Source organism: Monomorium pharaonis, chromosome 2 (genome assembly GCF_013373865.1).
Source record: "Monomorium pharaonis isolate MP-MQ-018 chromosome 2, ASM1337386v2, whole genome shotgun sequence".
In the NCBI taxonomy this organism is placed as follows: domain Eukaryota; kingdom Metazoa; phylum Arthropoda; class Insecta; order Hymenoptera; family Formicidae; genus Monomorium; species Monomorium pharaonis.
Genome location: NC_050468.1, coordinates 27,405,319 through 27,648,870, shown reverse-complemented (window position 1 = coordinate 27,648,870; position 243,552 = coordinate 27,405,319). Strand labels below are relative to the sequence as shown.

At 35.7% G+C, this 243,552-nt stretch overlaps 17 protein-coding genes and 3 long non-coding RNA genes across 39 annotated transcripts; 6 read left to right on the top strand and 14 right to left on the bottom strand.

Moving 5' to 3' along the window:
• Positions 1-817: 817 nt before the first annotated feature.
• Positions 818-5,929, bottom strand: LOC105838195. 2 transcript variants are annotated; one of them, XR_004962272.1, is made up of 3 exons: positions 1,856-5,929; positions 1,545-1,781; positions 818-1,456 (listed from the first exon to the last, which is right to left on the bottom strand). It is a non-coding gene; the product is annotated as an uncharacterized LOC105838195 (long non-coding RNA). The 2 variants fall into 2 exon arrangements; XR_003626786.2 differs by having other exon boundaries at positions 818-1,781.
• Positions 5,930-5,985: 56 nt separating this feature from the next.
• Positions 5,986-23,494, top strand: LOC105838196 (potassium voltage-gated channel protein Shaw). Of its 4 annotated transcripts, none has more exons than XM_036282579.1 (5): positions 5,986-7,212; positions 11,161-11,539; positions 12,544-12,738; positions 13,011-14,058; positions 22,952-23,494. In XM_036282579.1, exons 2-5 carry the CDS (start codon positions 11,213-11,215, stop codon positions 22,963-22,965), a joined length of 1,584 nt encoding a protein of 527 aa, XP_036138472.1. In that variant the 5' UTR covers positions 5,986-7,212; positions 11,161-11,212; the 3' UTR covers positions 22,966-23,494. The 4 variants fall into 4 exon arrangements, with proteins under 4 accessions (XP_036138472.1, XP_036138471.1, XP_036138470.1 ...); XM_036282578.1 differs by lacking the exon at positions 22,952-23,494 and adding an exon at positions 15,198-18,579; XM_036282577.1 differs by lacking the exon at positions 22,952-23,494 and adding an exon at positions 15,208-18,579 and having other exon boundaries at positions 5,987-7,212.
• On the bottom strand, positions 19,282-35,835 carry LOC105840879. Its single transcript, XM_036282581.1, has 6 exons — positions 34,375-35,835; positions 33,130-33,279; positions 26,778-26,938; positions 25,898-26,000; positions 25,158-25,720; positions 19,282-24,256 (listed from the first exon to the last, which is right to left on the bottom strand). Exons 1-6 carry the CDS (start codon positions 34,622-34,624, stop codon positions 24,038-24,040), a joined length of 1,446 nt encoding a protein of 481 aa, XP_036138474.1. The 5' UTR covers positions 34,625-35,835; the 3' UTR covers positions 19,282-24,037.
• A 368-nt stretch (positions 35,836-36,203) lies between these two features.
• On the top strand, positions 36,204-43,883 carry LOC105836898 (uncharacterized protein CG7065). 2 transcript variants are annotated; one of them, XM_012681251.3, is made up of 6 exons: positions 36,204-36,485; positions 38,013-38,134; positions 38,467-39,188; positions 39,444-39,544; positions 39,639-39,738; positions 40,027-42,856. In XM_012681251.3, exons 2-6 carry the CDS (start codon positions 38,063-38,065, stop codon positions 42,854-42,856), a joined length of 3,825 nt encoding a protein of 1,274 aa, XP_012536705.1. In that variant the 5' UTR covers positions 36,204-36,485; positions 38,013-38,062. The 2 variants fall into 2 exon arrangements, with proteins under 2 accessions (XP_012536705.1, XP_036139203.1); XM_036283310.1 differs by having other exon boundaries at positions 36,204-38,134; positions 40,027-43,883.
• A 169-nt stretch (positions 43,884-44,052) lies between these two features.
• Positions 44,053-49,099, bottom strand: LOC105836902 (kinesin-like protein KIF3B). Of its 2 annotated transcripts, none has more exons than XM_012681257.2 (2): positions 48,726-49,099; positions 44,053-46,488 (listed from the first exon to the last, which is right to left on the bottom strand). In XM_012681257.2, the coding sequence occupies exon 2, from the start codon at positions 46,459-46,461 to the stop codon at positions 44,284-44,286; it is 2,178 nt and encodes a 725-aa protein (XP_012536711.1). In that variant the 5' UTR covers positions 46,462-46,488; positions 48,726-49,099; the 3' UTR covers positions 44,053-44,283. The 2 variants fall into 2 exon arrangements, with proteins under 2 accessions (XP_012536711.1, XP_028049844.1); XM_028194043.2 differs by lacking the exon at positions 48,726-49,099 and adding an exon at positions 48,552-48,719.
• Positions 49,100-49,916: 817 nt separating this feature from the next.
• Positions 49,917-53,269, top strand: LOC105836905 (coiled-coil domain-containing protein 47). 2 transcript variants are annotated; one of them, XM_012681264.3, is made up of 4 exons: positions 49,917-50,135; positions 51,377-52,373; positions 52,523-52,694; positions 52,779-53,269. In XM_012681264.3, exons 2-4 carry the CDS (start codon positions 51,382-51,384, stop codon positions 53,016-53,018), a joined length of 1,404 nt encoding a protein of 467 aa, XP_012536718.1. In that variant the 5' UTR covers positions 49,917-50,135; positions 51,377-51,381; the 3' UTR covers positions 53,019-53,269. The 2 variants fall into 2 exon arrangements, with proteins under 2 accessions (XP_012536718.1, XP_012536717.1); XM_012681263.3 differs by having other exon boundaries at positions 49,918-50,096.
• A 1-nt stretch (position 53,270) lies between these two features.
• LOC105836907 (PI-PLC X domain-containing protein 2) lies at positions 53,271-56,494 on the bottom strand. The gene is made up of 3 exons (XM_036283311.1): positions 56,248-56,494; positions 55,986-56,162; positions 53,271-54,959 (listed from the first exon to the last, which is right to left on the bottom strand). Exons 2-3 carry the CDS (start codon positions 56,116-56,118, stop codon positions 54,106-54,108), a joined length of 987 nt encoding a protein of 328 aa, XP_036139204.1. The 5' UTR covers positions 56,119-56,162; positions 56,248-56,494; the 3' UTR covers positions 53,271-54,105.
• Positions 56,449-59,768, bottom strand: LOC105836906 (axoneme-associated protein mst101(2)). Its single transcript, XM_012681265.3, has 6 exons — positions 59,259-59,768; positions 58,908-59,179; positions 58,669-58,822; positions 57,931-58,480; positions 57,421-57,552; positions 56,449-56,803 (listed from the first exon to the last, which is right to left on the bottom strand). The coding sequence occupies exons 1-6, from the start codon at positions 59,378-59,380 to the stop codon at positions 56,768-56,770; spliced, it is 1,266 nt and encodes a 421-aa protein (XP_012536719.2). The 5' UTR covers positions 59,381-59,768; the 3' UTR covers positions 56,449-56,767.
• Positions 59,769-60,308: 540 nt separating this feature from the next.
• LOC105836901 (protein sel-1 homolog 1) lies at positions 60,309-63,967 on the bottom strand. Its single transcript, XM_012681256.3, has 6 exons — positions 63,448-63,967; positions 63,102-63,349; positions 62,551-63,030; positions 62,187-62,415; positions 61,676-62,082; positions 60,309-61,587 (listed from the first exon to the last, which is right to left on the bottom strand). Exons 1-6 carry the CDS (start codon positions 63,965-63,967, stop codon positions 61,156-61,158), a joined length of 2,316 nt encoding a protein of 771 aa, XP_012536710.1. The 3' UTR covers positions 60,309-61,155.
• Positions 63,968-69,591: 5,624 nt separating this feature from the next.
• On the bottom strand, positions 69,592-70,248 carry LOC118644564. The gene is made up of 2 exons (XR_004962335.1): positions 70,135-70,248; positions 69,592-70,052 (listed from the first exon to the last, which is right to left on the bottom strand). It is a non-coding gene; the product is annotated as an uncharacterized LOC118644564 (long non-coding RNA).
• A 296-nt stretch (positions 70,249-70,544) lies between these two features.
• Positions 70,545-85,362, top strand: LOC105836903 (sphingosine kinase 2). The gene is made up of 7 exons (XM_012681259.3): positions 70,545-72,066; positions 81,118-81,469; positions 81,864-82,223; positions 82,674-82,918; positions 82,988-83,086; positions 83,983-84,122; positions 84,209-85,362. Exons 1-7 carry the CDS (start codon positions 71,460-71,462, stop codon positions 84,395-84,397), a joined length of 1,992 nt encoding a protein of 663 aa, XP_012536713.1. The 5' UTR covers positions 70,545-71,459; the 3' UTR covers positions 84,398-85,362.
• On the bottom strand, positions 72,842-79,885 carry LOC118644565. The gene is made up of 2 exons (XR_004962336.1): positions 76,659-79,885; positions 72,842-76,579 (listed from the first exon to the last, which is right to left on the bottom strand). It is a non-coding gene; the product is annotated as an uncharacterized LOC118644565 (long non-coding RNA).
• Positions 85,363-86,076: 714 nt separating the features above from the next.
• LOC105836899 lies at positions 86,077-100,258 on the bottom strand. 3 transcript variants are annotated; one of them, XM_012681255.3, is made up of 10 exons: positions 99,746-100,258; positions 98,433-98,575; positions 97,890-98,090; positions 97,579-97,770; positions 97,289-97,461; positions 96,770-96,965; positions 96,396-96,637; positions 95,673-95,873; positions 95,284-95,515; positions 86,077-95,098 (listed from the first exon to the last, which is right to left on the bottom strand). In XM_012681255.3, the coding sequence occupies exons 2-10, from the start codon at positions 98,559-98,561 to the stop codon at positions 94,187-94,189; spliced, it is 2,478 nt and encodes an 825-aa protein (XP_012536709.1). In that variant the 5' UTR covers positions 98,562-98,575; positions 99,746-100,258; the 3' UTR covers positions 86,077-94,186. The 3 variants fall into 3 exon arrangements, with proteins under 3 accessions (XP_012536709.1, XP_012536706.1, XP_036139200.1); XM_012681252.3 differs by having other exon boundaries at positions 95,269-95,515; positions 99,746-100,242; XM_036283307.1 differs by lacking the exon at positions 99,746-100,258 and adding an exon at positions 98,916-99,713 and having other exon boundaries at positions 95,269-95,515.
• Positions 100,259-102,824: 2,566 nt separating this feature from the next.
• Positions 102,825-105,357, bottom strand: LOC105836909 (leucine-rich repeat-containing protein 57). The gene has a single exon (XM_012681268.3). The coding sequence runs from the start codon at positions 105,317-105,319 to the stop codon at positions 104,603-104,605; it is 717 nt and encodes a 238-aa protein (XP_012536722.1). The 5' UTR covers positions 105,320-105,357; the 3' UTR covers positions 102,825-104,602.
• Positions 105,358-106,218: 861 nt separating this feature from the next.
• LOC105836735 (guanine nucleotide-releasing factor 2) lies at positions 106,219-187,119 on the top strand. Of its 11 annotated transcripts, none has more exons than XM_012680976.3 (18): positions 111,661-115,122; positions 120,499-120,870; positions 172,916-173,330; positions 173,651-173,875; positions 174,338-174,520; positions 174,601-174,908; positions 175,804-175,920; positions 176,520-176,836; positions 176,942-177,149; positions 177,489-177,512; positions 178,735-178,930; positions 179,213-179,462; positions 179,556-179,799; positions 179,944-179,958; positions 180,081-180,255; positions 180,336-180,980; positions 181,077-181,208; positions 181,279-187,119. In XM_012680976.3, the coding sequence occupies exons 2-18, from the start codon at positions 120,684-120,686 to the stop codon at positions 181,415-181,417; spliced, it is 3,780 nt and encodes a 1,259-aa protein (XP_012536430.1). In that variant the 5' UTR covers positions 111,661-115,122; positions 120,499-120,683; the 3' UTR covers positions 181,418-187,119. The 11 variants fall into 11 exon arrangements, with proteins under 11 accessions (XP_012536436.1, XP_012536430.1, XP_012536429.1 ...); XM_012680975.3 differs by having other exon boundaries at positions 120,451-120,870; XM_012680974.3 differs by having other exon boundaries at positions 111,661-119,607.
• A 332-nt stretch (positions 187,120-187,451) lies between these two features.
• On the bottom strand, positions 187,452-189,095 carry LOC105836730 (NADH dehydrogenase [ubiquinone] 1 beta subcomplex subunit 8, mitochondrial). The gene is made up of 4 exons (XM_012680967.3): positions 188,936-189,095; positions 188,420-188,643; positions 187,873-188,031; positions 187,452-187,778 (listed from the first exon to the last, which is right to left on the bottom strand). The coding sequence occupies exons 1-4, from the start codon at positions 189,078-189,080 to the stop codon at positions 187,710-187,712; spliced, it is 597 nt and encodes a 198-aa protein (XP_012536421.2). The 5' UTR covers positions 189,081-189,095; the 3' UTR covers positions 187,452-187,709.
• Positions 189,096-189,615: 520 nt separating this feature from the next.
• On the top strand, positions 189,616-218,590 carry LOC105836731 (ATP-dependent helicase brm). Its single transcript, XM_012680968.3, has 18 exons — positions 189,616-189,822; positions 190,349-190,667; positions 208,359-210,430; positions 210,857-210,930; positions 211,422-211,674; positions 211,763-211,901; positions 211,991-212,152; positions 212,262-212,603; positions 213,442-213,679; positions 213,751-213,950; positions 215,133-215,290; positions 215,363-215,783; positions 215,864-216,030; positions 216,116-216,307; positions 216,385-216,715; positions 216,793-217,656; positions 217,728-217,902; positions 217,996-218,590. Exons 2-18 carry the CDS (start codon positions 190,392-190,394, stop codon positions 218,139-218,141), a joined length of 6,210 nt encoding a protein of 2,069 aa, XP_012536422.1. The 5' UTR covers positions 189,616-189,822; positions 190,349-190,391; the 3' UTR covers positions 218,142-218,590.
• Positions 191,399-194,353, bottom strand: LOC105836733 (inositol monophosphatase 1). The gene is made up of 6 exons (XM_012680971.3): positions 194,217-194,353; positions 192,965-193,098; positions 192,630-192,892; positions 192,184-192,289; positions 191,944-192,095; positions 191,399-191,798 (listed from the first exon to the last, which is right to left on the bottom strand). Exons 1-6 carry the CDS (start codon positions 194,283-194,285, stop codon positions 191,677-191,679), a joined length of 846 nt encoding a protein of 281 aa, XP_012536425.2. The 5' UTR covers positions 194,286-194,353; the 3' UTR covers positions 191,399-191,676.
• On the bottom strand, positions 195,141-198,785 carry LOC105836734 (inositol monophosphatase 2). The gene is made up of 6 exons (XM_012680973.3): positions 198,607-198,785; positions 197,432-197,565; positions 197,074-197,330; positions 196,279-196,384; positions 196,038-196,198; positions 195,141-195,338 (listed from the first exon to the last, which is right to left on the bottom strand). Exons 1-6 carry the CDS (start codon positions 198,670-198,672, stop codon positions 195,220-195,222), a joined length of 843 nt encoding a protein of 280 aa, XP_012536427.2. The 5' UTR covers positions 198,673-198,785; the 3' UTR covers positions 195,141-195,219.
• LOC105836732 (inositol-phosphate phosphatase) lies at positions 200,367-206,328 on the bottom strand. Its single transcript, XM_012680970.3, has 7 exons — positions 205,766-206,328; positions 204,037-204,162; positions 203,396-203,526; positions 203,025-203,284; positions 202,596-202,704; positions 202,321-202,472; positions 200,367-201,814 (listed from the first exon to the last, which is right to left on the bottom strand). The coding sequence occupies exons 2-7, from the start codon at positions 204,103-204,105 to the stop codon at positions 201,687-201,689; spliced, it is 849 nt and encodes a 282-aa protein (XP_012536424.1). The 5' UTR covers positions 204,106-204,162; positions 205,766-206,328; the 3' UTR covers positions 200,367-201,686.
• Positions 218,591-243,552: the final 24,962 nt, after the last annotated feature.

Here is a 243,552-nt window from a genome sequence, read left to right as displayed (position 1 = left end):
TATAGGACAAAAAAAATGAAAGACGGAAAATGGAACGACCAGATGACGTTGAATGTGGGTGGTGTTCGACACGAGACGTATAAACGCTGAAGAAAATCTCAGCGACCAGATTGTCACGGAGGAGTTAGCAAATTACGGTTTTGAATGAATGCTTTTACGACAGGTATCCAGATGTTTTAGCGCAAGTGCTCAATTATTATCGCACGGAAAAGCTATATTTATCCGTAGAGGTGTGCAATCCGTTTTTTGAAGTGTAACTGAAGTTTTAGAGTCTCGATTTGAGAACCAGGACGGTTCGATACTTTAGCCCAAATAATGTTATTTGTTGACTGTCAATTGCAAATTTTACATATACATAGATATATATACATACACATAAAACAATAAAGATACACATGCAGCATTAATACTACAAAATACATATCTTACAGATATAATATCCAATAATTTTGTGCCAATATTCTGTCAATTATTTAAAGCTTCAATCATGCTTGTAATTTGTGACGCATCAGCGTACATTAATTTTAATGTAAATTTTATTTCTCCTCTATTTCATTAGAATAATAATTAAAATAAGCGTTTCTGTTTCTAAAGAAATCAGATAAAATAAGATTAAAAGCACAAAGAAAATGTTGTTAATCTGTTATAAAAAAAATACAGTTACATGTTTTTCTTATGCATAAATTGAAATAAATGAAAGAAAACGATAAGAAATATTGTTTCAGAGATATTTAATGAAATGTAAAACTAAAAGATGTAAGTCAACATAAAAATCGTTAAAACAAAATATATTTATATGTTTATTATTGTAAATGCATTCTTGTATATATCTTTTTATTGAAATTCCTTGTGTACAATCTTCTCGATATAGAAACAATTTAGGATAAATTATAAGCAATTATATCGCTTACATTTTACAAAGTGTTTTAATACTCTCTTTACTAAGATAATTTTCTTTAAATAAAAGATTTAAAAACTTTAATAATCTTCGTAATAAGGAGATATATTATTGGAGATTGTGTAGCATTCCTCGAAACACACATATCATCTTGACAATCCTTGGTAAGCTCAACGTCGAGGTGAAAAGTCTTCAGCAACGAAAAGATCGTCTGGATTTTAGTTTCGGGGATGAGTATCGTAAAGGGACCCTCACGACACAAAGATTACAATCTCGTATCTGGGTTCTTTCGATGAGTACTCTCTTCAGCGACGGCCAAATGTATAGCCTGTATATCGGTGCTCTTCATTTATCTGTCAGTACTCTGTTACTGTGTGAAGAGTCACTCGTCAGTAAAATCATCGGAAAATAAACACGATTACGAAGAATTGTGGAAAGAGTGCTCGAATATTACTGGAATCGTTACTCATTCTCATTGAGCTTTTTTTCTTAAACATGTTTGACTCACTACAGAAACTTTGTTGCGTCGGTGTTTATTTTATGTTTGCTTGGATTCCGCTTTAATTTAATCGTCACAAAACGTTAATTGCATTTTGCTGAATATTTGAGTTCTGTTTTGTGAAAGATAATCGAATAATGCAATTACCTTTACTTTTCCCTCAGAATTCTGTTATAACGCCGACTCCTTAATTTATAATCGATAAACCAAGTTATCTTCGGCCGTGATAGGTAACATAGTGAACACTACGATACTACCTAACTTAATTGTAGGTAAGTCCCAGCCTGAGGTGCTTCGTCATGTCGCCGGTCAATGTAGTTGATCTAGTGGCAGCGATGAGTTTCTACGAAGTTTCCGGCAAAACGAAACCCTTATCTGAAACTCCTGTTAATAGCGCACGTTCTATTACTATTCAAGTTGCGGAGGCATTCGCCCGGACTTAGAATCTTTATGCATACCTTTAAGGCCACTCCAAAGAATTGGTCTTATTGTTCTTCTTTCTTGTACTAGGAAACGTATTTTTTATCAGTCTCATCTTTCATGTGAACTCCTGCAAATAAATCTCACAGGGGACAAAGCTAAATAATTTAAAGGCACAGTTCTGAGTGCAATTTAAATAAAGCGACAAGATTTTTTGCAGTAAACTCCGGGGACAGTTTCAGTCTCTCCTAAAAAGAAATTTTTTAAACCGATCTTAGACTTGATCTCGACTCTTCTCGAAATTCATATAATAAACATATATGTGCAGTAAAAATAAGATAAAGTAAAATAAATTTAAAAACTGTCACTAAAGCTAATGCCCTTCTCTTTTTCTTTACGTTATTTATATTTATTATTTTTGCACACTCAATTGTTTAATTATAATAATTTTTTGCTTGTAACATTGCTTGTAACATTTGCTTATTTTACTTTATTTTAAACGGAATTCTTTGTTTATTGCTATCTTTCCTGAAATCACTTTCAAATACTTATCATGCTCAATAGCTAATTGCTAGCGATAGTCCAGTCACATATCCTTTTCATCGCTCAAAAACGAGCGATGAGCGATAAATAAAAAGGTAACTTAAGTCATCAGGTCTATAAAAAAACACACACACACACACAGATCAATACTTTCACATCTGCTCGCAAAAGAATTCAATAATCAGTTCACTGATATATAGAGCTCTCACAATCTCTAAATTAATTTTTAATTATAAATAGAGAATTAGAACATCTCAATTAAGTCTTGACCAAAAATGGATAAAGCAACAAAAATGTCAATCTAACAATTTAAAGATTGAAAAACAAAATTTCCAGTCTCAACAAAACTGAGACGTCGGATGAAAAGGAAGAAAAGGAAAAAGAAGAGAAGTGGATGGATTGGCTGTCCTTTCACATCTTCAACGTATGGTAAAACGCATTAGTAAAATTTTGCGTAGACACAACATCAAAGTTATCTTCAAGTCATAAAGAAAGATTTTCCAATTACTTCCTAATCCGAAGGATCAGAGATCACGCTTAAAATCACCAGGTGTATGCAAGATCCCTTGCTATTACGAAAAAATGTACATACATAGGAGAAACCGGGAAAAAGATTAGTACATGAATCAAAGAACACCGGCGGTATACCAAATTCGATTACTTTTCTCAAGCCATAGCAGAACACTAGATGAAAACTGGACACTCCGTAGACTACAAAGCTACAGTGCTAGCTCCTTTGCGAGATTACTTTGCTAGGAAATATTATCAAAGTCTAGAAATTTTGAAACATCATTAATGTTAACTGTGATAAAAGTTATCAGATAAGTCCAATTTAACACACTATTCTTCCGGTTTTTTAGTTAATTAATTAAAACATTAGACGACCTCCTTCCCTTTCTTTCCTTTCTTCTTTTTCCTACCACCACCGGGATAAGGAGTATTTAAGGACGATCACAATCCAAGAGAGTTTAGTCGAAGCTTGCTCCTAGATCTGGCGATAGAAACTGCAACGTTGATTATTTTTTATTTAATTTTTTTTTAATTTTTACTTTTTTTATTTATTTTTTATGTGGAACGTCTTACAAATAATTTCTAAATGTTCTTAAATATTTTTATGTAATTTTATTTATTACAGTCACGCATAAAATCATATCTCAGAATGAATCGAATAAAAGTCTTAAACACATGTAAACAATATAATTAATTAGTTTAATAGTAAAATGCATTTTCAGGAATACGAGAATTAAATATCATTTATATCTGCTTGTAAAATTCCTTTTGATACTTTTGTAATAATATCAGAAAACAAATAAACTGTTATACATATAAAGAAAATAATGATTACGATTACAATTTGCACTAGCGATAAATTATTTGTTATAATATTTAATTTAAAACAAAAAAGTAATAGAAACATGTAATACAAAATTTATAGTTAAAGAATAATAAAATAAACATTGTCTTTTTCATTATTAAAACAGAGAAAAATCCGCAATAATTTCAACAATCTTAACCATATCCGTTCGCGAAGTTTATTAACTTAATTCTTTTAGAAAGAATTAGCTTAATTCCTTCAACGAAGAAGAAAACAGGAATTAAGTTTATAAGCTTCGACTTCGATGTTTCAGAAAGTTCAGAGCAGACAAAAGAGAGATAGTACCGCGGATGATCGGTATTATCTTCGGGTTATCGAACGTTAATCCTCTTCACTCGCGGTTAATGGGTGAGTGTCAGGGTTGTTCTCACGGTGTAAATTTGGTACACAACTCGGGAGTAAAGCTGCCCCTGAGGAGGCAACAGCGCGCAAGCGTAAGCCATCGACCGGTGGAGAAATTCGCTTGAGAGTAGCGAACGCGACCCCACTCGAGAGCAGAGCGACCTATTCCGCACTCGGCCTCAGGATACATCTTGTAAACCTATATGTGAGACATGTCGCGTAAACGCGACACCTCGTGTACGCACGAGAGTATCGTATTTCCAACTTCTTAACAAGTACTTGCACATCCTCCTGTTTCATCGATCTCAGCTCTTTCATCAAATTTGGTTCAAGTCGCCTTGACGAGCAATCCTGATTTTCTGAAGAGACTGATATAATGGTCGTTGGTCAATTAAGGATTTCTCATCTATTATTTGTTTAAAAAATTCGCAGAAATTCTGGAATAATTACATAAAGGTGGAAGAAAAGGAGTATATAAGTTTGAATACAAGTTTAAAATTTACATCCGATATTTTAATTATAGAAAAAAGATAATCTCTGTATGTGTTTCGACTACTACGATTTATTACTCTAGAATATTTATAATATAATTTTTTATTCTATTTATACAAATTTCATGTATTTGTTAGATATTGGTTTTTCAAATACGACACTAATTAATATATTTAAAATATATTTAAAATGCAAAACGTGTAATTTAAATATTTTTATCTACATTTTCTTGAAAATTTTACATGCATTATTTCTGTAAAATTAATTACTTTCCCTTTAATGAAGTAAATTGAAACTTTAAAAAATAATATGATATTTGCATCTGCGGAATATCAATTACTTCTCATATATGTATATATATATTTTTTTATTCTAATTTTTATTTATAAGGACAAATTATAATAATAAAGATATTTTTTTTCGATATTACCTCATTTATATATATGAAAGAGAAAAATAAAGAGATTTATCAAATACTTTTAGTTATTCTGGAACAGATTGTATGTACGTATGTATGTATAGAAGGATAAAACACGAGCAGCGTATTTCCAAGTTATTGAAATATGTGCAATTAATAAAGTATTGATATGTGATGATTTTTATTATAAATTGAAAAGAATACAGAAAAGCAATCAATATGTTCTTACTATAAATTGTAACCCTTCTTTTACACATCTATATCGCACGATATGCAGCAGAAATGAGAAAAAAGGGAAGAGGGAGTAGATAGGAAGAGAAGAGAAGAATAGGACGAAGATAGACGTTTTATGAGCTATAAAAAGGGCGGAAAGACAGGGGTAATTCCGATTTTTCCCACGGGTTTTGATCGTCTCGCCGCGAAAAGTAGCAATCTCGTAGAAAGTTAAATCGAAGGGGCAGTGAAAGAAGATGATCGCGTGACCTAAAAAGAGAATATCCCAACGTAATCGACTTAAATCTCGTCAAATTTGGAATTAAGCAGAGCGAAAACTTTGAATCGTACGATTTTAATTGTGCATGAGACCTTGGGAGAAGATACGGTTAATTTCAGATAGCAATCGATATATTAAATCATATAAAAGAAGTGATATAAGAGGATAATCATGAATTTCACACAGATAATCCTCATTTTATCTGCAAATCCAATAATATCGATTTTTTTTAATTTTACATATGAGATACTTACGTCCATGTCGCACACATACTTTATGAATATTTAATAAAATCTATTAAATATCTAATCTTTTATTCAGATTTGTGGATATTAATTACAAAATATTAAGTTTATCAGCGCAGATTTATGGATATTAATTACAAAATATTAAATTTATCACCACTAAGAAATATTTTGTATTGAAATAATACCATTTTTCAAACAAAAATTAAGTAGAAAAAAATTAAATAGAATAAAATTTTTAATTTTGTACAAAATTTTGTTCGAGAAAATATTTTCCATTAAAACAAATTTGTAGATAACTATAATATACAATTTTATATATTAATTACTCTCCTATACATTGCACATACAATGCTTCTGTCGTTTCTTTTAAATTCTATAATTTTAATTTTTGGACCAATTTTATTATTTAATTTTAATTTATCAAACACATATGTTTCAAGTACCAAAAACAATTATTGAACAGCGAAAAAAGAGATTTGTAATATTTGAAAAATGTAATGACACCGTACGTAAAAAGCCCCAACCATCACAAACCTAAAGTCACGAATTTTTCGGTGAAATATACAAACATTTCGTCTCGACACTAACCGCCTCACACACTGTCCGTGCAATCGCGAAGTAAATCGCCGAAGGCACCGGTAGACTACGAATACGAATAGAATTCGAATACATTTTTCCGCGTTGGAAAATGGTCACGCGGTTCGCGATTTTTCGTAGGGAAAAAAGCCGAGAAGGCGGTTTGGCTTGGTGACTCCGGAGGTAACTTTAAAGTCATCGCCTCGGTCCAACTCGAGGGCCACTTTGACGTACTACGTATACGGCGGATGCGCGCGCTCCACCACCGCTGCACGCCGTCGCGACGCCATCCCCCCACCTCGGGGGACGACGACGCCGCCGTCCTTCGTCGGCAGAGAGACGACGTCGCTTTCGTTGGCGATCTCAGTCCCGTACGCGCGACGTGCCGCAGCCGAGCCGCCTCTCGGAGCCCCTCGTCTCATCCGTCTGTCACACGGGTCGGTCACGGGGGACCGACGCGAGCCGGTCGACGATGGCGAGCCGTCTATGACGGTGAGGTCATCGGGTGAGGGCAACCGCGATGAAGGCCCGACCGTACCGCCGATGATCCATTCGCGAACGCGGCGACAGGGAAAACGCCCTCTGCCTTCGCGGCGCGTTCCCTGCCTGACCTGACCTTTCGCTGAAGACAGAGAGAAAGAGAGCGTGAGAGAGGGTGAGAGAGAGGGTTGAGAGAGAAGTCGAGCGAGAGGGAACTCGTGCTCGTGCGAACGCACCGGACAACGTAGTGTGCCTATTGTGCGAGACCGCCCGTCGTCGTCGTCGACTCGTCGGGGGTGTACCTTCGCGGCGAGCGCCGTCGTCGCCATCGTCGCAGCGCTCGGCGACATGGAGAATGCGGAGGATCGGACCAGTGCCGTCGAGATGTCGCGGAAGACCTCCGAGACATGAGGAGAGCGCGACCGAGGGTGGGTATTCGTCCAGGTGTTGTTCCCCGGATGGGAGGAGAACGAGAAGGAGACCGAGAGTGCGAGAGGGTAACGAAAGAGGGAAAATTGCTCAAGCGTGTTGCCGATCACGAGGATCCCTTATTCGGGAGGGGTGGGAGAGAGCCAGGCAGCGCGAACACGCGCCTGCCCCACGCGAGTGCTCGGAACCCAGCACCGTGTTAAAGCCGCGTTTCACTTCCTTCCTCCCCCTTCCCTCGAGGGGGTTTGCCCCGAGTGAATTATTCGTCCGTCCTTGCGGATTCTTGCGAATCGTCCGTTTGCAATCGTCGTTCTCGCCGTCGGCGTCAATCGCGAAAACCAGCCAGTCGATTCCGCCTGACCTACTCCACTATACTTCTAACAGCGTCTCTCCCATCGATTTCCCTCGGATCGTCGTCCGTTTTTCTCTCCCCTTTCGATCGCGCGCGCGAGGGAGCCGATTCGTGCCGAGTCTCGCCCGACCGGGTTCCAAAGCCTCGCCAGAGTCCGCGCGCGCGCGTCGGAAACGGAATCCGTCGGAAGCGGACCCGAGCGGAAACAGAGAGAGAGCGGATCGCCTGTACGCTACCGCGGATGGCAATGCCGACGAGCGTACGGGAGGCCGCAATATCGGCCACCCTCGTGCACGCAGACTATCGATTCTCGTCGCGCGACAAGGGGGCTGGCCGACCAGCCACCTGACGCCGCCACCGTCATCGTCGCTTTCCCCGATCGACGCTAATTTCCACCCCGGCCATGGACGAACGCCTCGTTAGGCTTTCTCGCCTGCCTGCCTGCCTGCCTGCCTGCCGTAATAAGAAGGGACGAGAACGCGCCTCCCTCGAGCGGGGCCTCGCGCTCATGGTCGATCGTCGGTCGGTCGGAGTGGGCCGCCGCTCTCGCTCTCGTGCACGTGCGAAAATACGTGCGGATGACGTCACGGGAATGCGCCCCGACCTCGAAGATTCGATCGGATTTCGTCGTTGCTAGACATTTCCCGCCGCCGCCACCGCCGCCGCCGTTGCTACCACCGATGATCAGGGTTGATTTAGAATCTCTCGTCCATGCGCGCTAATTCGTGGACTCAGGCACGTCGACCTCGCGCGATGACGACGACAACGACGACGTCGACGACGATGCGATCCGCATTATCGGATGGCGCACGATGGGGGAGTCCGACGTGTATCTTTGATGGTGTTTGGCAGGTGGTCCGCTCGACGTGACGCATCCCGAGCGCGTGATTTGATAATCGAACAAGCCCGACTACTCCGGTCGTCAGGGACTCGTCGCGAGTCGCCACACATATTGTTTAGCCTTTTATAACTTGGCGAACAGTTACAACCTTGCGACAGTCGGCATACAAAGCGACAGCGGGATTGAAAAACCGATACACCTGTCCCTTTGATTTCACTTTTCTTTATTCTGCTTTTTTACGCGGTATAAAAGATTACACAAACGGGCAAACCTGCAGAATACGCGGATCACCTCGCGGACGTTTTTCAAGCTCGGCTATTTCGGGCTACGGCAAATCTTTATTAATGTACACGAAAAGACGTATGCGATATTTCAATCGAGGAAAAACGCAGAGACAAAAGGAATATTGTTACTTTGACAATACTTTTGAGTTTCAAAATCAAAATCTTGAAATAATAATATATTGCGTTAATCAAAAGAATTTATTTAAGTAAAAATTTATGTTAAATTATTTTATATAATTTAATCGAGGAAATGATATTCTTAATTGTTACTTAAGAATAATTTTCTTGAATGGAAAGAGAGGAAAAATATTGGATAGCAAATACCACATGTTCTAATCGAAGTTTATAATTTTCTTGGAGTGAATATAAATAATTGTCATTATATTATATTCTTAAGATAAAAAATAAATATAGTATTAAATAAAGCTATAATATTCAAGATTTTCAAATTCTAAGAAGATTATGTATTGTTCATACATATATACGTATATATGAAACAATGAACGCGTTTATATGAGTATATAAGAGTTAACTTGACATTTGCTTCTTTTCCGTATAGTTTTTCCTAACATAGCTTGAATTTATTAACACAGTTTCTTTCTCTCTACATATATGAAATATAATATTTTTCTGTTAGGGATAAAATATAATTTGTGATCATTTATCGTTATAGAATCTAAAAATTTTAATTTGTTCTTAATTATTAAATTAATCGACGCGTTTGTTTTTCTTTAATTACACGCTAGAGATTCGTGTAAAAAATGTTTGTTCTACCAAATTAAGTTTACATTATCAAATTTGTTTATTGTGCTCAATTTAAATTATTTTTTAATTATTTCTATTATCGATAATGTCATTACTCAATATGTTATTAATGTAATTTAAACACAATGGCGTTAAACAGTTTAACTTAAAAAATGTATTAAATTTGATTGAAATTTAATTTATATCATTTATCAGGTGCATACATTAATATGAATATTGCTTATTTTGAAACATTAATTTAACAATTTTAAACATTAATTGAAATCAACTAATTAAATATAGTTTGATTATTTTATTTTTTAACCAGATATTTGTTATGAAATAATAAATTTCGATACACAAGTAAACCTGATTCTTTAACGATGTAAACGTGAAGTATTAATTTTGATAGAATTGAAAACGTTATCCTTTCATGTTACAACACGTCTAGCGGGTTTATCGATGTATAAGCGCGCATAATTAATAGATGTAGATGTATTGATGTCAAGGAAAGGTTATACGTAAAAATGTCCTGTGCCCGTGAGACGCTTACGCTTATAAATAGCTTAACAAAAAATAATTATTCCGAAAACCTGGATGAACGCGAATACGCGTTTGCATGAGTGAAATAATTGCGCGAGATACCTGCAGGAGCGTTTTAACAATTTGTATTTGACGCGAAATTTTTTAAATTTTATTTAATTCTTCGTAACATATCTTTCGACGTATATCTCTCGTATATTTTAATCATAACCGTGTAATTTTTGTGCTCCAACGACGGAGCTTTAACGTGCCATGTCCCTGGTAGGAATTATTTTCTCTCGCACAGAGCTGCATTTTTCTGTTCGCCGCATCGTGAACGCGAGATGAAAAAAGTTGGATGAATGCGAACCTCTCGGAGATATGGAACTTAAAGAGTGACGTCGCGATTCTAACGCCAAGGTGCTTGCGATAACGGTGCACAAAGGACTTTTGATTAAACATTAAATGTCATAATTATCGTAATGGCAACGTTAAATAGAGCGGCTTTCGCATTCCGATACGCGCGGCGGCTGTCGGCGGTCTTTGAAATGTAGGAATTTGAAGCAGCAACGAGACTGTTATGACACTTCCCGTCAGGCCGATGTAATCCCAAATGAGATTACAGGGATGTCAAAGCAACCGGTCGGTAAAACCGGGGATGATATGTTGCGATAAAATCATTACGCTTAGAATGCTTCTCTTGGTCCTTTTAGGCACTGTCCGCGCGCATGAAAGGATGTGATTTTAACGTAACGCGACGGTATAAGATCACAAATCGCACACTTTACGTTTCAATTCGAATTGAGCTCGACAGTATCGGATATTAATGCACAAATTTCTAACAAAAGTATCGAATGAATTATTCGCCCTTCGATCAGACCGAAACACAGGATATATATCGTCGTTCCGCGTTTAATAAATAAAACCCTTTTGCGCGCTCGCTTCAGCGTTTTATTCCACAGAAATTATGTTACATGCTCCAAACAAGATTTAAATCAAGATCGATCGGTTAACAAAGTTAATTCCTGTTTAAATAAGTTAATTTTCCGTTTACAAGGGTGTAAATTGCCTCAACCTTGATTGAGCTTTGGGAAGGTTAATCCGATAAAATCAATGAGGCCTTCGCGAAACCTGGGAGAAACGAAACAGATTTCCCATCCAAGTTTTCCAGAACACGCGACGAAAAGCGCTAAATTGTTTGCAGATCGCATGGGTTACTTTAAGTCGGGGCCGGCGGTAGCAGAGCCGTGATCAAAATGAACTTGATAAACATGGACGCGGAGAACCGCGTGGTTCTGAATGTGGGCGGAATCCGGCACGAGACGTACAAGGCGACCCTGAAGAAGATCCCGGCGACGAGGCTCTCGAGGCTGACCGAGGCCCTCGCGAACTACGACCCGATCCTCAATGAGTACTTCTTCGACAGGCACCCGGGTGTCTTCGCCCAGGTACTCAACTACTATCGCACCGGGAAGCTGCACTACCCCACGGACGTATGCGGCCCGCTATTCGAGGAAGAGCTCGATTTCTGGGGGCTCGACTCGAATCAGGTCGAGCCCTGCTGTTGGATGACCTACACGCAGGTATATCGTGAATATACGACTCGTGCACGTGCCTAATCACGCCCGCAGCGTGGCCGCACGCAAAATCAGCGCAAACGGAAACGCGCAAATTTATGTATAATGTGACGTACAGTACGGAGAGTCATAGGTACGGAGATTAAAGTAAAGCCGGTAAACCTTTCCAGCGTGTCGAATAGATCGAAATGACGAATAGAGGTAGCCTTGTGACGTGGGTAATTTCTTTGATATCTTTCCGAACGATCTATCAAGTATATGTTGGAGAGATTTGTCTGTGATTTATCATATTGTCAGAAAGTACTGTACGTTTTTTTTATCATCACGTTCATGAATTTTGTCATGGTTTTAATGCACAAAAGCAACATCTTTTCTTCACCCAAGTGCCTTTAAATATTACTGTTTTCTCTTTTAATAACAATTTTTTATATTATTTCTAGATATATATTTAGTAAACAGTATGTGATTTTACGTGATATATTTTACTTAAATTAATTCCAATAGGAGACCATACTATAGGATCATTTACTTAATATTTCTATGATAAAAACATTTTTAATAAGATTGATAAGTACAAAAAAAATAAATATTAAGTATTAATGAAAAAAATCCATCTTCTTCTATATATTTGTTCCATTATCATCTTAAAATTGATTTTTTAAAAAGTGAGAAAATGCATGATCCAATAGTACGTGGCCTAGAGGGATACCGTTAGCAAATAGAATCTGAAAAACTAGTTCGGATAGTCCACGATGTGGGATAGACTCAAGTAAATGTGCAACGTCGGACGGAGATCCGAGCCGGTAAGGCTGATCAAAGCCGAGCAGATTTCTTTATCACTCACGCGAGGAGGCACACAACGGCTCGCGTAATGCTTTTCACGCGCGCTTTATCTGTACCAAAGGCAAAGCACGAAAGAAAGCACATCCGAGAAAGAGTTTCGCAGGTACGAATAACCAATCGTTGTTGCATCTGTCTCTCTTCCCACTTCGCCCCCGACGCCCTTGCAGCACCGGGATACGCAGGAAACGCTGACGGTCCTCGACAGGCTGGACCTCGACACCGAGAAGCCCACCGAGGAGGAACTGGCTAGGAAATTTGGTTTCGAGGAGGCGTACTACGAGGGAACTCTCACGCGGTGGCAGAAGCTCAAGCCCCAGATGTGGTCACTTTTCGATGAACCCTACTCCTCCGTCGCGGCTAAGGTACAACTTCAATTTGACATACGTTACCATTTAGGAAATAATTAGGATATTAATTTAAAATCTGTGCAAGACTATTAAGCATTTCTGAGAGTACAAAACCTTTCTTTAATTTTCTATTAATTTTAATTAATATCTTTCTATTATACTTGTATACGTCATAAAAAGTTTTCCGTAATTACAAACTTTGTTTCTACAATATTTGTTTTTTTTTTCTATTGCCATAAAAAAAAATTTATCTGTTTACGAGTCAATCGTATGTCTGAATCTTTCAGATAATCAGTATAATCTCCGTTTTCTTCATCTGCGTTTCGATACTTTCGTTTTGCTTAAAAACCCATCCGGACATGCGAGTACCGATGATCGTGAATCGTTCGGTAAAGATTGACAACGTGACGTCTTGGGTGGTGGACAAGACTCGCACCAATGCCCACGATGTCTTCTTCTACATCGAATGCGTCTGCAACGCCTGGTTCACCCTTGAGTTCTTGATACGTATCACCGCGAGCCCGAACCGTTGCGACTTCATCAAGAGCTCGGTAAATCTGATCGACATGGTCGCGACCCTGAGTTTCTACGTCGACCTGGCGCTGCAGCGGTTCGCGGCCCACTTGGAGAACGCCGATATCCTCGAGTTCTTGAGCATCATACGGATAATGAGGCTGTTCAAGCTGACGCGCCACTCCTCGGGCCTGAAAATCCTGATACAGACCTTTCGGGCCTCGGCGAAGGAGCTTACGTTGCTGGTGTTCTTCCTCGTCCTCGGCATTGTCATCTTCGCAAGCCTCGTGTACTACGCGGAGCGCACTCAGTACAATCCGAAGAACGACTTCAAGAGCATACCCCTTGGTCTGTGGTGGGCCCTGGTGACGATGACGACCGTCGGTTATGGGGACATGGTGCCGAAAACGTATATCGGGATGTTCGTCGGCGCTCTCTGCGCATTGGCCGGTGTCCTCACGATCGCCCTGCCCGTGCCCGTGATCGTTAGCAACTTTGCGATGTATTACAGTCACACGCAGGCGCGAGCCAAGCTACCGAAGAAGAGACGCCGTGTATTGCCGGTCGAACAGCCACGTGTGAGGGCACCCGGCGCGCCGCCCGGCGTGGCCGGCGGGCCCGGGACCGTCGGGCCCCCAGGCTGCGGCCAGCAAATGTCACACTTGCAGTCCAGCGGGGGCGCGGTTACCACTGGGCCCCACGGCCTCGGCATGGGCCAAACGCCCGGCGTCGGATGCACTGGCGGCGGCCAAGGACCGCAGAACCGGAGAATGAACGCCATTAAGACGAATCATCCGAAGGATCCATTCGCCACGAAAACAGGTAACTCGAAGGCGTTCAATCATTGAAGTGTTTTGCACGATTCGTGAGCTCGACTTTTACTTAACTTATTAGTCTACTTGGTACGAAAGGGGGAGATACACGTGGGGTACACGCGTCAAAGGGAGATTAGAATATTTATGTATCCTGTGTGTGATTGGCACGTAATTCAATTCTCTAAACGCAGCTTCCTTTACGTATAGATTATCTACCTCCAATTCTGACCAATTTAACACGTTTAACTGTGAAAAATCGATTGGACAAGTAATTGAATTCGGAACACGCTCGTTGGTACATTATCACATATTCATTTGTGTTGAGTGTTTTATACCTATACGGAATATTCACGGAATATTCCGCTACGAATTCTACTTAAAATCTTAGATAACTTATCTAAAAGTTGCGCTTAAAGCAAAATTAATCTTACTGATTTTAAAGTTTAATCGTTATGTGTAAAGATTGCGAACAATACGGACTAAGTGAAAGACAATGCTCGAGCATAGAAAATTAAATTAAATTATTATATTATTATATTGATAAAAATTTTGATTGCAAATGGCTTTTCCATTTGTATCTAAATAAATCTCTTATATATATTGACGATTAATTAAAGTTTCGCGTTAACTTACTTAGACCCAAGGTATAAAAGAGAAACGTTGCAGTAGAACTCACTTACGGTTCGTACTTCTCATGTACATTCAGCATAATTAACAAATCCGCGTACAAAACTGAACGTGAGAGTCAAGTACCACGTTACTAATATCGGTTTACTTTTCTAATATGCTTTACTTAATTTCCATTTTAATGAAAGTCGTGAAGATCGCATGTAAACAAAATTCGGATAACAAAGTTTTGCAGACACGGGATGATAATGCTGACGCTAATCGTTTACGTAAAAAAAAAAAAAAGAAGTCCCAATATATTAAAAAAAAAAAAACGGCGCGCGTGTGCCGTAACGAAAGAAAATTATTGGCATAAATGATGAACGGGGCCGTTTTGAGTTGCGAGTTTTGCGTTGGGAGGAGAGGACCGATGGAAAAGGAAAACGGCAAACTCAGAATTAGCCGAGTTCGCGATTTCGTGAATCCTCGACCAAACCGGGCAATCTCTAGTGTCTCTTTTTATTTTTTTTTCTCATATGGTGGGTTGCAGAGGAAGACCGGAGGAATTGTAACCTACGAACCAACGGGACCAAGAGAGCCGGAGGTTTGGATTAACCATTTGCGGTAGTAGCGTGCTCACAGACAGTGGGTATCTCTCACAACTGGTGTCGGAATTATTTTGGAGCGAACGACGCGCGGCGTGTAACATACACATATACACACACACACACCTATAATCAAAGATCGTCCCTGATGAAATCCCCGTGAAATTACCATTGGGCACTTGCTTTGGCAATGGGGAGAAAGAAAAGTGTAAAATATATCCTCGCTGCATCGAAGCATCACACACGGCTTCCGTTGCCCATAATTTTCAACGGCTAGGCAAAAATAAACACTGCCGGCGAAGCGTGGCGGCCGAGACCCGACGTGTACAATCGTACAACCGATGAAAAATTCTTGCGGCGGCTGTTACTAGATATACACGACCGCAAAGGGTCTATCTATTATTTATCTGGAAGGTAGAATTAGGAATAAGAAACGGAAGGCAGAGACCGTCGAGGCACCGCGGTGCCTGAGAGAAGGGATTTGGCCTATCAGAGGACATCGGGCTCGACGGTTGCTACCCTCCGCTTCACGATCTTAATTCTACATACCGAATATTGTACATATACCGTCGGGACGATGATGTGATTTGCGAGAGAATCTCTCGACGGTTATACCACGAGCCATCATATTGAATTAAATAAGCAAATTGTGTAGAAAGTCAAGGAGAACTTGCGTAGCTAGTAGAGAAACTTTCCTCCTTCCTTCGCTTCATAATTTGTATTTTTTAATATTTATAAGAAAGCGATAATACGTTTCATTGATAAGCAAATGAATGAATCGATGTATTGACACACTGTATATCGTTCATAATCGAAGAATCTTCTCGATTTGAAACTCGATATAGACCGTTTTTTCCCTTCGCGTTTAGCATAGTGGACGCCGCAGTTTATAATTTCCGCTGGAGTAATTTTGTATTTTTATGATTTATCGTTTTCTCTCCGCCTTCTTCTTGAATATTTACTTAAAAGAAAAAAGAAGAACGCACTAAGTAATTACGAAATATTATTACGGGTGCTCGTTAGACAAACTTTTATATAGAGACGCGAGAATGTTTTCAACATTTATTCCTAACCGCTTTTTCTTCTTCTTCTTCCTGTTTCTCAAATTTATCTTTAATTTCGTCTCGTTCCGAGTACAGCGATTAATAAGCAAATATGAAACGAAAATATCCCACACAAGAGTGCAGCCGAATGTCTTATACCGTCCACCAGACCACCGTGTTTGTGACTCACGTAAACATCGCATCACCCATCGCTTCTAAATTTAAGATAGTTGATGATCTAAGGTACATTGTGGCAAAAGATATGTTGCGCACAGTAGAAACGGGGACGTAAACTTTATTATCTTTGAAGCTATATACGCGTTTCCATTGTCGATATCATCACCCGGTCTATACACATTACCCCGATTAAAGAGGGAAAAAAATCGATTTACTCATCGTGGAGGGACCTTCGTCCTATCTTCCTAGCGATCGTCTATATCGCGCGCCTACATTATTTCTATCGTTAGTGTGTCATTCTCGTGGAACTCGTGTAAACGGTAAATCGAATGAGCGACAGTGGAAATTGCATTCCTGCATCGCAAGCTCGTTTTATATAGCAGGCGAGATACACCGGATAGATGCCACCGTATCTTTTGGTACACATCCCGCCGTAGATCTTCTCACTAATCCGTGAACCCGTACACACACACACATACACACACACACACACACACACACACACACACACACGTGACCATTGTTCACTTTTGCATGTTTAGCATCGGATGTGTTTTGATCGATCCCACGGTCCGCATTCTCACCGCATATTTACCGATAAATGCAGCCGCTGGTGGTTCCTCCCCTACCCCCCAACCCTCCTCATCATTGTCGATGATTAATTTTTGACACATTGTACACTTTATATCGGAATCATTCGCGGCCACGCAATTCGATACCACGGTGATTTAGCGACATAAATGAGTGGTGAAAATGTGGACACGATGGACGTCGTTTATTGACACCCGAGAATCTCGATCGCGAATCGAACGGTCGCTTTTAGTGGCGAATGCGGTGAGGGTGCGGACCTGTATCACCTTCGCGCACCGTGAATATCGCCGGGACCAATCCACGAGAGCTCCTCCCCACCCCTCGGTACGTTCGAAATATCGTTTGTAATATCAGTGGAAAAGAACAGCTCCCTGTTCTTGTCTCCCTCGCGGCCGGGGAGTTACTCGTATATCGCGGCTCCACCGCATACAGCGTCGGACGAAGAGCATCTCTTCTTCCGCGTAATACGTATACATATATCTGTTGTGCCTGGGAACAGGGGGGTGGAAGGAAGTGCAGGAAGGGACGACAAAAGCATATCATATTAGGTGCGATCGAGTGTACGGATCTCGCGAGCAGTTGGCGGACGCTATCTACATAGACAATCGTCGCTTCTTCGGTAAAATTAATCGTATATACGTTACGTGTTTCCGTCTTCTCTTCCCCCCCCCCCTCCCTTTTCTCGGGTGACTCAAGGCGGGACAGCCGTTTCTCCTTTGGACCAAAATTGCAATTGATTACATTTTGCAAATTTAAAAACGACCATTGTATCTAAAACACGTATGTGCGTTTTATTTCATTTAGACACATTCATGGGGCATCTCGACATAACATAAAAATCATAATCAATACTAGCGTATTGAGACTGTAAAAGAATTTAGAGAAGATTTTAGATTAATCCCCGTGCACATTTCAAATCAGATTAAACCACAAGCATTTTGGTTTATTCCAATATTGAATAATACAATATTACAATAATAACATAATCTCTCCACGTGGAACATAGGTGTATTAATGACATAAGTTATAATCCTGATATTTTATTACGCACAATCGTAACGTTATTTCTATACATTAAAATATGTACGCATACATTTACTTCGGTAATTAATTTTTTACGGGGCGGTGTTAATAAATGCATTCGTACATCGGGTACACGATTTTACTTATAAATTACTGCCGTTTCCCATTTTGATGGCTTAAATATGTCGAAGCTTTTCCTTGCCAACATTTTTTGCTTTAAATCTTGTCCTTTAATATTCATTTGCTTAAAATGCAATGATGACGTTAGTTGATAAGATTACTTACTTTTTAATTAAAAAATGTACGCGCAAAATCACTACGCGTGTTGTTTTACAATAAATAAAATACTGCCCGGTATTATATATTTGCACGTAATTTTTAAGTTATACACATATTAAATTCGTTTATACCAAGAACTAATCAGAAAGATACGATTGATGTGTCGTTGAAGAGAAAAATTAGTTAAAGAATAAAATTATGAAATGAATATCCCATCGCGCAAAGTAACGCAACTGCGCTCGCAAAGAAGGTTGAGTATAAAGCATATACTGTTACAAGAAAACGATATATTAGATAAAAGTTATTCATATTATTAAAAGTGAATATTACTGACGGATATGGAAATTGCATGAATAATAAGCCCAGCATGCAAATTAGGCTAATGTGAAAAGTTGGCAGCAAATTAACATTTAAATAGTTCTGCGGAGATCAAGTTGATACAGACATTTAATTAAACTATGAGAACTCTTAAGCCCTTTTTAGATCTTCACGCAAATAGAAAACTTGTTTTCTTTCTGCACAGACAGATGACTGGTTGAATAATAACATTTAGAAAACATTTTACGTAAAATTTTTTCGTTTTAATTTTAAACATGTCCGGTACAGAATAATTATGGTTTAACTTTGTACACAAATATTAATTTTTAAAAATTGTAAAAAGTTGTAATTTTTAATTTAATAAAATAAAATCTTATGTTTTTTTAAATATTACTTCATATACATATTTTAACTACTTTTTAATATTCTATAATATTTTTTATAAGTAATCACTATTAGAAAAACAAATAAATAATTTCTCCTTTTTCTTCTTATAGCAGCTCCATTATTATCTGATATCCAATATTTAAATCTTCTTAGCCAATTCATCTATTTGATCGCTATAAAAGAAACGCACACAAATACATCATGAGTAAACATTTTCATTTTTCGCATGAGATATAAAAATCCGAAAGAAATGTCCGATATCCCAAACCGTTTCGGAGATATTCGCGCGTTACACTTTTTGCGAAATCGAATACGTACGTCACCCTCGTTGGTCATGCCTAATAAGATGTATGAATAATTTGTTGGTAGAGAAGACCGTTTTCTATATTTGCCCTCATTCACGTGCAGTGCTATCGGCTTGAGTTTGCTCGCTGCTCACAATTGCCCCGATTCTTTGTGCCTTAAAGACTGGTTTTCATATCCAGGGTTGCACCGACTATGCCATCGACTGTGTCATGTCTTTACCATTTTTGTCATTAGCGACTGTACACGGTCTATGCTGTGGTCTGTGCTGTCCGCGCAGTTGCTATGTTGAACAACTCTGAGAAAGAGATGTATAAGAAAATTAATATCCGCGCAATATCCTTGACACTGTTCGCTAGTGCACTAGTCGAAATGTAATCGGATCAATGTGTCACTTGTACCAGCGGCGATTTTTGTGACATTTGTACTTCAAATCAAATTTTTAACGTTTGTTTTTTTAATTTTTCTTCTTAATTTTTAATTTGAAAAATTTATATATATATATATATATATATATATAAGATAAATATTAGAACTTAAAATCAATAATTTAGGAGCAACAATTTCACAGACATTTAAATTTTAGTACAAATCGTGTAGAATGTATTTTATCTTTTATTCGGGCACTTTGCGCCCACCTATCTTGTTGCGCTAAAATGCTACTGTAAAATATGTACGTTCAGAACGCGTGTCTAAAAAATCATCTCTGGTGCGGGAACCAATAGAACGATTCACGTGTAAATTGAGACAGGTGCAAATGGATGTTTGCATATTATTTAAATGGAAATAGCAATTTCCCGTCAAACACACAGCACACACCGCGGGTGCAAAGTCTCCCCCGGTATGCAACCCTGTAAGTGGAAGCCAGCCATAATTCGACCCTGACTAGACTATATTCCGTATCGGCGATGCAAGTACGTCCACGCACACAAATACACATGTCATATTTCACGGAATGTTTGTATGCACGTTGCAATATTCAACGTTGTTGACTCGAAATAAGAGAGTAGAAAAGGCGACACGCGGAGCTTCTGCGTTAGATCGATGGATAAGAGGCTCCGAACGTCCTTTCTTCCCTCCGCGGTGCAACCAGGAAACATGGAAACCGCTCGAATTTAACGCGCGCAGCACACACACACACACACACACAAACACGCACGCACGCACGCATGAACGTTGTTCCGAGCCGTATCGCAACGTTCGGCTGATACTTTCCGCTCTCCTCGCGGTAAACGTCTCGAACCAATAAATTCCGAAGTTTTTGAAGTTTTGTAAATTGTCCGATGCAACAATTTGCGCCGAATTTTGCGGGAACATACATTCAATGGGGGAAACATTGCTGTTTAATCCGGGCGCGGGCTTCGTTTTGACCGAACGAACAGTAGGGCTGAAAGTTAAGATGAAGTCGAGTGAAGCAGATCGTAAAGGGCGATACAAAGGACGTCTCTTCTTCGATAGATTCGATAATCGCGCGAAGAGTCATCGATCAATTTACGAGTTTACAGTCGTTTCCCCTGTCTTAAACGACCAGAAGTGGCGAGGGGAAGGGGGAAGGAGAAATTTTAAAAATAAAGAAGAAAATGCATATCGGCGGCGGGTACAATGAGCACGCACGCACAACTGTTTTTAAAGGGATAAAGCGTACGAAAGTGTGTATAGAGAAAAAGAGAGAAAGACAGAGAGGGGGAGAGAGAGACTCCGTGTGTATGTGCGATCCGCACACATTGTTGCTCTAATGCTGCACCATTGGTAGCGACGTCTTATGGTACCTACTCTTTTCGTAACGGCCAGTAAACGCTAGCTATAATTTATAGTAATGTACGTTTCGCCGCTTGCGGTTTTACCATCAGCGTTCGCTCCTCGCTTTACGTTTGACTGTCGGGGATTAGCCAGGATAGCCAGACCTTTTTTCTCTCCTTCCTACCATAGCGCGGGATCATCTTCGCAACGCACGTACGCACGCACGCACTCCTCGACACCCTTTTACATCGAGGGTCCCATTTCTATACCCGGGCGCAAGCCCGGACTGTGATAACGCGATGTGCTTAATACGTCACGTGACCAGTCGAAATTGATTAATGGTTATCGATTATCCATTCGCCGACTCGTTACAAACGCGTTAGCTTTGTGTTCACGCTACGTGTTTTACCTACGTGTCTGCCGTCACGTTCCGTTTCAACGTTTACGTGCTCCGTGCCAATCTGACTTGGAAATAAAAGTAGCGATTTGCCTAGCGTTGTTATTATTAACATTCGTAGAAATCGAGCGCGGTCTGAAGAGGGAAAAATCTGGCGATCCTGATCGATTCCCCGGGGGCTCTCGTTGCCTTTTCGTAAGCATTTCTCCGTTGGTTCCGCCGCTGTCCACTTTCAGGATCAAGGGTGGAAGTCCAGATTTTCTAATACCAGGTTTTCTAATACGTAGGATTCGGTTAATCGATAACGAGATTAACGTGTGTGTGTGTGCAGGTCGCGCGGGTGCAAATTGAGTCGCGGATTCGGATTTTCGCCGAATGCGATTCGGATGTCGGTCGGGTAATTAATAAATTAGCGTTCAGCAAAATTCGGATAAATTTGCAGAAGTTCCGCGCAGTCGATCGAACACCCCGGGTATGCGACAATCTCTCGCATTGTTCGATAACTCTCGCCACGGGGGATATCAGAGTTAAGGAAGAAAGTATCGAGAGAGCGAGAGACTTTTTCCGTGCCGAGCGAACATAAGTTTTTTCAAACGCTCGAGGAGAACTTACCGGAGATTACCGAAGCATCTGATTACCTGCATTTGCCTTCAGCTCGTGCAGATCTCGAATCTTTCGTCGGATATATCCGTGAAGAAATATCCGTGGATTCGATATCGCCATCGCCGGTAGACGACCGTCACCTGACGCCTGCTCGAGTCTCGCGTTACCTGCGCACACCGCGTAAAGCATCACGAATTGTACAGTGCTCCGTTGTATCGCTCGACGATGTAAATACAACGACGAACGTCCGACGACAGTTTATTCGGGAACACACGTAGCTCAATCGGATGCGGTGGGGCGCTTAATCGGACCGAAGACAGATCCATCGGGGAACGTTTGATTCCTCTCCGTTAAGAAATCATTGCATTGAACGTGATTTGTCGGTGATACATCGCTCGTACGTGACGCATTTGGACGTGACAGCCGTAAGATGAGAGCACTCGGTTGTTTCGCTAAAGAGAGGAGAAATACAACTCTCTTCCCTTTGCGTCTCGTCAAGCGTTAGTTTATTTCAACTTAACTAGCGCGTAGATTCGCTCGAAAAGTGTATATATATATATGGCCTCATTGCTTCGCAGGTTAAATGCCCCCCCGAACATCCGAAATTCGATATCGGTAGAGTGTTAGGACAGTGAAACGTGTGCCCCCCTGCACCAAGTGATCGTACACAGAGAGAAACACGCTTAATCACGTCACGTAACACATTTGCATTACACACACACACACACACACACACACACACACACACACACACACACACATACGTTCGTCGCGACCACCGCCACCCACTCTTACTACGCTACTTAACAGCCCCTTTTGACTTCGTAGGTAGATACGTATGATTTCGAATTGTACGACAGAGCGACGTCGCCGACGACGACGACATCGAAGTAACCTTGCTGCAGTTTCACCACTGTCGTCGAATTGTCTCCATTTATATTGTCGCTATAATTTTCCTACCGTTATGAATTATAATTATTGTACACGACGTATATCTGCGAGATAGCTTGTATAAAGAAAAAGACTAAATGCGGTGTGTCTTGACTTCTACGGAGGCGAGACGGCGCGCGCGCACGTTTCTTCTAGGAGGGCAATTCGAGGTGATGTTGTCATCGTCGACAATTATTGTATTAACGACATTATAATTTATTCTTGTAACGTCATTACCGTTATCGCGCTAACGATTACCGTCGTGATTGTCGTCGGCGCTTTCCGCAGCGGAAGCTATATACCATCATTACATTACATATAGAGATAAGCGTTCTGCCGCTAATCTCGCGTTCGAGATGAACCTCGGCGCGAGACACCGGTGCCCCGTGATTAACACACTGCGTATCGCGGCCGATGATCGTGACGGGTAATCGAGTAAGAGAATAAAAAAGGAAGCGGGACACAAAGGCGAATTATATAAATATATATATATATATATATATATATATATATATATATATATATATATATCACTATGTCGAGAGTTGTGCGCTGCGTTTACAATTTAAGCTAGTTCATTTGTAAATAAAAACTATTTGACTCTTTGACTTTTTTTTTCCGATATTGATTGACTTTGTACAAGCACTAATACTTTAACCCCCCCTCCCCCGGCCCAATCCCTTAATTCCCACCATCCGTAATCCCGCGCGTCCATCAGTCCAAGCTGAACGAGTAAAATCCACGATCGAAAATCTTCTTTCTCTCGGTTCGAAAAATATGTATTTTTCTATGTTGGCGCTGCGAGAGTAAGCGACGTAACAATGCTAGCAGGAACGATCTGTTTGCGGACGGTACGGATTCAGCCCGATGACGCTTCCTTCTTCTGTTCGACAGTAACGTTGTCTCCGCATTTATATAGGTCGTCCCCAGCGTGCCCAGCTTTGCGCTTTGTCTGCCTCGCGGAGAGCGGTATAATTATAACGCTCAGGCTACACAAGCTAACTGTTGGTACGTGAGGCACATGCCGGCATTGTCCTCCAGTGTGCCGTCCATGTTATTACCCGGGCCGAACGCCACCCTTATGCGAAAGGGTGTAGTCCAGGCCTCGACCCGACAGTTACCCTCCACGTCGAGTTCATTTTGGCCGCACAGCGAACTGCCGCAACGCTCCAAATTGCAGATACCTGCCATGTCGTTCCCCGGCTGAAACAGACATTTATTTGTCGCTTGCAATACATTTAAATAAAACATCGCAATGGATCCTTTCGTGCTAATATTTTATCTTTCCAAATTATCACGCAAATTTTGTTTAAACATTTTTAAGAATAAACAATTTTGTAACAGACGCAAGAAGAAAATCACAATCAAATTTAGATGCTCTGTACAAATTCTTTTTTACATAAAATAAAAAGCAAAAATTTAATTGCTGATGCCTACAAGTTTTTGATCAATTTAATTCCCTTTCCTCATTTTGTTCATTTCTATTTAATATTAACCCCTGAAGGCCACACGGGTGCGATTTGGGATAAGCAAAAATTGAAAAGCTTTAAAATCTTAAAAATCTTGTTTTGAAAATCGCGATTTTTCTCTACGATAATGATATTTTTTACTTCCTCTCTAAATCACAATCAGTGAGAACTCGACAAAATCAGTGGAAGTACACTGACTTTCAGTAATATACATATAATCATTTACTGATTATCAATCAGTGAAATAAATACTCTGATCTTTCATTGACTATACACTAATTCTGAAGTGAAAATTACTGAAAGATAGTGAATATTCACTGATTATCGCAATTATAAGTATGCCACTGCGAATCTGTGAATATCCACTGATTACGATTTAGAGAGTCTACAAGTATTTCTATTGGATTCTACGCGAAGTTTTATCCCTACAAAGTATACAATTGAGTTTGATTTTAATAATTACACATAAAGTTATTAAAACTTAAAATCCCAAATTACACCCGTGCGGCCGCCGTGTGATTGGGTGTACAAGTGTGGCCTCCAGGGGTTAATGATACAAATGTAATATAGCATATACACTAGGACTAGATACGTCCTCGCTGCGGAGCAATTAAGAAAATTAATTAAACACGTACTGTAATAAACTCCTCAAAGTCGCAGGGAATGAGTATCCTGTCCCTGCACCGTCTCCCGAGGAAAAGCATCGAATTCGTCCTGGTGCTAAAAACCATTTCCTGCTCGGGCGATCCTGCCCCCGATCCCTCGACGATGTCCGTTTGCTGGGAGCTGTTTGCCGGGGCGACGTTCAGATTGACAGCGGAGGCGTTTCCGCCGTTCGCGGCGGTCGTTGCTGCGGGGACCGTGCTGTTATCGGTCGTGTTGGACATATCTTGAGTCCTATTAGGGCCTATCCGAAAAGAGTTTCGCGTGCAGGGCTGATAAGCGATCCCGCACATGTCCCTCTCCTGACGTACGCATAATAGGTAATCACGCTCGGCGAGGTATCTGCCGTTCGGTAGGTAATTGAATGTCCTCAGTGTGCCGTTCGGCTCGCGAAAGTATTGAAGACATCCGACCGGCGCACGTTGCTCGAAGCCCAGCTGCACCACCCGCATCTCCCACATTCGTGGTTGCAGTCCGCTTGGCAGCCGGAAGTTTAAAGTGATTGGTTCGTCGCCTTCGTCCACGTCCACGTACACTGTCGGGATATATAGAGCACAGCCCGTGCTATTTAAATTGCTCGGAAAAACACGGTACACGTGCCGAGGTTGGTGTGCGCCCACCAGACGAATTTTAACGTTAGTTTCGCGGTACCGCGGAAGCTGTTGCAGCTGCAACACAAATCGCATAAATAAACAGTACACGCGGTACTCACCGTGTTGCCCGCTGTTCCATCCGCACAATTCGAAAGATGTCCTATTGTTGTTAATCATCATAACATCCCCGTCGCACATGCCGGTCGTGGGATTCGGCTGACCCTAAAACATTTTTCAGACATGTGCGAATCTTTTCTGCACTTCATAGTTCTGCATTGAAAAACAGTTTATTAATAATAATCAAGTCTAAATAATGATTATTAAGGTTTGATAAAATAATTTTAATTAAACGTTCAATTAATATTTAGTGACCGCTCGGTAATCGATTGATCACTACTACTATGTTCAGTTATTAATATAATTATTAAATATTACTAAATATTTAATTATGTTAATGATACGTTTAATTGAAATCATTTTATCAATATAATTATCATTATTAAATATACTTTTTCCACTGTGTAATTATCTCACAATATATATACTGCTAATTCAAACGAATCACTTGTATGTTCTAATTATGTATATGAAAAGCAATGTATATAATATAAAAAATTGATTACGTTAGCATTTTTTTCCTCACCGCCACTCTCTCCTCTCATTTGTAAATTTATTTTCATAATAAAAATAAATGACACTTAATATATAAATAATAAATTTGACATTATATTAAACCAACGTATTTTTATGTATAAAATATATATTTACAAAAATATTGTTACAAATGCTGCTAATATCGATTTCTGAATAGCCGAAATTAGCGGTAATCTTGCGCGAAGATCCAGCTTTACTAGCACGTGTTAGTATCGACAATGATTGGTCTTGACAGCTCGTGGAATATTAGATGTACTAAACAGCACTCGGGAATCGACAGTTGCAACTAGCCTATTCCCAACGGTAGACAAGACTGTAATAATAAGACATCCATGTGGGACTTACAATGTTGAAATGGACGAAGTCGATCCTCAACTGGCTGACCTCCGTATCGATCTTCCGTATAACCACCGAGCAGTTCATAGGCCGGTCGATGAGGTTGGGAAAACCAGGGCTGGTCACGTAGGTCAGATTATTCTGTACTTCACTGTCGCAGCTTGCCGTGACTGTAAACCATATTAATTGCTGACACAGTTAACGAAAACACACTTGCATCGGCCGTAGGGCGTGTTTGCGTTTCGTACGTTTCGGAATATTTAATTAGAACGTAAGAACGCACGATACGGAGGCCTTGCGTACGATTTCGTGAGATTTTTACGTCGGCCAATTTAAACAAGTCTCAAATGCGGATTGACGTGTTTGCCGTTAAACTCATTAAAATATAACATCGCGCCGATTAATAAAGGATTGTACATGAATAACGAATTGCCTTGCGTTTAAAGCTCAAATTACCTACGTTCGGAACGTTTAATAAGATAGATAGGAAATTAAGGCAATGGGAATCAAGCGCTGTAGTTGATGCGCATATATTAATGATTCTATACAATTTTTGTGATTAACAATGTCCGGACGTTTCGACTCTATTTCGAGTCATTTTCAACGAATTTTACAATTAACATCTATTCACTGTTTTCGTCAATGATCGCAATTAATAATCATCCATGTGTTAAAGCTTTTCAACCGAGGTGAATGACACATACGCACAATGACAAATTCGTTCCTCACCATTTGATTATCCGTAAGAAAAAGTTTTATAAGCGCTTGACTCTCATTGCCTCAATTTCCTATCTATTTTATATTTCGAGAATCCATCATTCATTTATTTATTGTTTAATAAGATTCTACACTAAAAAAAGAATTTGATAATAGTTATCAAATGTCGAATAAAATAAATATTTGATTAATATAACTAAAAAATCATTTTATTGTATATTAAATAATAAAAAAATTATTATAAAATTTAGTAATTCATTAAATTCATTAAATTCGTTAAATATTTAGAAAAATAAAGATTATTATTCTCATTTATATTAATTAATTAATTAATGGCATTTGTTTTACTCAATACTTGGTAACTATTACTAAACTCTTTTTTCGGTGTACATTGAATTTGAAAAGAGATCGATTTTCAAGATCTTTTAAAGAGAAGAATATTCTACAAAACAGTTGCATCTCAAATGCTTCAATACTTTTATATTAAAAAAAATCTTACAAATATGTCTTTTTTTATCCAATAAAGTAGAATTAAAACTAATAATGCTCTTTTAGCCTTCTAAAGTTAAGTGGGAAATTAGACACCTGAGTTTGATACCGGTTTTCCTGAAGTGTTCAGTGCAAACTTTACCTTCTTCCCATACGTATTATACATTAAATAACTTTCTCTTCTATGACATCTTTTCAAAATCCATTAATTTCTTACATAAATCAATCTACACTAAAAAAAGAATTTAGCAATAATAATTAAATCTAGACAATAATCTTGTTAATAATTAGTACTTCAAATTGAAAACTTTACTAACATTTCCATTCGCCAATATGTCGCTTAATTAATTCTAGACTGAAAATTCTAATACTTAGGATGTTATCTATAAAAATATTATGGCACTGCAATGATCAAAGAGAAACGGGAGTGATAATATGGCCTCTTCACTAAGGTAAATTAAAAAATTTTTGTTTATCAACACAGGGTTTTATTATAAAATTATATGTATGCAAAATAAAGAAAAAATATTGCAGAATATATGCAAATATATGTACGTGATTCCTTTAGTATATAAATGCAGTATGTAATATATGTAAACTTGACTAATAATAGAACTACACACAACTTTTCGAACAACTGTTTTGATATGAAAACTTTGAAAAAGAGGCCGTATTAAATTTTGAGACATCAACATATTTACATTGGCAAAACGCTATTGTTTAATACCATAATTAGAAATGTGTATAACATATGTAATTCAACGCTAAGATTGCGTTACTATATATATATTGAAAAAGTTTTAAAATACTCCAAAGTAAAAATGCCTTATAGCAAATGTCGGTTGTTGTGTACACGGAGAAAATTTTATAATAAAAATTACTATAATAAATAATAAGCGCGGGCCAAAGAAGTAATTACGAAAACTCTTACTATGTTTTTCATCAAATTACCATTTACAATACTCATGATATTATAATAATTTTCTAAAATTTCTTCTTATGACCTGTGGCTACTATCATATAATTTTTACTTAAACTTTTCACCTTATATTAGCGCATATTAGCGCTACTACATAACTACAAACTACTAAACAAAAGATTCCGTAAATAATCATTAAAATTTCACACCTAATAACAGAAATACTATAAATGGTCATAATATCTGAAAAAGCTATTAAAAAACACCATTCTTCCCTCTAGTAAAATTTAATATCTACTATCGTTTAGTGATTCAAAAACCAATCAGTTATTATTCTTACTATTTGAATACTATTACCATAATTATCAAATATTTGATTGTACATATTGTAAACAAACGCTTAAATTCAAATTATTTCACCAAAACTTGATTCTTCCTGGTAAATTCTTTTTTTTTTTCAGTGCAGGCATGGAAAAACACTTGGACTCAAAGATATACGCGCGGCTTATGACACAGTCGCTATTAATTGCGCGAGAATGGCGCCTGTTGGGGTTTCCTTCAAAATTTCCTGTTTGAAATTCACGTCCGCGCGGACGGATTAAACGGCGAATGCCAGACATTCTAACACTTTCGCGAAGTATCAGCACCACTGTGGGCGTCGCCCGTGCGATATTCTGACGAACAGCCTCCGGCTTCGATAACGAGTTCTCATTCACGGGCATTCAGTGACCGTTTTAGAATCTCCGGGACGCCTATTCAACGGCCCGCCCGGCCAGAAGAAACGCTCGCTTGCCTTCGCGTGTACATGTAGATCTTACTTCCTACCGCGCGCCCGCGCGGCTCGGGGAGGCAGACTTGGGTAGGCAATATAAAAAATGTACGAGCGTCTCTGATGTCGCCGTTGCAGGCAGCGTGCATTCAACGACGATTCCGATGAAAAGAGCCGCAGTAAGCGAGGGAGAGAGATACGTAGATGGCTTTTGATCCGCGTGTTTACCATCGTTTATGCATCCCATATATTTATGTATATGCGTGCACAAATACACAAGGTAATGTATGCACGTACGTGATCTCACATCACGGTAAATACGGCATACGGGGTGGATCAGATTTCGAAATCTCCGATCTTGATTCCGACGGCGAGATTCGCCCTGTTGACAAATTCGCAATTGATGATATTCCCTTCATTTTTGCGTCGCATCTCTCACGTTGCGTCGAAACGTTAGATATTTTTTAAAACGAGAGATGAAAAATGCTGCAGACAAAAGTCCTGAAAACGTAATGTTTTCGCTCGGATAGAGATTTCGCACGTAGAGATCGTAAGATTTTCTTAAAAATAAAAGTTACGAGTTACGAAACATCATAATCAACGAAATCCAAAAAAAAAAGGTACGTAATTTATTTTTCATTGTCGTTCGTTCGCTGCCTACTACATAATCGTTCCACAAAACTGCAGAGAGCTATTTATATCGAAGGGTCCACGTGTGTGTGTGTGTGTGTGTGTGTCTTTGGCCACACGAGGATATTAGGAATTTATTTCGTTCGCGTTACGGCTCTCGTAAATCCGAAGTCGTGTGGCGCACATGCAAAGCCACCCGTTTTTCGCGTAACGCGTATCAAATTTCGCAATAATAAATTATATGGGATACGACGCATCCGGCAATACGGCTGACAGTAAAACTCGGACTTCCAAGATGCGCACCGTCGGAGGAGCGACGTGCGCACGTACACTCGGACAGAACAGGCGGAAGAAGTGGGATTCGGGAAATCGGTCAAGAATCCGTACGTACGGTATGGCCCTGTTTTCGACACTGTGTGTGCGATACCACCGTGCACCGTCACGGAAAAAGCGAAATGGATACGGACCGGAGTAAAGGAGGCGACGAGGAGCGAGTGGACGAGTAAACTTTGTGCAACAGAGACGGGAAAAGGTGGAACGGTCTCAGGCTAGTAAATAAGAACTTTTCCGCACTACATGAGACGTAAATTTTAGGTAGTGGTACATAAAATAAGGCGTGGGACGTACACTCGTTGCGATGAAAATTTAATCGCCATCGGCGGGGAAAATGGCCTGAGAATGATGCTGCGAAATTTTTATGCTCGGCTTCGTTTAAATTATCTTAGCCCCTCACAAAAGAAAGTTAACATTGTTAGTCGCATAATGGAGTCATGATCCAGAAGAGATTCTTTTTATTTTTATTGTTTTTTAAGTATCTACGAACCAAAATTAAATTCTTTGGAAATATAAGTACGAGCTGTGCTTTATCTTTCCGCTGAGCGTTCGCCAAGCATCTTATCATAATCACCGTATAATGTACATAAATGGTATATTACTTAACGAATTCCGGAGTCGGTGCCTTCGCTTAATGAGAATTTAATACGACGGCCAACTACGAAGATTGTTAAGTCTAACGTCGGAAATTCAGGCGCGCGAGGTAGTAAATCTCAGAATTGGAAATGCGCGGTGGCGTCCACCTTTCGGCAAATGTCAAACGGGTTTTGCGTAACGCGAAATTGAGCCCAAAATCCCCTAAGATATTTATTGGTACACGGGTACAAATATGCGGGCGTGTGTAACGTGCCTCGTAAAATGTAAATTTCATAACGCGCTTAGAGAAACCCGCAACTCCCACACACAGTTCAATTACATAGTCAGTGATACATCACGAGATTTGCGATGTAAGACCTTTGTAAAGGGCGGTGCGCCCTGGTGCTTCACGCTGGACTACATTGTACACGCGAATTGTTAACGACATAAACGGGACGCGAAGGAGTGACAGTGGACCCCGCGTACAGTGCAACGCTCGTGACCGCGCCGAAAGGCAATTAAATAACTGTATATAACCTGGCCTTCGAGTTCTTCCTCACCGTGCGAAGAGCCTCACCGGGTAAGCGTACCGTTCCTTCTTTTTTCTCCTCTCTCTCCTTCCTTCTTCAAGTGCTCCCTTTCACGCCATCGAGGAGAGCGTGCCGCTTAAGATCGACTCGGAGCTACACACCCGGTTATCTCGATACCGTTAAACTTAGCAGAAAAGAACCGATCGATTCGGCATCGAATCGACCGACGCGAATAAGAAAATCGCGGTTGCACGGTTACATTTTTAGACGGTAAAAATAAACGCACAACCCCCTAACCAGAAGTGTATTTTCTGCTTTATTTTTGAATGACATTGAACGGTAATGTCAGCATCAGAAAAATAATGACCTGAGAAAGAAAATATACTGAAGAGTCTTATTGCATTAATTGGAAATCTGGTGGAACCAATATGTCTGTTCAAAAACGGATGGATCAGAAATCTTTTAAGAATTCTTGAATTACAATAAAGTATTCTATTAAACGTTCTAGTTACGAAAACTCGAGTTCCATTATAATAATAAGAAATTCTGCTTAATTTCATCAAAACGCACTCGATCACGTCTTATTGATATAATCAAAAATAAATTTTTCTCAGTGTATAATCAATCAATTAAAAAAAGAGTTTTATAGACTATAAGGATTCTTCTTTTCACATGAAAAAAAAATACAAAAATACATACATTCCAGTAAACATGAAATTATTACTACCATGTTACTGCAAAGATATTTAAGAATATGTAACATTTAAAAATATCGTTGTATGCAATATAAACAAACTTTGTTCAAGACTTGAAGATAATGTTTTTAAAACTTTTCAACAATGGTTCGAAAAAATCTTGTATCAAGTAATTTTCTTAAAATTTTTATAATATTTTAATATTTAAAAATGTTTAAAAATACACATAAAGTCAACATGTTCAAACGTTACTTTAATATTTCTTGCTTACTGTCTAATTTTTTTTTTTTTGTTTTAAGAACATTTCATTAGAAACGTTTACGATACACTAAAAGAGATAAAAAGAGTTTGATAGCTGCCTGATTAATAATAACCAAATATTTAGTAATATTTAATAATACCCAGACATAAATATAGTAACCAATCGATTACCGGTTACTAAATATCTGATTACATTGTTCAAATATTTAATTAAAATTATCTCATCAATCTTAATAACTATCAGGCATGATATATTATTACCAAACTTATTTCTTCAGAATAGAATAACGACGTCGAAAAAAGTACCTTTGGTACCTTCTCGCGAGACCAAAATGAAATCGGCGTTCCCGTAGGTCCTCCGGGTAGGTTTCGCATACGATATCGCCTCCACGATGACGCGCATGACAAGTTATATTCGCGTACGAATGACAGGTATACTCACATATGCAGCACACGCCGAAACCGAGCGCGCACGGCCCGTGAGATTGCCCGTGCTGGATACGGCACTCATATGTGTTCATGCATATTCCCTGACGTCGTTTGTCCTCGGACAGGCACTCTTCCTCAACCGGAACGGGAAAGAAGTTCAGCACTGCGGATAAATCCAGAAACGAGTCAAACAAATTGGAAAAAATTCGCCTCGCCCGTTTCCCAATAGTGTCACCATTTCCGGATCGTTTCGCCGCCGTGCAACAAATTACGGAGAGTGTATAAATAAGTGCAGAGAAATAAATTGGTTTTATCCGGCGAATAATCCGACGGAAGTCCGCAGACATGAACTTTTAATTCTACACCCGATGTAGATTAACTTTGATCCCGATTCAGCTTACCTTCTACCTTTTTCTAATCCTAGAAAAAAAGATGGAGAGTAAATTAAACTGAGTTTAAAGTTAATCTACACCGGTGCAAGCTGGTGTTAATATAATAGAAATTATTTGCAATCTACCTAGCGTTTTGTTTTGCTTTATTTTGTTTTATTTGGGAGTACCAATTAACGCTTTTTTTTTTTTTACAATTTACGTTTACATTCGAAAGAGGATTTCTCCGAGAAATTCTTGACAAAAATTCGACCTCGCTGCTTTAACTTCTTTTTTTCAATTCCTTCGACGATCAATTCAAATTCAGTGAATAATCAATTACATTTCTTAAAAGAGAAAGCCAGCATCTGTTTTGACTTACAAAATAAACAAGTAACTTGAGAATAAAATATTATCAAGAATATTGTAAAATAAATGGTATTCAGAACAATTGCATTATATAATTCGTCATTCGTTATACGCGCATCATCCAATAGGTGGAAGATACTTTTGAGAAAGTACCCTTGCAAAAAGCTCCGGAATTGTCTGCACATTGTGCTGTGAAAGAGCGTTTATTCTTTCATTTACATTTCTCTCAAATCAGAAAACAAGCGCGAGCTAAGAATACTAACGCAATGGGGACGTAGACATTTTCCTCGTGGAATCTTCTTCAATTTTCTTCAGCTTAAAGGAAGAGGGTAACGTCAGTGTCAGCGTTAGCGTTGTGACGTACAAAGGACGTATACGATCACCGTCGTCATCGTAGCGCGCGGCGTCCTACATATACTCATACTTTGAATTATTAAAATTCGCCACCGAGGGCTCTGTTCTCCCTTTTCAACTTCTTCACGTCATCCGCAACGTTTACATTTCCCGGTGTGTGTACTCACCTCTGGAAAATCGAGTCGCGTCACGTTCAAGGAGCTCGTTAAACACCGGCTTCCTATAATCCGCCCCATGATTCGACCAGAGATTCAGTCCCAGGAGCGACCATTGGTGCGTGGTCCTCGGCAAGGTGAGTAACACGCTAACGCTACTTAGCGCGCGCCAGATAGTGCAGCATCTCCCCACCGGCGGAAACGATGCTCCGGCTACCGTGGCGATACACAAGATAAATATCCCATGGTAGCGTGATGGCATAATCGCACCTTCCCGGATCACGCCCGGTGCCCGCGAAAACGCATTCCCGAAGTGGTAGCGCGAGGTAATAGTAGCCGCCAAGGGCCTCACATTCGCGCTAACACCGAGGACCGAAAGCCACCGACTGACCGACTCAATGGGACCACGCGGACGTGTCGGGCCCACGCATCTCTCAGGGCCTCTCCTCCTGCCACCGCGGCCACGATATCCCCGCACGAGTTCCAATATGTTTTCGTATGTAGGTTGATTTTAATTCAGGTGACGGAGAATACGTGTCAACAACACGTTGAGGATGTGTCACGTTTCCAAGTATTATCAAAAATTTGAAAATTTCATAGATTGTGTTCTATTTTTACATTTAAATATACGTATTATATATAAAATTTTAACATAATTATTAATTTGAAAGTCCATATACCTAATTTTTTTATTTACTCTTGATTCTTGTAAAATCACGTTTTACAGCACTTATTTATAATTTAATAAGAAAATAATAAATTAAATTATTTTTTTGACAAATATAATTATAATAAAATATTAATAAATATTTTTATAAAAGTTTACAGGGATCAATTTACTTATTTAAAAGTTATTTGTCTAAAACTACAGTAAAATAGGTCATTTTTGCTGCATAAGCCATTAGAAGCCAAACTTTTCATTGTTTTCTCTTTTTTTGCAGCTTGATTTCAGAGCCAAGATTTGGGTATTCAAAATTTTTTGTCGTTGAAGAGAAAAAAAGGAATAAATCTATAGACTCTGCAGCTTTTAAATTTCGGTAACTTTTAATAATTGATATTGATGTAGAAAAATTAAAACTTTTATTTCGATTTTTTATGAATTATTTTATAAATTCTGCATAAAAAGAAAGGAAAAAAGAAAGAAAAACTCTAATAAAAAAAATAATAATAAAATTAAATCTAATGAGCAGGAAAAAATAATAATAATTATAATAAAAGATTCGTACAGCACACATGTCTAAAAACAGAATATAAGATGACTTAAGCACATCTCAAAGATATCATTTAGCATGACATATCTTTTAAAGACATTTTAAAGACGTCTAATGTGTCTCAATTTTGTACATAATGTTGTACTGAATGCATTTAATTTGATTGTTTTTTTTCAATGACAATAAATAAGATTATTTAAAATGTAGAATAAAAATTAAAAGTCATTAACCTGCTAAGTAACTAAAAATTTTTGTCAAATATATATCTTTTACAAATAATTAATATTTTATTTTATTTTATTTAAATGTTTTTAAAAAAATTTGTTCTATAAATCTTTTTTATACATAAATTATAACATAATACATATAATCCACATGTTCATTAATATCATATATATTTCTAATTTAATATTATAATTTATATTTTTAATATTAATTAAAATTATTAAAGTATTGAAAATCTTACAATGAAAAACATTAAAGTTTTCTTTTTAATATACCTTTATAATTTAGCAGAAACTTATTTATAATTTTTTTTTTAACTGCCACTTATGCATATACAACCACAAAATTAATTTCATTCTACCATACCAACCTGTGTTAACATACAAATCTGTTTTATCGACTGCACGTGAATTACCATTAATCCGTCTCATCCGTCGATTTATTTCGGTATCTGGCCACGTGTAGAAGGGCGCCGTTTCATGACCAGCCATCTGAGCCATCTCTACGTGCATATACACATGCATAATTACGTACTGTAACTTATGTACGGTCTGCGCCATGGTCGTGGGGAAACTATTTTTCGTCGTTTTTCGTAAACGAGATTGAGATTGAGAAGCGAGGCGGATTGCAACGCGAGTAATCTCGCTTGAGCGGACGACGACGACGACGGCGATAGTTGAGAATTAGGTAAGTCAACTTCGTCCACTCGCCGAATGCCGGGACGTAAAAACCGGGGGAAGAGGATGGAGACGACGTCGGGTATCCGAGATGACGCGAAGCGACGAGGTGCAACTTGATTTTTTTTCATTCTCGTCTTCGTAGCGTCGCGTCTCGTCGCGGATGCTCCGCGTGTTTTGTCGAAACGAGCGCGTTTCGGCCCCACGAGGACGCGTAATGCCGTTTTTATACATCTGTAACTTGTCTCTCTTTCTCTCTCTTTCTCCATCCTTCCTTCTCCCCTGTACTGTCGATTAAAACGATCGGTCGGTCTCTCCGTCCGTTCCGGGACGATTAAGGAATCCATCAACGCGGAGTGTTACGGCACGACGTCGGTCGTCGCGAACAACATTGACAGCACGCGCGCGGAATGTCCCATCCTGTCAATTATCAGTTTGGCGAAGTTAAAGAGCGTCTTAACTTCGCCCCCTCCTCACCCTTGTGGCTCCGACCGTGGAGATCAGTTCAGTTTTAAGTTTGTTCCTGGTGAATGAATTCTTCGGTAGTGGAACGGTTGTTTGTTCTTGGTTGGACTCTGAGATCTCTCTCACGCACGCTCTCTCTCGCAAGTTGGTAAGTAGCTGGAGGATTGTCCAGATATGCTCCGGCAAAAATGGTGAATAGCAAGAGAAAAATTTACTCCTAGTGGACCGCAAAATAAACGTCCTACTCTTCTTCTTGTATGCGAAACAATTGTAACTTGTCATTTACACACGTAATTAAAATTTTATAATTTGTCTACATTCGTTGTTGTAAGTATAATATACAAAAGTATGGCCGTTTGTGCAGCTTCTGTATTTGTTTTCTCTGTACTGCGCTACATAATAGAATTCATAAAAATCTTTTGAGGCACATTTGTCAATGAATTTGCAACGAATAAGAACGCGTTCTGCTTTGTGCCACGTGCCTTTCGCACGTGTGCGCATGGAACGCGGACTCACTGTTCATAAAGTTAAGTATGACATCTTACCTTTGATGCATATATATAAATATATATATGTATACTAATTGTGCTCACAAGTATGAGATAATACGTATACTATTTAGATATTGGTCGAAATACTTAGTTGTTAGCACGTGTGGCAATAATATATGATGGTAAGTAAGTACGGCTAATTCAAATATTCCACTAAACTTACAATAAATAATTAACAAACACTTGATACGAATGCTACAAAAAAAATCGCTACTGCAGGGTTGGCTATGCAACACATAAAATTACATTCATAGACATAAAGTTCAGTTGTCTGTGAATATAATGTTTGTCCATTGATATTCTTTTTACAAACATGCTTTTTCGTAGCAATAAGAAGCTGCCGAATCTTAAATGTATCTCTCTCTCTCTCTCTTTCTTTTTCTCTCTCCCTCTCTCTCTTTCTCTCTGTCTGTCTCTCTTGATTCATAATAGAAATGTGTATTTTTGCAATTTTGTGCCAACCTTGATGTGTCGCGATTATCATCAATTTCTTTGGTCTTATCAAAATGTAATATTTTCAGAGGTATTTTCATCGCTGTGGTGAGTGTACATCCGCTATTACGGCCGTACCATGCAGAACTTTGATGATCTTGATATAGAGGGACGTAATCCTTCTCACTTATCGGAAGAGGATAAGGAAAAGGTAAACAGAGGCTGTAGCGCTGAGAGCTATATAAGAACAATCGATTAAATTATTATATTATGAATTATTATGTTAATTATGCATGTAATAATTGCGAACAAATACATCCTGTCCAAATGCGCAAGTTGAGACATTCCAGTCGAAACAGAGTCACGTCTCGCGCGTCCGCGACGTACAGATTTAACGTTCCGTGCGTACTCCGCGAAAAAAAAATAAAATAAAAATAAAAAATGATACACATGGACCGTCGCGGATTACAGATATTTTTGAGACAACTAGCATTCGGCAACGGAAGATCTACGTCTGCCTCACGAATCGTTTATGTTTCATAGGAAGAGTATGATCGGAAGCGTATAATGCGATGCAGCGTTACCGCCGAAGACGGCGCGCTGAGGCCCGTCTACTCCAAGACCGAAGATGGTGATATATGGTGTCATATCTGTAACGTTGCCTTGTACGGGGCCCATAAATTGATAAGTCATAATATGTGTAATCGTCACAAAATGAAACTGGACGAGTGGCCATATCCGGTCATGTTGTGGTCCAAACGACCGAATATGACCAAGATGGTCACGCCAGTGCAGTCGACCACGATCAGCGACACCCTGGCGCCCGGCGAGCCAGTACCACCCGGTATGGAGGATCAGATCACGCGAACCACGTCGATACAGATGAGCTTAGATCGTCATCAGAGCTCGCCGCTCGTCGGCCTCGAGTACCTGCTCGAGTTGGTGGACAACGACTCCTGCGAGCCGAGTTACACGTGTGTTTTGTGCGACAAACGCGGCGATCCGCGCACAGTGATGGCGCACATTACCAGTTACAATCATCGAATCACGTATCTGAACAGACACTTTCCAACAATATCGCGAGCGATTACGGAGCTACCGCGCACCCCCAACTATAAGCGCGGGGCCAATGAAATATCGGTGTTAGTGGCGAAGAAAATCGAAGAAAAGTTTGGAAGAATGAAGCCGCAATTGGTAGATAAAGCGCAGTTTGAAAAGAATAAGATGCAATATATCAAGAGAGTATATCAGGATGTTCATTTTAGGTAAGTTAAAATACTCGACCGATTATTATTATTATTATTATTATTATTATTATTATTATTATTATTAGTATTATTATTATTAGTATTATTATTATTGATCTTCATAGTTTCTGACGTTCAGTACTACGTTCGAGTACTGCATCAAGAGACCTAAACAAATTTCCATTTCATAGTTTCCATTTTTGTAATATATATTGTTAACTTTTTATTTAATTCCATTGTATGAAAACCAATCTGGCTGTTTCCTATATACAGGGAAACGTTGGAGTGTACATTTATGGAAGTTTACGATGTGCGATGGGTAACAAATTTTGATGAAAAAATGGCAGAAATGAATGGTAATGTTAAAAAGAAAGGTGAGTTACAATATGCGTGTTATATAATTATTTCTGAAATGTGTGTGATAATAAATAATAGATTTAAAAAAATCTTTGATTTCCTTTCATCAAGATTCTCCCGAGAAAAAGGTTGACGATAAAAATAAAAAGGAAGAAAAGAAAAAGGAAAAGTCACCTAAAAAATTGGATTCTAAAGGAGAATTGACAAAATCGTAAGTAAAGCGGAAAAATAAAAAATGCATGATTTATAAAAAAATAAGCGTAACTTTTATCAATTTTAAGTTAATATTTTAACTTAATTTTTATAAAAATTTAAGAATTTTTTATTAGCTCAATAATTGAATCTATTTAAAATTCAATTATTTCTTATTAGATTGTTTTTATATCGATAAATTAATAAGATGACAAATTTTATTTTATCACTACTTTCCGTTAGAATAATAACTTTTAAATAATAATATTAGAATTGTTAAACATCAAAATCATCTTTCTTATTTTAGGGGTTTCAAAATGCGTATAGTTAACAAGGACAAAATGAGCCTTCGAAAAACTTCACCAAAATCCGAGGAGAATGTAAAAAAGTCACCAAAACGACCCTCAGATGACACCAAATCGCTTTCGTCACTTTCCAGCATATCTAGCAGTCCATCGCCGTCCCGCTCGAGATCCCGCTCACCGACTCGAAATAAAAAAAGGAGTTCCATCGAGAAAAGCACAGGAAGGTATCGTAGCGGTCTGCGACACTCGCGCGAACGTACCCGTGGTCGAACGCGATCACGATCGCGATCGCGATCTTTACAGCCTCTTAGGGAACGCGACAAGTGGGATAAATATCGCGAGCAGATTAGACGCGCCGAGGAAACATTGGATCGTGCTCTGAAATTCCACGAGAAGAATCCCGAAAAGCATCCGTCTTATCCAGATGAATGGAAGAAATTCTGGAACAGACGATACAAAGAGCTCCAAGCTGAAGGTAGTGATCCGAGCAAACACGACTTCAAGCCGGAATGGATTGAGTTTTGGAACAAGCGGATGCGCGAAATTCATAATGAGCAGCTTCAGCAACGGAAAGAAGAGATTAAAAAGAGATTGGAATTACCTGAAGATAAACCGCCGGAGAAGTGGATTCCACCGAGGCGAGATCGAGATCGAGATCGAGATCGAGATCGAGATCGAGATCGAGAACGCGAACGAGAACGAGAACGAGAAAGGGAACGAGAACGAGAACGGGAACGAGAACGTTCTCCCGCAAAGCGTACCAAGCATCGTATAGAAAGTGACGATGAAGTAGAGTATGTTGGTACGAAAGTGGCCAAACCCGACTATTATGACCGTCACGAGGTTAGAGACCGAGATTACCCATATTCTTCGTACTCGCGCGGAAGAGGAAATGTATACAATTATCCATCGCGTACTAGGCCAATATATTATGCGACGCCGTACCCTGTAAAAGACAAGTCGCCTACTCCATCTGTCACGGAAGAGGTATTGACGGAAGATCTTGAAGTAGTCGGTTTATTACGATTGCTTACAGCACTTGAGGGACAGTTAGGTTCTCTAGGTCCTAAAATAGTATCGCTTTTGTCGAAAGCTTTAGCGGCTGAAAAAGCAAAGCCAAATTCTGCTGAAGAACTGCTGTACGATGAGGAAGTGAGCGTTCTTTTCGAAACTGTTAAAGAAAAACTCAAGGGCCAACTATTTGCGGGCATGGTGGAAAAAATGGCGATTACGGCCACTAAAACAGCTATACAGAATATTGCCAAGTTATTGCACAAAGCTTCTGAGAGCAAGAAAAAGCTAGAAGAAGAGAAGAAAAAGAAAGAGCGAGAACTACTGGAAGCATCTAAACCTAGTTACATTAATCGAACTACCGCATATTCAAGATCGATAGAAATAGCTGCACCAGCCATTAAATCTGAACCGATAAGCGTACCAGGTGTCGGCACAGTGGACAAAGTCGCTATCGCTCGGCAGATCGCTACGGCTCTCGTTGCGCAAGGTAGATCAAATGTCTCGCAGGAAGAACTGGAAACTCTCATTAACGCCGTAGTTGGCATGGCCGAAGCATCGAAACACTCCGATAAACCCGTCACCACTGCTGACTTTGTTAAAGGTCTAACAAATAGCGGCACTGTCGCTCCTTCACAAGCAACGGAACCTGCAGAAACTATCCCCACTATTTCGATGGAGTCCGCACAACCTCAGGATTCGAAAACAGAGAAAGATTTGTCGGATTTTGATCTGAAATTAAAGCTTCAAAAATTTAAGGATTTAACCACACAGGAGCAACACAGTCTTATAAGTTCTCTGAAGAAGCTTGAAGCGAGTGATCCGACGAGAGTGGAGAAGCTGAGAGACTTTGTTAATCTTGGCATGTCGATACCAGGAATGTCTTTGTCGAATACGAAATCACCGAGTCCGGACCGAGTTGAACCGTCTCATAGCAAAAGCAGGAAGAGTATTTCCCCGTTTTCTATTCGTAAAGGAAATCAGAATCCACCAGACGATGAGGATAAATGGAAACCTAAATTGGATATATTCGCGAATGATGAGAATGACGAGCAACAAACGAAAAAAGATAACGATGACAAAAATAAGATCAAGACGATAGATTTGTCTGATGATGACGACGACTATACATTCGAGGATATCTACAAAGCAGCGAATAAGAATGTGAACGAAAATGAAAAAGCGAAAAAGTCTCGTACCTTTTCCAAATCTCCGACATCATGGTCTCGATCGCAATCGCGATCGAGATCGAGATCACGATCAAGATCAAGATCGAGATTGCGATCACCGATATCGAGGCAAAAAGAAACTACGAAAACGAATGATCCGAATGCGATATTGAATGAAACTAAACGTCTGATTGCGAACATTATGTGCGACCTGCCGAACAAATACGTTCCGAAATCGTTGAGTCTAGGCAGCGATAAAATCGAGACTGTAGCAGTTACTAACGAACCAGCGCCGCCTGGTTCAATGCCTTTTTACAATCAAAATTTTCTTCCAAACAATCAGCCGCGGCCACAGGAACAACCACCGCCGTTGACTTATCCTAATGTGTCGAATCAACAGTTTTCTAATTATCAACCACAGCCGCAAATGTTTCCCAATAATACCGGATACATGGACAATGGTTATAATTATCAGGGTTACAGCAATCCGGTTAATCAAAGTCAATACGGTGGACCGCCGAATCAGTATCCTCAGCAAACTTACGGTTCTTACGGTGGACCGCCGCAAGCCGCGCCTCCGCCAAACTACGTTCAGCAACCCCCGTCACAGCAATACGACCCTTATATGCAGCAGCAGCAGCGATTTTATTGAATGAAACGTTCTTCGTTTCATTGATGATTTCTTCAATGAATATTCGCATACGGTCAGATCTACAACAAACTCGAACGAAGTCTCAAGACTCGTGCTCTTTTTATGCACAAACGCGCTTGTACAAGTTCTAAACTAATTTTTTTATTTCATGCTGTATTTTTAACGAAATGAATCATTCTATTATATGATTAGATAAAAATGGCACTTTTATTTGACTGCGCAAGTGCTTCCGTAGTGTTTAGAAGAATTGTACTTATAAAAAGTTGTACTTGTTTCAAGTATCCTCCGCTCGATTATTCTTTCTACGCATGTATCTTTAAAACGCATCTCCTATTCATATCTCAATATCGAAATGTGACGAGAGTAAAAAAATTATAGATTATTATATTGTCATTTTTGAATGAGATAGGATCTCGTTTCGATGTATAACAACTTGCGAAAGTGTCAATTTTGTTAGATGTATAATGTTTGAAATTTTATTTTTTACTCGTGTACATTCGTAGCGTCTTTTCATTCATAACTCATATTTCCTTTGCATGAGTTTTCATGTATCCGCTACGCGGGTGTGTGCCAGTGAAAGTCTTGTACAAGCTGTGTATAATGATCGTATGTACGTCACTTTTGAGTGAATTGTACATGTACTAAGTGAACGTGTGCCGTTGTTATACATACATCGTGCGACTTCGACCAAACGAAAGTAAGTAAAATGAACAGAACTAATCGCCAGAGTATGTGCATCGACACAACTTAATTTTACTATTTGTAATATTTGATAAGTAATAATCACCGCTTGTGTCGCATTGCGATGATATTTAGCAAGAACAGATCACGATAAATGTGTAAAAAGTATTTTAAGTTTTTAAAATACTTTGCATTGACGATATTCAGGATCACATTTAATATTTACTGATCAGAGTGTAATTCATTAATAAATGTATTACAAGAAAGCGTATTATTTGTTAATAAAATTTCCATTAATTTAAAGTAATACGAATTTTGAAGACTTATCCTACGTTTCCATAATTTCCAAAAATAAATGAAAAACATGATCGACTAACAAAAACTAAAGAAACTAAAAAACAAAATAAATGTGTCTTTTATATATATATATATATATATATATATATATATCTTTAAAATATTTTAAAAATAATTCTTATGATGCAGGTAATCAGGAAAGAGATTTCAACTAGAAAGAAATTTTAGGAGCTATTTTATACTGCATTATTACAACAGTTACATGCTCGACGTAGCGATATATGTTTACGCATTGCACAATGACTAGAGAATTGCAGACATATTTTGTTCTTTGTCCGTGTACCTCGAGGTAACCACGAAGAATTAAATAAAGCACAAGATACAATATGTACATTCCCCTTTGCAAACGAAAGAAAGAAGCACGCCGCGATCGGGGTTAACGATTTTATTTACTTCGGTACGAGGCCTCTGGTTTTGGGGTAAACCGGTGCCGGGATCTGCTGCATCTTGGTGACGCTTTTCGGTCTTACTCGCGCCGACTGCAACCGCGACTTGCTTCTCAGCCTCGTGCTCGAAGCATCAACATCGATATCGCCCTCGTCGCGCAGAGCTTCCTCCAGAACGGCTTGAATTGTCGGTGCGATCGCGGGTCCTTGATAATCTAAAGTTGTCCGTGCCGGCATATCGAGGTCCAAGTTCAGAATGTTCTCGCCCGCGTAACGGCATCCTCGTCCCATCGCGAGAGCGATCCGCGCGTATTCCGAGACCGGTCTACGCGCACCTGGAACGGAAGTCGGTCGCTTGATGGCATCTATGTTCGATGGCTCGGGATCTTTTATGACCCAGCAATCTTCTTCTTCATCCAAATGAATTCTGGATAAAATCTTCGCCTTCTCCTCTTCGGGAATGAAGTTTTCGATTATGAGATACTTGAGTTTGAGCTCCTTCATCAATTCGTGCTGCTCCTGCTCCAAATCCCGTCTGTCCCTGTTGTAGTCACTAGTCACGTCCTCTAACTCCTGCTTTAGAGCTTGCAGCTTGGTGAAGCACTTACGCAATTTCCTGGACTTTACGTCCACCTCCTGCTGCAACGTGGTATAGGTTTCCCTCACACCGACCATTGTCAACTCTTCGTCTTCCAACTTCTGCTGCATCTCGACCTCGCGTCTCTTACGTTCCGCAATCTCAGCCGCCTTTTGCTCCAATGCCCTTTGCTGTTCGTTCGTGTGATCGATTATATTCTTACCACCGCAAAGCATCTTGCTCTCCAAATCCTTTATTCTTTGAACGAGAGTCTCGGTCTCTTGTTTCTCTGCCTTCAACTGCTCCGCTATGAGTTTCTTGTCAGTCTCGGACATTTTATTGTCCTCGCCTCGACTGTCATCCGCTTCAGATTCCGAATCGATTGTCTCGTCGTCCTTTTTCCTTTTCACCCTCTTCTTCTTTCGTTGAACTATACCTTTCTGGGCGAGTTTCTCCTTCAAGCGACCTATTTCATCCTGATACTGCCTCAACAAAGCATCCTTCGGATCCTCATTAATCCTAGGCTTGTTCTTGATATTCTTAGCACGACTAGCATATCGTAGAGTCGTCAAAGTCTCGTCGTAATTGTAGCTGGCCGGCCCGATATTCGCTACCATGATCGTCTTCGAATTACCACCTAAAGAGTCCTGCAGTAATCTTGTCAGCTTAGAGTCTCGATATGGCACATGCGTAGTTTTACCATCCACCAACGCCGAGATTACGTTACCCAAGGCCGACAAACTCAAATTGATCTTGCTCGCCTCCTTCAATCTCTCTCCCGACGAGCCAGTTTTGCTTTGCCTCTCGCTGCCCGCGAGATCGACTAGATTCAAGCGTCCGACTCTGATACCACCGATGTCACCAATATTGCCCATCTCAATGGTAATGAGGAAGATCGCGTGCGATCGCGAACTGTGCTCGTTCATGTTCGTCGCACCGATCGTTCTGTTTTGATTACCCACGTTCATCAGATGCTGTATCTCCGCCGCGTTCTTACAAACGGTAGTCGACAGGTCCTTTACGTACACCCCAATGTCCGGCTTCTCCTTCAGCTCGAAGCGTAGACTCTGATCCGGATGCAGCAAATCACGTATCTCCTCTTGATAAATCTCCAGATAGCTGGCCCTCACTAAATACTGCATGTTCTCCGACCTGCCGATATGATTGAATATGTGCTCGAAAGAGCGCGGGATGATGCCGCGCCTCTCGTGATCCGTCTTCGAGCCCTCCATGGTATACGTCTTCCCGGTGCCGGTCTGCCCGTAGGCGAAGATAGTACCGTTGAAGCCGTCGAGTGTCGAAGAAACCAGGGGCCTGACCGTCTCGTACAGCTCCTGCTGAGTAGAGTTCCAGTCGTACACCGCGTCGAAGGTGAATACCTTGACGGTCTCACTGGACGGATCGTCGCGCGGATGCCGCACTTCAACCGCGCCTCTGGTCGGAATCACGTCGACCACACGACCGTAACCACGAGCGATCTCTCGCTCGTCCATCGGTCGGCATCGCACGACCACCTGCACGCATTGCGTTGCCACTTCGGCGACCGCGTTCGACTTCATGCTTTTCTTCTTCCAGGTCTTCTGCTGGTTGTCCAACTTCTCCATCCCAGCGGTGAAATACGTGGCTCTCGTCTGTAAAGTGCGGATTCACCGATCATATTTTATCCTGACGGAATCTGCTTGCTTTATAATTGGTTCTCGTATTTAAGAAACTAATATTTTTATAATTTTTTAAAAATAAACTATGTTTCATAATTAAAACCGATATACGTTAAAATTTCAATATTCTAGTCTGCGTATAAATAATATTCAAGTAATAAACTTTAAGATTTTATTGACTGTACATACTATGCTCATTGCAATTAAATATATATTTTCTAGAATCATGATATTCATAATTTAAAGTGTTTTTACGTATAAATACTAAATTGTATCTAAAATTTAAATATATTTTTTAATAAAAAAATTTCTCTCTTTCTCTTTCCTTACAAGTAATACATACACTTTAAACTATTGTAATAAAAATAAACCTTTTTAAAATGTTTTTCATAATTCTGTAAGTTCTTAAACTGCAATATAAACGTAGTTAGTTTTATTTGTTCAAAATTGAGTTTTTAAAAACAATGTATAAAATAAATGAAAATATTGTAAGTTCAACATTTTCTGTGAATTGTAACATTTTATCTACAAGCAAATTAAGAGAATTAGATTTTTATACACATTGCTATGTAAATATATGCCATAGTACAATCTTATTCTTCAATCAATGTATTAGGCCCCACGATTACTCAATGTTATTTTCATGAAACTTCGTCGTCATGCTCACGACTTTCCGAATCGATAAAACATGATACGAAAATGTATTATGAGAGTCGTGCAGTACGCAATGTTAACTAAATATTACATCATAAATTTTTTTATTTATATTTAACATTACTTTTTTATTTATATCCATTTTTTATTTTACTAATTTTTTAATTACACGCTACTTTTGAATTTTTATTGCATGTTCTATTTCAATTTTTCTTTCATCTGATTTAAGAGATTTTAAAGTCTCGATATTGCCCGCAGGCCTATAAACTGATATCGACCATTTCCATCTGCACTTCCTGTTTTAAATGTACTCGACTACATTCCATTTGAAATAGTATTAATCGAAATAATAAGATGTTACGATTGATATTCAAAACGAGTCGTCATCGCAAGCAAAAAGGCTCGATGACATTGTGTTAAATAAGGTAATGAAATATTTATTTTGTTCTCTATTTAAATCGCTGTCCATTAAGAAATTCTTCATCTATAAAATTATATATTATATTAAAATTATTATTTCATTCGATCAAAGAATTATTTTATACAATATTTGTAAGACAAAATTTATTAAATATTAAATTTAATATTTATTATGGCACATCTGTATTTATTTTTCAATCTTTCGTTGTTTAAAACGAAATATTGCAAATAATTATCTCGCAAATTTGAAAATAAAATAATCACAAGAAATCATAAAACCATCTCTTTTTAATGCGTTATGCTAAAACCCGAGATGTCAATAATTTAAACATTACTTTGGAACATATTTGTAACAAGGAAAAAATGAAATTTGATATTTATAAAGCATACACATTTATTTTTCAATTTCTCATCGATCGAGAACAGCAAGGCAAAGAAGTATCTCGTAAATTTAAAAATAAAATAATCATGAACTTTTCTTTGCGCGCTGTGTCAGGACGCGAAGCCTATCAATAATTTAAACTAGTCTACTTTATAAAACATTTGTAACGAGAGGAAAAGATGAAACTTACATATCGAATTTGACATTTATTAAGACACATATCCGCATTTATTTTTCAATTTCTCGATCGAAAACAGTGACCGCAAAGAAATATATATAAATTTGAAAATAAAATAATCATAAAACTACCTTTCTTTTACCCAGAGCCCGTCAATAATTTAAACTCCGCTCTATAGAATATTTGTAACAAGAAAAAGATGGAAATTCTCCATGTCAACTTTGATATTTATTAAGATATGTATCTATACTTATCACGCTCTCATCGATCGAAAACATACGTACAGAATTGCAGCAACGCAAAAACCTATCCTACAAATTTGCGAATAAAATAACTCCTGAGAGAAACTATCTTACTCTATGCGCCGTGTCGAGATAAAAGATGAATTCCTGCGGTACTTACCGCACGGTTGAGGGTTAAATGTACAAAATACGTACGCGCACGTCACGTCACGTCGCGTTGCGTCAAGTCAAGTCAAGTCGAGGAGCGACGTGCGGAGGAGACCGCTAAGAGATTGATCTCCGTTCCTGCCAATCGCGAGACCGCAAGAAATCCTAATCCATGACGATTCATTACCGTTTCTACGTGTTGCCCTTCGCCGCGACGTATCGGTATTGATCCATTTTGTTTGGCCCCAAGGATCTGTTGTCAACGGGTCGCCGTCGCCGCTGTTCCCCGCATATTGATTCTCGCGCGACGAGACGAGTGTCGTGGGGATTGTCCCGCGGGAACACTGTCGTAAACGGTAACGTGTAACCACACAACGCGCGATCGTTCACCTCACGGCACTCGCGCTACGCGAAGACGATCGCTGCGTAACATGCTTCCGACGCTTCCGTAATAAAGAATGAGAAACTCGTCGAACTTGCGTATACACGTCAAGCGTGCGCGACCGAGTCGAAGTCGTTCCCGTCTCTCGCCGCAGCCGCGCGCGACACACGCCGCCGGGTCGGAGACGTCGAGATCGATACCTCGTCCCGTCATCGAACGAGACGAGACGAGTCGGGAAAGTCGAGCGCTCTGGCGCGCCGAGCGAACTCTGCTTTACCGACCGCGCGCGTCCGCCGTGAAGCCCGCCGCGGACGATCTACTATTCGCGCCGAGCTTCACACAGCTCCTAATATTTGTAATATTATAATCTTTTTGCGCTGCGTATTTTAATTTTGTACGCGTGTGTACCTTAATATATTCACACATGTGCATATTCAGAATCTTCAACGACTTTTTATATTTTACACAGCGCACAGAATTATAAATAAAATTATATATACTATTAATCCTAAATTTCAACACGAATTATAGATTTAAAGTCGAAAAAAAATTATGAATAATTGTACCAATTAAAATTTAGCAAGTAAAAATTCCGGAGCATAATTGCAGATACATATTTTACACGTAAATTTTGTTATGTCAACATATAACTGGATCAAACGTAATTTTAATATATGCAGCAATTATTTTGAATAAAATATGTTTTACCGCGTGAAACATTGTTGAAAATTAACAAGTACTAAATGAAATTTTAGAAAAATACTTCTGTTTCTTGTTTTTCTTGCTCAAATATTACGAGAATAATTCGTTTTTTGCATCGTCATGCGATTTATGATCAGTCAAATAATCGTCCGTTCACATTATCGTTTTTATCAATTCATTTCATTACGTTTGACAAAAATATTTACAAATTTTCCACCTGAGCTTCCGTGAGTCGCCGTGTTTTCAACGCAGCGAATCTTTCGTTTCGAGGAAGTGACGTCAGGCATACACGGGACACGCTGACTTGTAGTGACTTTCGTGGCATAGAGCAAAGTGATGCGAGTTATCTACGTTTCGGTGAAGTAGTCATTATCGCTGTGTCTATCGTAATTATTCGGGCACCACTCATTAATAAAGATTAATGTGACGGGAAATCGAGACGTTTCTATGCATAAAAATCTCTTCCATTTGCTGGTGAGACGTTGCATCGTCGAATTCTGTGCTACACGATAGGTTAATTTGCGTTAAATTTAGCCACTGGCTGTATTTCAATTTATGGGCATATTTATACTCCGTCGCATACATATTTTTTTAATTTATGAAACAAAAATTCTATCCGTCAGGGAGAAAGATAATAATTGATTTTTCTCTAGATATACGGGTCGACAATTGATAAATTGCTGAAAAATAAATAACTGTTGTTTTGTGACAAGTGGACAGAACGTCATGAATTAAATACTGCAGATGAAACCGGTTTATTTTTACTAGCACATGCAAAAAAAATGTACATATGTGAAATTATAAAAATGAATATTGTAAAGTGTCAACAATTTGACTAATTGCACAATTCATTGATGTTTTCATGATGATCATACTTGTGCATATTGCAATAATCAAATAGCTTTTCAAAATTATTAAATTTATTTTTTAACATTAATAAACTGTAGCTGTGTTTTCAAAAAACTTTAAATAAATTTCTCTTATGGAAATAACCACTTTAAATCTGAACATATATCAAACTATTTAAATCTTCAGCTTTATAGCGTTTATTTGTATAATTTCATAAATGTATATGTTTGTATTATATGTTGTATTATATGTTAAATAAAAATAATTCTAATAATAAATTAAGGTCTTCTTTAGAGTAGTGTTTAATTCATTTTATTCTGTCCATTTATTGTAAAATAACAGTTGCATTTTAAGCAAATTTCTGTCAAAATTATTATTATGAATGCATTGATTTATATTTATATATATTATGTAAATGTATTGCTTTGTGAAAACATTAGAGGCCTGTTCTTTGTCGCTGCACTGGTGCAATAAGTTAGAATAAGACAAAGATATTTTTCCTCATTCTAACTTATTACACCAATACAACAGTGCAGCGACAAAGAACAGATCTTAGATTAATAAAAAATAATTCTATGGGTTAAAATTATTGAATTCTCACTTAAATTACTAAAATTTTTAGCTTTTATTAATTTGTTTCTATAAATGTGTTACATCAAAGTTACGTTTTAAAGGAAACTTTAACACACACACACACATAATCTTGTAATTTATTTTATTATATATATTTGCTATATTGTATTTAATACATCTATTTTCATTTATTGGTATTATTAATTTAAATTACATATTGATAGAGCGAGAACCTTAATAAGTACAATTAGTGTGTGCCAATATGATAACTTATTTAAATTGTGATTAAAAAACAAAATATAATTACATTTTTTTACTGCTTATTGTTTCAGGTAACATGAAATTGTGGATTGTAATAGCACACATCACATTGGTCGCTACTAATCTATGGGTTACAGCCCATTTCCAGGAAGAAGTGCCTGAGGATAATGAATTTGCAGAATTTGAAGATTTTGAGGAGGAAAAGCCAAATGTCCTCATTGAACGTGTACCAGAATTGCCTCAAGAGGAGGAATTAAATCAAGATTTCGAGGAGGACGATGTCTTGGTTACAGATGGTGACAGTGAATTTGATCACTTCCAAGATGAGGAAGAATTTGAAGGATTGGACGTTGCAGGGGGCAACACTGGTCCAAAAAACGATGAGCCTTCCACATTGACCATTACAAAAGTCCCATTCCATCTGCGAGAGAGATGGGACAGTTATTATTTAGAGATACTAATGATCACTGGACTGGTGGTATACTTTATAAATTATATAGTAGGACGTACCAAAAATGCTCATATAGTCGAGCAATGGCTGTCAGATCATAAACAGCTCTTGTTAGATAATTTTTCTCTCATTGGACATTCAACAAATAAATCAAATGAGAACTCGAATGACAATGGTTTCATGAGACAGAGTGAATCGCATTACAGTTTGTACTGTTCTGGACGTGTCGGCTGTAATTCGATGCTTATCGAATTGAAATTAATAAAGAGACAAGACTTGGTTGCTGTATTAGCTCAACTAGTACGTCCGCAGAACGATCAAGTTCATATAGAAGTGGAGCTTGCAAAGGACGAAATAGACAATTTCGTTTTAGCAGTTGCCACAAAACGCCTGGCGATGCACTTAGTGCGTGACATGGCTGATATTAGTGTATATTGTCCAGAGAAACGACCTGGAGAAAAGTTCGGTCTTCCATCAGGCTTTTACGTAATGTCTGAAATTCCAGAAGCAACGGCGGCTATCTTAGATACCAGGATTCAGCAGGCTTTCACAAAGTTTGCACCTTACATAGAGTACATTCACATTAGTGATCAATTTAGTGGACGTAAACCACAAGAGTAAGTGAAAATGTATTAACTATATATGAGATTTAAAAATAACAATAAATAAAAATATAATAAAAACATACTTATTAATATGTATAATTATCTTTGATGTTAAATATCATAAGTAATATTAATAATACTAATATTTAGTTCAATTTTAGAGATACTACTCAGTTAACAATGCCTGAGGTTAAAAGAGTATTGCTGATGAGTCTGAATATAAGCCTTAAGGGTCGCACGTGTAATCCAGAGACTCAAGAAAAACTTAAACCTTTACTTCAACTCGCTTTCTATTTAATCGATAAGCTGCGACGTTATAAATTATCAAAAGAGGTCTGTATTTCTTTGCTTTAGTGAAAAACGCTGTTAAAATAATATTACAATTTATAAAATTACAATTTTATTACATACATATAGGGTAAAAATAAAGCGGACAAAAATCGACTTAAAGTGGAGGAAGCTTTCCTAAAAACAACGCACGCCGCAAGGGCCGAAGCTGCGGCGCAAAGACGAGAGGAGCGTCGGAGAGCCGAGCAAGAAAGAATTCTCCAGGAAGAGGACCCTGATAAACAACGGAAATGGGAAGAAAAAGAGCAACGAAGATTGGCCAAAAAACGCGCCCCTAGAATGAAGCAACTCAAGGTGAAAGCTTTGTGATACAATCAGAATTAATAGAATGGGTTGTGCATTTTTAAGAACAAACCTATTATACTCGAAAAGGAAAATTCATAAATAATTACATTTTGATGGAAACGTACTTCGTCCAAATTATCTACGAAATACGCTAACTTATGTCTTTATTGAGATTCATATATCCACTCAACGTTTTCTCTCATGCAAAATATCGAACTTAAATTATTAAAGAAAGTACAAACGACTGTGAAAAAAAAGTATCCTGCGAATTGTAAGTTTGTTGTGTAACGTATAATTTTATTTGCCCTACTGCCAACTTACATACTTAAATATCATAGAAATATATAATATTCTCTGTTGAAATAAGAATAATAAAATTTTAGCGTGTGTGTGTATATATATATATATATATACACACGATATTACATTATCATACCTCCTTTAATGCCATGTATGAATGAACTGATACAGTAAGCTGTAGATTTATTACCTATTTTTATGTCTAAAAGAAATCAATACTAACATTTCAAAAAAACTTTCTTTTTCTCACATCGAATCTGTAAGATAAATGCATTTTATTTATATGTATATTATTTATAATTCAATTATTTACATTTCTTTAATACATACAATATAACACCATTATTTGGATGTGTTTAATACATTTTACGTTATTACATCCATCATAAAAAAATGGAAGTTAATGAAAAATCGGACTTTAAATTTATAAAGTACGAAATATATTATTTATTAAATATGACAGTAATAATTAATCGTCTGTTTCCTAAACAATGAGCCACAATATGCTTAGCATAAATATCTATAATTGTGGTATAACAATAATACTTAGGATAAATATAATTGCCATAAACCAATTGGTTAAAAATATACGTCCAAGTTTAAATATTAATAATCTTAATTTTTTTATTAAACTTTCTTACGTAAGAAAGACTTTGCATGTCAAGTATATAAAGTTAAATATTTTTACTATATATTGAAAGATTTAGTTCAAACAATAATTAATCATAACTAACTGACTATATTGTAGAAATATTTAATAAGCAGTTTTTAATTTAAATACTTTATTTCTTCATTAAGAGATAAGATTAAATTACGGACTATGCAGAAGTTTCGTATTACTTTGGATGACTGTTTTGGAAAACAGAAAGTTGTTATCTGACACAAAATCCGCTATGACTATATTCAACCCGCCACGGCCAGGACGTTTCTGACTTATCCAAGAGAGAATCGCTTTTTGACAGCGAGGTACCAGATCTCTTTGCAGGGTACCGCACATATGTTTTACGACGTAGGACGTATCCGGCGTCAAAAGACATTGCGATACAAACGCGATGTCCAACGATCTGCTCTGCAATTCGATGTTTAAGAAATCAATTAACTCGTTCACGCGGACGGTATTGGGCCACACGGTACGCCAAAGACCGGACGGCCACAGATTCGAGTAATTGCGCGCATAAACGTTTCTGTAAATCACAAACACCTGATATCTCTTTTGGACCAGCCATTGCAGCGTTATGTGATCGAATCTGGATGAGACTGGGCACATTTTTCCGCGAAAAATCTGGTTTATTCTGTCTATAAGACGGCGATGATCCTGTTCCGTGAAGCTGTAGAAATGCTGGAAGTCCAGGATAACGATCTCATTCGCATGGGAAGTGAGCCAGTCGGCTACATCCAACAGCGGCTTGCTGATCTCCGCGCCATAAAGACCATGAAGAAAATATATATCATTGGTTCCCGGCTTCGTAGCAACGCGCAGATCTAAATATCGGATTCCGCCGTTAAGCTGTTGCTTGATATCATCCCGTTGTGTAATAGACCAATTTAAAATAATGGGCTTGGCAACGATTGAGCAGTAACGGCCGAGCGTTCGAATGAAGGCAGGTTCGTCCGGCCCCACGTCGTTACGCCTCTCAATGGTATAAGTCATGGTATCGTGAGAACCTGGAAACCAGTTTGTGTATCACAAACGATAATATCTTAGATGCTTGATACTAAATATAGTCTGATTATTCATTCATATCAGGTCTTACTGCTATTAAAGCTAATCTACAATATGTTCTGTTTCCTTTGTTTTTTGCAATTATCTTTTTGCTTGCACAATGTTTTATTAAAATTAGAGATAAACTCCGAAAGAGACAAGAAATATGATTATTGATAAAATAGTACAAAAAGAGGAAAAAACAGCAAAAACATTGTCAACTAAATTTGAAAACCTCCTAACTCCTTTTTTATGAAATTAAAATACTATGTTTCGTGTAACTTATTTCGTCAAGATAAGTTGCACGAAATAATTTCGATTTTATAAAAAAATGGAGTTAGAAAGTTTTCAAATTTGATTGACAATATTATTTAGCTTTTAGAATACACACTGAATTGAATATCATACATGTCCAGCTTATCGTTAAAAATTAACGTTCTCTTTTGTACTTCTCGGACTTATTTCTTTATTACTAAAATTAATCTCTTTCTGTTTTAATAAATTTAAAAGAATTGAAATGTCTCACGAAACAGATTAAAATCTTATAAAATTACAATAAAAGCACAATAAAATTTAAAGTTTTCGGATTAGGGAAATCTTAAAAATGATGTCATAATTTGGAATAAACGAAGTACAATGATTTCAATTGTGGTCTTGAAAGTAAACTTGGAAATTTTTGTTTTCAATATTTCGTACAACATATAAGTTAAATAACCAAGAGAGATTTAATAAAAAACAAGGCTCATTTTTTTCTTATTTATGTTTCTGAGAATAATGCCGAGCAAGGATCTTTAATTGAAACTTGTAGATGAATGAATTAATTATTTCTCAATGTAATTATTCATATTTTTTTCAAAACAAAATTAATCAAAGTGCATCTCGTTATCTACAAATAATAATATTGAAAATAAGATCTTCCGCAGAGATCAATTCCTATAGGCACGAGTGTAATTGTATATCGGATTTAAAACAAAACGATTTAAACGTACCGGGTATCGCCAAATGTATTATGGGTATATTCTTGAGTGGCGCCGGAATCCGAGTCATCCAAAACTCTAGATCGCCGTTCAAAACTGCACCCGACCATCTCGCGATATTCTCTCTCTTTTCTTCGCTTTCCATGGTGTCCAAATCTCCGACAGTTCGTCTGCGTCTCAAATCATCTCCTAGTCGAAATGTATGAACACGATGGGTCCCTGTCGTTAAACTCGCGACCGGAATCGCGAGGCACGATAGCAGGTGTCGACTTACGTGTAACAGTACAAATGACGCACTGCCGTCTCGTACAATGTTGGTGCTTTATAGGTATTCATATACTTTCCCACGGTGATTTCAAGCACCCGACCGCACTATACAGCTAAGATACGCCTAGCGTAACCTTGCTTTCGGAGTACAGTTACCACAGTATGCAGCAGATGCAATCGCATTTTTGATAGTCATGAATTTTTTTTCGCTCTTGCAAATCTTTGTGTTTTTTATTGTTTTTCCAACTTTGCAAACGGATGACAATGGAAATGAGGTTTCGAGTGTCATCGGAATAAACAGACGCTACACACGTGTGCTCTCTGCGCATACGCGTGTTTAATTACGTAATCAATTTATGAATATACCGCGAGATACATATGAAAATTTTCTTGATATAAATGTGTACTGTGCGTTTTTGAAATAACATATTATCTTTCTGCGTGATAATATTGATCAAAAGCCAACTACAGTTTCTGCGTATACGTATTTTTTATATATTCTTCAGGCTGAAATTAGAACAGATGTTCTAACTTTCCGACGGTTTAGGCTCGGTTTCATTGATCTGAAATTATAATTTTTAATTACTTTCTTTGACATTCTTCTTAACAAATTCTTTTTATTTCATTATTTATTTTATTCTTATTTCATATACACTGAATTTATAAATAAAATACTAATACTAAATTTACTTAATGATTCATATAGTAATGTTTTGAATAATCTAACTTTTAAAAAATTATGAATTTCTAATATAATATTAATATTTTTTTAAAATAATTTTATAATTAGGTTAATTTAACCTTAATGTAATTTTCAATTGAGTTAATATTTTGTTTGTGTAACTTTTAATGTGACTAAATTAATTTTATAAGCCATTAACTTAATTTAATTTAATTTTTAAAAAATGTAACTTATTCAACTTTGAATATATATAATATTAAAAATATATATATATTTAAACCTATATATTTTTCTTTAATAAAAATGGTAGTTGTAAATATGTTAAGACTTTATTACCAAATGTTACTTAAAATCTATTGAAATTTTCTAATTATTAATAAGAAACCTTTGTTTCTTATTAATAATTAGAATGTTGAAAAATATTGAAGCAATGTAAAATTATTCTCTCTCCAGCTGTGTATACGTATTATTTGCATGGCATTGTATTACGCATTTTACCTGTGAATCATCATCAATTATGTCGGAAACGTTATGCTTCTCGAGTATATCCTGGAGAGAATAAATAAGGTTCTGTTTCTGGGTGGCGCAACATGAAGTACAAATATCGCTCGTACAGACATGCTCTTGCAACTGAAAATAATTACTTATTTGTATCGTGCACCCTATAGAAAGGTATTCAAATGCTTTAAATTGCACATATATTGAGATACAATTTGCGATGCATACTCGTATTTAAATATCGCGCATTATGTTTACTGACAATTCAATAATAATTGATCTCATAATAATATCTAAAAAATATTATATATTGTTATTGTTCAGTAATAACTCAATTTTGCGTAAAAAAAAGACAAAAGACCTTGTGGATATTGACTTTTTTAAAATTACATTGAAGTTATAAAAGGCTGCTCTGACTTTTCTCCAAGATTCTGAGGCTTAACGAAAGTTGCACTATCAAAAAGAACATATTCTCCATATCTCTTAAATATTCATGTGAAGAAATGATACCTCTAAGGCTTCCAGGACACGCTGTTTGGCTTCGTTCAGGAGCTTGTTCACTTCCTTGAATTCTTCACACTTCTTTCGCACTTCCATCATGACTTCCTCCCGGGCTTTTTTGGTCTCCTGCAATTCTCGCTCGAGGACCTTCACTTTCTCCTCCGACTCCACACATCTGGACTTACACTCGTCCATTATTTGCTCGTAATTACCGAGCCTCTTGTTTTCACGTAGTATTCGTCCATGCTCGAGGATCGTGTTAATGTGCTTTTCGGCAAGTTCGTGCATCACACGCCTGTGCCTCATCGCATCCTCCTGCGCGATCTTGGCCTCGTCCTCAAGCATCTCGCACTGCAGTCTAAGGGCACGATCGGTTTCCTTGCACTCTGCATCCTTTATTTCCAGATCCTGGCAGACCTTCAACATCGAATTCAATTCGTGATTCAGCGCAATGTTCCTCCTAACCGTAGTGTGCATCATGTCAGCTATTCGGACATTCGTCGCTTCTTTGAATTCTTGTGCAAGCTGCTTCAATCGTTCTTCCATCTCCTTTTGCATTCTATAATACATAAGATTATTTGATGAAAAAATTATATTATATATTAAATATAATAAAATAAATTGCTAAAAATTCCTTTACAAAGCATCTTGAAGAAGGAAAATATTGTGCAATTTCTCCATGTAGTTGTGACTCAAAAATAAGATTATCGTTTGTGATAATAAAAGATTATTGATTAATTTGTTTACTTAGCCTTGGCAACAATGACTGATTTCTCTGTCTCGTAAAGCGTCGTTTTGTGCAATTCATCTTGTTTTGTCATTTCTTCCTCTTGCATCTCGAACTTGCGCATTAAATCCAAGCGGGCTAATCTCCAATCTTCCAATGCGTTTAGTTTCCCAGCTGACATAAAGGCAACACAGAACATGCAATTTTCTCTTTGTTTATATTACCTTTATGCTTTTGTATCATAAGAATTTTGTATTACTTGCGAGTTTTACTTCGGCGCTTAAATTGCTTTCCATAGTACGAAATTCTTGTTCCATTCCATTTTCCTTCTTTTTGTACTCGGCTTGTTCCTGCTTTCTCAGCTCTTCCATTGCCAACACACGTTCGCTCAGCTCACGAGCCTCTTCTACCTTTCCCTCTAATTCCCGTTTCAAATGCGCCACGATATCAGATCGATCCTCTTTTAACTGTTCAATATTCTTCGTCATATTCTTTACCTCGATTTCAAGCTCTTCATTTCGGCCGCGTAGCCTTAAAATAATATCGGGAGGAATACATTAATTACAAGTGAGAAACAGAAAAAACGGAGTCTCGAGCTTAATAAACAAACCGTGACAATTGTCTATTGTTGTCTAGAATTTGTTGTTCGTAGGACACCATTTCGTGTTCACTCAAACACTTTTTCCGTACTTTCTTCTCCTTGTCACCTCCACGTTTCTTCTTTTTGAGCATCTTGCTATTTTTACACGCAAATTTCTTCGTTCATGAAACGTTTACTTCCAATTTTTTTTATTACGATTAAAATTATTCATATCAAAAGCATATATCAAATAAGTAAAAAATTGGAAGGTTAAATCCGGGAGATGTTAAATTCGATTGGAACTATTGCATTGTTACTACTGTTCGCTGTATAATGTCAAATATCGATGCAACTTCTGATTTACTGTATCTTTGTCTGTTACCATAGTGAAAAGATAACAAACCCAAATATATCTTCATTTTGTTTACAAGTGCATTAATGTATAAGGTATGTACATGCATGAATAAAAATACAATAAACATAATATAATTAGCATAAAATATCAATTAAAGTAACAGTATTCTTATACAACATAATAAAAAATAATTACACAAGGAAATGTCAACGAAATATAACAAATAGCATAATACTTATTTATATACAGGATATTCCAAAACAATATCTACTAATATCGTTTATGTTCATATTTATTTTGGTAATTCAATAATAATACGATGACACAAAGGATTAAATTTATATTTTAGTTTTATTTGTTGCAATACTACATTATAAACTATGGTATGTCCTGTATATAGTGCGATAAAACAAATTATAAAATAAAAATATATAAGAAATATCAATACTCAATATACATTCTACCTGTATCAATAGGTTTATCCTTTTTAGCTTGAATTTCTTGTGGTTTTTCTTTTTTTTCTTTTTTCTTCAAATCACGTCGCTGACGCTCAAGAAAAAAGAAAGATTAAGCATCCAAGAAGTTAAAAAGAACAGACCAAATGCCATGCACGCTTCTAATATTTTTACTTCACTCAATTTTGATGTATATACAATCCAATCTACTTCCACAATTATTTGTTACACAGCCACTGCAATATCATGCACGCAAAGATTGTAATATTCTTTGGCAATAAAACAATTTTATTAGATAAATAATCAACAACTTTTTAATTCGTATTTTATATTACAGCAATGTTTTGTAATATTTTAATATGTATCATGTGTAATCTAAGATAATGTGTCACTGAAAAAAGCTATATAAGTGATTTAATTGTACAAAACTACTATGAAATAATATATTGCTGCAAAGATTTTAATGTTATATTTATAAGAAAAATAATGATTAAATTTGCGAATTTGAATCAATTGGACGATATCGTATTGTTTTGCAAAAAGAGGGCAATCCAAAAATTGTTTACAATAAACTCGTTCGTTTGGACAATATTTCTACTCATATGATATACATTGAGCTTAATAATGGAACTTTATGAACTAGGAACTGAGTCCATATTAGTGTACAAGAAATAATCAAAGTAAATTTATAAAAAAATCTTCAATTATGTTAACTTAACAATTAATTTGTATCGATTATATAATTTTCCAGAAATTTAGGAGTAATCTGAGTTAGAGAAGTAAATTATTATAATATATACATTCAAAACGCACACTGAAATATTAAACTCAAAGTTATAAATATCACCAGTTACATCGATTATACACTTTTCCAGAAATTTAGGAGTAATCTGAGTTAGAGTAATAAACTATTATGATATATATATACATTCAAAACGCGCACTTAAATATTGAACTCGAAGTTATTCAGCCTCGACGTTATTGCGCCATCGGAAGGATGTTATCAAAAATGATGTCCCAATACGAATCTCTTATAAAATTCTGTCCAAGCTTAGTCTAGAAAAATCTATGTATATTCATATATGTATACGAGATAAAATGAATGAAAGTACAAAATTTAGTTAATAGGAGGTCTCGGTGGAGGAGGTGGCTGCGGTCTGCGGAAGTATATAATAAGACTAAGTATTCCCGTGAGAAATCCGATAAGGTACAAGTCCCAGTTTTGCCCGAGCAACTGATCCCATTTATCCAATTGATCGACTAAACTAAATTCTTGTAAATAATCTAAGCCGAAGAAAAAAGAAAGTTTAAACAGAGCTAACGCTACAGGTATTCGCGCGTCAGGACTAGCATCCGCGGCTAAGTCGTAGCATCGTTTCGCTAAATGTCGGTCTTTAGCTAAACCTAGACCGCGTTCGTGCATATAGCCCAAATTAAACATGGCCTGAGCATTGTGTTGCTGCTCGGACGCCGAACGATAGTGGCCAGCAGCAGCTTCATAGTCAACTTTTGTTCCTCTGCCATAATAATGTGCATCCCCAAGTTTTACCTAAAACAAAATATAGAACTCATCTCGTACTCAAAATGCAAACACAATTTTCTCTATCTTTGTCAGTAAAATATTTCGATTTGTATACCTGCGCAGCGGAATATCCTTGCGCGGCAGCTCGCGCCCATAGTGCCAGAGCTCTAACCAAGCCTTCCTCTTCCGATAGAATATCGGCTTCTCCTCTGTCCAAAATAAATGCCGCGTTACTCTGCGCAACCTCGTAACCCATTTCGGAAAACAGGGCATAATTGAGAAACGCTTCGTTTATTCTGCCCTCTCTGTAATCAGTATGCGCCACCATCAACTGATCACTCCATTTTCCTCTCTCAGCAACGTTTTTCATTAATTCCACAGCCGTCGGACAACTTCTCATCATTCCGGTGCCAGTGGCGTGCATTTGAGCGAGATTGTAGTATGCCAGTACATGACCGGACTGACTGGCCAAATTAAAATATTTATTTGCCATTTTATAATCTCGTCTGACGCCTATGCCACCTACAAAAACGAATTCAAATATATTCATAAAATGATAGACACGGTTATCTATGTAAATAGAGAGAGGCCAGAATGATTATACAATTACGAATAAATATACTCACTAAAATACATATTGCCCAACTGCAATTGTCCATCAACCCAACCTTGCTCCGCAGCTTGACTAAAATATTGCAACGCTTTAGCAGTGTTTCTTTCTACTCCCATCCCATATAAGTACATTAAACCCAATCCACTCTGGCCTACTGGATTGCCCAACTCCGCAGCTTTCTTGAAATATTTATATGCTGTCTCATTGTTCTGTTTAACAATTTCACTTCCTTCTAAATATATCTGTAAATGCACATGAAAAAAACATTATATAATTAGAACACATTGAATAATTGAGCAACTTTAAACACATATGATAAGTAATTGTATTTGGTCAATTTGTAATCATAAATATTGTTGACAGGAATACGTTTTTACCTTTCCAAGAAAAGCCATAGCTACTGGATTGCCAGCGTCGGCAGCATGTTGAAAGTATTGCACGGCTCTTTCATGATCCAAAGGAACGCCTCTACCTCCTTGATAATGAAGCTGACCAAGTCCGACCTGTGCTTGAGTGTCGCCCTTTTTGGCCAGCAGTTGATAGTATTCTATTAAATCCTGATCAAAGATCCCAGAAGTATACCCTGGATTTTCATGTTCGTCCAACAGTCGAACTCGTTGGACTACCGGACCACCACTCAACGAGACTTCCTCAGCGACCTTTTTCGCTACTTTTCGATAAAAGTCCAAAGCGCGCTCGCAAGAGGCCGACGTTGTTACGCCTGCCCAGTGACGATATCCCATCACCATTTGAGCACGAACGTCGCCACCAAGGGCAGCCACTGTATAATGAAGTAAAGCTTTTCCTTGAGAAGCATTAACGCCACCAATACCAGTTGCGTACAAAAATCCCATTCCCTGTACATCAATATAATACAATTAAAAAATTCTTTCTTTGCCTGATATTGTTTATTACACTGTCTACATACCATATGAGCAGATGGGAGTCCAGTATCTGCAAGTTCTTTAAATACTTTAAATATATTAGGTATGTCGTCAATAGCTACTCTCAGAGAAGTAGGACCCAGTGGAGTTCCGAGTAATCTCGCCCAAGCCAGTATAGATCTGGCCTCTCGATGGCCTAACTTGGCCGCTTCAACGAGCAGCCTGTAACCTTCGTGCTTGTTGGCGCGCATTGCGTTTATGATGCTCTCCGCTTTCTTAAACAACTGCTCAGCTAGAGAAAAATTAAAAAGGCAGTAAAAGATTATTAATACTTAACAGAAGTGAAATTATATCAGCTGTGAAGAATAAAACACAACTAATGTGACATACCAGCCTGTTGCTCGGGTGATAGTGGCTCTTGAATCTCCTCCTCGAGCGTGTCGTACAGCTCTTGAGCCTCCCAAGACTCTATATCGTCCTCATCGAGTGGTCTCTCGTTTAAAACTAAGGAGTCCGGATCTTTCGCAATCATGGTCTTCATCCATACGCTTCTCGTCCCTGAATTCTCCACGGTTTCCTTGCTAGCGGAACTGGTCTCCCCTTTGCCCTCTCCGCCATCCTCCTTCCCAGGAGTCGCCGCCTGCTTGCCGATCTTCTCGTAGATCGTGTCGGACGCCGGCACGAGCTTGAGTATCGTGTCGCGCAGGGCACTCAGCTCACGCAGCTGTTCGAAGGCGTTCTCCATATCCTCGATCGCGACCTCCTCCTCCGTCTCCTCGTTGTTGTTCGATTTCTGCGTGATATCGCCGCGCTTCTTCGTCGCTCCATTCTCCGATGGTTCCGCGAAGATACCGCTCAGGAGGAACAACGACAGGAGCAGCAGGGACACGACGACCCCGTTGGACTTCATGGCTTCACGGCGAGAGATTCAAACGCGAGGCCTCATCACAAAACAACACAACGCCTACAACGCCGGTGATCTTAACGTGCTCATCGCCCCTACGGGCACGCGGTTATACGAGGCGCGCGATTGATCGCACTCGATCGCACGTACATACGTGGACATTCGCGAGATAGTCGTTTCGTCTCTTGACCAATTACGTCACTAGGACACGTCAACACGCATCATCTCCCGCGGCGGCAAGACCGACGTGTGTCAACAAAAACAGCTAGGAGGCCCCGCGAGGCCCCGTCCGTCTCACCGATCGACCGACCGTTCGTTCGTTCGTTTGCGGACCCTTTCGTCGGCGCTTCCACGAACCGCGCGTACACACGTTACGGCACCCCTCGCGCGGGAAAACGAATTCAGTCGAGTCAGCTGTTCGCCGCTAAGAGCGTGTAAACGCCATAATAATAAACGCTCGCGCTACCCCGCTTCGCTCGTGCCGTGCCGCGCACGAAAACGCGCCGTGTTTGCACCTTGTTTGCACCGCGCTACGTCAACGACACTCACCATTCACCCACTCTGTCCCGATGATCACGAACTGGAGCGAGATGCATTTTATTCCTTCAAATATTAAAGCGCCCTTGAGGCTACCGTTGCTTTCGTCGAAACGTGTGTAACGAAGTGACGTGATGAGACATGCTTCGCACTTAGATACTTAGATTATGCTAGATAAGGATATAGATAAGAAAAGTAATGATCATAGTGTCTTCTCTTTCGATGAAATTAATTGAACCGCCAAGTTGTTCCAACTGCACCTCGTAGTGTATACTTATACGTAGTGTATACTGTACGTACACGTATAGGTGCAAAAGTATATTTATTGGTTTATAGGTTAACTGCGTAAAAAGTTTTATCCGTGAACTCACATACGCTATAAGCGACTAATACGATGCTTTTTCTCTCGGAATTATGTAATAATTAGAACATGTCAGGATTCGAATAACAACGAATCTTTTTCTCAATTACTTTTTTTCTAGGCCGCACTTGGACCGTGCGACGATCGTCCAACAGTTGGCAACCATTAAACGACAGTTGCTTATGATTGATACGTTTACCTTTGAATCCACCAATCAAATTTCTGTACGTTGATCGATCAACTGCCACGTTTTCCGAACGCAAAGAAATCGTGTATACAATATACATTGAAAAAAAAGTAATATATTCAATAAGATATATAGTTGCGAGCTGCGAACTATAGATATACTCAATACAATAATATATGCTATTGCAGTATCAACATTGTACTTGTATTAATAGTAAATATTATTCCATTGAGTATTTTTTATGTAGTTGGCAGCCCGCAATTACATATGTTATTGGCTATATTACTATAGTTCTTTTTTTTCTGTGTATATATACAATATATACAAACAAGACGTATATATACAAACAAGGCGTTGTTTGTCTTTCTGAGTCGAATACTTTGGAATTAAATGCAACACATTTATAAAAATATTCACGTATCATATGGAGTGAGCTCTAATTTGTATTTCTTTATTATTTAATTGATCATAATTTAATTTCTTTATTAATCTTTTTTTTATTTAAATTCTTTTTGTATTTAAATCAAATATTAACAAAAATTAAAGATAGATTCTGTTTCATGTATGATATGCGCATAATGCATTATTTATCTTCATTTAACGTTTGATGGACAGTGCAGAAGATGAACGACGCATAATGCGCGTCATACATGAAGCAAAATGCTCTCCAAATACAATTCTAAGGGCCTAAACACAATGCCAGACAACAGGCAATAAGAACAGAAATAATGAAAGAAAGAAAGGATCTTCTCTCTTTCCCTCTTTCTTTATTTCCTATTCCTATTGCCTGTTGCCTGGGATTGTGTGATGGCCTTAAGAATAGTTAAAACGCGAATATTTAAACGTGATTTAAAAATGCGTAACAATAAGCCGGAGAAACTCAAACGAGAGACATATGTCTATTGCAATAGCATATTTAACAGAAAAAACAATTTTGCAAGTATTATAAAATTGTTTTAAACGATTGATTTATACATTTTAGATCAAACAAGAACTAAAGTTTAAATTAACTATATTGGAGAACCCTTATATAAAAAACGTACCCAACAAACACAGTAACGTAACATATATCTTTTAAATACATAATATCAATGTTTAACCAATATTAGACAAATGTATTGCCAATATAGTGTGTTGTTAGAGTAAACAGGCTCGTAAATAGTTTGTATTCAGAATGCGCTTATAACGAAATTAGCGTGCTATTGTTATAACGAAATTAGTGTCTATCTTTATCATTCATATAAAAATAGGACGATATAAAAGCGAGTTCTGAATATAAATCACAATATCTTGTATTTTTGTACCCAAACAAGAAACTTTTGCAATAATTTTTGCATATACAGCACCATAAACTATATTTTTTGTTACAAAGAAATTTTGTGATTATAGTTTCTAAATCTATGATAAGTAGTTTATTCAATTTTTGCTAAACTCTATCATCGTTGAAATATTTTACGTTTTTTTTTCCCCATAAAATGTAACAATAAAACAATAGTACTTAAATGCTATAATTGAAAAATATTAATTTAAAAAATATTACATTTATATAATTATAATGTTTATTGATAATAATAATAATATAAATGTTTATATATTGGCTAATTGAAGATGTTTTCATTTATTTATTCATTTTGGAAGGTACGTGTTGAGATAAAATATTGTAAAAAAATGTAATATTATGACTAACTTATTTAATCAATACTGAATGCTAAAAACATACTTATTTAATGTATATTTTTAGACTGTATAACAAAAACATAACAAAAGAAATATTAAGAATATGACACAATAAAATCATAGTAATGTATTATGTGTATTACATGGAGTATTTTTTATAAGCTGCTAGTTCCTTTTATAAATAAGACACTGTTTAATAATAACACAAATATAAAAAGAATATAAATATGAAAAAGTGCGTATTTATGTTTAGAAGATGATCACTAATATTGATGTACAATTGTATTTAAATTAAAAGTATCTTTTATCAGATAGCGTAGCAATTTTTATAAAACTATTTAATATTTTACATATATAAGTACAAAGATTCCAAGTGAACTTCGACATTACCATATTATTTACGAAAGTGGCGTTGCTTATTGCTCTTCTTCTTTGCAAATTTGAAACAAATGTATACTTTAAATGTACTGTAAATGTATACTGTAAGTTTTACTTTTTCTTTTCCTTTAACTTGGTTATCCTCTGTCCTAAAATAAACAGATTATAGAATTTATTTTTAATTTTTTCTCTTTTTACTCTTTTCTTTTCATTATATTCGTTTTTAGATTATTTAACGCACTATGGTGCCTTCTTGAGGATCTTTAGTCTAAATTTTTTCCCGAAAGAATCTTATTTTACTATATCCCCTTAACAAAACTATAATTATAAAAAGAACACACACACAAATATGCGATATTAAGGATCGTATTCAAAACATGTTTATAAAGATGTAGAGCGCTTTTTTATCATTCTATTTTTCATTATTATTCATTAGGGTCGTAAGCATGATCTACAATGGATGCATAATGTTACGTCACGTTGCGGCTCGCGTTGTGGTTTGCATTCATTATAGACCCTATTTTAAACGTAAAACAAAGGCAAAACAAGAGCTAATCTTTAGAAGTGCTTTTTAAATATGAGTTTATTTATAATATTTATAATCCAAAATTTACTTCCAATATAATTTTTAATTATAGTTTTAACTAAAGACAGGTCATGAAATACTGGCGTAAGTCTTTTAAAGTGATATCTCCTTGTTTCGCGGAAATTAAACATTGCACTAAATACTAATTAAAACATTTGTCTAGATAATTTAAAAAATAAAAAGCTATATTATATACAGCAATATTTTATACAGTCATAGCTTCGCCTTATGTAAAATTTATATAAAATCTAAAAACAACTTCTTCAGAAGAAAAGAATGAAGTGCATGACGAGAATGTAATTTGTATGGTTTGCTTTGCGAGCAATTTAAACAACAGTAAGTATATTATTATAAATAATATTAGATCATTTTTTACACATTGCAGTTTTTTAAAACTATTATATATATATATTTGTCTTTTTCATATTTTTCTCACAATCCGGTAAAACAGATCGTTATAAAATCTATAGATAAAATTAGTTTGCCTATTCGATCTGCAGCGGATGGTGCTGAGTATAATTTTTCTATAATTTTTAATATAATATTCTTAGCTCATAAGAACTGTGCGCGCCGATAATTTTGTAAGTCTTGAAACGTAGTTACTAGTTAAATATCGATCCTCAAAAGCATCTTTAAAATTATTATAAAATCATTGTAAAGTGTAACCGCGACAACATTCTCTTACTGAGAATAGATCATAAATGTGTGGTCTGTTCTTTTCATAACATAATTTCCATTTGAAATAAATTGATTATTCCTTAAATAAATTGTTTACTTTTAATTTTTAATCCTGAATTTTTATTTTTGAAATGTTAAATTTTAATCTTTTTATTTTATAAATCTCGTTAATAATACACAGAAATATATTTTATTACAAAATTGTTTTAGTTTATCAATTTATTTCATAGTTAACTTCTCTCAAATATAATATACGGGTCCAATTTCTTACACGTTTATTTTTTATTGTGTTGCAAAAACAATTGTTATTGTGAAACAGTATATTATAAAAACTGCTACTTAAATCATTTGATAGAAGACAGTTTTTAGTTTACCTTTATGTTACTCATATTTATTTTTAGCTTTTATCTAAGGCCTAAGAAATTATTAAAGAAAATGATATGTCAGTATTTGAATGACCTTTCTCTAAGTAAAGTGCGTGTTTGTGCTGTCGCTTGTAGACCAATCTTTCTTGTCAATTTTACTGTTATGCAAAATAATATTTTCACAATTTAATTAAGCATGTAATTGATACGAGAAAAATTGCAATTATTTTTTAATGTAAAAATAACGCAACAAAATTAAAATTGATAGATACTAAAACCACATAATTAGAATTTTAACAATAAATTAGCACACAAAGAGCACTAAATTTTTCGTACATCTCGTATAATTGTACTCATGTTTTTTTTAACAATAAAATGTTCAAAATTTTCTCGCATTCGACGGCACAAATGAATTTTGTGTGTCAACTAATTTATTGCACGTCTTCATACTTTTAATGGAATATTTTTAAGTGCTGTAATGATTCGAGCAATCATGTTATCACGAGTTGTTAGAGAGCTCATTCCGCCGGAGCTCAGATTACAGGTGACAGAGGTCAGATTACACGTTTTGTTGAATTAAAAATATCCACACATAAAAAAAAAACTATAGTACAGCCATCTCCCTCCTTCCGATCTTATTCTTAGGAATTCATAGTCCGATCTTATATTCAAAATCATCTTAAGTACGATCTTGAGACATCATATTAATTGTTATTTCATTGGTTAAATGAAGTCTTAAGTCTGCTCGTGGCTAAACTTAAGATAATCTTGAAATTAAGATCGATTTATGAATACCTCCTAAAACAAAATTCAAGTCCAAGATTAAAATTTTGAATTTTGTTGGAAGAAACAGAAATACAATTTACACTTTATACATTTACACTTTATTTTACTTGTGATATTAACTGCTCTCGAATGACATTATGTAATAGAATATTGAATTTATCTTAAAAAGGACTACCATGCTATAATATAATGAAAAATATAGCATATCATATAAAAAAAAGTTAAGTTGACCTCGAAATCTCCTCAAGACTTCCCCCCACTCATTAAATAATCGTCTCCATATATTATAATGTTCTTTGTATAGATTATGTTGATTATATATACAAGTTACTGTTTCATATATATCTTTAAATTTTGATAATATTAATTAAATCGATCACTTTATACGAATCACCCTGTATTTATTATAAAAGAAATAATTTTGGTTGTTTATAAGAAATTCAATTAAAAGATATTAAAGGGAATATAAACGCGTCATCGCACGTGTGCTTGTTTTCTTTGTTTCAATTGACCTTGACTTGATTTGTCACAGTTTCCTGTAAACGAGTCAATTACCGTTTACTTCATCAAACTATTCTGTAATTACAATTAATGTTAGGTCTGTTTCTTCAACTGAACCTTTCGCATTTCATCTCTTCCCTTTTATTTGCCTCCATTCCTTTCCTTCGTGTCTTCGACGTGAAAAAAAACGGATAAAGGACAATCCGCGCGAGAAATTGAGCTGGAAAAAAAAAAACAATTTTTGGCGTATAGTGTAATCGGTATCCTCAGGCTGCGTTCCGAAATTTCCTGCCGGTATTGAAAATCTACAGTACACGTTGCGTGTAACATGAACTATAGACTCTCAGTACAGACAGGGTATTTCGGAACGCAGCCTCATTCAACTCGCGTGGCGCAGCCTTAAAGTTCACCGCGCAGCTGGTACTCCGTTCTTTCGATACGAGGGGGAGGGAGAAGGGTGAGAGGACGACGAGAGAGGGGGGAAGAGAGACGGGCAATGCTGTCGCTATGCATCGTAGAGAGGGTAGAGAGCCACGGTAGTGGGAAGAAGCTGCCGTCGTCGTGGTTGTTGCTGTTGTTGCTGCTGGCTCTCTCGTAGGGTTAGCAGCCCCGATAAATACGGGTCTGAATGGCCGGGGAGCCCGTCACTCTTCCGATCGGCTTCGCGCGACGCCGCGTCATGCGTGCATCGCCGTCGTCGTGTGTTAGAATCGACACCGCGTCGTCGTCGTCGTCGTCGTCGTCGTCAGTCGGGCGACTCCGATCACTTGGACTCGCGCCGTCCGCGCGAGTGGTTGGTTAGCACCTCGATCCGTGCGGCGAGTCTTGACAAACGGTGTCCGACGGAAAGGGAGTGAGAGAGAGCGAGCGGGTACCTCTAGTCTGATCTGTTCGAGGTGCGTGCGTGGTCGGACTGTCGATTACGTCTGTGATTTCCTGGTGCGCCAAGGAAAGAGGAGAAAGTTCATTACACACGCTTGCTCACCTAACCACTGGACTTGGCCGAGGCTGGCCGAGAGAAACGTGTGCTGGCTGCTCGACCGCTGGACGACGATCATCACCAGGGAGGTACCGCACGTGCGAGCCCGACCGACATAGAACGCCGGCCGACCCCGCTAGGAACGCCAGACGGCTTGAAAACATCCGCGTGCAGATAATCCGCGTCGCCGCCGGGCGGTATCCGTCGGTATATTTTTGTTTACGTCAGTCGGGCCACTCATCCCCGTCGGGGCTCCCATGCGACCGTCGGCTGATCGCGCGCGGTGCGGGGAGCGAAGGAAATCAGGCCGAGAGACACAAATCGTGTCACGGTGCGACTCGGGCTGACGCTTGGTCGGATATAAAGTGAGAGAGAGAGAGAGAAAGAGAGAGAGAAATAGGTACTAGCGTCTGGATATATTGGGTCGTTTCCCTGTGTTGTCTCCCTTCAAGTGTCCTGTCAGATGGTGGAGCGCAAGCATCATCGGGGCACCATGGAAGACAGCGTACAGCAACAAGGGGCGACCTCGAGCGCCGTCCTCGAGGAGATCTTCTACGTGACGTCGAAGCGGAACACGTACTACAGGGTGAAGCTTACGGAGAAGGGCCTGAGCCTGCAGAAGGAGCACAACGGAATCGCCAAGATCGAGACAATCGCCCTGGGCGACATAATCGGCTGTAGGTGCATGCGATCGAAGCGCGGGAACGCGGGGAGCTGCGCGTGCCGGCCGGGCGCGTCCAAGTCGCAGCTGAAGCTGGTGGAGTCGGCCGAGCTCTATCAGCAGCAGCAGCAGCAGCAGCAGCAACAACAGCTGCAGTACGACGAGCATGACATGTCCGCGTACCTCTACATATACGCGTACACCCTGAAGAAGTCGCGGATGAAGCGCGAGGCGCTGAGGCGCGAGCGGACGACCATTACCCTGCGCTTCCGCAGCTTCGACAGGTACGAGGACAATCTGCGCGAGGCGAGCAGGTGGCGACTGGCGATCAAATGCCTGATCACCAACGTGCCGGTACCGAGGAACATGATGAGCCCCAGCCACGGCAACCTGGAGACGCTGATCGGGGGTGAGTGCTGCGAGGATATCGATCTCGAGATTCTTTCTCTTTTTCATCGGGAGATGAATTCTCTGATCGTTGATCAATTTTGCTGGACCCGCAGCAAAAATAAAAGCGTCGATTAACAATGTATCGTACACGAGTCTGCGTTCCACGATATACGATAAAATATTCCCTCGTTTTGAGTTTTGCTCGTCAATAAATCCCGCTGTTCAATTTCTTCTCTCGGTTTCTTTCAGAAGACTAATTGATCTTCCGTGTTAGGCTCGTGTAACAACAATAACGAGATTTAACGGTACATCCGTCCGCACGTCTCAAAAAGTGTAAATGGATTGAAAAACTTGGGCTTTTAAACCACGTTACATCATTGAGCAAATTTGGTCTACGAAATCTAAATACAAGCAGCGATTAACCGCCCGTTATGTGAATAATGTTATTTTGTTGACATATCGAATGGTATCTGTTAATAATTTATGATTTCTTTCGATCTCTGTGTTTACCAAATGTTTTAACTTGATGAAAAAAATTCCGTGAAATCGATAGGCATGTAATTGCTTACGTCAAAGGCTTAGGTCGGTATTCATACACTGAGAGAAAAAAATGCTGGATTTAAATATTTCTTTGAATAGTACTAATAACATATTTTATAGGAAATCAATAATATTTATTTCAAACAAGTAATATTTTCTAAATTATAGAAAGTATTGTTTTAAATAAATATTATTGATTTTCTAGAAAATATGTTATTAGTACTATTCAAAGAAATATTTATTTGAAACCAGCATTTTTTTTCTCTCAGTGTAGTTAGGTTTTATATTTAAGATCGTCTTAAGATATCATCAACCAATTACAAAGCCGTTATTAGCATCTTGAGACATTATTTACTTAAGATAATCTTAAATATAAGACTCGACTATGAATACCGGCCTTAGATCGTTCGATTGTGGATTTATTACTAATCGAACACACGTATATACATAGAGGATGATTGAATGTATTGGAAAATTATTGTTACGCAATTATCTTACGGAATTTCCGCAACTCATTATGAATTTTATTATACGATTATCCATTTTCCACGTTCGTTATATGATAAAATAATAGTATGCACATTATTCACGTTATCTGGTTATTGTAAATGCTAAAAAAAAACAAGAATTTCTCATTCAAGTATCACTCATATTTCTCGCGATTGAGGCACAAGTAGATGTGTGTTTACTAATAATACCAGCGAGGTATGAAAGAAGTGATTCTACGTAGAAAAGAAAATAAAAGAAAATGACATTCCTTTGAATGAACACCAAAGTCGAACGTCTTTCTTCAAATTTACAATATTTTACACAAGTTGTATCGCACACTTACAGAAAAATATCATTCTCGTGCTGAAAAAAAACAGTTATTCATTTTTTAGTTTTCTTTTTAAATAGTGGTTATTTTTGCAAGGAATATCTGCTTGATAATAGTCTTAAAATATACTCCTCGTTTATTTGAAATAAGAGTAACATATTTAAAATAAGTTTCTACGGACACACAGAAAAATATATACTTGAATTTTTTTAATAATTTAAACTAATTTATAAGTTTATATATCCGCAAATCTATCGTAAGTTCATCGTGAACATCAACATATTTTGAATCTTAGTAAGTAGTTCTTCAATCAAGAATATTAAGTTAAGATTAAAAATTGCTTAGATATTTTATTTTGACTTTTCTTCAATTTAATTTTATATTTGTCGAAAAAAATAGAATTTTTCTTCAAGTATATGATAATTTTTTCTAAAATTTGTATTATAGTAAATCAAATATATTTTAAGATTATTAAAAAAAAATTTTTTTTTGATAATACTTATATTAAATTACATTAATACTTACATTACTTAGATTAAAAACTTGGAAGTAAAAAGTAAATTAAATAATCCTTTTTTTGCAGCAAAATTGATATTTTTCTGTGTGTAGATATACAAATTTTAAAAAAATATATGTAAAGTCTGAAATAAAGTTGATTTTACAGATAGTTCGCAAACTCTGTTCGAACTATGTTGGAATATCGGAAATAAGAAAACTTCTCATTCTCAGGGCAGGATGATGCCAATAACATTTTATATTTAGAGATAGAATATATAAGAGAGATTTTATATATTATATTTAGAGATTTCCTTCATCAGAAGTGTCGCACGTGCGAGCTAGGAAATTATTAGCTTACAGCTTTTTCCTCCTCACCTTTAATTCATCTCTTCTTGCATCACGTGAACTAGTTGGTGTAATGCGTCTATTATTCACAGTATATAATGATCACCTATGCGCTCCCCGTGCAATACTTCTGTATGCAAATGGCAGTTATAGCTAGGCTATAACGCGTACTTAGGAAACGGCATATATATCCTGGCGATTAGTTTCTCTTCGGACCGTACATTTCCGTAACTACTTATGTAATCCCTAATTCCCGTCATTACTCCGGTCACGTGGTCCAAGTGATCTCGCGCGAATTTAAGTTTTAACCACAAAGGTAGGAAGAACATGCACGTGTTTGACATTTGGACTGGTGTTGCGTTTCAATATAAAATAGAGTTTGAACCTTGCAATAAAAACTTCGTGAAGATAGCGGAAACAATCTTAGAAATAATCTTTTTCGCGTTATTCCGAAAGGCTTCGCGAGAATGTACTAAAATCTAACAAAAACAAGATACAAAAAAATATTGCTTGTCGTAAAATGACATTTACAGGCTTTTTTCCATAACATCGAAGGGAATTATTTTATTCCTCTTGAAAACAAGATAGCACGCTTTTATTCCGCGAGTATACTGTAACCGCCGTCCCCGTTAATTCCCTAGCTATTATTATATTCCCAGCACGTAACTTTTTAATCATTTCAAAAAGTTTTTCATTAAATAAGTACAGCCTGAAGAAAAACGGCTTGAAAATTTATAAGCAAGATTTATACGTCCCCGACTGATTTTAGCATATGTTTTAGCAGCAGCCTATTCAGAATCAATCTTTTTTAACATCGATCAACTGAGGACATTTGGGATGCTAAAGAACTTGCGACAAAGAACACGCTTAGATTAGTTAACATACATTCGAATATTTTTTAGGGAAATAAATCTTCTAGCTATTTTACGAGGGTTTTTTTTTTAATTTTTAACAATTATTAAAATCGTATACAATAGCTAGGTGAATTTATGAGTCTCCATCTCTCATATTCACGCGGTGCAAAACACTGATATTTCAGAAATATTGAAAGATTCAATATTTCTTTTGATATTTCGGAAAACGTTCTAAATGTCACGATGCGAAAAAATAATATATATCTTATTTTTCAATCAATGATTAATGAATACTTGTCACTCAGACGGTTCTGAATGGATTTATCGACAATAGTTTTAGCTAAGATGTCAGTTTCTCAAGTTTTTTTTTTTATCTCTGTCCTGATTTCTGTTGGTTGTATACATTATTAAGTATACAACGTGTTAGTTATTGCGTCTCTTTTACATCGCGCGTTTGCACCTTAGACGTAAGAAGACAGCGTGAGGCGAACGCTTATACAACGTTACGAAAACAGTGATTGACGAGTTGTTTTGTTTCTTTTATTGTCGACTTCGTCAAGCGGCGTCGTCATCGGGCAATTCGAAGTCTTCGAATGACACGTCCGTGATTGCGATAATTTCTTTTTCTTTTACGATGTCACGCCGATTTCTGTATCGCCCGTTCTGTTACGTTTTTATCGCGCGAAATAATACATGGTACATTACACGGAACGTTAAGATACGGTTTTTTTTTTGACGTCTTGATTTCTTACGAATTCTGACCCTATCACATGTCCTTGCAAAAATTCAACTCCGTTTCACCCTCTTTCTTTTTTGGTATGCAAGTAGAAAGTCTGACAAAAATATGTTCACAAATTGAAGATAAATCGGCGGTTTTCGACGACGTAAAACGCGAAATCTGGCAACGCTGTCGAAAGAAACAATAATTTTAACAAATTGTCTCGACTCTTGTTTGTTTGCGAACGCTTGTTGTCATAATACCCGCGAATTGCACGCGCGCATTGTGAAAAGCACGATTGCGAAACGCAGACTTCCGGGTTTTTAATTCTTCCGATCTTCCTGTTGGCATACGTTGCAGGATTTCAACATCCGCAGCCGATTGATATCTTTTCGCAACACACACACACACACAAAACTGCGTGTGCACCATTGCCGCACACACGACACTTGCGTGTCGATCATTTTCAAGTACAAAGAGGAAAGTCGCGAGTTTACTCGAGTTCGAACTTGGGTTCGCGAAACGACAGTCTATTAATAATGTTTGCCCTTTAACGGCGGTGGCAAAGTCCGGCATCTCTTTTGTCAGCCTCGAGTATTTACTTACTTACTTACTTACGAGTACTTTAGCATTTATAATTCAACGATTTTGTCTATCTGAAGAATGCAACAATCATTATTGATCAAGTAGACTTTTATCTCGGTGACGTCGATCGCCGCGACTCGACATACTCGTCAAGCTCGTAATAATCCATAATCATCTATAATAGTCGAAATTCGATAATATATATTATTGAAATAATTTCCAATAAATCGTATAAACGCAATCGTCAGAATTACCTGTATGTTTTAGATACGTAGGTAAAACAATTTTATCCGAAACGACACACACATTCGCGCGCGCGCGCGTGTGTATGTGTGTCGACAGATAAACGTTTACATGGAAAAGGCACGACGCAAGATGTCTCATGCTTTATTCCAGCAATGATGATCCACTTTATCTTGTCTTCGATAACCTCCGAAAGCCTCGAAACTGTTACGAGTTAGCAGAGTTTTGATCCGTTTCTTTTTTCATGGTGCCGCGTGTCATATAATAGTGCTGCATATATCGCGCGCGTAATCGACACTCACAATTGCCTCATTGTTAATTGCGCAATTGCGTTGAGCATTTATCGATAGTAGTTCTATTTATCTATTTCGCGCTTACGTTGCTCCGAAACGCGAAAAAAGATCGCGTGCTCGTAACGAGCCGCTACGACGCATAACTTGTACTCTACAGCGATACTGCGCGGTTACGTAACCCATTATTTACGATAAATACTGATCAAAATTGAAAAAATAGCAATCACCTCTCGATATCTATCGTCGGGAAAGATTCTTTTTACGCGAAAAAACCGCGAGTTTATATGTATACGTGTATGAAATGTAAATGTCTCCAGAAATCGCGATAAGGTTTTTGCTTGTTTTTTTTTATCTCCTTGAATTTTTATTTATGACGCGTCGAGTATCCTATGAAAAGTCGGAAGGCTCGTTAGAACAATGCTCGTGTATTCTTTTTTTTCTTATACTTTTGCGATTTATGAGATTTTAGCATAACAACTAATGCGCGCGAAGAAAAACATATGAAATGTTAAGCAAGATTTTTCATCACTCACAGATTTGTTTTTAATATCTCCTTGAATTATTTATGACGTATCGAATAGCCTGTGAAAAGTCAGAAGGCTCGTTAGAATAATGTTTGCGTATTCTTTTTTTTCTTACATTTTTACAAAATTTTTTTGTTGCCATGTAATTGATTATATTTTGTTTTTTATAATAATATTACATACACATAAAAATTTACAATTATTATAATGGCTCTTAAAATTTCCCACTATTATAGTTGTAATTTTACAAAATTTTTTTACAGTGTACAAAAAATCTAAATGGTGAATAAAATTTTTACGAAGCATACGAAAAAGGTTGTTCTAACTATTCATATAACATTTAGATGCGTCGAAGTATTTTGAATAGTAACATAACGTGATAGTCGTTTGATGTATCTTTCATAAGAGGCTATATATAAAATTCTAAACTTTTTTTTTTTAGAAACTACACGGTCAATCAGTTTGCATAAAGTTTTATAATATAATATTAGTTTTGTTTTAAATAATATTCTATATAACTTCTATATAACTTAAACAGATTAGAGCATTTGATTTCAATCATACCTCCGTAAATCAGATAACGGTCACTCGGTTTAATTGGAACGTCGTTTAATCTTATCAGCAAATCATGGATTATGGAACTATCAATATTTGATACTCGTTTATGAAATTACCCAAAGAAGAATTGCGCATGTCTATTAATAGCAGGCATTTATATTCTAACATTTTCAAACAAAGTGACGCTCGCGCAAACATCTTTTTCTATCACTATCGTAGCGCCTCTAACCATGGCACCAATCTTGTGAGATATTTTGATAGCGTTGTAAAAGAAATATCGAATGTGTGTATTATTTATCTCATTTTTTGCTGACGTTAAATAATACGCTATGGTATTGTACGTTTCAAAGTTACTTAACATTAGATTGGATTTATCTGTTATCATAAGAAAATAAGTGATAAATAATATAAAGGGCAGAGATCTTTTTAAAAAATAATAAAAACTTTTTCACATTGCAATTTTTGAGGATTGTAAATCGTAATTATGAAATAGTTGGACAACATAGGGATTTTTTTTTTATACTTTGTTAGGAATAGAAACGGTGCATAAATAATAAAGGATATATAGAGACGACGCATTTATGCGTTAAATACAGAATTAAAAAAGAAATGTCTATTATCTGTGTGCCGCTTTAGAAATTGTAATATACGTACACAGCTTTTTCCTATTTTGCGAAACTTGCATGTTTTTTGTTTATCAATTTATCATTTTAAATTCAGATAATGAATGAATGAACAGTAGCATTAAAATGCATGGTCATTTTTACGCTTACGCGGCATTATTTATATAAATATTATTAAATATATGCGTTGATTTTGCACAATAAATTTTACACGGCGTTGACACGCTTAACGAATGCTATGAAAAACTGAACTATGTCCTCTTAGATTAATGCCGTTTATGTGCGTTGATTTTTTTGTGTCTCGTTGTAAGAAAGATATATGTTTATTTGTATGCTGTCGTATACATGGAAGATGAAACTGCTACTTATTATGCAATCGTGACTGTTATTTATTCGGTGTCAATTGTTAAAGTATGTCTATAAAGCAAAAATATTGTTGGCATATTAATATAAAAAGTGTTGGTGTGATCATCAATCAATCAAGCAACTAATTCTGCGAATTTCTCTTTCGTAACGTAATTGTGAAATGTTTTTATATTGAAATATAAAATGGCACACATAAAAAGAGAGTTTTTGTAATTACAATATAATCACCCAAGCGTGCGATATGTGAATGATAATTACTACACTTTGGAAACAGTTTAAATTAAATATTCAATTAATATGATTACATTTTGTAATCTTTAGTAACTGTTAATTTTCAGAAGGCAATGGCAAACCATCTTTCTCAGGATAGTTACCGTGTAGCATAAGCATGCATTAAATAGAATTGACTTGAGAGAAAGAGAGGGAGAGAGAGAGAGAGAGAGAGAGAGAGAGAGAGAGAGAGAGAGAGAGAGAAATTGTTTGATAATTGTTCGGTAATTGTTACGTTATTGTTATTATTTATTTTAATAATTATATGAAGATCACCAATATTAGCATATTACTTTGAATATAAATGTAAACTAGAAAATATTTTTTAGCAGTTTTTATAATAAATTGTTTTATATTTTGTAATAATTTATATTTTTACAATATAATAAAAAATAAACATCTGAGAAATTGGGCCAATTGTCATAGTAGACAGTAATGGCAGAATTTAGACACGAACTCACGAGAATTCACGACACCATAGTGAAGGAGTTAAGTACAAAATAAATTGATGAACTAAGATAATTTTATAATAAAATATATTTTTATGTGTTAATAACAAAATTTATAAAATAAAAGGTTAGAATTGAACATTTTAAAAATAAAAGCAATTTAAAAATTAAAAAATAAAAATAAACAATTTATTTTAAAAATAGCCAATTTATTTAAAATAAAAATTACGTTATAAAAAGAACAGACCACATTTATGATCTCTTAGTAACAAAGAAATATAATGCTTTATGTACTTTATGTATAATTACATAATGATTTTATGTTTCAAACCACAATATGAAAAAAACAAAACAAAGAAGCTACAAACATATAACAGTCCAATAATATCAATAATATACTTACTATTGTTTAAATTTCTTTTGCAAAAAATTGGTCGTCGATTATTTTTGTAAAAAAAATTAAATTAGGTTGTAAACATTGACGCATATGAGACACAATTTTCTCGTAAATTTTGTAATTCGTATTTCTTTAATTTATGTAACTTCTCGTAAAAACTTTCCTATGTATATATCTTTTAAATAGGTTAAAAAGTATATATTAAAAGAAAAAAAAGTTTTTGAAATTGAAGTTAATCACTTCGATTAAAAAAATTAAGCTAAATTGTTAGAACTGGACATTTTCACTCTTACATTATTATAATTGAACTATTATACTTTAATTATAATATTATAATTTAACTATTTACATCAAGCTTCTTGACAGCTGAATCCTGGTGTTGCCATGTTTTTGGAAAGCTCTTTATGTAAAATAATATATAAATAAATAAAAAGATGTAAAATTTAAATAGGCGACCTACAAAATTTAATAATCCCACGTGATAGAACTACCTTGAATGCTTGCGTGGTATCACAAAGCAATGAGATGTATCAATGCATCTCTACGTGTCTGATGGGAATACAAATTCCCATTTTTTTATAGAATTTTGCTATAATAAGCAATTTATTGTACATGAATATTGAACAAGAGTACATTGCTGTGTTTTTTACAAGATTCAATGTGTCTTTGGGAACAAGATAAAGATTAATATATTCAGCGATACATAATTCGTTGAAACTAAAAGTTTTATTATTTTTCAAAAGTATCTGTTGCTCAAAGAAAAAAAAGGAATGTATTATTTTGAAATGTTGTAGCGGGTACAAATTGCAAGATGAATGCCTCGCATGTTTGAAATATTATCCGAGAGAGATTTCTCGAGGTCGTTAGAAACTATAAAATCGCGTCTTCCAAGTAACAATAATCATTTCGACGATACAATAAAATGTAACAATAAAAGATTCCAGAATGAACACAATATCTAACTGTTGCATATTCTCGCTAATGTTTCAGCGTGTCCGGGTGAGAATCGGAAGCTGCTGGTGCTGCTGAACCCGAAATCGGGTCCCGGCAGGGGTAGAGAGACCTTCCAGAAAAGAATCCATCCAATCTTGTCGGAAGCGGAGAGACCTTATGAAATTCACATTACCAAGTGTCCCAATTACGCTCGGGAATTCGTACGTACGAGGGATATCTATCAATGGAGCGGCCTGCTGATGGTCGGTGGCGACGGAATTGTTTTCGAGGTGGTCAACGGTCTTTTCCAGCGGCCCGATTGGGAGAGAGCCCTGCGCGAATTGCCACTCGGAGTAATACCGTGCGGCTCCGGCAATGGCTTAGCAAAGTCTATCGCCTACGCGAAGAAGTAGGTGATTTGAATCCTTCTAATCTCGCGCGGCCTGCTGCTTATCGTCGCCTTTCGTCATCACGAGATTTCATTTGACATGAAAATTTTCAACGGAATTATTCTTGGACCATGATGTGATTCGGTAGAATTCGGTAGATTTCATTTATCGGTCATGTTCCACGAAATGATTCATATGAGCGCGATATTGGGAAAGTTTTCGCGAAGAATCGCGTTGCATAAGACAGACAAAATGATTATCGTCCCGACTCACAAATCAGCGTCGTTCGAGTTCATATAGTATGTCAGTATTAGGCTTGCAATTGAAAAAAGAGTTTCGTTTATTTAATCTGCTGATATCTCGAAAGTTATGGCTATAAAGGTGCGTCAGTCTAAAAATAAGATAATGTTTCAGAGAACCATACGACCGCAATCCTTTGCTTATCAGCGCGTTATCGGCGGTCAAGTGCAAAAGGACATTGATGGACATCGTGCGTGTAGAAACTAGGAATCGGATCCTTTACTCGTTCCTGTCAGTGGGATGGGGTCTGCTCGCCGACATTGACATCGAAAGTGAACGTTTGCGCGCCATCGGGGGCCAAAGATTTACCGTATGGAGCGTAGCGCGCCTAATAGGATTGAGAACGTATAAGGGCAAAGTGTCTTATTTGCCGTGCAACAAGGAAAATATGGAAAACGGCAATGTATATCACAAGGATTACGTCGCGGAGAACATACTGTCGCACTCGAGAAGTTATGGCGACGAATTGGACAGGTAATAACCCCGCGTAATGATAATAATAGATTTTTTAATGGACTGTAATGGCAGATAACCGCATGTATTAAGGCACGACAGCGACGACCGCTCGTCAACCGATGCCACGCGCCAGATATCAAAGACGGTTTCAAACACGTACACGTACAAAAGTTCTATCGTCAAATCCCTTTTGAAGCTCGTATATTTTATATATTTGGAGATACAGAGAAACTGAATCTGCTCTGAAAACAAGCTGTGAGTATGCTGTGTGTGTATGTGTATGCGTTTTCAAATTCAAGTATATATGCACACTGCATATTCACCGAGTTCAACCACTTATTTGGCTCCGATCCCAACAATATTTTCAATGATTGTACATACATATTAAACGCAATAAGGAAAACGATGTATTATCTGTTGTTTTCCTCTGCTATTTGCAGAGTTTATTTATGAAAGAAATATGTATAGGTGTTACGTCGAACCTGAGTCAGAACCAAAAGGCTTCTACAATACGTTCGGTGAATCATCTAACAATTTAAATGGTTGTGACGATAATGATGTGATAACTGAGAATCTGGCTCTCGAGACGGAAAACATGAAGAGGCACAGACTTGACAGCTTTTACTCCGCAACGTCGGCAAAATCGACTTATTTCAGCACGGGTTCGGCTTCGAGTTATCACAGTATCGATGACAATAATAGCGCGGAGATTGGTATGTTAAAATCGGATGTACCTTTGAATTGAATTTATAATGCGCGGTACTGATAAATCTATCGTTAAGGTGCGGAAAACATCTGTAACAATCAAGTGATGTACGGACCGTCGTCCACACTTCCGGCGCTAACAACGCAACTCTCAAATTGCTGGACAACGGTTCAAGGTAAGGTAATTGGTTAAAATAAGAAGAAGATAATAGATGGAAGGCTTATTATCGATGATTCGAACTTTTAGAAGAACTTTTGAACGATTTCTTTTCTTTAATCTGCTTTTCTTTTAAATATACATTCAACTAAATTTTTATTGCTTATTTGTAAATTATATAACCGGAACAAATATTTTAATTTTAATATTTATAACACCCGCGAGAAAAGAGTTCAAAGACATACCGCGTAATGCATCACTTATTGACCCTTTAACTCCAGTTGAATTCGAAGTAACGTCACGTACCACTTAATAAAACGCCGAATGCAATAGAGCGTAATTGAACAAATCTTTATAATGTAATGTAGCACTTTTCAGTTGCGATGCTCGTATATAATGCATTTGGAAAAATATGTGCATGGTGTCCGAAATTTGCGAATAAAAATACTATAGCAAAAGTCCTTAAAAAATTAAGTAAAATAGTTTTTTGTAGATTTTTTCAAGCAATGAGATATTTTTCAAATATAAGAGCTTAAAACGGAGATTAATCAGAGATTACAATTAGAAGGTCACTTCTCATGCGATTACTAATACTAGCTCGCACGCGACTCATGAACATGCAACTATATGTAAATGTAATTGTGATTAATCAGCTTTAAATTCTTATATCTTAAAAACTACTATGTTTGAAATAAAAATTTCTAAATAACTTTTTTAATTATAATATTATACATAATTTATTATATATATTATATATTTACGTTTTTTTACTTAGAACCGTTTTGCTATATTTTGATTAAAAATATAGCAAATTTCGAAACACGTATGTATTTATAGAGGTTTTACATCATTTTCCATAATGCATATTCGAATTTTGTGATATTTGTATATAATGTTTTATATTTAAAATTTCAGGAGAATTTGTGATGGTACATGCAGCCTATCAAACGCACTTAGGTCAGGATTATTTTTTTGCACCACGTGCTGCATTAGCAGATGACATTATTTGGCTTTTAATAGTTAAAGCCGGCATTACACGTGCCAACTTACTGCAAGTAAGCTATATTACAAAGCAGAATAAAGAAAGAAAAAGACAACAGTCTGGTCGTATAGCAATACACTGATCATGTTCGTTTATTAGTTTTTATTAGGTCTGAGTAGCGGGACTCATGTAACTTGCTCTGGCGTTGATATGATACCTGTGAAGGCATTCCGGATAGAACCTATGGAAGGACAAAATGGACATATAACTGTAGACGGCGAGGAAGTTGATTACGGGCCATTGCAAGCTGAGATATTCTCTTCTCTAGCATCGGTGATGACGCCCTGACATAAACGATAGTTATGTATATTTAATGGTAATATCAACAAAATCAAATCTTGGGATATAATTCGACGGGCGATTTGTTCTATAGGCTTAGCTTAGAATAAATTAGTTACGATAGTAAAACACCAAACTGTTAATATGTATTAATATCTGTAAAGGTATTTCGGTATTGTAAAGTTTAAATTGACAATCTATATAGGCTGTTTAAATCTCAATCTGTTACCTTGCGATGCGCTCACTCGAGAGAAGAGTTCTTTTTTTCTCTTTATAGTGAAGATATATATATATATATATATATATATATATATATATATGCATAAAATTATTTATTAACCTAGATTTGTGGGTTAAATCTGTTGCATCTTAATAGATACATTTAGCTATTTTGTAAAGTTTTCTATCAGTTTGTACAGTGTATCTATATATGCAATATAATGATATTATTTGTGCTCACTATTGTAAAATATAATATTATGCATAAGATACTATATTTTGTTACCATGTAAAATAAATTAATGAATTTTTTTTACATGTACAGATATTTTGCGAGTTGATACTAACCAAATGCATCAGAAAATTGTAAATTTTATTATCACATTTTAATACGTTTGCGTCTTACATTTCTAATGCATAGTACAAGTTGCATTGTTTACGATTTGATATGTATGCTGCATAAGTGAAATAGTATTTTAATGATAAGTAACATGCCGCAGCAATTGGTACAACTACATATCAACTGTTTTATTACTTTCATTTCCATGTAAAAGATGAACGATACATGACGGAAATTACAAACTGTGAAATTACAATGAAATTTATTACGTATTGATGATATGTATTATCACACTTAAAATACTAAATTGCAAGTTACTAGTTATCAGTTTTCTAATTAAATTTCCCCTTTAATTAAAGTCGTTTTCTATGCGATTATTGTTATATTTAATAAACGGAATTGAAAGTAAAAGAAAGTCTTTATGTTAAATCAAGCTTTTTTTTGAAATTTCTCATACCATATAATCCTAATTCAATGTCATGTATAGTTATAGATTAATTTCACCATGATTTTCCATGACAAAGTACTGCGATACAAATTTGAAAAAATGGAGAATTGTTTCCGAATCCGAATATTCAAAAGAGCATCGTAGACGGACATTCACGAGCTACACAGAAAAAAAGTAATATAGCCAATAACATATTGCGGGCTGCCAACTACATAAAATATTCAATACAATAATATTTGTTATTAATGCAAGTACAATATTGATACTGCAATAGCATATATTATTGTATTGAATATATCTGTAGTTGGCAGCCTGCAACTACATATCTTATTGAATATATTACTTTTTTCAGTATACTGATGCTTCATCATTAATTCTTGTCTATTCATGAATAATTAATTCTAGATGCCATAAATCTGAACGAAAGTGACGAATATCAAATGCATATCTTTCTTGGACGCAGTCAATCTCCATAAACGCGTCGTAAATTCATTAAATTGATTAAATTTTGCGCTCTCTGATTATTGACGCTATAAAGAATAGAATCGATCGGTTGCTCTGCATTTCAGAAACGATTCATAGCGCTCATATGGCACGTACGATTATGTGATTAAAGATTTTACGTCGGTATTAATATACATAAGGAGATATTTGGGTAACGGAAGGCAAGACGTTGCCGTTGTTAAGTCTACACGTATCATTTATTATTCTCTCTTTACAACAGCGAGTCCGATGATCATCGATCGCCGCCGATCCCGATGATCGACCTCGTCCCTTTCTTCTCGTTTTAAAACCCTCCCTTTTGTACGTGGGTCTCCGCATGCGCGCCACTCAATGAAAACGGATGAAGTATGAAAATGAAACATGTGAAGGAGTTTATGGTTATCAGTCTCTTTACACAAGCTGAGTAAAAACAACAATGAACTACCGGAGAGCATGGTTTTCCCCAACAGGCGAGCGCCGTCGTGCCATGTGTGATAAAAAAATTGACGCGCGAAGTCCGCGGCTTGGCGCGGCAACGACGGGTAACGGCATACGAGCTGTCGACGTCGAAATAAACAAAAAAAAAGAGGACAGAACTGTAGCTCGTTAAGATAATCTTAAGTAAAACTATTTATATGCATGTGTACGAGTGCGTCCCCGAAACTGTCACTGTTACGCTCGCGCATCAATGGATTCTCTCCAGCAACTTAGAAGCGAAATCATGACAAAACACAATAACGAACAATATAAATTAATTTCAAAGATTATTCTTACTTTGTCGCGTAATCAACATTGTACGAGAGAATCGCATAGATCGATCGAACGGCGATAACTCCGGAGCATTCTGTATACATATTCGTATATATACTATAAACATAAAAATGCTCTGGCCAAATCCTTTCCGTTTCCCTCTCGTCGCGACGTCCACCTATCGAAATCATAACAGAATCGCGAAGACATGCGTGTGTCGCACGAAAGATTCTCGCAGGGAAGCCTCTTGCTTTAACTTAAAGTCGACGAACGATTGTCTCTTATTCCCGTACGAAAATAAATTCCTCGAACGGTCTGGCAGTTTATCTCGAGGAAACCGACCTCCGAACGGACCGAGCGATGGCTGTATGTACAATGCAGAGAATGATGATAAATTTTTTTTCAGTCGCGTTAGAACTCTTATTGGTTTGGAAACACCTGGTCCACGAGGATTCTGACGTGGACCATCGAATGACCGGGGAATGGCTGCAGAAAGAATGTCGGCCAGAGCAACAATCGCAATGTTCGCAGCGCAGGCGGTGTATATACAGAGAGTCCACTACTGAATTAACATTAAAAATTGGAAATATACGCAGAAAACGTAACGTTCGGAGATCTGCGGAGATAAGTTGGTTCTATCACACAACAATTTTGGGCGAAACGGCCGAAACTCGGGGTCTGCCTGTTGCGCCCGATCTGAGCGACGCGCGCGCGCGCGAAACGGAAAAATAAGGCAAAAAGGAAGGAAGAAACCGAGAGATCGCAAACGGTGACGCGAAGCTTCTCCATCCTCCCAGTCACGAATACTATCGGGGAGAGATCGGGGACAGACGCATTTATCTCACTTTGTTTCCGCGTCGTCTCGCCTCTATGACAAATTATTAATTTCGAAATATCATCCAACGCACGCGCGCGCGCTCGCTTGCGCTCTCGCTCTTTCTCATTCTCACTCTCTAGAATTTATATATCGTGCACGTACATAAGTGTACACATACATACACACACATACGCATGTACCACACATTAGCAAATTAAATGCATTTGCATTCGGAGTGCAATATTACACGCTCCTCCCACGCTCGCTTTTCCATGCGCGTTTTTACAGTCGCAGTCTCTCTCCGCACAGAAGATTACAGAAATCGATCTCGGCTTGGCGATCCGTTTCGCCTCTCGGCGGGGGAGGCCGGCTTTCGGAATTTATTTACTAGCTGCAAAATCGCGCGCGTCGAGACTCTTATTACCTAAAATAATCCCTACAAAATTTGGACTGCGAGCGGTGAGTTCTCTCTTCTTTTTCCTTCCTATTTTCCTCTTTCCTATTTTCCTTTCCCTCGAGGGACTATCGATGCCGTTGGCACGTAAACGCTGTCGATCGGGTCTTTCGTTGTGAGAATCATATCGAAATCGCGAAATCATCAGTACCCCCGTGAAAATGGCTCTTACATTACAATATTGTCGAAACTAGATTTATCTATAAAGATATAGAATTCATTACGAACACGTTGCTGGTACGAAAACTTTTGTGACGCGTGTTGCACGCTTACATTACTTACATCAAACTAATAATCTTACCGTCAGAAACGATCGGCGCGTTTTTTTCTTTTCTCTCAATAGAGTATAATATTACAGGCGAACAAAAAAAAACGACCGACTCCATAAATACAATACTTTTGGCAAAAATAAGTGGGCCGCCTCCCGGTACGAATCACGCATTCCGTATTCCGTAATCGGGCGACCAACACTCGAATTAGCGTGTCTTATAAAATATTCGAAAGAAAATCAATCGATATTAATCATATTGTGCATACAGATCGTTCAGACGCTGTTGGTTCCCGCAAACGACGTAAAATAACGTTGTAATTCTGAAATGAATAACATTATGCATCGTGATCGCGTACAATCGACAACTTGACTTGATCTCGCTCCTTCTGAATTTAGTCGACGTTATAGCGACGAGATAATTCACAACGCGATAAACGCGTAATACGAAGCAATTTCCAAACGTGGCCGCGATTTCACGTACAACTGCTGGACAGCCCGACCGATCGGAGAATGTTCATTCAACAACGTAGAATACTCTAAATTTTTACAAATAACAGCTAATTTAATGCATTGACTAAAGCGTTTTCGCTCACTTTTCTTTCTCCGAGGATTTTTGTTTTGGCTAGAGACCGAAGACTCCACCTCCAAGGACCAAATCAGAATTGATTATCACACGAATCTCCGGATTGTACGAATAAAATAACTCCGGAAACGCTCGAGTTTACGGTTGTCCTTAGAGTTCTTCACGTAAGAGATCTTTCGACACCATCAAAAAGTTAAGTTATTATTCAGCAACTTAAAAATGATGTTTTTTAATACTTATGTAATTCAACTTTTTAACACTTGTATTATTTCTTTTTTGTAGTTCAATTTTAAAGTAAGAAAGTATGTTTCCTTAATTTTTGTTTCAAAGTTATAAATTTTTAATACAAAAATGACTATGACGTGACCTTTCTCGTAATTTCTCTGACCTTATTGCCATAATTATAACAATTATGCACAATTTTTTAAATTAACAACCATACAAATACTCTCCAGAGACGTTAAAGTATCCGTAATAGTCGCCATTTTGTTATACTTGTAAAAGTAATAAAAATTAATCCTAACGCAAATGGCCTAGTCACGTTCATAGAAGATGCCTAAAGATAAAATATGAAGATAAAAAATTAAGATTACAATACCACATTTTATAAAATTCAAGTTACGACAGGAGCCTCCTTAAAGAAGCACTCTTTGTCTAATTGGTGTCCAAGCTCTTAATTGAGGAACTCTGGTTCCCCTCGCAGTCGAAGACGCGTCGCGAGTACATCCAAGATATCGTAAATTTCCGCACGTCTCGCGATTGAAACCTCATAACGAAGAACACTTAAGAACACGCCGCGCCGCCGAGGAGCGGCGACGGTGGGATCCGCTCTGAAAGTAACACACGCCGAGCTTCCCCCGAGCTCGTTATCGCACACGCTCTGTAATCGCCATACAAACGGTAATATAACGTATCAACTATATGCGCTACGCTGGGTGTGTATCTGTAAGGATATCTATACGTTAAAAAAGAGGAGGGCGGGCGATTCAGGGATGATGTGGGAGTCATATATAATATGTACACACGATATACTGGCAGTATAACTTTTTTCACCTTCTTACAGTCTCCCTCGTCGCGCGGCGCACGTTCCGTTCCGATTAGACGTGCACGGGCGCGCCGATTTGACACGCACGGATACGAACGTGGACTTCATTTCGCGATAGCGATAATTAACTAGACAACATCCTCCCTCGGGTCTCCGGCGGACCGCGACGATTCACCGCGGCGATTAGAATCCGTGCGAGCCGGCACGAAACTTACACGCGGCGTGTCAACTTTAACGGTTCTCCTTTCCGCATTCTTTCCGATTTCTACGCGCGTTAGAAGTCCAAACGGCTGGGCTTCGGCGATCGCGAAAAATCATTCGCCCTTAGACACGTTAGAAATCATATGTATAAACATCTCGTACAAAAAGTCGCTGCAAAGTCGCGAAGATGACGCTCCTCGGTATCTGAACGCATGGTCGATCGCCTTAAATCGTTAATGGTATACAACGCATCGGTACGACGCAGTGTCCCTCGTTTATCCTACTTAAGCATACGTAAAAGGAAAGAAACGGCAACGTATCGTCGGCGGAGATGGGCACGGGAGAATCTAAAACTCGCAAAACGCTACTCACGTTCGTTTTGAGAAAGGGGAACAGTCTCATATAATAGATACAAAACCTTACATAGTTATATCACGTGGTTATATTCTTTCGAGGACAAATCTAAAAGTGCAAAACAACGGGGAAAACGTTGAACATAAATCAAGGATCTTTCGTTTAAATAAGTTAGAGAAAGAAACGCTCGAAGTACTTGCTTTTCGCTATAACACTCTGTTAAATTTGACCTGATAAATTAATACATTTTTTGAATTAATAAATACTATAAGTAAAATTAAATTAAAATAATAATACTTTATCGTTTCAGGTTTATCGATAAATGTACACACGAGGACAAAAAATGCTTAATCATTTAAATTTGTGTTGCGTGTTGAAACATTTAAAATTCTTTTTTTTATATTCATATATTATGTTGTGAAGAAAAAGAAAGTATATGTAACATATTTATATATATATCGATATATTTTGAAAACATATTTTATAAATCAGGACATATTTTATATGTATTTTTATATACATTTTTTTATCACATAGTAATGGAAAACACTAATATAATTCGGTACAACTACGCGCAACTTGGAATGAGAAGGCATTAGTGTCTTCGTGGGTATATTCAGATTATATCCTCACATATATAATTAGTTACCGCCTTAATGCAACTTACTTCTTTGATATGTATACATCTAAGGAAACCAAGGTATCAATAAATTCCAGGTCAGGGTCACAGAGTGCAGTGGCGTACACGTTTCTATAATCCTACGGTCTATTTCTGCAGTCTTTACAATTCGTTTCAACTCGACAGATAAGGTTCGACAATTCTACGTTTATGTCTCTTTTGATGTTTTATGTTTTAAATTCGGGCCTTACGTTATCGTGCAATTGGAGATCGCATGCTGTAGAAAATATGTATCAGATATATGGTTCTTCAATTTCTTACACATAATTTGATAAAAAGTTTGAGAGTTTTTGCTTCTCCCTTTACGCCACCTCTTACATTAAATATAAGAAACGCTAAAGTTTACGCTCTATTTCACTTTCATAAGACTTGGATGCATGCACATTATGAAACGGTTTCGTTGAAATTTCGTCGTGAGTTTTAGCGATACATTTTTCTGCGAAATTCGCGTGTGAAATAACGCGCGACGAAGTGTAAATCGCAATTTCATTTAATTAAACGCCATTATATATCATAGCGCAAAGATATCCGACATCATTTATTAAATATAACTTAGAAATTTGGCAGTGTACATTTCTTGTCTTCGTCCAATATTATCTACATATCACTCTAAAAGAGATATCAATAGAGTGTGCTGTGGTATGAATCGAAAAAGATGTTCTTGAAATTGTTAGAATTACATAAAAAAAATTTACGATTATATAATATGTATAATCATTTATTATATTATACATTATGTGATCTGTCGATTAAAAACTTGTTAAATATCGAATAAAAACTTGTTAATATCATAAAACAATGCATTACGTAAGAGAGATGTGAGAAATATTTATATAAAACGTAATTTTTTACCGAAATACATGAAAGAAGTCTATTGTATATGTTTTACAAAAATTATTTGTATAAAAATTGATGAAAGGAAGATTCGAAGTTTTGGACACACTTTCATTTTGACTCATTAAAAATATTACGACTATAATAAAAATAATTTGTGAAAAATCTCTCATTTCATACCACAGTGGCCTCAGATTGCTTGAGCCTCTTCCAAAAAGAAAAAAACCCGAAATACAAAAGTGCCATTGTGTAGGATATTTAAAACGTTTAAATAAATAGCGGAGATAAATGCTTAAATTTTAAATGTTGATTTGCATGAGTTTTTTTTTTTAGATTCGTTATTTCAGCCTATTGAAAAACTCTTCGAAATAAAATTATCTAAGATGACATTTATTCATTGAAAACTAAAATTTAATAAAAATTAATTTAAAAGTCTGAATGCATTTTTCAAACATTATTATTATGCATAAAAAATCTGAAACTGATCATAATTAAAACTTCTATTTCCGGCATAATTTTCATTTGATCGTTTAAAAAAATCAGAAAATAAGAAATAAACATTTGTACATTATGTTAATTTCCTATTAGCAACACGTCATGAATGTGTAAAACAAAACAAAGTTTCATTGTAAAATTGAATTTCTATAATTTATCATAAACCGAGAACGAAATGCTTAAAAATTCACTTTTCTAATAAGCTCTTTTTGATTTGAGACTAATGATGGATACTACTGCAATGTCTACATTAAATCGCTTATAGTTGCTTATATTTTCTGATTAGTAAGTTATGACCATAGATTCTGTGCAGTATGAGGTACAAAATGCTCTTACATAATAATCCCAGCAGGATCCAGAGTTGTATAAAATAATTTGTATCAAAAATTATTGTAAGATAATTCACGACACTGTTACATTTATCAACTACCATATCTAACTGTGTTATGTAACAGTTTAGATACCAATCTATTTATGTACAATTGTAATTTAATTTCTAGTTGTTTAATAAATAAAGGTTTTTACAGAGTGCACAGCTAATAATGAGCTCACATATGAGCTGTGTTTGATAACACAGTTTTCAGTAGAGTTTTCATATTTACGGTAGATTACTTTGCACAGATAACTTGGCCAATTACTTACGTATTCAGTGCGCCGTTCATTTAATTTCAAATGGTATGAAACAGGTGTGCCGTTTTCTCTTAGTCTTGTATAATAATGAGCAATGCTAAATCTGTACCTTCATCGTCTTAAAGTACATTGATTTAAGTCTGATCTATATGAAAAATATTGCAACATTGCATTTCTTTTGTGCATTCGCAATATGCGTGTAAACTGATTCACGAGTGTAAAAATTAGGGTGAGTTAATCTTTTTTAGAAAAATTTTGATTTGCATTGTATTGTCAGAAAGATAAAATTAAAATGTAATTCAAGACAATGAAGTTACAAAAGGCGATGATTATCTCTACAAATGTATTAAAAAATAACCTTTGCAGAATGTCTGCTTTGTTTTACTCTTCACTACTAACCACTAACATTCGCTAGTACGTTAGTACAAGTAAGAGGAACAAGTGTCTGGTTCCAAATCACTTTTTTGTTGTCATACTCATAGGGGGGTTCGACCTTTATATTTGGAGAAGACGATTTGCCAATCTTTCTGTAGCGAATGTAAATCACACGGAACATTCTCTACGTGACTTACATCGTCGATACTTCCGCAAATCTACTATGCTACACTATTTACAGTTGACAAGCAATACATCCGATTGTTCTTGCAAACGTTTTTTTTTCAAACAAGCATTTTGGTGTGTATATTCGTTTCAATATTAGATGTATGTATGTGAACAATGAAGTGTGTATATGTCAAGCATCAACATAGATCGTATACTTGACTTTGGTCATATAAATAAACATTAAAAAATTATCTTGTAACATTATTTGATCCATTAATACGAATTAATACACTATTCGATGAATAAATTTTATTTTAAATGCGACGACGAATTCATTGTCTAACAATAATCTTTATTGAGCATAACAAAAATCTCTCGTACAATTGATAGATCAATGAAAATTGAGAACATACGTTTACAAGAACATTCACATATTCTACGCAGATAAATACATACATTTTAATGAAATGTACGTAACAAGTGGCAGTGCATATAACGCAAAACAATCGATCACAATTATTTTGCTGTAGAAGCAAATCGAGAGAATTGATTTTAAGATGTCGATATAGATGATCGCCATCTTGCGCTTGCGATCTCAACTTAAAATTTGTGTACGATTGCAATGTATTCGTAGTAAGCGGATTATTTACCGTTAAGTATTGAGTCCCTCCCATTCGATGAGGTACTGTATCTGACCGTTTGGCCCTATCCTCTTCGCTTTGATGGCAAACTTTTCACCAGCAGCTATCCTATTAGCTGCACCGAAGTAAATATTCACCGATGATTTCAAATCATCCAGAGATATGTCAGGCGCACTTTGCTTCACAGGCGAACACTTTGGGGATGAAGACATGCTCTTTCTCTGCGGTTGCGGATCGGGGGGAGGGAGTAATTTATCATTACTTTGTCGTTGTCTCAACCTCCTACCGTTTAAGGCATAATCCACACAATTCCCAATTTGACTACTCGCACTGCTCGAGGCACCATTAAATGAACTTCTTAAATTCCTGGCAAATTCACTTTTAACTTCGTTATTACGTGCCGGTAGAATTGCCGCCGTCTTACTGGCGGTCTGCTGATATTGTTGCTGTTGGACGGGTGGACGTCCTCGTCTATGTTGTCTTCTACGTTTCACTTGCCCGTTTCTGTCAACGATAATATCCTTCTCTGATAATTGCCTCTTGGTTGGACGTACTACCGGCGGTTGCGAGATCACGGGCGTCAATGGCAGAGGCAAAGTGATAGGACACTGGTTGTAAGGTAACGGCGTACTTGAGTTTGCTTGATTAAGGCTACAAGGTGTGCCCACCAAATCACTGAATGGATTATTCTTTCCTTCGAAATCTTTAGGCGGCGGAATAAAGGAGTCGAGAGTTCCTCTCGAACTAGTCTCATCCCCGCTCGTGTCCGCGGGCGTCGAAGGTGGCAGAGGCATCAGATCCATGGAACTAGGCACAGATAACTCGGATATACCTGATGTTGTAGCTGGTGGTGTTGGCGGTCCAGAAACGGAAGTTGGAGGTGTTGGAGGTAAATCGGATGCTTCCGAGCTCTGTGGTTTACTCTGCATTAACGGAAAAAATAACGTTATTGATTATTTCTGTATACCAGGCATTTCACATAGTGAAAAATATAATAAGATAGCCAATCACATACTTTATCCGAAAGCTGATAATAAAGTTGAATGACTATCGTATTATTTTTATTTCACGCATTTGTATACGTGAATCTTACCTTCCTCTCTTTTACCTTGGCAATGGCGTTCTTTAATAATATCCTTGCTTTTCTATATCTTGCTTCTCGATCTTCTAGTAATGCTTCCTTGGTACTTTCGCCGCATGTTTTCTCTCTCTTTTTCTGTTTACGTAGCATTCTTTTTCGTGAATTGCCTAATGCTAGTAGACGACGAATTCTCCTTTGTACACTCAACTTAGGAAATGGGAATGATTTTTTTACAAAACCGCCGCCTATATTGCAATATCTACAAAAATAATTTAATATTATATTTTGTATAAATGTACGTACGTATATTACAAATGCATATATAAAAATAGATACAATAAAAGTAGTGAAATATATATTATTTTCAAGAAGGTAATTTAATAAATCTAAAGTAAATGGATAAAAAAATAATATACCTGTCTCTTAAAGATTCTATTGATTGACTGGATTCTGTTAGTGGAGGCGGACTTGGACACGAACTTTGCTCTGCTTCTGAATTTTGATAAAGTGTACCTCGCATTATCAGATGTGTAGGACTCACGGGAATTTCTACATCTTCTGCTGCTTTTTGCTTTAATGCAATCAATTGTTTTGTACTTTCTGGCAAACTCACCGGACTAAAATAATTAAGTTTTACATATTATACAAGCATTAGCATATATATGCTGAAAATTAATTGATTTTGTTTATAAAGAAAATTATAGTACTTAAGAACATGTACCCTGGGACATACTATCTTTTTTTAGCGATTGCATAAATAGAAAATTAACAATGCGTAAAGTAACAAATACGTGAATTATTTAAAAATAAAAAGTAGAATCAAATAATTAAAACGACATAGAATTGCTAACATCTCGTTTTTGATAAAAAAAAATGGTGTCTCAAAGTACAATACATCTCTACACATGAGAAGTTTTTATTAAAATTTAATTCAAATCATAATAGTCACTCGGTAACATGGACTTCCAAGAATTTTACTATATTTTAGTAAAATTCAGTTTCAACTAAAATCATAATAAAACTCTTCGAAATCTATATTATTTTACAATTACCATGATTTTGAGAGTAAATTTTAAAAGAAAACTTTCTCCGTATAGGTACTAATGTCTCCCAATCTAAAAAATGCATATTGTACAAACCCTGTTGGTGGAGGAAGATATTGCAGTCTTTTATTACCAGCCCAACATCTACGTAATACAGAATCATCTATCTCACCAGACATTGGAAAATTGATAAATGGAGAAGGTGGTGGCAGTCTGACACGGAGGCCCCATATTGTAGTGCGTTTCTTTATCTCTTTACCGCACTTGAATCTGTTTCTATTATTTGTCAATACTGACAATATTGTTTCCCTGCGTACTTCGGCACTAACATCTCTAATCTAAAAGTATACACGTAATATCACGTAAATATTATCAAATTATAATTATTAAACTATTATGTATAATTAAAATATTATGTAAATTAAAATTAATTTATCTCATAGATTATATTCCATGTTGAAGACTCCTACCCGTGGTGGAAGCTGTAAAGTTAACCAGTTGTCATTTGCGTAAGGTATAATAACAGTGTCCAAATCGTAATACTTTTTAGCGTTATAAACAGTCAGATTGTACAACATCAGGTGCACAAGATCCACCCACTTCATTTCTAAACGCCGAACAAATTCTTTCCCATGATTGCACATCGAACAAACAAATACATAAAATCTGAAAAAAATATTAATATTTATAAAAAAAAAATTAATATTTTCATATATATATAATATATGAAAAAAACTTAATTAAGAAAGGACTGTTTTATATATACAAGCAATTGATTCATAGGTGAGAAATTTTGAAAATTTCTTCATTCCACAATTTTATAAAAAATTCATTAAAAAATTAAAGATTACGAGTGAAAAAGTGTGAGATAACCAGTGTGGATTCAAGAATTCATATTGCAATAAGAACAACTTTGTCCAATTATTTAAATCCATATTTAAATAAAATTTAATTGAATCTTTACTATTTGTATATATGCTTGAACTTACCTATCACCACTGTACAAGGGATAAGTTAAGCACCTGATGCACTTTTCATGAAACCATTGTTTACAACGACCGCATTGTAACATCTGTGCATACCATTCACCATTAAGTCCACAGTAACAATAAATTTGTTCAGCGTTTACTCTGTGATGATTATCCCAACTTAGCATATCAGGCTGAAATTATATGTTAAAATAAAAATATTTTACGTTATATGTGCAGTTATTTTCGTAATTCACAAAACACATTCGCTTATTTATATTAAATAATGAATTTTTGTATTTAAATCTTACATCATATGGCAATTTTGTCATGTCATCTGGTGGTGGTTGAGGTTGGTCCCTACCGCTGCATACTTTTCTGATGCTTGCCTTAACCATGGAATTTTTTGGCTCGCAAGATTCACGCGTGCGTGGATGGCTATCTGTGCACCTTTTACATATCCAGTGAACATCTTTACCTGGCTCTGGTTTTAATATTTCAGGCTGCAAATGCATACACTCTTTATTTATTAAATCATATTTCATCCATTAGATCTCTGTCAATTTTTAATTAGTAATCCTACTTAACTTTCTCAAACATGAAATAGGTTTCTGTTGCATACCTGATGACACATCTGATGATAACCACGGCCACATTTGTCGCAAATAATAATGTCATTGTCAGTCTTAGGCTGAGATTTCTTACAAAGAACACACATAACATCCGAGTCTGGCAGAGCCAATTTTGTCAGCTCTTTAAACGATGACCAGGAAGATGTATTGTCCAAAAATTTGACAAGACATCTTTCCCTTGCCAAGTCCACCTATGTAAAAAATTTCAATATCAATATCATTGAATCATCATTATTAACACATTTCTATTTTTTGGACTTTACTATATGTTCTATATTTGCAATTAATTTTAATTTTATATACTGTTACAAGTATATGAAAAGTATCAAGGGACTATTACATATACTTTACATCTTTAGAAAGTATTTGTACAAGTATATAGTTGTGTATTTAACGAAGAAAATTGTATATACATAAATATTATAACCAATAAGATATTTAAACAGAAACACAAATATATATTATACAAGCGAGTATTAAGGTATGTACTAAGCGTTAAGTATTGTTAAAAAGAAATATAGGTTTGTTCATACCTCAACAACTGTACCAAGATAATATTTCCCATCTCTGTGTTGAAGAACATCATCTCCATGAGCGAAGCCAACCCGCTGTTCCCTTGTAGTACTATCGGGCGCTGCCAGACTTTCCTCAGGCTCTGACATTTTCTACCCTGTTTCTAAATCACAAACGATATAGCTGTACTAATCAAGTATATAGTACTAAAAAATTAAGGCAAATTTGATCGAGTTGCAACAATAAGGAAGCAGCATATCTTATAAATCTCTAGAATGTATCTTTAACCTCTATTATGGTTTAAAGATTTTTGATGACATAAATGTAACAGCGTACACGAAAAATCATAATTAAACTTATCACAACTTTACTTCTTTATCTTGTCAAATGTCCCGAGAAATTGATTATACGACAGGATAAAAAATTATTCTTCTTTTTCTATCACGCTTCCGAAAAAGGGAGAAAGAAAACGTATTCTTAGTTCCCGATCATTATATACTAACCTATAACGTTCGGCTAAAATGTTTAATAAATATTCGTTAGAATCGTGCAAGAATAGGCGGATTATCGCGAATATTTGTGTAGGTTCGCGAGCGGAAGATCCTCGAAATAACGGGAACGAACACGCGACTCGGCTCGCTACCGACGACGACCGGACAACGACGACGCTCGGGCGGCTCAGGAAGCGTCCGAGCTAACCAACGTGCCACGCACGTCCGAAGGTGCGAGATAAAACGCGACTCGCCATGCCACCTGCCACGACGAAGCATGTAACGTTACACAATTCGGTGCACGGGAACGCGGTCGCGCGACCATATGATCGGCATATCATTAAAGAAAACAGTCCGGCGCACTCACTGTCGCCGCTGAAAAAGAGAGCGCCGCGACGCCGTTCGGGAGGTCGGTTTCGCGCGGTGGAGCGTTCACGGGGATGCTAGCGGCGTCCACCGCGTCCCCCGGCGAACCCCGTGCTTCTTCGCGCGAGCGATCCCGCCGCGTCAGGGTCGATCAATCCGACGAGGACGACGCGGAGGACGGATAGGAACAGGGAGAAAGAAGGAGGGAGGGGAAAAAGAGAAAAGAGAAGCAAGAACGAAAGAAAGAGAAAGAGAGAAGCAGAAAGATCGTCAACCCCCCGGAGGCCCGATCGGCTTCTGGCAGGGACCCGGGGGTGGAGGGAGGGGCGGGAGGGGGGTCGTCGGGGAGACGCGTGGCGATGCCTCCGGAGACGCCGCGGCGTCGTAAATAAACCCCGGAGCGGCCGGCGTCGGCGCCGCGCGGCTCCGAGTCGGTACACGGGTACGGATGTCGGGTGTACGGGCACCTCTCGTACCTCTCAGCGTCTCGGCCGTGGAATCACGCGCTGCTACGTGCGGGCCTCATCATCATCCTCCGCGACTCCGGTCAGACACATCCAACAAACACGACCATGGGGAGGGGACCCCGCCACGGTCCACTCGCTCACGCTCGCTCGGATCGACTCGGCTCGGCTCAGCTCGCTCGGTCGCTCGCTCGCTCGCTCGGTCGCTCGCTCGCTCGCTCGCTCGGCGCACTCGCGGCGACACGACGACGTCGGCGGCAAAAGGCCCTGGACCCCGCTGTCCCCGTATCGCGCTGCCGTGCCGATCACGACGACGCCCCGGGCGCACCCACGTAGGCCGGCTGCACGATCACGACACGCCCTCAGTTATCGGCATCACCGCGGCGAGTTCCTCGGCGCACGTTCATTGTGTCCCATGGAAATTCGAACGAGCACCGTCCGCCATGTTCGGGGGAACACTTGCTGGGCCACTACGCGGATCAAACGCGCCACCGCGCGAGACGACACTGCGAAACGCGTAGGGACGTACCTTGAACCCGGCGATGCCCTTCGGACCGGATTGCTTTATAAATTTCTTCGAGACTCATCCCTCACCTATGTCTATGTCTACTTCTCTTGAGTTCTAATTCTGCTCTTGCTTATTATTAGCGGCCAGATTGAAATTTATCATTTTGTGGCGATTGTAATAGAAAATACATTGTAATACTGCGTGTGTGTAATAAAACATCTTTTTACATTTAAGTTTCGAAATATCAGTTTTCGCGTATATTGTTTTTCACGCTAGCATGCTGCCATATCGATTGAAATGTAATACATTTACATTTACACTTACGGATTGTTCTTCTTACATGATTTTTTTCAAAACTAAATATGAAATATTATAACTAATTTAACAAGTAGTCAAAAGACAGAATAATTAAAATTTTATATGCAATTTTTGTTTGATTTTTTACTTTTTTTTTGACAATATTAATTTTCTTTTAGTTAAAGAGAGCATTAAAGTTTTATAAACTACATATGAAAAACATGCGTAAAATCTATTGTAATAAAAATAATTTAAATTTTTTAAAGTTACCTCGTGTTAGAAACGTTATTCAGTTGGGCACGTGGCCTTCGATTCAAAATGGCCGGCGGTGGTCGTCATTTGGGCCTCCTGTTGCGGCACAGACATAACATAAACAATTGATATTTCGGTCGCTCGGGCGTTCGCGGTAGCGCGACAAATATGAACGATCGGAATTATTATTTAAGAAACGATCGTTCCCGCCGTTTGCGTCGTCCATCCGTCGCGTGAACATCTCAAACGTTCGAGCAGTACGTCTGCCATAACAATACACTCTTATCCGTATCACGGAATTGCAAAATTGCTCGATGCAGTTTTCCCTCGGTGCAACCTTCCTTTCGTTCGCCCGTATCGATGGCCGTTTAGCGATGGCCGTCGATCGAATGGACCTCGTAATCCTAAACACGTTTTATGCCAGCAGATTCCGCTTAATGCGAGTTAATACAGTTGATATCAATCTATCTACCGCGATACTCCACTCGAATCCGTTGGCAGAAACTGCTGGCATACTGCTAACATATTTTGCTTACTTTGGTAATCAAGTTCGTGATCGCGTTACCTGCCGTTAGAACTGTTAGAACAACCTCGCGCGATTTCTTTGGTGAAAACTTATTATGTGTATAGTATTTTTCAGATTATAAGCTATGTTTTTTTTTGTCTGCTAATTATACATCCTTCATATCTTATTGTTGAAATTTGTTCGTAAATTCATTAAGGAGAGAAAGGGGATAGGATATCAAACATGCTTTAAAATTTAGCCACTTATTTTTTTTTATAAGCAGAAATCTCTCACTAATAAAGTAATAGCGATTTTACTCACATGTTGAGACGAACAAAGAGCCTGCGAAGTTGCAACATAAAACTTTGTTTTAAACGTCATTTAAAGCATAATTAATTTTTAAAAATTTTTTAATATTTTTTTTCTTTTAATAGTTTTAATTTATTTAAAATAAAAACTATTCTATTTTTTTTAATATAATTAATTTTGTGACATACGTACAGATATGCTGATTTTAATACAGCTAATAATAATATTAAAAAACTATAAATCTATGAAAATAGCATTTCAAACTGTACCGATTTAACAAGTCTGAACGTTAAAGTTTTAAAATTAAATTTTTTCTTTCAATTTTCCTACAAATAAGAAGTATCTTTCACTCGTTAATAAAATTAACACATCTAAAACTTGGATTTTTAAATTTAAAGAAATCGATGATTACATCAATTGACTTTAAATAAAAAATGGTATAAAAATAAATACACAATTTATTTTCTTTGTAACTCTGAACAGAGAAATAAGATTACATAAAATTTCTTTTACAACATAGATGGATTATATAAATATATTAGATATGTATGAATATATTATATATATAAAATATATGTAATATGAAAAATGTTTAAATGTGTGCTATTAAGTGCGGTAAATGTATATTTGGTAACTTGTATACAATGTATTTCATTCATTTAAATTTGAAAAGAACATTGAATTCCTATAAAATTTGACAAATTTAAATGAGTAAACATATCGTGTAAATTGCGATTCTTCTTGTGTTCTAATACTTTGATATAAAAGACTGTAGAAAATTAAGAGGAAAAAAAATTTTAAGTGGTATTAATCAATGAATAAATTATTTTTGACAACAAAATTTCAATTTAAACAAGGCTTTGGTAATTGTACGTATTATGTAAGGCTCGTCATGAATCTTTGTTCAAATGGCGCGATAAATAAGAGTAACAAAGTGTATAGGATGCGTATCAAAGAATTTCGATACAATTTCGCCCTAATAAAATGTCACATAGTTTCTTTAATGAGAACTTTACGTAATACTATACTCTCCAATATTGCAACAAAGTTGCCCTTACGGCTGTTATTCTTGAAATATTACACATACAGAGTTACATATAAATTATACAGACAAACCTAGAACTACTGTTAAATTAAATTCACATCTACAATGAATGACACAAGATTCTATATTAACTAAACTTATAACGAAAAATAATATGCAATTATTAAACACAGAATTAATAAAGTTATTTTATTTTAACATCTTACTATAATAATCCGTTCTAATGTTTCACGCAAAAAAGTTGGGGCGAATGTACAATATATTAAAAATTCAAAATAATTAGAAATATGGAAAGAGAAGAAATTTTAAATAATTCTAATTAAACTTGTATTAAATTTAAGAAAATGCTACGAGTGCTATTAGTAGAATATACGTAAAATATCGCAAAATTGTAATATTTTAACGAAGAAATGTGTGAGCGCAATTACATATTTTCCATTAAAGATAAATAATGTAATATACATATTATTCAGGACAAATAAATATGAAAATGCCGAGTGCAATGCAATTTCATCGATAAATGTCTCGTCCTGCGCAATTTGTAATTTCAAGAATTCTTACAATCATTAGCTCGCTCGAAGGTTAATACGCAGTTGACCGTAAGAAGATTCAACGAACTTATTATATTCGTGTGAATATGACACGGAATGTATTTGTATAAAAGTTATACAATTATTAATAATCAACATTTGTAATATTATGCGATTCAATTATTAAAGAAAATCTTATTATGCAAGAAATACTTATTATATTTCTTCAAATACTTTTTAAATGTAACCATGTTATTCGATATAAATTATCAAAGATATGGGCTGTGTATTTAAATTATAAAAAAACAATGTGTCAAATTTTGTGCTCATCAATGTATGATGAGCACAAAAGCGTTGCATTGCTTTAATCTAATTTCAGTTTCATTTTAGTGTTAATTTCGTTTCAAAGTCTATCGAATTACAATTAATATTCGGCAGGAATGTGGTGAAAATTCGAAAGCGCATATTTTTTCGCATATTAAATCTTTATCTCGATTTATCGTACTTTAAATCATACTTTAAATGCCACGTCCAGCTTATTTTGAAAAATTCCGTAAAATCAAAAATGCATTTAAAAATCGCATTAAAAAAAGTATTTAAATACATCCAAAATGAATATGTATTTAAAGTACACAAATTGTGCATTTTGCCGAAATAATTTCTATTTCCTCAACATAACAGGTAATTTTTATTTTATTGACTTAAAAATCAATTAAATCTTAATTTTATGAAGCAATCTCTTATTTGAGGTAAAACGTATTTTGTGACATGTAGTATGTACAATTCTTTGAATGTCGTACATAGCGGCGCATATGATTATCCATGATCATTATTATTCCAACATTATTATAATAAACAAAACATTTTTTTTTAGTATTTTGTACATTGAAATATCTTAAAGTGGCTATATTTATGGGTGCAAATATTCAGACTTTGATCAAACAAGAGAATAAAATAATAGAGAATAATAATTTAAATATATTATTCTTTTGAATATCAGTAATCAAATATCATGATTTAATACTTTGGTCATAAACGTTTATCGGAAAAGAAATCAACGTTTTTATTCCTAGATTACAATTTATAAACAGTATAAATTGACTCGCGGTTAGAGACGCTACAATGATTTATCTCTTAAAAAATTTGACTTACAACCACGAGTAAATACCAGAAAGAAAACATTTCCAAATTGTATAGAATCTTGTAAATCTTATATAAATGTAAAAACATTCTTAATTTCTCTTAAATATGTCTCTACGCCGGCTGTTCGTTCTCACAATCAACGACACAAAAATGCTCGAGTAATTAAATCTATGTTTTTTTCTCGACGCTGCTCTCTCGACACGTTGGTAACTTTAATATAGATCCGCCAAACAATTTCGTACGTATAACACGAACATTATTCTTTTCAACATGGAAGCGTTTAAAACATCTTCTTCTTGACCGCCGTGTAGCGTTCCATGTAGGTGTCGTAGCCGTCCAGGTTCGCAAACTGCTTCATCTCGAACAGATTTCCCTCGAGCGCCAGCACCGAGACCTTCGAGTCCTTAAGGAGCTTGAGGGGCACCGAGCTCAGCTGCAGGCAGTTCTCCTCCAGTCGTAGCGTTTTCAGTCGCGGGCACTCCGCCAGCTTCTCGGAGAGGGTGGCGATCTGATTCTGATTGAGGTTGAGCTCGATCACGTAGAGGCCCGCGGCGGCGTCCGGCACGATCGTGAGCCGATTCCTGGACAAATCCAGGACGTCCAGGTGCCGGAGACCGCAGAACACCAGCGGAAAGTCGGAGATCTGATTGTCGGATAGGTTGACCTGCTTCAGGTGGCTCAGGTTCGCCAGCGACGACGGGATCGATTTGATCTGATTCGCGGCGCAGTTCAGGCCCTCGAGCTTCTCAAGCGCGCCCAAGGTGCCGGGCAGGGCGGTCAGTCGATTCTGACTGAAGTTTAGCTGCTTCAGCTGCGTAAAGTCGCCGATCTCGTTCGGTAGCGTCGCGAAGTTGTTCTCGGATAAATCCAGGGTGCGCAGCGTCGGCGCCAGGTCGTAGAGCTTCCGCGAGAACTTGTCCAGCTTGCACTGCGACAGCTTCAGGGTGGCGGTCTTCTCCGCGTTCTCGTAGTGCCTCTTCAGCGCGGAGTTGCCCATGTCGTCGCGTCAGCGATCCGTTGTCCTCGCGCGGCCGATAATCCTGCTCTTCCCCTATCAACGATACATCACGTCGTCAAAGAGATTAACTTACGAATTTTCAAAGCGGAATTCTAAAATTGCAGCGTGCTTCTCGTAGCGCTCGGAAACCTATTTTAAATTCAAGTGAGAATTATAGGATTTTGTTTCGAGGTGCGTACGAACGAATTTTTGCGTTTCGTTTCTTTTTTTTTTGTTAAATACATATATGTACTATCTTCAAAGACACCTATGTAATACCTATAAAATCATATATGCTAAAAGTGAAAGGGTTGCGAACCGGCATAGTTTGAAACGTCTCGCGAGACGCGCCGGTCGCCAGGACGACGCGAAACTTTCGCGCGCGGACGGAGGGGGGAGGGGAACGCGAGCGGACTGTACTACTGTACTTTTGCGCGACGTTGTACCGGTACACACACGCGCGCGCGCGGGTGTCGCTGGTCGCTGCTCCGAGATTTGTTTTTGTCACGACAACGCGCGGCAGCCCGCGTCTCTCGTTCTCGGTACGCGCGCCTTGCTACGCGGAAACGCGTCGCGACGTCCGTCGGTCCGGCACCGGCGTGTTCTCACGGAGAGGAGAGCGGCGGCAACGGGGAGAGTCACGAGATGTCACGCGATTGACAGCGCGCGCGTCCGGCGTCAGCCATCCTAGCGGCTAGCGCGCCGCGCCGGCGGAGCGGACAGGTGCAGCTAGGTGCAGGCGGTGCAGAGGCTTCGCGTCCCCGCCGGCCGATGGCGGTTCGCGCGCGAGAGCGCGCGCGCGCCCGCGCGCCCGCGCGCCCGCCTGCCCCACGAAAAATGGCCGACAAACGAAGATGTAGCGATGCGCGTCGGGTTAACAACAGACTGAAAACGCCGCGGCAGGCTGCAGTGCGTGGTACACGATGCGACGGTGCGCGGAAGTGGTGAGATAGTGAGACCGACGTCACACCGGCGGACGACGTACCGGACGTAACGATGGCCTCCACGCCGAAGACGGAGAAGCACGCAGGTAAGATAACCACTACCCGCTTGTTGGCGATGACTGCGAGGGCGAGGAGCGAGAGCGAGAGGGAACGGGCGCGCGCGCGAGACAAGGAGAGAGCGAGAACGGGCGAGAGAGAGAGAATCGCGAGAGCGAGAGAGACGGTGAGAGAGGGCGCGTACGCGACAAGCGTGCGAGAGACCGCGCGAGAGGCATTTCTACCTTTTCCTCGCGTAGTTGGAGCTCCGGGAGATCCTTTCCGACCACTGAGGAGGGGAAGAAAAAGAAGCGCGACCGCGTAACGCGCGCTCTCGACGTTTTCATCTCGCGCTTATCGCGGGGCCCGCCGATATCTCAAATCTCGATCGCACTTGCCTGTCGAGAGCGCCCAATGCGATATCGGTGGCATTAACCGCGGATACGACGTTACCGGACGCGAAACGTCAAAAGCATATGCGTGCCGCACCGCGTGTTGTTGTCCGTCGTCGTGCACGCACCTGATTCTTTCCCCCCCCAAAAACGGAACGGGACGCTCTCCGATATTCCTCGCCTCTCACTCGAGAGAGAGAGAGAGAGAGAGAGAGAGCTCCCCGACGTATTCGCGATGATACGTCCAAGGAAAGGAAGAAAAAAACGCGATTGGTTTGCTCTCTTACGAGGAATTCCGTCTGTCTCTTTCTATCTCCTCGTATCTCCTCGCGATCGTTTCCGCTCGCATCGAGAACAAGGTGCGTCAATAATCTCGGCTCGCTGTGGTTCTAACATGCGCTTCGTGATTTCGTGTTCCTTCCCAATTAGTCATAGCGCCAACTCCTCTGGGCGAGTAGCACCCTGACCAGCTTCGTTAATCAAGTCATTCCGAGCAAACGTTTCAAGCATCGTGCTTCCTACGATAGAACGAAGGAAACAAATAGATATTTGAGATGTAGATTAGCCGGAGCTTAGGTCAGTCGGCTTCAAGCGAACGATTCAACATTGTTTTTCCATGAATATAAAAAGAGAACAAGATGTGCTATAGTAGTTAGAAGCAGATTAATTAAAGTCGGTTTCCGAGAACGAGCAGGTTTTCTTGGAAAGCGCAATTCAACGAGATTTGATGGGACGCGACGCTTTAAAAGGATATTTACGCGTGTAGAGCAGATCTCGCTTTTTATAAGACCGCTCTGTTTTTCCAAGGGACGCGATCCAGCTGTTTTCATGAGGCTTTCAAGCCGGTCCTTTATTTGCGAGGCTTGCAAAGCGCGCGAAAAGCGTCGGAACGTCGCGAAGGAAACGAGGGAATCTTAAGTGTCAGACTGCACTACGCAGAGACCGAGGATTGCGTATTAAAGATTTGTTAAAATTCTACCGATCGGCTAAGTTTGATTTCAATTCGATCCTATTCCGATTTCATTCACAGTCGAAGTTTCTCATAGTTTAAGTCTTTCGAAGATATATAAATGCAAAAGCGACACAACGCCTTCGATACATACCAGAAACTCCGTGTGTGAACTTTTAAAACTGCTCGTTTCTATTTATTACATACGTATCGTGCAACTTGTTGCTACGTGATTTCGTCCCAATTCGACAACGTCGACCTCGCTTGACCAGAGATAGCTCCAGGGAGAATTGAAATGAAATAACATATCGGAGGGGGCTAAACATCGAAACCATATATCTTTCTAATCGATTTTTAGCTTCAAGGCCGTTTCCTCCTTTTTTTTTAACAGCATTTTTATAATAGCATTGACATTGGCGGGGTAATAACGCGCATCAAAGTGGAGCGTGTCAATAAACTTTGCACGCGGGTTCTTCAGACCAGAACCCCAGGATCGTGATACGAACAGCTGGCCGTGTCACGAGCCTCCTATCCCACAATTCGCCCCCTCCGAACAAAGACCTATCCCACCACCCTGTAGCCCTGTCCCTGGCCTGACCGAGAACCGATTGTATTTTTCGTGGCCTCGTATTACGATAAGTTCTCTCTCTCTCTCTCTCTCTCTCTCTCTCTCTCTCTCTCTCTCTCTCTCTTTCTCTCTCTCTTTCTCTCTGTCATACCCTCGACCCTCTTTCTCGAGTACCCGTGAATATACTCCTTTTTAAGGAACCCGTCTTGTTGTCGTTGCCTCCTTTGCGTGTTTTGGCGTCTTTTCGAGCACACTCGCGGCAATCGTTTTTCAAAGTCGCGATTTTTCGCTATTCAGTAGACAAAGTCTTGTCCCGGATTTCCGAAACTTGAAAAAGATCGAGTGGCTATCGAACATCATAAAAAAATATAGGGTAGAAGTTTATTAAGGAGATTTCATCGGTACTTACTCAAAGAGAGAACTGTTAAACATATTTTTAAATAGGTTTGAAATACAACGCTTCTTTTAATGTTTGACAAATCTTATTAGAAATATATAAGTATTTTTAGATACACAGTTTTATTTTAGCACACATATATTTTATAAACAATTATCAGTTCCTCATGCTAATTTGATTCGGTTTTCTATGCTGTTTATGGGTTACATCATGTTATACTTTATAGAGCAATTTATAGAGTAAATTATAGAGTAATTTATAGAGTACTTTATAGAGTAAATACTTAGTTTAATAGTCGTCAAGTGTACTTTTCTTATGTCACATATTAAAACTTTAATTTTGGATGAAGCCATAGCATGTTAAAATTGTCATAAAGTTTACGTCAAGTATTTTATTTTCTTTATTAAAAATGAAACCTTATAAGAAACAACAGTCTTATTTTTTACCAAGAAGTAAAATTTGTTATGTGAACTTATGACAACTAAACTCTGCTCTACGATTTTATCGGAAATTGTAGTTTCAATATATGACGTAAAAAAATAGGGTCACCGTAGGGACTAATATTTGATCAAATAATTATGACATAAAGTGACATGACTCTCCATTGTTTAATGAGTCAATTTTAACACGATATTTCTCGCTTATTGAATCGATAATCGACCTTGAAACTTTGCAGAGAGTTGAGTTTATTAACTGTATTATATAAAAAATTCAGTCATTTGAGTTCACTTCGATACTTTCGACGGAACCTTCTTAATTGGCACGTTTTAATTTTTTATTAATAACATAGAAAGAATGATTGACGATTAATTAATGATGCAAAACATTGATGGAAAACATTGTGCTAGCTGAAGAATTAATTATTAGATCAATTAGCAAATAAATATTTCGGTTACTTTCAGTAGAATTTTAGTTTTCCAGAGAAGAAAAATAGTTTAGTTCAAATTTTCTTACAATAGCTAAATATTTTCATAATTTGAAGAAAAAACTGCGATATCGATATTTGAACATGTAAGTTTGAGCTTTCCGTGAAGTTTCACATTTGACGCACGCTGCGTACGTGCTTTTGTGAAAATTGGACGCTGTACTCCTATTTTACATTCGTTGTCAATATTGTCGATATTTCGAACTTAGGAGATGTTTCATCCCCGTGTCTTTAAAATTTACTCTTTATATCTCCGTTACGTCATCCGCGCCGTAATGCCGAAAGGAAAATATTGGAAAAACATCCATTTTTCCCTGTCGCGCGCGCGTGTGTCGCATACGAAATCGCGAATTTCTGCTAGAAGGCGGGTAAACGTCGGATCTATTGGACGATTAGATTTTGATAATACGCGATGTAACAGGTGTAGCTTATCGGAGCTGATACGTTGATTCGATCTCGTAGGGATACGCGAGTGGACGGACGGATGTATTTAAGTAAGGGTTGTTCGATCAATTTGTCGGGATAAAACTAAAGACAATTAACCCTACACACACACACAGACACACACGGACATCATCTGTTTCACGTAATTGCGTTTAATGCGAGTTGATTTGATGGCTGCTTTTGTGCCGCGTTTGCTGGCCGGGGTTCGTTGCTTTTTTCATTATTGCGTCCTATGTTTTTTCTCTCTCTAAATGAATTACTTCGCGTTCAATCGGGCGCTCTCGAGAGCGAAAAATGCGGAAGTATTATTCCGTATTTTGAGGTCCGCGAAGTTTTAATTGATTTTAAAAACACGAAGTAAATTTCATTACATTCAGAAATAGCTCTTGTTACGGAGGGGAAAAAAATCATCGATATTTTCAACGCTCGCGGCCGTAGCGATTGTCGAGTACGTTTCGCAAATCTTGTTTGGACGATAATCTCTCTCTCTCTCTCTCTCTCTTTCTCTTTGTAAATGATATATTATCCCTTGATTTTATTGGCCGGTACCGGTACGAGCGGGGATCAATAGTAAATCTGGCGCATAGTCGCGACGTAGTCCCCTCTGAATGGCGGACTCGTTAAATTTCCAGCTAGGAGAGGGTTAAATAGTCGCATTGAAATAATTCTATAGTAATAATTCTATAGTCATGCGGGAAACGCATGACGACGCTGCGCTATGCAGCGTTGAAATGCCAGGCGGTATCTCGGCTGCAGTACACCTCAAGATTCGAGTAATAATCTTACGAGGAAGAGAGACGGGGGAGGAGCAAGGAAGGGGGGTATGGAGAGGGTGATGGGAGAGAGGCGGAAGGTGGAAGCGCGAGATCGGGATCTTGTCGGATCTTTCGTTGCTCTGTTTCGTTGCCATTGTGCCCATTATGGCCTTTGTGTGCGGCTGGTTTAGCCGCTTCGCTGCCTAATCTGTAGAGACACTCGCTCTTTCCTCGTTCTCTGCGATTCTCCGAAAAGCTTTCGGTAATATATGTCGCTAAAAGCCCTCTCGCGAAGTAAAAATTTTCGAAATTCGCGCGTTTAGATTTTCCCCAGATAATCCAGATAATAATAAGAAAGATAATTCTGTCCGCCGGGTAGCGAATCGTTTATGATGAATGCGAGGACGGCGAACCTTCCTACGTATGATGAAAACGGTAACGTGCGACTCGCGTATCTTGATAATTGTTCGCAAGACAGGCATAATGACTTCGAAGCGTGCATAATGGATGGTTAATTGCATGTATGAAGAGATGTTGCGAGTACGGTAATGAATACCGTCTCGGAGTAATTTATGACCGTGCGCGGAAAATTGACATTGCTTAACAAACGAAAAAAAGATTTGCCTGCACGAGGCAATTGCTGAAATAAACTGGCTTTAGAAATGATTTTCTGCAGATATTTCTGTACAGCAACGGATTGATCATTTTCTGCAAAAAGAAATTTTTATTATTAAGTGAATATTGATTTTAATATCATTTTTGTATTTAAAAAAATATTTTGTAAATTTGTAAAAAAAAAACTACTTTATTACTCGCTAATATTTATTTTAACATAGGAAATGGCAGTAAAATAAATATACGATAATTTTTTTTCATTACATTAGTGCATACATTTTTGCTTTAATACGCGGAATTTTGTAGGTATTTTAATCGCTACTGTGGAAAGAAAGAAAGATACACGAAATCTAACATATGTAATCTATACATATGAAGAAACGTTTTCAAACGTTAGCAGAGTTGTAATTAGCGTATGGCATGCGGTGGAACGTGCTTTCCTCGATGAACTCCATTACCGCAATTATTGCGCTCTGTAAATTTTCATTAGTATGACGCGATATCAAGGAGCATTTAAAGATTAGCGGAAATGACCATTCCATTTTCCGCTTCCTCGCAATCACCGATAAACTCCGCTTTGAAAATTATCATTAATTTGCATATAATTTACGAGATCTGCTACGATATATACGTATTATTTTATGGCTCTCCATAAAATATCTTCGATCCATTTCGAAAAAACGAAATTTCTTTTAGCGCTCGAGTTTCACAACGAGGATATTATATAAATCTCGTTAAAATTTCTAGTTTGCACGCGCAGGAAGCGATTTAAAAGCTATGACGGACAAGTGCTCATAAAATCGTGATTTCCATAAGATAGATGCTAATTAAATAATATGCATGCTAATTACTTCTCGGTCTATAAAAAACTTTCAGCATGCTATCCTTGCACTTTCCCTTTTCCCTAATTTAGCTTTTCTCTGGAAGACCTGAGGAGATTATTTTTAAATGTGATTACTCGTAATTTAATATTGCGAAAAACATCGGTAACAAACACAGGCTGTAGAATAACTAGGTTAAAACGGAAAAGAGATATTCCTTATGGAAATATAAGATATAGATTCTGACTTTCTTTTTCTTTTTAACACAATGACGAGCCTCTTCATCAGCTTCTGCATATGAAATTTATCAAAGTATATATCCACGCCAAAGTCGGGGTCGGAAGAAAAAATAGGGAAAAAAGGAAGATCGGTTATGCTCGTTCCTGCGAGGCGATCGCAATATTTCGATTTCATTTCTCGGACGACCGTGTGCTTCGCAATTCGCAATATTTCAACGGTACACACGTGATTTAGCACCTTTATTGAATTCGATCTGTCCGCGCGCGCGCGCGCACGCTCGCGAACCGTTTAGAAACCGCAATCATGCGCAGCCAGTGACCGGCGGCCCTCCGCTCCTCCGGCGCAGCCCGATCTGCCAATATCTATGCAAATCCGCGGCCGAATGTTACAAGCCTCATGTCAACCGGACCGATGATGCAGAGCCCGTGCCAGAAACACGCATTCGCAACGCCAACGGCAGCGCAACGCCGACGGTGCACATCCGCGGTAAACGTTAACTCAACGATTCATTAATATGCAACCGTTTTCGCGTTACGCCACGACCGCGCGAAAACACAAAAGGGGAGGAAAGAAGGGAAAAAAAAACCGCCACGGTGCACACACTGTTATAAAACTGGTTCGCGCGCACGTGTTACCCATTCATCCTGCAAGCGCCTCGATTTTTCACCTCTTCGTTTTATTTCGCCACGCAAATTTCGAAACGATTACGAGTAGAGAGGAAGATAGAAACTCGAGGTGCCTGCCGCTGATCCGGAAAAAGTGTACATATTTGTAGCTCGCACACTTCCGTTTTACTTATATTTTATTTTACATTCGAGGTGTATTTCGCGCGGTATATAAAAAAAAAACCAAATGATAGATGTAGACCAAGTTGCTCGACGTGAATGTTCAATATATGGAGTATTTATTTATTTAGTTTTACAGTAAAGTCGGAGTCGCAACTCGATATATCGGGTTTTTGCGTTTCGCATTACGTGTTTTACGCGCTTCGAGAGTTTCGATTTGTTTAGCTCTCGGTGGCTAGTTTTATTTAAATAGGAGAAGAGAATTGATTATTCGAGAATAATTAATTATAATGAAATATTGAAAGTGCATATTCTGGGTCTTCGTACACGCGCACTCGGATATCTCGATTCTCGAGATATCCATCGAGACGGCGTAGACGCGAGGTATTCACCGTCGTTTTCCTATGCGGGCCAATTCAATACATGCAGATGACAATGGCCTTAACGTCAGCAGCATGAGCGATACTTCTTCTCACATACTAATACAATGCAAATAGCCGGCGACGGTAACAGTGTCGCGTTAGATCGTTGCGAAGATTATGCAATAAACGCGCTATCAAGTCTTTGTTTAAAAAAAAAAAAAAAAATATATGTGATGTTGGGATGTACCGCTTTTGTAGGCCTCGTTCGTTTGAAAATCTCAACTATTGTACTAACAATTTCTATTTCGATACACTGAAAAAAAAGGAACTCTTGCTGCGTTAATTGGAAATCTGGTAGATTCAACTACTAACGTTTATTCGAAAACGAACGATTCAGAATTCAATTAGTATGTTTGTTCGAAAATGGACGATTCAGAAATCTTGTTTTACCAGATATAGTAAAGTCTATCAAACGTTCTAGTTACAAAATCTCGAGTCTTGTTATATAATAATAATAACCAGAAATTCTGTGCACTTTTACCAAAACATATATATATATATATATCTTGTTAAATATATTTATATCATTTTTCTCTCAATATATATTTGAAGCATAATTTTTAGAAAAAAATCAATAATGTTTGCAGAACCAAGTGAAACGGTGAAAACGTCGTCGTCCTTCGAGGATTTCGGTCAGTTATCCATTGAGCGTTCACGATTCATTAATTCCCGAGTGTGAAAAGCATTAGTTCGGTCTCAAGTACGATGACAATTACTATTTCAACGTGTACATACCACATTCAATTTTTAAAAAAAAGCAAAACCGAATTATAGAAAGATCCTCGTTCCTCAAGGATTTGCGCGTTCACGGATTAATTCCTGATATTAGGTCGATCTCAAGTACAAGATTGGCAGTTATTATCTCGACTTGTGTTACATTCAAATCGCAGTTTTCACAGAGAAAGAAAAAGAACGATTTATTCTCGAAGAATCGAGACGGAAAGGTGGAACGTCCTTGGCCTTCAAAAAATTCTCGTCAATCTCTCTTTGAGCGTTCGCAAATTAATTTCCGATAGTGATGAACATCGGTTCGTCACCCTCGGGCTTTGCTTGGTCCGCAAATAAATCACGTCTTCTCGCTGTCCCGCTCGTCGACCCGCTCGTCTCGTATCTCGAAATAAAGAGCGTAAGAGCCGACCTCTCTGTACGAGGCTCTTTTGTCCCTCTCCTCCTCCACTTCCTCCTCCTCCACCTCCGTTTACCCTCTCACTCCCTCCCTCATACGTCTTTTACTCGTCGTCGGTTCCTCTCTCTCTCTCTCTCTCTCCCTCTCTCTGACCCGTTAAAATAGACAGGCTTCTTTCCCGGCCAAAGTCGCAGATATTACCGGCCAATCTTGCGCGCCGACGGCCTGTCCGCGAGAAACGACAGTTTACCTCGGATCTGCGGCGAAGTTGGTTCTAAACCGCGACGACGTGGACGACTCGCCGGTTCTCGGCTGGACCCGTCTGATCCAGATTCGCAATTTCGCAGACGTAAACCGCGGGCACTTCGAATTTCGCCGGGACTGGTATATGTTTTTAAAATTTTCCAGTGAAGTTAGTGAACCTCTTCCATTTCCCCCCTTTCAACGTGTTTGGTATCCAATTAATTATCGTTGGCAATAATCGCGAATGCGGCTATCCGCCTTTACATTTAATTACTTGTTCGACGTTTATTTTTGACCGACGTCGGTTTAACTTCCTGAATGTCAGTGCGACGTATCGCTATATGCGTCATGGAGCATCGGGACACTGAATGGGATAAATATAAGATAAAAGACCAGGGAGAATAATCGATTGTTGCTATTATTCCGTCTATTGATAATGTTAAAAATATATTAAGAATGGCGCGCGCTCGTGTGTAGGTGTGTGTGTGTGCGTGTGCGTGAGACGGGGCTCGGAAATGCGACGCTATCGCCGCGAGCGAATAAAAGTCGCGCGTCTCGGTTAACAGTGATGCGGTAAAGGGCACTGAAATGTCAATTCGCCACTCGGCGTTGCGTAAAGTAATTGCGTGCGGATCAAGTGGGTGTTTACCGCCACCGGGCATTTCCAAGTGCCACGACCCGGACGACGAGCGACTCGTCTTTTCCGCGTGCTCTTTGCACAGAAGACGCGCGACACGTCGCCGGAGCAACGGGAACGCCGTCGGGCTGATTAATTGGCCGATTAAACGGGAGGCAGTCGAATTACGGAACCGCCGATTATGGACGTAATACTCGCGCGCGCGCGCGCGCGCGGCTTAATCGGCCTCTTTTCCCTTCGGCGTCTCCTCCCCTCGGTTGCTTACCGTACAATTAATTAATGTGCGTGACCCGAGAGTGGAATTGGAACGACTAATCCGTCTCTTAATTACTCTGTGCGGGACGATCCGTAACTGTTTCATTCCGTGAAACTTCGGCAGCGGTGATGTCCCGCCGTTTAACGTCCTCCTCTGTCAAACGAGGAATTGTTTGTAAAAAAAAGTCGTACGAATATTTTATTCAGTTGAATAGTCTGCCGATCGATAACTCATGCATTCAAGAGAAAAGACGTCGACCGAACTGACGCAATCGATTATTAATCGTAACTGGTCGAGTTACTTTTAAATGAGATAATATTCAGCTACGCACGAAGCGTTTCATAAAAATGTTCACTTGAAGACAACCGCATATCAATTCGTTCGAGTCGCGCGCGCGGAGTTTTTCCGCCTCGCACAGAGCCGCAATTATTCAATGTGGAGCGGCAATATAATGCGAGATGATCTTAGAATATCGCGATGTTGACGGCCACATGGCAGACGTTACGTGTTGAATGATCAAGGAGGAACGATCGGATCAGAGAAGAAGGATCGTCGTCGCGTTAGGGCTTAGGCGTTTAGTAAATGTGAGCAGGGAGAAAGAGAAAGAGAAAGGGAGAGGAAGAGAGAGAGAGAGAGGAGGACCGTATTGTGCGCTCGTGCAAGTTTACTCGCGCGTGTGACGTTAATTAATGCGCGCGAAAACGTTACCGTCGTGCAGAAACACGCATCTCCGGGCATCTCCAAGATGACGAGATTACCGCGCGGGCGAGATAGGAACATAAAGGGCAGGTCGCGATAAAATGTTTACGCACGATAGAATTTCCGCGAATGCGCGAACGTGCATTTTTATTTCGCGGCAATAAAACACGAAACGCCCGGAGATATTATCTTTCATTCGGTCGTACTATTCGCTCCGATAGCCCTACGTAATTACAAATTTGCCTGAAATTAAATCTACTTTTCGCACGCGCAAACGGATTTCACCGTGTTCGCGTAGCACACGCGAGTCGACGAGAGTCGAATTAATTATTCAGTTCAATCGAGTCGAATTCCTGGCAGAATTATTCCAGCGAATTATTCGATTCCGCTCAACGGAATGTTTTACGTATATATACCCGTCTGTTTATATTGAAATACGTTTGTACCGTAACGTTTTACGGCGGCGGCGTGTTCCTCCATGTGAGGCGCGCGATAAATTTTTACGTTATTACGTTTGCCATTTATTTTCGGACGTGAAGTCGGCTCGGTGATGGCTCCGTATCGTCGCTCTCGCCGTTTTGAAAACGTCGTCGTCTGCACGCATGATAATTTTCAGACGCGCGGGGTGTATCCCAACATAACGCAGATCGGCGTTAAGATGCCAGGCAGTCTCCAAAAATAACGATGCGAGGAACGCGGCGGGAAATGTAGGCGCAACTGGGTCGCAAGTTCATCAGTGCTAATTATTGCTAATCGGAACATCTCGTAGATATTTTCTGATTCTGCGTCTCGCCCATGCGATCTTTCGTGATGGATCGCATAATCGGTCGAAGTTCGTCAATGTAAATATCTCGTACAGATGAAATCAATACATGTTAAGGGACGATATAATTAAATACATTAATTTGAACATTTGAGTAATTATTAATTGCACACACTAACAAATTTAATACTATATCCGGAGAAAATTTTATAGTAAAGGGTACTATGGTAAATAGTAAATGCAGATGAAGGAAGAAATTGTGAAAATTTTTACTACACTTTTTATTATATCACAATAGTATTTACATTACTTATGTTATAATTCTCTGAAATTTCTTTTTATGGTTGCTACTGCCCTACATAGTAAATTTTATTTTCTCGGTGTACAAAAGAAAACATGATATAGAAAAGAAGACTAATATTTAAATTGTTCGTAATATAAGATTGACAGTTTTCTTCATGATATTCTAAATCTGGTCCAGCTATTAACAGGTTTTAATCAGCATATGTGTTATAATAACCTATTAATGAAACGTGAACAATTTCGCGTTGGAAAACATACATATTTGTTATTTGTATCGGATCGAATTGTTTGCGTGTTCCGTTCATAAAAATACGATATTTTTAAGGAGGCCGGGTTTCGTGTAAGAAAAGATATTGTTTTTCAATCCCAGTTTTATCATCGCACAGAATAGAAATATTTTGCAGAAATAAATTTCCTACGATTTTATAAACTTTTATGTTATCGATACTTCTGTTTATTGTAATAATGTAAATTATAACAAGTCATTGAAACAAATCTTTTCAGTCAATTACCAAATAATAGAAAAATTTGATTATACATCGTATTTTCATAAAAAAAGTTTGTGCTTATAATTTTTGAATGAATTTTAATACCACCATGCTTTATGCCTAAAATTCGCGTCAAAGCCTTTGCTCACCATTGTCGTGGACATAATTCTGAAGAAAATTCGATAATTTTATGGAGACGACAAGTAGTCCAGAAGAACTGTGTGTCTGGCCCTTGTGCTTACCGTACCGTGGCACGAGTTACACGACCGACCTCCTGGTACCATATCGGATTATACACATCGTTTCGAAAGTAGTAAAAGCAATGTAGGACCACCTTGCCGGGTGGTCGAAAGGCAGAGAAGAGGTCGGCTCTTCGCTCCAGTAATCGCGAATCGTTTGTCGTACAAGATGATACCCTAAGAAGTCCGATATTTTTCTCCGACCGACATTCCTCCCGCGAATATGTGTCAATCGCGTCTCCTCACGCGACGTTCTCACAAGTGTATGCCATATATGAACCTAACAGCTCATAAACTATGGACAGTTCTCATAAATATTGATTGAAGTCGATTTGATTCTGTGTCTTGTTCCGAGAACAAAATTAGGAAACGATTCAGCAGCGACGTCGTTTAAGTCCGGCACGCGATTCTAATATACTTAAATCTAATAGGTTTTTTTAAGGTTCTCACATATTTTATATTCTTTATGTGAAAAGCCTGAAGATATAGTATGCTTTTTATAAAGACTGAATATACATATCCATAAAAAATCAGCGGGAGAAAAAAAAACGAATTATGACATCATGATGTAAAACAAGTAATAAAAGAAATTTAAAAAGTGCTAATCGCCGCGATTTGCATAGGACCTTTCAAGACTTTTTTTTTACAAAGTAAGAAACACACGAGTGACAGTACGGAAATTTATCTGACGGTTATCAGGTTCCGAAAGTTTGCCACGTCTCACAGTCACCGTCGCGGTTAAGTCGCAGCTGTGAACTTAGGGAACGAGAGAAATTTTGAGCGCTATCAGGCTACACGAGGGAGACTTCGAGGAAACGGGTCTGTTGCTGGTACTTGTCGCGACAGCCATTTAACGGCGTCACGATAAGTTTACGTCTGACATATATCGCGCGAGCGACGCGGAAGCGCTAGACGCAGAAATCGTGACGGAACATCCGACGCGTTAAAATAGACACCCTAGAAACTGACGCCTCGTAGTGTACCGGTACTATCTGTATCGCGGCATAGTGCCCGAGGTCGTCGCGATGCACGTATCGCCGCACGTGTATATTTAGGTCTCCTGTCATCGGTCTCCTTCGACCAATCTATGAATCAAGATTCATATGCAGAGTCGGCGGCTTTGCGGCGAGGGTGCCGTAATAGATTCATTACTTGTCTTTCAAAGTCTAATTCAGACCGGCCGGGCAAACGAGCAGACGCTTAGTGACTTGCTCGACGAAGTCGAACGGCGAGACGCAAAAGTAAGTTTACTCGCGTTCTTTTTTTCCCTCCACCGTCGATCTGCATCCGGCCCCTTTTGCAACTTAACTTTAAACTCGGTTTAACTTTCTACCTTTTTTTCAATCCTTAGAACTAGAAGAGGATGGAAAATAAGTTAAATCAGGGTCAAAGTTAAGCTACCTTGGTGTAAACGCACCTTAAACGTTTGACAATAAAATAATATAGATTATTATAATGTAGAGTATAGATTGTATAAATATCGAGTTAGTTCTCGCCGTGATAAAACGAACTGCAAAATGTTCACGAATGCAATGTTAGCATTAACGATAGATCAAAAGACGCGAAGGCAACCTGTAAATCTCTTAGTATTCTTGAATATTTGTGGAAATATAAGATATTTAGTCACAATATAATTTCTTTTACGAAATTCTCGTTGTTTTCAATTATTTTCCATCGATTACTCGATATCGCGAGACATTATCGTTTGATTGAGAGACACGTGGTGAGCGACGGATCGTCCCTGCAGACGCGTCCCAACGCAAATCTTGTGGGGATAGTGAAAACAAATTACCTTTCGCGAGTCGATTATCCGTTTCTGATAGAAACCGCTTGTCGCGAGCGGTATTTTTATGATGCTATATTGACCACGGTACAATGCATTCAGAGTCACTCAAGCTTGCGATACTCGATATTGTCTATCGATAACCGCAGTCTTGCTGTCATTTGATGCAGTTCAGTATAATATTTGCAAGAAAAAAAAAACGGGTCTTCCGTTTTTCCATGAGGCCAATTAAACCATACGTTTCTCAGTGGAAGGAAGAAGGAACCGATATCGATCGCAAAATCTTAATCATTTTGTTTAGCGCGCGTGACGCAACATTTTTTCCCCTAATTTTATGATTCACATTTAGAAGATGTAATAATTATCTACGGCTATATTGTGAATATAGTGAAAGTGAGATTGAACAGTGAAAGTGCACTATGACAGAACAAGCGTATGTAAAAATGCAATTCGCCGTCGTGCGAGTTTACGCCAAGAACAGCTACGCGAAGTTCAGTTTGAAAGAGACTGAATTGCGGTTCTTAGCGTCATAAAATGCCGCAGTACGACGACAGTTTCCTCGACTCGCCGAGATTCCGGCGGCGAACTCGCAGTTATACGGTGCAAAAACAGTTTCTGCCCAAATCGAAGTCTTTTCACATCACGACCACACCTTTGTTGCTGGCCGTAACGAATCACGCTAGGACTCTTTCTGGTTCCTTATCGACCTGCAACCTGAAAGGTAATTCCGTTTAAAAAATTCAGGTTAAGGACGCGAGGCGATTTCATATTTTATGTCATATTTTATGTCATTGCTTGTGCATATTTGCGATAGCAAGTCACACAAAAAGTAAAAAAGTGCAAAAACGTTGAAAAAGTTACTACTTAAAAATTATCTTTGTCTTCTTACGTTTTGCATGAACTTATTTCTACACTTTGACGCTATCTTACGTTTGTATTTATAGTTATTTCTGCCACCGCACTCAGATAAACAAATTTTGAAACATGATATGGTTTAATAAAGAGATTTTGTTACGTCAAATTTACAATCGCAATTCAAGGAATTCTGACAAAATTTGTCTTGGGACACAGCTTGAATTTTGTTTTTCGCAATCCAATTTCATTATATTATTGAAAGAAAATATCAGTATTCTCAGTGTAATTGAGTGATTTCAAAAAGAAAAAGAATAAGATTAAATATTTTTATAATATTTTCGCAATAACTTTTAATCTGATTTTTTAATTTATTAAAATATAATAATTTTTAATTTAGATTAAATTTATTTCTTAATTTTATTTCTTTCGTGCATACAAATCTGAAAGAAATAATAACTCATTTATATTGTGAAAAAATCAGGGCTTTTTCCGACATTTTTATTTATCTTTAAATTGCAAGTATTCAGCAAGTAATTACATAAAAAAGAATCAACAACGACTTTAAAGGGCAAATTCTTTTATGATCTTGTTTTATGTTAATTATTCGTTGTAGTACTTGCAGTTTTAAAATGGGCAAAAATTGGCCAAAGAAAAGTCTTTCCTTAATTTTTTTGAGCAGTGTATAAACATTTTTTTAGTCGGATTGCGAAGTGATGTGGAAAATCAATTTTATTCTTTAAATAACAGATTTAATAATTGTTTTTTAAGTAGAATATTGATATTCTGTTTATGCAATCAATTGCACGCATTTATTAAATGAAACAAATAAATTTGTGTACAGCTGTTATCAATAATACGTAGGCAAATTGAATTACACATTAGTTTGTATTAATTTGCAATTGCTATACGATCTCAAATAAAATTATCATATATTTCAGTCATATTAAATGCAAATTTCTTTTTTGTTAATTAGGATTCGAGTAAAATTATGTTTCAAAACGTTTGTTCTGCGAACGGAATTTTATCTTGGACGCTAACAAGTCGATAAAACGAAACGTAAAATATATATGGTCTAACTGTTCACCGAAAAATCAGTTTGTAATAAAAGAAGCAGAATAGTCGACTTTTGTAAACGTTTTAACATTTTGCGGGAAGACCGGCCAATTTACGGCCTTTTGGTGTTTGTTTTGGTAACGTATGCCATGTTATCTATTATTCGCGCAGTGAAACTCGAGTCGCGGGTATAGCGGCTGAATTGTCCATCGACGCGATTACTTCCTACAAGCAATTAGCGACTTAAATAATCCGTGCAGTTAATTAACTCTCGCGGTTAACAACGTGATCGCATCGAGTATTGAAACAACGTCCCAAACACGATTATTTCATATAGACAACTAATGATTAATTTATATTTTACGAGATTCACGCTGTAAGAGCTTCATATTTTTTCGTGTTAATTTGCTGTCGTAATATATACACTAATGAGGCGCGATTAATGTCGAGAATACAAAATTATTAGAAATTTATATTTAGGCAATCTTACATAAATTATTTTTCATCGCGACGTGAGAGTTGCGCGTCTGTGCTTTCTGTGCCAAGGATCCAAATTTAAATCCATTCCTCAGATTTTTGATTAACACTTCTCGGAAGGCAATAGCAAATCATCGAAAATATTTTTATTAAGACAGTTATTATAAAACATGTATCAAATGGAGATTTTGAATCGTGAAGCAACCGATTTGTGAGAGATATAAATTTTTATTCTTATTTAATTTAATTTTATTTATTTTGTTAAATTTTTACAATCATCTCGAGAAATCCTTTTTTATATTAGTTTTGCACTTAATAATTTTTTTCTCTATTTTCCCACATTGCTGCATGTGTTTAGCCACATTATTGAGTATAGTGAAAAAAATTGATAATAATTAACAATGAAATCTTTGAAATAATTTCAATTAAGTGTTTGATTAATATAATCAAATGTTCAGTAATATTTAGTATATAATAGTTATATTAATAATAATCAAACAAAATAATAGTAAGCAAACGGTTACCAAATGATTACTAAATATTATTAGATATAAATAGATATAAATATTATTTAGTTACATTAACTGAAAATTTAATTGAAATCAAAGCTTAGTAATTATTATCCAGGTTTATGATTATTATTATCGAACCCTTTTTTCAATGCATTCTGCCGTGATGACAACGGCATCACACATTAAGTTGAACAATTGAGTTGATGTCTGCACTTTTGAAATAAACTCGTTCGTTCTGCCAGACCTCTTTAAACCGTTCGCATTCTCTGATTTAATTGTTCATTCATTTTGCACGCTATTTCGCCATACGCATTGGCAATTTGCGTATAACTTGAGTTAAAATAATTGCGTTTCCCCCTTAAAGCGCGTTACGATCAACGTCTAGGCGTCGTACGTATTATCGCATTAAGCCTTACGTGCGCGCGCGTGAAAGCATTTCGGCTGTCGGATAATTACCGGTTCGTGCTGTCAATCATATTAAGCACCGCGTTCTCATCGCAGGTACACCTCTAACCATTAACGGCGTCGTTGTTGTATCACGCGCGACGTCTCTCCCCCCGCGCAATACACAGAGACAACGGATACACCATCCAATGATTTCCCTCTAGACTCGAAGCGGGCGACGCGGGCAAATTGCTACGTTCACTGTCTCGCGTTCGCGGAATCCACAAAACGCGGTTCGCCTCGCGAGTTAATGGACGAGATGATTTTCAGCCGCGAGCCAAACGTAAATTGCGAACGATTAGAGCGTAATAACGCGAACCCTTAATGACAGGCTTGAAGAAAAATCGAGACATTAAATAGAGACGTTGGCGTTCAGGTGACGAAGTACACGCAATTATCGATTTATAGTTACGACTAAGGGCGTAACACGCTACAAGCTGATAACTTGCAGAGGCGGAGCAGCGCATTTAGCCTGACTTTTTTTTAAACCTGATATTTTCTTTTTAAACCTTGTTGATGTACCTTTTTAAATCGCATTTTCTTTTTAGACCTGATGTATTTTATTACATTCTTTTTAATTACTTGTTGGAGTCACCGGATTGACACTTCAGCCATTTAGCTGTTTCTCCAATTACATCGGGCTTGAAACCCGGTGCCACTCATGAATAGTCATGTCCGCGAATTGTTTTTAAAGAAGCAACATACGGAGAGAGTATTTTCGCTTGAATGGATCACAGAAATAGAATCTTGGCACGTGGATTTTCGTGCTGGTGATATACATTTGTTATAAACTTTGAAACGAGATACATCGTTCAGCTAATTTTGTCGATTTCATATTTGTAAAAAGATTTTACCGGCTATTAGACTGTGACCTTTAACAAATGTAATTTTTTAAACAATTGATTTATAGAGTCTATGTCAAACTTGTGTGAAAAACACGAACCATTTTTTTAATGGTAAACATCCATGACCTATCTAGCTTTAATGGATATAAAAAACGCAAGGGGAGTATAAATTGATTATTTATTTATATCACTTTACTTTTCCTACTTTTTAACTTTTTTATTTTGAATATAATTTTATAAATTTATTTCCCTAATACGTAACACATTCACTCACACATACACAAGATTTATTTTCATAGAAGAATGCGCTTATTTCCTATTTCTGTTGAGAATTATTTTCATGCGCAGAGTTTGATTGTAGTTCATTTCAATACTTGGTTGAATTCGCGGAAACTTTTTGCGACTTATACTTTGGAAATCTGTGATCGATACAATTTTTGGTAAATTTAATAGATTGAAATATTACGTAAGAAGATTGAAAAAAAAAAGAAATATATTGTAATATATCAAATTTATATCATTTTAAATTAACTTTTACAGTTTGATAAGATGAAAAAAAAAGAACTTGTACAAGTTTAGTAAGTTAGATAGGAAATACGCAACAATATGACAGTTTATGAAACTTTCTTACTTTTCGTCAAAATTAATAGTCTGCCAAATAGTTTCAAAAGTATTCATCACTGTGCTTTTCACAATGACAAACGTTTAAGTTATTAGTATAATTATTTAAATTCTTTAATTTTATTATTTATAATTTATTAAATTAATGATTTATATGCAATTGAAATTGTCGCAATTGACACAACTTTAAAAACATTTAGAAAAGAAATATAATAGTACTCTGTAAATCTTCCTTTTAATTTGGTGCATTTAATTAACGCAAGAACCTATTCCAATTTCTTTGAATAGATGCAATTTGTGTGTGCCTATAAGTCCAATGAATGCCGAATTTTAAGTTCCGAGATGCTTTTTAAGGTTCTTTGTGACTTCTCGCGCGAGACTTGCTAATTTCATCGGCCAGTGTCACTTGCAGGCCATCGCACCGTCATTCTCCATCGGTGCTCTCCCGGTTCTGACGTGTCAACCCGCAGGCAATATCCGAGGGGGAGCCGGTTGTCATGGTACTTTAGGACGGCTTTTGATACCAGAAATTCACTGGAAAATTTACCGGTCCATATATAAGCGGCGCGTAGTATCATTATCATTGCATGGTAGAAGACCGCACGCGCGTGTAAGTTGGCGTTAATAAACACGAAGCGGAACGACAGACGTAATTGCTGGTGAAATAAATTTTGTCAGTGTCGTCCGGGAAATTAAACCGGGCGAACGGAATTTGTTCAAGCACCAATGATATTGCGAATTCGCAATTTCAACAACGAGCGATTCGCGTGATATATCAGCATGACATGAATCGATAATCGTAGCCTCGCAAGGGATACGAGAATATAACCGCTGTTATTTTATCCATGTTCGAAGGGATATTGTGTTTAAAATCATACTGGTTTGACAACAAAACACACGTTTTTAAATTTGTGAAAGCGATGCTTTTTGTGTATTCTGCATTTGATTTTTGGGTATTGTTTAAATTCAATATTATATGTACACATATATATGAATGGTTTTGTAATATACGCATACATACGAGAACATATTTTGATATTATTTTATTTATTATATTGTAAGATTATAGAATTTAAAAGAATTTTAAAAAATTTATCAATAATATACATATATCATATATATGTGGGCTTCTGGTATTAAAATAATAATATAAATTAACAATAAAAACGCTTAAAGAGCCAAAGCTGGATGATATACGTCAATTGTCTATAATGTTTATATGAACAAGAAATTTAAAGATAATTTAACAAATTAGAATACACATATATTGTGGAAGTTATTAAATTTTCTAGTTCTAAAAGCTAAATATCTTCTAAGGACGTTCTGCTTCACCACGAAATGAATCTGATCTCACTTCCAAACTTTTCTTCCAGTGCATCCATAATTCTTTGTTATTATTCTTTATGCTCATTGCTGAAACAATTCCATATTTATGAACAAAAAGAAAAAAAATTGCTTTTGAAGTATGCACCAGACTCTTCCATAACATCCGGTAAAACCCTCTCTGTTGTGATAAATACACTCCCGACGAAAATCGTGGAGCGGTTTAATCCGTGTTTCCAGAAGCTTCGCATAGGATTTCCAGAAGCATCCTGGGGGACTTTCATGAATAATAATGTGTTGCCGAAATGCAACGTCGATATAAACGCATTTGTCAGCCCTCTTGCATCAGATGTGATAAGAATAATTACCTGCATGGATGCTTTCCTTTTACCCTTCAAAATTCTAGTCTATTTTTCAATTCTAAGTTGCCTTTTTTCGTGTATTATTTAATTTATCCAACCTTGATTTAATCTACAGGATGGTCATAGGTCAAACTTTTATTGTCTACTTGTTGTCGTGCGACTATTTTACGATAATCTACCTTGGCGAACCTTCAACTTTTTGAAAATAATTATGAGTAACGTTGCATTATTTACATATAAGTTATGTAATACATAATATTATAATTATAATGTATGAATTATATGAGTTTATAAATATCATAATACATCAGAAACCGCGTATTACGATAAGAAACATAATTTTACGGTTTTGAGAAGTTTCGTATAATTTTCGCGGATACGTTACAACATCTCTAAATCTCGCTAATGTGCAAAGTACGATTACTACATTGCGTAAGAAACTTGAGTTACAGTTGGTCGTATGTACGAGCGGATCTGCTTCTTGTTTGCTTGCTCGGTTATGTGTTTAGATAAATCAGATCTCGCGGGTACAGATCGGCGCTTAATGCGCCAATTGGAGATATAGGAGCACGGGGCTGTTTTACGAGGGTGTCCCGACGCCTGGAGGGTGCAAACCGCCACTTAATCAAGACGTTACACGAGAGTTTCCTCCACGCAAAGGACCCTCGGGCCAATCTTCCCCCTAGGGTCGGTCACCCTTTACGGCTGCATCGATTCTCCATAGGTGAAAGCTTTCGGAAGCTATTCGCGAGTAAGCGGTCGCCTCTGTATTTGCGCATCATAAATCTCTTTTTAACATGCACTCGCAGTTGCAATATAAACGTTTACGTTTGAAAACTGAGTTTTTTTTTCCGTCGCGTTTTTACCTCGATAACCAACAGTGTTTTATATTTTGCGAGATACGTCGTTCGGGATGCACACTCGTATAGGATGATGACAAATTCGCGCACGTAAATACGCCAAAAAAACTTTTTTTTCCATCAATTTAATATTATTTTTTAAAAATAACGAAAGTGTTAACTTTTCAGAGATACGCATTGATTTTTAGCTTTTTATATACGTATTCGTTTAGCTTTTATTTAATTTTAGTATTGTTGATAAAAAGACAAATAAATTTACCACAGTATTTAATATTTCTTTATTAAAGTCTTTTTATTTAATTTTTATAAATTTAAATTGAATAAAATGTAACCAAACGAAGAATTAAATTACTGTTTTAATAAAAATGGTTAATTTGCCTCTTTTAAAAAGATAAATATTTAACATTTTTCTGTTATATAACAGAAAAATGAAAGATTTTTGGAGAATTCGATTTAAGGCCAAAAAGTTAACAGAAACTTGTATTTTAATTAGTTTTAAATAGACTTTATTTAAACAAATCAAAAATTAAATTAAATAAATTGCTGAAATATTTGATACTAATTGAATTGCGATAAATATTAATAAATGATGAAATTTTTACAAAGAGAAAATTGATATCAATTTAATTAAAAGATCTGACATATGTATGCAAATTCGACATTAACCTGTATTAACGTTATATAATATTTTATTAATAACGTCCGTAAATAATGTCTTCGAGATGAACTAGAGAGATTAGAAATTGTAATTTTTAAGTATCCCCAAACAAGTGGACATGAAATATGAGCGGTTTCTACTGATTTACATGGGAAAGAGAATTTTGTTTTTGGTATGCAGTTTAATTGCTGATCCGATGAACGCAAAACAGCGAGGGTGCACGACGAGATAAATGCGCGCAGGGGGAACTATTTACTCTCGTGTTTGTATTAACTTCCGCAGCCAGTTCCATATGGGGAATTTTCAACGGATAAAGGGGTTGGGTGCTGCTATTAACAATGGCCGCACGGTGTACGTGCAACATAAGTTGCTTGTATAAGAAATATGTAGCGGCATGTTATTATTTGCAGAGGAAATCGGGTTTATTAATGGTATTTGAACGTTGTTGAGATTCAATTGATACGCATATTGTATAAAGCTACGAATAACAGTATTTTCATAAAAACGCTTTTTACAGCAGTTTTACATTTAATTTAAATTTTTTGCTCATAATACATCCCTTGTCGCAACAATTGGACATAAAAACCTTTTAAAAATATTATTTATAACCCAGTCGAGAGAGATTGAAATAAACCCGATAGTTTTTTTTTTATGAAGCCAATTAAAAGTGAATAATAAAAAGATTAAAAATTCGAGAAAATTCTCCCGCGGTCTGTTTCAACGCGATGTTCGTTTCAATTTTAACTTTATCTTCAGTTTAATTCGGTCCCTTGTCTCGCGATAATATTCCACTTCTGGAAAAGATACAAACAGCCGGTTAAATTAAGGTTAAAGTTAACCGACCTGGATGAAGCCGGGGCTATTAGGGATGAAGAAGAGAAGCAAAGGTAGTACGGTAAAAGTAAAGTGGAAAAGAAACGGCAGCGGGAAGAGACGAGAAAACTCCAGGAATTCACGGACTCTTAAGCGGGCGGAATGCGATATATAGGCCTCGCGATACTTTCCCGGCATTCTAACGAGTCCTCCTTTTCTAACGATATGATAACACTCTAAGGCGCACCTCTCAATGGAGAGGGAGGTTAATGCAACCCCGTGGCATTTCGTGGGCGTGTCTCGAACTGGTCGCTCGTAAATTACCGGGGGCTAAGATAAGATCGTCGTATCTCTTTAAATATCCCCTGAGAAAACGGGGTAGCGGGAGACGCTCGCGTGAAGATGACAAGAAATCCGCTTCTTCGCGCCCGTGAAAGGGGAGCTTAGCGCCGTCTTGTCGTGCCGATAAATTTCTCGACGAGAAGAGGCAAATCTCTTTCTCTCTCTCGCTGCGGCGAAGTGCATTCGCAAGGGGGGGGTCCCTCCGGGAATGCCCGAGGGCTTAGGGCGCCGCCCGATCGAGAGACGTGGGGCACGATGTGGGGGTGCGGTTTCGACGGCGAATCGGATGAGCGAGGAGAAAAGGCCGGCGTGTACACCGGCGCGGTGTTATAAGAGCTGAATTCGGATTTTTGTATACAGCGGGTCCAGGGAACCGAGACGCATTTGAGAGTTCAAGAAATGCGAAATTCCTCGACGTGCGCCGAGACGGCGGCGGTGGCGGCGGGAGGAGACAAAAATAAATTGGAAAGGAGCCGTCTGCTTCTCCTCCCCCTTCCTCTTCCTCGCTATCTCGCCCTGGCATTTTCTCTCCTCTCTTACCTTTTTCTCCTTCCTCCATTCCGCGTGTCTTCCGTCGTTCGCCTTTCTTTCCGGTTCGTCTGCCCCGCCGTCGTTTTCTTCGCGCGCGCTCTTCTACGCGCTCCTCCTCCTCCTTCTCCTCTTCCTCTTCGCCGGTCGATCCTCATTCGTGCGAGAACTTCCGCTCAAGTGAATCTTTACGAGAACGGATGCAGAACGCGATGTAGACGCTGATAGAGCGAAAGATACGAGGAGGTAGAAAGAGAGAGAGAGAGGGGGGGGGCAGAGAGAATCTTCCCTCTCGCGGTGAAACTATCGCAACTATCGGGGAGGGTGAAATTCCCGACTCTTGATTTTCGGAAACATGCGCTTTTTTGCAGCAGGCGAAGCTTGTTAAACGGAAATCGACTTCGAGAGCAGACACGGCAGAGATACGTCGCGTTTAGATCGAAGGAAGTTGGGAGAGAAGGGAGAGCGCGAGAGAATAACTAAACGGCATGCTTGATATCGTCGTTAACAAGACGAGACGCGAATAATACGCTGCAGCTATTCGAACTTGAGTTTTCAAAGAGTCGCCTTGTTCCTCGACGAAATGCGCACGCTGAACGCGACGAATGCCATTAGTAAGAAGAAAAAAAATGCGACTAAATGCGGCACCTTATTAACGCGGAATCCCCTAATGAGATTAATTATCGCAGGCAATATGTCGCGCGTATACTGCGATATTGCGTCCAGTGGAGAACGGCAGGGATTTAATAGCGAACGGTTCATCAATAATCTATCGTCCCTATTAGCGCGATTGCGCAAATCACGCTTTCAGACGCTTGAATCATTTACGATCTTCTTGCATCATGTATTACGAGTAATTTCACTCTCTCTCTCTCTCTCTCTCTCTCTCTCTCTCTCTCTCTCTCTCTCTCTCTCTCTCTCTCTCTCTCTCTCTGTAAGTGTCTCTTCGAATTACGCCAACAAATTGAGCTACACATATGCCATTTTATATGTCGCACGCTGGAAATTTGATAGACTTAACTAATACATTTTTTTTAAACGGACAAATCAGAAATCTTGTAGAAATTAACAGATTGTAGTAAAATCTGTCAGCGTTCTAATTACAAAATATCGAATTATAATAATTGGAAATTTTGCTCTTTAATTTTATTGCATTTATGTCTTGTTGACGTAATAAAACTACTTTTCTTCGTGTATTGTAAAAAATTATGTAAAATTTTTTTTTTTTTAGAGCCGGTAAAACTCATCGTCTTACGAAGTTTTCAGTTTTTAATGGCACTTAAAGTAGCTAATTACGAAATCGTTTTTTTACCGCAAGGTGCGGACAGTCTTAAAGTTAAACCGAGAGCACTCAGAGTACTTTAAAAATAAATCCGACGAGAGGGCTGGGCCGCACTGTATGCGCGCGCGCGCGTATACACGCGTGAACTCAAAAGATTCCGAGATCGGACGGGGTGGCCTATGGTAGCCGGAAGTTCCGGGGAAACTCATTAAAGTTAAATTAGACGGGATATACGCTTTCGTTAGGATTGAACGAGTGCTCTCAGACAAGCCGTCTCGACAAACAGTTTGCGTTTCGGGGTATACGGCATATGGCTCCGCGTTTGACGCCGCCGATCGACGACGACGCCCGGTCGCTTTTATCTTTGCACGTATACACGTACGTAATGTACGTGCGGAATGTGAAAAATTTCCATGGCAACGCTGAGGCGCTGCCCCCCATCCCGTAACCCTCGCGAACCGGCGGGTTTGTGCCCGTTCGTTTATGCAAATCGGAATGTTAATTCGGATCAATCAGATCGGTTTTCTCGGCGCGCGCGTCGGTTGTGCGAGCGACGCGCCGCATCCGGCGTTTAAACGTGACTGCAATTCGAAGTCGCTACGTTACAAATTTCCTATAATCAAATGGATGCCACGGTTTATCGGGGAATCGATATAGCGCGCGGGGGCATAGCTCGCATTCGCACGTGCACGGAGATATTTATCCGCCGCATACAGTCCTCGGCACCCTCCTCCCCCGGTAAAATATCACCGTATCGCCCCCCCTCTCCCTCCCTCTTCTCCCACTCCCGGAGATATTGCATCGATGCATATCGAGCATTCGCTCATATTTATACGGTTATCGGTAATGACAGTAACCCCCGCCCCTCCCTTCCCCCCTTTCCAAATTGCCGGTCACTCGCACGATTTGCATAATTTGGCACGATTCGCCGGCTATTATGATCTCAGCATAGCGCGAGATAAATTCTTCAATAAAGACCGCACGGTTCTCTTCCGTCGTGGAATTTCTGTGGGAGCTTTGTTGTGTGCCATTTTTTATTTTAATTCCCATAAAATAACTAATAATTGTGCATTAAAGAAAGAATCTTGTTGCATTAAGGGTCGATTGTTCCAACTTCTTGGTAAATTTATATATCAGATAAATATAAGTTTGTCTTTATTTATTTAAGAAAAGAAATGAAGATAGACACATGCTTACCTGGTAGGTAAATTTACTAAGAAGTTGGAACAACCGGCCCTTAGTGAATATTATATCATAAATTATACAGACTAATAATATGATTATGAGAACTTTACTATAGTTTAAACGAGTTATAATTTATATTGTTGAATAAATATAAAAATGTGATTGCGTCCGGAAGTGACTATAAATTACAGTGATATTATAGTTACTGTAATTATTTTTTTCTTAGGGCAGAAACCGTGTGTACGAATTATCGGATTTATAGTAGAACCTGTCAAACATTTGAGTACAAAATCTTAAGTGTGATTATAATAATTAGAAATTTTACTAGAATGCACTCAATCCTAGATATGTTTTGTTGATAATCAAAACCATTTTCTCAGTATGACATCCACATAATCTTTTCATTTAGCTTCTCGTTTTACACGCGTTACATTTGCAGCTTGCAAACGCACATATTGAATATAATATACATATATAAATATATACTTTTTTTGTATCAAGCAAAAAAATTACAAGAAAATAAAATAAAATAAAATTTATGTCATGGTATAAGAGAGTATCTTGATATTTGCGGTGTAATACAATCGGAGGAAATTGCGGAATGCCAAGATACAGCGCAAATTATGCTTACGGGATAAATGGGGTGGAAAGTAGACGGTAGCCGCGCGCGGACGCAACGTACGCGTGATTTCCGGGCGTAGCCGCGTGTACTGATGAAGCGCCGTTCGTCCGCTTGGAAGAACTCGCTAATTACGACAGTGTACAGAGTGTAGTATGCATAGTACAACAGCCAGATGCAATTTCAGAGGTCTGTGGCGGCGGCGAGTATACTGCCGCGCGGAGAAACAACAATGCCGCTGTCGCGGCATCCCGCAATACCGCGGAGACGCTGTGTATTCCCGAAGGGTGACATCGGTTCTTTTCTCTCCTTTTTTACGCATTGCGTCACGCATTCGTTATAGACATTATAGTCATGGCGCACACGTTGAGCCGCGCCTTGTGCCTCTTTTCTCTCTCGATTTATGATATCCTCTACGAGCACACGCTATTCTCCATTGTACATCGGAAGCTCGCGTGCGGCTTGATATAGTGGTCGCGTTTGCATGAGACATTGACTGCGTCGTCAAAGATATCATGAATGAATGTTGAAACCGCGCGCGGTTAAGAAATATAAGCCGTCACGCGACATTACACGAGTTTTATCCAGAGGAGGGAAATGTCGTTGAAATAAAAAAATGATGAAAGTACTGCCAGCTGCAGATTTGATCGCCTTACGATTGAATACTATAATACAGTAGTACAGTACAAATGCATATTTTATCATATATTTTAGTATTACTTATTTATTTAAATACACTGAAAAAAAATGTAATATATTCAATAAAATATGTTATTGCGGGCTGCCAATTACAGATATACTCAATACAATAATTAAATAATATATGCTATTACAGTATCAACACTGTACTTGTATTAATAGTAAATATTATTGTATTGAGTATTTTATGTAGTTGGCAGCCCGCAATTACATATGTTATTGGCTATATTACATTTTTTTCTGTGTATAAATGAGACAGTACTTTTTTGGACATTGGCAAAAAATTGTCATTTATGCTTAAATATGTAAAAATACTTAAGACAAATAAGGTTTAAGTATAGCTCTAAACCAGACAGGTGTAGTTTAACTTAGATTTGATTGAACATTTTTTTGTGTAAAAACTGCAAGGATATTTAACCTTTTATCTTCAAAAGAAATTTTTTGATATCTTTGACAAAGATATTTATTCGTGAAAGTGCAACCAACAAATATCTTTATCAAATTTATCTAAATAATAAAGTAATCTTAGATTCCAAAGTTAAAATTTATATTAAACGATACTTATAATTGCATTGATAAGACTGATTTTAATTATAAGAACTATTTTGTGGATATCTTTTGCATACAAAAATATTTTGTTTGCTAATTTAGGTCCATTTATTTATTTACTCGATCTGACTACATCTAATTTGTTTTTACAAAAAAAAATATTAGTAATAAATATTTTCTTCTTTTAATATTATATAAAAATTATTATATACACACGCATAACAACCTAACAATAGTATCTTAATAATATTTTTTGTATAATAATCAATTTTTATTTATTTTAAGAAAATAAAATTGTGACAAATTTGTATTTTTTAAATAAGATTTTATTATTTTTTAAATCTTTTTTTTTTTAGATTGCGTTATTATACATAATTCTGCAGCCTCTCTAGTAACTGCTGTATTATACGTTACATCTGCACACATAGATCTTGGTTTATCGGTAATGGCTTTCTCTCGGATAAAATATTTCGTGAAATGTGAGTGGATGCATATCGATATAAATGGATTGGTTGGTAGATGAAAAGTTCTCGTGCTATTTTGCGATATTTTTGGCTGTAAGAGCCAACGCGGCTGTTAATAGCATTATATTTTCACACATAAATTACGTTCAACGTTCCATAAAATAAATTTCTTGTAAACAATAATTAAAAGCTGGATTAATGTGGATGAAAATTGGTTTTGCTTGTACACCCAAAGAACAAAGTAATCGAAATAATGGGATGTGTAATGCATCATTAATACGTATAATTCATGGTTAATAAACATATATGAATATAATTTTTATAATGTTAGCATAATTATCGCTGTTATTAAACCATCTCGTTGCTTTAGATATTGAGAATTATAAAGCTTTTTCCTCTTGTCATATACATATATAATATTATTGTAATTTTAAATTTAGGCATTTTTATAATATAATAATTCGCAATTTATTATTTAAGTCTTGAAAAAATTGAGAAAAATTTTAATTTCTGGAAACTTAAAAATTTTTTGATCTATTTTCAACGTTTGATGCTGATTATTTCTAAGAAATACTTTCTTTGATCAGCGAGATGATGTTTATTTTTAGGAAACTAAAATAACGACGCTGCTGCCTTTTAATACGGGCGTAGTCTTTTTTTTTGTTTTCTTTCCTCAGGCCACCGATTGCAATTTGCAGAGTGTTCTATCTAGTAATGCAGCTGGTTATTGTTTTCCGGAAATGAACTACGTTGGAGCGCAATACATGTATCCAGTCCAATGCAATCCAATCTAGTTGATATCGTCCCTCGAACATATCTAGCACGAGGCGTTCACAAGCGGTATCGATTTCACGAGTATCCCCCGTATACTCTAGACTTTCTCTAATTAACAATATCCAATCGCTGGCCATTTGAAGATGCGGCTGTTACATAAGCGACGAAAGCGTAGATCATTTCCCCTTTTCCACGCGGCAGTTACGCACCCTTTCTTGTCCTTTTCTTCAATGCATAAACCTTGCTGTAATGTATTCCTTCGCGTATATATATTCTCCTCGCTGTGCTAAAACGTCTGGTGATTTATTATTCGAAACATTTGAATATATACAAGGTAGACGACAGGGAAAAGATTTTAGCAAGAACATCTTCTGACACAACGGAGTATATTAAAGCAACACAAACGTGAAGTGAAGAACATGTAATAAACTTCTGTAAAGTGGGCGTCGCGTTTGCGGGATTTCAATATAATGGAGTAACAGTTTAGCTTGAAGATGCAGCCGGAGTGCTGTCTTCATGGGGGGCTGTAATAATACCTGTTTCCGTTGTATTTCGCCCCAGACAAAATTTACAATTGCTCGCGTACTATTCTAGAATTCTTTTTTACTCGCGGAAAATATTCCTTCGGTCAACATCCCGCAGGTAAAGCTCGAATGAAATTGTCGCGGTTCGCAATTTACGAGAATTGTAGATGGCTCCTGGCTTCGACGGTGGCCGTGGTTTCAACCATGGTAAGGTTTGCCATTGACGTTACTGCACGTCGTTCCGAAGCAAGTGAAATCGATGACTATGACTTCCCTCTTGAGTCCGAACTCTTTCCGATTGACGATAATGTCCGTTTTCCCAGCCCGACTCGATTAAGTCGTCGTCGTGGAACGTCTGTCGCTGTAATTTCTTTTCCGTACCAATTGTTTCATTTCCCCGGGGATAACATTCTACGAAGAAGTAGCGGAAAGTGGAAGAGCTGCGTAATCGCTTTACGGTATAAAGTTTAAACGAACGGTACGATGCAGAAATGCAGTAAAATGAGTTGGGGGGGGGGGTTTCTTTTAAATATTCTTTGCATTAAACTAAACGTTTAAATACATTTTCTATGATAAATATAATATGCGTATCTTAATGTCACGCATCGATCGAGAAAACGAGCACGCATTACATCCAGCCGTATACTCCGATTGATGCTGACGTTCTATTGTTGCACGTCATTATTAGCGATTTCCCTTTATCCTCCCGGAGACGGGAGGAATATAAGCGAGAGCACAAGACATTAATCACAAACCAAGCTGGCTCTCGGAAAGAAATACAGGCTCTGTGTGTACTCCGATCGATGCAGCGAGCTCATTTATTATCGTTACTGAGAAATTGCGCTAGACTTTGGCTGCGGAGTATAGAAAGATACCGAGCTCTCTTTAGCTTTTGCACTTCGCCCCGCAGGTGTTTCGGCAACACCGAAACGTACTTTGCTCGCGCGCGGTTAACAACACCGGTCTTGCGGCGAGGGATGGGGGGATGGGGACGGTACGCACAAACAAGAACTCGGATGCTTCTGTTTGAACGTCTGCCCGAAGTCGTTCAAACGAAACGGGTTGCTCGCGGGTGTCGTCTCGGGTATGCTATTGACTCGGCGGCGATCGTTTCATTTTGCAAATTGAAAGTCGTACGTGGAAATGGAGATCGGACGGACTTGGGGGTCCCCCTTTCGAGGAGGTGACTCTCTCCGATTTTTTCAATCTTGTCGCGCGATTACCACAAGATCGAGACTTCGTGTGCGAGCGCTGCGTTGAATCGCAAATACCTTATACTGAGAAAAAAATGTGTGATATTTGCGACTATAATTGTATGATAAAATAATTTATAATTAAAAATATCATTTTTATAGTAATTATTACTGTAATATTGCTAATAATAACCATATATAACTTAATAGCAGATGCTTATGGTGATCGTTTTATGGTACAACTTACTATATTAAAATCTTTATTTTGGTTATGGCAACCATATCCTAAGTTGTATAGACTAATATTATAATTACGAGGACTTTATTATAAGTTTAAACAAACTATAATTTATGTTGTTGAATAACTATAAAAATATAGTTGAGTCTAAAAATGACTAATAATTATAGTGATATTATGGTTACTGCGACAATTTTTTTCTTTTAGTGTATGGAAAAAAATCGAATATAGATATATTTATTTAAAGTTAGTTATTATTGAAGAATTCGTACACACGCATAAACGATGCGTTCCGCGGTAATTTGACACCACACGTGTTTTATGTATGAAAATATCTCTACGTATTATTATGCTAATTTATCACGCATTAACATGATAAATTGATCAAAATGCAAATTTGTCACGTTGAATTCGTAAATTATGCCGCTCTGCGCTGCAATAATCGGACTCCCTACAATGGATGTTTATTCAATACATCGTACGTACAAGCGCCATTATTTTCTTAATTAAAAAGATTGTTTATGTTTAATTAAACGGAATTAATTGGAAAACGATTAGAACATTGTTTAAATTCCTGAAGCCGCGCGGACTTATTTGCGATATTCGAGTTTTTTATTTTCCTTTGATCATTTATGCGCGATGCGCATCTCCCGGCGTGTTCGAACGACTTTGGACTTTATCTCGTTTAAGGCCGACGAAAGTTTTTGACATGATGAGGCTTTTCGAAAGCTACATCGATATACCGTCTCGCCGTCTTATCGAGCTTGCTGCGCCGCGAACGCGAGAATCGCCGGAGAGAATCTCTGTACTTGAGAGAAAGAAAGCGGAGAAGAGAGGAAGGAAGGAAGAAAGACAAAAGATATCGCCTTACGTCCCGCTTTTATCGAAAACAGATAATATCCCATGATATACACCAATAGAACCTAAAACAGGCTCATGGTTCCGTATATATATATTTATCTGCTTTATTTTCCTTCCCTTCGCCGATCTCCTTCGATGTTCATTACGCGAATTTACGATGACATTTTTCCTTCGTGTACGCGAGATTTTATTTCTGCAAACTCGACGCCCTCTGCGGCCCTAATTTCTGATTGCTCGCGTTTTAAGCTCTTCTCTCTTTTTCCCGCCGTCATGCGATCGACAGGTAGACAAAACACATTTTCCAACGGTCAGAGAGAAAGGTGAACTTTTCCTGGCTTTTTTTTTTAATTTTCCGAGCTTTTTTCAAGCACACACTGAAAAGAGCAAAGTGCCCTTCGTACGGTATTTGTCTTTTCAATACCGTACCGCCGTGTATATCCGCGAGTGGTAGAACAAGTGGAAATTAAATCCCAGTTATTTCTACGCATCGCCATAGGGCTCGATCGAGAGATACTCGCAAACAACGGAGATCAATGCCGGTGAGAGCAATCAATAATAATATCCCGCTGTCCCTCAGAATAATAAAACGCTTAACGCGCAGCCGGTGCTCTGCAACTGTCCTATCGGTCTTATTGTTAGAACCAGCCGGGACGCATTGTTCGAACTTTTTCGATTAAAACTTTCACGGTGTCGTTCTTTTTTCCTCCCTTCTCGCGCTGCGAAATGCAGCTGAACGATCATTTACGTTCTTTCTATCTTCGAAGGTAAATTGTACAGATTCGCTTGAAACAAGAAAGTCAGATTGAAGATCCCACTTGCGACACTTAAATGCGCCATCAATATCCTTGCGAAAAAGCATCGACATAAAATTTGCAGAATTTAATTATTGAGCGGAATGAACATTTCAGTAAGATTTCTGTAATTTTTTCTATCTCCGTTTCGCGTAACGAAATTATCAAAGTAAGATTGCTATGCGTTAATACATTTATGTGTAATCTGTTTTCATTATTCGAAGAAAATTATATATTTGTGTGATACATATTTTTTAAAATTCAAAAAAGAGATTTGCAAAGAAAACCGCGTTTTACTTTGACATAACATAAAATGCTGAGGTTTTTACATTTATATTTAAATTATTATATTAACTGGAATTGTACATTTTATATATGAAATATTGTAATAATGTTTTCAAGTATTAAATAATAGCATCAACCATTAATATCTAAAGCCGGATTAAAATTCGATTCAGGCAGATAAGTGGGGAGATATTGTATTACGAGCACTGCACGGACCGTACGATTAGCTGAATGGAATCAATCGACGAAGGATATTATGGAAAATGAAGAAAATCATAAATTCCGCTCTTCCTCTCTCTCTCTCTCTCTCTCTCTCTCTCTCTCTCTCTCTCCCTCCCTCTCTTTCTCTCTGCTATGGTTATTTAATCCTCAATAAACTACCACTTTCAGACAATTTAAGAGTTTAATATCAATTATACGAACAAGCTTTGATTCATTACCTTGTCTCTCTTATTGATGCAAATCTTTCCGCGATGTACCTCAAAGATGTCGAACGCATTTTAATCACCTTCTTATTGAAAAAATTTGCATTGGTTTTTTATTCCCCTTTGTTCGATTTTTATTTGAAGATTGAACACTTGCTGCATACGCGACTATTAAATAATTAAAATTTTCTCAATTATACTCACGCGTGGTCGTCGATTTAAGTAATACGTGCAATAGTACAAATGTATTCAGTATTCAACATTATTTCAGTATTCAACAAGATAAATAATGTTATTCCACAAATGTGCATACCAGTTTTTATCTATCTCAATCCTCAATCTTTAAAAGAAACGGCGCGCCTTTACTAATCGGAATGGATCTTGTGTAACTGTAGCCATTACGAAGCCACCCAATTGCGCAACGCAGGCGAAAATGAAAACGATAACCGTGCGGTTGCCCGCGCCATTAGCTTTTTATTTACTGTTGCCGGTCCACGATGCAGATACGTACGTTTATTGGCAGTGTAAGTTTGTGTGTGTGTGTGTGTGTGTGTGTGTGTGTGTATGTGTGTGTGTGTTTGTATATGCGAGTGTGCACAGTAGACTACTGCACCCTCTCACTCCACGTCGTTTTACCGTTAATTGCAACCACGGGAAAAGCGTGCCAGACTGCTTCCCCCATAAAATACGTTTATCACCCCTTAAAGTCGCGACGCTGCTGCCTTTGTGGGACCCCATTAATACGCAAATTGCAGCCACGAGTTTCTCGCGCCTTCCCATACCCGGTTGACACGCGCTATCGGCCGGCCGCTTAATTAAGAGGCAATTTTCCTTTAATGCGGAATATCTTGCCTATTCATCGGCGCGTGAGTAAAGATTGGCCAAAATAAAGCGGGGCACGAGGCGGGACAGTTTAGCAAACGATAAAATGGGGTAGAATAAAACGGAGCAAAATCAGAGCATTTCAAATACATAGCTTTCAGTAAGATAAACAAGATGGAAAATTGAGTAAATCACAAAGGATATAGAGCGGAAAAGACTTTTGGAGATAGATGGAAACTTCGGGCTTTTTTTAGTAAAAATTGTAGACAAATACTTACTTATGCAGATATAAATAAATTTAATTTATAGTTAAATATGTCTTACATATATTCCTATTTTTGTTAGTGTCTCTTTTACAGCAACAATATTTAAAAAAGAATTTATTTATATTCTCTTTTGACAAATTTTCGACAAATATGTTGTACATTAAATTATATGCCGCCATTAAAACTATAAAATTTTATTATCTAACTTGCATGATAAAGGGTAGTTTCGGTTATTCTAAAATAAGAAAGAAATGCATAACGGCAAGGAAAAATTTGTCGTTTTGTGAACCATTATTTTGTCGTTTTACGATAAAAGAATAATACTTCCGGAATTTTATGGTACACATTGCAAGGCTTAAATCGGGAAGAATATAGAATCGCGTTTTACGATCTTGGCGCCCGCGTATCCCGAATTTTACGATTGCGCTGGATCACGAAGCAGTTGAGGAAAAATAACGTAAAAATATTCGAGAGAAAGAAGGAGAAGAAAGAGAACGAGAGATACGCGAAGGACGCTGTTTTTGTTGCATTGTGGAACGGATAACGGTTGGGTAGGCCGTCGACCACACGCAATTCGCGGGTTGGAATATCGTCCGACTATTATCAACCATTCAATTGTTACTTTGTGGCTCGCGTATGGCTGAGTGCATACGAGCGCAATTTCGAATATGCCGCGTTGACATAACAGAATTTTCAGTGAAATTTCCGCTATAAACCGAAGGTAAAAGGAGAAACGGGATTTTCTACGATTTGTCTGTAACTTTGTGAAATTTTAATTATGGCGATGTATGAAACATAAGCACGTACGTTTTTCGCATACGCGAAAGCTCAATGTTGCTCGATTGTTTGCTTTAAAACGGTTCAAAATATTTCTAAAAGTCTATTAACATAACTTTCTGGAACAGTCTGTATTTTATTTTGAAAAAATAAAAAAAAAAGTTATAATTTAATTACCGACGATTAATTACAAATTACATAAAAGTATTATTTGATTGAAAAAAATGCAACTTTTTAATAAATTTATATAAAAAGTGATTCTAAGGTTTTTTAATTTAGAATTGAACATTGAAAAAACAAATTTTACGAACTTTAAATTCTTTAAATAGTACAAATATTATTCCGTGAATTAATATTATTCCAACACATGAAAATGAGTGATTTTCAATAAGGGGTGAATAGGAAATTAAGTATCGCAAAATAATTAAGCATCTTTTTGCTTGACCTACCCAAACTACAGATGAGGTGCCGTTTTGCACATTGTATTAATATGTACTAATTTGTCGCATTTATTTTCAAATATGAATGTATTTGCATAAAATTTAAATATTTTGCTTGATGTCGCGTGTGCATATGCTTGCTTCTTAAAAACCTGTTTTTTTTGTCCGTATAGGATAGAATAAAAACATTTAAAGGCGAGATTTCGCAGTCACTAAATGGTCCAATCGAAAAAAAATGTTCAACTGAATACGAAGAAAATTTCGAAAAAATTTCTCTTGTCAATGTAATCTATAATTTTTCTCAATAATTTTCGCCCAAAACAAATTATATCACCTGTTCGTTACTTTTTTCATGACAGAGTCGACATTTGTACCGAAAATTTTTATAATAAATGAAAATTACAGCGTTAAAAGTAAAATAAAATGGCACGTAGTTATCTTTTAGTTATACTAAAACGTGCGTTCGTGAGCGATAGTCAAAATTTCTCCCTTCAACAGAAATCGCCGAGAATATTTTGATCATTCTCCAACTCTAGGCGAGATATATGTATATTTCGAACGGCACTGGAAAGGAACGTGAAAAGTCACGCACGGGAATCGAGTGTCACGAAAGAGGAGCCAGGGTGTTCGTGAAAAGGGCGAGGGGTTACGTTCTCGATTTCCATCCTATGAGACTGTAGACACCCGAGAAGTTTGTGAAATCACCGTCACCGACGCCGTCGCCCTCGTGCTCACCGGCGGTCTCGCCTCCTAAATAAAAGCCAGCGGTGGCGGCGGCGGCGCGACTTTCGGCCGTTAACTTTTAAGGATGACGTAGAGACACGCGCGCGTAGACACGAACTTCCTATAAATTTTCACCAACTTTTGCCGCTCCATTTGTTAGTCCCCCGTCGCGCAACAAAGGGCATCGATCAAAGTGTTAAAGCGCGCTCGTCGACGCAGCTTTGCCCGAGCGCGTATCTCCGATTACGAGAATAGTCGTGCGATACGCGACGACAGGTAAATCAACGCGTCGCGTATAACTTACGAGGGGGAGAGCCGGACAGAAAGGGGCGGTTCCGCGAGATTTTCCCAGGGAATTGGGAAAATTCGATTTTCACGCTTCCTATGCGTTAAATCTTTTCCACGAGAGCGACAATGAATCACATAAAAGTATCTGAAAACACATGTGTCATTTTACTTTGGAAATTAAACAATCGTTGTTCTCCGTAATAACTGAGAGAAATTTGGGTTTTTAGTTTTGTTAATTGTTAGTCTCACTATTTATATACTTCAGTCAGATATATAAATACTTAAATTGACGTTCAAGTATTTTATGTATTTAAGTTAAACGCATAAAATACTTGAGCTGAAGAAATTTGATCGAATTGAAAAATTTTGCTAAATTAACATTTTTTTCTCAGTGCATGGGGATTTTTGGGACAAGCTACTGTACATTGAGAAAAAAAAGTGTGATACTTGCGAATATAATTGCATAGTAAAGTAATTATAGTTAGGGAATATCCCATTTTATATCAATTATTACTATAACATTGGTAATAATAATGCTCGTAGTGATTGTTTTATGTATAACTTGCTATATTGAAATCTCCATTTTGGCTTTGGCAACCATATCATAAGTTGTATAGATCAATATTATGATTATAGGATGGTTGTTCCAACTTTTTGGCAAACCTACCTCAGGTGAGCATGTGTGCATCTTCATTTTTTTTCTTAAAGAAAAAAAAACACATTTATCTGATAGGGGTAAGTTTGTCACGAAATTGGGACAAGTGATCCTATAAGAACTTTAGACAAACTATAATTTATATCGTTGCATAACTACAACAATATAGTTAGGTCCAAAAATAAATAATTATGATAATATTATTATTATAGTTATTATTATTATAGTGATAATATTTGGTTGCTGCAACTATTGTTTTCTCTAACGTTATATTTTCTCCCCTAAAAAGTCCTCCGTGTTAGTATCAAAACCTAATTTGGCAACTCTGGAAGCGAATATCCCAAATTTGATTGATCCGAACTGACGTAAAGATTGACGTACGGTCGCGGTTGATGCTTTCGTTCCTTGGCGCTCTAAAATTAGCCAAATTCTCATGCCTCATCGCGGTTTTCCTTTTAAATCCAGCGTCGAAGAAAGGTGCGATACGCTGCCAGCGGAACGGAAGGGAAAGGGGGGCGGAGGGGGAGGGGAGGAGAAAGAGAAGACTGACGCACGGGAGACGAAAGCGGAGGAAACGCTCCGAGGAAGAGGGCGATAACGTGATGGTGAAGCGAAATAGCAGGTGGAGCAAGATAGCCGCGGATAAGGCAGCGCGAGCGAGCGAGCGAGCGGCGACGGCGACGGCGACGGCGACGGCGGGCGGCGCGCACTGCCAAGGCCGGCGCGGAACCAACGCGCGGCGGCTCGCTCGCGCCCGAAGCTCGCGCTCGCCCGGTCCAAGTTAGTTAGCAGTCGATGCGCACACGCGACGCGGTCCGGACGTACGCCCGGCATCGCTCCTCTTCCTCCGTCACGCACCCGTCGCCGCGCGTCGCGCCGTTGTCGCCTCGCTAGCGGCACGTACGACGACGACGGCCCCTCCTCCCCCCGCCCTTTTCCTTCCCCCTGATCCGCGGAGGGAAATTGCGGTTTCCGTTTTCGAAAGCGCGCGCTTCCTTCGGCGAGCGACCGGCCAAATTTCCGCGAGCGGCCCGCGGAGTGTCGAGTCCGCTCCGCGTGTCCTCGTGTATGAGAGGAGAGGTTTTAGCGAGCGTACGATAAACTACGCGCGTCCGTGGTTTCCGGTTCTCCTTTCGTTTCGCTACGCGAAGAGCCTTCCGACTCTCGAAATGCTTTTTCCTCGCTGGTGGTTGGTGTAAGGATGCTGCAGCTCAGTCGCGTCTGCCGTAGGACGTGAAGCGGCGACAGGATCTCTGGAAGGAATCGAAGCGAAGGGTTTACCCGAATTTTTTAAATAGGTAAATCACAGTTTGATTTTAACATTGCTCTTAGTTTTAGGTATTCAGAACGTGTTATAAGAAATAAAGATTTTGGCGCGATTTTTTAGCATTCTATCATTGTCTTACGTCTAATGAGCAATAAAGATAGAATGACAAAAAGCGCATTAACATTTTTATAAGCGCGTCCTGAATACACGAACCTTAAAGTATTCTTGATATGTTTAAACGTGCTAAGATATTTAGCATATTGGTAGCAAGTAATTATTAACGATTTGCACTAATAATACAGGCGAACGAGGAAAGTGACATTGTATATAAACGGGAAATATAAAATCTAAACAGTTTGATAATCTTAACTTTTAGCAAGATAGATTTTTATTTCAATATTATAATATTCACTTAAAGAGCACATATATATGATTGTTCTGATAATAGCAGTGTTAAAAGATTTTATATCTTTGTTTGAGGATATCGTTATTTGTTCCTTCAATTCAATAAAAACTATTGTTGAGCAATGAAATACATATATATCTTCTTTGATGAAATTCTTCAAAATGCATCGTGTAAGTTACGTCTGTTCAAGATTAATAAATTCTTTAGAGCCGATTTGTTCCAACTTCTTGATAAATTCACCTATCAGGTAAATATGTGTCTATTTATTTAGAAAAATAAATAAAGATAGACACATGCTATTTAATAGGTAAGTTTACCAAGAAGTTGAAGCAACTGGCTATTAAAGATATTTATATCCTTACTTATAACGAGGCAACGATTATTTTGAGATTAATTTTTTTTCTGCGTATAAATTTCTAATTCAGGACACGTTACGTATTAAGACCGGTTACGAGAGACTTCGGAGAATTTGAGTGTAAGATCCGAGAGTACTCGGCGTCGGATCGACCACGTTAACCGTGGATCAATCGCGTAATACCGGCGACGGGACAGGATGGCGTTTTATTAATAACTTCGTGACAGCAGTGACATGTGCGTAGACGCACGGCGCTCTCGAGCGTCCGCCGCGTCGCCGGAGAGAGAGAGCTGCGTGGCTCTCCGTGTTTGACATAACGATAAATCACGGTCGTTCCTCGCGACCGGGGGGAGGGGAGACCACGCGCGTCTTAACGAAGCTTTTCCGTCGTCAACGTGATCGTTCCGTAGGTGAACACTTCGCATGAGTCATTTCTCTGGTGTGCGCGCCCCGCGCGATTTTTCGTCGTCGCCGGCGCGAATCATCGCGGAGGAATCGCGAGGACGACGACGACGACACGCCCGTTTTTCGCGTCGTCGCGTCGAGAAAAGTTTGACGTGTGCGTGCAATGAGGGAGTATCGCGGATGCGATATCGATCCTTTTGTGTTTTCACAAGTTGCGTCTGTTGTACACTACGTTGCGTTGTACCCCCACGAAGTTGGGGAAAAAAAGGGAATGAAATTAGTATCTCAAGTATGAGTCAGCCTCGAGATGGTATCCGAAGCTTTGTCGCGTGACGATCGCGTTTTCCATCGACGTAAAGTAAAATTTATGCGCTTTCGTAGTTGTAGAGATGTTTTGGCTCCGCAATACCAGATAAAAGCTCGAAACTTAAGAACTGCAGGCTTTTGCGGATTTATACTTTTTTTTTTCTTCGATCTCAAATATCCGAATTTTGGCTCTGAAACCAGTTCCAAAGAAAATAAAAACAAAAATTGGCTTATACAGCGAAAATAATCCTATTTTGCTAGTTTTAGGTAAGAAAAACTTTTAAACAAGTAGGATCCAAATAAACTTTTGCAATATTTATTAGAGTTTTATTATAGTACGTACGTACAAAATTTGATTTAATTCGTAATGCTATTTTCTCATTAAATTGATAAATAAATACCACAAAACTTTACACAAGACTCAAAAATAAATAAAAAATTGAATAACTTAAAATAAGAGAATTATGTTCAAATTTTACAAAGTATTGAAATTTAATGAGAGAACATATTATAAAATTTTCAAGTTTTTGGTAATATTTTGAAATGTGATACATACCTCTTTAAGAATTCTTCGTAACGTTGAGAATTTGTGAGATCGCTATAAAATATACATTTTTATGGCGGGACGTAGTAATAACTTCTATATACCCTTTTCTATTATCGTATTTAATAATAAAAACTTTATACCGTACGTGATACGATTCGTTATTTTATTTGTACGTGATCTTTATTATAACTAAATATTGCAACAAAAAAAGTTTTCTCCAAGAATGACATTTAGACACCCATTAGCTTATCATTTGACCTATGAAGAGGAAAGTAATTCCCGCACTCTGTCACTCTAACGGGAATATCTAGTTACTTACGACACTGCCAGTCGGGGAATCATTTGAATATGATCGTCGCATATGTATATTATACAATAAAATACGGAGCACAGACAGAATTCAGAGATGAGATCATTGCAAGTGCATGGAGTAGGCGGCCGGGCGATGAGCGGTGTGGCGAAGGTCGCGCTTAAGTCATCGGGCGCATTAGCGTTTTTTTTCTCTCTCTCTCTTTCGTTTTATTTGACCCGGCCGATGATTAATGCCAAGTTTGAAGCTCGGGAGACGGTCGAACGTCTCTGCCGCCTTATCCGGCAGATACTTCGGATACTTCGGATACGCGGATCATCTCGGGGAAACTTTTACGTGTTCTTCACGTGATTCGCGCAACAATCCGCGTTAATCCCACGTATCTTCAGTTTGTCAGTAACACACGTTAAAACATTTTAAACACGTATGTCGAACGTACCTATACCGTTCTCTTCGATCGTCAAGAGAGATCGCTTCAACGTAATACAATTTGCAACGCTTCACATGTCAAAGATGTGTAGACGTAGATGAAGAGCGAGACGTTGAAGCCATTGTCACCGGCGTCACAACTTAAGGCGCTGCTAATTAGTCAATTAACTTTTGTGCCAAGTGAGATTTGCGTCACGTCTGTTTGCGACGAGACGTATCATATATTTTCTTGTGTGTGTGTGTGTGTGTGTGTGTCATCGCTACCGCAAACCTGCGAGTGGATCTTGTCGCATGGAAGTTTATTTTCTCGTCACTTCTCGACGAAACTCCCGCTGGGACATTAAGCCTCACTCGACGAATAACTTCGTTCTCTGCCTGCTGAAGTAAGCATTCTTTTTGAGAGATATCGGTGCTTGTACGTATTACATTCATGTATTCTAATTTTCGAAATTCCCTTGCCACATCGATTACTATTTCACAATAAAATAAGATAATTTTATACTGAGCGTTTAATTTTATACTAGTGCGTTGGTTTTATTGCTTATCTCGAATGCAATTTTAACAAAAGCGCAGAATTACATTTATAATTTATATTCTCAAAGAGGAGCAAATACGGAACGTCAAGTAAACACAAATCTCGAATAATAATAAATGTGGAATATAATTAAATTAATTTAATTGCATAGCAAACTGCTAAGTAAATGCTCTTACATCTTGTTTCGTGAATGCAATATATTAAATGAATTTCGTTTTCATGGAAGTAAAATGAGCTATTAAACGCACCTGACTCGACGCCTTGCCGCTCGTAATTCCTAATATGCGTTGGCTGCGACATAAGATCGTTTTTCGATTAATTATTTATTCACATTCTTAATAGACGAGGAAATAGAATTATTAGCGCCGATGATGACTCTCTGATGTCATCTTTAAAAAATCTACTAGGATTTTACGATAACCATTCTGAATAACCGTGATGCGATTATAGAAAGATTATAGACAGCATTTGAATAAAATATCGGGAAAATTATTTCAAATTTGGCATTTTTTACGGCCAGAAACAAATTTGTCACGAAAAATATTTTATTGTGGAAATGTTAAAATAGTAAGAAGGAGTGTTATTGGCTTAACGTAGTAGTTAAATATATTAGATGCTCTGAAGTTGGATATCAGTATGTCATATAATTTAATAGGTAGAACTCTGCTTATCTCGTATACGTATCTGAGAAATTAATCCGCTTACCAGTTTTTGATTACAGCGAAACACTACATTCTACACGTAAAACGGCGCCTGTTCACTTAGCCGATAAATCTTATTATGATAAAACCGTCGCAGTCTTTACGTTAACCGGAACGTGCCGCGTATCGTGCAACATGGCGATTAATTAAACGAGACGATCAGATATGCAAATCCGCCGACACCTCATCGAACGATCTCGATTGAACTAATGTTCAAAGTTGCCACGTTAACGGAATATACACGTTCCGCAAATACGTTGGAACTTGGGTCGCGCGTCTTATCAGATATCGTCCGCCCCTATAATTATTTCATCGTTTAAATTATTATTCCACCGCGAGCTGGAGATTTAGCCCGAAAGCGTAGCCCCGGGCTTTCGTGGCGCTTGTAGCTGCGCCGGATAATGAAGCAGTTAATTAACGCATCCATCAGATATGCAAATTAAAAAGTTGTACTCCAAATGACGAAATTAATTCACGAGTTTTTGATTCTCCACGGGGCGAGCCCTCCCGTTGTGCCCTAGAGCATGCGACTACCGTAGTACCGTGTTTTATCTCGCGTGTTACCGTGTTCAGTTGTACGTTGCGGGAAGTTGAAAAACGTGGACACGCCAACATCCAAATTTTATGGTTTTATTTTGAACGTGCATGTTAAAACCATCTCGCATCGCGCTCGAATAAATTATTAAAAACTGTGGTTTTTTTTTTTGTTGAAAATTATTTTATTAAAAAGATCCGCGGTTTCATTCGACATCGACTTCGTCGATGTGTTTGTGCCATGTCATTATTTGCAACAGTGCTCGTGTTCGTGAACATTTGCAGAGACGTGTTGTTAATAGAACAGGTTTTTTTCTACAGATTATTTGTCTTTGATTACATTGGAAATTGCCTGACGTGGGTAGATAAGAAAAAATTACATTCAACTAATATTTGTTTCTTATATCATTTGTTTTTCTGGGTGATAGCGATGGAGGAATCGTTCTATTTACTCGCAGTAGAAATATGGCTATCACAGTATAAGCATCAAGTAAACTCTACATACGTATTTCACGATAATTCAATAGAGATTGAAAGTTATGGAAAGTTTATAGACATCACACGGTTATATCATGCTGTTATAAGGAGAAATGATAATTAATAGACAAACGCGGTAGTTAAATTGTTGGTCAACTTCTAAATTGGATTTCTGACATCTTGTACGAAGGCATGTTACATCACTTTTTCGTTTTATTTGCAAAGACCTCCTCCCTTTTCGAGATCCTGTCACGAATTATGCTCCGCCCTACGCATATATCGCTCGTACATGATCCTCTCGGAAGTTAGTTAGTCGGCGGTTGGCTCTCGTAGTTTCTGTGATGGGTGGGCTCCTCTCTTACGCTCTCTTGTGTCTAGACCACATGCTTCGCACACGTGTCGCATTATTATGTCAATCGTTAACACGTGCATAAATCCATGAACGGCGAAGGAAACTTTGGTATGCCGAGTACGCAACAACGCCGCCGGATAAAGATAGGCAGCGGTTGCTAATGTAAACCGTCGTCAGCTGGAAAATATTTCAAGATATTTGCTTCTCTGGATAGAAAAACATTTCTCTCGAATGAAACTTCAGTCAGGTAATATGAGAATATCTTGACGAAATTTTTAGTATCTCTCTTTGACAACACGATTAATTAAACGTGAGTTTATGATGTGAAAATGGATACATATATTACGGCTTTTTTCGATTATTACGACTTGTGCATTTATTAAATATTTCTGTAATTAAATATACGTATCTTGTTATAATAATAAGTAATTAAACTTACATAATATGTTAAAGTTTATATTATATAATGTCATATATTGATAATAATAATGTGTATGTCTAAGATTTATATAATAATATTTCTATATCTATTTTTATACACTTGTTATTATCAATTTATATATATGTATATATAATTTTTATTATTTTATACCAAATCAATATGAAATATGCATAATAAAATTTGCAACTTAATGGCGTCTTAATGGACATGAATATACATGTCATTATTTTGCTACATCCGGTTTGCATGCTGAAATATGAGTTACAGCAGCGTCATCATTTTCTCTGGCATTGACAATAGAATTTCCTACGTATTGCAAGACTTACTCTTTCGAGCATGATTATATGTCTTTCCCATATTGCATATGAGAATTTTAAAAAATTTAGTGATATAAATCCGCGCATTCCAGAGATAATACTTATGTCTACGTCCTGGTCTGACGCACTTGAAGGATATAATATAACCGCAAAATACGTAAATTCGCTATTGTTGTTTGTACAGATATATGTGTACAGACGACAATGTTGATAAGAAAAGTTTTAATCAATCGGAAGTTTCGTAAACTAGTATAACAATTCTTTTTAAATATAAAGTTTTATTTCGAGTAATTTAAATAAGAAAAGGTGTATGTCAGTTAACGTGTAAAATATGAAGAATTTGCAATATTATAATATTATAAAAATTGACATAAAAATTGATATTTGAATTCACATGGAAAATTAGAATTTTTACTTATTACGAATGTCGAAGTAGATAATTTCTATGCAGTATACATTTTTGCAAGTTTGCTCAGAGAGATTGTCTTCATAATTAAGACTCGAAGTCTTGTTCTTGTGCCCCCCACGTCATCTGGTTGCTGCAAAGACAAGACTGCTCGTTATTAGGTATTTTTCTCAAGCGATGGCGTTTTCCCTGGAGAAGCTCTGTCTCTTGTCTCTTTCAATATTGCAGAGGTTGAGCTTGTCTTTTAATGAATCCACTGTTTCCGGCGCCGAGTATATCGACAAGACGCAGCCAACGTCTCCGGCTTCTTTTGATTAAGAAAAGGATACTGAGAATATTTCACTTTCAGCAGAAAGCAGCTGTCTCATTTAGTAACTCAATAGTTAACCATAGAATGTTATTATATATTTTGTATATTAAGCGCTTTGAAATAAATCTTTTTAGGCACATTAAGAAAATACTAAACTTAATGAAATTAGGTTGGCACACCGAAAAAATTGTATTTTTAAATTAAGAAAATTTCCGGTATATTTTTGTAATAGCTGGGTTTTTCTGAAATAGACAAAAGAATTTTCTTAACTTGAGAGGAAGTTCTTCTAAAAAATAGATTAATGTAGCAAATTCTAAATTTTTATAAGATTTATATAAATTTATATATTGAATTTTTATGGAATTTGCTCTAGGATTTTTTATAAATACTAAAGAGCAAAAATGATTTTAAAATATTGAACCTTATTAGAGCAAACACGTTTTCGATGATTATGAAGGTTAAATATAAAAGCAAATAAAAATTCTAAATACTAATCTTTAAAATACATATACATGTTTCCTAGGACGATTAAGTTAGCTCTTTAAGCTATTTTTTATTACCATCGTATCTATTATTTAAATATTATTAAAATATCAGTATATCTAAGATTTTGAATATAAAACATTATATTTCATTGCCTATGTTAAATTGTATATAATAAAATTATTACAATATAATTACAATATAATTATTACAAACATAAATGAAATCCATCGTTTATATAGAATGTCATTATACCAGAAACTCTCATTAGAAGAAATGTATTTTTTCAAAGGATATTCTAGAAAAGAATATATCCCCATTAAGAATATGCGTTGGGAAGGGGGATGCTTGCAAAGCACATGGTTTTCTCTCTTGAGAGTACAATTTTTTCCATGTATAAAGAGAAAACGAGAAAAAAAGAGATTTACACACTTTTTTTTCACAAAATCTTTGATGTACGTACTTTCAATACGGCACGATATTTGCCGTTTTATTACGTGTAGGTGCACTCGTGTAATACTCAACCGAAATACGGGAGGAGAGCGGGAGAAGGGGGGGAGAGCTCGATTTATCGGAGAGGTTGACGTTTTTCGTTGTTTGCATCAAATGCGACGCTAGCGGAAATCCAATATTACGTGCCGTCGAGAGCATCTATATTGATTGGCGATATTTGACGAGAGAGAGAGAGAGAGAGAGAGAGAGAGAGAGAGAGAGAGAGAGAGAGAGAGAGAGAGAGAGAGAGAGAGAGATAGAGAGAGAGAGAGAGAGAGAGGAAGAGGAGAAACCGCTCGTATCCCGTTCAACCGCGCTCGCCGTTTGAGGGTATTCTCTTCCGACAAGGGTCCACAAACATTATAAGGGCGCCGAGTTGGACCTTTAATGGACCCACTGTTTGCATCCCGGCGAGGAGAGTATCAACGGATACTCTCTTCTCGTCTTGCAATCGTGTCGCCCTTCGAAAATCAATCCCCCTACCGCATCGCGGGAACTTCGCGTCTCTCCGCCCACATTTTTGCGACTCGTCTGCAGAATCGTTTCATTGCGCGATCGCTTCAGGCCAGACGGCGCCGAAGAACCGTCGTCGGCGATATTCGGCGGCGGCTTTCAAATGTAGGGAATGAACTGAAAAGACATGTCTTGCTCGCCAAGAATTTAAAGAGACTTTAAGTATCGCTAATTTAACGGAGCATTAGATGAATTATTGCTCGAGATATTGATAAACATTTTGTCATATAGATGATATTTTATTGCGCGGATGTTAGAAATTATTTTTATGCTTGATAAAATTGTTATCAAAGATTTTATACGATATAATACTGGACCTTCATGCGAATATACACAAGTTAATTGAGAAGGCGCAGCTGGTTAGAGTTGGATCTTAGTGTTTAATATTTTTGGTGCGAATTTATATACATTATTGCATTATCTAATTTAATTTGCAATAAATTCCTCACGGTATTCGGGAGAAGCTGAACGTTGTTGTCATAAACGAATGCTTATTATCATTATTAAATTGATTATCAATTTTATTACTATTTTGTTTATAATTGTGTCTTAAGACCAAAAATATTTCGGCGCGCTATTTACTTTGAAATTCTAAATAAGGTACATACATTTGTATAAGAAAAATCAAACATTAAGAAAAATGACCTGATACGCGCCTCCCAAATTTAAAAAGAAATATTATATAATTTTCCAAAAATTTTATTGACATAAAAAAAAATTTACACTGAATATTGAGAAACATTTACATTTATTTTTAACTACTGTTTTCATTTGAATACATTTGTGTGATGAATATTTTTTATATAGTGTATCTAATTTTTCGCAATTCGAGCATCATCATTTATATGTATTTTGTTGCTTCGTAAAGTGTGGAATAAAACGCGATGCACCATTACATTGATTGTTACGATTGGCGCTCTTTTTATTCGCTTTTTTGTATAACTTTTTTCAAATCGCTTTAACGAATATTGACTGTCGAATCTCTCTTTGCTCGTAATAACGAAATGAGCGTACAGCTTGCGTATAAATGAATTTAAAAGGCTGACAAATTCAAGAATATTAATAAATATATTACCGACGTACGGGATCAACGTATGCGAATCGCGCATCTCATTAAAATCGGCTTTGTTCTCGAATTACGACAATATTCATTGCCTCGCTGCTAATCAGTGTAATTACCTGAAATATTCTCGTGGGGGACATTTCGCATAAATTTCATCACGGAATGCGTCCTCACTCCCCCTTCGACACGCTTTTACCTGTAATGCGTTATTACGAGAGCTCGTAATTTGATTTTCTGCGCCGGAAACCGAAATTAAGGGACCGATGTACGGATGTTTGCCGGTGCTCGCTGCGCGAGAATTCGTCCTGTAAATCAAATTGATCTTATTTGTGTCGTAAAATTCTCGGCTTAGACTTTGTGCAATTAATTAATTTTCTCGATAATGATTTCGCGCGCTACTGAAGTTTGCCCTTTAAATCGCAACAACGCCAACGCTGTATTGCGGTAACGGCCCTCGCGGAGCGAGCGGCGCGTCTTCCATTATTTTTCTTTAATTACTTTTCCATTACTGGTTTCTTCGTGACGCCGAAAGTAAGTCTGTTTTATCGAGGGGACCGCGCGGCGTAGCACTTAACATTTTAAACGAGGTACGAGGAATAATTGAGTGAGTGTCGTCGTACATCCGTGATCAGTATATTTAGAAAACTTTCTACGTCGACCTTAGTTTAGAAAGTGGATTATTGTTAATTAATTTCTTGTTTTTGTTTTTTTTTATAGATGTTTAAATTTATTTGCTTAAATTATTTAAATATCTTTTTTATTGACTCTATTTTCAAGTCATTCTTTCATAAGCTTGGTACACAGAAGTGCCAATTATTATGCAATTAACTGATCCTTTTTATCAATTATATAATGATTGGATTATCATTTATATGAATTAGTTATCATAATTGCATTATATAAATTAATTTATTGCGGTAATAAAATTAATAGATATATGATAATTAAATTAAAAAATTAAGCCTTATAATAATTTAATTCTCTTTTAATACTCTGGTATGTTTACCTTTTATATCTGGTGTGTATGTCGTAATTATATTTCTGTACTTTTCCAATTATAAGATTAAATCTAATTATATATAGCGAGAGCTGTATTCGCGTATATTACGGTGAGTAAGTATTGAATGTTGGTCGTGATTCTTATCGAGAGCACCATTTTTATCGGCTCTTCCGGAGTAAATCTTCGTAACTTTTCCAAGTTCGTGGGAGTACGATGGCTATTAAGAGGGTTATGCGGCCGAGCATCGATTCTCCCTCTTAATTCAGGAAACGACATTACTGCACCCCTGCTACCGACCGGTGCCCACTAATATCATCGTCGGACCATGAAATTCCCAGCTGGAAACGGCTCACAGTATTCCATGGACGTTAAAGCCCCTCTGTAATTGCATCGTTGCAAGCGAAATGCGCGAAATGGTCGCTTCGCTCGAGGAAGCTTCGCGATCAGCACGCATTTCCACGTTATCTTCTCGCGCCGTTAGCTCTCACCAAATGTTAATTAACCGTGAAAGTGGTCGCGAAATTCTTAGCCTACTTCGAAAAATAATGACTTCTTCCGATGTAAAATAAAGGTGTTTCTCTTCCTCTTTCTTGATTAAAAATTTATTAGAGACATTACTTCAATGAAATATAATTATAGGCATTGTGAAACACACATATTTGAATGAGATATATCTCACATATCTTTTGTATAAATTTGTTCTTTCGTATTATTATACATAATAGATATGTTTTTGCGCGTTGAAAAAAGATTTGGTAATAACAATCGAGCCTAGACGTAATTGCTTTGAAATAGTTTCAATTCAGTATTCAGTTAGTATAATATTTAATAAAATTTTATAACTGTTTAGTAACCAATTGGCTACTTATTATAATTAGTATTGATTATCATTATAATTATTATAATTATTAAATATTACTAAATATTTGATTACATTAATCAAAAACTTAATTGAAATTTAGTGAAATTATTTTACCAAAGCTTTATTATCATCAAAATTTCTCACTGTAGCTAATCTTACAAGCGTTTTTCTTGTATTTACGTTTTATTAATTATTTTATTAATTATACTTACTATTAATTACCATTATTATAATTATTAAATGTTACTAAATATTTGATTACAGTATTCAAAAATTTAATTAAAATTTAGTGAAATTATTTTACTAAAACTTGATTATTATTACCAAATTTCTTCAATGTAACCAGTCTTACAGGTGTTTTTGTTGCATTTACGTTTTAGTAATTATTTTCCAATAATTTGCCATCATTTTAGTAGACTTGTAAGTAAAGAGTACAATTCACTGTTTTCTCTGAAGTACAAATGTTAAAAGATTTAATAAGAAATTAATGGAATTGCGAAAACGGAACAAAAGCGACGACGTTTCCTTGTTCCTTAAAGTTGTGGTGCAGTGATGGCGTGACGTAATTGTTTCCAAACCGAGAAACCCCGTCTGCGTCCAAGCCTTTCACAAAGTTTCATCGTATTTTGGCCGCCGGTTTCGGCCTCGTCTACTAATTTTAGTTCGCGTTGTCCGAACCCACCATCTTGGAATAATCCTCTTTCGGCGTTTAAGCTATTTCGAAAGCCCTTTAAGCTCGGGTACGCTTCTTCATATCCCCCATCGTTGTTCTTGGTGTTTCGAGGACCGGACTTTAGTTCTGAGTCTGATTCACATTCGCGGCTGCGAGTACATGGCAGTGGCGGCGTAATGATCCTGAATACGTGACGAGATTTCATATCGCTGCCCTCATAGCGATATGAAATCGCTGCCTTCGGCGATGTTTGGTCTGCACAACTCGTGCACTTTAACCGATAACGTAATTTTGCTGTCTTATCTGAAATTGTATCTATAATTAAGCGAAGTATAGTAGGGATTGTCTTACATTGTTATAAAACTGTTATAATATTACACCATTACAATTTTATTCCAAAAAACTCTGCTGTCTCTACATTTAAATTCGAAAGAATTTATTTGTGAAATTTGACTCAATCGAGTTCATATATTTTTCACCTGATATCTCTACTCGAATCACGTGTAATTGCTATATATCAGACTGTTTTTTTCTGTTAATGTGCAACGACAGAATTGTTCGGCAGGCTTAACGGAACGTGTAAATATCAGTGGCTGGCTGATTGAGAAAGAAAGAAGGAGAGAGAAAGAGAGATCTCGACCCGCGTCCGGCTCGTCGGCCGCATTTTTGGTGGACCGAACCGGTAGATTCACGGTCCGCGTGTCGCGGGGCGCGGTGCAACAACCTCCCGGTTATTTCGGGGTGAGTCGTGTCACCCGAAGCGCACCCGTGCGAACTCGGGCTATTGCAGCTGCGGGACACGCGCGCGCGAGCGCGTTCCGGAAAATTAATTTGCCTGGGGGCCCACGGATGTATGCGCGTGTATTGTACGCGGATTGTCCGTTCTAATCGGCCGGATGCGGAATCTATGACTTTGTGCGCGCGACAAGGTAATACGGCACGGAAATGCTCGCAAAAAAACAAGCCGGACGTATCGAACGGCGAGTGCACTCGTCAGATTAACTTACACAGAGTAAATTAACGACTCGATGTAAAAAGCTGATAAAAGGTTTTTATCATTTTATTGCGAGGAGAAATGACACAGAATTAAAAGGTCGATAAGAACAATTTTTAAGTGATGTGCAATATAAAAGTATCTTCTAGTTGTCGAAGGATAAACGGGCTTATGAAATGATTGTGATTTTTAGATCGTTGTATAATTTAATTAGTTTTGAAATTACGAAAAATTTTTATGAATGTAGAATTAGAAGGATGAGTGTAAGGGTTGTTGTTGTGAATGCAAAGTGGCAGTAAAAAGAGCGAAGTTTGACTAGTATTTTTTAATAAATATCTTAATCTCAAACTTATTGTAAATTTATATTTGCATTAATTACGTATATACTTTTGCCACGTATGTCAATTCGCTGTTTGTCATTGCCCATTTTGCCAACAATTAGCAGCCCATTTCGGTTGGATTAGGATGAACACTGATTTATTTGATTCGATCGGACATCCGGGAAATACGCAGTAGGTGTTACGTGCCTTTCGCTGTAAAATCGCATTAAATGCTCGTCCGATAACCGCAAACCGCAGTAACAGCGATATGTCACGTTATATGTGATACATATACGATAGAAATGTCAGTATCTAGTATGTAGTTTGTCTTCTTTTTTTTTTTTTAGTTACAGCTTTGCCAATCGATTATATCATTTTGACAATTAATAACAAATTATCATTGCACATTGCTATCCAATTATTACATTATTGATCGTAAACATTAATAAACTGATGTTATTTGATATTTCATAATAAAAATCTTCACTTTTAACGTTACAATCATATTTCAAATCTTTGCATCATTTACGATTTCAAGCAACTGAATTTTTTTTTACCGGAAAAAAAAATGTATTACATTTCACGTGCGAGGAGTCCCTTCTCGTTTTGCCCGGGGCATTATGTACTTAACAGCGCATATTTTTTTGGATTACGTCGCCAGCTTCAACGGTTTTCCAAGCCGCATTGTCTGCGAACCGTTTCCCCCCATCTCGCACGAGGATTCATCTCGAGTCCTTGGAATTTTTGTTTTACGAGCGTGCAAATCCATCCGCGATTACACTCCGTCCGTCAATAATCTAGGGATCCATTAGTTTCCGCAGAGCTGCCGGTGCCACCGGCGCCGCCGCCGTTAACGAACTTGCGGATAATCAATTTTCGGGAGGCAATTATTAGCTTTACTCGAGCGAAGGCCTCCACGTTCGCGGTGTGCGGCGCCCGTCGTCCACGAAAATCCTTTAATGCCAGCACTCCCGGATAGTTAATATCAATTTTCTTTCCCCTCTTGACCGGGGGGCGCGCGCGCGCGCGCGCAATATCAATTTTCTCTATCGCGCAGTGGGATTTTCGCCCCTTATTACATCAGCAATCATTCATTGGGTTCGGCACTTTCTTACGGCCGCTCGCCCGTCTGGAGATTACTTTTGCCCGATTTTTAATATCCCGCCATTAATTTCCGCTTTGCGCTTTTGACGAATTACCGTCCGGTTCTTTTCCCGGTTCATTTCTCTTCCGATAGATATTTTTGTGCGCCGACAACGCGTTGCTGCGGAGCCGACATTTTAACTACCGTGACCATCTCGCAATATGAGTTTCTGCAGATTACGGGGCTGTAGTCGAGATAATTGTATCGCGTCGCGATATCGAGCACCGCAATTTTTTCTTGTTTCTAATTGCATGTCGAAACTCACGAGCACCGGTGTTTTGTTCTCCACAATTTTTACTCGACTCTTTTAATAAGGCTGATCTGCAATGCGCTCTTTGTTTTCTGTTTTTTGCTTCTTTGCCTCTTTACGCTTTATTTTATCAATCGTTTCTTCTCGTGTTTCTTTTTCAGACTTCATTAACTTTTATTTCGCCAATAGAACTTGCTTCAATAAAAAAGCAGCAGAACAAAAAGACAGGCAAAAAATATAAAACAGGACACAAAGAGCACATTGTAGATTAACCTTTAGTAGTAAAAAATATTTTTATTTAAACAGGTGCGCAATAAAAATAATACTGACTAATAATACTGATATTCGACTCTCGTTCTTATTCGCGCTGCAATTTTTTTCAGAGGGATAGAAATATTGAAACCTCTATCCCTCACTCTATACTTCATTTAAAAGAGATCGCCAGTCGCCTTTTACGAGGATCTCAAATAGCCCGCATTTCAAACACGGACACTGCTTTCACATGTTTTTCATACCCGTGGAAACTTTTCTCATTATTCCAGTTAACGAAAACCTACACTCGCGATGATAGATCAAACAGTTCTCCATTCGTGCCGACCAAGGTTGGAATATCGAGACTCAAGTGAAATTTCCTCTAAAAAAGAGAGAGAAATAGAGAGAGAGAGAGAGAGAGAATCCCTCGTTCGCGTTCGCTTTGATTGCGCGTCGCTCACCCGAGCTGATCCTTCGAACAAATCATTAAAAGCTTTAACGAACCGTTTGCGCGTAATCGATGAATTCGGGAAACTCTTCGCCGCAGCGCCTGTTCATACCACACGCGCGCGTACTCATTTTTCGCGAAGTGAGAGCACGCGAATTCGCGCCGGGAATTATCCGTTCCCGTGAAACACGGAAATCTGCCGTTAATCCGCGACAGCGCGTTTTTTTTTCTTTTTTTTTTTACACCAGCAACGCTCCACGAACGAATGTGACGGTACTAGTGGCGAGCATTCGGTGATTGCGGAATAATCACGATACATCGTGTCCTGGCGAGGGATTTTAACGCGAGTTTTCTGGCGTGTGACATTTGCACACCATCCTAAATCCTCGCGATGCTATTATATGCGGAACGTATATATAAACATATGTACGCGTATGTTAAATTTATTATTAAAGCACACAGAATTACACCTTTTTAAGGTAGTTCTGTCGTTAACCAAATTTCTGAAATAAGTTCCAATTTCTAATATAATATAATATTGTCCGAATGAGTATTTATTTGAAAAATTGAAAATCGGTACTTAGTTGACTATTTTTGTGAGAAAAATTTAATTAACCTTTCGACCGTATTATTTTTCTTTATTTAGAAAAAACCTGCAAAAATTTATTAAATATCTGTCAACATTATAGTTGACGATGTTACAGTCATTTTTCACCGACCACCTCTTTTTGAGATAGGAAACAAACGTGCAGGTTTGCCAGTTTTAAAGTTACGAGCAAATATTATTTTGGCTCGTACGTCTCAGATCATAGATATAGAATGACGATGAAGTTACCCGCGATAAGCTGCCCGCGATACCCAAAATCCAGGGGCGAAATACACGGGGCGCCCCCGACATAAAATTTTGTCTTTAATCAGTATTCACTTTCCAAAAACGTTGAAAATGAATAAAAATACATTTGTTACACATATTAAGAAAAAAAGCAACCAACTACAGATAAAAATTCGTGAAAATGTACGAATCGAATACGTTGTCAGCTTTGCAAGACTATTCCTTATAACTTCGTCCGCTCTCATTTAATCCTGCCACCTTCAATCAACGTGATTTTTTTTTTACAACAAAAATGTAATGTTAGCAATCGGAGGCAATAATTTTTAGGCCCGCCCGAAGTCGGAAAACTGAATTTTCTGAGCTTTTCGATAGAAAACACAGGCAAAATCTTAAATTTCAGGCATTTTGCCTACTACTACGACTTCCTGCCACTCCAATTGTTATTAAAATATTCTTTCCTGTATAAGAAATTATGTGTATAACAAGAAAAAATTCAATCCGTTTTAGAATCTAAAATCTAAGTTTATCCGTGCTTGGCGGGGACGGATTGAATTTTTTCTTGTTATACACATAATTTCTTATACAGGAAAGAATATTTTAATAACGATATTTTCGGGCGGGCCTAAAAATTATTGCCTCCGATTGCTAACATTACATTTTTGTTGTAAAAAAAAAAATCACGTTGATTGAAGGTGGCAGGATTAAATGAGAGCGGACGAAGTTATAAGGAATAGTCTTGCAAAGCTGACAACGTATTCGATTCGTACATTTTCACGAATTTTTATCTGTAGTTGGTTGCTTTTTTTCTTAATATGTGTAACAAATGTATTTTTATTCATTTTCAATGTTTTTGGAAAGTGAATACTGATTAAAGACAAAATTTTATGTCGGGGGCGCCCCGTGTATTTCGCCCCTGGATTTTGGGTATCACGGGCAGCTTATCGCGGGTAACTTCATCGTCATGATATAGACGGAGAGTTAAATACAGATTGTTAAACATTGACGCATAACTTATGTACCTGCGATATTTCTCATAAAAACTTTACATTCTTTAAACGGTTTAAAAAGTAGATATTAAAAAATAAAGTTTCTAATTATTTTGATGTAAAAAAATGTTAAAACTAAAAATTTTTATTTGTATTTACACAGTAATATGGCCATTATTTATACTTCGAGCGGCATGCATTCAACAATTTAAATGGATTTTGGAACAAAAGATTTGGATTTTCAAATAATTCGACTGTTATAATAATACAGGTTACGTTTACATCGATTTTTCTGACAGTTAATACCAATCAATTGTACTTGATAAAAAAAAATAAATTTGAAATGTTCCTCTTAGGAAATTTGTAAAATTCCATTCCACGATAAAACTACTCGATTTATTTAAATTGGAAAATGAAAAATGAGAGGTTTTAGAATTTTGTGACAGTTCTCTCTTTTTTTAGAAAGAGAGAGAATCTTCTCTTTTCAACAAAAATATGTAGTTTTAATATTTCATGTAACATTTTGAAATTAAAATAAGTTTTTTTACATACATAACTCGCTTTCCAAATGTTATAAATGTTTTTATAAACCACTGGTTTTTTTTGCTCCATTAATGATTCTGGTACAGTTTAATAATTTAATTTAAATGCATCCCACGTTTCCACTGAAAATGGAATCTGCGACGATTGATGAAAATTGCAACAGCCATTTATTAATTCAGGAATTAGAAATGGAGTTCTCGAAACATTTGCAAGAGTGCTATTAAACGTGAGTGACATCATGCGACAAAAAGAACCCGCTTTGTACGTACGTACATTGTCTAAGAGAGAACTCATACGTTATTCCGTGTCGCAATATGTCCGCGCATTTCGATGAATTCACGGATCTTAAGTCGGTGGAAGTTCACGCTACCGTGATTTCGCTCGTCCTACAGTCGTCTGATTCGCCGTGGACCGAGAACGAGAAATAACCGCTATGGAGATCCGCGAGATTTCCATAAAATTACACCGAGTTTCCGTTGTTTACCGGTCGCGGTAATGTCATTCGTTTAAATCCCATCCGGCGAAACGTGAAACTCGACGCCATTAGTATTTGCGCGAACATTATTAACCCTCGTAATTGTTAATTAATTCGAATCCTGATCTGCGTTTCTCGCAGCTTCGTCGTTGTGCATATCGAATTACGTGGCTACATTCGTAGTCCAGTCCTTGCGAGCGAGATTTCGAGCCAAAAGGTGTTTTTTCTACTTCGAGCCTCGAGGTTATTTTACGAACGAAATTTCTTAAAGAAATTTTTTATATTGACTAGAACTTTGTCATTGACAATTTTTGCTTATAATGTAACTTTTATGTAAATGTTTATATATATACATACTTTTCTATATTTGTATCTTTTTCTTTTTTTCTGATTTTCTTTAACAAAGTTTTTAAATCAACTATCAAAATTGATAATTTGACAGTTGGAAATGACATGACGTGAAGCAAATCACAATGCACTTGACAACGAGATAGCGAGGCAGCCAATTAGCATCTCGGAAAAGCGACAATAATATTAATAACGTCTCCTTTTTAGAATGGAATGCAATTTTTAATTTAATTAATCTGTCATGAATTCTTTATAATATTCAAGTAATTAGTTGTTGATAGAATTTTTTATTTTAATTAATTTCTTATAAATTCCTAATAATAAATTCGTGAAATTACTTAGGTACTCTGGTAGAAATTTAGTGCAGCTTTTGATTGGTTATTGAACAGTTTTATTGATCTTTGTCTAGTAACTGAATAGCAAACTGTCTAAGACAGATACCAATCAAGATGTAACGCTTTTCTCACAATTATTGTATAGAAAAACTGTATAAATATCCGAACTCAGTTACTCAAATGTAAAAGTATCTCTTAACCTTTTAACCTCTTAATCTCTTTTGACATTTTTTGTGACAGAATTACATACTTGAAGTTATTCACAAATTAAAATAAAAAATTAGGTCAGTTTCTAGGCAGTATTTTTATATATAATGAGAAATCAGTAATACTAGTAACGGATTAAGTAGTCAATTAAACTGTATGAGTTTCTATCAGGGTAGTTACATATTTAAATGAAAATCTTCCATTAAATATTTATACATAGTAGAAAATATTTTGTATTTGTTAAATTTTTGTGTTGAATTTCTAACATATCTAAGTGTTAATTTAACATAATGTGATTATGTTATTTAAATATTTAATATGTATTGGGTTGATATTCAACATTTTTTTACGTAAAAACAACACAATTGGTAAATTGTGGATAAACAAACAAATAAAATAAAAAGAATGTTGTTTTAAAATTTAACATAGATTTTAAGATTAATGAATGTCCATGTCGACATATTATAAATGTTAATTTCACTAAAGGAAGATGTGTTTCCACACATTCTGTTTCCAAATTCTATCGAAGTGTTACATTTTTCGTGTTAATTTTTTACATAATATTTGTAATTTTTTAATATACCCCATCTAAGACATGCGATATATAATTTAAATAAATTTAACACAAATTTTCCAAGTGTAGATATAATGTCACAAGGTGAAAATTAGGTACAAATTAGGTGTGCAGCATGTTCTAACTAAGACAACGGATTTCTGAGCCGAACATGGAACTCTGGATCGGTTCCAATCTTGACTTCGCGTTTAACAAAAGATTATGTAGATTAATCTACGAAATTAGTTGAAATCGTTCGGATTTATTGCCATGATAAATCGAAAGGATTAGCCAAAGTGATGCGTAACAGATACGTTTAACGAGACTTGTTCGCGCAATAATTTACCCGATGGAGAGAAAGAGAAAGGGGAGATACATTTGGCACGATTTATCAAGATACATCTAATCTCGACAATAATTCGCATCTTTCCGCCCGGCGTACATTTCCCTCGAGACATGCGGGGAGGGGAAGGGGCGGGGGGGGGCCGCTGTTTCCACGAGAAATGGATCGCGCGGAGTCGAGTTAAATATTCATTACGCGGTAAAAAATGAACTCGGGGGAGGCCGCCGGCAGTCGTCACCATCAGCGGAGTAACAACGGCGCAAAACTCTCGGACGAGCGCCGAGTAATTAACAACGCCGCGCTATCGCGGTCGGCGGGTTTTCATTAGCGAGCTACGTGTTTCCGCGTCGCGTCGCGCACGTGGCGCGAATATTATTGCCGCGGACGACGATATTACGCTCGCGTGTCTCCTCCTCTCCTCCGTTATCGCGGCGATGCAGGGGGGCCACACGGTGCTCGGCGATAACTTTCCGCCGTGTGTCCCTTTAATCGCGCCGATGGCGACCGTTCATCACCGCGCCGAGAGCTTCTCTTCTCGTTGCGCGCCGCCGATGACAATATAAATGCGTGCGCGCGTGCAATGTGTACACGTACATTTATACCGATACCACACACCGTTTCGCCCGTCGTCCGTTTGCGTGCATCACCGCGAAAATCCGCGGTGGCCGACACACCGCAGATCCGTTCTCGAGATATGCGATGCCGCCTGTTCACGATTCTAATCGCCGCATTCCGGGGGCTTTTCGCATTTTCCGTGACCACGCAACGGGGGCTTACGGGTGTTTCGCTTAAAGCGGGTTTAGGTGGGTTTTACACCCTACGTACATGCACGTACGAGCACGCGGTGATCGATAAAGGGTGAAGAAAGAGAGGGTCCGGAGAGAGTCGATGTTGAACGCTCTACTTATTATCACGTAGTGTTGACAGCCATTTCCTCTTATTATGATTGAGAAAAATATCGTACAGTATATTAATCTATTGGTTGGACTGCCGGGATGATTTAGACATCATTATATTCTCTCGTGTGTAAAAGTTTGGACGCCGTTACTCATTTTCAGGCTGAATATAATGCGCTTTTTATAAATATTACAGTCAGCTAAATTCGTAGTGTTGAATTACAACTAAACTAAATAATTTTTAATTATTCCTATAGGTTGCTTCTATTTAATATGTCGTTAATTTAATTAAAATATTTAACTAATGGAATCAAACAATGTAATTTAAAAAGTTAATTTATTTTTCGCAGTAAATTATTTACATAATAATTTTTAAGCTTGAATATCCAAAGCAATAATAAATATATAAATAGGAGTTTAAAACGAGCTAGATTTGGGTCTGATATGTAAAAATATAATTTATTCAATATAAATGAAAAGAACAATGTATCATTTATATTGAATGATTTATATTTTTACATATTAAACCTAAATCTAGCTTGTTCTAAACCTCTATTTATACATTAAATTATTTACAGTTTTTTCGGAAAAACAGGGATTAAAGATGCTTCTGAGCATCGATATTTCAAGACTAACAAAATTGTCGGCGTACAGTTAATATAAGCTAAGAATATTAAATTAATAGAAAAGTCATATTTAGCATCAAGATCCGCAGTAGAGTGAAATAGGCAATCTTAACACTTTATGTTTAAGAAACTAAATTTAAGTTAAATTTAATTTATTTATTAATTACACACACGCTAATATTGACGTTGCTTATTTTGAAAGTAAGCATTCATCACAGAAATGAGTTGATTAGATAAAGTTATCAACTATACGTTTTGTATTAAAATAATAAATTTCGACACACATTTAAAATTTAAAAATAATAAAATATTATTTAACCCAAGGAATAATTTAAACTTGATCTTATACAGAATAGAATTTAATTCAATGATTCATATGTATATGTAGAAATATTAAATAAAAAAAAACTAAAAAAATAATAGTAAGAAATAAATTTCTTCATAATCTGAATATGGCGGTTTGATTAAAAATTATTAAAATTGTATTAACATTTTTATTCGAAGAATTCTAGGATATTGATTATCAAAGATTTACGACGATTGTGAAGTTAATATTGAAAAATCTATATAAGACTTCTTAAGATATGTCTTACAATCTTTTATTTTGTTATAGATTAGCTAAGATTATAACATTTGCATTAAAATTTGTCGTATCTATAATAGTTTCTGTATAGTGTGTGTGTAAATGAGATATTCATTATTCTCTAGTAAATATTTCATCATGTACATTAGCGTTGTTACGCGCACAGATAATGCGCATTAACAATGAATCATATTCATATTGACACGATATTCATAAATGCGATTATTTCGTCGTCATAAAGTTTTGCAGGGCCGCGTACCTGCAGCGCACTTTAAACACGCTTGATCACGTCCTGCGGATATTTGCTGTAGCGTGAAAGCCCGTTATGTCGCGAAATCAATAGAATTTTGCTGGTAAATACGATGTCCTACAAAGCAATACTTGCTTTGTTCGACATTGCTGCCGGCACAAGCTCGTAATGTATCAACCAAATCAGTTCAGCATTAGATTATTTTGTGAACTCATAAGTAGTTCTTTTTATTTCACATTTTCTCTTACTAATTCTAATTCACTTGTTAATTTGTATTATTTTAAGTTTTGTAATTTCTACGTTATCTCATATAGAAATGTTATTTTAGATTATACGTTTGAGAAAGATTACTCCTTTTATAGTAAATGTTAATTAAATAGATACATTAAATTATTTATTATTTAGTGCAATTATCTGTCAAAATTGTTACACAACAACAAACTCACATTTGAATATCATTTTACATTAGATCATAATTATCATTACTGAATATTTTAACCCTCTCATACTTAAATAGCAGAGCCTAGTTATAGAAGTTATAAGAAAAGTTATACAAAAAAACAAAATGGAAATATGTGTGAATAAAATTAATAGAATTTATTTTTTTAATATTTATTCATATTTTTTGAGAAATAGAGTAACATTTATAACGATATATAATAAAATCTATCTCTATTTTAATATTTTTTATTGAGTAGAAGATTAAATATATCAAAATTGACATCTATTTACATTTAGTTTTAAAATCAATTTTAAGCTTTATGTGGCCAAAAAAGACAAAATTTATCCATATTTGCAATATTCTATAATCATAATAGTTTTAAAATATATTGCATGATAATTGCATTTAATTACACGTAATATAAATGTTTTAAACAGTGTTATCACATATGAAAATAATATAACAGTATAAACATGATAAAAAAGTGAAAAGAATTTAATTATAAAAAATTAAATTTTATAAGTGATTTAATATAAAAATATGATAAATAATAACAAAATAACTTCAAAATTTTAATTAATTAGTTACTATGATTATAATCAAGCTAGTTTATCTCGATAGTTATAATATTTATATTAATTTTCTAAATTAATGCGTATATGTAAGAATTGTTGAACAATTTTTTTTTACACTTGCAAAAGTAATGCAAAATAAGTCCAAACACGAACTATCCAACCTATCGCGTACAGACAATTAATATAATAATTGAAAAAATGAAGAGTAAAGAAATTGTTTCAATATAAAATCTGTATCACAATTCTTGGATACAACGCCAAAGTATCTGTCGCGTGACAAATTGACGCGGAAGGGCAAAGGGAAGCCGATACTTGTCTATCGCTATTTGTCACCTGCCGAATGACGGGTACGACGGTTTTGCATAATCGGATGGGCGCTCTCGCGCGACCGTAGGCTTCGCGCGATCAAAATAATTCCACGCGTCGCGGTTTGTAAATAACCGCGTCCTATTGTATCGTGCTCCCCAATATGCACGCGCATTCCCACGGATAACACGTGTGGGAGACGAACGTGGTTCGTGAATACAGTCAATCACGGCAATTTGCATCTCTCCTGTCTGCCGCGCGCGTTCCCTCGGATCCTCCCTACCTTCATTTCCTCCTCCACCCCCGCCGCGTCTCTGCTCACCGTGTGTTCTCATCTCCATTATCTCTATCGGCTTGTCAAACCTCGTGCCTTTGGCGCAAATCACGTCTGATTGAGATTTCGGGCCGGAATCGTGAATAGAACTTGATTTATCCCTACGCACGCGCGTCGGCACGGCGTGGCGTGCCTAAGGGATGGATCTCTCGTCCGCATTGCATAATCCAGACGCGTAATCAAACCACCTGGTGCTCGGAAGATCTTTGATAAGTGAGGAAACAAGCGGTATCTTCATCGGTAATTTTTGGCAAACTGCTGCTTTGCATTACCATATCTTCGTAACACTCTGCCGTTTAATAAGATTGTCGGTGTTTCGCGATCACTGAAACCCTTTTTAATCAATTCCGTGCGCCTCTAAGCGTCCCAGTACCCCTTCCGATTTTTTTCTGTCAGGCGTCTTTGTTCATAAAAACCGACGCTGCTTCGCGAAACGCTAAAATAAAGTTTCGCGGGGAGAAATTTACGCGGCGTAATAAATTCGCGAAGTTCATTCTGACGATGTTTATCGCTTCCATTACTTTCAGCGCCAGCCGAAATGGCCCCTGCAACTGGGGGGAGGGGGAGGAGGCGACGTATCGTGATGCATCGGGTGCGATGATAGCGTAGAAAAATATTACTGTAATAAATTATTTAGAGTAAACCGGAGGATCGACACGCGATATCGATGTTCCCAGCGTCGGCAAAAAGAATCGATTGCTCTGGGAATTAAATTTGCCCCTATATTTAATTCATATACACATATAAATGTTCGTATAAAAACTGACTGATTAAGTATCAATTGGAATCGAGTGGAAAAAGATGAGATCAATTCGAAATGTATGATATCCGCAACTATAATTGCACAGTAAAATAATTATAATCAGGAATATTATTTTTATAATAATTATTACATAGTAATTACTATAATATAGGTAATAATAACCAAATGCTCAGTGATTGTTTGATACAACTTGGTACAACTTACTATATTAAAATCTTCATTTTCGTTATGGCACTCATCTCACATAAGTTGTATAGACTAATATATTATGATTATGAGAACTTTAATATAGTTCAGACTATAATTTATATTAGTGAATAATTATAAAATTATGACGGGCTCTAAAAATAATTATAAATTATAGTGCTATTATGGTTACTGCTATTTTTTTTCTTGGTCTAGCAGCTTTTTTACCTTCTCATATTTGTTGTGTTATTACGTTGTTTAACTAAGCTCTCATCAAAGTCAGATAAATTACTCAATAATCGCTAAATGAACCCTGAGCGAGAAGTAAAAAGTTCCTGTATTACGATCTTCGACGTATATACGATACGAGGGACCGTTATTGATTGCCGATTTACGGCGGCGGGCGAGAAAAGCGAGTTACTCTTTGCTCTCGCGCCGGCGATGCTCGGGGAGAAGAAAGGTTTCCCCAAGTACTTAGGGCTAGCTATAACACCGCAGACACATTGCACGTCCGGCGCACCGGTGCACCGCAGCCGTTTTCGTTTTAATTCAAGTACACGGCTGGCATTAGCACTCCGTGGAAAAAGGCGCGCGCCTGGCGGTATGCAGCGGTCGTTCGTCTCGCACACGTGTGCAACGGGCTGACAGTTTAACTGTGCGACTGGCGAGGTGAAGTCCAGAACCTTACTGTGCGTGGACCTCCGTGCGTGTGTCCAGAAAAATATTGTCTGCGCATCGTGAAAAGCGAGAAACGAAAGAGAGAGAAAGAGAGAGAGAGGATTGCTTTTAGCTGCCTGTCTTTCGTGCCGACTTCGTTCGCAGTTTTATTTGACCGAGATGCAATAAATGATCCTGCAACGTGATCGTGGTGCGCGTACACGTGGCTTCTCTCTGTGATAAATCTTTTTGGATTAGTCTGAAAAGAGAAAATTGGACGCGAGAAAGTTTAAATTGCGATGAAAACGAGATAAGTAAATAAAAATAACGTTTCTCTTTTGGGAATAATTAATGAATAATATAATTTCATCAATATATAGATGATATTAATAATGTTTGTGATAAGAGGAGTCTCTTAGGCGTATTAATTATTTTATTCATAATATTGTGATTTTTGTGTGTGGGTGTGTAATAATGGTGATTTAATTGAATAAATTTTAATAATAGTAAATTATAAATATTATATATGTACTCTCTAAATTTCTTAAAGTGAAAATACTGCCACTATAATTTTTTGAGTGATTATCCACTCCAATAAAAGTTAAAAATTTATTAGAGTGAATTCTAATTTTTAATGAGTGAAAAATCACTCGAAATTGAGTGAAAAATTACTCGAAAAATTGTAGTGGCAGTATTTTCACTCTAAGAAATTTAGAGAGTATATACATATTAAAATAAAATAATTATAATGATATATATAAATTGAAGACCTTTATAGTAATGAATTAAACATTTTGTTAAATCGGAAAAAATAGTCTATTTAAAGTTAAAGTGATGGAGAAAATACATTTATTTGCATATTGCTATAAAAACTCTTATATTTTAGTACACTGAAAAAAAAGTAATATATCCAATAAAATATGTAGTTGTGGGCTGCCAACTACAGATATACTCAATACAATAATATATGCTATTGCAGTATCAACATTGTACTTGCATTAACAGTAAATATTGTTGCTATTGGATGCTATATTACTTTTTTTTCTGTGTACATATGTCGAAAGAGTACTTTACAGATTGTAAATGATGATTAGAAGTTTTATTATGAGCAGAATTTCTTTGCATTAGATGGTTACATTACTGAGTGATGGAAGGAATATAAATCACTGCATAAATATGTGTTACTAGATATCTAGCGGTAATTTGTTAAATCGTTTCCTGGGAAGCAGAGGGCTCTATCACTCGTCCATTTCCACTAATATCACACAGTCTGGTTATGTTGTGGGTTAGCTTATTGTTGCAGTAAGGTCTTTAATTAATAAAGTATTTTAGAAATAATATATATTATTCAAGAAAAAAATTAATTAAATTCATAAAATTATTTTTTATCAAAACTCATGATTTTGTTTTTAGTTTGTAATAGAATAAGAATAATATACACATATATTCTGTGGAACGTTGATTTTTTAAAGTTTAACGAGACAAATGGAAGGCGAAAAGTCACTTCATATATAACTTAAAACATAAAAGTTTTCAAAGAGATTTAAAGTTTGCTAGATTGTCAAGCCATAATCGGTGAAAAAACTTCAATAAGATTTTAATCCTATTCGTCAATGTGATATTTAATCTCACGGAAAGAGACATGTGCATATTATATTTCGAAAGCAAATATGTAATGAGAAAAACGTTCTCTCATAAATATTTCAATATTTTATCTCTAGATCAAATATACCTCGATGATACGAAGCAGTTAACAGAGAAATAGGATATTGTAATTACAAAATATGTAGCTTTTGAATGATAAAATGATTTTTAACTCCTTTGAAAATATGCCATTATCAAGGCATATTTTCAGAATTTCGGTATAGTTGATAGTTCTATCGTTTTTCTTAAAGAATTTTTAATATTGATACGTTTTAAAAAAATATACAAAAAAAATAAAAATTTTAAAAATATGTGCTGAATATATACTTTACATTTTTGTTATAAAAATTAACTTTTTTATTGCAATTAAAATTTAGTTAAAAAACCGTTTAATTTTCGAAAAAGAAAATTGAATGTGAAATACATAAAAGATTAAATTTAGTTAGAATCGGTTTGAGTTCCAATACTTCTCGATAAAACTTTTGAGATGTTATTGAAAAGTTTTAAGAAAAAAACGTTCAGTTTTTTTCTATAAAAAAAAAACTTTCCAGAAATTTTTAAGTTTCTACATGTCTTTAAAATTTACTTCAATCTTACTGATTTCTTACAAGTAAAAGCAAAAGGAATAAAAAAGAGAAGTAATGAAATACACATGGGACTAAATAATGAGATTAAGGAAAATCAAAATGATTTTTTTGATCCTCCAACATTAAAGTGTAATTGTTTCTCATTGCAGAAGTCGAGGAGCGCTTCAGCGGAAAGGCGCGCGGCGGTAAACTAGCGCGTCGTGCGCGCTCCTTCAAGGAGGACTTTCTGGAAAAGCTCTCCCACATGCGTTCTCCTGGTAGCGGCAGCGGCGGCGGTGGCGGCGGAGGCAGCGGGGCGGCCACGAGGGCCGCTTCGCCCTCGTCACCGCGTACGCCGCGGGACAAGAACGCCTCGGGCACCAACGACTCCGGCACCACTCTGGATAAGAATCCCCTACGCGACCTGCACATCCACGTACGGCAGGTGCAGCTGGCACTGCTCCACTTTCGGGATGTCGTATCCAAAAAGAAGCTCGAGATGCTGCCCGGGAACGGCACGATCGTCCTTGATACCGTTACCACGATACATAACGCATTGAAATCCTACCTGCTCTACGATAACAGGTGATTCCGATTACGAAATAGTCTTATTATCTAATTGATTTATAAGATATTCATAAGTAATCGATTTAATTTTAGGGTATGAAAGAAATACTGGAATAACATTTACATAAATCAGTACTTACACTGTTTATTTCATTTTACTTATTTTACTTATTTTAAAAATATTCTCAATATCGAATAATCAGAATGCAAGAGAGATTTAATTATAAACGCCGTAGCTTCATAATAATAAAAAAAGAATTTAGATTTCAATTGCAGCACACACAAGGGAGATTTATGCACACACACTTTCTTGATCTTACATTTTCGTATTCTTACAGCTCCACGCTGGGATCTGCCACGAATCAAGTGTACCAAGCGTTAGCGCAATTGCTGAAACTCTGTGACGATGTATTGCTGCATGGTGATCAATCTTCTGCTTTGGACACCGAAAACGTGACGCACGTTATTGGATTGGTTGAGGAAGCGGTGAAAAATCTAGTAGCTCTGGCGCATGAGAAAATCGCTAACAAGCAGAAACCTCCATCTACTACAAATAGTAACAGGTAATCAACAGTAATATTGAATGAAACTATGCAGGATATCTCTAAATAGTGAGAAAGATTCTATGCTATTAAAAAGAAAAATAATATCTAATATAATAAAGTAAATAATATAATAATATGAAATATAATATAAAATATCTAATTATAACATTAAACGTATATGAAACTTTGGTTTGATATTTAATATAATGAGACCAGAAAATTATATGAATAATTAAATTTTATATATATATATATATATATATATATATATATATATATATATATATATATATATATTACGTTACATATGAAATGCTTCCACGAACATTGTACAATATGTATTAATGTTACAATTGAATGAATAATCTTTCGGAATATTTTATAAAGAGATTGTATAATTCGAGGGTGAATTATGAGTGATATTGATATAAAATTTACTCAAAATAAACAAAGTCCAATAACGCGTATTACAAATTATAGAACTTCCGGGTATGGATCGGAACTAACACAAAGAAATTCTCTACCGGATATACCATTGACACCAAGAGAACGGCAGATCTTGGAACAAACGGCAGCGAGTAGTAGCTTGGTTCGCAGCTCGCATAGCTCCGAGTCGATTTTACGGGATTCTAGTCCACCTCCGAAACCACCGCTGCCCGACAGGTAACACTCGTTTCGATATAAGAAGGAGAATAATAAATCACTTGTTTAAGTTGAACGTAGACACGCTCGATCCCTTGTAGAACAAATGTATGTTTGTCGGAGGAAAACAGCTCTTCTGGCACACCTCCTCCGTTACCACCGAAGAGAAGAACGAGGACCCAACAACTTCTCGACGAATCGGACGGTCTTCTGGCATCTAGTCTTGATAGGGTATCTCTCCGAAGTCGATCCCCAGAAGATTCGTCATCTCTTCTGAGCGCGTCGGCCGGTAGTTTGGATTCAGCTCTGAATCATTCCCGAGACGAGGACGAGATTCGAGCTATAATGGGACCAAATGACGAATCTTTAAATGATAGTATGGACCTAAGTCTCATGGCTACTATTCAAGGTAACATTCCCGCAATGCGTATTGAAAAGTTTATTTGTAATAGTGTTGTTTGAACGTTTTTCACATTGAAATTTTATTTTTAATAGAAATTTTGTTTGAATATAATTTTGTAAATATAATTTTTATCGTTAAAAAATAATTTTTTTACGTAATAAAATCATATTAAAAATTAAAAAGCACTTTTGAATGCATTATTGAATGCGTATTATTAATGTGATGTTATTATTACCTATTGAATTGTAACGTTTCACGATTATATTATATTATTTAGTTTCTATTTCAACGGATAATGTGTATGTCTGAAATGACACTCTAATGAGAGGATTGTTGTAAATACATTTCCATATGTGTAAGATGAATGGTCCATGGTCGACATTAATTCAGCATATTAGTTTGGTATTCTATTTACCTTGGTTTAATAGAATCACTAATCTGTCACCAAACAGTTTATAATTGAACGTTTGTTTGAGCTGTACAAATGAGTTTCTATTGTCCGCGATTAAAATTAAATATTTTAATAATACTAAAAAAAAGAAATCCGTAATTATTATGGATCCGCAATTTTCTCTTGCTTTTAATACCACAGCCATTAATAAGTATGTGAAGTATATAAAGCTAAGTATAAACTAGGAAGGTATTTCAAGAGTTTTGTATAATGTTGGATACATAGCATACTTATAGTGGCTTATAGTGAGATAATTAATTTTCACGCCATTTTTATAAAATAAAAACTATTATTAGTATTTCTTGAGAAGAGTGTATTATTACTGTCACTCCTATTTTTAATATTAAATTGAATTTGCCTGTATTTATTTTTTTTTTTATTTGTCACGATATGTGATATTAGATGCAGGTTTTTATATTGCAAAGTAATGTATATTCTGTATTATTATAGGCATGCAAGTTAATGGTACTTCAAACTGTAATTGCTGGGACAGTTCAGAAAATAATATACCAAGTACTATGTTGTTAGGCCAACAAACACCTCAAGAAATGCTTAATCCATTCACTGGTGTGTAATTCTTTTACTGTAAGAATAAATAATTTAATTATGGAGAAGATTAATCAATAATATCGATCGATTAAAATTACATGTTATAATTAAGGTATTTTATAACAAATTAACAAAAACATTTATGAACATTTACCATTTTATTTACATTTATTTACCATTTTATTTAAGTTATGTAATTCTTTTATTTATTTCAATTATTTCCAATTAATTTCCAATAACTATTTCCTATTAATAAACATTAGAAAAGAAAAGAAAAAATGCGAGGCTAAAATTACGCAAGAATTCTGGAAATAGTTAGTGGAACAAGTTGTGTGGGTGGTATCGACCTTCCAGCCGCGTGAATAAACAGTATCTTGTAGATCTTCGCCCAAAGCACAACGCGGTTAAGCAAAGTTTTATTCTTTTCTTTTTCACATTATATCCTTGTGTGTTACCGTAGATACCTTATAAAATGTCACGTAGATCTGAATTTAGTTGGAAGAATGTTAAAATGTTTTTTCGTAAGAAAATTTTTACTAGTTTTGTGCATGTTTTAACGAATTTTTTTGCTTTAGATGACTCTGAATATCTTAAGTTCAAATTTTATTTTGTTTTAGGTATAGAAGGAAAGATGGAACGTTTGTCTACTCAAACACAGGAATCAGGCTTTGTTTCTATGCACTCTCAACGAAGCTCATCCCAAAGTTATACCGCATCCAGCATGACATCTAAGAGATCGTCGCAGCAGAGCAGCATTAGTTATAATTCCCAATCGTTTAGTGCACAACAACAATCGTTTTCGCAGACCAAATTATCCTCGGACAGTAACGGCTCTATTTTTACACAGAAAACGATGAGTAGTTCCAAAAGTACTATTAGCACGACTAACGCGTCTGGAAATGGGGACCCAGTATTATTAGAGAAATTGGTAAATGTGGGTGTTGTTACATTTTACGTTTTGTTTTATTTTTACTTTTATTTATTTTGCATTCTATTTTTTATATAATTTAATTGTTCGATGTATCTGTGACGTGTGTAGGAAATGGAATCCGTAGCTACATCCGATTCTAACGAAGCGCCTCCAGCATTGCCAGAGAAGCGGTTCAAACGAAGAAAAGAACGACAACCGTCGCAGTATGATAATGTACCAGAAAATGAGCATTTATCCACATGCACTTTACACACTAGTAACGGAGATAATCCGGATGCCAACAAACCACCCCCTCTGCCTCTAAAGAAACGACACAGTAAGTAATCTTTTTAATATATTACTAATTATGCACTAACTATTAATAACGGCAATGATGTAAAGAAAACCAGCAGAGTATTTAATAACATTGATGGTGCTTTACCTTAACTGTCAATTTGAAAACACGGATTTTGAGAAATACCACGTTAATGAATACTTCTCGTAAACTAGTGTAATTATCTTGCAAAATAATTATAACATTTTTTTATATTTAATTTTAATAATACAATCTATCAAAAAACAAATAATATTAAATAAAATAAATAAATAAATAGACATTCCAAACTACTTTTTAATAGTAGATTAAAACTGATGCAATGTGTTTTGTATCCCCCAGTGTTCCAATCAGTGGCATATTCTGGTAAGTGGGATCCTGCCCACATAATTCAACTATTCCCCCAGCAAACACTTTCACGCTAAGTTAATATCCTATGTTACACATATATTTATATCAGATTTTAATTCCAGGCTTACCTTACGGCATGTTTACTGTTATTCTATATTTTTATCTTTTTATCTCTGATATTTTTAGAATATGACATTGTTTGATATTCAGTTTGAAGTTTTATTAATAATTGCAGCTTATTCTCGTGGCTTAGTTTTAATTTGCATCATAGATAAAATTAAAAGTTTTAACTAAAAGTTTTAGTTATGATGCTGAATATTTTACTACTTGAAAAATGTGTTCTTTTATTTATGTTAATATGATTTAAAATGGATATCATATTTATTATATATCTGTAAATGTATTTATCATATATAATGGTTAATACTATTTATTTAATGCAATTTTCACATTTGATTTATTTATATTTAAAATTGTATTATAAAACATAAAAAATTTGAATATGTAACGACATTTGTATTATGTAATTTAGAAACACATGCCGACATATCTTTATTTTATGTTTAAAATATAAAAAATCTATGTATTTTTACATTTTATTAACACAAATGAATGAAAGCAGTCTTTATGTGAGCGTTATAATCTTTTTCTAATTAATTTGACCTTTCTTACTAATAGTCAGTTAATAATTGCTTCGTCAGTTGTGGAACAGTATTAAGCTTAGTTTCCGTCCTTCCATCGAGACAGACGAACTTAAAGCTAAAGAATGTAGTGATTACTAAAGAATGTACTAGATACTAAAAAATATAAATTGTTAATATGTAGCCTTCTTAATTTATACAACACTTTCAATTAAGCCTACAATTACTAGAGCACTTGTTCCCATTGCAATAGCACAAGTTGCCAAAGTATAATATCACAGCAATACGTAAAATGTTGTTTAAAAGTTTTAAACTTCACTCTTACTCTAGTGAGTTTAACTTTTTCATTTTTATACACGTGGCTTATCAAAATAACAACTACACAGAATTTGCTTATGCAATAATGTTTTCATGCGATCCTTATACACACACATCATGCGTTTTAATATTTTATTGCAATACGCATCGTGCTTGTATTCATCAACTGTATTATATGCCATTTAAAAAGTTAGTTTTTAAACAGAATAATTCAAAATAACAACAATTAGTTTGACTAATGAAATTCATGTTAATCCATTCATTTGCACATATTTCAGTTATGGCGTACATGGAGATGTTCGGTAACTGCTCCCACAGTAATAATGATTTTATCTCTGGTCTTGGTACTCGTCATTCTGTGGCAGCTTACAATTCGATGCAAGCGGAATGGCAGCAGCACGAGATGTCCCTTACCACAACCCAATCGTGTTCCTTTATGGCGCATACTGTGACTGCTTTACACGATAGCTCAAGGTATTATTATATAAGTAATACATTTTTTGTTATCTTTATTTGCCTTAACTATATTTATAATAGTAAAACTTTTTTTATATTAAACTTTGGTGAATAATATATTGTTAAAAAAGAAAATAAAATATACGATACGAGTATTAAATCGTAATGAGAATTGAGACTTCTTGTCGCCAGTAATAAAGAATAAGAGAATGCTTATCGTCGATAACAATTGATAAAATTTTGGCTAGTTGTTGTCGACGATAAGCATTCTCTTATATAAAATTGTTTTTTTTTTTCTAGCCTTTCTGTGACTACGACACCGAGCTCAGTAGAGACGATAAATAATTCTAGTCTGCCCCCGGCATTACCACCAAAGAGATCTCGTTCCATTAAGTCAAACATTACACCTCCACCAATATCACCAAAACCCACCATTAGCATGCAGAGTATTCATAACTCGGATCCTCTCGTGACATCGACGCCTCTAAAGTCAGAGGAACCATACATACACGAAAAGAAAGATGTTACACCTTCCACTCCAGTAAAATTGGTAAACATTAATGTTATAATTTTGTTATTATATTATTACTTTAGAATCAATCAACAATTATTAAGTATCAATACGATTGTAATTTTTTTCCAGAATAATAATGTCATTATGGACACAGTATTACCATCGTCTAGACCTGCTAGTAATGCACTTTCTTCCATATCAGTTGATGAAAATACTCTTGAACTAAGGGATATCGATCAAGATGATAGTATTTTAGATGAATTAGATATTAGCAAATATTTAGTATTTAAAAAGCCCGATGAAGAAGGTCCAGATATACGTGGTGGACATCCAGATGCATTATTAATCCACGCGACGAAAGCAAATAAACACGGTATATACTTTTTAAAAATTTATTTAAAGCTTTAAGAGTTACAAATGTAAAGTATATACAATTTTAATAAGTAATTTAATTTTTTAGAAATTAGAATAACTTTGAATATACTTATTACATAATTTATTTTTTTATGCTGCATAGATGAAAAGGAATCAGGTAATTAATAAAATATTTAAAATATAATATTTATTATTAGAAAAATGATTAATGTTAATAATGACAACTATATAAAGATAAATGAAAATTAAATTTTAATAAAAACAATATGATTTTTACAGATTTTCTGTACCAAGAAGCGTTTTTAACGACATATAGAACCTTCATCCAACCATTAGAATTAATTCGTAAACTACATAGACGTCATCAACGTTTTTCATGTTCTCCAGATGTTGTCAAACAAAGAGCCGCGCGTGAAGCATTTTCTTTACTTGTTAGAGTCGTTAGTGATTTAACGTAAGTAGTAATTGTTATTTTTAATTAGGCTCTTATATTTGTAAACTTTTATTACGATTTATAATTTAATTGTTTTACAGAATATCTGATCTTGATGATATTCTTCTGCAAACTTTAATGGAATTTGTACAGCAATTAGTGTGCAGCGGAGATCTCACTATGGCCAAAGCGTTACGAGTTAAAATTTTAGAAAAGCACACTATGAAGCAATTACAAGCAGCACAACCAATTCTCTCGTCTCTAAGTGTAACAACGAAACAAGCTTCTTTATTAGATTTTAAAAGCGAACAGATTGCGGAACAAATGACACTCCTTGACGCCGATTTATTTATGAAAATAGAAATTCCGGAAGTATTGATTTGGGCGCAGGAGCAGAACGAAGAGAGAAGTCCGAATCTCACAAGATTTACTGAACACTTTAATAAAATGTCGTACTGGGCACGATCTAGGATATTAGAACACCGATTGGAAAATGAGGCGAAAGATAGAGAGAAATATGTTGTAAAGTTCATCAAAATAATGAAGCATCTTAGGAAAATTAATAATTTTAACAGCTATCTTGCATTATTATCTGCATTGGATAGTGCACCCATTAGGAGACTCGAATGGCAAAAGCACATTACGGAAGGTCTCAAGGAATATTGTGCTCTCATTGATAGCTCTAGCAGCTTCCGAGCTTATAGGCAAGCTTTAGCAGAAACACAACCGCCATGTATTCCTTACATGTAAGAATATAAGTATTAAATTTGTTGTTGCTTCCAAATACAAAATTTTATATTATATTCTACTTTCGGAAACGTATGTATATTTTCCTGTTTTAGCGGACTTGTTTTACAAGATCTTACGTTTGTGCATATTGGAAATAGCGATTTATTACCAGATGGCACTATAAATTTTTCCAAACGATGGCAACAATTTAATATTGTTGAAAATATGAAAAGATTTAAGAAAGGGTAAGTATTAATTTTTTTCCTCCACGAAATCTTAATCATTTTTACTTATATTATGATTATTATTTTACAGCACATACTCTTTTAAGAAACACGAACGCATTATGACGTTTTTCAACAACTTCAGTGATTTCCTCTGTGAGGAGGCTATGTGGCAAATTTCCGAAAGCATTAAGCCACGCGGTGGCAAGAAAGCACAACCGCAAAACTAGAATATACCTAACCCTTTCACTGCCTGCGTCTCGAAAGGCTGAAACAGTGAATTAGGAAGTTTATATTTATAGGTATATACTTTTTGCGGAAAAAAACAAGAAAAATTCTACAACGCTCTAAGAGCGGTGAAAGGGTTAGCAAGTCTATCCCGATTCGACAGCCTCTGTGAGGTTGTGTCTTATATTATTAAGCGTCATGAAAATTTTAGTATGCAAAAATGGTAAACTCCATATTTAACACATTCATTATAACACATTATTTCATTTAAAGTAATTACATTTGCGAGCATCAATCAGAGATCAAAATACCAAAACTCACTTTGACTAAAGAAAATTTGTGTGGGTAAACTCGATATTCAAAAGCATTTTAAAGAGTCTTTCTGTTTGTTACAAACCAATATACGTATTTGCTATGAAAATACGCAATTTCTAGACTTAACTACATGCTGTAACGACGTTTATCATAATATTAATGAAAAAAACCCCAATCTTCAACTATTCTAGATACATTTAAGAACAATTTTTATTTATTTGCCTTTGCTAGCGAATTGTATAAAGTACTAAGTGTTCTTTTTTTCCTTTTTAATTTATTTAGATGTATGTAAACGTCCATTTCTAGCTTTATGTAGGTAAGCAAATTTTCGAGCGTCAACAGAACACTGTTGATTACACAAGGATGAACACCAATTACGTTGATTAATGTAGGGCCATTGTAGTCTCGTGTTTGCGCTCTGCTACGCGCGTATCGGGACACATGGTACGACTGAGCGCAACTGTTACATATACTATTGTATATGATGATAGAGAAAACATTTTTTGTTGGCAACTTGTTAATAGGTCTCAGAGCTTTCAGCTTTTAATCACATGACTAACGATTAGGTAAATTTAATCTGAATTATATAACAAAAGACAAATTAAATTCAAGTTTGATTTAACTCGATAACTTGCAGTTATAGGCAGTTTTTTAAATTAAAACTAATTTCTTCAAGATCGAATGCTAACTCTTACATGATACATTCCGTAGGTTAAAGAGAAAAATCGGATTCATTTTATCGCTGTTGAAAATATTCTCTTGTGTACTTCTTTCTAATTTTTAACATGTACCGATACAGCTTTTATTAGTTTTAGATATAAAAAGGTTGCCATATAATAATAATTTAGCAGTTTGCGTGCCTCTGTCTTAAAGAATGAATCTTAAAGTGAATGACTATACTTCTTTACTTTTTTTGGCTTATTATTTGGTGAAATTATTACGATTATTTTGTAATAATAGCCAATTTATTGATTCTCAAACTTCATCCTTGATGTGCATACGCACATATACGTGTATAATATCAACATTTGTAATACGTAGTAATACCTACAGCAACAAAAAGGGCCTAAGCATTTAATTAACAATTGATGTTCTAGTACAAAACACGGGTAATAATAATCCATATAAATTAATTGCCAGGATAAATACGCGAAATTTTAAACAAGTAGTTACAAAGCTGCCATATACGTATAAAAGTGTGGGTTGAATTCTATAATGGGTTGAATTCTGTAAAGTAAACTTTTGCCCACAGACTTAGATAGAAAGGTATAATCTGATTTTTGTTATCCTTGACAATTATTGTAATTACACTGATTTGATATTTATGGCAACTGCGTATAGAGAGAAAAAAATTTTCTTGATTGAAAAACTAATGTGATAAAATTGGCTAATATGTATGTAAGCGAAATTGTATATAATGTTCTGTTTATTTATATTACTTATTGACAATGTAAAATCATCATTTGTAGAATCTTTTGGAGAAATAGTTAGATACACTCATGATATGTAATACATATGTAGTAGCGATAGTACATATATATTAGTGTTACTTCTGTATCATTGTTTTTGATTCACACACCATACGCGAATGAATGCAAGTGTGCGTCTTATTTGTTTTGTCCATTCTAGCTAATGTCAAATGCTTCATTTGACGTAGGAAGAGTAAGCAGAGATCTATTAACGCTGTAAATAATTTAATTGTATGCATAATTGAATTTATGCGCATGTATCTAGCCATTATATAATTGTAAATGTACAGTGTATTGCATTGAGTTAGTAATTCTTAAGTTGGTCGAGAATCATTGTGATGTCACGTTAGGTTTGCACGTAGCGCACATGTATGATTTTTAAAAATATTATCCTTATTCAATTGTGAATTAAGCGATGAGCGATTGTAAACGATTTATATTTTATTTACTTTCTTTTTATCGATTAGATTATTTTTCTTTGAGGCAGCTATATTTTTACATGTAGACTTTTAATCATATCTTTATCTTCCGATGTTGATATATAATTAATGTTTATATTTTGTATGATATTTTTGGAAATTCTGGCGATAGTCGAAGACCCTTTGCAAGACCATTGTATGTACTGGAATTGTATCATAATTTCTATAACGCGCGAATATTTTGTTAGACTATTAGCAGAATTTTCCCTTTGCATATTACATACGAATATATAAGTAAATACATAATTTTAAGTATTATACTACCAAAATACGAGTGAGATGATCCATTGATTGTGCAACGAAGAACTTAGACTCGATTTACCGATTTAGATAGGCAATTAAACTGCTTTGCGAATAGGAAAAAAAATTGAGTTGCTAAGAAGACGGAAAAACAATTGCTGCAATTGCTTCTTGCGCTCGATACACAACTATAAAACTAGGATAGGCGATAATGTAATTGTTATTCTTCTTTTTCTATCATTTGCTGAATGTCTTTTAGCTTCAGAGGAACAGTCTGTAACGGAAATGGACTCTAAAGAGCAATCGCTGTTAACTTTAAAGTTACAATCGAATATGTGTAATTTATTGCATATATACTCGGACTCTAAGGCGAGGCTTATTTGCAAACACTCGAAAATCCAATCGTACAATATTTATTGCATTGTGTATATATACATATGTGTTATTAATCTAGTCTAATAATACGAAACAAACTGCGTTGTCAATATTTAAACGTACACTTCTCAGCGTTCGAAGTTCTAAAAGGAAAAATAAGTTTTTCCATATCGGAAAACGGGCTTGCGTCGGAATTACTAGGCCCATCCTCCCGTTGCACATGGGCTTCCCCTTTTCCTTCGGTTGGGCGTGAATTCTTCGCGTGGCCGAAACTCGCGAATGCAATTGAATCAAATAACTCTCGCCGAACAAATGGATCATTAACGTTTTTCTGCGTGTACCGTCGAAGTGGAAGGCGATAGAACGAGGAACTCGCCGCAAACCGTCGCGGAAAGAGAACACGGTATCCGGACGGTCGATTTTGTCGATCGTCGCAGGGAGCTCATACTCGCTGTGGTATTCCGCGTCGGTTTTGGGCCGGTCTTCGTCCATAGCGAATACCGAATAAGTAAACCGAAACAAGTAATAATCGCTATCGATGTGTTTTATCAAGTCCTTCGTCGAAAGATTACATGTATGTAACTTTGCACTCGAGTAGATCTCACGGTAAATATTTAGAAAGTATCACGCATACTTAGGAGTACGCATTGACGCTTCTCCTTGATTTACATTTCGTATTTATTACCGCAGCGACAAAGATGACATATCCATAAAATGCTACTTATAGGACGGTAAATATTAGAGAAGAAAGAAAAATGTGTATTAAGATACTGTCTGAAATAATATAACTTTAATGCTCCAGAAATTGATTTAGTTGCTTACGCCATGTAATCGCAAGCACGACTATAATTGTAATATACATTTTTTTTCTAGTATACACACATACACACACATATATACATAGAATGTTTCAAAAATAGATGGCTAAATTTTGAAGCATATTCACCACGAGATTGAAAAAAAGAAAAACATAAAAATTAAAAAATGCTTTCTTTTGCGAGTTATAAGCCTTTTTTTATTAATAGCATTTCTTGATAATATTTATATCCTTCGATGGATTGGCAAATTGGGACCAATTACACAGTTTGCACATTCTCCCGTTTTTAATCCTTTGGATTTTTATTTATAGAAACATGTCAAGTTTTTCGCTTGTGATGCTCGTGTTGCTATTATGAAATGTTTTTCGAAATCTTATTACAACTTGGTATGATAACATTTGCAGTATTCTGAAAAATTTTAATGATAGTTCATTAAATGAAGCATTACTGCGAAAAAGTCATTTTTAACAATTTTTTTGTCGTAAATAAAAAATATTTATAATTTGGAAAGCAGAGAAGATGGCAAATCACTCTAATTATTGTTCCTTCAGCATATATATAAATCTAAAATAAGAAGGTTCCTAGTCTCTCAAAGCCTCTGAAAAGGCTCGTTGTGCGAGTTACATAATCACAGGGGTCACAGGACAACCTTATGATTAAAGATAGGGAGATCTCACATAATTTATCTCATAGTTTAGAAAGGTATTGTCCTGTATTCACATGACTTTTTTCCATTTTTACTATAAAGAGAAAATTAAAATACGTTCTTAAAACTCTTAGGCATCTATTTTTAAAACGTTATACATACAGACGTACACGCAGAGTACAGAAAAAAATAAAACACGTGCATTTCAAATAAATTGTTAATCTCATTGAGTTTTAGTTAAAAATAGCTAATTGTAATCTGAAAATTGGCTTTTTCAAGGCGCGTACAATCCAGCGGAGGATACATGGAGGACACAGATCTGAGTTTGCGTTTTAATATTCTAGTATTATAACAATAGTCAATAAAAAATTAGCAATTCAACCTGAACATAAAAAGAGAAACGAAAGAGAAAGTATAGCGGTATAAAAATTGATATTTCGATCGCTCATGTTTTTGAATATAAGCAATATCTCGCTGCATTTAACATCAATCAAATCTCTTCAGGGTTCTGTGTCATACAGCTACTTTGCATAATCGTTAGGCGACGATGGGACTGTAACTTTTGGAATTTATAAAAATGCACATCGTATGTACATCGCGATACAAGGATTCCATTCGCGACAAGTTCCCTCGATCGCTTCCCGATCGACAATGATCTTGAATCTTTATAAACTCGTGATACGCGTATATTCAATATCGTATATCTGTCAGAAAGAAGCATGCAGGCCGTACTTTTTAGACTGTTTAGACGTCGAGAGGAAGGCGAGTACGTGGCGACGGATCACTATTCAATATTTTACGGAATATATGTATCTCATTCTCGTAGGGATTTACGAAAAACTGTGCACACCATAACGAGGTATACAATTATCAAGGAAAAAGAAAAAAAAACGAAAGCGGACAATTGATTGAAGCATATCATTTGTAAGTAACGTGATATTACTAAGTGTTATCGCGACGTCCCTCTTGACTTTTACGCTGTAACGATAATGTGGGAGGTTTTAACCGAGGCACACGGGCGAAATGTGTATATCGTGCTCACACGCGTTTTCATCGTACGACTTTATTCCGTAGCCTATCGTCATATTTTTCTATCTGTATTTTTAGTACGATCATACACGAACGTGTATGCGCGCGTCACGGTACAACGGATAAAATTTGTATCGGGCGATCTTTTCATGTCGATGCAATTAATGTTTAATCTCCTTCGTGAAACTTATATATCTATACGCGCGGATATATTTTTCCTTTTTCCTTTGTATTACGGACAATTTGTATGCGTAAAGTTTTGGGTCAAATGTTACTGCTTTCTTTGTAATGAATGTACGAAGAAGTGAAATAAAAATGTGTTAGTCGATGGTACTTCACGGTATTTTTCGTATTCAATCGCGTTTCGGTTATTTTTAATAGAAATAAAAAATTAGTGAATTAAGAATTGATCTCTTCGTGATGATCTATCTAATGTTACCTTTTCGAAAAATAATAGTCATGATAGTAGTATATTAAGGATATTAAATTTTTTAACATTTTTTAAGTATTATTTAATTAATAAATAAATTCTTAATTGCAAATGTGGACTTTATTACAGAAAATATCAATTTTTTTATATTTTTTAATTATTTTATATTTACTAAACATTTTTTTATAAAATTGAAATTAAATTGGAGTTTATGGATTAATTAATCTTGGTAATATCATAATTAAGTTGTTATTATTATTAATAGTTAGCAATTTATTGCTTTTATATACAGATCGAAGACTATAATACAAATAGAGAAAGAAATTGAGAAACTGAAGTTACAACAAATGTTGAAAATTTCCAATATTGCAGAAACATTGTAACTATGAGGCATATGTCGTAATATAAATACTATTCATATTACAACTGTTACATTATATATTATATTGGACACTGTTGTATCTTTCATATAAATCTATTCTTTTTACTCATCCTACTTTCCCGAATCTGCTGGCTCAAATGAATAATGCACTACACCTTTCTGGGGAAACTGCTGTGCCATCTAAAACATAATTTACATTGGTAAAGCACTAAAATATTTATCAACCACTGATTTGTAACCATTGACATTGAAAAATGCTGTTTAGAGTACTGACCCTCGGTCGCATTGTTTTGTAAGGTTCACACAAGTAAGTGAGTGCACCTAACCCAAGTATGGTTGCTATAAATATTGCTGTTGCCACAGGCGGATCAATTTTATACTTATAGCCATAACTATAACGATCCTCGCCCATAATTTCAAACTGGTCATGTAGCTAAAACGGAGAAAACACAAGAACACTTGAGAATATGATAAATAAATTATAGTCTGTCTAATAAAAGTGTAGACACCATTATTTGCAAGGTTTTTATGAAAATTAAAAAAATTATATTTTAAAATATATTCAATATATATAGCCTATTTCTCATTGCCTAACATTATTTAAATTGTTATTGTTATTTATTATAGCTTAATAATCATTATAATCTGAGCATATTTTTGCCTAACCAATTTGCCAATATATTTGAGAAAAGTGACATTTCCACACTTAAAATGGTATAGATATATTTTTTTTGTTTCAAAACTCCCATAAATCTTGCAGATATGTACACTCTTGTGAGATTGACTACAGCTTTCGAATTTTCTCATACATGTAAACTCACCGTTTCGTGATAATTTTTCCTGTACTCTGGGATGTCATACGGATAGTACGGGTCTTTAGCGGCTGGTCCTATCATGGGCAGTTTCGGATAATCGCCAAGATATTTATTTTCACTTTCAGGATAAGGCTGATACTCCTTTGGGTGCAAATGGTACTTCTCGGCGATCTTGTCGTGATCCTTTTTCGAGTATTCTTTCGGCTCCCAGAGGTAGTTCCATGGTAACGCTAATGACAAGTGGTATGGAATACTCTATCAGTTTCATTCTCGCTACACGATTATCACAAATAAATTGTTTAACAATCCCTTCAATTTTCCACACGTTTTTACACGTGTGATTTTTCCGATCTTCATCGAGGTTTATTCTATTTTACATTATGTACTATGTATATGATAAAATAATAATATAATTATATAATAACCAGCAGTCCTAACCTCATCACATGGTGCACGGCGGAGCAGCGGTTTTATTTACGTACAAAACGCGAACGAATTGAAACAGATGTGCACCTTACTTACGTTTGTCGGAGGAACATCTCGCTGTAGTGTATAAACATGCTTTGTTTCTCAACAACTGGATTGACAGCTCGCCGAGCTTTCTCGTTAGAGCCATCTCGTCTGATCTCGTCGCTCTGTTGTGTTCAGTTATGTTCTCTTCATGCATTGAGCTGCACTGCAGTGCACATGTTCTGCACTTAAAAAGAGACCAGACACATACAAAAAGAGTTATATAATTAGACATAAAAAACAATATTAAATATAATAATAATTATCTCTGTCTCTTACATAAAAAGAGAAAAAAAGAAAGATGAAAGACAAAATATAAAATTTTACAGTTTGTATGTACTTTCAGTATTTGAAACTTTTTTTTACTTGCATGATTTACAGGGTTAAGTTAATATTTTTAAAAATCTAAGTTACATTAAAAGTCGCGCAAACGAGAAACTATTTCAGTTAAAAGTTGTCTGAAGATTACATTAAATTAACAATTAATTTTTTAAAATGTTATTTACATTAAATTAATTAAGAATGTCGTAGTTTTGAAGAAATCACTAGCTGTACGTAACTAAGAAACTGCAATATAATCATTAAATAAATAAATAATCGTTCCGTTATACTCCGGCTCGCAAAGCTGAAATTTGTACGGAAAGTTCGCTACGGAAACGACGCGAACGCCGTCGCTCAGCCATTGGCTGGCACGAGCCTTCTAGCCTGTACGAGTGTACGGGTACAGCCGAGCGAGCTGAGAGAGTGAAAATATGGCCGACAGCGTGCGTTTTTCGGAGTTGTTGGCAGCGTAAGACTCTCGCGTGTCCCAGTGTCTCTGATAGGAAGTGCGTGCGTGGCGTGCGTACACGCGGAAATGAATCCGGCGTGTCCGCCGCGATAACGTGCAGCTTGGAACGGTACGTAGAGCCCGCGAGAAGACGGGCGGCACCGTTCGCCGCGGTGCAAGACGAGACGACGATGCGCTCTCGGCCCCAGGTGCGGGAACACCGCGCTTCGGTCAGTCGCTGCTCCGACCGGCCGAGATCGTTGCACTCGCTTGCCGTCGAACGCCGAACGAGCGATCGGCGCGGTGTTCCTGAATGTGGTGTGTCGTTCGGCTTGCGAATTTCGTGCAGTCGAGCCTTCGGCGTCGAGAGGCGAGAGAAAGAGGGACAGAGAGAAAGAGAGCGAGCGAGAGGGAAAGAGAGAGAGAGGTTCTGTCGTAAGGTCTCTCGCGTGCAGAAACTTTCTTGAGCGAGCTGGTGTCTCTCAAACACAAGAGATCACCTTCTTGCCCAAGTGGATTTGTTTCAAGTAGTTTAATCGTAAAGTGCTCCTCTCACGCTCAAGTACCAAGTACAACAATTGCGTGAAATCAAACTTCCCATTTTTCTCATGCAAAAGAATCTTAGAATAGTTTCTCACGTGTCTTGTGTCTTTCAGGAAGTGATTCTCGGATAAACTGGAACCTTTCGAACGTAATAATATGGCGAGCCCCTCGCCGCAGTCCTCGCCGATGCCACCACCGCAAGCACCTAGCCCCATGGGCCCTCCGCAGCAGGCGCCGTCCCCGTCTAACGCGCAAGGCAGTCCGATGGGACCGCCGCAGCATCATCCTCACAGTCCAACTCAGGGCTATCAAACTGGTCCGCCGATACCACCGGGTGGACCGCCTATGTCGCAACAGCAGCAGCAACCACCACCTCAACAACAGAGCTATTCACCTCATCCACAGCAGATGCCACCTAATATGGGTCCACAGGTATGATACATTTATTGACCAACTGACAACTGCACTCTTTTTTAGGAGTTACATTTTACTATTTGTAATAACCATGTGTAAATGTGTAAACATAGGTTATAAGGTAAAAGATAAGGAAAAATCTTTCGATCACGTTGTTGACTAATTGGATTAAATGTTGAAATAAAAGTCAATCCGATACAACGGAATGTTGATGGGAAACACTGGGAAAACTTGGCATTTTCAGAAAATTAATTTTTTTATTCTTGAAAATCGCGTGGATTTTTATGAGACTTCACTGGTACCCGAGAAAAATTTGGAGTAACTTTTAAATTTAAATTTTATCTCTTTTTTTTACAAAATTGTTTCTTTATCATTTCTACTTAATAATGTAAAATTGATGAGCAATATGGTAGATACATTCATTTGTTCTGTTGTCTCTCTTGACACTTATAAATTTTTATTAAAAAATTAATAAAGACACTTGGGGGTTTAATCTTTGGAATTGTGTAATTTATGTGGACAGATTGTTATTTCTTTTTAGTACACTTTTCTAAATTTAATATTCAAAACTCAAGTGGCTTTTCTTTGTAATTGTATGATAAAGAAACATTAAAAAATATAATAGAATGACTTTAGTTTATAACTACATTACAAAATTCTCTAGTATCATTTAGAATTTTGAATAAAACTTCTAGAAAATCTGAAAAAATTCTTGGGAAAATCTCACGTAATGTGAATAAACACTTTGATATAAATATGATATTTATTATCAGTATTGTGAACATTTATAAATTCTAATCATTATTGCAATATATAGTAATTATCAGTGCAGAAAGAAAGTACAAGATATCTCTCAGTCCTACAATATAATTCTTAAATTTTATAAATCTATGTGACTTTAAGCCATGTTTAACAGTAATACTGTTAGTGTTTTTAAATCTATGCACATATAGTGCGTATACATGTGTATTGTGTAATACGATGTGTAACTGCATACGCCGTTAATGTGTACTGCATACGCCGATGATCAGTTCAAGTATTTATTAAGTATCTGGGAATCAGCTTTCTTAATGAGATCCACAAGGTGTTGTGCAATTTGCTGATTGCATGCCGCTATGACTCTTGGAGTCATTAGATCTAGTTCTCCCCCTGTCAATTATAAATTTTCAGTATTTAACAGAGATTCTTATGACAAAATAAAATGAAGCAGTTGGAATCTCGAAATTGGAATAGTCGAGAAACTAAATTCATAATAATTTCGAGATTGAGAAAATAAGGAAAGAGTAATATTTACCGTCGGTATCTATTACAACTCCACCTGCTTCTTCGATTATTAATTTCCCTGCCGCGACATCCCAAGCATCGATACCCTCGATATGATATGCCTCTACAGCTCCCATTGCTACGTAACACAAGGTAAGCGCTGCTGTGCCTAGTGATCTTATTCTGAAAAAGAAACAATTTGTTATTAATTAATTTTGAAATAATTTACACATATACACTATAATTAAAATGTATTTTAAAAATACATTACCCATGAGTTGTTTGTATAAAGGCCTGCATCCTACTATATACACTGGTTAAGTACTGAGGATCCTTTGCGAGCCATGGTTCCATAGCCACCAATGACTGCGATATGTCTGAAAGGAATAAACATATTACATATTTTTACGTCTTTGAAGAGTCTTACGTGTTGAAGTGGAGTAATTATTTGGACAGAGCAAACAAACGGATTATAGCTATCTGACGTTTGAAAGTGATTGCTTTATGAAGGACGTAACATTAATTGAAGTACATATAGCTCTACGATTTTAATGGATAATTAGATAACCTTCCACTGAACCGTAAAACGATTTACTTCTTACATTCATTTTCATCAAGGTCGCTATTGTGTCGTACTTAATATGTGAAAATTTATGTTTCTATATTAGATGCTATTGTGTGTATGAAAGTCTTTTAAGTGTATAAAATGTCACTTACCTTTTGTGTCAGAGGTTTTTATGGGCTTGCCATTAAGGAAGGCACCGCAGTGTCTCCTCGCCGAGAAAAATTGCCTCATAAGAGGATTGTATATTATTCCGATTTCCGTCTTTTTGTTCACTAGTAGTGCCAAAGAGATGCACGTATGTGGAAAACGATGTACAAAGTTGGTCGTACCATCTATCGGGTCTATTATCCACGTAGGATCGTTGGTCAGTTGCGGTAGACACCCTTCCTTTGCTGCCGCTTCTTCTCCAATAAATCTAAAAAATTGAATCTTGTTACGTACGTCTATCTTACTGACAGTAAACTGTCTGCTAATCACAATAACTTACTTGTGTGATGGAAATTGTATCGACAATTTTTTTATTAATTTGTCTTCTATTTTACGGTCGTATTCTGTGACAAGGTCCCAGTCAATCCCCTTACTTTTGATATTTTTTCTACTACTGATACCATCTTCTATTATCTATAGAAACATAAAATTCTATTTCAATAACGTTTCGCGTAAATTCTTGTATTGTTCAAGATCGCTTTTTTACTCATTAACTGTTTATAAATGGCCTATTATTGAGAATCTTTTTTAATAATATGATTTTTATTTTTCTTTAATGAATATTATAACTTATTATCACTTTTTAATTTTTTGTATTGCATATCTTTATGATCAAATAAAAAATTTTAACTTACATATATAAATATTAATATAATTTACTTGTAATGTCTTTATATTATAAGTATGTAATATTTATAAGTCGAAATGTTAAATTGATGTATTATTTTTTACTGGTAATTTTTTTATGAAATTGCTTTTTCCATACGTGCTTTCGACAAGAAATTTAATTGGCAATAAAAAAAGTGTCTTATACTTTTTTCATAAAATGCATAGCTTTCGAGATATATGCAATACAAGAAAATATTTTTTGCTCAAATATAACCGCAAAAGCGAAAAACTGAGTAAAAATAGCTAAATTCCGTCAACGATATTTCGGTGATTATTAATGAAAAATACTTTAACGAGTTTTGTGTTTATTATAATGTACACGCGCGCGCACACACACAAACACATACACAGAACAAAACATAAATTCAATGAGACCTCTTCGTGGTATGCTTTGGGTAATGCTAACGCTGGCGATTTTTTTAAGTTTTTGTTAACTCTTTGCAGGTTTACTGATAGCTTTCAAACTTTGACAATTTTTTTCGAATTTTGTTTAAAAAAAAAATATATATATCAAAGAATGTTTTTTTTTCTTTTTTGGGCACTTACAATTACCATACAATAACGATCAATGTGATGTCAGTGTATCGGAAATCAATTTTTTGCACATTAACTGACTTTATTTTCCATTTTTTCTTACATGTAATTATGCAATTTTACAAGTTTTTATACATTTTGCTCGATAAAAACATAGTGGCCACTATAAAAAAATTTTTATTGAAATATTTATTAAACGAATATTAATTAGACTGAAGTCCAATTTTAATATTTTATGATCTAGTAGATATCTCTGAACATCTAATTATCATTATCTTGCAACGTAAGCTTTCGTAATGTATCATCATTTCCTCTAGGTAATAACGCACCTTTCCTGCGTACAAAACTAACTCCTCAGCAATTTTGTAGCACTCGTCCAAATTACTTAGCTCGCACATCTTTTCCAATCGTTTCTATCTTCCTACGATACGATGAACAAGAACAGTGACTGATCGCAAACTCTCGCACGACGGTTTTAAAGTCGTCGATCCGGTATCGGGTCGCCGACTGACTGATACACCTTGTGGAACTTCGACTATCAACGTGCCAGGTCGGATGCACGAATGAACGTCGGAGGTAGGAACGACCGAAACTTATCTGGCCGATAATCATGCGAAAGTTTTATTCCGTCAGCGATATGACGTCACGGCGTGAAACTGGAAGGTACGTTTGTCGTAAGCTGATTACGCACGGGCGAGTCGAAGCGAGTCTGGGGTCTACATCCTTATCATGGCATTTCGTGTAAAAATCGGCCTTTCCGTAAAAACCGCGGAATTAATTTCTGTCCTTCCCCACCCGATTGCGGAAAGTTTCGTTTCTCACTAGATTCTATAATTAGATGACACATCCTGAAGTATGGATTTTCCCTGTGAAGAAACGCTTCTCTAAATTCTCGTCCGAAGGACCTCTTTAGATATGGGCGAGGGGGGAGGGGTGCAGATCGTTAAATTATCGTATATTTTACGTGCGTCTCTAATTGCGAAGATAATTATGAAATCTAGGCTTACACTGGTATACTGTATAATTGTCTATCTTTTAATTGTAGCCCCGAGGAAAGATACGCGAATCGCAAAAACACGGTCGAGGAAATAAATCATTTTATTCAGTTGAGATGGATTTATTATCGTTTATGTTTACATGATTCGGATACGTTTCTATTTTATTATGTGATTAATAGAAATGTTTGAAAGAGCCAAGTCTTATTTTCTCCTACTTCATTGATGCAATGCGAAATCTACAAGTATTACGAACAATTCAGTTACAACAGATTTTTATTTTTAATACATTTTAAATATATTTTATAATTTCAGTATATGTATTTTAAATTTATATTTATTTTGCCCTCATATCTACTCGTTGATCAGCTTCACGGATGAGTCTAACGATATCGTGGGCGATCTTGTCATTACACGCGGCTACCGTACGTGGTTTCATAATGTCGATCGGTTTCCCTGAAATAAAAAAAAGCGGAAAAAAGCATGAAAGCATTGAAGTATAATGAAAGGTAAAACAGTTGATAATTAAACTCACCGTTAGAACGGTACAAAATCGGTACAAAAATAAATATAAATGAAACGAATAAAACATGTCACACTGTAATTATTTTTCATGAGATTTTATGGTTTTGTGAGTAAATTTTTGAGAGAGAAAAATATACAGTTGATTAAATTTTTCAATAATAAGTTAATTATTTGACCGACATGTTTTAAATATAAAGTTAAGATTGCTTATTTCGGTCTGCAGCGTATCTTGGTGCTGATACAATTTTTTTATTAATTTAATATTTTTAGTTTATATAAACTACGCGCCGATAGTTTTGTCAGTCTTAACACACAGTTATTAGATATTGATGCTCAGAAGCATTTCTAAGATTTTTCCTTTCCCGAAAACTTTATCTTTTCTTTATTTAAAAGTTTTTTAACTTAATTAAATTTTCAAAATTTAAATAATTATGTGTTTGAATTAAATTTATAAATACTTGAATTAGTAGAATAAAAAAGTTTATTAATATGTTATATATTTATGTCAAACTGAATTTAATCAAGTCAAAAAATTTAGTCAAATTTAGTGTAGATTTGCTATGAATTATGTCATTGTTGCGATTTAAATGATAGTGCGACAGAACGTAATATAATAAATATAATAACAACCTGTGACACGATCCACAACGACGCCTCCCGCTTCCGAAATGATCAACGATGCCGCGGCTATATCCCATGTCGAAATGCCAGGACCTTCGACGTAATAGGCCTCCACGATCCCAAGCGCGATGTAACACAATGTTAATGCCGCCACGCCGAGAGTGCGAATGCTTCAAGGTGAAATAAGTAGTGCGACAAAAAAAAAACGGAAATTAAGAATGGCCTTGTCGCTAGAAGCTAAGACACTTACCCCTGAACCTCTCTAACGACGGTTTGGATCCTCTCCACCGTCTTCTCCCGTAGATCGTCTATTTTTATGAAACCGGATTCCATGCAGACCAAAGCCTTCGATAAGTCTGCGAAATTCCGGCACGTATACGTCAACGTTTTGTGGAATTAGGATAATTAACATTCGCAAACAATGACGCTTTCTAACTTTAGCCTTGTGACATGTTTCTGAAGTGCAGTTATGATTTTTTATGGATCATTAGTGCCACACACTTAGCGTGTTGCAATGCAATCATTAGTTAATCTAAATATCTGTCATTTTGTAGTTTGAAGGGGAAAATAATCTAAGGTACTATATTATATCTTTTTTTATATTTTCTAGCAACAGAAGGGTGTCGTATCGATTGTCCTATTTTAATACAGTATTAATACAAATCATTTTGTTTTGAGTCTCAGCTTTGAAGAACCAAATAGAACAAATTCTTTATTGCTACGCGGGAAGGTATCAAATATTATTTTCCGCGGTTTCACGTGATTCATTTCACATTTGCGTATCTTATCAAATGATTTAAATTGCAGAAATACTGAACACGACTGTTATTCCGTACACGGTTACCGATAGTTGTCGGTTCGATAAGTGTTGTTGCGCGTATTTTGATATATGAAAACGGAATAGTAGGTCTATTCTGTAACTTTTAACGACAGTGTCGATATCGTTATATTGTCGTTGCGCACATATTATATATGACAAAAAAGCTGCGCAACGACAATATACTGAACTGTCGTTAAGAGTTTTAGAATAGGCCTGATTCGTTACCTTGCACCTTGGACACCTGAATCGGTTTCCCGTTCAGAAACGCGCCTCGTCCTTTTCTAGCTGTAAATAATTGCTCGAGAATTGGATTGTACACGATACCAAGGACCATTTCTTTCTTCACGGCCAAACCGATGACCACGCATGTGTGAGGGAATCCGTGGATGAAGTTAACAGTGCCATCGATGGGATCTATGATCCACGTAGGATCGTCGGTTAATTCCGGCAGCTCCGTGCCGATTGATTCCTCCGCGATAAACCTGACGCGCACGATCGCGCAGTTATATTAATTAATTCTGTCTCTCATACTCGCGCGTTATTCGCTTTTTAACAGACAACGCACTAATATTCGAGTAATTACCTGTGGCTTGGGAATGCCCGTTTGAGTTCGCCGATGATAACATCCTCTATCTTTCGGTCGTACTCGGTGACGGGGTCCCAGTTGCCCAATTTCTCGTTGGTATGTTTGAAACCGTTGATGGACTCTCGGAGAATCTTAAATAATACTTAATACTTAAGACATATGACATCAAATTGTCGAAATGTCGAAAGATCGTTGAACATGGTGTGAGTGAAAGATGAAAATGCGAGCTAAACAGAACAATCATTCGTGAGGTAAGAGCACTTGCAACGTTTTAAATGTGTATTTATAGTTAGAGAGACGATCGCCTGATTCGTGGTATTTCACAACTTGCACGACGAATCCTGTCTTTCCTGTTGCTGCAGGCACGGAAATGTTATTCATGGCACAGCATAGAATCGTTTATCGTTGCAATCATCAGGAAATTTAATAGACTCGTTGAATTTCTTACTAACAGATCGTCGGTGCTGTTAAGGTGTCCTTTTTATTTGTCTTGAATTCAATTTTGGGAATAATCGCTATGAAATAGTCGCTAATTTGATATTCACCGATTTTAATAAAATTGTACGGACGTAAATCAATTTTAATACGTCTATTCCGTTGATCGTAAAGAATATTCAGGAAAATCGACGTAGAGAATTACACACACACACACACACACACACATACACATGTATTACTTTACAAATAATTCTTATTTAATTAACATTTTATCTATATGATTACGTAGTTATGAATTACACGTGAAGAGGAATTATTAACAATTAACTTCGCAGAAATTTTATTATAATGTTTTACGTGATGACGAAAGATTAGAATAGTAAATAGCGTAAATTCCTAAAGAGCCTTACGCTAGATGCAGATACGTCTCTTTATGACATGTAAAATATTCGGCTGCGAACACGTTCTAATAGGAAAATATCTAAAAGAAGATTTCACATTTGACATTATAATAATGTCCTTAATCTTCCTGTTCGCGTCGTCGTCAAATGTGTAACCATAGATGTATGTGTTTATGAGGTATGTACGTTTTTCCAATGTCGCTGACACGCGATCTCAATGGCGTCACTTAAAACGCAACTTTTAATTTATTTAATTAAAAGAGTCCCTTGGTTCGTTGACCACGTGTAACCTTCGCTCTGGACGGAGATGAGATCTGGTACTTGTATGCTCACCTGGGCAGCCTCGCGTGTCAGTTTAATGGCAGTTTCGTAGTACACGTCCTCGGCGTATCGCGCCATTTCCGTGCAAACCTGGTGAACGCGCGGCACGAATGTGCGTCCGTTTCGACCTCGTCGGGAAAAGGCGCGAGCGAGCACTGTGTTGCCTGCGTCTGCACCTCGTGCTTTTTCACTCGGTTCGGTTGTGCAGAACTTGCCGCAGGTACGATCCGAGAACGACGATCGGCGTATTCCGCCGGCGCCTTCCGCGTGTGATTTTCACCTCGGGGTTTTTCGATATCCTTTGAAATTTTTTCTGGTGTTTCTGACGACATTTCTAATTGCTATTGCTCGTCGACAGGAGAGTACAATAAATGCGAGAGCAATCTTGACTAATCTGCCTACTTGTTTGCACATGGTATCTTTGATTACAGTGTATTACGGTGTTTAAATTTTACTCGTTAACATTTCACATCGACTCTTGCAATGATAAGCTAAATAAAAATAGATGAAAACTGATGTATAATGGAAATGCGATGTCTATCCAAGACTACGCTGTTCTGTCTGCTTTACGAGATAACAATGCCATTCTAAAGTAGACCTTGGTTTTATATCCCGTCTGAGATGTATTTAATTACACGCATCTGCCACTCACCACGATGATGCGAGGCGCCTCTCGACGACGCGATTGTTTTACAAAGAGGTCGGAATGATCGGCGCTATCTCGCTGGTTTATTTCCCACGCCCGTGTTCAGAACTATTCTCCAAACGATTTTTAAAAAATTCCAACAAGAAATTTCCAAGTTTTTTTTATAATACAATCCTTTACAGTCTGATCCGGGAGGTATCTTAAATAATAAGGTAGCTATTGTGCGTGTGTGAGTTAATTACGATGAGAGATAACGATATAAAGCTACAATAAGATATGTAAATTTTGCGTGTTAATTGTCACGACAGGAACTCCAAGTGTTGCAAGTTTCGCGTCCTCGAGTGGTTTAGTTGATCACAGATATAAATTTTGATGTGAAGTTTAAATTTAGTCTAGTTCTGATTGTGTTATTTTGCCTGTAAAATATAATAACTCATAAGACAACATAAGTTTACATATATTTATATTTGTAATTTAAATCGTTTTGATTTATTCATAATGCCTATTTTATTAATGTTTACTGATTATTCAGCGGTTTTTAAACCAAGAAGTGTATATTTTAAGACAATCTAGAAAATCTATTGCTTGGGAAAAGAGAAGCTCTAGAGGCTTGAACTGTAATTATACTGGTTTTCGAACTAATTATAGGTTTTTTTGTGTGCCTAATTAACATATGGCGTTGTTGATTACGCATAAGTATTTTCTACGCTAATATTATCGGAAATTATTTCTATAATGTAGATTATTATCTCGCAATATTTTTCTGATTCTTGATTTCAATTACTTCTTACGTTTATTGTTTATAAGATTATCTGCTTGCAATTTAAACACATTTGTTGCGCAAGCACTTAATAAAAAGTTCTTTAATCTATTCAATCTATTCCTATATATCCAACTATATCTATGTTTTGATTTTTTATAATACGCTTTTGCAAATATTTTTATAGTAAAATATCGAGATGTTAAATAAACTTATTTTTTATTAAGAATTAAAACCAAGAGATGTAATTAATTTTATTAGAATTATTGATTTTTTTCTATATACATAAATCACATAACAGCTTTTTAAATTATATATTGCAATAGTATATTGAAAAATATTCTAGTTATTTATATTGCAGTGGTTTGATAAGATGCGAGGCAAGATTGTTAGTGAATGTGATATGTTTGAAAAATTAACTATACAAATGTATATATACACATATTATACATCGAAAATTTAATATATAGTGTACATGTTGAGAATGTTGCAATAAAAGAAACTGGTGAAGCAATTTATAATAAATGGACAGCAACCATAAATATTTATTGTACACAATAAAAGAATTATTGCAGTTTTTTTTTCAGAATATCAAAAATTAATTGTGTTATCTTATCTCTTAATATCGGCATGCCGTTACAAAAAAACTTGTCAAATTGTTTCGATTTTTAATTCAACATTATATAACAGAACAATTAATATAATTAGATTAATCAATCGATTCATTTAAAAATCAAATTATTATGTCGTTAATTTGCTAATCAAAAATCTTGTCAAATATGCTAGAAAATTATTTTAAAAAGTTTTTTACTAAATGGAAGAATAATTTAAATTTTGGCGAGTATGTGGTAATTATAAAAACCTGTATTTACCGCAAATTATATCTGCAAGTATATAATTAAATTTATAAATTATAAATTATTTTGTTAAGAAATAAGTGTGTTAGAAAATCTTGTATAACACACTCAATCATTTACAATTGTGCCTACGGTTTATGTTTCTTTATCTAGCTTTTGAATAAATAATTCTGTTTATGCACTCTTATTACGTAATGTTTCGTGACAGAACAAATGAAAGCAATCTTTTTTTAATCTAATATCACATTTGTCATATCATATCAGTATAAATATTAATGTATGATACTGACATTATCGTGTACACGAAATATTAGAAACTGTGCAAAATTTTGATTTTAAACTTTATAATATTTTCAATTTTTAATACTCACGAAAAGTAATATCAATAATATTAAACATAGTCTTACTGTATGTGTTTCCGGGAAATAAATTATTCTTATAAACTGTACATCGTATCATCAATATAACTTCGCATTATGTTAGTACGATGAATGCAAAGATTTATAATGAGTTCGATACTAAACTGCGCTTTATAATAATTTTATTTCATAATGGTGATGATAAAATTGATCGAAAGGAAAACTGAGAAAAATTATGCTAATTTTCATTTCACAGCATTGCGATGGCACAACAATTAACTCATATTGGTTTCGCACGACACTTCTAAGTGCGTCAACGGTTTCTTTTTAACGGAAACTTTTCTTAGACTAATTTTTATAGGTAATTTTCTCGTATTACGTGATAAATACATGTTCGCAGCTAGAACACGCCTTCTCCTGCTTTATACTCAGCTCTTGATTCAAGCGCGTGAGTCACTTTTTGCCTTGCGTCAGGTTCTCTTCAATCTTTTTCTTTGCGTTTTTAAATCAGTTTCGATGATTACTTTAGACATCTCTCGAGCTAGAGTTTCATTTGCTGCTGCAATAGTATGCGGATTCATAATATCATAAGTACCACCTGTGAAGATCATAATAATTAGTTTTGCAACAATTGGGACAGCATTGATTTTTGCGCTTATCTTCTTTCTGTTTAAGATTATATGATTCTGCGAGAAAAGTGCGATTCTGATTCTGATTCTGTTTTTAATTCTTATAATTGAATATCTAAAATTTCTCATTATACTGTTATTGTTAAAAAAAAAAACGTTCTCTTATTCGTCATAATAAAAGTATATTAATTTTAATTTTACTATAATTCTGCTTAAGAGAGAGATATCCCACAGATCAGAATCAATGTATTGTCACTTAAAGACAGTGTTGTGTTATAAGTATAGTTATAGGTATAGTAAGATCAATAAGATTTCGTTAATTTTGATTTATAAACAGAGATAAAATAAATAAATTCAATATAGATACTTTAGAGGTAAATTTTTCAGAAACATATGTTCGTAATTTATATCACAATTCGTGAAATTTTGCCACAATAATATTTTTTTTATCAATTTGTCATTTGTTTTATTGTACCTTTTGTGTCTATGACAACTCCACCTGCTTCGCGTATGATCAGCGTTCCTGCCGCCACATCCCAAGGTTGAAGGCCATCAAAGTGGAAGCAATCCACCGCACCTCGCGCTACGTACGCCAAGATCAGTGCGGCTGACCCGATGTTTCTGGTTCTGAATTAATAGAAAACACATGGGGAAAATTTTTTCGAATTATATTGGATATATATCGGACTGAATACATGTTCACAATTAACTAAATTTTATTAAATAAATATTTAATTGCGTTTTACTTACACCTGCGTTATCTCGATCAAGGCATCTATCCTGGCCGCATATATATCTCTATTCCTTTTTATTAGTTTCATAATTGACGGATCGTTCATTTGCAATGCTTTTTTCAACTCTGTAAAAAATTTGAAGCAAGAACAGCATTTCTTCCTGGCGCACTTAAACATCTCTATCCGCCGCGGAACTATTATTACGTTCCCTCCTCCCCCAATGAATGAACTATTACATTGATTAATGTACAGATAATCCAGTGGATTTATAATTTTATTGTTAAAAATAAACTGCTGTCAAACATATTTAATTTTGCAAAGTGAAAAGGTACACAACGAAAATTAACTGTGATGGATTATAAAGATCGTGTAAATAATGAATACAAAGGAAATACAATGTTGATAATGTTTTACTATATAAACATGCATACTATATGAACATTACCAGTGACTTTAGAGGTGCGAATCGGCTTTTCATTTAAGAAAGCGCCTTGACCCTTTATTGCGCTATATAACTCTGAGTTCAATGGATTGTAAATGATGCCTAGGACAAGCTCTTTGCAGACCGTTAAAGCTAAGGATATGCAGACATGAGGAAACGAATGTATGAAATTAACGGTTCCATCGATTGGATCGAGGAACCATGTCGGTGCGTCCGTCAATTCTGGCATTTTCTCCATAGATGTCGTTTCTTCTGCGATAATTCTGAAACGAGATATTTTAGTATCCTTATAAGGAATAATATGATCTTTCAGTACAGAATTAAGTTAATGATTAATGGTTTTTAATTAGCATGTTCTTGTAACTACAACTCACTTGTGATCAGGAAACCGCTTGGACAGGCCATCAATAAATATTTTCTCAATTCTGTAATCAGAGTCGGTTACAAAATCCCATTCTCCTTTGCTTTGTACTACTTTTTGGTTTTCGAAATTACATTCGAGTATCTATGCAGTAAGAAATATGTAAGAATAATATAAAGTATATTAAAAAAATATATATTTACACATTAATAAGAGAAAGACTATTAATATTTAAAAATTATTAAAAAAATAATTATTAATACAATCATATATTGCTAAAAATCTAGAGAATAAATAAGACTTTGTGCATCATTATTTTTTAATCACCGTTGGGAGATTCATATGCAGCATAAAATATTTATTTTGCTTTAAGAATTTTAAAAATTGTGAGTATCATTAATAACAAAATTTTTTAACAAGAATTGCTAAAATTGTTTAAAATTAATTTAACATTTTTATACGTCGCTTTATGGTGAGAATTATTTCAGATTAATTCAAGATTTTTAATGAATTTGGTTTCATAAATTCTTATTTATTTACATACTCACAATACACATACACACACACACACACACACAATATATAATTTTTTGTCATTAAATTTTATCTTGAGAATTGTGTAATCCTTCCGTTTATGCATCAACTATGACTCACCTTGCCTGCTTGCAATGTGAGTTCCTTCGCGAATTCGAAGCACTTTATGATGTCCAGATTGCTTGACATGATAGCTGATGTCTTGAATCGTGCCGGTACGACTGATCGATTCACCGTGTTTAACCTCTGTAAATGAAGATTTTCGTCCAACTGTCGTTATCTTTGTAATTAGTAAAGTTTGATAGCGCAGATAACGCCAACAAATAAATCTTAACATTTGAGAGGCTCCGAGTGTTATTGGTATTAGCTTATCGGGATTCATAAATAATTTTCTAGTGACTTAAAGTTTGTTTCGTAAAGTGACTTAAATTATGTAACAAAAATTTCACATGCTTAATGTTCTTTTCTTTTTACTGATGATTCTTGTATATACATATTGACTTTTTTATAATACATTGCAATTATGTATTAATATCATGTTTTTCACATAAGTTATATTATTTTTTGTACAACTATAATTTATTCCACCGAATAGAATTTTATTTATTGAATTAATATTACTATATTATATTAGACGGTTTTTATTTGAATTACACATGGCTACAATGTATTTATTGTATATTTACTAATCATTACACACAAAAAGATACAGATGTATATTATTAAAAGGTTAGATATCTTTAGTACTCCAAATAAAAGAAACTATAATTTATTCCACCGAATAGAATTTTATTTATTGAATTAATATTACTATATTATATTAGACGGTTTTTATTTGAAAGAAAATTAACAATTTTTAATTTGCTGATATATATTATTTTGTATATTAGGATATATATATAATTTTTTCTAAAAAAATATATAAATATTTTTAGCACTTTGTGGTTTTATAATTTGCACATTGTCAACTCGGTTATTAAATATTTCTTTTGTAGACAGGATGTGTTAAACAATGTACACTAGTAATGTATAACTGCTTACCGTTATGGTTCGTTATAAGAAATGTTTGAAATGGTTACTTTTGATTTGTATACAAATTTTCAGTTGTTTATTAATTTTTAATAATTTAATGCTCCTAGCGCTACTAAAGATGCGCTACTAAAGATGTTCCGAAATTTACTGCCAGTACTGAAAATCTATAGTACATCACGTTACATGAACTATAGATTTTCAATGACAGTGAATTTCGGAACATAGCTATTCTTAGCAAGAGAATGAACTGAACTGAACTCAGTGAACAAAATGTAAAATTAACAAGGTTGGGGAATATTAACGAGATATCGATGTGTATAAATTCAAACCGAAGGTAGATGCTTGCAATGGCCGACTGTTTATATGGTCTGTATTTATGTCCTATGAAGGTAAACAGTTGCACATTATTGGAGCACAAAAATGAAAAGAACTCTAAAATAAAGTTAGACAGAACACATGTTTACAGGAACTTTTTAAATTGTTTTATTGTCCTCTATTCGCTAATAAAGTGAGATCCACTTTTTAAGAAACGCTATATTTATATAATAATTTAATTACTTTCGATCAATTTTATATGCTTTATGATAGCATTTGTTACTTTATACGTATAATTGTTCTCCTACTGATACTTATTTGTTGAGACAGCACACAAAAATTATAAAAATTGTACGCACAATTATATAACATGGGTGTAGCCAGGAGAAAGTTTATCAATTAACACATAAACAGCAATTTCTTGCAATTGTTTATCAATATGTGTTGATACAATTTATCAATCAGAGAATTGGAACAAAATATAAATAATAATGTTACTTACTAATGCGTATTCGGTAATCTTCAATAACACACGTGTTATTTCCTAATACACTTTTAACGTGATATGCTCGTCAGAAGGCTTGGTCAGGTCCACTGCTACTCTCAAACTGCAAAGTATGCTTCTATGAGCTGGCCTCGCGTGCATTCTTACAATTAGCGTTATTAATCTTATGCACATGACCTTTACTTGTTCAGTACACTGATTTGTTATACATTGTACTTAACGTGTTATAACAATTTTCAATGCCTCGTGATCGAATTGTACACTTTGTTTTATACAAATAATAAATAGCTGTATGCGTTTGTCTTATTATCGTTAAAACCTTTTCTACAATAGCGTAAATGTAATCGTAAATGTTTATTTTTATTAATGTGAATCACCTATGTCAATTTTTTTATGCAAAAATTAATATAATAATAGAAAATTAATCAAAAATACCAAACTATCAATATATTTTATAAAATTAAAATTAAGAAAATTCTATACTATAATACAGGAAAATATACACTCGATTATTTAACGGAAAATAATTGAACATTTTTATATTTATTGCAAGGAACTACAAAATGAAAGAAAAAAGAGAGGAAGAGATTAACGGAAGAGCAAAAATATACTTTTTGAGCTCTTAATCGGTTTTTCATTGAGATATGCTTCAGGGCCTCTTCTGGCTGTGAATAAGTACTCTAAAATAGGATTACAAACTATTACAATCTCGAGTTCTTGTTCGCAGCTAATGCGATTGATATGTTATATACGGAAAAGAATTTTCCATGTACTTCTCTCTTCTCGAAGTTTGTTGTTTCATCAATTTGATCGATAAAGAACTTTATAAAAAGATACTACATATACGTTTAATAAATAATAGTTTATAAAATAGTAAGTTATATTCGATTTTAACAAATTTATAAAAATTTGATAATTTATGAAAATTTGATTTGTGATGGTTTCCAAAGTTTTAAGAGTATGGAGACAAAAGGAGATTAGCATTGTAGTACGATAAAAAGTCAAACCAAATTTAAAAAATAACTTAACAAAAAGGAAGTTTTTCACATGTAAGTATTTGTTAGCTTATTATGCGTAAGAAACTTTTTTGCTAAATTGTTGGTTAAAATCGTTTTTTTTTATATTACACCAAATTTTAAGCTTTATTTTTTGTCTCAATATTTTTAAAACTTTGGAAAGCATAAACCACCTAATGTTACATGTATCTTCTAAGTGATTTTTGCAAAAATAGGTGAGGCAATGGTATTGACTGTCTTTTCCACATAGTTAATTCATCAATATAATTTGTCTGATAACTTGTGGGATTGCATGGTATCTGATAATCGCATGCTTCTTGTAATATAGAAGAAGGTCGCTAATATCGACAAAATCTTTTAAAGCGACATTCTCTTATTTCTCGGGAACTAAACATTGCACTGTATTAATGTTGAGAAAAACTTGACCTGGTTGGATAATTAAAGAAATAAAAGTAGATTTATTCTTTTTTAAAATCTGTTAAAAACGAATGCTTGAGAAGCGAGAATAAAATTTGTTCAATTAAATTTGACCTTTTTTATAAATTGCGTAGTTTAAACATATAAAGATAAAGGTAAGATTGCCTATTCGGTCTGCAACAAATCTTGGTGCAAAATATAATTTTTCTGCAAATTTAATATTTCTACCTTATATGAAGTGTGCACTAACACTTTTGTTAGTCTTGAAACACAGTTATTAGACATTGATGTTCAAAAACTGAGATTCCCTTTTTTCCAAAAAACCACAAATAATTTATTGCGAGAAAAATTATATTTTAGCCAGGATTGAACTTAGATCTTCTAGCATTCTATGCGGACGTCTTTTCAATTCAACTGCCGAAGCAAATAGTATTATTCTTCGCAATAACTAATATTCTTTTTCAGGCCTCATGTATATACAATAATAATAAGTTAAATATTTAATTGATAAATGTTTTAAAGATAAAATGGCCTAATCGATTTGCAGTGGATATTGGTGTTGATACAATAAAATCCGCTGCAGATTGAGTAAGCAATCTTATCTTTATTTTTATGATTAAAACGTTTATTGATTAAACATTTAATTTATTTTTCTTTAAATTTTTTATTTTAATTTTTAATTTTTCTTTAAATTTGGTTCATATATTCGAGTATTAATTCACTATATCGGAGGTATTATTCAAATGAATAAATAATATTTTTTATATTTATTACATCACTTGAGCAACGATAAAAAGTTAATCTGTGCAACATCGTCAGAGCATATTAGTTAATTTTTGTTATTAATTTGATATTGTCGGTATCAGTTAATTAACATAATAGATAAAATAAAACAAAACTTTTATCAGACAGCTGATCTATTTTAATAATCCAGGAAATTAAAATGGCTTCAAAAGGTTTTTCCTTATTTTTGCACGCGGATTGTGCACATGTATGTGCGTATATATATACATTTATATTATAATATATATAGTACATATATATTATAATACATTGTACTTTTTTAAGGATAAAATTGTGACTTATATTTATTTAAAATTTACATAATTCATTTCAATTTCTTAATTATAAATAAATAATTTTCTTGTTTCTTACAGAATCAAGGTCCAGGCGGCCCAGTCGTACAAGTACCTACCTCTCAAGGTCCGGGAGGACCAATGGTGCCCGGACAAATGGGTCCGAATGGGCCACAAAGTGCATCTCATATGATGCAAAGTGGTCCGAATCAGATGAGTTCTAACGGACCCGGTCAATTGGGTTCTGGGGGACCAGGACAAATGGGCCCTGGAGGACCTGGACAAATGGGACCAGGAGGTCCAGGACAAATGGGTCCCGGAGGACCCGGACAAATGACGCCATCTCATATGGTACAAGGAGGTCCTCCTGGTGGACCTCATATGAGCCAGGGTGGACCAGGACAAATGGTTCCGACTACTGGACCTGTTCCAGGATCTCAGATGAGTACTGGAGGGCCTCAAAATTCTCAAATGGTTCCTGGAGGACCCGGATCCGGACATATGGGGGGACCTCCAAGTCACATGAACGCAAGCGGTCCACCAGGACCAGGTCACTTAACACCTGGTGGTCCTTCCGGACCGGGACATATGGGTGGTGCTGGACCTCCAGTATCAGGACATATGAATGCTAGCGGACCACCTGGATCAGGACATATGAATGCGAGTGGTCCTCCTGGATCGGGACATATGAATGCGAGTGGACCTCCTGGATCGGGTGGTCATATGAACAGCGGTCCACCGATTCCAAGTCACATGAACGCGAGTGGTCCTCCGGTATCTACACACATGAACGCTAGTGGTCCAGGAAGTCATATAGGTCCTGGTGCTCCTGGTCAGATGCCCGCAAGTCCTACTATACACAATATGGGTCCGAATCAAATAGGTCCGGGTGGTCCAAATCAGATGATGGCGAACAGTCAAACGCAAATGGGACCTAGCGGGCCGATGGGCCCTATTGGGCCAACAGGTCAAATTGGACCGAATGGACCTGGACAAATAGGTCATAATGGGCCATCACAAATGGGTCCAAACGGCCCTACACAGATGAGCATGGGTGGTCCGCCCGGACAAATGAATATGAATGCACCGAGTGGACAAATGGGACCCGGCGGACCCAATAATCAAATGGGACCTGCAGGAGCAGGTAATCAAATGCAAGGACCAAACGCGCCAGGCAATCAAATGGGACCTGCTGGTCCAGGACAAATGGGGCCAGGAAGCGGTCCCGTTGGCCAATTAGGACCGAATACTCTTGGGCAAATGGGTCCTGGAAGTGGTTCAGGAAACGTACCAATGACAACAAGTAGTGGACCTATAGGGCCTAATGGACCTACCGGAATGGGTATAGTCAGTGGACCTGGTGGACAAATGACTTCCAGCAGCGGCCCTGGAGGACAAATGGGCACAGTAGGTCCTGGAAGCAATTCCGGAGGACAAATGGGTCCAGGAAACGGTCCTGGAGTGCAAATGAATGCTGGCAGTGGACCTGGCGGTCAAATGCCCGGCGGCGTACCTGGACAAATAGGACCAGGTAGTGGACAAATGGGACATGGTGGTAGTGGACCTGGAAGTCAAATGGGACCAGGAAGCGGACCTGGTGGACAGATGGGACCAGGCAGTGGTCATACTGGTCAAATGGGACCAGGACAAATTCCATCTAGTGGTCCAGGACAGATGATGCAAGGAGGTCCAGGTGCTCAAATGGGCCCGAATACTCCAAGCAATCAAATGGGACCTGGACCGAATAGTCAAATGGGACCGTGCGGTCCAAATAATCAAATTAGTCATACAAACGCGAGTGGACAAATGGGACCTAACGGACCGAATGTTCAACCTCCTACTACTCAAATAGGTCCCGGTAGTCAAAATCAAGGTCAAGTACTCGGCAACACAACACCATTAGGAGCTCCAGTAAATCAAATGAGTCAAACTGGAAGTGGTCAAATTGGCCCTACTGGACCTGGTGGACCTACAGGGCCACCCGGATCGGGACAAGAAAACCTGAATGCACTTCAAAAAGCGATTGATTCAATGGAAGAGAAAGGGTTGCAAGAAGATCCACGATATTCTCAATTGTTAGCCTTAAGAGCTCGTCAAGGCAGTGGCATGGGCGACAAGCAAGCCTTTAATACACAACAATTGCAACAATTGCGGTATGTAAATAATTATAATTATTATATGTGATATTTTTAAAACAGATAAAAAGGACGTTAAAATGTACTTCTCAATGAAAAACTGTCGTATCAAAAAATTAGATAGTAATATCTTTAATTATACTTTTAAAAATAATAAAATTGTAATGTCCAACTCGAGTGGTAAAGGTATTTTCTATTAATTTGTCATTGCTTTTTGAGAGATAGTGATCAATTAAAATTGGATATATTCTGTGAGTGAAATTAAATCTGAGTTTTGATACAGAAAGCAGCATTTGCTCTTACGCCATTATTACCATCACAAAAATTAGCTTCAATTTATATATTTTAATATCTTTTAATTAAAAATAATAAATATATAAATATTTTCTTTTTTCTTTATGTTCTTTTATTTTTATATTCTTAATTTTTCTCGCATTCTTATAGTGCTCAGATAATGGCATACAGATTGTTAGCAAGAAATCAGCCTGTACCTCAACAAGTTGCATTAGCTGCTCAAGGTGAGTTTTTAATTATGTTTCAATATGTAAGCTTGTATGCTCTGGGTGACTACTCTATCTTTTGTATCGCTTTCTGCCACATAATTTAATTTGCTTATTTCAAGTAAAGCTTTTTTGAGCTATTTATTTATTTTCCTACTTTTTATCTTTTTGCTTTTATATTTTTAATATTATAAGTATACACAAAATATTAATACAAGAAATATTTTGTACGTTGCGTCATTTTAAATATATTTAGTAGAAATTTGTATACAATGATCTTATACAATATTTTACTTTAAATGCTTTTATCTTTTTAAATATGCATTATGTTAGATACTTGCCGCATTAACTTCCGCTCAATAACTTTGTGTATTAGATTATTATGATAGATTATGCTTACTTATAAATTATGATATTTATCAATTCTTTATGAGTGGAACGAAATGAATGTACTGTGGTATTTACAAAAGTAGGGTAGAATGATCCTGATTTAAGACGGATTTGAATAGGTGGCGCGCCTCCTCCTCCAGGGATGGGTGGTCAACGCCCCATAGATCCGTCTCAAGGCCCTGTTACAACAGCTGGGCCACAAATACCAGGTCCGAATGTTATTGGTCCCGCAGGTGCTCCTAGACCGGGCTGTCAAACTCCACAACAACAGCAACAGCAACCTCAGTCTGGCGCTAAGGCTAACAGAGTGACTAGTGTAGCAAAACCCGTTGGATTAGATCCGTTATTAATATTGCAAGAACGCGAAAACAGGTAGAAACTGGTTCTTAGAAGGATATAATATAATACATAATAAAAGTCGTATTTTTATCAGTAAAACAAAAAATTTTATTGGTAACAGAGTTGCGGCCCGAATATCGCTTAGAATGGAGCAACTTACCAATTTACCTACAAACATGCCAGAAGATCTTCGTATACAAGCTCAGATTGAATTACGCATGCTAAGGGTATTAAATTTCCAGAGACAATTAAGATCTGAGGTACTGTAATTGATTAATTTTTTAATTATTTTATGTGAAGGATTAAAAAATTTTTAGTTATTCTTTTTAATTTTTCCAATTGTCTATAGATTATAGCATGTACTCGGAAGGATACCACTTTAGAAACTGCTGTGAACGTGAAAGCTTATAAACGTACGAAACGACAAGGACTGCGTGAAGCCAGAGCTACTGAAAAATTAGAAAAGCAACAGAAATTAGAAGCAGAACGTAAACGAAGACAGAAACATCAAGTAAATTTATCCAATATACTGAAAAATTATAAAACTTGATTATTAATACATGATATCAGCAAAAGTGCTGCGAACGAATACAATGTACGACGTTTATGTTTGTTTGCAGGAATTTCTTAGTTCTGTATTACAACATGGCAAGGACTTTAAAGAATTTCATCGCAATAATGTTGCAAAGTTGGCTCGACTTAACAAAGCAGTGCTTAACTATCACGCAAATGCTGAACGGGAGCAGAAGAAAGAACAAGAACGCATTGAGAAAGAGCGTATGCGTCGTCTTATGGCGGAAGACGAAGAGGGATACAGAAAATTAATCGATCAAAAGAAAGATAAACGTTTAGCATTCTTGCTATCCCAAACGGATGAATATATTAGTAATCTTACCGAAATGGTTAAGCAACATAAAATGGAGCAAAGGAGAAAGCAAGCCGAAGAACAAAAGCGTAAGAAGGTAACGTAAATTTTAAAATTGATTTGAAATTTTTTAAATTACTAGAAGTGTGCGAAGTTCTAGAATTTTGAATTATCGATGATTCGATTTTGACTTGATAGCTTATTTTGATTGTTTTATTTGTATTCTCTGCACGACCAATCTTGTGTCAGCGCGTATCAATTCTCGCTTTGCCTAATAGCTTGTCAATTTCCAAAACTTATTATGTCTAAATTTTATAAACTATTTAAAGATGTACACATTAAACAATTATTTCCATAAATTTTTGTTTCAAAATTTTATAGGTTTGTATCATAATTTTATATAATTTATAATAAAATTAAAAATTGTTCTGTTATATTTTTCTAATGAGGTGCACTATTATCACTTTGTACAAGTATTATTATAAGTATTATTACAAGTTAAGTATTATACAATAATATTATAATTTGTATGTGTTCAGTACTTATTTATCAGTATATTACTTGCACTTATTATCTAATATTTATTATAAATTTTGACTTAGAGAGAGAGAGAGAGAGAGAGAGAGAGAGAGAATTTTTTTTTAATTGTTGCGATTAATTTTCTCGTCTATTAAAAGAATTTGCAACATCATTGAAAATATTATATATTTATTACATTTTAATTAATATTTAATATAAATCTGAAAAAATTTGATTCGAATTAATTTGTATTTGAATCAAAAAGATTCAATTTGAAGTGAAAATTTTAGATTTGATTTCGAACATGCTATCAGATTTAATTCGATTCAATTTGACTTCACAAATGCTTGATTTACACACTTCTATGAATTATCTATATACATAACATATATTGATGGAATCCTATATTTACATAGAAAAAGAAGAAATTACAAGATGGTGAAAGTGCTGAAGATGGCGGAGTTAATGATGATACTCGTGTTGGTGTAATAGAAACGATTACTGGTCGCACATTAACCGGTGACGAAGCACCACTAATGAGTCAATTATCAGCCTTTTTAGAAGCTCATCCTGGATGGGAGCCAATCGAATCAGACAGCGAAGACGATGACGATGATGACGAAGATGAAAATGAGAGCGAAGATAAATCTGATAGTAAGTATTTAATTCTTGGATTTATATACAGATTTTTTTGTATAAACTGTTAACTTTACAAAATATTTTAGGCAAAGATAAATCAATGGGTGATTCTGAAGAAGAAAAAGTAAAAAAAACAATACATAAAGCAAAAGTTGAAGATGACGAATATAATACGAATAAAACAGAAGAGCAAACGTACTATAGTATTGCTCATACAGTTCACGAGGTTGTTACTGAACAAGCAAGTATTATGGTGAATGGAAAGTTGAAAGAATATCAAATTAAGGTATTTTATACGTTTTAATATAATTTTAGTTTTATAATATATTTGATTAATATTAATACATTTAATGTGTTTATTCCCAGATAACACAGTGTCTTCTTAAAGAATTCATAAAGTAATCTTCCTTTCTGAACAGTAATTCCTGAGGAATTTATAGAAGAATACTTTAAGAATAACGTAGGAAGTTACATGCACAATGATTCGAATTCCTCAGGACTTCTTAAAGTATTCATATAGAATTATTTGTTAGAATTCTTCAGAACTTCTTAAAGTATTCATATAGAATTACTTGTTGGAATTCCTCAGAACTTCTTAAAGTATTCATTAGGACTTCTCCAAGTAGATATCTCAAACGGAATTAAAAAATTTATTTTCAAGATTTCTGATAAATGTTCCGATTTTTATAATATTGGAACGTTTCTCAGAAAAATTTAAAAAAGAAAAAATTTTGATTAATTTTGTAAGAGGAAGAAGATTATACCATGTTTCAGCCAAGCCACAGTCGTATCTGTTAAAACATGTTTAATTTCTGTACCTGAAAAAACGGTCACCCATCCAAGTGTTAACCATCGCCAACGTTGCTTGACTTCGAAAACTGTATCCATCTTAACGCCCCGTGATGATCCATGAACACTTCTTGTTTATGCATACATATTTGTTAATATATTGTTTTGTTAATTATATATAGCGCATTTCGTGTATAAAAGTATAAATTAGCATTTATTAAGCGATATATAATTATAAAAATGTAATTGAGATTCCCAAACACTCGAGTAATTTCTGATGAATACTCAAAGTATTCCAAATAATAAATCGCGAGGTATTCATTGCAATGAACTCTTAATGAATACTTCAATGTGAACTCATTGTGGCTAATTCCTCAAGAATTCTTTATGTATTCATTTTTCTACTTTGCCAAGTATTCTTTAAAATGACTTCTCTATGAATACTCTAAATATTCCAAATAATAAATTACGAGGTATTCATTACAATGAACTCTTAAGGAGTACTTCAATGTGAACTTATTGTGACTAATTCCTCAAGAATTCTTTATGTATTCATTTTTCTACTTCTCCAAGTATTCATTAAAATGACTTTAGGAATTTCTGTTCATCTCTGTGTTATCTGGGTTATATTTTAAATCAATCTTTTTTACGAATGAAAAAACTTAATGAATGGTTTTAGGGTCTGGAATGGTTAGTGTCATTGTTTAACAACAATTTGAATGGCATTCTGGCAGACGAAATGGGTCTCGGTAAAACAATACAGACCATTGCTCTAGTAACATATCTCATGGAAAAGAAGAAAGTCAATGGTCCATTCCTTATCATCGTTCCATTATCGTATGTTTTTTCTTTTTTTAAAGCGAGATCCTGCGAATGATTCTTTTAAATGATAATTTCATATACTTCTAGGACATTATCAAATTGGGTTCTTGAATTTGAAAAATGGGCGCCAAGTGTTGTTGTAGTATCGTACAAAGGTTCTCCAGCTGGCAGAAGAGCGATACAATCTCAGATGCGAGCTACAAAATTCAACGTTCTTTTGACAACTTATGAATATGTCATAAAAGACAAGGGTGTATTGGCCAAATTGCAATGGAAATATATGATTATTGATGAAGGACACAGAATGAAAAATCATCACTGTAAACTTACCCAAGTCTTAAACACACATTATTTGGCTCCTCATCGGTTACTGTTAACCGGTACACCATTGCAAAATAAATTGCCCGAACTGTGGGCTCTTCTGAACTTTTTATTGCCTTCGATCTTTAAATCCTGCAGTACATTCGAACAGTGGTTTAATGCTCCCTTTGCGACTACTGGAGAAAAGGTAAATATTTTACACATTAAAACATATTTTAATGTAGTCTTAAAACACGTTTTATTTAATATTATTGCTCTCTTGCATAGGTGGAGTTAAATGAAGAAGAAACTATTTTAATTATTCGTCGTTTGCACAAAGTATTGCGGCCTTTCCTATTAAGACGTTTAAAGAAAGAGGTAGAATCACAATTACCTGACAAAGTGGAATATATTATCAAATGCGATATGTCTGGCCTACAAAAAGTTCTTTATAAGTACGTAAATATATTGTCTGTCCTTAATTTTTTTATGAAACTAATTTGTATTTAGCATAATACATAAACAAAAATTTTTTGCTAGACATATGCAAAGTAAAGGTGTATTACTAACCGATGGATCGGAAAAGGGAAAGCAAGGAAAAGGTGGTGCCAAAGCTCTTATGAATACAATCGTACAACTAAGAAAACTATGCAATCATCCATTCATGTTCCAAGCTATAGAAGAAAAATACTGCGAACATGTAGGCACACAAGGTTCCGGTGTTATTACTGGGTATGTATCTGAATAGTTTTTGAGCCTGTTGCATATATGTAATATAATAATAATTATCCAAATTATTTTGTCATTAGCCCCGATCTATATCGCGCGTCTGGAAAATTCGAACTTCTTGATCGTATTCTTCCCAAATTGAAGGCTACGAATCATAGAGTATTACTGTTTTGTCAAATGACTCAATTAATGACAATTATGGAAGATTATTTAAGTTGGCGAGGATTTATGTATTTACGTTTGGACGGTACAACGAAAGCTGAAGACAGAGGAGATCTATTAAAGAAATTTAACGATCCGGGTTCGGAATATTTTCTCTTTTTACTATCCACACGTGCTGGTGGTCTTGGTTTAAATCTTCAAGCTGCTGATACAGTTATTATCTTTGATTCTGATTGGAATCCTCATCAAGTATGTGATCATGTGTAGACTATAATAACATTTAATGCGGTATTGAACTTAATAAAATAACATGTGCATATTTGCAGGATCTGCAAGCTCAAGACAGAGCACACAGAATTGGACAGAAGAACGAAGTACGCGTACTTCGATTAATGACTGTTAATTCTGTTGAAGAACGAATATTAGCAGCAGCCAGATATAAATTAAATATGGACGAGAAAGTTATTCAAGCTGGTATGTTCGATCAGAAGTCCACTGGCTCTGAGCGACAGCAATTTCTTCAGAGTATTTTACATCAAGATGATGCTGACGATGAGGAAGAGAACGAAGTGCCCGACGACGAAACTGTAAATCAAATGATTGCTAGGTCAGAAGGTGAATTTGAAACATTTCAGAAATTAGATTTGGAACGGCGACGAGAAGAGGCCAAATTGGGTCCAAACCGTAAATCGCGACTACTAGAAGAAGCCGAATTGCCCGACTGGCTTGTAAAGGATGACGACGAAGTGGAAAGATGGACTTATGAAGAGGACGAGGATAGATTCCTTGGAAGAGGTTCAAGGCAACGTAAAGAAGTTGATTATACAGATAGTTTAACTGAAAAAGAATGGTTGAAGGCAATTGACGATGACGGGGCTGAGTATGAAGAGGAAGAAGAAGACGATAAGAAGAAGAAAAAGACACGAAAACGAAAGAAGAAAGGCGAGGAGGATGATGAGCCTATGCCGAAGAAGCGTAGAGGTGCCGGGTCTTTGGTTGATCCTAAAATGAAACGGGCTATGAAGAAACTAATTACATTAGTTGTTAATTATACCGACAGTACTGATGGCCGATTATTGAGTGAACCTTTTATGAAATTACCTTCACGAAGAGAATTACCAGATTATTATGAAATCATTAAGAAACCTTTGACTATTAATAAGCTATTGCAGAAAATCGAAGAGGGCAAAGTAAGTATTTATTTATTGCATTCTTTTTGCATTCATTGGACACACGTTTATAATCTAATAATTTTTTCCAGTATGCTGATTTAGATGAGCTTGAGAAAGATTTTATGCAACTTTGTAAGAACGCTCAAATTTATAACGAAGAAGCATCCCTAATTCACGAAGACTCGATAGTGTTACAATCCGTTTTTACAAATGCACGTCAACGTCTCGAAGAGGAAGGTAATAATTCGGATGGAGATGATAAAGGTATAAATATTTTAGTATTTTATCATGTAGCGCATTTAGCAAATGCTGAAGTTTAATCTTTTTTTCCTTAACGCATTAATTTTCTTATTGCAGATGGTGAAGATGGTTCAGATGCGGATTCTAGCGTGAGAATGAAAATTAAACTAAAAGGAAGAAAAGGTGAGGGAAGAGGTGGTCGTAGAAAAAGAGTTACTAAAAAATATATATCCGACGATGACGATGATGCCGATGATAATTAAAAAGTGATACTTCTTTGAAACTGAAACTTTTTAAAAGGATAACTTAATTTAAGTATTTAATTGAATTATCTTAATTATATTATAATATCCGAAATATAGAAGTACAACCCCAAAAATGTGCTTTTGAATCTTTGAAAATTTATAGCTGATAAATCTGTGTGCTAAAGATTTCGAAGAAGATTCAAAGCCTGAACATTATACTTTTAAATAAAAACATGAAATCTTATAAAAGTACAAGAATTGTATGTAACTTTTGATTATGCTGTGAAGTACTACTGTATCACTGTAAACTTTTAATGTTATTAATTTTTATAATTAATGAACTCGGATATTGAATGATAAATATTGAATATAGCATATATTATCATAAATTTACTTATATATATATTGACATAAGAGCAGACATAATGTGTTGTAACTTTTATTTCGGATTTTACAAGTAGCGAATAGCTACAATATATTATATAGAAAACAAATTAATATTAAGATTTAAGTCGAATATTATTTTCATCTTTCTACTTGTCGATGAATGTCTGATTGAATGTTATATTTAAATTCCAATCGTTGGATTTTATTTCTAGTTCTTTACGTCACTATTAGGGAATAATGTAGACATTTGGATGCATTACTGTATGTCTCGCCGCAATAGATAATGTATGTTAGATTTCTATAAGAGATCAGATACACGCAGTATATATATATATATATATATATATATATATATATATATATATAGAACAAGAAATTTTCAGTTTATTGAAATATCATATAATTCTTTTCCAAACATTTTTTAATAAAGATGGTTGTTGTTAACATAAAAATATTATTAAATTACACAGGCCAACAAAAAATTAAATTATTGAACTTTAGCAAAAAATTATATGTAGATATTTTTACAAATATACGTCATATTTAACGTGAATATTTTGTTAACTGTAGCCGATATAAATTGTAATTATATTATGATAAAGTTTGTGAAAATACTTTTTTTTGCAATTTTAATTCTTGAAATTGTGATGAATTCGGAAACCGGACTTGTATTCAATATCCAAAAAATATAGAAAATAATCAGTATTTTCGTGATTTTTATTGATCTGTGTAATTTACTATTGACAGTCAATTTAATTAATTTATATTAATCTTTTTATTTTTAAAATTTTGTTCTACACATTAATATGCATTTTATAATTTGATCGCATACATATAACAATACAGGTTTATTTATATATTAGGACAAATAGTTTTTTCAATAGTTTAGGAAACGAAAAGGAAGATTATATAAACAAATTGAATTTTTAGTTTGCCAATAATTATCGATATATTGAGTTTAAAAAGATATTTAAAGATTTAAATATCTTTTTAAACTCAATATATCGATTTAAATTTATTTAAAACTTAAAGATATTTAAGTTTTTTTATTTAAATTTTGTTTTATTTAAAAAATTTAATCTTACAATAATTTAGAGAAAATCTACTATAGTGGCGTGTAGCAACTAAAGGGTTAAATATTATACAAGGAAATGTATTTCTTGTATCAATTTATGTAAATCTTTAACATCATATATTCATTATGATGATGAATGTATTATATAATAGTTAGAATATATATTTATCATGGTATATTTATACTAGAATATTAATTTTTTGATTTTTTACATACCGGTTTAAGGTCATTCATAACATAATTTCTTTAAGATTTATAGTGACAACATTAAATATAAATCTATGTGCGCAAATGTAACATACAATATCGAAAAGTATTTAGAAAATAAATTATATTGTACTGAATCAGCTGCATTAGATATAAGTAGACAATGCGTGAATAAAAAAGAAAGATTTATGAAAAATAGATAAAATCTTGCGAGTTACAATTTCTCTATGTGAAATTACTTTCTCCAAATAAAAGTTACACTCTTTATACAAGTTTGTTTTAATTTAATTAGTTTAATAATAATTTTGTTTTATTCTTTACATCTTTGAAATGATCTTTAGTAATTAATATATATTTATTGAAGGTGAAAATATGTATAAATATTACATAAACAATTTATAATATTGATATGAAATGAAGAGATTTAAAGCTATTTAAGTTTATTAAAAATATCGATACGGTATTCTCAAATCATCCATTTAATTACTGATCACGTCTAAGTTATGTTTATTTTGATCAGAATTCGTACGTTAACGTGGCCATCCATTCTTTACATTTTTTAATACAAATTTTCATATTTTGTATATTTCATATTATCTTTATATTGTATTTATTATATTCTTAATTAAAAAATAATAAATATATAAATTTATTACAATTAATAAACAGATATTAATATAATTAACTTAAATTAATAATAAAATATTAAAAAATAAAATAATAAATTATATACATTGGTTTGATACACAAAATACTTTCCGTACAAAAAGACATTTATTTTTTATCATGTAGATTTTATCTCTGAATTATAACTCTTTTACATTTGTTAGAATTGCGAATTTTTAGATTCACACAACATCTGTTCAAGATATATACAAAACAAAAGATAGAGCACTTAAAAAAATTATCAACGTCTTAAGTTTTTATAGCTTATGACTTTTTAAAATCCATATTTCGTTAATTAAGATCATAGATGAGACTTGGTTTTTTAAAATCTATTTACATCCTCAATATTGTAAAGGAACCGTTATTATCTCTACTTTAATAGCATTTGTATCGTATTACAGATATCGGTTATTTGATGCTTTTGGTAAGGAAACGTCAATACTAGCTTCACCGTAAAATATACGTCTGAAATATTTAGTATAGATTCTTTGTACGCTTTTGTTTATGCACATTTAACATCTTGTCCCGTTCCTTTTGGTTACAAACTTGGAATTTAATTAAACGTCAGTTACGTATAAACAGGCAAAACTGGCACGTTGGCGCTTTTCTCTTTACAAATACGACCATTTACGCCTACGGGATAAAGATATTGCATACCGTGTTACAAGCTTATGCATGAGAAGAAGAAAGGACATTTAAAAAACGATGAAACAGTGGCGAACTGCTTGTTGGCCCTTGGCCTAATGTATTTGGTTAGCTGGAACCGTTGTTCGTCGTAAACGTCGCGAATCCCTTACGCGCTTGTTGGTAGCAATTCTAGTTCTGTTTTGAATTTAGATGGAATTTAGGCAAGCTGTTATGAACTATCCATATGTTTTCTTCACTACATCCTTTTTGTGCATGCCTCATGTCTATGCACGAAATATGGTAGGCATGTATATTATTTTTTTACGAATTATATAATAAAAGTAACGAAACAGCTTTTTTTATAAAAATACACTTTTCTTTTAGGAAAGTATAGATAAAATTCAATTATTATTAATAGAATGTGTAGATCTTTAATATTGCTATTATTATATACAAAATATAATTATTTTCCTAGGAAAAAAATTGTTTAATTCCAAAAAGGTCATAGAAGGACTTTTTATATATAAAAAAGTTTACTATAATTACTATATAAAATATTAATACTATTATAAGATATTAATATTAATATAAAAATATTAATAAAAGTGATAAACAAAAATTAAATAAAAGAAGTAAAAAAATAAAGATAGGATGGAAAGAAACAAGATTATTTAATAAAATTTATAAAATAAAAAAATAAATGACAATTTTTCTCTAAAATGATTTTTACCCGAGAATGTTTTTATTTGACTGAATGTATTCAATGTATTATATACTCTGTTTTCCGATTAAACAATCTTGTGAAATTTTTTTTCTATATCGGATATTATCAAAGTCCTAACTAATAGAAGTTTCAAAAATTATTTATGTGTCCATAATGGGAAGGAAATCATATTTTATGTGATAATAAAAAATTTACTCAGAGTCAAAAGTAAAGTTGTATTTTATATATGATTAAAAAGGAAAAAATAAATAAAAATTATTGGAGATCTTGAAATCTTGAACCTTTAAATTTATCTCCCGGATTTTGATAATAAAGATAGATAAATTCTAAAATATATCTAAAATATACGTATATAAAGAAATTGTATTATAGGAACAAGATATATGCATTAGCACTTTCGAAACACATTATATGTAATACGTTTCTTCGAGATCCATAAATATTGTATTTATACATATAGTTATACCTATCGGAATTTTCATTTTTATCTTGTCTAAAGTTATTGTTATCAAAAGTTAATCAATACTATGAACTTTATTTTACATAAATTATTAGTTCAAACGTATAAAAAATACATTGAAATTTCGTAGAAATAGATTTCGTTATTTAATTTTCATTAAATTACTATTCAATTATATTTTATTAACCTCAATATTTTTTCTTCTTTTTCCAAAGGAGATATAACTTTTGTTCCAGTTATTCAGACTCTTCGTATAAATATCGCATGATGAATTTAATACGTTCCGCGTATTTACGTTATATTTGTTGTTTTGCCTGAAAGAGCTTTCCCTTTTGGAGAGGAGTCCCATTCGAAAGGATGTGGAGAACAGCGACGGTGGAAGGGAATAAATTGCTACCGCGTCTGATCGTATATAAAGCTTACCTTCTTGAATGGTTACTACTCGTGATTCGGCTCGATATCTCGTGGCATGCCATACGGGAAATGAGAAGAATGAAGAAGGGAGGACGAACTCGTGCGTCATCGTTATTTTCTCTTTTCGTTCCCGCGTATGGCGATCAATTGCGGATGAAGTGGCAGAAATTCGCGCGTGACAGAGTTACACTAGAACGATTTAGAGACATATTGATCCCTTTAATTCAAGAGCTCTCTTTTATAAAATAAAATTAATGACACAATTAACACGACATATTAAAAAGAAATTAAAAATAAAAGTAGAAATAGATTTGATAATAAAGAGAGCATCTCAACATTGATTTTTTATATAAATATTCAATATTGTGTGCGAAATTGTATGAGAGTGACAATATCGAGCTTATGTTCTTTGCATAGCTGGATAGCATCTAGTTAAAAGTTAGAAGTTAAATAATAAAGTTAAAAAAAATTAATAACATGATTAATTTTAAACGAGTTAATTTTAACTAGCAGGAGCAATAGTTGTACACTGCGATTCATATACGTTCGGGAGTGATTTGAAGGATACGCAAGTTTGTGCACCCAGAAAAGATGAACAGTATCATTTTCTTGTTACGACGATTGAGAGCGCGGAAATTCCTCCAAAGTGTGGTCTAAGCAAGATGGAAAACATCTATCTTCTTCCGTGATAACATCGAAATTGTGCTTGCGGATCACGTTGTTATAGAATTATAAATGATCATAATAATATAAGTATTTACAACATATAATTTGCTATTTTTAATGAAGTTATTTTATTTTTCTTTCTTATTTATTTTTGGCTATTACCGAGAAGGAACAAATTAATTTTATTAATTTTGTCTAGAATGCGTATTTTTTATTTTTTAATATATTTTTTTTATGTTTTTGTCTATTACACATGTAAGTACTTTTTTCTGGACCGAGGAATATTGCAGACTCTGAGAGAAAATATGCTTGCGACCTTAGAGACTTAAAAATCACCTTTCATATGTATTTTTACCTTATCTTGTTTTATTACGTGCAACACACGAGATTGTAAGATTAATATATTCTCAAGCTTTTTATTGCGTCACGCGAGATTGAAGCAGCGCTTGCTCAAATTGCAATTGGACGAGCAAGAGCGTCGCTTGAAACAAATGTTTCGTTTGAAGCAAATGATGTTCCGGGAAACGGATGGCAGTCACGATAACTGCTAGCTAGATATTTGTTATTATCGCGAAAAAATCGCAACCGGACAATAATACGCGCGTTCGGCTTTTCGATAGCGCTAGGCACTTAATGGCTCCGCTCTAGATTGATATCAGGTAATTATCGTTCACGTGATGAAGCACCGTTTCCCGGAATGTCCGTGCCCTCTTCTCCCTCAGAAATAATACAGCATGGGCGTAAAATACAGGATATCCCGCTCTAGACATTACAAATCGCTCCGCCGCCAACTTTCCGATGATTTATGCAACCGCGCGATGACTGATGATCCTCTTTATCAGATAAATGTACTACCGTCCCGCGACGATCAAGTCCTCACATATTTGCTGCAACTTCCATATTTTATACGCGCTCATTTATTCTTAGAACTTAAGCTACGATGACGTGCGAGCTTCTTCTCAAAATGCTGTTTCTGACGTAGCGACAATGCATAGTGTCAGTATATTTTATTTGTATTACTTAAGGTTTTGGCTCTGCAAATCGTATCAATTAAAAGAAATTTAAAGTGTCGGGGTTCTTAAATTCATTATTTTTATTGCTAAACGACAAAAAACTTTAATTGTAAATATTCGATTTTTGATCCTGAAGTCAGCTTTTCTTACAAAAATTTAATATTGACAATATAAAACTGGTCAATAATTAATTACTTATTTTTTAGTATTAAAAGCAATACTATCAATGCTTTTATATACATTCAAAAAAATGTTGGCATGAATGGTCATATCTATGAAAGAAATTCGTTTAGAACTCTTTGAAAATATAGTTATAATTTAGAAAGTTCACAGATTGTTCTATTACTTGAAATTTAAACATAATTCTTTTATTGACTTAAAAATTACTTAACTTAATTTTTGTTCTTTTATTAATGTTAGAAAAAGTATAAAAATATAAATAGATTAAAATATAAAAATTTGAAATCTTAATTTACATCTGAATTAATAAATTTTACGAATTTTATTGATTTTATCTTAATACACTTGATTACGCTCATTTCCCTGGTTAATTTATATCATTTATTACTTTGCACACGACCAATTTGAAATTTATTAAAAATGTATTTAATAATTTTCCAAAGCGCATCTATTAGTGTACTGATTTATAACCATCATTTTGAAAATATATATCTATAATTAAGCCATGTAAAATTAGTCACCAATTTTAAAAATACCGTGGAAATTTATTATCGTTTGTGATAGAAAATTTTGAATGATGTAAACAGCTAGATAGAAATAAGTAAAGCAAAAAGTCCGCTATTTAAACCTATTGATAAAAATATAGAATTATTTAATCATATTATTTATCATTTATATCATTTTTTATATTACACAATATTTTATTATTACATATTTATGATAATAAAAGTTCTATTAAAATGTATATAATAAAATGGAGGCAGCATGGTAAATTTATTTTACTTTGTCCATTGCGTCGAACAATATTTAATTTTAACAATTTTGTGCATTACTATCATTTAGACAAACAGAAAGATTCTGTTAAACCTTTTCTTTGTAATTTACAAAAATAATATCGTAGCTTCTTGAAATCATAATATTCTCCTACGGTTTAGCCGCGGTACCGAAGCTTAGAAAGAAATTGTACCGTACGCTCTTAAAGCTGATAGTCCGCGTTGTCTGTAATGAGAGGCTATCTGCAGTAATGCCAAAGTGATCCGTGTAACTTGCAATTGCAAAGTGTTACGAGCTCCGCCTCGTTACGTGCGCAATGCGGGCGCACAGCTCGCACAACCGCGCGATATTACATAATTATCACACGGAAGGTTTTTGGCTCGCGTTCCTACTGCGGATACACGGCAAGGGGATTACCCGCCATAACACTTTATCCATTAATGAAGTGGCCGATCGATTCGCGCTATCTCCGCGGCTCGTACATCCCGTGGCGTACGATATTTCTTCAAATATCCCCTCCATATCAGTGTTTTTACTCTTTACCCGCAACCATAACTCAATGCCGTGACACATCAAATCCCGTTTTAATGCTCCTGCATATTTCATTGTACGTTTTTTCGATCTCTATAAAGGCAACAGCGTTATATTTATCGTTCATTTGTAGTTCATTTTTTGTAGCATGTTTACATTATATACTTTTTATAAAATATTTTATAATATATTTTTATTATTAAATATATTTTGAGTATGACAAAAAATGGTTCTGAGATAAAAATACGATGCATATATATATATACACACACACACATTTTATACAAATACTTAAAATTGTATAAGTTTAAACACAGAATGTAATATAGAACGTGCAAAATATGTTCAGAATAAAATGTTAATAATTTATAAGCTTAAATATTGTTAATTTATAATTTATTCATATATAATTTTATAATATATTTATATAATACTTGTAATATATCTATAAAATATTCAACGTTATTAAATTTCGCTATTTATAAGTTCTTTAGTAATCAGAATATTATTATTATTATTATTATTACATCGTATCTTAAACAAAAGAATTATTTTTTTTTTTTAAATTTTAAAGCTTCTAAGATTGAGTTAATAAATATTATTAAAATCTCTTAAATGTGTCTCCTCTTTTCGATTCGATAGCTTTAAATACACTATTTGATTACCGCGCGCCCTATTTTGGGATCTATCGATTACCGGTCAAACTTCAATTTCGGCGAGGATTCTAGGCGCGGTTTATATATATCGTCTCATAAGTGACATGTACCATTTTCAATTTGTTGAAATTGCCATTCGTCGCGGGGAGAAAAAATAGCCACCCGTCACACCGCGACCGTTGAGAATCCTCGAGCTCAGGTTCGAAAGGGATAACTGATGGCGGTGGGGGTTGGGTGGGAGAGGGTTGAAAATAGTTCGCAAACGCAATTAAATCGCGCTATTTCACTCCCGCAGTTCGTCCCTGTCTCCAACCACTTTTGCGGTCGAAATTTAAATCAATTCCGTCCTCGTTCTCGCTTCATCCCCCTATTTATCTGCCTATCTGCGTCTATCTGGCAGGGATCCTCTCGGAGGGATTCCCGATGCGCGTAGTGGGATTCATTTGCTATCGCGCGGTTAACTTTCAACAATGTTGCCATTGTACATATTGTTCCGCACCCGCGACTAGCCGACGATGGGGCCGGTGCGCGACACACAAAGCGATGCGTATTCCGCGGTGGATAAAGCGAACGTGCCTTCAGGGATGTTATCTCTGTTACATTACTCGAGAACACCGCGATATCTTCGTGTTATTATAACGCACGACGTACAAGGCGACGTTCGACATCCGCTTTTCGACATCCGCGATTTGCACAACGGCCACGGAATATGCGTAATCGCCCCAGGATGTCACATCGCGCCGTCACTAGTGACGTTAATGGCTTTAATCCCTTCTTTGCTACAAATCTGTGTACATATCGTTGATATGAGAGAAAAGTGATGCTTTTCAAAATTAGCAACTTTTCAATAAAACATTCTTGATGTTCTAAATTGAAAGAATTTTTTTTTTTTAATATTAAATATGTACAATATTCACATTCTTTCTATATTATACTTTCAATTTTAGTGTATTTTTAAAAACTAGATTATAAGTTTAAAATTCAAACGGTTTAGTATAAATTTTATTTCTTATTATGACACTTTTTTGTATAAGTAACGTTTTTCCAACAAGTTACAATTATTGTTTTTTTAAATATTTAGTTGTTGATTTTTTTTTAATTTTAAATGCTAATTTTTTATTTGCGTCATTTGATTACTTTTCTATTAACAAACCAATATATTAATTTTAATTTATTGATAAATGTATAAGTTACTTTGCTTTTTATGAAATTTGAAGTTTCCTATCCTATCCTCTTATAAAATAGCCATGTAACCCTAAAGTTGCCTGCTAATCGCGATTGCATTGTTGCCTCTTTATTCCGATCGCGATTGGCTGTCTCGCGCTTGACTCGCTTCGTTCGTGTGTGAAGTTTGACAGTTTATAGTTGACAGTTTTTGACAGTTTGACTGTTTAACGAGAGACGGAAAGACACAAAAAGAAGCAAGAAAAATACCGGGAAAAAATTACTTAGACTGGAAGATTATAAAATAGCAGAGAGTATTTGTTTTGAATTGCAGATACGTTTAACTGATGCTTAACAAAGTAAGTTGAAATTTAATACAATATATTATGACATATTTAATTTAATATAATAATATTATGATATAACCATTTTTGTATCACCATCGCTGTTAGAAGGGTAAGGAAGAGACGTTGGACGCCACGACAGAAACACGTATTTATCAAGTAATTCTTAATTATCTTAATTATTTTTTTTGCCAATACATTAAATATAATTATAATTTTTTTATTTGTATTGATTAAAAAATTGATATATTGTTATGTAAATGTATGTATATTAATTAAGTTCTTATTATAATAAGTTTAAATATATAGTTGACAATTACAGGCATTACTGCTAAAAATATTGTATGGCGAATTAAATAACCTCGCAGTTGAGAATATAAAATTAAGAAAAAAAAATTGTGTGGTACGAAAAAAAGAGAGAAAGAGAGAAAGAAACGGGAAACAAGATAAGGATCAGGATTAAAATAAGATAAGAAAAAAGAAGGTATAAATATTATGTTATTGATATTGATAAGTATACAAGTATATAATTAATGCTACTCGAACATGTTAAGTTTTTGTTTCAATATTTATAATTGGTAAACATTTTCATTTCTTAAATAATTTTTGAATAAATTTTTATTCTTTGGAGGATTTTTCGAAGTTTTTTAAATATATTTGATTAATTTTATTGATCTTGTACTGATTTTTGAATGTGTATGTACTTGACGTTTCTTTTTTACTTTTATAAGGTAAAAATATATTTTGGTTATATTTTGGTAGAATTTATCTTCTTTTTGTAAAAATCAAGTGATAGTTTGTTCCTTACATAATTTTATTTAAATTGATTTATTTATTATACATTATTCATTTTTTAATTATAAACATATGTAGATGTACGTAACATTATTAATATTTATATTGAATATACATGACTATACGGCAATCATATTTGTTAATGCACATATGTATAAATTTTAATAACAATATTAGTAAAACACAATATAAACACAACAAATAACATTAATATAATTAAAATTATATATGTATATGCATATATACAGGGTGACAGCTAACCGGCAGCCAATCTGTAATAGATAGATATATGTATATATATATATATAGATATACTAATAGATAGATGTATACAAATATACTAATAGATATATTAATATACAAATAAACGTAAATATATATATATATATTTATGTTTATTTCTATATTAGTATATCTATACATCTATCTATTAGTATATCTATATATATCTATCTATTACAGATTGGCTGCCAGTTAGCTGTCACCCTGTATATATGTATATACATATATAATTTTATTTATATTAATGTTATTTGTTGTGTTTATATTGTGTTTTTACTAATATTGTTATTAGAATTTAAACATATGTGCATTAACAAATATGATTGCCGTATACATGTATATTCAATATAAATATTAATAATGTTATGTACATCTACATATGTTTATAATTAAAAAATGAATAATGTATAATAAATAAATCAATTTAAATAAATTATGTAAGAAACACTATCACTTGATTTTTACAAAAAGAAGATAAATTCTATCAAAACCTTATAAAAGTAAAAAAAAAACGTTAAGTACATATACATTCACAAATCAGTCGAAAGATCAATAAAATCAATCAAATATATTTAAATACGTCATATATAATTATATCTAAATTATTTCTTCATAAGATAATATTAATGTGAGTTTTTAATTGCAATCAATCAAATTAAATCGGTACATTCAATTTTGAGATATCAAGATTTCTTTCTCGTAAAAGTTCAATAACATTATTTTCTTCAGATCAGATTCATATGTAATATACACACATGTAAATCCAGTTTGCCATTCAAGAGGCTTTACAATGTGCCTACATACAATTTCATTTTACTAAAACAAAATTATTATGTATAATGTAAATAATGAATTTACGAGAAAGAAATCTTGATATCTCAAAATTGAGTGTACCGATTTAATTGGATTGGTTGCAATTGAAAACTCACATTAATATTATTTCAGGAAAACATAATTTAGATATAATTATATATGACGTTATATATAATTATATGTAATTATATATGATTTATATATACCAGCATATATAATTATATATAAATTATTTATGGGCACTATATATAATTTATATATAATTTATATATATTTATATATATTTTTATATATGGACTCCATTGTTCTTGCCGGCTTATATCTGAAGAAATGCAAATGCTTTATATGATTATATATAATAATATCAGGTCATATCTGATTGTACCTATTGAAGTTGAGTAATCATATATAGATATATATATATAATCCTATAAAGTCATATATAGTTTCATATATGAAAGAATAAGAACAACTGAGTCTATATATGCATCTTTCCGAGAAAAAATAATTATATATAATTATATCTAAATTATTTTTTCATGAGATAATATTAATGTGAGTTTTCAATTGCAACCAATCCAAATAAATTGGTACACTCAATTTTGAGATATCAAGATTTCTTTCTCGTAAAAGTTCAATAACATTATTTTCTTCAAATCTTCAAATGACATTATATACAATCATATAAAAAAATGGCATTATACAATCGTATACGATTGTATGTAACTATATATAAACATATATAACCACATAGCCATATATAATTATATACAACCACATATAATTATATATAATCATATATGATTATATATAATTAACATTATATACAATCAGATTGTATGTAACCATATACAGATATATAAATATTTATATATAAATAACCATATATAGATATTTCTAATGAGTAAATCATAAAAATAGTGGCAGTCCTCTTCCACATCAGACAGGAACAAGAAGCTAATTTTTGCTTGCCTTAACCACGCTACGAGTGATCTTTATGTAGCCGATCGACTGCACTTTGCTCCTGAGAGAGTACGCCGCCTATCGACGGCGCCGCGCTCTAACTAGCGGGCAAGTCTGCATATCTAATTGTATATGGCGCCATATATAATGCTATATATAATTATATATAGGATGCTCACATAGCATTATATCTGGCGTCACATACAATTATATAAAATTAGATATGGTGCTATATCTGATTATATATGGACCCAGATTAGCCACATTAATATATATGGCTATATATGACTATATAGTTGTATATAATGCTATATATAATTATATACAAAATGCACTACTAACACAGCATTATATATGGCGCCACATACAATTATATACAATTAGATATGGTATTCAGTTAAACATACCTGCAATTAAAAATATACATTTTAAATAACAATATATTAATTTTTTAATTAATACAAATAAAAAAAAGAATTATAATTATATTTAATGTATTGGCAAAAAAGATAATTAAGATAATTAAAAATTACTTGATAAATATGTGTTACTGTCGTGGGGTTCAACGTCTCTTCTCTATCCTTCTAACAGCGATGGAGTAACAATATAGTACTGGCACCCGTAATAGTTCTAGAGTTCCTGATAGATTTCAGCAATAGTTCTGTACATTAAATATATTTAAACAGTTTTTTAATTTGGCTGTTGGCATTGCACTACAAGAGTAAGGTACCACTTTTTGGCGAGTTTCAACTAACTTTATGGCATTTTCTAACAGTTCCGCAATAGTTTCAAAGCTTTTTATATGTTTCGTCGACAGTTCCGGTCTTTAAGCATTTTTAAACAATTTTTTTATTAGACGGCTGGCACCGCACTACAAGAGTAAACTACCATTTTATAGCGAGTTCCAGACGAGTACATAGCATTTTTCAATAATTCTGTAATAGTTCCGAAGCTATTTGCAAGTTTCGTCGACATATCAGGTTTTTAAGCATTTTTAAGCAATTTTTTTATTAGACGGCTGGCACCGCACTACAAGAGTAAACTACCATTTTATAGCGAGTTCCAGACGAGTACATAGCATTTTTCAATAATTCTGTAATAATTCCGAAGCTATTTGCAAGTTTCGTCGACATATCAGGTTTTTAAGCATTTTTAAGCAATTTTTTTATTAGACGGCTGGCACCGCACTACAAGAGTAAATTACCATTTTATAGCGAGTTCCATACGAATACATAAAATATTTAAAAAAATGAGGTGCTAACTTTCAGTGGCACCTCATTAATGAAAATTGAACATTTTAACAGCAGTTCTACTTGCACCCGTAATAGTTCTAAAGTTCCTGATAGATTTTAGCAATAGTTCTGTACATTAAATATATTTAAACAGTTTTTTAATTTGGCTGTTGGCATTGCACCACAAGAGTAAAGTACCACTGTTTGGCGAGTTTCAGTCAACTTTATGACATTTTCTAAAAGTTCTGCAATAATGTCAAAGCTTTTGTAGATTTCGTCGACAGTTCCGGTCTTTAAGCATTTTTAAGCAATTTTTTTATTAGACGGCTGGCACCGCACTACAAGAGTAAACTACCATTTTATAGCGAGTGCCAGACGAGTACATAACATATTTTAATAGTTCTGCAATAGTTTCAAAGCTTTTTGCAGGTTTTGTCGACACTTCCGGTCTTTAAGTATTTTAAAACAATTTTTTAGTAGACCGCTGGCACCGCACTACAAGAGTAAACTACCATTTTATAGCGAATTTCAGAAGAGTACATAGCATGTTTTAATAGTTCTGCAATAGGTCCAAAGCTTTTTGCAGATTTCGTCGACAGTTCCGGTTTTTAAGCATTTTTAAACAATTTTTTTATTAGACGGCTAACACCGCACTACAAGAGTAAATTACCATTTTATAGCGAGATCCAGACGAATACATAACATATTTTAATAGTTCTGCAATAGTGACAAAGCTTTCTGTAGGTTTCGTCGACAGTTCCGGTCTTTGAGCATTTTTAAGAATTTTTTAATTAGACGGCTGGCACCGCACTACAAGAATAAATTACAATTTTATAGCGAGTTCCAGACAAGTACATATTTTAATAGTTCTGCAATAGTGACAAAGTTTTTTGTAGGTTTCGTCGACAGTTTCGGTCTTTAAGCATTTTTAAAGAATTTTTTTATTAGACGGCTGGCACCGCACTACAAGAGTAAACTACAATTTTATAGCGAGTTCCAGACAAGTACATAGCATTTTTCAATAGTTCTGCAATAGTTTCAAAGCTTTTTGCAGGTTTCGTCGACAGTTCCGGTCTTTAAGCATTTTTAAGCAATTTCTTTATTAGACGGCTGGCACCGCACTACAAGAGTAAACTACCATTTTATAGCGAGTTCCAGACGAGTACATAGCATATTTTAATAGTTCTGCAATAGTTCCAAAGCTTTTTGCAGGTTTCGTCGACAGTTCCGGTCTTTAAGCATTTTTAAGCAATTTCTTTATTAGACGGCTGGCACCGTACTACAAGAGTAAACTACTATTTTATAGCGAATTCCAGAAGAGTACATAGCATATTTTAATAGTTCTGCAATAGTGTTAAAGTTTTTTGTAGGTTTCGTCGACAGTTTCAGTCTTTAAGCATTTAAAAAAAATTTTTTTATTAGACGGCTGGCACCGCACTACAAGAGTAACCTACCATTTTATAGCGAGTTTCAGACGAGTACTTAGCATTTCTCAATAGTTCTGCAATAGTTCCAAAGCTTTTTGCAGGTTTCGTCGACAGTTCCGGTCTTTAAGTATTTAAAAAAAATTTTTTTATTAGACGGCTGGCACCGCACTACAAAAGTAAACTACAATTTTATAGCGAGTTTCAGACGAGTACATAGCATTTCTCAATAGTTCTGCAATAGTTCCAAAGCTTTTTGCAGGTTTCGTCGACAGTTCCGGTCTTTAAGCATTTTTAGGTAATTTGTTTATTAGACGGCTGGCACCGCACTACAGGAGTAAACTACCATTTTATAGTGAGTTCCAGACGAGTACATAACATTTTTCAATAGTTCTGCAATAGTGACAAAGCTTTTTATAGGTTTCGTCGACATTTTCGATCTTTAAGTATTTTTAAACAATTTTTTTTATTAGACTGCTGGCACTCCACTACAAGAGTAAACTACCATTTTATAGCAAGTTCCAGACGAGTACATAGCATTTTTTAATAGTTTTGCAATAGTTCCAAATCTTTATGCAGGTTTTGTCGACAGTTCCGGTTTTTAGCATTTTTAGGCGATTTGTTTATTAGACGGCTGGCACCGCACTACAAGAGTAAACTACAATTTTATAGCGAGTTCCAGACAACCACACAGCATTCTCCAATATATTTCTGCAATAGTTTCAAAGCTTTTTGTAGGTTTTATCGACAGTTCGTTTGACAAACAATGGTATTTATAAGTAACCTCTTTCTAAACCTCTAAGGATAAGTATTTATACATGTCATGAATTACTGGTTAACAATAGAGCGACATTGTAAGTTGATTTACAAATAAAATATTATATTAAAATTAAATATATTTCACAAATAATATTGTAATTATGTTGGTAATTTAACTTAAACAAATCATATGACTTTTTAATTTAATATAAAAAAGTTTCTCAAAATTAACTTTTACTTAAACTAGAAACAAATTAATCTTAACGTAAATTTAATAGAATTAGTATTTATTTACGTAACTTTTAACATAATAGAATTCATTTCATAATCAATTAAATTTCATTAACTTAGTTAAAAATTAGATTAACTAACCCAACTCTAAAATTTAAAAAATGTCAATTACATTATTAACACATACCTATCAGATACCATAAAATTGGCTGAAGTTTAAATACCATAGCGTAGTATTCATATCTGATAGTGCGAGACAGGATCAAATAAAAAATTGTTTAAAAATGTTTAAAGACCGGAACTGTCGACAAAATCTACAAAAAGCTTTAGAACTATTGCAGAACTATTGAAAAATGCTATGTACTCGTCTGGAATTTGCTATAAAATAGTAGTTTACTCTTGTAGTGCGGTGCCAACCGTCTAATAAAAAAATTGTTTAAACATGCTTAAAGACCGGAATTGTCGACGAAACCTGCAAAAAGCTTTGGAACTATTGCTGAACTATTGAAAAATGCTATGTAATCGTCTGGAACTCGCTATAAAATGGTAGTTTACTTTTTAGTGCGGTGCCAGCCGTATAATTAAAAAATTGTTTAAATATATTTAATGTAGAATACAGAACTATTGTTAAAATCTATCAAAAACTCTAGAACTATTACGGGTGCAAGTATAACTGCTGTTAAAACGTTCAATTTTTATTAATGAGGTGCCAGGGGAAAATAGCACCTCATATTTTCAAATATCAATTTTTTTTAAATAAATCAACGGAACTATTTCTGAAACTTATCAGGAATTCTATGAAAAAACTTTATGTATATACATAACTTAGTTAGAAAAATAACCCATCAAATTGATATCAAATTAAGGGAGAATTGATATAAATTGCATTGATCAAATCAAATTGATGTCGATTTGATGGTTATTTCTCACTGGAAGGGTTAGAAAGATAAACAGAGACGAACAAAAACAAGGAAGATATGAAAAAATAATATGGGCAAAATATAATAGAGTGTACAAAGAAATAAAAATAGATGAGAAGCTTTTGTATATTTTAGTGGGGTAAAATAAGAGTAGGGAGTTAGTCTATGATAGCGAGATTTAAGTGCGGAAACGAGGCATTAGGGAATAGATATTGGAAAAAGGAAAAAGTGTAGGCTATACAATTTAAAAGTAGAGACTTTAGAACCAATATTAGAAGAATTTACAGAATTGCGAAGACAAAAATTTCTCTGTTAGGAAAATGTTATCAGAGGTAGATATAGGTACAAAATGGATGAAAAATGTATTAAAGACGAGAAATGACAAAGAAAAGCGTAAATAGTCATTAAGAGTCCTATGTTATTATGTAATTAAGCTATGTAACCTTTTTTCAAAGGCCGAAATGTTTAAGAAATAAACGAGTTGTATATATGTTATATGCAATAGTAATTTTATGCAGGGTGTAATAACAAATAAAAAAATAACAGTTGGCGCGCGCGAAGCGCGTGCATGTTCTAGTCCTCTTATAAAATAGCCATGTAACCCTAAAGTTGCCTGCTAATCGCGATTGCATTGTTGCCTCTTTATTCCGATCGCGATTGGCTGTCTCGCGCTTGACTCGCTTCGTTCGTGTGTGAAGTTTGACAGTTTATAGTTGACAGTTTTTGACAGTTTGATTTGAGAGACGGAAAGACACAAAAAGAAGCAAGAAAAATACCGGGAAAAAATTACTTAGACTGGAAGATTACAAAATAGCAGAGAGTATTTGTTTTGAATTGCAGATACGTTTAACTGATGCTTAACAAAGTAAGTTGAAATTTAATACAATATATTATGACATATTTAATTTAATATAATAATATTATGATATAACCATTTTTGTATCACCATCGCTGTTAGAAGGGTAAGGAAGAGACGTTGGACGCCACGACAGAAACACGTATTTATCAAGTAATTCTTAATTATCTTAATTATTTTTTTTGCCAATACATTAAATATAATTATAATTTTTTATTTGTATTGATTAAAAAATTGATATATTGTTATGTAAATGTATGTATATTAATTAAGTTCTTATTATAATAAGTTTAAATATATAGTTGACAATTACAGGCATTACTGCTAAAATATTGTATGGCGAATTAAATAACCTCGCAGTTGAGAATATAAAATTAAGAAAAAAAAATTGTGTGGTACGAAAAAAAGAGAGAAAGAGAGAAAGAAACGGGAAACAAGATAAGGATCAGGATTAAAATAAGATAAGAAAAAAAGGTATAAATATTATGTTATTGATATTGATAAGTATACAAGAATATAATTAATGCTACTCGAACATGTTAAGTTTTTGTTTCAATATTTATAATTGGTAAACATTTTCATTTCTTAAATAATTTTCGAATAAATTTTTATTCTTTGGAGGATTTTTCGAAGTTTTTTAAATATATTTGATTAATTTTATTGATCTTGTACTGATTTTTGAATGTGTATGTACTTGACGTTTCTTTTTTACTTTTATAAGGTAAAAATATATTTTGGTTATATTTTGGTAGAATTTATCTTCTTTTTGTAAAAATCAAGTGATAGTTTGTTCCTTACATAATTTTATTTAAATTGATTTATTTATTATACATTATTCATTTTTTAATTATAAACATATGTAGATGTACGTAACATTATTAATATTTATATTGAATATACATGACTATACGGCAATCATATTGTTAATGCACATATGTATAAATTTTAATAACAATATTAGTAAAACACAATATAAACACAACAAATAACATTAATATAATTAAAATTATATATGTATATGCATATATACAGGGTGACAGCTAACCGGCAGCCAATCTGTAATAGATAGATATATGTATATATATATATAGATATACTAATAGATAGATGTATACAAATATACTAATAGATATATTAATATACAAATAAACGTAAATATATATATATATATATTTATGTTTATTTCTATATTAGTATATCTATACATCTATCTATTAGTATATCTATATATATCTATCTATTACAGATTGGCTGCCAGTTAGCTGTCACCCTGTATATATGTATATACATATATAATTTTATTTATATTAATGTTATTTGTTGTGTTTATATTGTGTTTTTACTAATATTGTTATTAGAATTTATACATATGTGCAATAACAAATATGATTGCCGTATACATGTATATTCAATATAAATATTAATAATGTTATGTACATCTACATATGTTTATAATTAAAAAATGAATAATGTATAATAAATAAATCAATTTAAATAAAATTATGTAAGAAACACTATCACTTGATTTTTACAAAAAGAAGATAAATTCTATCAAAACCTTATAAAAGTAAAAAAAAACGTTAAGTACATATACATTCACAAATCAGTCGAAAGATCAATAAAATCAATCAAATATATTTAAATACGTCATATATAATTATATCTAAATGATTTTTTCATAAGATAATATTAATGTGAGTTTTTAATTGCAATCAATCCAATTAAATCGGTACATTCAATTTTGAGATATCAAGATTTCTTTCTCGTAAAAGTTCAATAACATTATTTTCTTCAGATCAGATTCATATGTAATATACACACATGTAAATCCAGTTTGCCATTCAAGAGGCTTTACAATGTGCCTACATACAATTTTATTTTACTAAAACAAAATTATTATGTATAATGTAAATAATGAATTTACGAGAAAGAAATCTTGATATCTCAAAATTGAGTGTACCGATTTAATTGGATTGGTTGCAATTGAAAACTCACATTAATATTATTTCAGGAAAACATAATTTAGATATAATTATATATGACGTTATATATAATTATATGTAATTATATATGATTTATATATACCAGCATATATAATTATATATAAATTATTTATGGGCACTATATATAATTTATATATATTTTTATATATGGACTCCATTGTTCTTGCCGGCTTATATCTGAAGAAATGCAAATGCTTTATATGATTATATATAATAATATCAGGTCATATCTGATTGTATCTATTGAAGTTGAGTAATCATATATAGATATATATATAATCCTATAAAGTCATATATAGTTTCATATATGAAAGAATAAGAACAACTGAGTCTATATATGAATCTTTCCGAGAAAAAATAATTATATATAATTATATCTAAATTATTTTTTCATGAGATAATATTAATGTGAGTTTTCAATTGCAACCAATCCAAATAAATTGGTACACTCAATTTTGAGATATCAAGATTTCTTTCTCGTAAAAGTTCAATAACATTATTTTCTTCAGATCTTCAAATGACATTATATACAATCATATAAAAAATGGCATTATACAATCACATACGATTGTATGTAACCATATATAAACATATATAACCACATACCCATATATAATTATATACAACCACATATAATTATATATAATCATATATGATTATATATAATTAACATTATATACAATCAGATTGTATGTAACCATATACAGATATATAAATATTTATATATAAATAACCATATATAGATATTTCTAATGAGTAAATCATAAAAATAGTGGCAGTCCTCTTCCACATCAGATAGGAACAAGAAGCTAATTTTTGCTTGCCTTAACCACGCTACGAGTGACCGCGCTCTAACTAGCGGGCAAGTCTGCATATCTAATTGTATATGGCGCCATATATAATGCTATATATAATTATATATAGGATGCTCACATAGCATTATATCTGGCGTCAGATACAATTATATAAAATTAGATATGGTGCTATATCTGATTATATATAGACCCAGATTAGCCACATTAATATATATGGCTATATATGACTATATAGTTGTATATAATGCTATATATAATTATATATAAAATGCACTACTAACACAGCATTATATATGGCGCCACATACAATTATATACAATTAGATATGGTATTCAGTTAAGCGTACCTGCAATTAAAAATATACATTTTACATAACAATATATAATTTTTTAATCAATACAAATAAAAAGAAGAATTATAATTATATTTAATGTATTGGCAAAAAGATAATTAAGATAATTAAGAATTACTTGATAAATGTGTGTTACTGTCGTGGGGTTCAACGTCTCTTCTCTATCCTTCTAACAGCGATGGAGTAACAATATAGTACTGGCACCCGTAATAGTTCTAGAGTTCCTGATAAATTTCAGCAATAGTTCTGTACATTAAATATATTTAAACAGTTTTCAATTTGGCTGTTGGCATTGCACTACAAGAGTAAGGTACCACTTTTTGGCGAGTTTCAACCAACTTTATGGCATTTTCTAACAGTTCTGCAAATAATGTCACAGGCTTTGTAGATTTCGTCGACAGTTCCCCGGTCTTTAAGCATTTTTAAGCAATTATTTTATTAGACGGCTGGCACCGCACTACAAGAGTAAACTACCATTTTATAGCGAGTTTCAGACAGTACATATTTTAATAGTTCTGCAATAGTGACAAAGTTTTTTGTAGGTTTTGTCGACAGTTCCGGTCTTTAAGCATTTTTAAAGAATTTTTTTATTAGACGGCTGGCACCGCACTACAAGAGTAAACTACATTTTATAGCGAGTTCCAGACAAGTACATAGCATTTTTCAATAGTTCTGCAATAGTTTCAAAGCTTTTGCAGGTTTCGTCGACAGTTCCGGTTTTTGAGCATTTTAAGAATTTTTTTATTAGACGGCTGGCACCGCACTACAAGAGTAACTACAATTTTATAGCGAGTTCCAGACAGTACACACCATTTTTCAATAGTCTGCAATAGTTCCAAAGCTTTTTGCAGGTTTCGTCGACAGTTCCGTCTTCAAGTATTAAAAAAAATTTTTTTATTAGACGGCTGGCACCGCACTACAAGAGTAAACTACAATTTTATAGCGAGTTTCAGACAATACATAGCATATTTAATAGTTCTGCAATAGTTTCCAAAGCTTTTTGCAGGTTTCGTCGACAGTTCCGGTCTTTAAGCATTTTTAAAGAATTTTTTATTAGACCGCTGGCACCGCACTACAAGAGTAAACTACACTTTTATAGCGAGTTTCAAACAAGTACATAGCATTTCTCAATAGTTCTGCAATAGTTCCAAAGCTTTTGCAGGTTTCGTCGACAGTTCTGGTCTTTAAGTATTTTTAAACAATTTTTTATTAGACCGCTGGCACCGCACTACAAGAGTAAACTACCATTTTATAGCGAGTTCCAGACAAGTACATAGCATATTTTAATAGTTCTGCAATAGTTTCAAAGCTTTTTGCAGGTTTCGTCGACAGTTCCGGTTTTGAGCATTTTTAAGAATTTTTTATTAGACGGCTGGCACCGCACTACAAGAGTAAACTACAATTTTATAGCGAGTTTCCAGACAAGTACATACCATTTTTCAATAGTTCTGCAATAGTTCCAAAGCTTTTTGCAGGTTTCGTCGACAGTTCCTGTCTTCAAGTATAAAAAAATTTTTTTATTAGACGGCTGGCACCGCACTACAAGTAAACTACAATTTTATAGCGAGTTTCAGACAAATACATAGCATTTTTTAATAGTTCTGCAATATGTCCAAAGCTTTTTGCAGGTTTCGTCGACAGTCCGGTCTTTGAGCATTTTTAAGAATTTTTTTATTAGACGGCTGGCACCGCACTACAAAAATAAAACTACAATTTTATAGGGAGTTCCAGACAAGTACATAGCATATTTTAATAGTTCTGCAATAGTTCCAAAGCTTTTTGCAGGTTTCGTCGACAGTTCCGGTCTTTAAGCATTTTTAAAGAATTTTTTATTAGACCGCTGGCACCGCACTACAAGAGTAAACTACACTTTTATAGCGAGTTCAGACGAGTACATAGCATTTTTCAATAGTTCTGCAATAGTTTCCAAAGCTTTTTGCAGGTTTCGTCGACAGTTCCGGTCTTTAAGTATTTTTAAACAATTTTTTATATGTAGACGGCTGGCACCGCACTACAAGAGTAAACTACCATTTTATAGCGAGTTCCAGACAAGTACATAGCATATTTTAATAGTTCTGCAATAGTTTCAAAGCTTTTTGCAGGTTTCGTCGTCGACAGTTCCGGTCTTTGAGCATTTTTAAGAATTTTTTATTAGACGGCTGGCACCGCACTACAGAGTAAACTACAATTTTATAGCGAGTTCCAGACAAGTACACACATTTTTCAATAGTTCTGCAATAGTTCCAAAGCTTTTGCAGGTTTCGTCGACAGTTCCGGTCTTCAAGTATTAAAAAAAAATTTTTTTATTAGACGGCTGGCACCGCACTACAAAAGTAAACTACAATTTTATAGCGAGTTTCAGACAAATACATAGCATTTTTTAATAGTTCTGCAATAGTTCCAAAGCTTTTTGCAGGTTTCGTCGACAGTTCCGGTCTTTAAGCATTTTTAAGAATTTTTTTATTAGACGGCTGGCACCGCACTACAAAATAAACTACAATTTTATAGCGAGTTCCAGACGAGTACATAGCATATTTTAATAGTTCTGCAATAGTTCCAAAGCTTTTTGCAGGTTTCGTCGACAGTTCCGGTCTTTAAGTTTTTAAAGAATTTTTTATTAGACGGCTGGCACCGCACTACAAGAGTAAACTACAATTTATAGCGAGTTTCAGACGAGTACATAGCATTTCTCAATAGTTCTGCAATAGTTCCAAAGCTTTTTGCAGGTTTCGTCGACAGTTCCGGTCTTTAAGTATTTTTAAAACAATTTTTAGTAGACGCTGGCACCGCACTACAAGAGTAAACTACCATTTTATAGCGAGTTCCAGACAAGTACATAGCATTTTTAATAGTTCTGCAATAGTTCCAAAGCTTTTTGCAGGTTTCGTCGACATTTCCGGTTTTAGCATTTTTAAACGATTTGTTTATTGACGATGGCACCGCACTACAGGAGTAAACTACCATTTTATAGCGAGTTCCAGACAAGTACATAGCATTTTTAATAGTTCTGCAATAGTGACAAAGTTCTTTGTAGGTTTCGTCGACAGTTCCGATCTTTAAGCATTTTTAAGAATTTTTTTATTAGACGGCTGGCACCGCACTACAAGAGTAAACTACAATTTTATAGCGAGTTCCAGACAACCACACAGCATTCTCCAATATATTTCTGCAATAGTTTCAAAGCTTTTTGTAGGTTTTATCGACAGTTCGTTTGACAAACAATGGTATTTATAAGTAACCTCTTTCTAAACCTCTAACGATAAGTATTTATACATGTCATGAATTACTGGTTAACAATAGAGCGACATTGTAAGTTGATTTACAAATAAAATATTATATTAAAATTAAATATATTTGACAAATAATATTGTAATTATGTTGGTAATTTAACTTAAACAAATCATATGACTTTTTAATTTAATATAAAAAAGTTTCTCAAAATTAACTTTTACTTTAACTAGAAACAAATTAATCTTAACGTAAATTTAATAGAATTAGTATTTATTTACGTAACTTTTAACATAATAGAATTCATTTCATAATCAATTAAATTTCATTAACTTAGTTAAAAATTAGATTAACTAACCCAACTCTAAAATTTAAAAAATGTCAATTACATTACTAACACATACCTATCAGATACCATAAAATTGGCTGAAGTTTAAATACCATAGCGTAGTATTCATATCTGATAGTGCGAGACAGGATCAAATAAAAAATTGTTTAAAAATGTTTAAAGACCGGAACTGTCGACAAAATCTACAAAAAGCTTTAGAACTATTGCAGAACTATTGAAAAATGCTATGTACTCGTCTGGAATTTGCTATAAAATAGTAGTTTACTCTTGTAGTGCGGTGCCAACCGTCTAATAAAAAAATTGTTTAAACATGCTTAAAGACCGGAATTGTCGACGAAACCTGCAAAAAGCTTTGGAACTATTGCTGAACTATTGAAAAATGCTATGTAATCGTCTGGAACTCGCTATAAAATGGTAGTTTACTTTTTTAGTGCGGTGCCAGCCGTATAATTAAAAATTGTTTAAATATATTTAATGTAGAATACAGAACTATTGTTAAAATCTATCAAAACTCTAGAA

What these genes read in the sequence shown, in the direction of transcription:
- LOC105836906 (XM_012681265.3), bottom strand. Translation starts at nt 59,380, where the DNA reads ATGCTCAAAAAGAAGAAACGTGGAGGTGACAAGGAGAAGAAAGTACGG. An exon ending in AACAATAGACAATTGTCACG is followed by an intron (nt 59,180 to 59,258) that starts GTTTGTTTATTA and finishes TATTATTTTAAG; the next exon opens with GCTACGCGGCCGAAATGAAG. An exon ending in CGCCGAAGTAAAACTCGCAA is followed by an intron (nt 58,823 to 58,907) that starts GTAATACAAAAT and finishes CCTTTATGTCAG; the next exon opens with CTGGGAAACTAAACGCATTG.
- LOC105838196 (XM_036282577.1), top strand. Translation starts at nt 11,213, where the DNA reads ATGAACTTGATAAACATGGACGCGGAGAACCGCGTGGTTCTGAATGTG. An exon ending in ACTCCTCCGTCGCGGCTAAG is followed by an intron (nt 12,739 to 13,010) that starts GTACAACTTCAA and finishes TGAATCTTTCAG; the next exon opens with ATAATCAGTATAATCTCCGT. An exon ending in TCCATTCGCCACGAAAACAG is followed by an intron (nt 14,059 to 15,207) that starts GTAACTCGAAGG and finishes GGTGGGTTGCAG; the next exon opens with AGGAAGACCGGAGGAATTGT.
- LOC105836731 (XM_012680968.3), top strand. Translation starts at nt 190,392, where the DNA reads ATGGCGAGCCCCTCGCCGCAGTCCTCGCCGATGCCACCACCGCAAGCA. An exon ending in AAGAACAAAAGCGTAAGAAG is followed by an intron (nt 212,604 to 213,441) that starts GTAACGTAAATT and finishes ATATTTACATAG; the next exon opens with AAAAAGAAGAAATTACAAGA. An exon ending in TTCGGATGGAGATGATAAAG is followed by an intron (nt 217,903 to 217,995) that starts GTATAAATATTT and finishes TTCTTATTGCAG; the next exon opens with ATGGTGAAGATGGTTCAGAT.
- LOC105836899 (XM_012681252.3), bottom strand. Translation starts at nt 98,561, where the DNA reads ATGTCAGAGCCTGAGGAAAGTCTGGCAGCGCCCGATAGTACTACAAGG. An exon ending in ATCTTGGTACAGTTGTTGAG is followed by an intron (nt 98,091 to 98,432) that starts GTATGAACAAAC and finishes TTTTTTACATAG; the next exon opens with GTGGACTTGGCAAGGGAAAG. An exon ending in CCAAGGTAAAAGAGAGGAAG is followed by an intron (nt 95,099 to 95,268) that starts GTAAGATTCACG and finishes CCGTTAATGCAG; the next exon opens with AGTAAACCACAGAGCTCGGA.
- LOC105836903 (XM_012681259.3), top strand. Translation starts at nt 71,460, where the DNA reads ATGGTGGAGCGCAAGCATCATCGGGGCACCATGGAAGACAGCGTACAG. An exon ending in CCTGGAGACGCTGATCGGGG is followed by an intron (nt 72,067 to 81,117) that starts GTGAGTGCTGCG and finishes CTAATGTTTCAG; the next exon opens with CGTGTCCGGGTGAGAATCGG. An exon ending in TCTATCGCCTACGCGAAGAA is followed by an intron (nt 81,470 to 81,863) that starts GTAGGTGATTTG and finishes ATAATGTTTCAG; the next exon opens with AGAACCATACGACCGCAATC.
- LOC105836901 (XM_012681256.3), bottom strand. Translation starts at nt 63,967, where the DNA reads ATGAAGTCCAACGGGGTCGTCGTGTCCCTGCTGCTCCTGTCGTTGTTC. An exon ending in ATCACCCGAGCAACAGGCTG is followed by an intron (nt 63,350 to 63,447) that starts GTATGTCACATT and finishes ATTTTTCTCTAG; the next exon opens with CTGAGCAGTTGTTTAAGAAA. An exon ending in CTATGGCTTTTCTTGGAAAG is followed by an intron (nt 62,416 to 62,550) that starts GTAAAAACGTAT and finishes GTGCATTTACAG; the next exon opens with ATATATTTAGAAGGAAGTGA.
- LOC105836730 (XM_012680967.3), bottom strand. Translation starts at nt 189,080, where the DNA reads ATGCATGAAGAGAACATAACTGAACACAACAGAGCGACGAGATCAGAC. An exon ending in GAGATGTTCCTCCGACAAAC is followed by an intron (nt 188,644 to 188,935) that starts GTAAGTAAGGTG and finishes ACTTGTCATTAG; the next exon opens with CGTTACCATGGAACTACCTC. An exon ending in ACAAAACAATGCGACCGAGG is followed by an intron (nt 187,779 to 187,872) that starts GTCAGTACTCTA and finishes ATTATGTTTTAG; the next exon opens with ATGGCACAGCAGTTTCCCCA.
- LOC105836909 (XM_012681268.3), bottom strand. Translation starts at nt 105,319, where the DNA reads ATGGGCAACTCCGCGCTGAAGAGGCACTACGAGAACGCGGAGAAGACC.
- LOC105836732 (XM_012680970.3), bottom strand. Translation starts at nt 204,105, where the DNA reads ATGTCAAGCAATCTGGACATCATAAAGTGCTTCGAATTCGCGAAGGAA. An exon ending in AAGCGGTTTCCTGATCACAA is followed by an intron (nt 203,285 to 203,395) that starts GTGAGTTGTAGT and finishes ATCTCGTTTCAG; the next exon opens with AATTATCGCAGAAGAAACGA. An exon ending in TCGCACCTCTAAAGTCACTG is followed by an intron (nt 202,705 to 203,024) that starts GTAATGTTCATA and finishes AATTTTTTACAG; the next exon opens with AGTTGAAAAAAGCATTGCAA.
- LOC105840879 (XM_036282581.1), bottom strand. Translation starts at nt 34,624, where the DNA reads ATGCCATCACGCTACCATGGGATATTTATCTTGTGTATCGCCACGGTA. An exon ending in CGCGACTCGATTTTCCAGAG is followed by an intron (nt 33,280 to 34,374) that starts GTGAGTACACAC and finishes ATTTATCCGCAG; the next exon opens with TGCTGAACTTCTTTCCCGTT. An exon ending in TTTCGGCGTGTGCTGCATAT is followed by an intron (nt 26,939 to 33,129) that starts GTGAGTATACCT and finishes TATGGTTTACAG; the next exon opens with TCACGGCAAGCTGCGACAGT.
- LOC105836907 (XM_036283311.1), bottom strand. Translation starts at nt 56,118, where the DNA reads ATGGAAAGCGAAGAAAAGAGAGAGAATATCGCGAGATGGTCGGGTGCA. An exon ending in AATACATTTGGCGATACCCG is followed by an intron (nt 54,960 to 55,985) that starts GTACGTTTAAAT and finishes ACTGGTTTCCAG; the next exon opens with GTTCTCACGATACCATGACT.
- LOC105836734 (XM_012680973.3), bottom strand. Translation starts at nt 198,672, where the DNA reads ATGGCGCGATACGCCGAGGACGTGTACTACGAAACTGCCATTAAACTG. An exon ending in CGGGCATTCCCAAGCCACAG is followed by an intron (nt 197,331 to 197,431) that starts GTAATTACTCGA and finishes CGTGCGCGTCAG; the next exon opens with GTTTATCGCGGAGGAATCAA. An exon ending in GTCGTTAGAGAGGTTCAGGG is followed by an intron (nt 196,199 to 196,278) that starts GTAAGTGTCTTA and finishes TTCACCTTGAAG; the next exon opens with CATTCGCACTCTCGGCGTGG.
- LOC105836898 (XM_036283310.1), top strand. Translation starts at nt 38,063, where the DNA reads ATGCAGAACTTTGATGATCTTGATATAGAGGGACGTAATCCTTCTCAC. An exon ending in CGGAAGAGGATAAGGAAAAG is followed by an intron (nt 38,135 to 38,466) that starts GTAAACAGAGGC and finishes TATGTTTCATAG; the next exon opens with GAAGAGTATGATCGGAAGCG. An exon ending in TGGTAATGTTAAAAAGAAAG is followed by an intron (nt 39,545 to 39,638) that starts GTGAGTTACAAT and finishes CCTTTCATCAAG; the next exon opens with ATTCTCCCGAGAAAAAGGTT.
- LOC105836905 (XM_012681264.3), top strand. Translation starts at nt 51,382, where the DNA reads ATGAAATTGTGGATTGTAATAGCACACATCACATTGGTCGCTACTAAT. An exon ending in AGTGGACGTAAACCACAAGA is followed by an intron (nt 52,374 to 52,522) that starts GTAAGTGAAAAT and finishes GTTCAATTTTAG; the next exon opens with AGATACTACTCAGTTAACAA. An exon ending in GTTATAAATTATCAAAAGAG is followed by an intron (nt 52,695 to 52,778) that starts GTCTGTATTTCT and finishes ACATACATATAG; the next exon opens with GGTAAAAATAAAGCGGACAA.
- LOC105836733 (XM_012680971.3), bottom strand. Translation starts at nt 194,285, where the DNA reads ATGTGCGAGCTAAGTAATTTGGACGAGTGCTACAAAATTGCTGAGGAG. An exon ending in TAGTTTTGTACGCAGGAAAG is followed by an intron (nt 193,099 to 194,216) that starts GTGCGTTATTAC and finishes ATGTTTCTATAG; the next exon opens with ATAATAGAAGATGGTATCAG. An exon ending in AGTTGTAATAGATACCGACG is followed by an intron (nt 191,799 to 191,943) that starts GTAAATATTACT and finishes TATAATTGACAG; the next exon opens with GGGGAGAACTAGATCTAATG.
- LOC105836902 (XM_012681257.2), bottom strand. Translation starts at nt 46,461, where the DNA reads ATGGAGAAGTTGGACAACCAGCAGAAGACCTGGAAGAAGAAAAGCATG.
- LOC105836735 (XM_012680976.3), top strand. Translation starts at nt 120,684, where the DNA reads ATGCCGCAGTACGACGACAGTTTCCTCGACTCGCCGAGATTCCGGCGG. An exon ending in AATGCTTAATCCATTCACTG is followed by an intron (nt 175,921 to 176,519) that starts GTGTGTAATTCT and finishes ATTTTGTTTTAG; the next exon opens with GTATAGAAGGAAAGATGGAA. An exon ending in CCAATCAGTGGCATATTCTG is followed by an intron (nt 177,513 to 178,734) that starts GTAAGTGGGATC and finishes CACATATTTCAG; the next exon opens with TTATGGCGTACATGGAGATG.